This window comes from Wyeomyia smithii, chromosome 3 (assembly GCF_029784165.1).
Source record: "Wyeomyia smithii strain HCP4-BCI-WySm-NY-G18 chromosome 3, ASM2978416v1, whole genome shotgun sequence".
Classification (NCBI taxonomy): domain Eukaryota; kingdom Metazoa; phylum Arthropoda; class Insecta; order Diptera; family Culicidae; genus Wyeomyia; species Wyeomyia smithii.
Window position 1 is genome coordinate 54,157,020 of NC_073696.1, and position 288,358 is coordinate 54,445,377.

At 38.5% G+C, this 288,358-nt stretch overlaps 6 protein-coding genes across 12 annotated transcripts in view; 4 read left to right on the plus strand and 2 right to left on the minus strand.

The window, feature by feature from the left end:
- Positions 1 to 21,312: 21,312 nt before the first annotated feature.
- LOC129726957 (zinc finger protein 236-like) lies at positions 21,313 to 183,201 on the plus strand. 3 transcript variants are annotated; one of them, XM_055684276.1, is made up of 8 exons: positions 21,313 to 21,423; positions 115,569 to 117,590; positions 117,667 to 118,100; positions 126,297 to 126,684; positions 126,872 to 127,246; positions 157,773 to 157,979; positions 182,766 to 182,922; positions 182,992 to 183,201. In XM_055684276.1, exons 2-8 carry the CDS (start codon positions 115,594 to 115,596, stop codon positions 183,190 to 183,192), a joined length of 3,759 nt encoding a protein of 1,252 aa, XP_055540251.1. In that variant the 5' UTR covers positions 21,313 to 21,423; positions 115,569 to 115,593; the 3' UTR covers positions 183,193 to 183,201. The 3 variants fall into 3 exon arrangements, with proteins under 3 accessions (XP_055540251.1, XP_055540252.1, XP_055540253.1); XM_055684277.1 differs by having other exon boundaries at positions 21,313 to 21,419; XM_055684278.1 differs by having other exon boundaries at positions 21,374 to 21,476.
- A 5,625-nt stretch (positions 183,202 to 188,826) lies between these two features.
- On the plus strand, positions 188,827 to 236,320 carry LOC129726958 (protein real-time). Of its 4 annotated transcripts, none has more exons than XM_055684279.1 (9): positions 188,827 to 189,418; positions 215,309 to 215,784; positions 223,522 to 224,002; positions 224,408 to 224,666; positions 224,728 to 224,849; positions 225,049 to 225,123; positions 233,088 to 233,349; positions 233,417 to 233,517; positions 233,580 to 236,320. In XM_055684279.1, the coding sequence occupies exons 1-9, from the start codon at positions 189,356 to 189,358 to the stop codon at positions 233,754 to 233,756; spliced, it is 2,016 nt and encodes a 671-aa protein (XP_055540254.1). In that variant the 5' UTR covers positions 188,827 to 189,355; the 3' UTR covers positions 233,757 to 236,320. The 4 variants fall into 4 exon arrangements, with proteins under 4 accessions (XP_055540254.1, XP_055540255.1, XP_055540256.1 ...); XM_055684280.1 differs by having other exon boundaries at positions 233,088 to 233,346; XM_055684281.1 differs by lacking the exon at positions 225,049 to 225,123 and having other exon boundaries at positions 188,828 to 189,418.
- A 20,446-nt stretch (positions 236,321 to 256,766) lies between these two features.
- LOC129730746 (CCR4-NOT transcription complex subunit 3-like) lies at positions 256,767 to 263,932 on the minus strand. Its single transcript, XM_055690298.1, has 11 exons — positions 263,204 to 263,932; positions 262,058 to 262,155; positions 261,851 to 261,985; positions 261,332 to 261,785; positions 261,060 to 261,259; positions 260,721 to 260,991; positions 260,165 to 260,651; positions 259,434 to 260,109; positions 259,253 to 259,363; positions 258,439 to 258,648; positions 256,767 to 258,376 (listed from the first exon to the last, which is right to left on the minus strand). The coding sequence occupies exons 1-11, from the start codon at positions 263,226 to 263,228 to the stop codon at positions 258,278 to 258,280; spliced, it is 2,766 nt and encodes a 921-aa protein (XP_055546273.1). The 5' UTR covers positions 263,229 to 263,932; the 3' UTR covers positions 256,767 to 258,277.
- An 8,499-nt stretch (positions 263,933 to 272,431) lies between these two features.
- LOC129731879 (60S ribosomal protein L5) lies at positions 272,432 to 274,376 on the minus strand. The gene is made up of 4 exons (XM_055692239.1): positions 274,246 to 274,376; positions 273,636 to 273,899; positions 273,140 to 273,577; positions 272,432 to 272,927 (listed from the first exon to the last, which is right to left on the minus strand). Exons 1-4 carry the CDS (start codon positions 274,246 to 274,248, stop codon positions 272,739 to 272,741), a joined length of 894 nt encoding a protein of 297 aa, XP_055548214.1. The 5' UTR covers positions 274,249 to 274,376; the 3' UTR covers positions 272,432 to 272,738.
- Positions 274,377 to 279,784: 5,408 nt separating this feature from the next.
- On the plus strand, positions 279,785 to 281,050 carry LOC129728927 (proteasome subunit alpha type-5). Of its 2 annotated transcripts, none has more exons than XM_055687404.1 (4): positions 279,785 to 279,926; positions 280,101 to 280,233; positions 280,300 to 280,712; positions 280,777 to 281,050. In XM_055687404.1, the coding sequence occupies exons 2-4, from the start codon at positions 280,101 to 280,103 to the stop codon at positions 280,957 to 280,959; spliced, it is 729 nt and encodes a 242-aa protein (XP_055543379.1). In that variant the 5' UTR covers positions 279,785 to 279,926; the 3' UTR covers positions 280,960 to 281,050. The 2 variants fall into 2 exon arrangements, with proteins under 2 accessions (XP_055543379.1, XP_055543378.1); XM_055687403.1 differs by having other exon boundaries at positions 279,862 to 280,025.
- A 7,082-nt stretch (positions 281,051 to 288,132) lies between these two features.
- Positions 288,133 to 288,358, plus strand: part of LOC129728280 (E3 SUMO-protein ligase ZBED1-like) — a 1,836-nt gene continuing 1,610 nt past the window's right edge. Inside the window, exon 1 of the mRNA XM_055686707.1 lies at positions 288,133 to 288,358. This exon is cut by the window's right edge and continues 296 nt beyond it. Within this exon, the coding sequence (XP_055542682.1) occupies positions 288,175 to 288,358 (184 nt within the window). The 5' untranslated portion in view covers positions 288,133 to 288,174.

Genomic DNA, 288,358 nt, shown 5'->3' on the forward strand with positions numbered 1-288,358 from the left:
TGATTGTTTTTTTTTTTTTTATCGAGTTTTGATTGAGTTTCGGTGGGTTTTACTTACTATTTAAACAAATTTGTTGACGTTTCGGTCTACTTGTCCTTTGTTTCGACCATCTTCAGAAAACAAATTTTCTATTGTGATCCCTCCGGTTTAAATGATTAGAGCGCAGACTACAAGGCTAAAAAGATGTCCACGACGAAGTTAAGAAGGAAGAGATCAGAGAAAAGTTTTGGTACGTAACTTCGAGGCTTCAACACTAACAAAGTGGTCCCGCGAAAAATAGCTAGACGAGTGAAAAAGTAGTATGAGCACGACGAGGAAGGAAAACTGACGGAACTGGCTCTCGAAATGGTGAATGTTATCAGATACTAGTGAAAAGAATTGACTATTTAACCCCAGAGATGTGCATTTTTTTGCTTTTCCCGGATAACTCATTTTCAAGTAAGCAAAAAACTATTATTTTATCAGCTGTTTATTTCTGGTTGGAAGTTATTTTTGAAGGTGATTTAGTTTGTTTGCGTCTATGATTTTTTAATCGAACGTACTTAAGATTGTCAGTTGATATTGGAAATAAGTCTATGAAGTTGGCGTGACTTGAATGCTGTCACTTCTGAAGTAGCACTAGCCAACAAAATCTTCTTCTTTTGGTTTAGTCAGATGATTCCGAATTGGACTCTGAGTCGTCAAAATACGTTTCTAAAGGCTGGAAAAGACAAAAACAGATTTTGATGCTATATTAATCTGGAAATAATTGGAATACGTGTCTATACGTCAGAAAAAAACTGAATATAGAAAATGATCACAAATTGATCTCGGAATTGTTCATACACTCTTAAATAGGCAAAAAACGGCCAACATATACAATGATTTTTTTTTTTTCAACAACTTTTATGCGATTTTACCGAGAATTTGTTCGAATTTTTTAAACGTATAGAGAAAATTACACTGGCAAAAATTCAATTCAAGTATGTACATATTGAAATTTTTCAAGCATTCTGCCAATAAATATATTTATTTTTTATTTTGATTTGTTGATGCAAGCCGTATAATATTACAACAAAACAGTCATATTTTTTTACATCTTTACTGTAGCATATTTGAAACGGGTGAGGGCTCTACATTTTCGAAACAAAACAATGAAACTGATATACTCGCGCTGTCATTTCGATTCGAACAGTTTCATTTTCCCTTGATTCCTCTCGGGTACTATCAACGAATCACTTCTTTCTCTCTGTCCTTCTTTCTTCTTTCGGATCATTTCAAATGAAACTAATGACTATATCAATCGACGGAGAGAGTAACGGAGGGAGAGACTCTTTCCTTTCCTTCAGCGTCTCAATTTAAATAAGCACCGCATCGCGTCGTTTGATGGTAGTTTTTTAATACTGCAGGCCGTAGTTAGAACGGCAATGGCATCCAATAAATACGTTACGCAAGTTCCGATTAATATTTCCTTCCTCTTTCCTATATATACTGTATGTAAGCCTTCTGTCTCCGTCAGCGCTCATTGCCATTTTCAATTGCGATTCGTCATTTGAGAGTGATAGTGATAATCTCCGCTTTCAATTGAAAAGCGTTTGTATCAATTCCAAGCCCTTCAGTTGTCAGAATCACAGCAAGAGCTTTCGACTGTGTGTCATGTGACTCACGAAGTGCTCGAAAATGATACAAAAGCTTTTCAATTGAAAGCGACGGGTCAAAGCGTCACTATAACCTGATAATTGTCAATTGAAAATGACTTTGTCAGGCTCTGATTTGAGTATTATTCTAGTTCTTAGCTAGAGCAGCACTTTGACTATGGAGAAATCATTTTCTGAAAAATCACCAGTTCCAATGCACGATACTGCGAGCATTCATTTTGTTTCTTACAAAGGACTACAGTTTTCGAGTAATCATCCATCTTATTGCGCATTTGCTCCATTTTTTCACTACAACCTACACATGGCGACCATTGCGTCAACAGTCCACTAGTGATGACGAACTCGCGAGCAAACTTTGTGCTGCGGTCGGTCGATATTCGCTACCCAGGCAAGGCCAACAGTCAGCTTGCTAAGGCCACCATGTTGAACGTCTTTCTTCTGGCTTAGGGGAGTGAATATACTCGCAATGATTTCGTAGCAGCAATCAATCATTGTCAACGTTCATTACAAATAGGATTTTGGCATTGTGTTCCCCTCTCACCTTCTCGGTAAATTGCGTCTCGTACTATTTAACTGCATTCTGTTTGTCAGCAGCGTTCGTCGTTGTGTTGTTGTACGCATTCAGAACAACGCACCAGACGACGGGTGGTGGAGGGACACTCTCCTGATTGGATCAGCCAAGAAACCAATCAATTTTTATCTTCCACTTCTCGCGGCTCACATGTGAGTGAGACGAGAACCTGGGACTGGTGGCAGCATAAAATACACGGTACAGGTAGAATGAATAATAATCTGCTCGTTTTTTGTTCCGCCACCTCAATTGTGGTACCTTTCAAACAGGGCTATGAGCTGTTGGCTTATGCGTTTTGATTAATTATCTGTCTGGGACCTCCTGTTTGGTTGGCGTTGGTCGGCTCGTACTGGCCCGAGCAGCCCTTACACATGATTGGCTGTTGCCATTGCAAGGAATTATATTTGGTTACTCTTGGGCTCAACAACCGGGATAAATTAAGAATCCTTTCTGAAGGAAGCAAATAAGAGTTTTGGATCTTCGTTTCGAGATATTAATATTAATCAATGTATCGAAAAACAGCCGGAAATGGTTAAATTAATGAAAAGAGAATCTGTTGGGTGAGATACGTAGAAATAAGAAATTCAAAACTAAAAAAAATTTAACCTCGAAAATTTTTTTTCTAATCATTCAAATTTTGAGTAGTTTCACCTAAAATGTGGCACAAAGCTGTAAAAGCTTATAAGGAAAATGTCTGGTAATTTTTTCGTATGGAAATTGTTTTGTATTATAGGTTATTTTTTGAGATGGTTATAATATGTAGTTCAATTCACAACGTGGAGAAAAAACCTGGATAAAGAACGACATCTGTAGAGCTGCATCTTCAATCCTCAAACTGTAATGCAAAAAAGATTTGTTTGTTTAAAATTTTGCGAAACGTTTCCGTTCAATTCACTCCCACCGAAAAGCCGTTACTCTTCCTACACCGCCGCACCGACAAAGTTTGCAAGCAACGGCATTTGGACCGGCCACGGCCAGCAGACACAGGGAAGTGGAAAACGCTAATAGGCCGATGATATATGAACTGTGACAAGTGCTGACTGGAGTCGAGTAGGGATTGGGACCATACGTTATGTATGCTATGACCGTGAGCGGGTTTTAATGACATTTCGAAGAATTTCGTGCTCGACTGCTTTCTCTTTTCGTATATGTGCATTTTTTTGCCTCCATTTATGCCGCGCGAACGAACGAACGAACGGTACGCCCCCGAGGCAAACGGATACACATTTCTATCAATTGTCGTCCCACGTGTTTTGAAGTTTATTCAATTATTGACATATGTACGTACAAAGTGTCACAATTACATTTGATTATGACAAATTACCTACCGACATTCGATATGCTCGAGGCGAAAACGAAGTTCATTTTTTCAGCCATAATACTTCATGTGACATGAAGAGGTCGTGCAGCGCATATTGATGAGCAAGCAGTTGAAATTGGGTTTGATACATACGTAGTTAAATCGATAAGTCAAAAAAATTCCTTCAGACATGTGATCCTATTTGGAAATAAATCGTCGTCTATTTTATTCTTTATTACCAAAGCACCCCAATTAGATCGTTAAAAACCAATTTTTCAATATTTATTCACCAGAATCAAGTACAAAGATTCTACAATGCGACGCCTGACAGTCATACTGAATATCAGGCGACCCAACTTTTTTAAAATGTATAAATTTCTACCATCATAGTAATTGAACGAGCAATCAAATTAAACTATGAATTATCCAACTGAGTTGAGTAAGTTACAAACAAACAAAAATCACCAATCCATCTGCACAAAAATGAGTCCTCACTGTACAGCCGAAACGCAGCATAAAAATGCATCCCTTCCCTATCCCCTCAACTCATCAGGCAATTTGTACTCCGCTGCTTTGTTGCTTGTTTCCACCAGCACTGATTCATTCGGGCCAGATTCGGTGTGTGTAATCAACATTTTTACGCGAACATTTTTCACGAAGAAAAATAAACGTTTTCACCCCCAGAAACGGTTACATTCCCACCTAGCTACGGTTTACGGCTCCAGTGAGCTCTTCGAAAAATGAACATATCAACATATTCGGCGGTCGGTTGCCTTTTTCGGGGATGGTGAAAATGTGATTTTTTTTCATGCCTTATTTATGCTGAACCGACTCGCGGAACCATGCATAGCCGCCTGGCCGCCTCTAAAGTGTTCGGATAAATACAACGCACCCAAAAGCTGGCGGTGGGGTCGGTCGGTGCAACAAGGCACCTGCCAGCGGATGCTCCAAAAAAGTTCGGCACAAGCAACCAGTTAAAATTTAATTCAATTTCACGCTTCACTAGTTGATTAATGTTATAATTATTGAAATAAACATAATCGGATGAAAAATAGACTGAACCAATTATGATGAACTCTTTGATCATTCTTCGGCGCTATGCGCGCGGGTGGATGTTTTCGGCTTTATGGCGATGATGTGTTTTCCAATTGTATCTGTCTCAGCGAAAATCGATTTCATGTTGTGTGTATGTTTTTTTATGTCAGACTGGAAAAAGCACTGGATACACATTTTGCGCTCATGCTCATATCCATCATTGAGCATCGCGAGTATATCGGATGCAGTTGGCGTTTTTCACCGATCAATTCTGGAAAGCTCTATAGAATACCGGAAACATTCGTATGGTGAAGAATTTTTAGTTTTAGCTCTATCAGCTTTGATTTCAGAAAAAAAACAATTATGTGAAACGGTTTTGACGTTATTAGACCACTAATAGAAAATTATCACAGATGAGAAAATGAAAAAATATAGTTACAATTAAATCTAAATATAGCATTAGCATAGTGTTTTGGAGTACTAAAGGCAAGAAAGAGGTATGATAAAAATTCTACGCTGTTGGCACCAAAAGTTGAATTATTAAACTATAGTTGGGAACTGGTTCAAAATAAAATCTAGCCATCTAAACTATGTTTGGTTGTAATCTGTGTAGTTTCGTGTTATATGGGCAATTTGATATAATTAAGATAAAATGGCAGGAGTATTCAATCGGACCCATGACAATGATAATTAACTGATATGTGTTCGATGGGGTACCCAGAAACCTTTTAAGGTTTTTTAAGACGTAATTTCATAATTTACCTCAATCAACAGTGGTAGAAATCAGTGACATCTCAATCCTGGTTGAAGGGCAATTTTTTATAATGTTTTTTCTATAGTATCAAGAGCGGTCTTGTAACTTTCGCATTTATTATCCGATGTCGATAGTTTTAGCGTTAAAAAATTTAGCAACTTATCCTTTTTGAAATCAGCGATGTTCCAAAAGATTTTTCTCGTTCCCGGAAAACCGGCTTCGAGAGATATGTTATAGAACTGAGTATGTTGCGTGGGACTACGTCTTTGTTTTCTATACTGGGATGCATTCTGTAAAATAGGAAAAGAAACTGGCAAATTTTACGTCAGATTTCAAACGATAATAACAGCATAACCACATGATAGATAACAATAACTAATATATTGATGGATAGATAAAATGTGTAACAATTTTATAATACGCTAGTCATCATTTTTATTTCATTGCTCAACGGTAAAAATTGATAAAAAGTTACAAGAAAATTTACGCGAACAATGAACGCGAGCATTCCTAGCACAGACGATGTGGATGGACACCAACCATACCCTGTGATATTCTCTGTATCAATATCAAAAAATAAAATGGACAGAGTTTCCCCGTCCCAACAAGTCAATTTAAGTTTGCTTCCATGAGCTTAGACTAATTCGATGTCTTGAAGGTGAAGATCTCTCGAAATGTTTTGAAACAAGCCTTTTACTTGAACAATTTCTAAACCTGCTGTCAAAGCATAATAAAAACTGTTGTCTTGAAAGAAAACATGCTGGTAAAAGCAACAATACCGCAAAGTAGGGATGGGCGATACTAGCATCGATACCAACAGTATCGATATTAGAGACCGCGGTATCAAGTATTTTGGCATCGATACTCACCGCGAGAAATGAGTACCGGTATCGATACTTTCTAAATGATAATTTTCGAATAAAAATTGCAGGTCTGATACCGATACTACCAAAGCATCGATAATCGATACTCCTCCAGCCGATACTTCGATACCTGGTATCAGAGCTTATTGAAGTATCGCGATACCAAAGTATCGATACTTTCGTCAGTATCGCCCATCCCTACCGCACAGTATATCATACATATCGTCAGTTGAATTCAATACTGGCACAACTCAAAATTCATTGTTTCGAGAAAAACGCGTTTGAGAATTAGCGTCAAAAATTTCTTTTTTCATTTTCGTGGAAAATTCTAATTTTAAGACTTCCCACTTTTATTGAACTTGTTTGGGTGTATCAGGTGTATGTAATAGGCAGGTTATGAGAATTGTAACCTCACTTTTCTGTCTTTTTAGGGATATTTTATATTCCTGGAATTATTGTGACTTTTGAAACGAGTCTTTTTGAGATGAAACTTTATGGTATTTGGCATCGTTTTCCATCAATAACTCAAAACTGCAAAATTTTGAGTTGTGCCAGTATTGAATTCAACTGACGATATTATGTGGAACAGAGCGCCGCTGGTCTCTCGTCGTCTATCATTGCAGTGGTACACGACTTCTATTTCCGTGGAATCAAGGAAAAACTGCAATGCTGCTGCATTCATAGTGATTAAAAGTTTATCTCATGAATATGGTTACCTTAAAAACACCATAAACTACTCAACAAGAATAGAGCATTTTTGCAACGGTCATAAGATTTTCATTTGCATTTCATCTTCGATATTCACTAATTGATCGTGATTGAAAGAGAAGATTTCTAAAAATACAAATTTATAGAAGCTTACAAGCTAGCGAATGCTTCCGAATATTTTGTCGATTCACTAGGATCTATTCAGAATCTTTTTTCACATTTCAACATTGTTAAATGATATATTTTTATTTTCAATTTAACAAATAATATTCTCACATACTCTAAAGTCGCTTTTTACGCGGGGGATACATGCCGCGTAAAAAAAACCGCGTAAATTCCGGAATCAGCGTGAAAAAAACCGCGTAAATTCCGGAATCCGCGTAAAAAAACCGCGTAAATACCGGAATCCGCGTAGAAAACCGCGTAAATTCTGGAATCCGCGTATCTCGCCTATTTTAGTGTTCAATTTAATAATTTTAAACATTTCAAATTCATTGATTCCTTGCGATTTGTTTATATCATTTGAAATGATTGGTTTTATCGGAACGACAACATCCTCGACTTTTGCTTTTGTACATCACCTCTATTCCGAAATTATATTGAATGCATTTCAGTTACTTTCGCTTTATTTAGGAACTGAAAGTGGTCATCTTCGAATTCAAAATGTTGTCTGAGGTCGATTTGTGGCTTCAGTGCATCATAAAAATCCCGGAAATACCCATATTGGGTGGTATTTGGTCATTTGCCGCTAGTTTTCAGGAACCGTTCCAGAAGAGGGAGGGGTTTCGAACCAATATGGATATATTTGTTACTCGTAAAAACATCCACATACCAAATTTGATTGTATTTGGTTGATTGGTTCTCGAGCTGTGCGAAATTCGTGTTTCATTTGTATGGGACCCCTCCCTTTTTGAAAAGGGAGGGGTATCAAATCATTATCGATATATTTGTTACCCCTAAAAACATCCACCTACCCAATTTGGTTCTATTTACTTGGTTAGTTCTCTAGATATGCAGAAATTTGAGTTTCATTTGTATGGAACCCCTCCCTTCCAGAAGAGGGAGGGGTGTCGAACTAATATGGACATATTTGTCACTCCTAAAAACATCCACCTGCCAAATTTGGTTTTATTTGCTCGGTTAGTTTTTGATATGTGCAGAAATTTGTGTTTCATTTGTATGAGGGCCCTCCCTTCCAGAAGAGGGAGGGGTCTCAAACTATCATGAAACCTTTCTCGGCCCCTAAAACCCCTACATACAAATTTTCACGTCGATCGGTTCAGTAGTTTCCGAGCCTATATGGATCAGACAGACCGACAGACAGACAGACAGACAGACAGACCGGACTGCATTTTTATAGGTATAGATTTAATCTGATCAGAGTTGAATAAGACAAAACCATGTATTATGATAACGTAGGTATTGTTGGATTTGGTTTATGAGGAAATAGAGATAATTCTGATTCAAACGCATTACGAGAAATTCTTGGCGCTTCTTCAATGACAACGACACGCTTGTGCCTTGTTAAATCAATGTTGTTCGCACAAAAAATGCTACACAATATCGTTAAGTGTAATCGAAGTTTTTTCGAGTGTTGTTCTGTATATTTCTAAAAAAAAAATTGGGGAGGCTGCGTATAAAAAAATACTTAAATCACAGCACAAACGAATTGTTGCTGTCTGCAGATTCTGTAACTTTTGTAACTAAAAATTTTTCTAATTACAGTGTTTAGTCCCACGTCACAATTTCATACAACCCTAGGGCTGTATACCTTGTAGTATTTATTATTTGAACAAATTCTTACAATTATTAGTTTAAAGTTCATATGATCATTTCCACTGACCAGTTTTATGGTTTTAGGTGTTTTGGTGATATGTTCCCAAAACGGATTTTCCGGGACAGGTTCCACTGCGTCTAGTGGCCATAGAAACAATTAAATAAAACTTTAGCAATAGATTTCGATCAATGTAGATGTAAATAATGTTCAGTGTCAGCAGTGTTGTTTTTCAAATCAATTCCAAAGTGATTTGCGATTAGGGCTTAACCAGCAGAACGTAAACAATGAGTAATATCACCGTAAAAATATGCGAGTTTTCTATTTAAATCGTATCTCAAATAGAAGTGAATTTCCTGTTGGGTACATTTTCCACTGCGACAAGTTATTTGATCTTTTGTGCCTAAATGAGCCTGTTACTTCTGAACAATAATAAAGCTGAATCTTACATTTTTATTAAGTTTTCAATTTTTGTTTGGATTGAATTCTTTGATAGGAAGAATTCTCACTTCAAATGCTGTCAATCGTTTTAAGGTTAATGGTATAATAAAATGATTTGTTTATATGGTGCTTTCTGCTCCCTAACCGCGAATCACTCCGGATTCGTTTATTTCATTTAACGTTACTCAATTTCAAACGCCCCTCTGCCTCCCACGGAAGCATTTTCAATTAATAATTGTCAAATAATAGTAGCCCTGTTATATCCACAAACAAACAAACGTACCACTTTATAAAAAAGTAGGAGGGTGGTATTCAAGACACGACCGCATGACGTTGACTACCGTATTCTTAAAAAAAAAATATTCCATTGAAGCAAATAGTAGAGGGAATTGCAACGCTTCTTTTACAAAACTTCTGTAACAAAATTTCGAGGCTCCAAAAGGTACCAGTTTCCGATTATTCTCGTCCAGAATTCCAGCCATTTTAGTATTTTGCAGTAGCCATTTATTACTAACAGCCACCAGCATAACGGGTGAAACCGGCACGAGATGACCGGTACTATTTTGTCTTTCCTCCTTTCAGCTGCTAACACCTAGCGCTGTCGTGAAATTAACATCAACATAAACATGCATTTTTGCAAGGTTTTTTCCGCTAGCAACAGCAATTGTAAAACATAAAATTCAACTAACCGCTTCTATTATAAAACTGCGAGGCACCAACAGGTGCCAGTTGCCGATTTCTTGTTGACTGGTTTCCGTCCAGAATTCCAGCCATTTTAGTATTTTGCAGTAGCCACCAGCATCACGGGTCAAACCGGCACGAGATGACCGGTACTATTTTGTTTTTCCTCCTTCTAGCTGCTAACACCGAGCGTCCGTATGTATCCGGTACGGTTTAATAATGAAACTGATGGGGTGAAATGTTCGAACGATACGTTTCATACCAAGGCTTCGTCAGATAATTAGAAAAAGGGAGGGGCTACATAGATGATGGAATGGTAGAGACAAATGTTTCTTGAAAGCTGCGCCGGCCGCTGTCGTAATATTAACACCAACACAAACATGCATTTTTGCAAGGTTTTTTCCGCTAGCAGCAGCATTTGGTAAAACAGAAAATTCAATTAGCCGCTTCTGTACCAAAATTTCGAGGCACCAAGAGGTGCCAGTTGCCGATTACATTGTTGTTTTCTGGTTAATCTACTAAAAGCCACCAGCATAACGGGTGAAACCGGCACGAGATGACCGGTACTATTTTGTCTTTCCTCCTTTCAGCTGCTAACACCTAGCGCTGTCGTGAAATTAACATCAACATAAACATGCATTTTTGCAAGGTTTTTTCCGCTAGCAACAGCAATTGTAAAACATAAAATTCAGCTAACCGCTTCTATTATAAAACTGCTAGGCACCAAAAGGTGCCAGTTGCCGATTTCTTGTTTACTGGTTTTCGTCCAGAATTCCAGCCATTTTAGTATTTTGCAGTAGCCACCAGCATCACGGGTCAAACCGGCACGAGATGACCGGTACTATTTTGTTTTTCCTCCTTTTAGCTGCTAACACCGAGCGTCCGTATGTACCCGGTACGGTTTAATAATGAAACTGATGGGGTGAAATGTTCGAACGATACGTTTTATACCAAGGCTTCGTCAGATAATTAGAAAAAGGGAGGGGCTACATAGATGATGGAATGGTAGAGACAAATGTTTCTTGAAAGCTGCGCCGGCCGCTGTCGTAATATTAACACCAACACAAACATGCATTTTTGCAAGGTTTTTTCCGCTAGCAGCAGCATTTGGTAAAACAGAAAATTCAATTGGCCGCTTCTGTACCAAAATTTCGAGGCACCAAAAGGTGCCAGTTGCCGATTATCGTTTCCTGGTTAGTCCGTCCAGAATTCCAGCCATTTAAGTGTTTTGCAGTAGCCATTTACTACTAAAGCCACCAGCATTACGGGTGAAACCGGCACGAGATGACCGGTACTATTTTGTATTTCCTACTTTCAGCTGCTATCACCTAGCGTCCGCATGTCACTGGTGCGGTTTTGGAATCAGAATGATGGGGCGCCGGCCGCTGTCGTAAAATTAACACCAACAAAAAGATGCATATTTGCAAGGTTTTTTCCGTTAGCAGCAGCATAAACATCGGAAACAGAAAGTGACAACGACAATAACAACAAAGTCAGATCGATTGTATCCGTTAGTGTCGACTGTGCTTGGGAAGAGAGGTAGTGATTGGCTGCGCGGTATGATTTAGACAATCGATATTAATTACCAATTTTTCAATAGTGTATCTCAAACAATAGTTTGTTTTTGTTACATAAATTTAACCGTAAAAGAATTTCTGATCGATTGATGCCAAAACCTCGAAAACCTGATTATTGATGACTGCAAAATAAGCGTTCAAAACCTGACCACTTTTCTCTGGTTTTCCCTGGTTGAATTACTAGATTTTCAAATTCAGGGGCCTAACTTCGATATAGACGATAGTCAACGTCAAAATAAAAGTAAAAGTAGAACGAATTGAGCATGACCGTTTATGGTTAGTTTTCCTCTATAATGAAATTCTAATGACATGTAATTTTGTTTATTGGTGTCTAAAAAACAAGTCTGAAGAGAAGCGAAAGTTTTCTGATTGATAAAAATTGTTCTTTAATTCACAAAACTACGTAAAAATTTAATTTCTATGCTTGACTCGCACTAATTTTTTAAATTTTTCATGCTTGGCTTGCATTAAATAGAAACGTGGGTTTTTCTGCAAGAAATTATTTGCAGATGTTGAAAGAACAACGAACGTTTTATTGAAAGAAAATTACATGTCATCGCTTTGAATTTTGATTTAGAGACAAATTGAGCGTAAAAAGTCATGATTTTGCATGTTTCACGTGGTTGCTTTAATATTCACTCAATTTTAAGTAATTAGGTAGGTACCTATCATTTTACCTCAAACGTCTTTCCTGAACATTAACAAATGTCATCATGTCAAATTTCAAAAACCGTCCACGTACATTTCATGTATTGGCCCAAAATAAATGACCTGTGCAAAATTTTTGCTCAATCGGACATGGTTTAGAGGTACCTCATAGTGCTTAAAGTTGTGATTGTTTACCCTCGTGAATCTACCAAGGGATAGAATATATAAAAAAATCTACCACCCTTGAGAAAACTAATAGGTCTATCTTTGTGGTACATCAAGTGTAACATGTCAAATAGGCAAATGAGTTTGAGCATTTTTTCTACTATACCCCTATAAATATTATTTTAATTGTTTTTGGATCCACCCTAAAAAAAAAAAATGAACCACCCTAACAAAAAACCATGTTTAATATGCCTAGTAGACATAAAAATAATTTACATAAGATTTTGAGATCTTCTATTCCCTCGGTTACCTAGAAAACGGCCAGCCCCAGAGAGCCGATTTTCGGACAAAATTTTTTTTAGAGGTAATCTTTTCCATCTCAGTCGAACCTCAACCAAGTTTGTTCAAACAAATTTCAAAATAACAAAATAAAATACTGAATTTACCTTAAGTAAACTTAATTATGGGTAATATACGTTAAATTTGGAAAAATAAGTAAAGTTTGATAAAAGCTCTGAAAATATAATTTTCAAAAATGATTAATCCATACCCTTAATGTTATAATGATAATTTGGCAGGAAATTTATCATGAATATATCGATAAATAGTAGATTTCCACCCTCCCAGCTGGTCTCGAGGAACGATGTTGGCCTAACAAGCCAGTTGTCGTAGGTTCGAGTCTCGGCTCGGGAGAGACTGTTAGTGTTAGTAGGATCGTAGCGCTGGCCCCGCAATTGTCCTGTACACTTAACAGTTGGCTGCGAAGTCTGTGTATAATAAACAGAAGGTCGAGTTCCGAATCGGAATGTAGCACCAATGCTTTGCTTTGCTTTTTTTTTAGTACATTTCCAATAGAATTTATGAAATTTAGGAGGGATCAATTCCACCCCTTTCCATCTCACAGTACCTTATAGAATTTTTGAATTTATTTTCTAAGCAAACGATAGAAATTTCACCAATAGCCATAGTGATTTCTTTGAGCACATACTAGTACTTGCTTTGAAGAAATACTATTTCGGGAAAAATGTACATGAAGCGAGATAATTGGAAAATATTATTAAAAAGGATAAATTGGGTTGTTTAGCTATATCAGTTTTTATATCATCTGAAAGAGCTGCATTTTCTAAGCAAAACGTGATTTTCAAAAATTTTCTATCGTTGTCCTTTAGTTTTTAAATCACGAATTAAAACTGCACGAAATCGCTACAATGACAATTCGCCCATATACCAATTGTCATTGTAGCGATTCGGAGCATTTTTTATTCTTCATTTAAAAATCGAAGATATATTATTCAAAACTAGCTGACCCGGCAAACTTCGTCCCGCCTATTTTTGTGTTTAATTTCGCCATCCTGGATTTGAAAATGGCATTTGGAGACAATATCTGACCCCTGAGCGTCATTCTGGTTTGAGCAACACCCATAATAGGTGTTATTTGGTCATTTTCGGCTGTTTTCCAGGAACCGGAAGTCACCATCTTAGAATTCAAAATAGTGTCTGTGGTCGATTCTAACTCCTGTGTACCATTCTGGTTGCGAAGAATCTCATATTGGATGGCAATCGGCCATTTTTGGCTGCTTTTTCGAAACCGAAAGCCGCCATCTTGGATTTAAAAATAGTATTTGGAGACCATTTATGGCCTCTGAGCGTCATTCTGGTTAAAGAAACACTCATATTGGGTGGTATTTGGTGTTTTTCGGCTGTTTTCCAGTCACCGGAAGTCGCCATCAATTTAATATGTTGTCTGAGGTCGATTTGTGGCTTCAGTGCGTTAACAATTCCGGAAATACTCATATTGGGTGGTATTTGGTCATTTGCCACTATTTTTCAGAAACCGGAAGTCGCCATATTGGATTTCAAAATGGCATTTGAAACAATTTCTGGCCTCCGAGCGTCATTCTGGTTGAAGAAACACTCATATTGGGTGGTATTTGGTTATTCTCGGCTGTTTTCCAGACACCGAAAGTCACCATCTTACAATTTGAAATATTGTTTGAGCTCGATTTGTAGTTTCAGTGCATCAGCACGATTTCGAAAATGCCCATATTGGCTGGTATTTAGTCATATCCCGCTGTTTGTCAGAAACCGGAAGTCGCCATCTTGGATTTCAAAATGATATTTGGAGTCATTTTCCGGATAGAATCCGTAAGATTCCATCTCAAATTTAACAATGGCGTATGTAGTCGAAAATTCTTTTTGCTCTCAAAAACCTATAAAATTTGGTTCCATTTACTTGATTATTTCCAAAGATGTGTAGATGTGCAAAAATTTGTGTGGAACCGCTCCCTTAAGAAAAAGGAGGGGTGTCGAAAAATTATGGAAATGTTTGTTACCCCTAAAAATGTTTACCTGCCGAATTTGGTTCCATCTATTCGGTTAGTTCTCGAGATGTGCAGAAATTTGTGTTTCATTTGTTCGGAACCCCTCCCTAACATAAGAGGGAAAGGTGTCGAACCATTATGGACATATTTGTTACCTCTAAAAACATTTACATGCCAAATTTGGTTTATTTTGGATGATTGGTTCTCGAGCTGTGCGAAATTTGTGTTTCTTTTGTATGGGACCCCTCCGTTACAGAAGAAAGAGGGGTGTCAAACTATTATGGGTATATTTGTTACCCCTTAAAACATCCACCTGCCAAATTTGGTTCCAATCACTTGGTTAGTTCTTGAGATGTGTAGAAATTTGTGTTTCATTTGTATGGAACCCCTCCCTTCCAGAAAAGGGAAGGGTGTTGAACTAATATGGACATATTAATTACTCCTAAAACATCCACATGCCAAATTTGGTTCCATTTGCTTGGTTAATTTTCGAGATGTGCATGAATTTATGTGTTTCATTTGTATGGGACCCCTCCCTTCCAGAAGAGGGAGGGGTCTTGAACTATTTAAGTCACCTTTCTCGGCCTCTAAAACACCTATATACAAAATTTCACGCCGATCGGTTCAATAGTTTCCAAGCCTATATGGATCAGACAGACAGACAGACAGAGCTGCATTTTTATATGTTTAGATAGATCACGTCACGAATTACGAAAATCACATTTTGCTCAGAAAATCACACTCTTTTAGCTGATATATAAAAATCATAAATCCGTGCTAAATAGCTAAACAACCCGATTCAATGGTACTTCCTCTTTTACATTTTCGAGGGTTAAAACATCACAACTTCGAGCACTTTGAGGCATCCCTAAACCATATCAGATTGAGCTGAAAATTCGCACAGGTCATTTATTTTGGCCCAATAAATAAAATGTACGTATACGTTTATTTGACACGGCACAATATGATGATATTTGTTAATGTTCAGAAAAGACGTTTGAGAAAAAATTATAGGTATCTAATTACTTCGTGACAGGTGTTGGAAAATGGATTCATTACAGCAACATAAAGTAAACATAGTCATAAGGACTGTATATGCGTCGTCGGCTCGGTCGAATATACACGCTACGAAGGTTACGATTGTTATGAGCTGGTAAAACTGAACAAAACCATCACTGAGGAACCGTATCGACTTCAGTTGATGTGATTATGCCGATCACTGTGCGAAAAACGGCCATAATAAGAGCAGATACAGAAAAGTGATTCTACCACAAGACAACGCTCGGCCTCATACTGCCGAAGTCGTATTATTTACGTACAAACACTCAAATCGGAAGTCCTACCCCCCATATTCCTCAGATACTGTGCCTTTCGATTATTACTCAGTTCTACTCATATGAAGACATCGAAAAATGATTTGATTCGTGGATAGCCAATGGGCCAATGTCCAACTGTCTTCCAAACTGAATTCCAAGCAATACTAGAATGTTCTGTTAAATGCAGGAAATACATTCAAACATTTGCATTATGTCCGACAGTCAAGTAGTTTTAAAGGCTTTGAAATCTGCAACATGCACATCAAAACTTGTTTGTGAGTGTGTTTGTGATGTGTGTTCATTTCTATGACTCGCAAAATATTGAAACTTTCAAAAAAAGATATAATTACAAACAAGATATCGACCTCATTTCAATCACGTTTTCCGTTTCAGACCACTAGGTACCATATATTAGTTTTCAAAAAAATTCACAATTTTTGGTGTAAATACTGAAAATTTAAAATATTGAATTTTGGTCTCTAGATTGACCACTTTCATATTCAAACGAGTTACAAATATTTTAAAACGGTTTTCTTCGTTATATTCGCAACTCAAAAAAGTCTTTTTTTACGCGATCCAATACAAATTTGGAACGCCTCCCTCGTGTAAAAAAAGACCTTACTGTATACTGGTTCAATAACAGGGCATTTTCCGAACCGTTTAATTTGAAGGTTATGATAAAATTTCGAGATGATACATCTCGCGTATGTGGCAAAGAAAAAGAAGGCTCGGAACATCTGTGATGCCGATGTCCGGCAATTTTTATCTAAAGATATAAATTCTTCGATAGAGGACTACAAGAACCCTCTTAAAACTGGAGAACAAATCCCAGTACGACTGTGCACTTCCTATCATTATCTTGACTTAGCAAGATCAAAAAAGGGGAAAAACAAAAAACAATGTCGCACGCTAGCCTGTGGGGCTAATAGTGGTCTCGATCAACTAGATAAGTTGAGAGAATTCGTTATCGTAATTGGTTTCGGCACATTTTGCATGTGTATAATAAGTAAAACGATTCACCCTGCCCCGGTGCTGAGCCGAGAAAACTTACAGCTCGAAAAGATCCTCGACCTGATCGGGAATCGAACCCGATATCACAACCGTATGGGAGAGCTTGCCGGTCGATAACGCTAACCACAGAGCCAAGGGGAAATATGGAATAAAAAAGTGGTTGCAGCCGTGATGGTTGGACTCCGCTGATTTTGGTCCCTGGCCGAGGTCTGCTGTAAAAAACATGTAGGTGTGGTAGACCAGAAATGAAATAAAATAATTTAAGTGTTTATAAATTTATCTGTTTATTTCAATGTAGCACTTCAATTACCGGACGCTGTTAAATAAATTAAAGGAAAAACAAGAGTTGATTTTTTTTTATTTTTGTGTTAGCCAAAATATGTACGAAAATTACTTCTGAATCATAAAAATGTTTTACTCGCGGAAACTACCCAGATTCCTAAATCGAATACGTATGTAAAGATTGAGTCAAACCAAAAATTTTCAATCAATCTTTCGAGTATTTTCACATCATTCAGGCTGGAAGCCCTCTATTGTGATCCATCTGTTGACAGTACATTGTTACCAGATTTTTGATTTATTTCTGATGCTGCATAGTTCAAGAGAATCATCAATATAAAGTTTTGAAAATATTGAGCGCGTATTAGAAGATCGAAAGAATGAAAAATATACATTAAATTCTACTATCAACTTCAAAAGTAAATATTGAATTTACTCGCCCGCAGATACGTATTTCGAACTACGGCTTGTAGTCTCCATATTCAATATTTACTTTTGAAGTTGATAGTAGAATATAATGGATTTAATTCGATCATCAATATACATATTTTGTATATTTTTCTTTACACCAACTTAAAAAAATATTAAATAATTAAAATATTTAATCAATAAAACCAGTCGAATGAAATAATCAATCATAACACTCGATAAAGATTTTATTGATCATACTTTTGAAGTAGTTTAGCATGTTGAATTGGTTAAAAATTTCATGAATGGCTTCTCTGAACAAATATCCTTGGATCTCAATAATTCTTTCTAGAAATAATAGTAATTACATATCAGAAGCAGCGTTGGAAACATAATATTCATAGCCACATGCAGTGATCCTAATAAAAAGAGGTCAAAAATCCGTTTCAGAGCGGAAACCTGTTGTCGGCTCAATCCATCATTCAAAAAATCAGGTAACAAATATTTCTCCACATTAAACATGGCACAAAAGTAACTGAGCATTATTGAAACTAAATGGCGGTTCACTACAAAAGCTAGCGAACAATTAACTATGATAAAGGTTAATCAATAAAATTCTGTTCGCTTAGCTCAGATATCACCTTGCAAGGCGTATACAACATATACTTTCAACAGATTACAATTCATATTTCGTACCGGTGAAATGTCAGCACACACGATATAACAACACCTTCGTGCTCAGAAAATTGCCCTCAATTATTTCTCGATTGCTCGCTATTTATTAAGCACACGCAGATTTTACTGTTTTATCTTCAGTTTCCCGCCTGCGTATTTCGCTTCGTACCTGCTCGACTCTCGCCGCGAGCAATTTGCTGGAGCATACCACAAACAAGACTTTTGATATGAACGCCCGAGCCTCGGCTGCTATTTTGAAATACGCCGCACCTTCCGATCCGGTCGCTCATGTTACTAATAAATATGTTTATCCTGTAAACATCTTGATAACATATAAATAAAATCATACACAAATACGAAGGCGATTAATTTTCTAGTTTAAATATTGGCGCCCGTTCAAGTGCCGAGCCTGGTCGCACCGAAGCGCAATGCCACTCTGCTTAGTGCATGTTTTACGTGCAGCGTGAATTAATTAGTTCATAAAATGAAAGCTACACTCAGAGTTAACCATGAGGGTAAAATCGCCGGGTTGACAGACTATGGCGAACGACGTCTGAAACAGAATTCATTCTAGAATGGAAAAGTAGAAGGAAGCAATCTCATAATTTTATCAGAACGAAACCTTTTCCCCAAGACATGTACATTTATATATGTATCCATAAATATCAGTAACACAAATGAGCTCTCATTTGAATCCCGGACAGAAGTAAAGCAATGCGGATTGAGTCTCTGTTCGAAATGAGCCGTTTTTTCTGTGGGTGATCCCCGTTCCATTCGCCGCTCGTACCCACCCTCCACATCACTAACTGACTGTACAGAGATATGATCCTGAAGGATTTTTTGCTCCTTTCCGTTTGAAAAAGTACCCAGTAGAAAGTTTTTGCGCATGCTTGGCGTTATATTTTACGACCTCTGCCAACACCAGCAACATCAGCATCGTCGTCGTCGTCGTCGTTGCCGTCATTGTCAGCATCAACTTCGGCAGCCTGGCCTGCAAGCTATCAAGCTATCATGTTCTTCATTGGTATTGTCGGAATACACCTGTGTACCATATACGAAACCCCTCTGTCTTTCATCTCGCACCTAACTTATACCCCGAGCTACAGCAGCAGCTATTCAAGGATCGCCTTCTGCACCAATAGCTCTTTTGGGGATACCAAGTAGATTCAAACGAAAGCAGCAACAGAATGACGAGCCAACGCTAGCAGAGCCCGGAAAGACAAAACGAAAGTTTTTCTTTTCTTCCTAAAGAGATGGGTAACACTGGCAGGGGATCGATAATTATTGCTTTCTCACCCCACTCGGGACGAGGGCAATCAAGCTCGGAGGGATGGATGTATACAACAGAAGAAGAGACACCTACCTTTTGTTCGGATACCAGACGGTCCTATCTGTTCCTCTAGATTGAAATGCCAGAAATTGTCACTATCATCAATTACTTGGAACTAATGGCGATCAGATCAGATATATATGGAAAATAAAATCGTGTATACAATATTGAGACATTTGCACCACAACGAAAAAAAAAAAAAAAACTACACATGTGTTCGTTAATATTTGCATGCGTGACATCACATATCGATGCGTGATGCAATCGTCGTTTGTAGGTATAACCAACCTTACAGGTGGCTTAACCCAGAGAACCCAGACAAAACTGAACAGTCTTAGCAGGTTTACAAACGGAAAATCTATCGCTTATAGCAACAGCACTCAGGACATGGCACCCGTAAACGTTTTTGGTGCGAAAACCACCACGCACGCGGGTTTGCAATAATTGGCGACCCGACCCGGGTGACTGCAGAACGAATCACTAACTTTATATCGACACACGCCGCTGAAAACGAAACGTAATATCACACTAAACTACTACCATTTCAGCGCGATTTCGCGAAGTCATAGCCTGCTACAACTGCTGCTGCTGCTGCCGTGGTCTCTCTTGGTGCCCGCCTGCCTAAAAGCATAAGCATGTTGTGTCCAACAACAACAAAACGTCGTAAGTGCCAAACCCCACAGCAGTACCAAACGACGGGACACTAGTTGTGATGGGTGCTGCAGGGAAAGGTAAGAAACGGCGCACCGATGCGACCTGGTGCAGTTGCGGAGAACCTCGGAATGCGATCCTCTCCTCGCTGGATGCGAATCCCGAGAGAGTGGTTGTTCTCTCCAAGCGGCGACCTTTTGGATCCGATCGGCGAGGTGGCCAACAGAGGCAAGGTGTATACATAAGAAGCGTGGTCCTGTACATAGAAAGCTACATACATCGATATTCGCGTCATGTTGTGCAAATACCTTCAAACTTGATCACGGTTCGACAAACCCTCATCGCATCCTTTCTCCTGCTGAAAAAATGTCATTGACACCTGGTAGATTGAAAGCATTGGTTTGGAATTAATCTTGAAGTAATTTTAAACGAAAGCAACTTATTAATTATTTAGTGATAAAAATGTAAAACAACAGAATGATACAACCACCAGTGCCGTGGTCACCTTGAACACTTTTCCGAGCCTTGCAGTACATCTTGTCTCTCGGCTGCTTCCACCAGATAAACATTTCCAGTGTCATTTGTATCCACCCGGCACGTCTGTGAATGTCAATTCTGAAAAATAAATACATACAAAAGCGAAGGAAAAATTATACACTTGCTCACGACATCCGGAAGAACAAAAAAACAACGACGATGATGACAACTCCAGATGAAACTACCAGCAGCAGCATACGCTCTCGCGCGTCTCTCAACAACTACGGCTGAGCGCCACCACTTCAAGAGACGCGCATCAAGCGTACGCACCAAGCAGGCAGCAGCATGCTTTGATGGGTAAATACACAGACGACGGACGACGAACGCAACGACGATGGATAAACTGTCACCCGTGTCTGCTGCTCTCGCATGTTTGCCTGCGTGTATGCTTATGCATGTCATCATTGACAGATAGGAGGAGCAATTCAAATGACTACCCATTAATAATCGACTGTACCGTCACATCTACATACATACCAACTCTCAAGAGTTCCACTTTGTCGCTCTCCTATTCCTAAGCAACTCACACCACCAGGTTCTCACGAACATACTACTACGCCAAAAACCGAACTGTCAAAAACTCACGACTGTATGTGTGAGATGATGCAAAAACAGCAGCAGTGTTTTGCGGCGATGTGTTGCACCAAGTGGAAGCATAATTAAATCCTACGGTTTCAAAGTGAAGTGCCAATAGAAACTAGTGATCTATTTCGTATAAGTTCGATTGTAAACAACAAGTAGGTACCTAGCTCATAATACTTAGCGTTGGAGTTACCCTACACATTATATTAGAGGTGATATTTTAATTCGTAAACAAACAACAGATGCCGAAAGGTATTTTCGCGAATTTGGTTGGAAAAGTCGTTGAATGTTACGAAACTCCACTTTTTTCTGTTTCTTTTTATTACTATTTTCGAAACAAAACCATCAAATAAGCGCAGCAAACTATTATTCACACTAAAAGTCGTAAAACTAACAGCAGCCAAACATAACCTCACATTCGCACCATATCGCCTACCGTGTGTGTGTGAGTGGTTGGGTTAGTGTAACATCACCAATCCACTTCATCGATCCTACCTGGCTGCAGTACGGTACAGTAGATTGCAGCACGCGACGGACTGCACAGTCCGCATAGTTTGGTTTGGTGCACTTGCGAAGTTCGCTTCTCTTTTGCCGACGGCTCTCACACAGTTTTGTTGTTATTCTGTTTGGCTTTATTCACGGACTATACACTGCACATTTTAGCGACGGTGTGTTTTTACGTACCGCCCTTTTAAAAGGTGTGGCCTGCTAATAGTTTTGGTCTTGCTGCTGCTGGCGTTGCTGTTGTTGTTGTTATTGGCGGCGCTGATGCTGCTGATGTTGGTCCATCAAGGCTAAGCCTGTCGATATGCGAGAAACGTATAGCGCTTTTGCTCGTTCACTCTCTCTCTCTCTCAGTCCGCTGCGTTTGTTGACGAGCGGTTGAGCCGATGTTATTGCAGCCGTTGCCATTGTCATTTGTAATAGATCAAATAATTGACAGGCAGTCGTGTTATTATTTATGCGGAACGGTTATGGCTGATGGATAAATACGTGCCATGTGTGGGTAGATGGGAGATTACGAATAGGAAGGAATAAAAATGGTTGATGGGAATGTGTTGTTTTTGCGCTCTTGTGTGGCAGTTATGGCACACATAAATTTGATGGTTCTTAGAACGATTTTCTTTATTTTTATGATTAAAGACGTCGAGAAAACCCCGTCCGAATCCACCCAAAAGTGACAGAAAAGTCTGTAAGTAAAAAAAAATGTAGTTTTGTCCCAACAAATATTTTTAGAAGATTAAATTATCAAACAAGTTCATAGGTAATTTTGTATTATTTTTTTCAGTGTTGTTTGTGTTTTTGTACTTGAAACTGAAATATTGAAAGGATAATTTTCAGTACTGGGTTTGTGAGGAATCTTCCAATTTCCAATATTTGCTTTTTTGTCACTGACGCTTCTGTAAACGCACTGTTAAAGCAACTATTTTTTAAATTTTATTTCAGCAAAAATAAAACTTTTTGAGAGCCTTTATATCCAGCATAATCGGAGGAATAGTAAAACAGTACACGGTTGCAGGATTGTTTTATGTTTCTTGATACCGAGACTAAAAATTTCGCGGGAGTTATCACCTAATGTATTATTATTTAATAAAAATTTTCATCACGTTTCGACCGTGTTTTCCAAAAATTTGTCGCGATCGCAAAATTTATCAATATGAAAGCATGTATACAGACTACAGAGTCTGATTGGTTACGTTATTTGTACCCAGTATTAATGAAAAATATTCTAATAGTCACTAGCGAAAGAATGCAAACACCGAGAGAAAAAAATAGGGGTGTAAAAATAGCAGTTTAGAAGCGTTTTGAAGATTTTTCGGTAAAATTTATAAAGTAGTCAGAGTTTCTGTTGCTGCCGTTGATCTGGATATTTGTGACATCACTCCTGCTTTGGTCATTACTGGTGCCATGAAATTGAAAAGCTCCTTTTTTCCTAGTCTCGATAGCGTTCTGAACCTTATTTTCCATCGCTGTGCTACTGTTTTGCCGTGACTCTCAGTCGGATTTTTACCGAATCGCTTGAATAACGGAAATTCCCAGCGCTGAATGATTCCTGTACTTATTCAAAAAGAGAGAAAAATGAGTCGTAAAAAAGTATAATGGAATTACCAGTCATTCTGCTGGATATAAACTCTTCGAAGTTATCATCCGCAGTGTAATTCTGAACAGCACCAGCAATATTATTGCAGTTGATCAGCATAGGTTTATGCCGGGTCGTTCTGTGTCGATTGACTTGATCGAATTCACAAGTACCTGTATATAATATAAAGGCCACTTTTGACACAGAAGATCAAGTAGATCTTGCATATATTCACTATGCTCGGTGTGTCTGAGAAACTGACTCCATGGCTGAGCTCATATTTTTATGGCCGCACATCGCGTGTCAAGCTTGATTTCGCAGTTTCACGTGCATTTAGCAACACTTCTGGAGTCACTCAAGGTAGTAATTTAGGTCCTTTGTTGCTTACCTTTTACTTCAACAACATCGCCAATCTGCTGGATGCCGGGTACACTGTTCGTTCGCTAACTGGGCTGAGTACCTAGCCCAGTTAACGAATGTCGTTCGCTAACTGGGCTGAAATTTCAAATGTCGTCAAATATCGAGGGGGATTTCGATGCAATGGCGCTAGGCAAAACTCTCAGCGAAAATTTGAAAATGTTTTTAACAAATACACTAAGAATCCTGACTGATGAACAGAAAATGAGAATAAATAAATTATTAGCCTTGCGTGTGCTTTATATGCACTTACCGTTGCCTGGAAACATATTCTTTTCATAAAACATTTATTTGACCTGGAAACGAATAGATAAACATCTAGTCGATGACAACCAAAATCCATTGAACTGAAAAAATCAATCTCAATTCACTATTCACTATCTCGTTTTGACAGCAATATGCCAAACGCTGATTTTTGACGTTCATCTGCTTTTTAACTGGGCTATAGCCCAGTTAGCGAACGCCCAGTTTAAAAGCGGCCCAGTTAAACAGCACCCAGTTAGCGAACAGTTACTGTATATGCCCACGATTTGGAGATCTACCTAGTTGTGAAATCTGTTCAGGACTGCCTCCGTTTTCAAGTCTTCTCCCTAGTCGAGACTCGAACCTATGACGACTGGCTTGTTAGGCCAGCATCGCACCGCGGAACCAGCTGGGAGAGATTCAACTTCAACGTAGCAATAATCCCATAATCGATTATTTAAAAAAGGATAAACCTCTATTTTTGCTGGCACAGGTGCGTAGAATGATGTGTATTCTCGGCGTACGCTCTTCAGTTGTCAAAATGGCTCGCGCACCAAGAATTTCCGCTTTTGTCGCATAATCACAATTGTCGCGAAAAAGCTTAATTTGTCTCAAACGACGGTGTCTAAAGTGATTAGAGTGTTTGAGGAGAGGTTGACCACAACTCGGCAGCCTGGAATTGGAGAAAACCGTATCCCGACGATCGAACAGACAACCGAACAGACATACATGGGGAATCCAAACTTATCGATCTGGGATGTGTCAGATAAAGTCGGAGTGTCCCACACCACGGTGCAGGGCCAGCGGTTCATGTGGGTAGTGTGGGTAGTAGTACCCACTCGGGAAATGTCTCTGTGGGTACTTACCCACACGGAATTATCCCCCTCCATTGCTTACTACCCACTCGGGAAAATAATGTGACGCCGGCCCTGCCACGGTGTAACGTGTCAAGAAAAGAGCTGGGCTGTCAACGTATAAAAGTTAAAGATCACAAACCCCGACGAAAAGCAACGAAACGAGGAGACGGATGTTGTACACGACGATTCTGACCAACGATATGAATACCTTCACGGGTGTACTACCAGCTAAACTGCGATGTAAAAACAACGGACGAGAATCATCATTCCCGACCAAGATTACGAAGTACCACGATTCGGCTGAGGAGATGAGGCAGACGTGTCTCCTTGAGAATGTACGTATTATTCCGGTAGTAATCTCTGCTACTGGACTGGTTCCCTGTGCTCATATAAATTCCCTGGAAGAGTTGGAGCTGAGAAATGAACTACTCAGCATACAGAATGCGGTGGTTCTTGGGACCTGCAACACAGTACGAAGGTTCTTGAACCACCACAACACATCTAGCCAGAGCAGACGGTTGTAGGATTAGGATTCAACTTGACAAATCCGCTGAGCCTAACCCTTTTGGCAATAAAAATAGCCTGGAGTAGGTGAAATTTTGCAGCAATATGCTGAGAAGTGCAAAATTCGGATACTAGTAATAATAATAATACGGATTCTGCTTAATTGAATCCTATGCTCAGTCCTTATTTTAGTGTTCTGAAGGATTCCTAAAGGTAGATGCTTTATATCTAATTTCCAGAACATATGTCTCATTAATGTACTATTGCTAAGAACCACTTCGAGTCCAAACCTAACCTAGGCCACTGAAATGTAAGATGCAATCTTAATACTTAAATTTATGCCTAATTAAAATTCAATTATGTTTGTAGTTTTAAAGCAGTCAAATAAAAACTAACTACGGAAATCAGTGCGTTACCTTTGCCCACTCTCGCAATGCTCGGAATCATGTAACATTCATTCCAGTTGCGGTTATTGACACTGCAGATAAATGTTAAAAATAGATGCCAGTGAATATTTTAAAGTCTCATGGCAGTTTTTTAAATATTAATTTAATATAAATTGCAAATTAATGAAACCTTCAAAAATAAAAATATGCACCGTAAAAAAATTTACTGCAAAAAATATGTTGATTATACGTTTCTATGAAGCTATGGTTATTGAAGTAGAGTCAAAAAAAGGCGTATTTTCATAAAAGTTCCTTATTTCCCAACCTTAACTTTTAAATATCTCATTAACGGATGCATTTGAGAAATTAGTCACCATACGCTTCATGATTCGAAATTACTACTAAATGATAATACATCATTGTAATATAATCAATCTATTCAAAATTGAAGCTGAAAAAAATCCTTTAACTTCTAAAATTCTTCTAAGCGAAAATTTTTTATTATTTTTATTATTTTTTATCTTTTATTTTTCCTTCCTGAACTTTTTATTATATGTTTCGGAATATGGTCAAATTCGCAAAAGCAAAGCCTTGGTGCTACATTCCGATTCGGAACTCGACCTTCTGTTTATTATACACAGACTTCGCAGCCAACTGTTAAGTGTACAGGACAATTGCGGGGCCAGCGCTACGATCCTACTAACACTTACAGTCTCTCCCGAGCCGAGACTCGAATCTACGACAACTGGCTTGTTAGGCCAGCATCGTACCTCGAGACCAGCTGGGAGGGCACAAATCAAATTTGCAACTGTTTTCAAATTAAGGTGAAACCTCATTGGATCCACGAATGGCCGATTTCGAGTCACCACTTCGAATCTTCAAAAGCACAAGACTCGGAAATAGTTAATGCGTTCCCAGTGAACATACTATTTTATGTTTGCGCGGTGAAGCAAAGCGTCGAAAATCATTGAAATACGAATATTTTGGAAAATGTAGAAATTATTTTTTTTTAAACTTAAGATTCAACAAAATATTTGTCCTTCATTTCTATGTTCTGGATTTTACCCGAAAGTTCTGATATAACTTTATGTTTGTTTGAAAAAAAAAATCCCCACTGATTTTTTCTAAACTTATGGTTAGTGTTTATTTAGAATTTTTCGAATTCGACAAAAATTTTGCGGTGTTATTTTTTTACAAGGCAGTATCAATTTTCTACAATTCAGTTCACAGTTTTTCTAAACAACTGAAGATTCCTGAGCTTTAGAAAATGCTCTTGAGTTTAAAGACTTTTTCCACCGGGAAAAATGCTCAATATGCTAAGTTAAACACGTGTCCTACAAAAATTCATACAAACAAAAAATAGCCGATATTCGACAGTCGGTCATTTGGCATGATTTTACTCTAATTGCCGTATTCTTTGGGGTCTCCATTTATTTATTAAATCTTCGATTTTAGATATAATACATTGTATTACCTTCCATTTTAAATATTTTCTATGCCTTATTTGTTAAAATTTTTCTAATTTTTAGCTACAAATTATTTGGCAATCGACACCTTCAGAAAATTAAAATTTCCCTTTTTATATTTCATCCAAACAGCTTGAATATTTTTCACTTGGAATGGAGTGAATACAAGTTTTTATTTTAATCAAATACTCCATTTGTAAATATTTTTAGTCGTGGAAATCTATTATTTGCTAGCTGTGTTTCTCTACAAAAATTCTATGATTTGAATTTGGTACAACAAATTAATTGGCTTCATATGAGAGCAAATCGCAAAAATGTATCCTCTCTGGGTCACAAAGAAAATATAAGCTCTAACAAACTAGTTGCTTCTGTTTCCTTTTATCAACTTGGAAAGAAAACTCTCGCTATTCAATCTAACGGCATTTGAAAATGTCGAGAGTAAATGAAATTTTCTTAGGTTATCGGGATATTTTGGCTAAGCGGTCATGCAATTTTGGAAGAAACATTAAATTGAACCCAACGCTTCGACTCCGGTTGGTGCCTAGCTCTGGGAAAAAAAGTTCTAGCTCTATCCTTCAAGAAGACATCAACCGATGTCGAAACTTTGGAAAAAATTTAATAATTTGTCCCAAAATTATAAAACAGCTTGGGCTAACAAAATGATCGGTTCCCATTTCATATTCTTAGGTTAGATAGACAGTAACTTTATTTAGATTACTCAAAAATAGAACCCAAGTTAGTAGATCCGGAATCGCCCATAAAGATAACGAAGGAACGCTTCACAATCATTTCTTTGAAAAATTAAAACCAAATCAAACCGTTTGATTTTCGCTGAGTGACAATATGAGAAAAAACTATTTTTAGTTTGCGATTTATTTACGATGTTGATGATTTGGAGGTCATTCTTTGTTTTGAAATCAACAACAAGACGCAAACACATAAAGCAGTATCATGGATAACAGTGAGAGCAATGTGTAGATTCACATATATTATTCCTAACCCATCTATATTCAAATGCACTGTATAAGTTCTAAACAACAAGCAGTGAAACATACTCACGCAGCTTTCTAACCATCTGCAGTTCTAAACAGGCTGCCCGCAAAAAAAAACCTACACATCAACACCTTGCTTCGAATCCCAATTATCGAAAACGTTTCGATCCAAAAACTCGTCCGTTTGACGAGTTCGAATTGCGATTTCGACTCGCACCGCCCCGTCATCAAACAATACAGCGACCAACTCCATCGAATATGGCACATAAAAGGAGCGATTACTACTTTTTAAATGGTTCCCCGACGCGACAGTGATGTGCGTCGGTTTGTGCACCACGATGCCAGTTTTTCTTCCATCCCACACCGCATCGTCGTCGTCGTCGTCATTATCACGATACTCGTCGTCGTACAATTTTTTTTACTGGAGAAAGGTTAAAAAAAACCAAATTCTAGAACCAATTCCACCGTTCCGTTCCCTGCGCTTGTGTTGGTTTCTTGGTTAGGAGCCCCGATCGATGTTGCACTGCAACATCATGCTCCGTTTCGGCAGTCAGTGGCGGTGTCAATCGATACTTCAAGGCCATCGGAGCATTTTACGACCACGCTCGTACAGGGTTTTCCTTTGCCTAACGAACTTTCTTCAGTTTTGCGGGGTTCTTATTGCTTGCTTGCTTGCTTGCTACACACTCATACAGGAACGAACTGAAACACACTGGCAGAGAAGAGCGAACGGGGCGCAAAGCACGGGCAACAGGCATGCAATTCTGGGAGTGCGTGCCTGCTGAGCCGTGGCAGGACTGTGGAAGGACGGCGAAGGGAACGGAACCAAAACTCCGTAGTAATCGTGTAGTAGTAAAAAAGGCATTAGATTGTTTTATTGCCGTACGCGTTAACCTTGCGTTATGGTTTTCCTCTGGCACATTCAGGGGGCGATTTTATGGCTTTCTTTCACCCACAGATGCAGACGGTGGGAACGGTGGTGGTGGTGCCGTATTGTGCGTTGGGTAATGTTGAGACACTGACGACGTGAATGAGTCTCTATCTTCCCGGCTGCAGAATCTAGTAACGGTACCGCTTTTCGAAAGGGCGATAAAATAATGGGTTCCTGGGAGTGAACTTGAAGCAGCGATGCTGCTGAAAGGTGAAGGACGCACTTGCAGAACGTTTTATGGACATCTTTTTATGGCTTTCAGCAACGAACAGGTACCTTCGCGTTCGGATCTGTATTTCAAAATCGAGGAAAAGTTCTGCAGCAGTTTGTTTACGGTCAGGTCAATAACTTGATTAAACGTACATATGCCAGATGCTGTGCATCCTTTATGGATTAACACTTAGAAACACTTACTGCAAAGTTTGAGATATTTGAGAAGAGGTAAGAGATGTGCTTAAAAGCCTGATTAGGTACATGGTATCAGTAACGAATAATAGAAGTACAAAAAACACATTCTTCTGTAAGGTAACTGATATAAATCTGGTCAATTATCGAGCTAATTCGGTATTTTTTCAAAATGTTATCTAGCATTGATTTTTCCCACTTATTGCGGTAAATTTTGAAGATATCCCATGAACCATGGTTCTGGTCCTATTCATGGTTGCATTGATTCATTTCTCGCAAACAAAACAGCTTTTTCATTTCTTTCAGTACCACCATACCCAGGTACCCAGAATAGGTTCACTATTTCTAGCCGATTGCTGTAACAATTGAATACAATTCTAAATCAATTTTGAAGAACAGGAAACGGATGTCAGCGCCTTTGGAGTGTTGGTCGTTCTCCCGTCAGTTTTAATAGGTTGACCCCGGGACCTGTTACCCCAGCTTCTAACCTATTGTTTAGCCATCCTAATGAGTCTGCTTATATGCTAGGTCCTCCTGATTTCCATTCAGTGCGACTTGACCCAGTTATTTGGAATAATCATTTATTTCTTCCTGAGTTAACAGCGCATTAATTTTTAAGTTACTAATAATACGGAGGTGTCCCTTAAAATCTTTTCAAAAAAAACTTATTTGTGTTTCGTTGCCCTAATGCGTGTCCTCAACTTCCAATTTTACGAAAAATGCAATGAAGTAGGTTTAGCATTGAATGTAATGCTTTTGAAGATGTACTTCGAATCGCTGCCGTGGATTTTTCACAAATCCATGAGGCACTTGTAGGCCTAATTACTGCTTTCTCCATGGGCAAGCTTCAATTTAATTTGCTATCTACCGACCAACCCATGATGTTTTGGCCAGATTTGACGAGCTGTCATTACTGCAAAGTCTTTCAAGAATTATGCAGAGAAAGGGATTCAGTTTGTTCCGGAAGATCTTATTTTTACCCCCAGCACCTTATTGAAAAATACTAGGCAATCATGAAGAGGAGGCTCAAGGCAAAGTAAATAGTTGTCAAAGAAATCAATCAATTGAAGACCTGGTATTATAAGATAGCCAAAACGATTTTTTCTCATTTGTGTAAAAAGAGATCGATAGTAGCAGTTTTCCAGAAACCGTAAGCCGCCATTTTGGCTTTTGACCCTTGAATGCACACAATGTTGAAAAATCATCTCAAAACATAAAATCTTTGTTTACTGATCTAAAACTAATCAATATGCATAAAAAAATGACAGATTCATTTTGTAATGTGCGAATACTACCATGTTGTTCGATAACAACACTTTATCGCAGAATAAAGTCTTGGCCTTTTGTTAGTATAATTTCTGATAATTCAGACTTTTTCATTAACAACAATATCGCACGCTTAGCCTTGGGGCTATTAGCGGTCTCGATCATCTAGATTAGTTGAGAGAATTCGTTATCGATATTGTTTTTGGCACATTTTGCATGGGTAGGATAATTACAACGATACACCGTGCCCCAGTGCTAAGTCGAGAAAATTTCCAGCTCGAAAAGTTCCTCGACTCGATCGGGATTCGAACCCGATATCACAACCATGTGGGAGAGCTAGCCGACCGACATCGCTAACCACAGAGCCACGGGGACCACCATTTTTCACTAACCACTAACCTTATTTTAAAATTTATTTTCAAAGACAGTCAGCACCAGTCGTAAATCTCGCCATGTTTTTTTTCGTTTCCAAGATTTTGAGTACTATCCTGATTCCGGAATTACCAACTTGAGAAGCTATTGAAAATGCTATTTTGCGAAGGTGTTGGAGATCACAAATATTTTTGAGGCCAAACCGGTTTGTTTGATCGGTGTGACGTCTTCGGCAAAGTTGTAGATAACAATTTTGTCTTTCCGAAAATATTTTACACTCTAAAAAAATTATTTTTTTTGTGAAAAAAAGCTAAAATAAGAATTAAAAATTATTTATCAAAAAAAGGTTATTTTTTAAAAATCTTTTTTTTTATAAAAACTACAGAGCAATAAAACCGGTCCGATCATGGAGAAATAAAAAAAAAGTTATGATTTTTTGAAAAAAAAAAATTCATAAAGGTCTGAGCCGCCGTGTTTACGATTGCGGTAAAACTACTAAACCGATTTTCCTTTTTTTTTCTTAAATGTTAGTTTTCAAATTTCCCGGTCGTTGAACTGTCATGTTTTTATATACGAAGTTGAACTTTGCCCAAAAAAAAAGTTTCAGCGCTCAACTCAGCTGCTGGATATTCACTGATTTGGCCTTACCTTTTTATATTTTTCCTTGATATTCAGCTCGATTCGCAGGTGGAAATAACTCCGCTATTGATTCTTTTTCCTAAGCATTTTGCAGAAATTAATGAAAAGTTTTGGCAAATAAAGTGTTTTACGCGGATTTCGGAATTTACGCAGTTTTTGGCGCGGAAATTTTACGCGACACGTATCCCCGCGTTAAAAAAGACTTTAGTGTATTCCACTCATCAAAACTGTACTGGAAGTCCTGTTCTGTGAGCTTTTTCTTTCATAGCTTTAACAGACTGAAATCTTGTTCTTTTCAATACAAATTTGACCTTATGAAACAGATATAAATTACATGGTATCAGGTCATGCAAATAAGGCGGATGGTCTGAATCTAGGATGTTATACTTAACTTAAAAATGTTTTTATTGACAATGCAGTATGAAGCGGAGCGTTGTCTTGATGAAGAACCAATGCACAATGTTCTTCCACAAATCGGGTCATGTTTTCCTCACTTTTTCATAGGGATAGTTTCACCCAGTTCATGTTTTTATATTTTTAACATATTTTCGGCAAAAAAAGAAACACCTTCTACACTTAACGTAGAAGTCAAATTCATTTTTTTATAAACACGTAAAGTGCTGAAGTCATAAGAGAAAGGCTTACGCTACATAGCTGTCGTAGTACTTCTGTAGCATCAGCTCAGTCTCGCTACTTTATATTAAAACTAGCTGAGACCCGGCCCGCGTTGCTGCGCCAATAAGTTTAAGACGACAGCGGTATACCTATCAAATGTACTTTATTTCAAACGAATATTAACGTTACCTTGTTATATGTACATACAGCCTTATGTATTTTGCCCAAAAATCCGTTCAATGAATCTTGTTTCTACAATGTTCCTATTTCTATCAAAACTCTCACAGATACATTCGGGAAAATAGCAATAGGTAAAATTGTTAGAAACTTGACGGAACGTTCTGATAAGTTTTTTATATTAGCTAGGTATAGCGTTATCCTAATCTTCGATCAAGCAACACATGCAAAAAAACCCAGGTGCCAAACATGAACAAATTGAAATCGGTTATTTGGTCATTTCCAGAAACCGGAAGTCGCCATTTTAAATTTGAAAATGACGTCTGTATTTGATTTTCGGTCTCTGGACACAATTTTGGTTCCAGAAATACCCATATTGGATGGTATTCGGCCATTAAGGCTGTTTTTCGTAAACCGGAAGTCACCATCTTGAATTTCAAAATGGCGTTTGAATTTGTTCTCCGGTCTCCGGACATTATCTCGATTCTGAAATCAATATTTTTGGCATTTTCACCGGAATTTGCCACTTCGAAATAAAAAATGGCGGCAGAGTTCGATTTTTGGCCTATGTGCATTTTTGAGATTACGGAGAGATTCATATTAGAAAGAATTTGAGCATTTTAGGCAGTTTATGAAAAGCGGATGTAGACATTGTGAATTACAAAATGGCCTATAAAGTGGATTTCCGAACTTTGTACATAATTCTCGTTCTGAAAATACCCATACTTGATTTGACCATGTTCTGCTATTTACTAAAAACCGGAGGTTGCACATCTTGAATTTCAAAACGGTGTTTGGGGTTGATTTCCGACCTCTAGTCATCACTCCGATTTTGGGAATCATATTATGTCGTATTCGGTTGTTTTCCAGAAACCGGAAGACTCCATTTTGAAATCCGAAATGGCATATCTTTTCGCTTCGAAAAATACCAATGCTGGATCATATATCACGTCATTTTTCCAGTTCTCATTGGTCAAAATCTATGTTTGAAACATGTCTCAACGTTTTTCATCAGTACAATAATTTACCTTATAAAATTATAATTTTGCGGCATTTTGATGGACGTGCAGCTAATTTTCCAAACGATTTTTATAAAAACTAAAGAAATCCGTTGACACAAAGTTAACACTGAGACACAGAAAAATCAGTGTGACAGAAATATACCATGTATACAAAACAATACGGTATCGTGTTTGATTTTGGAGTTTACAAATTACAAATTCGTGATGATGATCGGTTCAGCGGTTTTAAAGTTATAAAAGGGTGACATGGCTCATCTCCCTCCCCATACTTACTACATCAATGAGATGTAGAAAAGTCTCAAATGACACACTAACGTGACAAAAATACGCCTCATACTAAAAATCCTCTGCATTTTAAGTTGCACGGTTATTGTGGAAGAAGTTTTCCAGTTTACAGAGTATAAATTAACCCCTCCTTGCCTACGCTTATGAGATAGAGCAAAGTCAATATTTTAGTGTTACTCCCCGTCCTCGAAAACCTCTATGTACACATTTTCACAGCAATCGGTTTAGTAAGTATTGAGTCTATAAGGAACAGACAGACAGACATTTGCATTTATAGATGAAAAGATGAAATAGTACATCCCTCTCCTCTTACTACGCCACTGGAATACAGAAAAAATAAATGTTATAGAAACTTACCCACCTAACATAATTGACTTGGTGATCAAGAGCCTGAGAATAAACCCATACTTAAAGTCCTTTTTGCGAACGAATGGTTTGGTTCTACTAAGATTCGAACCTATAACCATTCGCTTGTCAAAGCGGACTCTGTAACCTTGCGACTACGAAGCTCGACTTCGTAATGTACTACTTAATTTTTTTTCATAACAATGTTTCATTTTATAACGATAAGTAGTTTTCAAGGCTGTTACTGTCAAAAATCGGTCAACTTCAATTTGCCGTATTATTTTTATCGTGTATCAATAAAAAACTGAACACCCCTCATTGTAATGTTGTGTGTGTATCATGCCTTATGTTTGATTTTAACATTTACCCTTCAGTTGTGAAAATGACGTCGGAGCAAGAGAAGCAACGCATCAAAATTTGGCTCACGCAACGCGAAAATCCGAACTACTCGCACGACAAGTTGACAAAATTGTTGAATGTGAGCAATTCTCGCTGAAACCGTCCCACTAGTAACATGAGGTCTTGCAAAAAGGATATTTTTATATCTAAATGATTAAAAGTAGCGAAAACATGAGAAAACCAATTTGGTTAGTTCATATTGATGGACCCCTCGGGCGAAAATCGGTCAAACGGTTTTTACAAAAATTGATTTTAGAGCAATTCTTGACCTTTTTATTGATTTATTTCTCTTGAATTTGTCATTAAACTCCCTGCAACCAATACATCGTTTTTAAGAGGAATGATAGAGCTTTCATTTGAAGTAGAAGAAAATCGGCCGCAATCATGGATCTCGCCGCCATCTTGGATTTCATCAGAAAAACGTGTTTTTGAGCAATTCGCAACCACCGATTTTGAATTTGAAATCACCATTGGAAAGCTGAGAAAAAATTCTTTAAGATACATCCAAAACATTAGGTGAGCATTGAGTTTACCTTGTCATTCTGGTCACTTTTCAAAATCGACCTTCAAACAGTACAACGCATGACGTGCGGCCAATATCAAATCATGCTGAGCCTGTGGTGTGTGTCTGTGTGTAGTGTAAATTAGGGGCCATCCATGTTCCACGTGGACAAATTTTTAAGGATTTTGTTACCCCCCTCCCCTTCCCCTCCCCCACAACTTCTCATATAAATTCTCAAAATTTTGTATGGACCGTGGACATCACACAGACCCCCCTCTCCAAAGTTGTCCACGTGGAATGTGGATGGCCCAATGCCTGTGTGACTTTGGGTCTGTTCACAAAAAACGTAAAGCGAAAAATCGTATTTTTGATCACTTTTCACTGCATTCACATTGTTTATTTCTTAACTCCCTCGCTCCTCCTTGAGTGTAACGTAATTTGTGATTAAGCTTCTCTACGATTTTTTGCTAGAACAAAGTTTGGTTCCCTGTACGGAGGACAGTTTTCGCGTGTTTAGTAATTAAACAAATTAATGTTAGATGTTGTTTTTGCTACTGTTATATACTGTTGTTTTCATGCATTAAACTACTATTAATAAACTTAGGTATGGTATACCAAGGTATAGTATGAATCAAGTATATCCCGAGTAGTCTGGAGTAGATTTGTGTATGCCAACGTAAATAAAGTAAGAGTAGAATCATCACTTTTTTGATTTTTCTTATCGCAAATTCTTATCGACGAAAAGGGTACGTTTGCTACCTAACAAAACTGGGTGCACTTACTACCTGTGAACTAGGAATACTGACTGTCCACATCATACGCACACCACAGGCTCAGTATATTGCGTTGATTTGATATTGCCGCGAGTTATGTTTGAAGGTCGATTTTGTAAAGTGACCAGAATGACAAGGTAAACTCAATGCTCACCTAATGTTTTGGATGTATCTTAGAGCATTTTTTCTCAGCTTTCCAATGGTGATTTCAAATTCAAAATCGGTGGTTGCGAACTTGCTCAAAAACACGCTTTTCAGATGAAATTCAAGATGGCGGCGAGATCCAAGATGGCGACCAATTTTCTTCTACTTCAAATGAAAGCTCTATCATTCCTCTTGAAATCGATGTGTTGGTTGCAGGGGGTTCAATGACAAATTTAAGAGAAATAAATCAATAAAAAGGTCGAAAATTGCTCAAAAATCAATTTTTGTAAAAACCATTTAACCGATTTGTGCCCGAGGGGTCCATCAATATGAGCTAACCAAAGTGGTTTTCTCATTTTTTCGCTACTTTCAATCATTGAGACATAAAAACATCCTTTTTGAAAGACCTCATGTTACCAGTGGGACGGTTTCAGCGAGAATTGCTCATGTGGCCAAATCAACCGTCACTAACGTAATAAAAGTTTTTGATAAACGTTTGTAGACTGCCAAGAAGACAGTTTCGTGGGAAAATCGAAGTCCAAAGGCTCCAAAAACGAAAAGTGTGGTCAGCAGTTTCGAGCAGAATCTCAACCTTTTCGTTAGAGATGTCACAAGCAAGCTTAGAGAGAGTGTCGTTTACAACTGTGAATCGAGCTAAAAAAACGAGCCGGGTTGTTACCTTCTAAAAAGGTGGTGGCTCTAAATCGTAAAAATAAGCAAAACAAGTCGGCCAGACTACAATCGCTGCACGTGGAGATGCTGCGTGGTACAGGATGATTTAGGGTTCCGTCAATCAAAAAATGTATGTGCAGGAATGGCCAAAAAACGTCTGTTACCTTTTCTCAACTAACGCAGTCCTGATTAGGCATCTTGTCATTACAGAAAAAAAGGTGATAACAAAGGACATGAACCCTGCCAACACACCAGAGCTCCGTCCTATAGAAAAATAGTGGGCTATCGTCAAATGGACCATTGAAGACACGAAAGACAGTTGTCAATGAGATGCAGTGCAAGACTAATTGGCGTTCTGTGGCGAACAAAGTAACTAGGGCCGAGAACATAGTGAGTGTGAATAGCGTTGCACAAAGCCTTGCCATGGTTGAAACAGTTAACCACGGCAAGGCGAAGCACTTCGCGACCCTTCTTGCGCTTACTATCTGTACAAAACTTGATGGAAAGAGTCAAAAGAAAGGTCCGGCAATTTGCATTCGCGAAAAAGAAAGAATTAGCCAATATTTTTCCTTGAATCGGTACGAATTAAACTTGACAAGAAAACAAGATTAGATTTTTGCCTTTCTCCTAGAAAGGTATAGCAATCACTTGCAAAACCGAAAATATAAAATTGCTCCAAAGGGCAGCATGGCATATATCACTCGACTCAGCTCGACGAGCTGAGCATTTTCTGTATGTGTGTGAGTGTGTGTGTATGTGTGTGTGTCTGTATGTGCAGATTTTTATTCTCACTCACTTTTCTCAGAGATGGCTGGACCGATTTTCATGAAATTAATTGCAAATGAAAGGTCTTGTTGTCCTATAAAACCCTATTCAATTTCATTGTAATCGGATTTTTAGTTTCGAGGCTATGTATCAAATAGTAAAAATCATTAGACATCATTATCTCGAAAACTACACAACCGATTTGAACAAAGCTGCTCTCAAAAGAACGGGCTACCTGGAAAACCCTCAAGTTTTGAATTTTATAAAGATTGAACATGTTGTTCAAAAGTTATGAAAAGAAACGTGTTCTGAAGACTGTTTAATCTCACTTATGTTTCTCAGAGATGGCTGAACCGATTTTCATAAAATCAAAGTCAAATGGAAGGTCTAGTTGCTCCATAAGACCCTATTGATTTGTTTTGCAATCGGACTATAACTTTGCCTGTTATGTTTAAAAATGTGAAATCCAGCTATGCAAAGGAACATATTCCGAAGACTACATGGACTCACTCACTTTTCTCAGAGATGGCTAACCCGGTTTCCACTAAATTAGTGTCAAATGAATGGTCTAGCTGCCTCAGAAGGCCCTATTGAATTTTACTGTAATCGAACTGTAACTTCATCTGTAATGTACCGACTTGTGAAAATCACGAAACTTCATTATCTCAGAAACTACACAACCGATTGAATCAATATTGACATCAGATGAGCGGGCTAGTTAAAGGTTAATTGATGAATTATGATTGAACACGTGGTTTAAAAGTTTGGCTGCCCTATACGTTCCCATTTCATTTGATTATAATCGAACTTAAGCAACTGTTATGTGTTAAATTGTTAACAATACAACGAAAGTCTATTATCTCAAAGAGTACATGACTTATTTGAACATTACTAGTGTCATACGAGCGAGTCATCTCTCAAACTCACAAATAACAAACTTCATAACAATTTGATATGTGGCTCAAAAGTAATGGAAAGAAAAGAAATTCAAAGACTATTTAAAACTATACCTGCTTTGATCGATATATGTGGCCTTAACATAATTTAAGTGTGGTATCGTACTATTTGAACGTTTCAAATTCATTGATTCCTTGCGATGTGTTAAAAGTCTGCAAATGCTTAACCAATCGGCCATAGGATATGATCAAAGTCAAATAACAACTCGTTTGAAATGATTGGTTTTAATCGAAATGACAACATCCTCGACTGTTGGCTTGTGTACATCGCTTTAACTCTAAATATATTTATATTGAATGGTATTCGGTCATTTTCAGCAGATTTTCTGTCATCAATCTGACACCGGAAATACCCATATTTACCTCCCAAGTTATTTAGGTTGTTTTCCAAAAACTAAAGTGGTCGTCTTTAAATTCAAAATGGTGTCCAGGGTCAATGTTTGGTTTCTATGCATCATCACGTTTACGGAAATATCCATATTGAGTATTTTTCGGTCATTTCCCACTGTTGCCTAGAAGTTGCCATTTAGCAATTCAAAATGGTGCCTGAGGACAATTGTTAGCTCCTTGCATCATTCTGGTTCTAGAGATACTCATATTGGATAGTATTTTAGGCTGTTTTTCACAAACCGGTAGTCGCCATCTTGTATTTCAAAATGGTATTTAGGATACTGGTTAAAGAAAAACTCATATTGGGTGATATTTGGTCACTTTGGACTGTTTTTCAGATGCCGAAAGTCGTCAGTTTGGACTTTAAAATTGCCTGTGAAATCGATTTTTGTCATCTGGGCGTAATTCTGGTTCCGAAAACATTCATATTGAATCATTTCCGTCATTTGTCATTTCCGGCTGTTTGCCAGAAACCGGAAGTCACCATCTTGAAATTCAAGACTGTGTCTGTGATCAATTTTTAGCTTCTGTGCATCTTTCTGGTTCCAGAAATACTCATATTTAATGGGAATCGTCCATTCCAGGCTGTTTTCCAGAAACCGGAAGTTGCCATCTTACAATTCAAAATGTTGTTTGAAGTCGATTTGTGGCTCCAGTGCATCATTACGGTTCCGGAAATACCCATATTGGGTGATATTTGGTCGTTTGCGCTGTTTTTCCGTCACCGGAAGTCGCCATTTTGGATTTCATAATGGCATTTGGAGACAATTTCTGGATTTTGAACGGCAACTGTTTTCAGAAACCGTAAGTCGCCATCTTAGAATTTAAAATGCTATCTGTGGTCGATTTTAGCTCCTGTGTATTATTCTAGATCCGGATATTATTATATTGGGTGGGAATCGGCCATTTTCGGCTGTTTTCCAGAAACCGGAAGTTGCCATCTTACAATCTAAAATGTTGTCTGAGGTCGATTATGGACATATTAGTTACCCCTTAAAACATCCACATGCCAAATTCGGTTTCATTTGCTTGGTTTGTTCTTGAGTTGTGCAGAAATTTATGTTTCATTTGTATGGGACCCCTCCCTTCCAGAAGAAGGAGGGGTCTCAAACTATCATAGTAACCTTTATCGGCACCAAAAACCCCTACATACAAATTTTCACGTCGATCGGTTCAGTAGTTTTCGAGCCTATATGGATCAGACAGACAGACAGACCGGACTGCATTTTTATATGTATAGATTACAACATCAATATTTTAGAACCTAAAGAGTGAATATACATTTATTGGATTGAAGCGGTCATGTAAATCTGTTTTTACAAATAAAAATTTGAATGAGAAAGGCTGGGTCTGACCGCTAGGTGGATTAATTTAGGTTTTTCAATAAAGCATGACCGATTGACATACATTTTTGTTTGACCTTATTTTGACCGTGTCTCCTGTCGAATACCTCACGCTGTCACGCTGTGCAGCATTTTGGTACGATGTGAAAAAAAGTTTAGTAAGTGCCTCCTTCACTAACGATTGTGTCTGTAAGCTTTGGAAAAGTTTCTCAAAATAGTCTCCGACGAATTTGTATGGATTATATAAATTTTTGGCATATTGTGTATCAACTAGTATTGAGACCGAAAATGGTGATGTGGATATTCACATCTATTATACGTCCAAAACTGACCTACGCTGCGTTAGTGTGGTGGCCAAAAACCAAAGAGTCCACCGCTAGAACAAAGCTAGAAAAAGTTCAACGACTTGCGTGCATTGCTATAACAGGAGCAATGAAAAGCACCCCGTCAAAAGCTCTTGATGCAATTCTTCATCTGCTGCCGTTGTACGAATACGTGCAGCTAGAAGCAGAAAAGAGTGCCTTGAAGCTAAAAAGAACAAAAACTATCTTGTCAGGTGATCTTGTGGGTCACCTGACAATACTGGACTTTTTCAAAAGAGGGCCAGTGATGAGTATGAATGGAGACTGGATGGCACCTCAGGATAACCATGATATTCCCTACAAGGTATGCGAAACGTCGCGTGCAGACTGGGAAGTCGGAGTTCCTGATGTCCGTCCCGGTTCAACGATATTTTTCACAGATGGCTCAAAAATAGGTACCAAAACTGGTGCAGGAATCTTCGGCCCTGGAATTAATATTTCAGTGGCAATGGGACACTGGCCAACAGTGTTTCAAGCAGAGATTTTGGCAATCCTTGAATGTGCGAATGTATTTCTGACTAGGAAATACACACATGCAAATATTTGTATTTTCTCTGACAGTCAAGCAGCACTGAAAGCACTTGATGCTTATAAATGTACATCCAAGATTGTCTGGGAATGTATTCTCAAATTGCGACAGCTATGTCAAACAAACTCAGTAAATTTGTATTGGGTTCCAGGACATTGTGGCATTGGTGGGAATGAAAAGGCAGACGAACTTGCAAAACAAGGATCTAACTCACAGTTTATCGGCCCAGAACCTTTCTGCGGTATATCAAACTGTGCAGTGAAAATGGAGCTTAAACGCTGGGAGGAACAAAAAGTGATAACCAATTGGTTTGATGTCAAAAAGTGTTCCCAATCTAAAAGATTTATCACACCTAACGAGAATCATTCGAAAAAGCTCCTAGAGCTCAACAAAAGAGCTCTTTGTACATACGTCGGCCTAGTAACGGGGCACTGTCCGAGTAGATATCATTTAAAGAACATTGGCCGGGTTCAGGATGATATCTGTCGCTTTTGTAATATGGAAAGCGAGACATCGGAACATCTGCTGTGCAGTTGTGGGGCATTATTTAAACGCAGATCAAGGTTTCTTGGCAGTGGCTGTTTACAGCCCAAAGATATTTGGTCTTTGAATCCTGGGAAGGTGATTGGCTTCATAAACCATATTTCACCTGACTGCGTGTCGGTGCAGGTACCTGATCACTCAACAATAGTGGTCATTGTATTTTGCAAGGGGACACGTATAGCAATTGACTGGGATATATATTACAAAAGTTCACATCAATGGACAACGTAATTCTTATTCCCTAACAAAAAAAAATCAACTAATATCATAAGACTTCCAAGACCTAATGGAATTTTATTATTGTGCGTTGACTCAATCTTACTAATTTTTTGCAGAATAATTCCACTACAAAATTAAACGAAAATAATAACACAAAATATCAATATACCATAACATAATGTGGACATCAAAATAGGAAGATAATAATATTCAGATTAAAACATTGAATCACATTTGGTCTGCTAACTTCAGTACACCCAATCGGTAAGGTGCTTACCTTCTTTCGACACGCGCGTTGTTGACAATCAATACACCTCCCTATTACTCCGGACTCGCAAGCACGCTGCGTCCAACGCAGTTATCGTCATACCCGTGGTACGCGAACAGCGACGACGACTAGTTTTGCAGATCAATTATTTACCGGTCACTAAAAGCCGAGCATTCATTACCGGATTTAATAACAAAATTAAATTAATGTATGTGCTTGTTTATATAGCGAAAGCCACTCTTAAAGCGATATAAACACGTAGCACCCAACGCAACGGTTCACGGTTTCGAAGTTGCACACCGGTAAGGAAGCCTAACGCTTTCGGTCCGAAAGCGTTTCGCTTCCACCTCCCATGTGGCCTCTGCAGAGGCCGTTCGAGCTCTCAGATGTGGAAATCTCTGTCTATTCGTTGTGCCACCACTCTGTTAATATTTGAATAATTTACGTTAAACACTCGCAATTCGAACACTATGGGAACTAGCCGGACAATAACTCCCCCCGAAAGGGTCATAGCTTAGCGAGCTGTCTAGCGATGTTTACTGTGGTGGTTTTTGGGAGGTTGGCCGTGTGCTGCTGCGTTGCAGTGACCTCTAGCTGACGAAATATAGATGCAATTTCCATAATTCCTTCAAATGACTCGAACAGATTTGCTAGTTTCTAATGATTTATGAATTGATTCTCGCGATCGTACCTCAATTAAAATGTATACGACAGATCTAAGCATTAGAAAACCGAAGAAAATACGTGACTGAATGAATCGACTCGAGTTAGTAGGAAAATCTCACGTCAACCTGCACCCCCTCACCCTCGTCAACTACCAATCCAAGGAAAATTTATTTAAATAATTCATCAATTCTGGCGCTCTATCAAGAGGCACCCAGCTCGCCATGTTTGCCCAACGCATCCCGGCCCAGCAGCGATTTTCGTACGCGTGTTCGACCCGCCAGCGAGCGAGCGAAATTGATGTGGCGCCAAATCAGTGCGGGAATCTAATTTCTGGAATCAATTTTCGGTGCCATTCATTCGGAGGCAATACAACCGCTCATCTTATGCGCTCTCGTCGCCGACATCGATGTATGGAAAATAAATTTTCATCTGCGAAATAAATTATTTGGATAATGTGAGTTTGGAAAACAATAAATCCGGGCAGAAGCTGAATGAGTGGTACTTATGCCGCATAGTTGCTTCGCACTAATTCGCCGTCTCTGTGTGTTTGTGGAGCATCCATAACTGTGAATAAATAAAGCAGCGGCTGTTTTCATAAGATTTCAGCCAGAGAGAGATAGAGAGACAGAACTAACCGAAGCAATTTGGTTCGGGTTAATGGATGGATACAATTTGATACGTTTTCGAAATGAAGCAAAGCAATTAAGTCATGTTATTCGGATAATTTATGGGAAGATAGTTTAAGTGAGCAATTGGTACATCGCAACTAAAACAAGATTTATCTGAGCAGTTATAGAGGCTTACTGCCCTTCTGGTTGCGATTTTCATGCTGTAAGGAGCTCATTTCGGTGGATATATTTTCAATTTCCAAGTAGTGAACCGAATAAACCGATTCAAAGAGGACATCCACATGAAATGCAGGGTAGAATTTTCGAGCTGATCCACTCATGATTGCTGGAATTATTCAATCGAAGAAGATTAACAGGAAATCGCCATTAACATAACTCATAATTTTATTGTGGAACAAAACAGAATATAAACTTCGCTAAAAATTGTCTCCCGACCGATTGATGGCAGCAATGCAATCAACGCATTTTTTTGTCCAAAATAAAACTCCACACCCTACCATCGACACCAAAGCGATCAAACATCAACATCAAGTATATAGAAAGAAAATCCAGAACCCATAGCGAATATGATGCGCACAGTAAAAAGGGGACCCCGGAAGCAAGATTCACTCTGTCGCACTATTCGATAGCGGTGATGATGACACTGATGACTGGTACTATGATATACATTAGCAAGCAAGCAAGCGAGCAGTATGTATAGTGGTGGTAGTAAGGCTGCTTATACTCCAAATACGGTGGCTTCATTCGTTCCGAATTCCAGTTCAGCTGGAACGTTACCCTGCTCGCTAGTCTAGCTATTTCACGCGACCGACCGACCGATCGGCTTCTGAGTTGAAAGCCATTCACGCGAACGACCGAGGAAGAGCTGGCGGCTGCTTCTGGCACATCTTCGACTTTTGAAAACTTCAAAACCAGAGCTCAAAATAAAATAATATTAATAACATACAATGAAAGAAAACCCATAAATTATGAAGATTTATACTTTACTCAATCTATTCATTCCATTTCATTTTCTTAATGAATGATTTATATGCAACGAAACAAAGCAGCGCTCTCAGAAAGCGACGAACGGCGGACGACGACAAAACCTCGGGACGGCCGGCCACGCCGCCGGAGCGACAGAGACTCTTCTATGACTTTGAGAGATGTCTTTCCGGGAGGGATCGGGAGAGATATCTGGTGCCGATATGATTGCGTATTATTCGAACGAGAAGATGATGGTTGGTACTATCGTATGAAGGAAGCAGTGGGGTGTGCGTAGTGGTGCGGCAGGGCCCGGACGGACAAAACGACATCATTTGGCACCCGGAGAAGAAGAAATTTGTGCACCTCAACAAATCGTGCTGTCACCGGGTGTGTTGGCAGTGTCACACTAGGCGTGATGAAAAAATTGTAACGTGGAGAATGACAGTGGCAAGACTATTTTGGAACATGACCTTCGAGATTTTTATTTTATTTCATTATAGCAAACGATTCTACTAGAAGGACAACCTTCGTTGTTGTAAATTAATCGTGAAAGGTTACACCTTTTTTATGATACTTTATGCAATCATTTATCATTAAAACAAAAAATATTAATTCACAAATTCAATCTCAACAATTTTAGGATTTGACGCGATATTTTCATATCACATTTTCACCGTTTATAAGAACCATCTTTCTATCTAGTTCACAGAAACATTAATCTATAGTCAATCCGACGTGAATTCATTCAAATTTATCATTTTATCTAATCATAGAATTTGTATCCTGATCGGAATAGGGTGAATCACGATCGGAACAAAATATGTATCATAATTGATATAGCCTTTTTATTACAGATTAATGTGGTAGGTTTAGGTAGACAATTTAATTGTATTTTCGATGTTTTGTGCAACCGAAGAACCGACGTTCACATTACGCGACGCGAGACAAGACAAAACAACACTCATTGTTCTTACAGCATGAAAAACATACTAAAATTTACCTTACGGTCATTTAACTGTAGATTGTCTAAAACTATTCTTATCATTCCAAAATGGGCACCCTCAAGAAAAAAAGTTTTTCTAACAAAAACTTTTTTAGAATTGCAGCTAGATACGTGAAATCCGTCATTATATCAAGCACAAGCAAAGTGAAGCGGCGAAGTCTCAGAAGTAAACTGTTCCGATTGTGATACAAAACAGGCCTTCGCATTTCATCAATGATTTCAACTTCAAAGCAAATATTTTGTACAAAAAAGTTTTCTACATTAAGTTTAAATGTTATAAAAGCAGTTCATGGAAAAATATACTGCAATCGTCGAATATTTTAACCCATTATCAGTGTTTGCAACCAAGGCATGGTAGCAATTGTAAAGGAAAATTGTGTTTGAAAATGGAGCATTTTTTCTAGTTTAGTAATAAAATAGTAATACCCTAACAATCTTGATGAAATTTTCTGAACAGCATCAGAAGAAGTTGTTTGATGCTTTTGCTGAATGTTTGAAATATTTTTTTTAATAAATAATATAGAAATTTCGCATATAAAACCTGTTTCGATAATGGTACATTTTTGGACTTTTTCGATCATGATACATTTCCTTACAACAAGAGTGAAATCAAGTTTGCTATTTTAAGTCCCTAGAATTGAAAACAAAGCGCTTTTTACCCAACTTTTCTAACCTCTGTATGGTTTGCGTCTGATACATAAATGTTTTCCCTGTTTTTTGCTCTAATTTTTGTTTTCCCGTTTTGTTCATTACCAAGTCGAAAAACTAACTATTTCCGGCTTACCTCTGTAGACAATCGCTTTTTTTGTTGTTTTCTCCGATGGACTGTGGACAGTTATATTGTGCCATAAAAAAAAATATGTCATTTTATTTTATGCTTCTTCCAGTTTGGCCGCTGAACATAGTACGTCAATAATAATCTGGGTCACCAATCGAAAACAAGTTCTTAAATTTTTTCTTTTCATTCTACAACCTACATTAAGCTTGAAATTTGCTGCATTATGATTTAGGCGATATGGTTAGGGATTATGTATTTTCAGGTAAAATTTTCTAAGGTTCGAAGATTATAGCATTTTTGGCCATTAAACGTCATGATTCAAAAAACTGGCAATGCATCACATATTCAATTCTTTCCTGCCTATTTAATTCTATGGCATTGAAGTGATCCTGTTAAAAAGCAATGAAGAACTGAAAGTATAGCGCATTTAGATTCTTCCAACAGTTCAAGGAAAATTTTTGAAATCATAGGATTTACAGGATTTGAAAATTTCAAAGTCTATATTAAAAGTTGTAAATTTTGAGATCTTAGATTTCAGAATGACGGAGTAATAAAATTTCCCTTATTCCATGGCCTTAGTTTTATATTCCAGGATAGCAGGAATCTTTTTTGCGTTTCATCATCTTGATTTCAAGATATTAGGATAATAAGATAATAAGTTCTAAGAATTCTAGGCTTTGAAGATTTTTTCATTCAAAAATAATGGAATATAGCTCTTAGATTTCTAGAATTCAGGATTTCGGAAATAAAAGATTTAGGTTTTGGCGTGTTCTACGTTATATGAATTATCTACATTTTCTCTAAATTAGAGCATTTTTGACCAAGATTCATGGATTTTTGTGATACAATGTGTTTTATTTACAGATGTTGAAGCATTATTATTAAACAACTGTAGCATTCTTGGAGGATCGAGACTTCAATATTAACTAGTTTTGGGATATAAGTTTCACAGTCTGAGCATTTCAAAATTTAAGGTTCATATTTAAGAATTTTAAGAAATTCAAAATTTGTAGTCAAGAATATATGATAATTATTATTTCAAAACTGAAGGGTGGAATGACCAGAAAGCGCTTAACTTTAACCAAAAACATCATACCAAGAAAACTGGCATCTCTGGATCGATCCCAAACAAATGACTAGCGTCTAATAGATCATTTTACAAGACGTTTCTGAACTGAATTAATGAATGAAATTTTGACAGAAAGCACGGAACCGCTGACATAACGCACGTAAAAGCATCATCAACATCAGCAGGATCCGTGACACCTGTCAGTTCGTAAAATGGTCTATCAAACAGCGACTTGTGCGTTCGGATTGCATTCGCAACGCCAGTACACTACCAAAACTGTTGCTCGATTTCAGGCAGAGTTCCCAGTCTTCTTGATATGATGTTTTGGCTTTAACGCAGCATTAATCCCATAGTCGATTATTTGAAAAAAAATAGGGGTCTTTATATTTTTGCAGGAACAGGTGTGTAAAACAAGGTTGTTAATTGATAATTTATCGTAAACCCTGATAACGATACCGTCTGTTATCGTTATCGACGATGACGCTTACGTCTTCAGACATTATCGTCATTGTCAATTATCGGTACGGTATCGAATCAATAACGTTTGTTTATTACCATCCACTGCCACGGTGCTCCCACAGACCGTTATTATAAAAAAAATGCACCAAAGAATCTGAGTACACCATTCGATTCGTTATGACGTCCAAAATGTCTGGTCAAAATTTCAAAATCATCGTACGGTACATTTTTGAGTAATGCCCTTTTGAAGGTTGTAAAGTACAAAAAAGTGATATAAAAACTACGAAATACTTATTGTAAAGCACGTTTTACAACCACCATTTCATGAAATAACTTCCAAAATAGTTTCTACACATTCCAAAGGTTATATTCCTGGACAATAACAATTGGTGGAAAGATTTATTTGAAAATCCCACAGTGCACAGTGGTCTAAGCTCGAATAATCGTGATTGTCCTAGATTTGACTGTGAAAAATTGATTTTATGTACTCAATGTCTTAAGCAAAATTGTTTTATAGAACAAGGCCTTACTTTTGGCGTTTTTAGTTTTTCGATCAATCCACCTAACAGTTAGATAGAAAAAATATTTTTTGTAATTTTCAATATACCAGATTGCTTCCTTCGGTAAAGTTGTGGGAAAAAAATCAGTTTTTTGTCTCAGTTTTGGAGGAGTGTTCCACAAAAAACTCTATTTTGTCGTATCCAACGTACAGATAGGACATCGCAGTATTCAGCAATTGTTTTTCTTTTAAAATTTTCCACAACTTTGCCGAAGGAAGCAATCTGGTATATTGAAAATTACAAAAAATATTTTTTCTATCTAACTGTTAGGTGGATTGATCGAAAAACTAAAAACGCCAAAAGTAAGGACTTGTTCTATGAAACAATTTTGCCGAAGACATTGAGTACATAAAACCAAGTTTTCACAGTCAAATCTAGGACGATCACGATTATTCGAGTTTAGACCACTGTGCACTGTGGGATTTTCAATTAAATCATTCCACCAATTGTTAAATGTCTTGAAATATAACTCTTGGAATGTGTAGAAACTATTTTTGGAGTTATTTCATGAAATGGTGGTTGAAAAACGTGCTTTACAATAAGTATTTCGTAGTTTTTATATCACTTTTTTGTACTTTACAACCTTCAAAAGGGCATTACTCAAAAATGTACCGTACGATAATTATGAAATTTTGACCAGACATTCTGGACGTCATAACGAATCGAATGGTGTACTCAGATTCTTTGGTGCATTTTTTTTATAATAACGGTTTGTGGGAGCACCGTACTGCAATACCATCATTTGCCTTATTTAGCTTATTAGATATATCATTTAGCAATGCTACATACCTTACAATTCGAGTTTGTGCTTTAATAAGTGCCTCATAAGCAAAAACAATCAAAACTAAGAAATTCATTTTCCTGATGAGAAGCGAAACATAAACAAATAAGGAAAAATTTCTTCCTGTTGCCTAGTGATGTTTCGTCTCCAATCCTCCGAAGTGAAAAAACGTTTCCTCACCCCGAGCCTGCTTTTTGATCAAGTCGTACACCATTCGCTACCACAGCAGACAAAACTGGCATAAGGCGTTAGTGAGCTGATAACGTCTAGTGACTATCGTCATCGCCGATATCGTTAATGTTTGAAGACGGTATCGTCATCGTCAATAACGATACCATACGTTATCGGTAACGGCGATTATCGACGATAATCTATCGTATTAACAACCTTGGTGTAGAATGATGTGCCTATTTTGTTTTCGGCGCATGCTCTTCAGTTTTCAAAATGGCCTCCACGCAAGAAAAACTGCGCTAAAACACGAGCACCAAGAATTTCGATTTGCCTCGAAAGACGTTGTTTAAAATGATTAGAGTGTGGCAGGCGATATGCTCGTGTGGAGAGAAGAGCAGCATTTTTGTAACAACCAGCACCATCAACCAGGAAGTTTACGTCAACGAGTGCTTCCAAAATCGACTCCTGCCGTTCCTGAAGCAGCAGCACACGGGTTTCGCGCTGTTTTGGCCGGATTAGGTCTCATACCACCACGACAAAAAAGCCTGATTTTGTGAAAAACAATTGTCATTGGCGGGAAATGCTTCTTTTTTCATTTCATTCGAAGAAAACAACTGCTAAAGCGCATCGAGAGTCAAAAAAAAGTTTACAGAAATGCTGCTCTAAGTGAAACCAAGTGCCGTGATTGATTCCGCCGCTCTAGAGACGGACACGTCCACGGACGGTTGACGACTGACCGAGTAAAGAAAGTCCAAAAACTTTCGAAACCGTTGAACTGAAGGAATTGCTCGGTGAGGGTCCATGTGAAACGCAGAAAAAGTTTGCTTTGGTAGGGGAACTGCTCCATTATTCATCGCAGCCCATACATTCATCTCATTAAACATGAAAACACTATTGCAAACAGGAAAAAACGCGTATTTTCTTCTTAAAGCAAACTGCTAATCCATGGAATGGATTCTTCTTAGTTCACTTTAGATTCCTCATAAAGTATAATGCTCAAAAACTCACTTAAAAGCACTAAATTTGATACTATAATCGGGCGCTGCACTCGAAAACTCATTTAATTCAATCACCTACCTCAGAAAACAAAATCCACGCATTGTTCTGTACGGCTAGAACGGTACTTGTTCAGCAGCCAACCAAAGTTTTTTTCATCACTAGTGGACCACTTTTTATTTTAATCACTAAACAAAATCACTCACTACACTAAGAATACTTTAATCTTTTAAATGTTCACCTAAAATTTCCTAAAACAAGCTTGAATTAGCAGAAATATATGAGATGAATTTCTACAATTGCCTAATTTCAACTGTATGTATTTTCATCTGTTTTCACTGCGTTAAAGAAAATCAAAAGTAGCCGAATCAGTTTCTGTTGATACGAAAAAATCATACTGAAAATGTTAAATTCTTCCGACATAATTGACATAAATCGACAGCACTGCAGTGATTACCTAGGTTAACAATTTTGCACGTAAACAACTGTAGCGGATATCTAGTTAATCTACTACGACGGGCTGCGGCTATGTCAATTTATGATAATGTGATTCATTCATGATTACAGTGTGATGAATATGGGGGCGTCGTGAGATGAACAATTGAGCAGTGATTTAAGTTTTGAGATGGATATGGAAGCGTTGTGAAAAATGGTTTATTTTACAAGTTTAGGATGAATCTAGCTAATTTTTTTTAAATATACAATGCTAATGATTCCATAAGAGCACGTAAGCATATTTAGTTTATTTGTTCAATGATTTCGTGAAAATTTGGTGTTTAATCCGTGCGTTCTTCGTTGATATCGGTCTAATGAGATAAATAATTGAGCAGTTCCTCTATTAACCTAAGCCAGCGGTTCTCAACCTTTTTTTGTCCGCGTACCTCTTGCCGATATTTTTCATATCGATTGTGCCCCGTGGCTTGAAATGTTCTCGCAGAATGAGAGAAAATTGTGGTAGATCATGTTGTGGTAGTCTAGTTCAGGTTTCAAATTGAACTAAGGTTTGTTTGATTGCTACAGTCATGTTTTAAGATCATGATTGACCAATGAATGAAGTATTATAAAAAAATTGCTTTGTCCGCCATTACTGACTTTTCTTTCGTTACCTTCAGGGGGCTTTCGAGTAACCCCAGGGGGTACGCGTTCCTCCTGGTTGGGAACCACTGACCTAAGCCATATCCCAGCGATTTCATGCTTCGTTATAAATTGAAGCCAAGAACGTCACTCTTCGCTCCAACAACGAAACAGGAAGGGCTTCCTTCATCGCAATGCCAACGGGTGACGTTTGATGAAAAAGGGATTCATTACAATAACTCAAAGAAAAGAATGGGAACCAGGCGGTCATGCTTCTAAGTCGTCGGCGCGGTATAGTACACTCACTGGGTATTTGGTAGGACCAAGTTGGTGTTTTTCATTACTATCTGAACCGGCAAACTTCGACCCGCCCAACTTTTTTTTTTATTTCTATTCAATTCTTTTATGATTTTATACATTAAAGCTATGGGAATTTTTCATGATTCCGCATCCGAAGATTGATCTTGCGATTTGTTTATAGTCTGCAAATGCATGACGGATCTGATATTGGAAACGTTTAAATTTAACAGACGAATCGTTTAGCATGATGTGTTTTTACGAACTGAGAACATCCTCGGCTTGGATTTTGTTTAAAGCAGTGGTTCCCAACCTGGAGACCACGGCCTGCAAGGGGCCGCGAAGCTCTTGGTAAAAAAGTGATTAAAATTTCTTTCTAGATGTCTCAGTGATTTTAAACTCTTCTGCATATTGGGATCAAGATGTGAAACAAACTAAAATTGCAAGACGATATAAGACTGAAAGACGCAGCATCGTATTGCAAAACTTTTAGGGAACCGCGAAGTTCTCAGTGCTTCGCAAAGGAGGATGCGGAGCTTTTTGTATTAAGCAAATGGGCCGCGGAGACAAAAAGGGAACCACTGGTTCAAAGTATCGTTGCTTATACTACATTGATATTTAGATGCTTCACGTCCAATCTTGTCCCGTTCCATAATTTTGGTTAGTTCAGGTTTCTAAGCATTATCTGCTCGATGGTTGATTACTTCTTCGTGATTATTCTTACAATTGAACCGATCTGATTTAACAGCATACAATATGTTCATATTCTCGGCTTCTGTGCACCATCTCGATCATTTTAAGATGTTTTCCAGACAAATTGGTTGAAATATGGTTTCATATTGGTTTCATATTTCATAGAATTGTTTTCTATTGAATTATCACAGAAACTTTTTTAGATGAAGAAAAAAAAAATCACAGGAGCTTTTTTTTTCACTACAAAATCCTTACATTCCAAATTTGATCCCATTTGCTTGATAAGTCCTAGGCATGAGTAGAAATTCGTTTTTCACATTGTGTGGGAGCTTTCTTTTTCAGAAGAGAGAGAGGAGGTATTGAATTACCATAAAAATTTGTCTAGTGCACTAAAACCTCCTCATTTTAAATTTGGTTCCATTTGCTTGATTAGTCCTCGAATTACATAAAAAAAATTATTTCATTTGTATGGGACCCCTCCCCTTCTAGAGTAGGGGAGGGGTCTCATACTTCTGTAAACCTCTCCATGCCAAATCTATTTCCATTTGTTTCATTAGTCTTCAAATTAAGCAGAAATTTGTGTTTGATTTGTAGAGAATCCTTCTCTATTAGAGAAAAGAGGGATGTCAAACCTCCATAGAAATATATCACGCTTCAAAAATCTGCAGATGCCAAATTTGATACCATTTGCTTTATTAATCCCAGAGTTGTGCAGAAAGAGGTCGCAAACCAGTATAAAAAACTTTCCGGGTCCCAAAAAACGCTAAATACACATTTTCAAGCCGATCCACCAATCCTTTCTTGAGTTGGATCGTGACACACGGACAGCGACATTTCTTATTTTTATAGAAGAAAAAGAAATAGAAGATGGGTTGAAACCGAACGAAACTACCACTGTGAAACGGTATCGGATTGATGCGATTAAGCCGAGCACCACGCGGAAAAATGACCAGAAGAATGAAAAAATTCTTCTGCTGCATGAAAACGCTCGGCCTCATATTGCCAAAGTTTTAGTTTTTTAAATATTTTTAAATAGTTTCTTTGACACGGCACGATACAATTTATGTTTAACTGAGCCAAGTACATTTTTTTTAAATTCTAAATTAGCAGGGAAAAGAGGGAGGCCTTTTCTTTATTCTCGCGGCCGACTACGAGCTAGTGGGGATTTAAGGTGAGAGGAGGGGAGTTACAATTTTGATTTCAACTATATTGAGTTATACGATTTATTTATTTGTACATGGCTAAGCAGTGATGTTCTATTTGAGCAGTTTGGACTGAGGTGTCTGCGTGAACATGAAGATGCCGAGTCTTCGTTTGGGTGTCTCCAGCTTAGTGTATCATCTTCTTTCAGCGTGTAGCGGGAATGGTAATCTAACAAATAGATAGAAGAGTTTCATATTTTAATACCAGCGTGTTTTATGAACACGTATAGCTGTGTCATGTACTGGAGATCACCGCTTCCCAGAATGTCTCTAACGGGTACGTTCGGTTGTTTTCCTCGGGCCCGAAGGGAATCTATAAGCTCAGACCTAACACCACAGTATTCGGTACACGACCAAACAACATGCTCGATGTCATGGTAGCCATCGCCACAAACGCAGTGATTACTGTCTACAAGCCCTATACGAAAGAGATGCGTGTTTAACGTATAGTGATTGGACATAAGTCTGGACATCACGCGAATGAAGTCCCGACCTACATCCAACCCCTCGAACCATGCTTTCGTCGATACCTTAGGAAAAATGGAATGTAGCCACCGTCCCAGTTCATCTGAGTTCCATGATGATTGCCAACTTTTGAGTGTTCTCTGACGCAAAATGCTATAAAATTCATCAAAAGCAATTGGTCTTTCATAAATATCGCCGTCAATAGCACCCACCTTAGCTAAAGAGTCAGCCTTTTCGTTACCCGGAATCGAGCAATGAGAAGGGACCCACGCTAAGGTAACCCGGTAATTTTTATCTGTTAAAGCACTTAAAAACCGCCGTATTTTCCCCAGGAAATACGGGGTGTGCTTCACAGGCTTCATTGATCGCAGAGCCTCAATGGCACTGAGACTATCTGTGAAGATGAAGTAGTGGTCTATGGGTAGGGTTTCGATGATTCCAAGAGAGTACTGAATAGCAGCAAGTTCTGCGACGTACACGGAAGCAGGAGCATCGAGTTTGTAAGAGGCGGTGAAATTTTCGTGGAAAACACCGAAGCCAGTGGACTCATCTAGATTAGATCCGTCAGTGTAAAAGCTTTTATCATAACTAACATGTTTAAACTTATTGGAAAAAATCTTAGGGATCTCTTGGGGTCGCAATTGATCCGGGATACCAGAAATGTCTTGTTTCATGGTGGTGTCGAAGAATATAGCATTATTAGAAGTAGCTAAAAGTGCGACATTGGAGGAATCGTATGAAGAAGGATTAATATCTTGAGCCATATAGTCAAAATATAAAGTCATAAATCTGGATTGAGATTGAAGGTCGACCAACCTCTCGAAATTTTCAATTACTAATGGGTTCATAACTGTGCATCGAATTAGCAACCGGTAAGAGAGATTCCAAAAACGATGTTTCAACGGAAGAATACCCGCTAGCACTTCAAGACTCATCGTATGGGTCGACTGCATGCAACCCAAGGCAATACGCAAACAACGATATTGTATTCTCTCTAATTTTATAATGTGCGTGTTCGCGGCGGAGCGAAAGCAGAAACAGCCGTACTCAAGAACTGACAATATCGTTGTTTGGTATAACCTTAGAAGGTCTCCTGGGTGAGCACCCTACCAAGTTCCGGTAATCGTACGAAGAAAATTAATCCTCTGTTGGCATTTTTGTGTCAGATATCTAATATGACAAGCCCAGGTGCATTTGGAGTCGAACCAGACCCCGAGATATTTAGCGACTAAAACCTGAGAGATCGTTTTACCCGTTAGTAGGAGCTGCAGCTGAGCTGGGTTATGCTTCCTAGAAAAAACGACCAGCTCAGTTTTCTCCGGAGAGAATTCGATACCCAGCTTAAGAGCCCATTCAGACAAATTGTCTAAGGTATCTTGCAATGGTCCTTGCAGGTCGCTAGCCTTGCCACCAGTAATGGATACAACGCTATCGTCTGCAAGTTGCCTTAGCGTGCATGAATTTGCAAGACATTCATCGATGTCATTGACGTAAAAATTATATAAGAGAGGACTTAAACATGAGCCCTGGGGGAGGCCCATGTAACTAATTCGGGAAGTTGTCGAATCGCCATGTGAGAAATACATATGCTTTTCTGACAACAAATTGAGCAAAAAGTTATTCAAATATGGTGAAAGTCCCTGCGAATGAAGTTTCGCGCTTAAAACTTCTACAGAGACAGAGTCAAAAGCCCCCTTAATATCCATGAACGCAGAAGCCATTTGCTCTTTTCGAGCAAAGGCTAGTTGAATTTCAGTAGAAAGCAACGCTAGGCAATCGTTCGTCCCTTTGCCCCGGCGAAAGCCAAATTGAGTATCTGAAAGTAACCCGTTTGTTTCGACCCATTTGTCTAACCGTAAGAGGATCATTTTCTCCATTAATTTCCGGAGGCAAGAGAGCATCGCAATCGGCCTATATGAATTGTGATCAGAGGCAGGTTTCCCGGGTTTCCGAATAGCAATGACTTTTACCTCCCTCCAGTCATGCGGAACAATATTTAGCTCAAGAAACTTGTTGAATAAATTCAACAAGCGTCTTTTTGCAGAGTCGGGTAGGTTCTTCAACAGGTTGAATTTTATTCTATCTAACCCTGGAGCCTTATTGTTGCACGACAGGAGAGCCATTGAAAATTCCAACATCGAAAATGGAGGCTCTTCCGTAGTTACTAATAACGCGTCGCGAAAGGTTTTCTGTTCCGGTACAGAGTCTGGACAGACCTTTTTGGCAAAATCGAGTATCCAGCGATCTGAATACTCCTCGCTTTCATTCGAAACGTCACGGTTCCGCATGCGCCTGGCGGTATCCCAAAGAGTGCTCATCGCTGTTTCCCTGGACAACGCGTTTACGAACCGCCGCCAGTACCCGCGTTTTTTCGCCTTTACTAAGCTCTTCATCTGCCTGCCCAGTGCCTCGTACTTTCGAAGCAGGTTGACAGTGCCGTACTCCCGGTAGTCCTTATACGCCGCGGACCTTCGCGCGTACAGCTCAGAGCACTCTTTGTCCCACCATTTGTTGGGAGGGCGCTGTCTAATCGTTACCCCGGGTATCGGTTTCGTCTGAGCTTGAGTCGCGGCGTCGATTATCAAGCCAGCTAAGAACGCGTATTCTTCCTCCGGAGGAAGTTCCTCGTGAGTCTCGATAGATTGCGCTATAATAGACTCATAACACTTCCAATCAATATTACGTGTAAGGTCGTAGGAAATATTGATTGGGTTCGGGGGAGTTGAACCATTAGCAATTGATATAACGGTTGGAAGATGATCACTACCGTGGGGATCGTTGATTACTTTCCACCGGCAATCTAGCTCTAGTGATGTCGAGCAGAGGGATAGGTCAAGCACGCTTTCACGTGCTGGAGGATTAGGTACACGTGTCGCTTCCCCAGTATTCAAAACTGTCATATTGAAGTCGTCGATCAAGTTACAGATTAAAGAAGATCGGTTGTCGTCGTACAGCGACCCCCATAGCGAACAGTGAGAATTAAAATCTCCCAATATCAAAAAAGGCGCGGGAAGCAACTCTGCTATATCAGTGAGATGCTTCTGTTCAATCCGCGCGGATGGAGGCATATATAACGAAACAAGGCATAGGTCTTTTCCATCCATATTCGTTTGAATGGCAACGACTTCAATATTCGAGATCGAGGGGAGGTCGATTCGGGAGAAGGAATAGCACTTTTTAATCCCTAAAAGTACCCCTCCACCGTGTGAGTCTCGATCTCGACGAATAATGTTAAAATCGTGGAAATTGAGTTGATCGTTTGAATTGAGAAAGGTTTCACAGAGCGCAAATGCGTCACAATTGTATGTATTTATTAAATGAGAAAATAGATCGAATTTGGGGATGATACTTCTGCAATTCCACTGTAATACAGTGATAAAATTCCTAACCTCTTTCGCCGTATTAGTCATCGAAAGATATGATAGCTGAAATGAGGGGCCAAGTTGCTGCTAGTTGCATCAAAAAGGTTTTCACTGTAGGAAGATGGGCAAGAAGAATATTTTGTAGGGGATCTGGTATGTTGAATGTTTTAAATATCCAGTCCACAATATCAGAAAATTTTATGAACCCTGTTTCTATTTTATCTTCTGATCGAGAAATGGGTGCCCGAGGGGTTTTTGGTGCCCCAGGAAGCGGTGGGTACTCCTGGTTTGATTTAAAATTAAAACCGGGAGGTACTTGCTTCGGTTTTTCTTCACCGCTTCCTTTTTGTGTTGGCTTATTGGTCATTCCGCTAGGGGTTATCTTGCGACCTTTGCGAAAAAGATTAGGAGAGTTGATCATTCTCCTCTTCCTAGATCCTTCTGGCATGGCATAAGAACACCCTTCGACGGGATCGTCAGATGTACCCTCATCGGTTGGCAAAAAGGAAAAGATGTTTCCTGTCGAGGGTGGCTCAGCACTCTTCAGCATTTCTGCGAAAGAGCGCTTTGATCGTTCCTTGAGGGAACGCTTTATTTTTTCCTCGCGCTGTTTGTACGCGGGACACGCCGAAAGGTCATGCCGAGTTCCCTCGCAGTAAAGACACTTTTCAGTATCCTCACTGCAAGCGGTCTCAGCATGATTGCCTCCGCACTTGCTGCAGCGTGCCTTGTTGCAGCAGTAGGTGGCTGTATGACCTAACTGCTTGCAGTTTTGGCAATGCATGACCCGCGGTACGAACAGGCGTACAGGCAGACGAACCCTGTCCAAAGAGATGTAGTTCGGCAGTGCGGATCCGGCGAATGTTACACGGAAGGAATCCGAAGGGAAGAATTTCTTCTTCCCTTCTTCGATGGATACTGAATGCAATTGCTTGACATCCAGTATCTTTACATCTTGAATCAGGGGGTTTTTGAAGCAGCCAACCCCGTGACGCAAAATGTCATCGACCGTGAGGCTTCCTTCGGTAACCACACCGTCGATCTCCACGTCCTTGGCAGGGATGTACACGCGGTACTCTCTCGTGAAGAGCTCGTAGCTAGCAATTGCGTTTGCTTGCTTCAAGCTACTCACAACAACTCGCAGTTTGTTCGGTCTAACCTTTGTAATTTCGGTTACGTCCGAAAACTGTTTTGCCAGGTCCTTGCCGATTTGAATTATATTTAGAGGCTTCTTTATGGGCCTGAAGTAAACTACGAACGGACCTTTCGAAGCATCTGGGTAAGCTTTCACCCGTGTTGCCGGTACCCTTGGTACGGGGCTAGGTAGCGGGGAAGGTAGAGGGGAATTGATGGGGGAGATCTCAATCTCTTCCCCAGTTGTTTCCACATCCAGGAATAGTTGCACCTGCATGTCGTCCATTTTGCGGGAGCGTTACGCTCTACCGCACACAAACGATAAATATTCGAATTTGGGGGGGGGGGTCAAATAGTTGCTATTAAATTTTAAAAACAATTTTTCAAACTACAATGGATCAAAATTAAAAAAAAGGCAGTAATACTAATACTAATAACAATAGTAATAATAATAATAATAATAATAATAATAATAATAGTAATAATAATAATAATAATAATAATAGTAATAATAATTATAATAATAACAATAATAATACTATTAATAATAATGATACAAATACTAAAGTGAATACTTCACCGAACGTCTAAGTCACGACCTCACGGCTGATAGTAGGATTAATCGAGCGTCTCCGCAGAACAAACAATGACGATCCAGCTTCGTGTTGTGACACAGTGGCCGTATCCTACACGCGACCTTGTAGATGCCACTTGTAATTGACTTCCACTCGCTCGATCGTATGGTGGTCCGTGCTGCTAGCGGGGTAACAGCGGTGCGGGAGAATTATTCTTGCTGATATATCAGCTGCGTATCGGATCACTGGCGGGGTAGCCTACCCCTACCAGTGTGCAGAAGATGTTTCTGCCGATAAACTACCGGCTATTGTTATCGCGCAGCACAAGAAATAATCGACAAAAAAACACCCGTACGATAACTCGTGTATTGTTATTTTGCAAACTCAAACGGAGATGAACAATTTGCGTCTAATCGAGACGAAAGCAAAACAACGAATGATGATATTGCCAAAGTCATTAAACCTGAAAAAATAATTATATATTGATGTAAAATTGACGCATGACTTTTGAATTATTGAAAATGCAATTTTTTGTTTATAAATTGTTAGCGAATTGTCATTAAGGTGTTGAGGTATCAATTATTAACAAATACACTGCAGTCTTTTTACTCGGTTTTCTGTGCAGATTTCGGAATTTATGCGGATTTCGAAACTTACGCAAATTTTTTACACGGATTTCCTTGAAAAATTGCTTCTTGGGCGTAAGGTTTTTAATGGTGTTTCATTTCCAAATCGTTAATTTAGAGTGTCCGATGAGTTTATTTAATCCCATTACCGGATATTCGCTGATTTAACCTAACCTTTTAACATATTTACTTGATTTTCAGCTCGACTCGCAGGTGGGAATAATTCTGTTATTGATTCTTTTTAGAAAATGTGCAGCAGAAATGATTAAAAACCTTTATTTATTTACGTGTTTTTTACGCTGATTTCGGAATTTACGCAGATTCCGGAATTCACACGGTTCTTACAGACAGGAAAGAATAACACAGAATAGGTAACAGAATTAATTTAAGAAAAAATAACTATAAGGGATTCGAAATAAGAGGGCAATGTTTTAGCGAGGAGTCGGATTGACGAAGACTATTTTTCTAGGGTTAAAACTAACATGGTGACGCTCAAATGGGAAGTCTTACCCTTATACTTAATATTTCATAGTCCTAATTTGGTTTTTAAATGTTTTACTATTTGTTGCTTGGTTTTTACTTATTCCCGGTGGAATAGAGAAAAATAATTCAAAGCTGATTCATAAGCCTGACAAAAAATTCGATTGAAATCGTAAATTTACTGCAACCTCGTAAATTTCGAAGCTCATCGAATAAAATCGTTTGGATTCAATGAATACTGTTCTACAATTAGAAAGTTTGACTACCAAAGCTTGTTAACCATAACGGAACTCTGAATACTGACTCAAGCAAAGTTTTTTATGGACATGACGATTCAAATATTAAATTCAATGCTTAAAAATATGAGTCTTGGTACAGTAATTTCCAATTAGATTACCGATTGCTAGTAAAGAGATTCAATGAAAAAAAACAACAAATCTTGTTCATGTCACGTCAAAACACACCTTGAGGGCCACTGTTTTATTATTAATATTTTAATGATGTATGTGGAACTTCGAAGCTTAATATTCGGGTTGATTTTAACTCAATGTGGATAATTTAGAAAAATCTGTTCACAAGTGATATTTACTAAGTCTATGAAACTCTGCCATCTGCACGTGATATCAGAGTGTTCACAATTTCTTGAGAGATGTGTAGTGCCGAAGCACAAGCTTTGATCTAATTCAAAATCAATTGACGAAATACGATGAAAAAATTAGATTTCTCTGTTTTAAAGCAGGTTCCCACAATAACTAATGCTGTTTACTTCCAGAATCAGATACTTCTAATTTTTTCAACGCTTAAGTATTAGTATTAAGAATGATAGCTAATTTGGTTTTCATCACAAAAGGTGATGAGAAATCAGGAAATGATCTATAACAATAATAAATAATACTTGGATATGATGCTATTGACCCTGGAACAGGATTTTCCAATGCCGAAACATCGCTTTGCTTCACGTAAATCAATGCACATTGATGATATATTTTTTTCCCCTGATGAGCGGAAACGGTAATCAAAAATAAAATCACGACGACAAGAAAAAAAGCCGCAGAATTGATTCCACCGTGGAGATTCGAATCGATAACGGTTATTTCGAGTCATATGGGAAGATATAGATAATTATTTTCCCCCCCTTCTATGTCTTGGTCTCGTTCGGTTCAAACGAACATCAAATGGAAGAATCACAAGGTATTCATTTAAATATTAAACTAGCCGTATATATTATTTATCGCCGCTGCCATCATCCCATTCTCCGAGGGAACGTTGTCACCTGATCGACTGCTGTTTTTTTTTTCGTCTCCTGTTGGCACTAGTTTCTCATGCAAACGACCGACCGGCCGACGAAATCAAGCTCTGGTGATCTGGAAAAAGCATTCATCCTCCCATAAATCCTGCTATCTTATCGAAAATTCTTTCTAAAATGCTTTGGTTCGATCACATTTGTCTGTCAGCGACAGCAGCAGCAGCAGCACACACATATATAAGAGCAAAATTCAATCAACGAATTCAAACGTCACATTCCACAGTATCACAGCCCGCAGACGGTCGACTGAATAAACCGAGAGGAAACTATCAAAACAAGATCCCTAATTTAATAACAGTATAAATCCGAAGCAATATTTCACTGTCATAAATTGTCGATATGAATACAGTTTCATCGACATTATCGAGTGGAAATTAAAAGATCGTTAAACTTTTTACGACGTTTAATTTTCTACATTTATGTTCTTATCGGGCCTGTATCGAGTATGGGAATCGGTTTTGCAAGCGGGGGTGCCTGGCCGAACGGTTCCGTCTTATTATTATAGGCCGAGGTGTGCAACTTCGAAGGTTGCCGGTTGGCGTTGTGCGACTTTTTTTTTGACGTCCATAAACGCAAAGAACTAATAAATTATCCAATTTTACTGCTCTCAACCGTAGACCATCATCATTGGTGTTAAGGTAAACAAACGACTGTCGGATGATGCGGGAAAAATGATTATTTATAACGGCGTATTTCAAAGAGACGCTTGTCAAACGCTTTAAGGTTAGTTTGGAACTAAGAAGATTTGTCTGTGTGTTTCACAGCATTAGTTAGAAACTTACTTTTATACTGTTAATTCATCCGAATTAGAAAAACTAAAATGAATCCAAACAATCATGACTGCAAACGATTGCGCGATCAGAAAAAAAAAACAGTAATTTAGCGGCCCACATAATGGGTCGCTGAAGGACATGCCTGCACTCAAAAACAATAACTTTGAAACGAAAGCAGAAGAAAGAACGAACCCATCACCGTCAGACGTTCGAACGCGAAGCACTAGTTACTGCACCGTTTAGCCAACCGAAAAGTGCCACTTTCAGCAGCAATCCAGAGCAAAAGAACTGCCGCTGCCAGAAGAAGAATTTCCTGACAGATTTATTACATTCGGCCTGTCTCGGAGTTTGAATTATGTCTGAAAATAGACGAACTGGTCTATTTACACCCCTCAAAGTGCTTTCGAGTTTCTTTCTTTTTTTTTTTTTGCTTTGCTCCCTCTTAGGCTACTGACATACTGAGGCGTCAAATTAAGCGAAGCGTTGAGCGTTTGAAAAGCGGAATAAACAGAAGCGTTGAGTGAAGCTTCCTATGACATACTGGAGCGACTGGAGCGAGCGATGCAAATGCGTTGTGTTGTCATATTCCTAGATTCCAGCAGCGGTTTCGTTTAAAGGAAATATGAATTCTTCCATTGAAGATTTGTTTGCTGCTTCAAGCACAGTAAATCACGTTTTTAGTAAACATAGAGATTTTTTTATGAAGTAAAATAATATTTCTGAAGTCAGTTGCGCTACAGACGTAGTAAAAAATATAAGAAATTATTCTAAATTTTAAACCCGCTGACCCCAAGTAACGTTCAACTAGTTTATGATATCTGTTCAGTATGTTAGGCATGCAATATCAATCAAAAATACCAGTGTTATTTTCCTGACGACCTGAAAAATTTTCCCGATATTTTTTATATTTAAGACCAAAATAAAACGAATAAAAAGCACCTGGCGATATCAGGTTTAGTCTGAACATGGTATTACTGCACTAACATTTTTTATACATTTTAACATTTTGTTAACCGAAAATGTATTCTGTTTGCTTTTTTTTCAATTACCAAACCAAAACAAAGCAAATGTAAAGCACCTCGCGATGAAGATTTTGTCTGAACAAGGTATTACCGCGTAAGTATACGCGCGTCAAAACACTACTCGTTCTGTTTCGCCGCCTCTACCGACGCGTCGTGGCCGCTTGAGTATGACCGGTTTGAGCGTTTCATATAGACGTTCGAAGAAGTAGCTCGGACGCTTTTGCGACGCTTCTTGCTTCGCTTCATTTGACGCCTCAGTATGTCAATAGCCTTAGGCTAATGACTTACTGAGGCGTCAAATTAAGCGGAGCCAAAAGCGTCGCAAAAGCGTCTGAGCTACTTCTTCGAACGTCTATATGAAACGCTCAAACCGGTCATACTGAAGCGGCAAAGACGCGTCGGTAGAGGCGGCGAAACAGAACGAGTAGTGTTTTGACGCGCGTATACGTACGTGGTAATACCATATTCAGACTAAATCTTTCATCACCAGGTGCTTTATATTTAAATAATAAGAATAGAAAATACTATCGGGAAAAATTTTTAGGTCGTCGGGAAAATAACACTGGTATTTTGATTGATATTGTTGAGTTTTGATTCGAATGGCCAGGAATCTATGCTGAGCTTCTTTGGTCGCGAAAATGCAAGCCGCTGAGTAACTTGCTGTGCTCACATGGGTTATTCAAATCCTAACAGATATATAATATAAACTAGCTGAACGTTGCTCGTGGTCAACGGGATTAAAATTTGGAATAATTTCTTATATTTTTTACTACGTCTGTAGCGCAACTCACTTCGGAAATATTATTTTATTTCATAAAAAAATCTCTATGTTTACTAAAAACGTAATTTACCGTGCTTGAAGAAGCAAAAAAATCTTCATTGGACGAATTCATATTTTCTTCAAACAAAACCGCTACTGAAATTTAGGAATATGACAACACAACGCATTTGCGATGCTCGCTCCAGTATGTCATAGGAAGCTTCACCCAACGCTTCTGTTTATTCCGCTTCTCATACGCTCAACGCTTCGCTTCATTTTACGCCTCAGTATGTCATTAGCCTTACTGTTTGCTTGGAGATTTCATTTCTTCCATGGTATGCGAAAGCCGCATGGCTTCCGATCTTCCTCTTCCCGTAGAGACACAGTATAGTGGAAAGTGAGCGGCAGCGGCCATTGACTCAAGCATCGACTTGCTGCCCAGGAGGTGCTGGTTGCGGCGGCTGGCTGCGGGGAAATCACTCCAAGTAATGCCGATAGGAAATCCCTTCAACATCATGGAAACCATCAGCAGAATAATCAGCACAGTATCAATCAACTGATGTAGGAGACGGAGTGGAAAGGCAGTTTGTTCGGAAGAAAGGATGCTATGTGGGGGTTGTGAGATGTTGCTAACAAAAAATACTTAATCAATACCAGCTTTCCGGTTCAGCGAATTTTGTTTGATTTATTTTGATGATATGTACCTTCGAATCGGTTCACTGGCGAGAATATGTTACAACCATTGAATGAATGAATGTAGAGTTGATTTAGTAATGATAATTTATGAACCGACTTTGAAATTTGTTTGAATTGTTATGATAAAAAAGACACAGTTTGTTTTTTCAACTATTTCCATTCGCTCATATTATTTGGAAATGTTTGTAACCTATAAACGAATACTTTTACCTCGATATAACGTAACTTTTTAAAATGTAAAGAAATTAGAAATAAATGATACAGCAACTGTTTTTGGGCCATAAATTGCTTCAAAAAATTTTTGTAGTAAGTTTTCAAACCAATGAAACCAATACGAAACTTGTCCACAATGGGCGTAAGGAAGGTTTAAAAATACTAATAGGTGATGGGAAATAGGTTTTCACGCATCCTTCAGTATCAATTCACAGTTTTGCATCAATTAAAAAAAAATTTTTTTTTGCTTGTTGAAAATATTCTCTAAATGGACATAAGAAAGGTTCAAAAATACTGATAGGTGATGAGAAATAGGGTTTCGCGCATCTGTGAGTAACCACCAACAGTCTTGCATCAATTAAAAAAAAAATTCTGCTTGTTGAAAATTGTCCTGAATGGGCATACGAATGGTTTAAAAATACTGATAGGTGATGGGAAATAGGTTTTCACGCATGTTTGAGTGACCTCTTGTATCAATTGAAAAAAATATTTTTTTTGCTTCTGAAAATATTTCTAAATGGACATAAGAAAGGTTTTAAAATACTGATAGGTTATGGAAAATTGGTTTTCGCGCATCTCTGAATAACCATTAACATCCTTGCATAAATTAAAAAAAAATTTTTTTGCTTCGATATAACGTAACGAAAATAAAAATAAAGTTGCCTTATATCGAGGTATTACTGTATTTAATTCAGAAATTAGATTTTGCTCGAAAGAGAAATCTCCTGATGTAAAAGAGTATTTATGTTGAGTGCTCGAAAAATTAGCCGCAATTACTATTCTTGACATGTTAGCAAACTATTTTCGGCAGGTGGAGGAATTTTTCTGACTTAAGAGTAACTTTCTGAAAGGGCGTATGACATTTGGCAAAAATACAACAGACTGATGATTTCTGCGCCAATTTTCCTCACAAAAAATGGAATGTAAAATGATAATTTTTAACTGATGTTATTGATAATATTTCTTTCTGTCTGATGTGTTCAACTGTATGACCAAAAACTCCCCATATGTTCAAAACCGGGATGATGCCCAAAGTTCATACAAATTTATTATTTTTTTTTAATGGACATGTCCCTATTTCAAGAATATTATTTTATTTGTCATTTTTTATTTGGTTGAAACTTTGTACAGATGTGCTTGTCGGTAAAAGCTGAAAGCTGCTATTTTATGATATTGTTTTTTTTTTTTTTTTGAATCACGACTAATTTGTAAAGAGGGTCTATCAAAAGTCTTCAGCAAAGTTATAGATAATAATGTTGTCTTTCCGAAAAAATACGCTCCTCGGAAAAACCTTTTTTTTCGACAAAAAAATAAGCAAAAAATAACAGAAGGGCTGTATGTGAAGCCACAACCGCAAGATTGACGTAGAACTACATAACGTTGTTTATTACAACGAGTAAATAATAAATCTACAATTCACTTGTTTGTTAGTCCTGGAAAGTACAGTTTGTTCAATTTTCAATTCAATTGTTCAACGTTTAATTTAAAATCGGATATGATGCTGATTGAATCTCTGTGCTACCCAGACACCGGTCATTATGGTGAATTTGTGTATGACGAAAGTATCGAAAAATAAAATAAATTCTTTTAAACATTTGATTAACATAATGTTTCCAAATCTTCCAGAGAAAATATACACCATGAGACAAAAAAAATTAGCAAGAAACACAAAAATATAATTATAAATATATAACTAAAAAAACTCACTCGTCATTGATCTGATTTTTTGTTACAAAAACCAGTAAAAGTCAACTGAATTTGAGAATACAAAAAACTAAAATTCGTCAAAAAAATTTTTGTTAAATTTTTCCATTGTGTATATATATATATATATATATATATATATATATATATATATATATATATATATATATATATAGATAGATATATATATATATATATATATATATATATATATATATATATATATATATATATATATATATATATATATATATATATATATATATATATATATATATATATATACTAGTTGAACGTTCCCGGCGATGCTCGGGATCAAAGGTTTTAAATTTAGGAATCATTTTTTATAATTCATTTCTGCTTTAGCACAACTTACTTAAAAAATATTTCACATCTTAGACGTTCTTCATCACTTTAAATACTTCAATATTTTGAGAACAGAACTCACATAAACTGGAAGTCGCCATATCGGATTTCCAAACGACGTATGGAGTTCCACTTTCGGAATTATTGAAATGGTTGGCCAAATACCACTTTAGGTTATTTTTCTGAAGCCGGAAGCCGCCGTTTTGGAAAATTTTGTGTGGAGTCATCCCAGTTTCGAATATACCTATACTGGGTGATATTCGGGCTATTTGACAATCGTTTACAGTAAAACCTCTTTTTAGGAAATTAAAGTAAGCAAGAAGAATTTAGCATGACCATTCATGCTTATTTCTTCTCTATGATGGAATCTAAAGAGATGCTTGTGATTTTTTTCAAAACGAAAATGTTTGTTGGTGTCCAAGGAACACGTCTGAGAAGAAGTGAAGGTTTTCTGATAACTAACAATTGTGCTTTAATCCACAAAACTATGTAGAAAATAAAAAATGACTTTCAATGCTTAAGCCGCCTCTGAATCTATGTTCAAACCAATGAAATAGGACCTTTCCTCCAGCTAAATGTTCCAAGATCTAGTTTGGGTAAAGGTAAAAAAGTAAATCGAATCCCGTAATGTGTTATTATTCACAAATCTACGAATACATCAGAAACTCAAATTTTTTATGCTCGACTCGCACTGATTCAAAACATGGATTTTTCTGCAAAAAACATATTTGGAAATGTTAAAAAAACAACGAACATTTTATTGAAAGAAAAATCACATGTCATAGTTTTGATTTTTGATTTAGATGCGATTTTAGCTTATGCTTGAAAAGTCAAAGTTTTGCATGTATTATATGTTTTTCAAAAAAAAATCAAAGAGAGTATTTTAAGGTGTTTCTTTGTATGCAGAAAATCATCTTCAAAAATGCTTCGAACATACGTAGTTTTTTGAGTAATATGTCAACTTTTAGAAATAAGATACGTGTTATTTTTTCTCAAATGTCTTTCCTGAACATTAACTAACATTTTATTGGAAATCAATCACATATCATAGCTTTGAATTTGGATTTGCAGACAAATTGAGCCTAAATATTCATGATTTTGCACGTTTGGTTTTGTGAATAATATCTACATTTTCAGTAATCAGATACCTAACATTTCTTCTCAAATGTCATTCCTGAACATGAACGAACATTTCATTGAAAAAAATCACATGTCATCGCTTTGAATTATGATTTAGAGACAAATTAAGCCTAAAAATCTAGGTTTTGCATTTTTCACGTAGTTTTATTAAAATTATTTTAATTTCAAATGATCAGGTACTCATTATTTTCCCTTAATTTCATCTTTAAAAAAATCACAGATCATAGATTCGAATTTTGATTTAGAGGCAAATTCAATATGAAAAGTCATGATTTCGCAGGTTTCACGTAGTTTTGTGATTATTATCTCGAGTTTTAGTGATCAAATACCTGTTATTTTTACTCGAATGTCTTTCTTGAACATCAACGAACTTTTTAATAAAAAAAAATTCACATTTCATCTCTTTGAGTTTTGATTTGGAGACGAATTGAGTATAAAAAGTCATAATTTTGCATGTCTTACGTAGTTTTGTGAATTATATTTCAAGTTTTAGTAATAAGCTATTAATTATTTTTCCTCAAATGTCTTTTCTGAACATTTACAAACATTTTAATGGAAAAACTATCCCATGTCATCGCTTTGAATTTTAGTTTAGTGGTAAATTTAGCTCAAAAAGTCACAATTTTGCATGTTTTACGTAGTTTTGTGAATAATATCTCAAGTTTTAGTAATGAGATACTATTTTTTTTCTCGAATGTCTTTCCTTAACATTACAAACATTTTAATGAATAAAGAATCACATGTCATTGCTTTGAATTTTGATTTAGACGCAAATTCAGCTTAAAAAGTCATAATTTTGTTTTTTTTCACGTAGTTTTGTGAATAATATCTCAAATTTTAGTAATCAGCTATTAATTATTCTTCCTTAAATGTCTTTCCTAAATATTAACATACATTTTAATGAAGAAAGAATCACATGTCATCCCTTTGAATTTTGATTTAGAGGCAAATTTAGCTTGAAAAGTCATAATTTTGCATTTTTTTACGTAGTTTTGTGAATAATATCTCAAGTTTTAGTAATCAGATACTAACTATTTTTCCTCAAATGTTTTTCCTGAACATCAAAAAACATTTTAATGAAAAAAGAATCACATGTCATCGCTTTTAATTTTGATTTAGAGGCAAATTCAGCCTGAAAAGTCATAATTTTGCATGTTTTACGTAGTTTTGTGAAAAATACCTCAAGTTTTAGTAATCAGATACTAATTATTTTTCCTCGAATGTCTTTCCTGAATATTTACAAACATTTTAATGAAAAAAGAATCACATGTCATCACTTTGAATTTTGATTTAGAGGCAAATTCAGCTTAAAAAGTCATAATTTTGCATGTTTTACGTAGTTTTGTGAAAAATATCTCAAATTGTAGTAATGAGATACTAATTATTTTTCTCCAAATATCTTTCCTGGACATCAGCGAACATTTTCCAGTTAAAAAACCTTTATGTCACCGCTTGTTTTTCTGATTTAGAACGATTTTTAAGTGATGATGAATACTGTACACCACAGAGACGGAGGGAATAATATCAATAAGATCAAGCGTTACGAAATTCCATTTTTATATAGTAGATAAGACAAAACTATTACCTACTACTTTGTCGAACTAACAGGTAACAAAAAAATGGATAGTACTCAAATCTCATTCAAGTTACTGCTGGTGCCCCCAAGGCTCACAACACAAAAATATAATTATAAATATATAACTAAAAAACTCACTTGTCATTAATCTGATTTTTTGTTACAAAAACCAGTAAAAGTCAACTGAATTTGAGAATACAAAAAACTAAAATTCGTCAAAAAAATTTTTGTTAAATTTTTTCATTGTATATATATATATATATATATATATATATATATATATATATATATATATATATATATATATATATATATATATATATATATATATATATATATATATATATATATATATATATATATATATATAAAGACAAAACTATTACCTACTACTTTGTCGAACTAACAGGTAACAAAAAAATGGATAGTACTCAAATCTTATTCAAGTTACTGCTGGTGCCCCCAAGGCTCACATTCAGGACCACTTCTCTTTATTTTGTACGTAAACGAAATTTCCTTCATATTCAAAAATTCTGAATGTAAGATGTAAAGAAGACTCTAATATAATTCGGAAATCTTCACATTCTACATCTAGTGACTGAAAAGTTTGTTGAAATTGAATGACAAAATACATAATTTGATATCTTTTAACAAAACATTAAAAATTTCCTAATTGCATTATAAAATCAAAATGTAGAAAAATATAAAAATTTTAGAGATTTACGACTAGATTTAGATTCTAAACTAAATTTCATACCACTATAACACTATTATACACAAGGCAAATAGCGTTTTGAGGTTTATTAAACGCTTCTGCCACATTTTTAAGACCCGTACACTATCAAAACGTGATACATGGCCTAGGTGAGGTCGGCACTGAAATATTACAGTATTGTGTGGTTTACTCGTCCAGGCATATATGAAGGAAGCATAGAGTCAGTACAAAAACAATTTCTGTAATATGCTCTTCATAAGCAAGGCTGGGCTACATATCGTCTACCATCTTATGGAGCTCGCTGCATGTTGATCCACATTCAAATATTTAAAAAACGGCAACAGTACGCAATTGCTTCCTTTGTAAACGATTTCGCTTCACAGTGAGTTGCCTAGATGAACAATTCAGAAGTTATGGTTATGTTCACATTCAAGAAGAATAATTTGCATGAGTTGAATAATTCGAAAAACGAAATTGGAATCTAAATTATTCTTCTAATCTTCTTGCTTCTTGTTGGACGATTTGTGGTATATTGACCGTACTTTTAAGTGAATTTCTGTTTGCTGCTAGAGTACCACAAATTACTCATGAGAAAGCGTGTTTTCTTAGAAAACTAAAAATTTCCAAACTTAAGTTCAAAATATCTAAAAAACGGATGCATTTAGAAAGTTTACTACCGAGAGCTTTATAATTCGAAATTACTTACAAAATCATACTAAATCAAATAATGCATTATTAGAACTTGATTTTTTTTCTACACAATTGAAATTTGAAAAATCGTGTAAAATTCAACTTTTAGGTAAAAAATTGTTTTTTATTCCTCCATCCTGGTCCTCTTATCAAAAGTGTTGGGATAATGTCAAATTTCAATAGAAAAAAAATTTGAAGAAAATATTCAACCCTTTTTGGATTTCATGCATAATCAACGATGTACGATGTAAATCATCATGAGCTTTTCGATTAAGAAGATATGTGTTTTAAATCATTTAACATCAATGGAATATTATTATTTTGAAAAATTGCCATATTGATATTTTTTCCTGAAACATAAACGTCAAAAAAATGTTTTTACTGGCTTTTTAACAAAAATTTCGTAAGAGGTTCAGGTATCTTTGAAGAATTTGAAAAAATTAACTCTTTCTTTTGTAAATCAAAATTGATTGTTCATAGAGAATTTTTTGCACTTAATTTGTATTTCCCCATATATACTTTTTTTCTTCAAGGTTATTTATGTTTTTTTACAATTCTCCCTTAGACAGTTTTTCTGCACAATTAAATGTTTTAAAATTACCAACGGTATAAATGCTTTGAAATGTGATGAGTCCACACAGAGGAAAAAAAAATGCTTTGAAATTATAACACTGGTCGACAAAAGCGAAAAAATACTACCCTAAAGCTCAAACAGATGTTTTAGAAAGATTACAGCTTTTCAAGCATTCCTGTAAAATTTGGTGTCTCTAGCCATTGTAGAAATGCGTCAACTTACGTGAAAATGTCGCATAGTAATTTCTTGCTGGGTAAGTCGCTTCAACGTTATGTTTACAAAAAAAAAATTTGGGTCTTTGAAAAAATGATGGTGGCCCCAAGAATGGCTAAAAAGCTACAATCTTTCTTAGGGCCACACCTGTGTTGATCAATGTTATTCAGTCTTTGCTTGTTGCTGGATAGTTGCTCTGAGCTACAATGCTTTAAATAAAGTCGATGACAAAATGCATACGTCATCTTAAAAAAATACTCTTGAGTTTAATTCCTCCACCTATAAAAACACTTAGTTTACTAAACCAAATACGTGTGCAAAGCTTATTTCAAATCGAAAATGCTCTGTTCTCGAGTGAAGCCCGGAAAATTCATCAAAAAAAAATGGCAAAACATGTTAATGTGGTTTCAGCATCAATTCAAAAAACTATAAATTTACCTATAATTTGAAAAAAAAAACAATTTTGTAAATTTGCTATTGTTTCAAATTTCTTCTCTGTGAAAATTTTCATGAGTTCTTTTTCATTTTTTGTAGTGCTTTTCCAAATTGCTTAGAATAATTTCTTGGTAAAGTCATTAAGGGTATTCTATCAGTTGTCGGCAGTCTGAAGTAGTTGTTATGGTTCGAACAGTGCTTTCATATTTATCGCAAAATATGTTTGAGTTTTTCAATTTATTACATCGTATATTTGATTTTACACGTGCTCTTTTTGCGTGAATTGTGAGAATTTTCGCAATTACCATCGAACAATTAACTCGAATGAAGATTAGTTGGTTGAAAAGAAAATTTCCTGTCTGTGATTTCTCATCACCACGATTGATTTTACTGTCGATATTTGTCTGGTTCGAAAAAAAATGAGACTTAGAAGATTCCGTTCCTTTCAGACCACGAAGATGGAAAAAAAATTTTTTCAGCTGTAACAATTTTGAAGTAATTAAAATATTAGAGCAGTTTAAGTTAAGCAAGTTTACAACAAAATATTCACACTCAGCCTCGAGTTTTCAGATCTTTTTTATAGTTAGTATATATCTAGAGTTAAATTTTGGATTGTCAGATACTAGTTTGAGCTTGAAAATACTTGTGGTTCGAGAAAAAATGTTCTTATGATTTAATTAAATAGTTTAAATTAGCTTTATATCATTAATAAAAAGGTTACGTATTCTTGTTATAATACTTACTACTCGATACTGCATTTGAGTTATTCTGAAGAAAAACATTATTTACAGCGTTAAATCATTTTTCTATCATGCATAAATTAAGCATTTTAAAAATGATTTATTTTCCCATCTATCCACTCGCAATTGCTCGAATGAACTCTTACAAGCGGTCCGGCAACTGTTCCATAGCTGTCATTGCTATCGGTCGAACCCTTCCTACGTTTTTCAAACGCTAAACAAGACGATCAATTCGCTGTTCACAATCACACAGAGCGAAGCGTTCCTATTTCTCTGTTCATCTCACTGTCGTGCCAAGCTTCCCCCGGTTCTTCCTCTGTGCTGTGTACGGTAGAAAGCCAGCAGCCACCATCACAATCTCACTTTGCAATGTAGCGCGAAAACACACTCACAGATGGACGCTTATATTTCCCACTGTCAGTCAGCTTACCCTCCAGTCCACGTTTCGTCATTTCATTTCATCATCATCCGCACGGGACGAAGGTTCGTCATGGCATGGCATGGCACGGCACGGAGTGCCTGATGATGTGCACCAGAACCTTGCCGTCAGTCAGTATATATCGCGAACAGCGAATCCCAGAGCTGAAGAAAAACCAAGGAAAAGCACATTGAAAATGGACGGTTCCGATGACGATGACTGTCACCCAGCCCAACCCTCCAGCAGAAGCGCGCTACGCTGACGACGAGTGACGAGCTCGAAATGGCAAGGAGAAAGAGAGACACGACGATGATGAACTGAGCAGCACACGAGAATGCGTCCTCGTCCTCGTCAGCAAGAAGAAGGCATGCGGCCGGATGGCGATAGCTGATGGAAGCCTGGCACAAGCATTTTTCTGCTGCCGGATAGGGGAAGTGCTGCTGCAGCAAGGTGAAAGCGTTTTACAGATATCAACTTTTGCAAAGGGATGGTTTTTCTTCCCTTCCCAGCTGCTGGTGCTCTGTATGGGTGACTCGACACGACCAAAACAGACCGGTGTGAGTGTGATCCTTGTGTGACGAGACGACCTGGTGATTGTCTTCTTTTTTGCCTGATGATTGCTTCAAGCCAAGCAAGAAGGAAAAACATTTGAGCTGGGAATTGGTAACAACTTTGTGATGAATCTGTAACAGAAATATTTTGACATGAAAATTTTTTAACATAATCGATGCAAAAAATCGTAATCTCATACATTTTTGTCAAATATAAAAGTTCATGAATGAAAATTCCCCAATAAATCTTTTTTATACATAAAAGCAAACAATGCATAGCTACTTGGCTCTTCTCAAGTATTAAAGATATATAGTTTTACTTTAAAAAATGTGTATACTGACAAAAAGTATCTCTAAAAATTAAACGCTTTCTCCTAGAAAGCATATCTTGTTTCATTTTTGCAACAATTTATTTTGAGCTCCTAATAATATTCGAAAAGATATTGACGCTAAACTCACAAAATATCACTAAAATCTGAGAGAATGTCACCAACTTCAGAAACGCATTTGCGTGAAATCTCCCTCATACTTAAGGCATGAAAAATTCCGAACAGATGGAACAGAAACATCCGTTAAAATTACATAAATCAACTGTTTTGTATTGAGCTGTCCGGGTCTCCTAACCTCACGGGCCGTCCTGCCAGGATACCACCAGTATCTTGCCTAAAAACTTTCTATTCCCACACGAGGATTTTAAAAAAAAAAAAAGAACCAAAGTGAAAGCCGAAAAAATAACGTTTCCTGCTGAGTTGCGCCTTCTTCGCTGGGACACACCAGCAGCAGGCCAACAGTATGGTGGTGGTGTACAACAAATTTGGACCTACGTTGCGTTGCATATTTGTGCCCTTTCCGTCCGGTGCCTCGGAATTAAAAACAAGCACCCGTGCTTCGGCCGTGTATAATTACCGATATCGTTGTATCGGCGAGTTATCAATTTAATGAATCTGTACTTCCTCTGTCCTCGCACTAAATCATTTAAACATAGTGTACGGTTGGCTTTCCTTTGCGGCTCTTGTCCCCCTGTCCACGGCACAGCCACAGGTTACTGTTTTTGGGATAATCACGAATTGGAATATTTTCGTTGTTACTGAACAAAACTCTATTTTCCTTTGGTCGTCCCGCGCGCGCTTTGTTGTAATCGATAGTATCGCAGATTTTTTGTTCCTTTTCCGGAGCGAACAAGCAGTTCTGCCGGCCTGCCTGCCTGCTTGATTGCTTGCGAATACATCGGAGACCGTTCTTGTTGTGCCGCAAGAGCAGACACGTTCGGCAGCAATACGTGCCACTTTTTCGAATACATACATATATATACGACGAAGCTTGGAACTTGCCAGTCCGCCGCCACTTCACGGCTAGTGGAAGAGCCTCCACAAATGGTCGGTAGAACCAAAACGGGCCCCCAAGTGCACCTTCCTAATTGGATGCAATAAAATGATTTAACACTCAAATGATATCATAATTTTACAATATAAATTGTTAATAAACGTTTTCATAAATACCAACATTATTCCGTATCTTAATTTCGCATCTCGCTGGGCACTTTATGTTAGTTTTATTTTTATGTGCGAGTTAAGCTGTGCAAGCGTGAAGCGTGTATAGGGGGGGGGGGGGGGGGGGGGGGGGCAGTACGAGAGAAACTGATTCCCCTGCCACAGCGCTCGCTCAGCAACGGGTTGGGTATGGCGCGCTGGGTCACGGAGTTCCTCCCTCCCAAACGCTCGTCCGTGGACGACGTGATTCCTAATCTTCCGTGTATAGAATTCTGGTGTACGGTTGACACTACACAAAAGGCAGATAATTAAAAGATCTGTCAGTTTTCGAATTTCGGGTTTTCATCTTTATTATTAAGAATTTCAAGAGTTATTTCATGATTCATTTCTAAATTTTTTTTTCTTTACATATAATTTATTTGACACGGCACAAACTAAAAAATATTTGATGGACGTAATTGGTTGCTACAAATGGGTTCCAATTTATTTTTATCTTTATTAAAAAATTAGTGTTTAATTTGAATTTGTTTTGTTGAAAAACAATAGATTTTTGCAAAGGATTTCGAATTACCTGTAAGCCACCCCTAGATAGTTTTTGTATATATCCAAAAGACCCAGAGCATTGTTATGTTTTAAACAATGTGTGCTAAAATACATAACTATTCTATAAAATCACCCCAACCATATCGCACGCTAGCCTGGGGACTAATGCGGTCTCGATCAACTAGATTAGTAGAGAGAATTCGTTATCGATATTGTTTTCGGCACATTTTGCATGTTGTAGGATAAGTACAACGATACACCGTGCCCCAGTGCTGAGTCGAGAAAATTTCCAGCCCGAAAAGTTCCTCGACCTGATCGGGAATCGAACCCGATATCACAACCGTGTGGGAGAGCTAGCCGACCGACATCGCTAACTACAGAACCACGGGGACCACCCCTGAGTCTTAAAATCCGCAGAAAATATTATGCTAAATTTATTTAAATCAAAAATGGTGTAATTCGAACCAGTTACATAGAAATAATATCCTTATACGTTTAACAAAGCTAACTGCTATTTTTAAAACTGCCCTATAAGCTTTAGCAAAAGTAGGCCACTTGATTTTAAAGTAATTATATACTGCCTGTGATCGCATAACTGTAACATTCGATGTTTTATGAGTTTCGTGTTTTTTTCATGGAGAAATGCTTAAAATAATATGTAGTTTTCTTATCTGCAAAAATATGCTTATGTTTGTCCATTGAAAGACGTAAAAAATACCAAGTTGTTTTGTCACATTGCTAATAACCGCTTAATTGTCACACTATTTTATTTCTTAACATTTATTTTTGTCAAAAAACCTACCATCTTAATCCACATCAGCATCAGCTGGAACTAGGAAACTATTCTGGTCCGTATCCATTTGCAAGATATTTTGGGAGCAAACGCATTGAGGGTTAAAATAGAGAAGTGTCGTTTGTTCGAACAACCAATTTTGCAAATGTTACAAATATGCGATCATAGACAACATAGGGGCTAATAAAAAGTTCTGTTGTTACTCACATTTTTATATTCAGTGTCAGAAATGCAATGTTAGGTCATTAAAACTTGCAATGAGTACAACAACTAATAAACTGTTGTTTGTGAATTCTACGCATGTGCCAATTAAAGTCGATTCTGAAATCCGTAATCGCCCATTATCTAGAAAAAAATTATTCTGTTTTCTAATTTCCGTAAAAAACTGCAAAGAAAAATCAATCTGGTTTTACCAAAATGGAAAGGAGGAAAGACATATGAAGGATTTTTCCAATTTTCACAAACTGCTTTCGAAATGTACTTTGCTTTTGAGCACATAACTTACAATTGTCAGCAATCATGCTAGGACAACATCCATAAATTACGTAACGCTAAAAACCATTTTTTTACCACCACCCCCCTCTCTCTATGTAACAAAACGTAACGGCACCACTTCTTCTACAATTTAATAAAATTCGGATTGCTATGTAACTTATTTTGTTGAAAAGTTATTCATTTCGTCATTTTTATTTTTAATGACAATAATGCAAGTCAAGCTATTTTTATTTCTTATTCAAGCAGAAAATGTGGAGCTGACGATTTAAAAATGTACTAACTGGGGAAGTAGTTTTCGGAAAATATAGTCCAGCAGGTGGGACTCGAACCTACAACTTCTAGAAGTGATGGTGATGGTGTAAACTGTATGGAAAATACCAATTTTCGTACTATTCTTCAACAAATCCTTGATAACTTATATGGTTCGAACTTTTTCTCAATACTTGGAACTTGAACACCGCAAAAGAAAAGTTGAAAAATTCAAATTCAATAAAAAATGTTGCTAAGAACATTTTCTTAAGTCAAATTAAATCGATCTACTGTAAAACCATCGCGATAGATAACTCTCAACAACATGAACATGATCGTGTATTCGAATCTAAGTAGAATACGGCTATTGGAAGGTGGAAGAGGTTATGACTCATTTTAAAGATCCTCCAAAAATTGAATCCTAGGAGAATCAGGCCATTCGAATGTCCAGTGGTTTAAGCATGGATCAACGTGAACTATTCTGTCATTCTGTAGTACATATTGATAAAACCTAAATTATTTTCTTAAAGTTTGAATTATTTGAAACCATCTTCAGAAGATAAACTGTTGATCGCCGTCGATAACATTGTAATTTTGCCTTGGCTGTCGATCATTTTTGTTAAATGGGCATCGAAAAACAGAAATGAAAATTCAACTTGCAAATGTTGTAAAATCCTATTTAATCCTTTCAACAGATCTCTGTTTTCAAATACTAAATTTCTTTTTTTATATGCCAAAATTCAGATTCTAAAAATTCAATCACAAATTGCAAAACGCTAATTAGAAATCCTGCCATGTTTCAATCCTACATGCAATATTGTAAATCCTACCCCCTCAATTCGAGTTATATATCCAATATACTAAATCTCAAATTCCCCATTCCAAATCCAAATATTGAAAATTCTAGGTTCTAATACTTAGGTCTCAAAGCTCGGATCTCAAATCCAAAATCACTAATCCCCAATTTCACATTATGCTTCACATCTCTATTCCGAATATCAAAACCTATTTACTTATTTCAAAGTCACAAATGTTTAAAACTCCCCATCTCACACTCAGAACGCTATTCTTAAAACCAATACTCCATACTTCAAGGTCCAATTTCTGAATAGAACATTTAAAAAAATCACATATACCATATCCGAAACCCTTAATTCAAAGTTTGATCTCGAATCTTTAATTCGAAACACAAAACTGTCATTCAACGCTACAAATTGTAAAAGTCACCAATACTAATCCCCAAATCGCAAACTTCAAGTCTCGATTCCCAGAATCTCAAATTCCAAAATCGAGTTCTAGAATCCATTTTTTAATACTGAATACTTAAATGTTGAATTATTTTCTTGACCCCCAATGCTAAATTTTATATGCATATGCCAAAATTCTCTAACATTAGTCTCAATAAAAAAAATCAAATCTGGAATATCAAATTTCTAAATTTAAATTTCAAACAGAAAACTACTTATTTTGAATCCTCAATTAAAAAAATTCATGTTTCAAAACCAACATCTTGAATCTATAGATCCGACCTCAGATTCCTATTCTTAAAGCTAACCCTACAAATTCTGATCCCGTTATATTTCAAACTTGTATCGCCAATCACAATTTTTTTTAATTTTTTTTCCAACCCCGAAGTTCCTGAATTCCAAATCTCAGAGTCCAAAACTCTAAACTGCGTTTGATTTATAAAAATCTTATATAAAACTTCTCAAATCTCAAATCTCAAATTTCAAATTTGAATTCACAAGACTCATAATTCATAACGCTGAATCTTAAAGCTCACATCTCTAATCATTCAATGCAAAACATCTCCAATTTTTTATTCCATATTGCATACCTTTTAAGCATTAAAGGGTAATATCTACCAAATGCTCGAAAAAACAAGGCTTTTTTCATGATTTTTTTACAGGACATTTGAGATGTTAGGTATATAAATAATATATCATTGGTTTAAGCAACTCTTGGGCAATAGAAAAAAAATTTATTGCTAATTTTTTTAACAAAATGGCGGCTGTGCAGTGATTGCCGTGAACCGCTTTTTTAAAAAGTTCTTCCGCGGCGAGCAGGAACGCCCCCTGTAACCAAAACAATTTTTTTTTTCATATTCTACATTTGTGTCGCTAGTGAAGTACACATGATTATATTTTTAGGATTTTTCTTCGCAAAATGGCAACGGTTTGAAGAAAAAAAAAATTTTTTGACAGAAAAAGTCGACTTCAATTGTTTCTAACTTTTGTTGTTTTTAATCAATCGCCAAAATCGTGTGTACTTCACTAGATAATCTAAGGAAGAAGCTACAGTTTAAATTTCAAGTCAATCGGATGTAAATTTTTTCAGTTCTACAGCTCGCCGATTTTGAAAACATGGTTTAAAGTTTCAAAATGCTTTAAATCTTAAGAATCAAAATAATAAAGCCACTAATAATTTTTTTACCTTAAGTCAGCTATCCCTGCGCCGTAAAGTTGTCCTCCCTGGGCTTTTTTTCCTCTTCTTCCTTTTTGTTATTTGATGTTAGGCTGCGCCTAGTCCCTTTCGCGATATCAGACATGCGATGCTCAGCGACTTTGACGCGGTTGGCGTTGGATCCCACGCAAAACTCAAACTTGTCACTCATATTTGAGTACTTTTAAATATAACTCACAGTTAAAAAGTATAGAAAAACTCAAACAAAGAACTTACACAACGAGAACGGCTGATCGACTAAACAAAGGGAAATTATGAGTAAACACGTGCTGTAGAGACGCTATAACGGTTGAAACTTGATGCAGTGACCTCTATACTTCAAATTTGAAACACGATAACGATCAAAGGTAACTTCTGCTTATTTACAAAGCCTAGAAATAAGACGAAAAACGAGCATCGCCAAAATAAACGAAAAATTATATTTTGGAGCATAAAAGTTGTTCGGTAAAAATTGGTTTTAACGAATTTCGAGCTTGGATCAGTATTTGGGCAATGTAGATTTAGATTCTAGAAAAGTTTTAGCATAATTCAAGCAAATAAAAGAAAATGACAAGAACAGATATTACCCCTTAAACAACTTCAATAAAACTTTCAAGAACTTAACTGCTGGGAAATTCGCGTTTTACAAGTTTTCATGGGAGTTCGGGCGATGGAGATTTCAAAGCCTCGAAGTACGATGCTGGCCTAACAAGCCAGTTTTAGGTTCGAGTTTCGGCTTGGGAGAGACTGTTACTGTTAGTAGGATCGTAGTGTTAGCCCCACAATTGTCCTGTACACTAAAATAGTTGGCTGTGAGTCTGTGTATAATAAACAGAAGGTCGAGTTCAGAATAGGAATGAAGCACCAAGGTTTTGCTTTAGTATATAGCAGACCAAATAAGTTTATTGGGTCTTCGTTGAAATAAATTGCCGAATTTTTTTACAGAGATAAATTAAGTGAGTCTAAGAGGTCAAATCTATTTATTGTTTCATTTGAATCGATATTTAGATACGTTTCAATGGATTCTCAATTCTTCGTGAGGAATAATTTTATATTGATAATTTTTAATTTTTGTTGGATTTCATGTATTTTTACGGCTAATGGATAACTCTGAGAAAAAGTGATAATATCAATTGTTTCTCGATTTTCTTAATCTTTTTAAATTTTACTCATTTTCAAAATCTAGTTAACATTGTCGATTTGAAATGTTTTAATAATTTTTGATTCGTATATAGTCTGTTTAATTATTGCCAAAATATTTTGGTATGAAATTTCTCTATAGGAATATCTATTTCCATCCACTTTCGATTTTTTTATTTTGAAATTTATTAAACAAGAGAATTTTTTTTTGAAATTTATTCAATAAGAGAAGGAAAACTCGTGGGAGTAAAACTATTCAGCCTCTTCTCCCACAGGTACAAAACCTTCTCTTTTTATCGATGAATATTTACAACAACTTGCACTTCCAGTGTGCAGGAAACACTTAGAAGTGAGTGCATAATAGGGTGTCCCAAATAGAATCGGTGTTGAAAAAGTCAAGGTGCTTGGCCCTAAATTGAAAGATAAGGTTATTTATAACATTTTTGTAGCACATTTCGACTTTCTAAAAAATTGTTTTCAGGTTGCCCAAACGTGATTCATGAAAAAATGACTTTTTCAAGCTACAAACTCACTCTTTTGCACTTTTTTCAATTCTTTTTTATTTTAGTGGGGTTGTGTTTGATTATTTTGCATGATTCAGTTCAGCATTGCATTCAGTTTTTTTACTCCCAGAGCCCATTAAACACCACACGAAAATTTACATGAAAAAAGATACTTGATATCTTATCGGGGAACTGAGATATTGGCATTTTTCTATGTGATGGAAAACTATGCATTTCAACAAATATGTTAAATAACTGTTTTATTTTGGGAGATAAGAAATAACAATGTTCAGGAAACAAATGCAATTTTATATGGCTGATAACTTAGTAGAAGGTTTAAAAATCCGGAAAAATCTACGAAAAAAGTTAGGACGAAAATTAGGATTTTTAGTGCCTTCTAATAGAAAACTCATTGTTGCTCGTAATATGTAAGAGATAGAAACATGATGTCTTCGGTAGAGTTTTTTGTTTTGAGATAACCTGAAACTTTGTCGAAGACACCTTGCGTTTATCTTATTCTGATTGAAAAGTAAATTTTTTATCTCACTGATTTGTGGATTGATCACCCATCTTTCAACATTAAAAGATGCATTTTTGGAATATCCTGAAACTTCTCCGAACATACCTCATGGCTATAAACAATATTTGAATCACTATTCAGGAAATTATACGCACGAACGGCAAAAAAAACACTGTGCAATGAAGATATTGAGCGTTAGTGGCATTTTTGAGAAAATGCATAGTTTTCCATCACATGTAAAAACGCCAATATCTCAATATGAGATATCAAGGATCTTTTTTCATGTAAATTTTCGTCTTGAATCCTTTGCAATAAAAGTTTCAGTTCTTGATCAAAAAATTTTTTATATGTGTTTTGAAGGGTTTTATCTGAAAATTTTGAGAAAAATTCACTTTTTTGTGATGTTCAATGGGCTTTGTAAGTCAAATAATTGAATGTGATGCTGAACAAAACCATGCAAAATAATCAAAAACAATCCCACAAAAATAATAAAATTTATGGAAAAACTTAGGAATCGAACAGAATTGAAAAAAGTGCAAAAGAGTGGGTTTGTGTGTGTGTGTGTGTGTGTGTGTGTGTGTGTGTGTGTGTGTGTGTGTGTGTGTGAGTGTGTGTGTGTGTGAGTGTGTGTGTGTGTGTGTGTTGTGTGTGTTTTTACAATTCATCTCCCACTGGCCGGCAGTGCTTTTATGGAAAAAACCTATCTGCATCTATTTCTATTTAAAGCTTAATTATTTTTTTTTATTGATTTTTTAATATATTACATAATGGAGATGAAAGGTGACAGCTCTAGTGTTTATCCAACGACCCATTTCAAGAATGCCTGGTAATACACGTACATTCCGAGATCGTCTTCATAAACACTAAGCCCCGCATGAATTCGTTGTTATATCTATTAGACATAACATTGTATTCACACTTCCAGACTAATTTACAATAGTGGCTCATATTTAATATTACTTGATAATACAGTTACAGTTCAGAACGATCTTACCAACGTCTTCTTGAAGAAATTCTTCGCTATTAGTGTACAGATTCGAGTCTGCTCACGTTTTCCATGGCAGCTAATTAGTTTACCCGCCACCGAACGGTGGTGGCGCTGCGAGCGTATCAAATTTTACTTCTTGGTCGATGAGTTTTGTGGCTGGTTCAAATGTTCCTTAAAAACAAAACACTTCGAAAATATAGTGATACTTATCCTGCCCAGAGCGGTCCGTTGATGCTCATCTTCACTTTTCTAGATATCAGAGGAACCCAAACTTCGCGATTTCACCACTTACTTCATTTTTATTCCGCGGGAAACTGCCTTTATCACTAAAATTTTACGTTGAGGTAGAACGCGCACAACACTCAGTTGGCCTTCAAGTGCAAAAGAGTGGGTTTGTAGCTTGAAAAAGTCATTTTTTCATAAATCACGTTTGGGCAACCTGAAAACGATTTTTTAGAAAGTCGAAATGTTCTACGAAAATGCTATAAATAACATTATCTTTCAATTAAGGGCTGAGCACCTTGACTTTTTCAACATCGATTTTTTTTGGGACAGCCTACTGCATAACTAAAATTAACAAACATACGGTAAACATATAATTCTGAGATAAAAACTAAATAAACCGTTCATAGCTTAACGTTTTCAATGTGCTCCTTTGGCTGGCCGATTGAACATCCAATCCCAAATTAGAAGACAGGATTACCGAGTATCACGCACTGAAAGTACAGGCCGACAGACACCTGGCATGACTCCGATCAGCACCGGGACGACATTGGGGGCAGGGTACATTACAACTATGGTGATTGGTCCTAAGGATCACGACTGGGTTAGAGCCAACATGGGCTCTCATAGTGCCTTGTTACATGCGTCCCGGATGAACTGCGATAACTAATTGATGGTATTGGGGCTAATGGATGCGAGGACGGATTCATCTACACTGTTCTACATACAGGAATATCTGAAAATCTCAGTTTCAGTTTTCTAATTAAAGAGTTGAAACATTTCCTGCTGCAATGTAAAACTGATCTCTTCGTCATTTCTGTATATGCTGACCGCATGGATAAAACTGTAGGGTTCCTTAGTGAATATCTGTGTGTTGGTCGATTCAGGTTTTCTTGTTTTCTTGCTTTCATGTTGTGCAGGTTGTTGTGAAGCTGGAGCTCTCGATGGAGGACTAATATTATGCAACCCCAAAGTTGAGTATACCTCGCCTTCCTAAGGACAGCTTTCAGACAGCAGTTTTAGACGGTTTGCAAGGATTTCAAGCGAAACTTAGTTGCAGCTTCTCAGATAGAGACCTGGTATTGCAGTCTCCTTTGGATAAATGCGTGATACAAAGTAATCAAAGTTCTGGAAGGTAGAAACTTGGAGACCTTCCATAGTATGCCACACTTTGATGTGATGTTCCGCTGCAACGATTCCATATGATCACTCTATTTTAATTTGGAATCCATTACTAAACCGAGATCTTTGAAACGTTCAATTTTATCTATCGCTGTTGATTGTACTACTTAATCAGTTTGTAGTGTCATGATATAACGTGGCGAGTGCTGTAGCATGTATTTTGTCTTGTACAAATTTAGTGATAGCAGGTTTTCGCTAAAGAAAGCCCAAAGCTTAACCAAACCTTTCTTTGACGTGTTATTTTACCAGGATTTGAACTCTAGTTTCTGAGGCAAATCTCATGATCTACAGTGTCGAATGCTTCTTTGAAGTCACGTAGAATACACCCGAGAGTTTCTATTGCTTATTCCTATCAACTACATACTACATACTTCTTGAAGCCATCGAAATCCTACTGCAATTCGTCAGTAATTGGACGAGATCATTGTAGCCACTCGGGCTCTGATTGCTTCGTGCAAATAAATCGGCGCACTCAGTGAACAGAAGAAAGGCTGGTTTTTGGCTTCATGAACGGCGCTCCCGTATCCCGTATCTCCCAGCTGGTCTCGAGGTACGATGCTGGCTTAACAAGCCAGTCGTCGTAGGTTCGAGTCTCGGCTCGGGAGAGACTGTTAGTGTCAGTAGGATCGTAGCACTAGCCCCGCAATCGTCCTGTACACTCAACAGTTGGCTGCAAAGTCTGTGTATAATAACCAGAAGGTCGAGTTCCGATACGGAATGTAGCACCAAGGCTTTGCTTTGCTTTGCTTTGAACGGCGTTCCCGCATAGATTTTTACAGTGAAAGTGTGCTGGTTGCATTGAAAAGTGGACACACTCAATAGTTCTGACTGGATTCATTTCCGGATTTAAGCAAACATAGCAAAAATGTTGGCATATTCTTCTGACATATTGGGAATTAAAAAAGTTTGTATGCGACTGTTGAACAATTACCTACTGCTTTATCTGTAAAAAACCGATAGCACCAGCTATCGTCGCAATGACAATGTATACGATACGAAATACACGAGAATTCAATATTTTCGCCGCAAATTCCAACAATAGCCTCACTCATTGGAGTTTACCAGAAAGTATCAGCGCTTATTTTTAGGCCAAATAGGTTGGTGTTTTACCTCGTACTGTAAATGGTACTGAAAGTAACATTGAATTTGAAAAGTTAAACTTTCGAAGCAAGCCACATTCCGAAAGGTAATTTTTACAGTTATCGGGTCTCGTTCCACTAGTTGAATGTTTTCCATTTAAAATAAAGATGTACAAATCAGTCACAAAGCTCGAATCGATATTGAAATTCTCATTCTGTAAGACTCTGGCATATATTACAAACTTTTTATTAATCTCTTCATTTTCATTGGATTTTTGAATGACATGTAAGTATGAGAAAACTATTTGAATGCGCCCAAAAATGCATTTAATTCAACAACTACTCGAGAACTCAAAAAACTAATAGTTTTCTAGTTAATTCAGTCAATAAATCAAAATCCCAACGCCTTCCTCCCCCTTGTGCTCCAATAAAGAGGACGACTATTTTAAACCCGCCATAAAAATGTTAAACTACCGACTAGCGCTACAATTAGTAACAATCTAAATCACATGAAACTTTAACGGCATTTCGGCAGCCCGAACAGTCAGCAGAGTCCCGTCCATACCGGATACCGCCACACGTTTTCCTCGTGGGTTAAATAGATTATTTTATGACATTCTTCACTGCCCGCCAGCCAGCCGTTCGTTCGTTCTGCATCCATATGCATACGTGTCCAGCTCTCAAGCCCTGCGCGGGTACATGTTCCAAAGGAGAACCTCCTTCGGCGGTCATCAGCTCGGGGATTGCGGTGCCCCGTAGGAAAAAAAAGTGTTGAAATATCGTCATCAAATTCTAATCGTTTTACGAGTTTTTGTTATTCGCTCTGCTTTTCGGCCCGGAACCACCGCCCGTCTTGGCTTTCGGGCCTGTGTGGCTCCGAAGTGACAAACGCGCGCGCTTCTCCCGATGGCGGAGATTCCTCAACTTGTGATTTGCTTGTTTATTTATACTGCAACCATAAAAAGAAGTTAACCGTCGTATAAATTTTTTATTCGATATGAATTTTTTTACGACCCCGGCGTCGCTCAACTGGAAAGAAGTAGTTGGATTTATACGAACTGGTTTGCGTCATGTTCACGGTATAATCAAATGAAAGCGCCCCAACAAAAGGTGTGGAATACCCGTCCGCCGGAGAACATTCGAGTGCGTATACAATCGTTGATAAAGAATGAAATACAGCTGGTAGAAAGGTGCCACAATGTCACTCCGGACTTTTATAGCATGACGTTCGTTTATGATGTGGTTTTCTGTTGATTTAAATGAGTACGATTGCCTCAATGGAGTTAACTTTATTACTGTAGAAACTGTTGATGTAGATGAATGAAATATTTATTTTCCTGCAAGTGAACTTAAAATGATACTCACAATTAGGGCAACAAAACTCAATTATTTAGTTTATCTTTAACAACCAATAACATTTTTGGCGATCTGTCTACATCTGGTTTTCAGCCTCAATTCCTCCGACGCTTGGTGGGTGGCTTGGTGGATTTCAGCCATGAAAAATTTCGTGGTCTACATTAATGCAATATTTCTCTCGCTTGCCACCAACATGCCACTGTTTACTGATCTGTCTTTATGTAAAGATGATATTGTATCAACAGAAAAAAAAACCTTCGATTCATCCCCCTCCTACTTCCAGATCCTCCACCGCAATGCGCCCCCGTTTTCCGCCGACCGTGACGAGTTATGTCTAATCGATGCTGTCGGTCTGCGCTGTCTGGCATGATGACTGGAATGCTATTACGCACCTTAACGGATCAGCATCGTAGTGTCTGTGCACGCGGTTATCCTAGCCTGGTGCTGCTGGTGTTCGTTTTTTCTTCCATTCGAGTTTTTTTTCGCTTTCAACTCTATGGCAAATTCAGGGATGTGTATAAGAATGAAGTTCCTTTCAACTTTCCGGATGAAACTCCGCAGACACTTTTGATGTATCGTTGGTTGGTAAATTCTTTAACCAAACCAAGTCTTTCTTAAAAAATTTCTACACTATAAAGTTTGATAAAATTTACGAAAACTATTCTTTTTTGGAAGTTAATTACAGTTTGGTCGACAGAAGCGGAAAAATGCTGTCCTGAAGCTCAAAAGAGTTTCCCTAGAAAAATTGTAGCTGTTTAACCATTCCTGTGAAATTCGGTGCCTCTAGCCATTGCACTTGGGTTAGGAGCGAGTGTAGCAGAACGAAATTATTAGCACTCTCAGTGTTTAACCAATCGGTCTCCGATCTTCTACGAAGTTTGTTGGTAAGGTTGGGGCTTCAATTTGAATGTTTGAATTAGTTCGAAATTTAACCGCGAAGATGGCTTTGCGATGCCAACTTTTTTCTCTCCAAGCTGGAGCTCTGCGGTTTTTGACAAAGTTGTTGATCTTTAAATTCCATGAAACTTTACAGAATTCAAGAAAATTCTAACTTTTCAAGTTTTAGATATCTAGATACGAGGTTTTATGAAATTTGTCTTTACAAGCTTTACGTTTCCTAGTGATAATTTTATGAGTTCACTCAAAATAATTCCTAACAAACATTTTCTCGATAGAAATTGATTGGTTACGTCATTTTTTCCGAGTGCGGAAGTTTTTTGAGTACTTAAGTGAAAATATGATACAAAATTTGGAAAATGAACAGTTTTGTAATTTAGTGATCTCATAAGTATTAGCTAACAATAATCGTTTTTAAAAATTGTCCATTAACAAAAAAAAGTTTTTCAGTTTGCTCATTATTCAGTTCTGTGATTTTGTAAGCTTCTAACTTGTTTTTACCTCTTAAATTTTTCAACTTCTGAAATGTTTCGATTTTGTTACCCTTGTAACTTCTCGGCTTTATTATTATTATATTTTTGTATTTTCAATATTTCGTACAAAGTCAAGGTTTTTAGTTTTTAATCCAACTGACTTAATACTTTTCATTACGTTTTGACTTGTCGGCTTTCTGCCCTCTAAACTTCCTAATTCATCAGTTTTTGATCCATTAAGACTGACTGTTTGTATTTTTGTTTTTCTAACATTGAACTATTCCATTTATGGATTTTAATTTACTTCTTTACCTCTTGGATTTATCGACTTTTTGTTTTATTTTTTGTACGTTATATCTTTTTAATCTTTTAAGCTTTCAACCCTTAGATTTTTTTAACTTTGCGACATCTGATAGATAGAATTGTTGACTTTTTATCTTTTTGGCTTTTACTCTTCCATTTATAACATTTTTAACCATTTATATATAGGCTCAATATTCGAATGATTGACTTTTTGAGTTTCGACTTTATCCCTTTCAACTTTTTAGGTTTTTGTCTTTCAGAGTCTAACTTATTGACTTTCATCGTTTAATTTTGACTTTTTGATTTTCTGAACATTTCTATTTTTACTATCTGCACATGGTATTTTTTTGACTTTCAGACTTTTTTTTGTTGATTTTTTGAAATGATGATTTTTTGACTGTTCAGCCCCTTGACTTCTTGAATCTTTTACATTGACTTTAAAAGTAAAAGTGGAGTTTTGATGTTTTGTCATATTGGTTTTTTGACATTTTAATTTTTTAACTGTTTGACTTTTAATTTTAGAGAACTTTCTAGATTTGAACTATTTCGGTTTTCTAACTTTTTAATTTTCGGATTTTATTTTTGACTTTTTGGTTATTGACTCATTGATTTTTCAACCTCTCAGCTGTTTGAGTTTAGCCTTTGTAAGTATTAAATATTTAAAATATTTGCTCACTTAAATTTTCAAATGTTTGTCTTTAATTTTTGACTCATTAAATTTTTTTCTCTTGGTTTTTTTGACTTTATGGTTTTCTGACGGTTTGACATTTTCACTTTTTGACTTTGACCTACTTTATTTTTGGACCTTCCGTCTTTTAAGTGTCTTATCTATTTTGTCTCATTTTTAATTGTTTTTTTTTTTTTGGTTTATAGACATTTAAGCATTTTGACTTTCTTTTTTAGTTTTTTATATGTAGAATTCTCTCTTCTTGATTTTCAGATTTTATTTTTTTTGTGATTTTTTGACCTCTCAGTTTTTCTGAGTGTTTGTCTTTATGGCTTTTTAACTGTTGCCTTTTTCTTTCTAAAAGTTTTATATTAATTTCCGACAATTTAATTTTTTTAGTTCTCTGGTTTTTTGAACATACGATTTTCTGGCGGTTTTACTGTTTAATTTTTTGATTTTTTAAGTTTTCGATCTGTTTGATTTTTTTAACTGTTTGCAATTTGACAGATTGACTTTTTCATTTTTTGATTTTTTTATAATTTTAAATTTCAACTTTTTGATTTTTTTACATTCAGGTTCTAGATTTCATGACTCTATGACTTTAAGCAGTTGATTTTTCTAGGAGAATTTTTACTCTTTCACCTCTCGAGCTTTTGATTTTCTCTACCATTTCTGCATTTTTACTTTTGTGGATTCTGTTCTGAGGAGGACTGGCAACATGGCCAATAAAACAAACGTACATTGAATCGGTCCGTAAATTTCTAATAAAATTCACGTGTATTTTCGCACTAGAGGTCATGAAAGGTTGTAAATTTTCAAGTATATCGGGTGTCGCATGTGTAAGATACAAATTAGTTAGAGTGGAGTGAAAATTAGAAGATCAAAAATGGAAGTGATTATGCAGTGTAAATTGGCACAGAAGATATAGTTCGCCATTCGTGTACGTTTTGATTTTTACCAAGTGAACGGTAGTGTTAGTGAAAAGAGAGTGAAAACCGTAAAGAAGGAATGAGGTTCAACACGTCCTCTCCACTGACATCGATTGGGTTTGTGTGTTTTTTTTATCTTCCGCTGAGCTTTGCGCGCAGCGAAGTGCAAAGCTTTCTTGCATTTGTGGTTCCTGCTGCTGGCTCGCAAAATGCAACTGGAGAGACAGGAAACAGAAGCTAAGTATTGGTTTTGGTGATATTTCACGTCGTGTTTGAAACGGGATCAGAGTGAAATTGTGACTACCTATGTTAACGCACACAGCTTTTCTTCCATTCGATTTGAACGGCATGTAAGCGAGAGAGAATTTGTTTTTTTTTCTGCCTTTTGTGCTGCTTACGACCGCAGATACACCTTCGAAGATGCCGATTTTCTGATTCTTTGGCTATTGACATACTGAGGCGTCAAATGAAGCGAAGCAAGAAGCGTCGCAAAAGCGTCCGAGCTACTTCTTCGAACGTCTATATGAAACGCTCAAACCGGTCATACTCAAGCGGCCACGACGCGTCGGTAGAGGCGGCGAAACAGAACGAGTAGTGTTTTGACGCGCGTATACTTACGCGGTAATACCTTGTTCAGACAAAATCTTCATCGCGAGGTGCTTTACATTTGCTTTGTTTTGGTTTGGTAATTGAAAAAAAAGCAAACAGAATACCTAGAAAATCTATAACTGCGGACTGAATTTCAATATTTATTTCCAAAAAATTTAGTAGAGTATAACGGAAACCGATAACTATTTCTTTGATTGATATCAAACAGAATACATTTTCGGTTAACAAAATGTTAAAATGTATAAAAAATGTTAGTGCAGTAATACCATGTTCAGACTAAACCTGATATCGCCAGGTGCTTTTTATTCGTTTTATTTTGGTCTTAAATATAGAAAATATCGGGAAAATTTTTCAGGTCGTCAGGAAAATAACACTGGTATTTTTGATGGATATTGCATGCCTAACATACTGAACAGATATCATAAACTAGTTGAACGTTACTTGGGGTCAGCGGGTTTAAAATTTAGAATAATTTCTTATATTTTTTACTACGTCTGTAGCGCAACTGACTTCAGAAATATTATTTTACTTCATAAAAAAATCTCTATGTTTACTAAAAACGTGATTTACTGTGCTTGAAGCAGCAAACAAATCTTCAATGGAAGAATTCATATTTCCTTTAAACGAAACCGCTGCTGGAATCTAGGAATATGACAACACAACGCATTTGCATCGCTCGCTCCAGTCGCTCCAGTATGTCATAGGAAGCTTCACTCAACGCTTCTGTTTATTCCGCTTTTCAAACGCTCAACGCTTCGCTTAATTTGACGCCTCAGTATGTCAGTAGCCTTTCTCTCTCGATCACTTGCTGTGTGTGTTGGGTAGCGCGTTCATGTGTTCATGATTTTTTTTACGTTGCATCAACTTGCAAGTTGCAGTAGGCTGACATGAGAATGTGTGTTCAGCAAATAGACCATCGCACGGTGACGTCGCGCACTTGCGTTTGACAGCTATTGGTGGCTTTGTTTGCCTTCGGGCGATGCAGTTTGGTTCTAAATTATAGCAGATCATTTCAGTTGTGACCAGTGATGCCACATATATAGATTTGTCTGCTTTTATACAGATTTCTTGCGTATTTTTCATACAGATATCTGCATGCAGATTGCAGATTTTCTGGAAATAATACAGATTTTTTTGGTTTTCATGGGGTAGTAAATTGAACTTCTTGATGTGGTTGAAAAGCGGAGATTGGCTCGGATGCGGTTCAGCGTGTCGTAGGTTTTACTATATTCATATGCTACTATAAATCTTTGAACACGCTAACTTTCACAAGATCGAATTGATAGTTTTACAATAGAGTTTGATCATCTATCATTCACACGCGACAAATATCTAAGTGCTTCGTCTGTCATGAAGAGTTCTGATCGGTTACAGTCATTTAACCATATTTAACCCTATTATTTTTATGATTTTCCTAGCTTTTGGGCAAATGTTGATACACTTGAATTTTTTTTTATTCAATAATGTTTAAATCCTGTTGGATGCAATTTTTTGTTTTTGAATTTTAAGGGCTTTGGGTGCAAGAAAATTTGCCAGTTTTTGAATTCATTAGGATACTTAGCTCATTCCAAATTATATTACAAGAGAAAAACGCGTTGTAGATCTTATATCCTCTAAAATTGCGGTCGGCTTACAGTTTCCGAATAAAGTTTAACGTCTTACGAAATAAAGCTACTCATTGATTCGTGAATGGGTAAATGAAGGTGTTAATGAGCAGAAACGCGTAGAGTCGTACGATACGTAAGGTAATCGAAATTACTTAACCTTCACGATTCGCTTGTATCCCGTCATTGCAAATATGATGAGGTTTCAAACATGTTGGCACCTGGCGCGTTTTCGTGAGTTCTTATATCGAAGATCGCACCACTAACCTCGGGAAAGTGCGTGCACGTCGGGTTCAAAATTGGAAGGGTCGGTCAGTTCCTCTATTAGTACAAAGCTCGTTATTCCCGTCGTACTCCTAAAATCAATGAAACAAAACGTCTAAGATACATAGAAGATAGGTTCGCGAAAAATATCTTAGTGGACGAGGGCCCATAAATACCGCCAAGAGTTTTATCGTATGTAGAGAAGAAACGCGACAAACAACTAACACAAAATTCCTATACCCGTGGTGCTTGTGGAGTGTGCAGGAGTATATCCGGCCTCTAGTAACAACAAGTATCGAACTAACACCCCTTTCCTTCCTTCCTTTGATCTACGTTCTGGACCGGCAGGCGTCGGTACTGATCAGCATGCAGGGGTTATTGGAGATGCACATCGAAAAGCTAAATCCCAAGCAGGAATCACTAAATTCGATTTACAACTCCAATCGATCCTGATCAGTAACGAAGTGGCAACCGGTGGTGATCAATCAAGCTCAAGCTGAAGCTCATTTCTGCATTTTTACTTTTGTGCTTTTGAATTCGTGATTTCTTGACACAAAATTTTTGACTCCAAATAACTTAACTTTTTGACCTTTTCTAATATACATTTTTTTTGATTTTTCAACTTTTTGATTCAACAATATTTGACTTGTTACCTTTTATTACTTTAGCATCCCTAAATTTGTAACTCTCTAACGTTTTTTATTTTTTGGTTGACTTTTAACCTTTTAGCTCTTTAGCTTGTCGATTTTTCAAAACTTTCAAAAGATCTGTCGACTTTTTGACTTTATACTTTACGTTTTTTTTTTTTATTTCAGGTACTTTTTCGATTCTAAATAATTACAAATTTTGACTTTTCGTTTATTTTTGACTATTCAACTTTTTATCGTTTTGTTTTTTGACTTATTACCTCTTTGATTGCATGACTATTTGGCCTCTTAACATTTTGGTTTCTCAATTTTTTTTTATTGTTTACAATTTTCTTTTTTAGCTTTCAACGCAAATCGATGATGACTTTCTGATTTTTCAACTTTTTTGAATTGTTGACTTTTTGCATTTCCTGATTTTGTGGTTTTTTGACTTTGTAACTTTTTACCTTTAAAGTTTTAGACCTTCTAGCCAAATGGTTTCGGCCGTTGAGCGAATAAAATTTCAATATTTTTGTCTTTTTTTAATGTTATTTGTGAACTATCTGACCTTTTGATTTGATAACTTTTTTGACATTTTTGACTTTTTACTCTAAAACATATCTTGGAGTCTTTAGATCTTTTAGCTTCTGAATATTTGGTCCTGTTCACCTTAAAAGTTATGATTTTTTAAAACGTTGAAACAACTGATATCTAGTTCCAAATTTGTGTCATATTTGTAATTGTATAAAACAACACATATTTCTCTCACCTCACTGACAAATATGGGCAAGATAAGAGCTTAATTCGACAAAATTTCTTGTTTAATTATCATTTCAATTTATGAAGACTGCATTGAATGTAATTTAAAAGGAAATCAGTTTCGTGTTCATTCCTTCCACTCAACCTCAACAGAATAGCACTTCTGAATGGAACACAGCAAAGCTTATACGAAAATTAATTTGATTTTTCAACAAATTTGCGCAAATCGATGTTAAGTTTCTGTGTACTCATACTCCTTCCGTATTAATTTTTTTTTTCTCTTCATGTGAAAGTCGGCACGGAGCGTGTTTGGTTTTGTTTTAACCAACCTAAACTATTTTTCTGTTACCAGCGCAATGCCAGGAAAATATTCACAGCTCAAAACAAACAACACCCTGTGCGATCTCATCTCATCAAAACATCACACCGCATAATGGCCTCTCCGCCAGCACCGGCAAAGTATAATTTGCCTCCGTTTTCTCCATTTTGGCTTATTTTTCGCGCTTTGTATGTACATTTCTGGATTTTATAATTTTTCCACCATTCGCTTCATTCTCTCTGTAGCAGCTCTGTTGGTGTTTGCATGGGGGAGCTTTCATCAGCTTGCGTCGCAAGTCGTTTGTGCTTCAACGGAGGAAATGTGGGGTGGTGACGAAAGGATTTTTTTTTTGTAACACACGGGCCCAGCAAGAAGCTTCTGTTAATCCTTGTGTGGATCAGGTGAAGCAATGTGCTTTAGAGCGGTTCAAATAGAATAACAGCATCGTTATTCATAACAGAGCACACAACTTTTACCATCCGAAAATATGAAGCACACTATAATTATTAAAAACATCGGTCGTGGGGTGAAAAAGAGGAAATCAGTCCAGATTCAAACTACTGGTAGAAGCTGCTGTATGGGTACCATAATCAAGCATCACAGGAAGCAGAAAGAAAATGATTCCCCATTTCCAAGTTTGCTTTACACAGCAAAAGATAAATTTTGTTAATTTTAAACCTCGAAAGGAAAGCCACAAGGCTTTATCGGCTACGGTTTTCTGTGCCAGCAGAAACATGGATTGGCGGAGGGTAGTAGGGTCAGGGTGAGATTGGTATGAAAGTCAGGAAGGGATATTCCGACAGCTTGTCTGACTTTTTGATGGGATCGTGTTTGTTTGCTGATGCTTTGATGGTTTCTTCCCAGTTGGACTGCTCAACATCGAACGCTATCATGCTGGAGTTTTGTTTGTTGATTTCTATACTCCACTACAAAAAATGCATCCAAACAAAGTTCTAATTTTCAAAGTTTTTTTTTCTCCACAAATTGTACTCCAAGCACCAATCTGAGGTTCGTAAAATGCGCGCACAATGTCGCGTTTTAAGCCCTGTCATGCGAAAGCAAATTCCATCCAATCAAACGGAGCAAACTCGTTATCGTAGATAACGGAGTCGTAACATAAATACATCCCCGAGTGCCGACGCCGGAGGATGGCGGAAAATCGTTCGCTAGTAGCAGCATTTTTCCTTTGCATCACCGCGTCGCCTGGCTGCCATCGCCATAAGTCTCGGTCTCAGTTTCTTGCCGAGATCGTCGTCGTTGCCGTTGTCATTGTCGTCGTCGTCGTCGTCGTCTATTACGCCACACACCCAGATGCTGTTTCGTTTCGCAAAACAGTTTTGTTTTCCCAAAGCTCCCCATATATGTATGCGATATCGTCAGAGCACGCAATAACACGTACAAGACTTATGAGGGTTATCCTAAGTTATTGTTTATATTTAGTGCGGCAGTAGACGACGAGCCCGCTTTTCCTCCATCGCATCGCAATAAGAAGCAATGTTCCCGAGGCCAGATATTGCGCTGCTGCAAATGGCACTGCTTCTGCCCGTCCGCAGCATTATCGAAAGACGTGTCTCGTATATGTATTATATGTATTGAATCTATCAACGTGAAATAGAGCCCGCAGAAGCCTTGGCCAAGAATCCAATCAAACCCAATCGAGTGGCGTTTCCCGGGGGTGGAGGGGCGCTGAAACGCAAGGAGGAATCAAAAACATATCACATCTACACGAAATATGATTACGGTTATGGAAATGGATGGAACGAAGATTGACACCGTGGATCTTTTGGGTCGGATGTTTTCCCTTCGTTGCTTTGTTCCATTTGTCGGAAAACAAGGTTTGTTGTTTCAGACCCCAACAGGTGAAGCTTTGGTGCAGTGTTGGTCCTATCAATATAGTTGAGTTTGTTCAACAGATTCAGAAAAACTGGCAACCTCTGCGAGTCACTAAAAGAATGCTGCCGTTTGATGGACAGCAGTACAATCATCTTCTAGAATAAATTCACTTCTTTATTTTCGCCATTTTATCTACTAATGTTATTATAGCTGCCAGCAGCGTTTTGGTCATTGCAATCATTATGAATAACGTCAGCCTCATGGGCTTGCATGAGCTGACAGTGACAGACCATACTTATCATACAAAGACAAGCGGCATTGTGAGTCGGGCTCTAAGCCTTCGTTCTGATTTGGATGGCCTCATAGGGAAATAGGTTTTACCCGGCTGGCCCATTTATCCATCGAAGCATGTAGTCATCATCTTTCTTGCCATCTCGTATTCGGTCACAAGGAAAATATGCTCTTTCGCTCGGCTCTCGGGTTGTTTCTTTTTTTGATGCGACTTGACGATACCGCAGCTCTATCCATCCAATCAAAGCAAAAACGCTACATTCCTCTCGAGTGCCCTACTATAGGGTGCATTGGGGTCAAATAACTTGTTCAATATGGAATGCATAGACTCCCGAACGTAAGCGTACAGTTTCCATCACGCAAAGTATGTGCATCACGATGACAAAAGTTTTTGGGACATGTTTTGATTGCTAATCGCTTCGTTACCCGTTTTTCATGACTCCCTCATGTGTTATTTTTTTATACAACAAAGATTTTGCATGCTTGTATTCAATCAAGCCCCATCCTTGTCATTCATAATTTATTCATAGATTCAATCGGATAAATTCCGTTGCTGCGCCTCATTCTTCGTTAGAGCAGTCTATTTTCGAGCTGTTCTGTTGCATATTTTATAGTATCAAAGTTCGAATTGATACTGGATGTGATTTTGTGTACATGGATCTTGAACCACAATAAACCATTTTGTTCGGAAACGATTATTACATTGTCATAAAAAAACACGCCACTCTATTCTTGATTGCACTATTTTACTCTACTCTTCTCGGTTCGTCTTTTCAGAAGCAGTATTCTAATGACAAAATAAAAAAAGTTTGAAAAACATTTCAGTCTAAATTTTGTTTAAAAATTGTAGCTCAAAATCCATCATTTGTGATGTATAACTGTATTGTACTATCCCCAAAACAAAACATAGTAAATGGTTTAACCAGAAGTCAAAACTAAGGCAAAAGTACCAAAACTGGTGTGAATGGGTTAACCGGGACAAAAAAATAGTTTAAATTTTCCAAATCTAATGCCTCGATTGAAAACCGAAAAATACAAAGCAAGGTGCCAAAAGGATGCTAAATAGTTTAGTTGTTAAATAAAAATAAGGAATGAAGGGTCAAAACCGAAGTAAACGGTCTAATTGGAGGTCAAAATGTGAACGTGTTAAAACTATGGCAGTTATGACCAAAAAAATGGGCAAAATGGGAAAATTTGTATTTTTCAAATACGACAAAAATAGAGTACTGGCTTAAAAATGGGGTAAAATTACCAAACCAGGGTAAATGGCTCCGTTGTGGCAAAAGTAATACAGAAGTGTCAAATGTAGGGTAAATGTCTTAAAATTAACTAAGTTTGTCGTAGCTAGGATAAAAAGCTCAATTGAAGACCGAAATTGGATGAATGTGACTACAGTATATGGCTTTCAGTGCCAAAAATAAAATGTAATTTTTCCAAAGTTTTCGATTTAAAAAACTAGACCTAAACTAAGACGAATTGCTTAATTTTGAAGGAATGAATATGCCAAAAATATGGTGAATGGCTCAGAGGGATGTTAACAATAGAATAAATGTGACGAAACTCGCGTTAGTTGCCTAATTGGGAACCGAAAAAAGAGTCAATGTGTCAAAATCAAAATAATTGGTTTACTTGAGGGTCCAAACTAGCGTAAATAGTTCAACCGGTGGCCAAAAATGTGGTCTCCGTGGCTCTGTGGTTAGCGTTGTCGGTCGGCTAGCTCCCCCACACGGGTGTGATATCGAGTTCGATTCCCGATCGAATCAAGGAACTTTTCGAACTGGAAATTTTCTCGACTCAGCACTAAGGCACGGTGTATCGTTGTACTTATCCTACACAAGCAAAATGTGCCAAAAACAATATCGATAACGAATTCTCTCAACTATAATCTAGTTGATCGAGACCGCTATTAGCCCCAAGGTTGAGCGTGCGATATTGTTTTGTTTCGGTGACCAATAATTAGATATCTATGCCTAAACCACGATAAAAGGCACAATTAGTAGTTAAGACTATCAGATTATATGTTTCAAAACTGATTAAATAAGTTGACTTATTGAGGAGCTTCATATATGATAAATATGGCAAATATAGGACCAATGACTTGACTGAAGGCCAAAAATACGAAAAGGTTGCCAAAAGGACGGTAAATAGTTTTATAAAGGATTGTAAATTTGAAAAAACATGTCGAAACCAGGGTAAGTGATTTAATTTGAGGTAAAAAGTAATGTGAATGCCAAATTGTGACTGAAATTAGGAAAAATGGCTAAATTGGTGAACCAATATTAGGGTAAATGTGCCAAAATGACTTTATAAACTTAGTAAATGGCTTAAAAAGGGGTCAAAAATAATGTGTGATAATGAGTGTGCCAAAACTCGACTTAAAGGCTTGATTTGGAATCAAACATGAGATAAATGTTTTTTGGCAGAACAGGTTCAATTATGGCCTAAAAATAAACTTAGGCTTTTAAACAGTCCAAAATAGGGTAAACGAGCCAGAATTATAACATATTGTTTTTTTTTTTAACTTATTTATTTGACACGGCACAATACCACTAGGTTTACGGTGCCAAATACAAAATAATAATCTACTACTTTATTGATCATTATTCGGAACGTTTCTTTTTCCTGTTGTGGGAGCATTTTGGCTGGCGTTTGGCGTTGTGATCTTTTTCCGGGGAAGGGAACAAACACACTTTCCGGCCGCCGGATCATGCCCAATAGTGTCGTTTTCGCTGGCTGAGATCTCGCTGTCGCTTCCAATCGAGGCATTGTTCTTTCGGAATCTTCGTTTTTCCTGTTATTGTTTGAATGGGGGCAAAATATAGAACGAGTGAGGCAAAGCTTGGGCTTTGTTCTGTGTGTTTGTGTGTATGTGTATGTAAGAGTATGAATGTGTGTGTGAGTAAGTGTGTGTGCGTCGGTATGTATGCGTGTACCTATTTTTAGATCCCGTGAATAACTAAATGAATCAGTCTTTGATGTGCAACACTAAGAAAATTAAAGAATTGAAATTTATTAAAAAGTTAAAACCAAAAGAAAAAAAACGGTATTTTGTGCCCAGTTTAACATTAAGGAAAAATAGAATTCATTTCCAGCTCTGTTTGTCTACTCAACAATGCATACAAGCTTTCACGCAAGCCTCTACAGGAATCTCGTTTCATTTATTTGTTCCTTCGGATGAATGAAGTGAACTTATCTTCAGCAGCAGCGGTTCAATATTCACTTCCACTATCACACGTCATCCTGTAGTCCTCGATATATTTACGAGCCGAACATTCTATGCCAAAATACCCGTTACAGTTTTCGCCAAACCTAGAATAAACTGCTCAATTAGATTACAAAAACAGAGTTAATGAGCTAAGTTTAAGGTTATTGGCTTGATTGGCTGCTAAAAATATGGAGCGGGTACCAAATCTATGGCAAATGGCTTAATTAGGGGCCACAAACAGGGAAAATGACTTCAACAGAGACCAAAACGAAATTAAATGTGTGAATACTGTTGTAAAAGGATTGATTGGGAAATAAAAACTAGAGTAAAAGTGCCAAAAATCGTTAACCTATAGTGGACCTTCTTATTTGTAGTTAACCTCCCGCCAGACTAACTCACTTATGCGAAAACATGAGGGATTTTCAAACATCTATAAAATCCAATTTATGTTACGAGAAACTGAGTTAATTTAATGAGTGATCCACTATAGAAAAGCGGTCCACTATAGATTAATTTGACCTAAATTGCTTAGTTGCAGACTGCAAATAGAATAAATGCGACAAAAGTTGAGTAAATGGCCTGATTGGGAACCAAAAAAAAAGTATATGTGCCAAAACCTGGGTAATTGTTTCAATCGGGGACTATTAATAGCGTAAATGTGCCATAACTAGGGCGAATGGTTTGACTGGGGACCGAATATAGGGAAACTATGTCGAAAAATGCGTCGAATGTGCAAAAATAGGGTAATGGCTTAATTAGAGCTACCAATGGGATAAATTCGCCAAAACTAGAGTGTATGGCTAAATGAACGAAAGGTTAAGTGAACAGCTTCCTTGTGGCAAAAATGACGGACTGTGTTCAATCTAAGGTAAATGGCTAAATTGAGTTCAAAAATAGTGTGATTATAACATTACTCGAATAAATTACGAAAATAAAATAAATGTGCCACAACAAGGGTAACGGGCATAAATGCTGGCCAAAAATAAACTAACCAAAATTGGGGTAAATGGCTCATTACGAAGAAATAGAACGACTGTACCAATACTAGAGGGAATGACTCAATTGGGAGCCAAAAACAACATGAGTGCACCAAAAGTTGCGCTTAGTTTGATGCATTGCATGTGAATGAAGTGATTTAATACTAAAACTCGTGTAAGGTTAATGGCTCACTTTCAGGGCCAAAAACTACGTGGAAATTCCAAAGCTAGAATAACTAGCTTAATTGAAGTCCAAAATGAAGTAAAAAAAGCAATTTTAAAGGACAAAAATAGGGCAAATGGCTTAAATAAAGGCCACAAATGCGGTAAATAGGCCAAGGCAACATCCTTAAATTACGTAACGTGGACCTTCCACTCCAACATGTAACATGTAACGAAACACCACGTTCACCTCCTCTCCTCCTCTCCTCCTCTATGTAACAAATTGCTACGCTCAAGGATATCACCCCTCCCATAGCTATGGTAAAATGTTTATTTAAGGGGCACGAATAGGATAAATATAAAGATTGTAAAGATTGTAAGGAGGGAGGTATCACAGTCGTCGTTGTCGGAGACCGCCCTTACTAACACGCAGAGAATCCTGAGTAAGAATCCCCAGGATACTTTTAACTCGGTGACGGAATCGTGAAAGGAATCGTAAACACGATCCGGAGGATTCCCACTCAGGATTCTTATTCAAGAACCCTACAGCCATATACAGGGCATTCCTGAGGATTCTTTTTTCAGAAATCCTTTTCAAGGACGCTCACGAATCCAATGTGAGAAATCCTAGAGAATCTATGCGAATCGTATGTGTTCGTCCGGGCGAGTTTACCTCTGCATCTTCACGACTGCGACGGAAAGGTAGGGTTTGGTCACCGTGGTAAGTGACGAATCGAACATCATTGTGCGCAAAGTTAACAGATCATAAAGGTAAAGGAAGGAATATATTGCGTACACGTTACATGTGGACCATGGTATTATTGTGAGCAGCGTCGCACGGGCAAAAATAGGAACAGCCAATGCAAAAAAGGCTTTCTGTTGCGCACAAAGTTCAGAAAAAGGAAAAAAACACAAGCTCAATTGATGTCATCGTAATAAAACCATTCCTTCTCATCGTAACAGCTTCCATCTTCATTTCACTAACACTACAGTTCACTGGGTAAAAAATGAGAGCGTCTATGCTTGGCGAGCGATCCAAATCTTCTTTGTCAATTTACACTACATAAAGTGGCCGTTACAAATTTAGTTTCATGCGTAATGAACATAGTCGCCAATAGTTACCCTGGCATGATCCATTAAGACTACCAAGCTACGAAAACCGATGTCAACTCATCCGTCTTGGCCCTCTACATGCTCGAAGAATACAACTCGGGCTTTAGTGGTATCCGATCTCTTGACAGGACGTTGTGATGCTCCATCACTACTCGCGCGCATCAACATCCAAGTAAAGCTGCGTAATTTAAGAGGCAGTTCATTTCTCTGATTAACCCACAGCAGAACGAACGTTGCCACCAACGCTGCCATAACAGGGCTTCAAAGACTGTTTACTCGTGTGTCGCATATTTTCGACTTAAATGTTCTAAGGATTAGAATGAGACAGCTATTTTTAGATTATATTAAAAATGTTTAGTGTTTGAATTCTTGCTTAACTTTAAATTTTATTATTTGAGGTCTGCCGATCAATATGGAAATAAATAAGAATAAATTATTATAAACGTTTGTCTAAACTACATGCAATACATAAATGTACAATTACAGCTAGATTAAAAATATAAAGTAGGTCAGGTTAACTGTGAGCAACAATCCGGTGAGAACCCCGAAAGTGTGAGTAGAGGTAAAATACATCTAATGTAACAAAATTAATTATTACATTTGCAGTTTACAGCTGCGCTGAACCGTAATTTGGTTGTTTGTGCTGCTAAGAACCCGGTGTTCGATATTCTTTCCCGCGCTAACACGTATCTTCGTCAAAAACTCAGAAATGTAGGAGCTTTGGTTGTGCTTGTGTAATGTGTTACACGAAACTGACGATATTCTCAATTGACTTTAAGGACGTAGGTGTAGTTGCACGCAAAAGTTGGATGGTGCGAAACCAGTACAAAATTGTGCGTTTTTAGCGCAATTGTTGATGTAATTTGGAACCAGTACAATGATTGCGTGTTGGGCATAACGCAATTAATGCTCTAGCGTTTCTCAAATGTATTTGGCAGCTCCAAACTACAACACCTAAACAGTTTCAACTGGTATCAAGCAGCATTGCAAAGCGAGCGAGAAGCAAAACCATTCTCCTCCTTTCTGCTTGAGGACGAGACATATGCTACGCTTTTCAAGTCTTTTGCACACACGCTTTCGAGATACTTTTTTTTCTTCATGCATTTCTCTGAATAGCAGCAAGCACGCACCGACAGTATAAGTGAGACTAACAACACTGGTATCAAGTATGTTCAGCACGGGTGTCTCGCTCATTTCGTGAAGCAAATAATAATCCATGAGTAGCAGTCACTAATACACTCGACGCGAGAAATAAAGTGTCGGTATATGATACATATTCTGATTTCATTCCATGTCAATGTATTCGCAGTACAGCCGTTGCGTTATGCGTTTCACACATTTATTGTGCGATTTCTGTGCAACATTTGTGCGAATCGGGAAGACACAACGATTGTACAAGACTTCAACTTTTGCGTGTGGTTTATAAAAAATTGGGTCATTTAATGATGCACGGTGAGAAGGAATGTTGACTCATAGTCGTTCTTTCATTTGGTTCATGATGCATTTTTAGTGGCTCGGGCCCATCACGGAGTAGCAACCATCAATTTGTACAGTCCTAACTAAGTTAAGCTCATTCAAGCAAAACTCAAAATTGAAATACACAAAACAAGATTCTTATTTGAGCGCATTGTAAAAGCTGTAAAATGATTACCTGCTGTTAGTTTCGATGTTTACTTTTCTCTGCTCTCAGGAACTTTTTTTGTATTCGGGCGTTTAACCCAATTATTTTGCTACGGGCTTATACTTCGCCAGCGCTATATCGATAAAAGTTGACTTCAGGATTCTTTCATCTGTTTCTAGTTTTGAAGTTTTTGAAATTTGAACTGTTAGCACCTTGATAGTCAATTTCCAGTGTTGACGCCGGGTTGCCCAAGCTAATATCACGTTTATTTCTAGAATGAATTATTTTGTACGTTCATATTATTCTCAATTTTTTTAAGACTTTTATAATAACTTGTCTTAACTGAAAGCAATCATTCCGCTCGTAAAAAATCTATGTTTATCAAATCGTAAATGTGTGCAAAACGTCATCCTGATTGAAGATGGTTGAGCATAATCGATTGATCATTCATTTCATTTTGAAATGATCAAAAATAAATAAGATAGAAGTTATCAAATTTTCAAAAGAAACATTGGCATTGACTCGTAACAAACTATTGACACTTTCAAATAGTATTCATTACACCGTTCAGCTCACAGATCTTCAAAATATTCTTCTTCGACAGCGATCTGTTCGATACTGAAAACAATAAAATTTTCCCTAAGGCCCATTAAATCTCCTCACGCATGCCGTACCACATTTCGGCCACAAAACGGCACCACCGAACACGGTCTCGGTTGGGTGGTAAAGGCTGCAGCGTTATCCTTTTTCCCGATTTTCACTGCCAGAACCACCAGAAAACAACCGCATCGACACGCCGAAGGGACAAGACGCTCCACTAACGGTGTCCCGTTTTCTATCGGGCGAAAACCATTCGATCCCTGCCGATGCAAAAGATGCTGATGAGATTTCCTGCCATGCCGCGGGGATTTCGCAGCCGAACATTTACCGCTGCCGTATGGATGCAACTATCGTTTCCTATCCTACTTTAGCTACTTGCACTCAGAACAATCGATGCATAGTTTTTGTGCGAGTCGACAAGATTTAGATGCTCCGCGCCGGGTTGTTGTTAACGATTTTCGAACCTGCTATGCGTGTCCGTTCCGTATATACAACATGCAGCTGCTTGCGGTCAATAGTTTGCTGACCGGCTGAACCATAGTTCTAGTTTTCTCAGAGCCCATTAGTGACCGATCTCACGTCGTCGTCCTTTCAGTCTGTATACAACACAGAAGCCGTCATGGGCTTGTTTCAAAAACGCCTGAAGCACCTCGGCAGCATCATTCCAGCTGCGCCTTTTGCTCATGAGTAGCAAGCAACAACAACGCGAGCGTACAAGAGTTCCCCAAGTGCCGGACTAGTTGTGTTGTTTCACGTAATAAATATATGATATAACAATTGCTTTTTAAACTACTCTAATAACTTGCACTGATTTAATGTTTCGCGCTTCAAATTCCTGCGGTTATTAGCCGCAATGCCACAAACGACACCGTGCGAAAGTTGAGCACGAACGACGACGCGGCACGTACCTACATTTCCTGCAACAGCGACGACGACGACAACGACAACGGTGACGATGTTATGCTTTCGAGAAGAAAGCGGACGTTGATGGCTAACGGTGTGAGCATATTAGACCGAGCGTTGATATCCGGGAGCCACTCTAACAGCATGTTACACCGTATGCGCGCATGAAGATACTGCTTTACGCTGATGTTCGTGGATTTTAAGGTTAAGAAAATTGCATCACCTCAATTAGTGCAGAATCAATCACAGCAAATGTGATTTTTTCGTTGTATGTTGCAAATTTCTATTTTTTTGAGCACGTGAATATTCGAAATCTACTTTGATCTTGTTAGGAAATTTCCCCAACCTAACCTACGAATGCTGATCACTTTATATTGAGGGATTTCACATAAGTTTGTGTTTAGATACTTCCCAGAAAAGTCCCAATATTTCAATTCATCTATAGGATAGATAAAGTGTAGTACAACTTTGAGAAATGTTAAATATAATTATTAAAAGTATCCAAATCAATGAAAAGATTCAAGTTCGTATTTGAGCACGCCTGTGACATCCTCTTTTACTTACACTTACCCTATTTTTGGCCTCCAATCAGGCCAATTGTCCTGATTTCGGGTCAGTTACTCTATTCATCTCTAAAATCATGAGTCAATAATTGATCATATATCTAGACTTAATAAGACATACCAGATTTTCTAGTACAAATGTATTACGGTCTTTGAGGTTAGATTTTTCCTTTCAGTGTTATTTTTATTTGAATTTTTTTTTTTTGATCAACATATTTTGCATAAAAAAGGTAAAAGATAAAGGTGGTTATTTTCAAAAAGACGTCAGTCAAAAAAAATGCCTAATTACCGATGTCACCAAACTCACACGATTTCAGTAAAATTTGAGCAGTTGTTGCCAACTCGACGGCTGACTTCACGTGAAATCCCTCCTCTATATTACCGGTGCGTGTGAGAGCACTTCAGCAAGGCTGGAAAACTGTTCGAAACCATTTTCCTTCCGCCCGCTGCTGCCGGCTCGCATCCGTAGAGAATATTCCCATATTACTGCGTTCCGTTTCACGTGTGTTCAGCCTGAAGATAAATGGTGTTCCCCCCACCGAATCCAGCGGGTACAATTCGGCTCGAGCTGAGCCGCACAGTTTCAAGCTAGCAAGTCGTCGTCGTCCGTGAAGTCAGGAAAGGCACAGCAACGATGTGAAACCGCAAGAAGAGATTACGTTGCGTGAATGGCGACAACGATGATACCGAGGCAAAGGCACCCAACAACTCTCTTGTTGTAGGCCGTTGTTTATGTTTGTATACACGCTTTTCCGCATCTCGTACCGGCGAACGGCGGCGCGGTGGTTCCTGGTGAACGCAAATTCGATATCACACAACACTCGGCAGAAGTATGAAGTTTGTCCTACGGGCACTACAAACAGAAGTGCTGCTCAACGCTCAACATGCAGTGGCTTATGTTTAGAACGCTTGTGGGGCAGGAGGACAGGGAAAATTGTAGCGAATATACTTACATCAGGAGATTGTTAGCAATTTTCGCTATTTCACAGTAGATTTAAGTTAACACACCGGAGAATGCCTATTTCCTCACAGCAATCATCATCATAACTTCACCATCAGCGCTGTGATGCTGCTCTGAGACTTGAGTAGAATAGACGAAAGCCGTTTTGTTGGTTGTCTCACTGCAGCAGAGTGGTAGATTTGCTTGCGTTTGTCTATAGAACATGCAGGATAACATACCCAGTGCGTGTGCACGTTTTTCGTACGGATGCTTGGGGAAGTTCAGGAATCAGGATCCTCTGGAATTGGCTAGATGGAATCGTTTGCTGCACCTTTCGGTGCCCGTATGTTTTACAACATAGAAAGGAAAATACTTTATTCGCTACCAGGATGTTTGCACCGGAAAGCAGACGTAGCAACAGCAGCAGCACAGTAGCAAAAGCATTGTTAGCACCGTCACGCAAGACAAGGTGATGACAAATTGACGATAGCACATTTCGAAATAATGAATAATTTTCGCTCCCGCGAGATTCATCACTCTTCACCGCCTATTCTGGGCCTAGTCTGCTGCTGCTGCTGCCGTAGGATACTGAGGGAGAATACTTTCGTAAGCTTGGAGAAGAAGTTAGGCTCGTGTACACACGACGATGAATGGTCCTAATGTGTACACATGGAAAAGTAACAAACTCGAGCAGAGCAATGATGCAAGCAATTAGCACAATCTCGGAAGGCTCAAGTATGAACGATGGGCATTTTGGATTCATTAGGGATTATAATGAGTAAGATAAACGACCCGCTGTGCGACAAAATGGAACCGGGAGGCTCTTCGATCGGTGTGCTCCCTCCTCAAGGTTGTCTCATGAATGTCAAATTCTTCACTGGGTTGATTCATTGGTTTCGTTGCATTGATTATGCTTATTTTGAGTAAATATTCAGACTGAAATTGCGAACACAAATGTGTTTTGTGTTAGTATAAATAATAATAAAACCATCACTATTCATTTCGTTTCCCTACTCCAACTGAGATTAAAGCGTCGTTATGCTGACATGATTGGGCCTTCTGTTATTATTCAAAATAACAAAAATCAGTATCCTCTAATCTGTACTTATCAACAAGGTCTGTATTAATTGTAACACCTTCTGTGTGCAATATTCAATCGTTCACCATTGTCATATTCACTGACCAAACATACATATTTTATGCCTCAGGGCTATTGTTGTTTCGAGCTCAGCAATGTTTCAAAACAGTGAAGTTGTTGGCAGATACTCAGAAGGAGGCTGCGATTATTGACCAACAGATCTAAGATTTGGCAGGATAAATTTATAGTAAAAAAATCTATTTTCGTTTGTCTATACATTTTGCTACCATTTTGAATTAATTTTCCAATACCTTGTGTTCTGCTTCAGGTACGAATCTCATCTGATAGTTCTACGTTTACTGTAGGAAAAACCTTCACAGTAAATTTGTAGACCTTTGTCATACAGGTCAAGCCACTAACAACGTGTGGAGGGGAAACACTAGAATAAACTAAAATTGAAGGTCTAAAGAAAATTTGTTTTTCGAATGAATGGACGTTGTTAAGCTCATTTATCTCTGTGTTTTGAAACTGGGGAAAACAATACACCGTTAACTGGAGAAACCGGAAAAAGTCATGAATTTTAAATTAAAAATATGCTGACTTCCTTGGAATTATCAGTTTGAACGAGCAATTAAAACAAAGACGAAAAAATTACCAAAATACTCCACTTCTATGTTTTTTCGGTTGCACTCATACGAACCATCACCATGGAAACTAGAGAAAAGACAAGAAAACAGTTCGGTAAACCGGGTAAACCGAGAAAAAACAATATGTTTTCATCAAATTTTTACTGGAAAACTAGTTTAGTTTGCAAGAACTTTACTCACGCTCGGGACATGCGCCAGATAAGCCCACATAGCTTTATCGCACTCATTTTACTCATGAAAAAATCGCGAGCTGGCATCGATTGGAAAGTCCCCAGAAACTTGGAAAATCATGAAATTATTTTTAATACATAAATGTTAAAAACATTTTATTACATGAAATATTAAAAAATTCGCATTGCATGAGACACAATGTCTAACCAGTCATTTCTGATTCGCGTGGCACACTGACATGCAGATATGCTATGACACCAGTTTAAGCTGAACTTTCCAGGTTTTTTTTTCAAGTTATCTAGTCAAACTAGAGTGGTTTATCGGTAAAACAGAAACCGGTAAAACCGGTAAAACCGATATTTTTTTCAGTACCGAAATTCCGGTATTGGAAAGGCGAAAAACCGGTATTTTTCTTCAAATTGAAAAAAAAAACTTGTCACAATATTCATAAATCATTGTTAGGCTAATGACTGCTACTCAAATTTCAAATAATTATTTCTATTTCAGTTACAAACTTGTTTATTTTTCCATCAGGAGCTAAAGTTAATTAATCTGCAAGTTTTTTGTTATTAGGTACATGAGTTTTGAAATTATGCAACCCGAGACGTAAGCAAAAAATAAATTTAAAATCCCAAATTATGTAGGTAACGTCTTCGGCAGTGGCTTACTTCGGCAGGTTTTTGCATAAGACTGCGGCAGAAAACCGGCCGAAGAAAACCACTACCGGAGACGTTCGACACGCTCAACTATTTTTCAGTTTTATTTTTAAATAGTACAGAGAGAGTGACTTGCGTTTTTTTTTTTCACGGACAATCATCATTACTTCCCCAAACTATGACTTTAAGAATTTTGTAGTTGAAAAAGTAGGTTTCAAGACCACGAGTCACCCCTGGTTTTTACCGGTATTACCGGTTTTTATTTTTATGAATACCGAAATACCGGTTTTTCAAAAAGTCGGTTATACCGACCACAGTCAAACAGTTTTATTGTGAGTTTGTTACTTTTATCCAGATGTCTCATCAGTTAAAGGTTTCCAGTTGAGTAGAGAAATATTCCTGCACAACAACATTTGTTTAAAAGCTGGAAAAATTATAAAATACAAGCCACTTGCTCCGAAATATCGTCATTTAGAGTAAATTAACCTATAGTGGACCCCTTTGATCTATTACCCTATAGTGGACAACCCGTCAGATTAACTCCATTTCTCTTGACATAAATCGGTATTTATAAATGTTTGTGATGCAGATTTGCTGGATAAGATTTTTACCAATGGATGTTTTCTGGAAATCCCTCGAGTTCTCGCATAAATTCAGATAATCTGGCGGATAGGGAAGGATTTCTCTATAGATGAATTTACCCTATTTATTGCCCTGCCTTTTACAGTGTGAAGTAACAGCACAAAAACTCATGACTCTTTCGCCAAGTCTAGAATTCACTACTTAATTGGCCGATTGCTGTTCTTATTATCATCACATTCATCGCACAATGAACCTGTGGAAGAGATTCAACACTGCACCTTTACTGTGCTTGAGCCACTATTTTCTCCTATTTCCATGTTTATTCATGGAATTATTCAACAATACCTTGCTATAAGCACAGCACTCAACAGCAATACAATTCAAAGCTTTTGTTTATTTTGGGGCACTGTGACCACTTTAAAAATTGCATTTTGAAATTCAGATGAGAAATAAGCTTATTATTTAGACGCGTAACCATTCTGGCAGCAAGGCCTAGGTGCTACATTCCGACTCGGAACTTGATCTTCTGTTAATTCTACAAAGACCTCGCAATCAACTGCTTAAGTGTACAGAATAATTGAGTGGCTAGCGCTAAGATCCTACTGACACTAAACAGTTTCTCCCGAACCGAGACTCAAACCTATGACGACTGGTTTGTTGGACCAGTAACGTACCTCGAGACCAGCTAAGAAGAAGACTTAAAAACGTAAAACTTACAAAAATGTCAAAACTGCTAGATAAAATGAATAGGAAAAATAGGGAAACTGCTCCATTATTCATCTAATTAAGCCGATAATCACGAAGAATGCACGGACTAAACACCAAATCATTGAACAAATAAACAAATGAATTTCGTAAAACAAACCATTTTTCACAACGCTTCCATATTCATCTCAAAACTTGAATCATTGCTCAATTATTCATCTCACGACGCCTCCATATTCATCACGTTGTTAATCATGAATGAATCACATTATCATGAATGAACGTAGCCGCAGGCCGTCGCACAGTGCTACGTTCCATAGACAAAAATCAAAAAAGTTGATTCCTTTTTGACCCGATTCTATATGCTGATATGTTTTATACATGTTTGAGACGTAGTGTAATGATATCATTAACCTCGTAAGTTCATCCATACGGTTATGAAACGCATCTACTGTGAAGTGGTTTCAACTATTCAAAAGATACGTTATATTTGAAAAATTCTCATAGTTTTCAAATTAATTTTTTAATATACTCTATATCTTTTCAAGTTAAAACCAATATGCCAACGGTAGAGGCATGTAACTACTACATTATACATGTTACTACCTTCACCTTTTCCCCTTATTTGGGATATCCTTCAAACTTTGGAAGTGATTCCCATTACTCAAGTTTGCTCTTTAAACCGGAATTCGCGTTTTCGAATGATACCTCTGGAGCCAAGAGTGAGCATACTTTACGAACTAATTTCATTTTTGTCATATGACTTACATTTTAAGTTTTAGTAGAGTGGGCAATGTATGCAGTTTGCGAGGATGCGAAAATGAACGGGAATATAAGGTGTGACTTTTAGGCTTAGAAAAAATTTTCCCTCGTCCAGACGGGACACGAACCCGCAATCTTCGTTGTCTCCGGCAAGGTGTTTTGGCCAATTAAACTACTGGGAAAGGTATAAATAGTTCGAAACCAAAGTCGAATCACCCTCTACTATTGTGTTCCCGTATCTCAGCACGCCAACGATGAACTGCACACACTGCCCGGTGGGAGTCTAATTTTTATTACTGAGAGAGTGATCTCTTCACGCACACAGTGTATAATGACTAATTATATCTACAGCGGCGCAAGCGATGAGACACCTCAGTCGGTGGCTAGACTCCGAACGCGTATCACGGAAGAGCTCCGTTGGCTAGATTTACTTTACGAACTAATTTAATTTTTGTCATATGACTTACATTTTAAGTTTTAGTCCCGTCTGGACGAGGGAAAAATTTTTCTACGCCTAAAAGTCACACCTTCTATTCCCGTTCATATTCGCATCCTCGCAAACTGCATACATTGCCCGCTTTACTAAAACTCAAGAGTGAGCAGTTTATCGTACATATGTCCCTTAGTTTTATGTTTAAAACGTAATTTATGTGTAAAACACATAAAAGATTCCTGGCTTAATGATGTCTAAATGTTTTGCAACAGTAAACCGTATATAAACATAATCAAAAGGGTTTTAAATAAAAATAATAATAAAAACTAATTGAGATGGCGTTTAGGTCACTTTTTCATCGCCTTTTAATTATTTGAATATGCTTTTCAAGCCTTTACCTCGTAATGGATAATATTCTTGAAAAAATATCATTTTATGCCTATTTACAAAAATGAGACATTTTTGCGATTACGTATTTGATTTTTTATTCGCCAATTATGCAAATAGTAGCTTCATCAGTACTAAACATTTTTCGTGTCACACCAATTGAAAAAAAAAACTAGAATAGCTGTTTTGATTTTTGTCCCGCGTTCCCATACATTCAACGCACTGTGCGTCGTAGTAGGTTACCTAGATGTCCGCTGCAGTTGTTTACGTGCAAAATTGGTAACCCAGGTAACCACAACAGTGCTGTAGATTTATGTCAATTATGTCGGGTTAATTCAACATTTTCAGTATGATTTTTTCGTATTAACAGAAACTGATTTGACAACTTTTGATTTTCTTCAACGCAGTGAAAACAGATGAAAATACATACAGTTGAAATTCAGGAATTGTAGAAATTCATCTCATATATTTCTGCTAATTCAAGCTTGTTTTAGGAAATTCGAGGTGAACATTTCAAAGACTAAAGTATTCTTAGTGTAGTAAGTGATTTTGTTTAGTGATTAAAATAAAAAGTGGTCTGCTAGTGATGAAAAAAACTTTGGTTGGCTGCTGAACGAGTCCCGTTGTAGCCGTATGAACCAATATGCGGGTGTAGTTTTCTGAGGTAGGTGATTGAATTAAATAAGTTTTCGAGTGCAGATGCTCGACTATAATATCAAATTTAGTGCTTTGAAGTGAGTTTTTGAGGATAATACTTTATGAGGAATCTAAAGTGAACTAAGAATAATCCATTCCATGGATTAGCAGATTGGTTTAGTTAGAAAATGTGTGTTTTCTCCTGTTTCCAATTGTGTTTTCATTATGTATGAGATGAATAATGGAGCAGTTCTCCTACTTATCTTTAGTAGCAGCGTTTTAGTATTGACTTTCACAATCCCACGTGATTCCGCAATCCTAATTATACCACTAAAATTAGTTGCATTTACAAGCCGATAGTGGATTGGTTGTGCACTTAGAAAAGCAGTGATGTCGAACTTTAGAATATTCCTAATTTTCATATCCTGATGTCATCAAGGTAACTTGATTTGACAAAAATTAATTTTTTATACTATGTTCTTGCCATTGCACAGTGGTCCAATGAGGCAGAAAGTGGAACTTAATTTCACAGCGCCTTTCACATTCATCCTAGCTTAATAGTGTCTTCCGATCAATTGTTTGTTTAAATGACCCACATAATCGCAAATTGTAAAACATTATGAAAAGTTTACCATACTTAAAATAAAAAAAAAAACTAACTTTCTTGTGTTAAAAGATAGAGTTATGGTTTATTCAGGAAAGTTATATAAGATACAAAAATATGAAAATTTGTTTAACAAATGAAAATCCTATTTTCATTAGGTACAAAGAAATAAAGTATATTATTTGGAACTTTCTAAAAATTTAGTATTTTGTACTTAACTTTTGTAAGTTGCAATTTACACGAAAGTATTGTTCAGAAAAATTGTTAGGGCACACAAAACAAACATTTTTGCTAAAGAACATACATCTCCAGGACTTTTCCTTACAAAATTATATCATATTTTAGCTCTTTTTTTCGATAACATCAAGAACGTATATAGTTGAAAAAGAGCAAGTGGAATCATGAAGTCAATACTTTTCCTTGAATTTAAGTTTAACTAATAAACACTTGTAGGTTCCATTTGTACCAATCTACCCATATTAGAGTACGGCGAGCATTTGTTACAGTAGATTTTCATATAAGAAAAATACTAACTTTTTTGTGTTAAGAGATAGAGGCATGATTTATTTGGCAAAGTTTTAGAACTTGCAAAAATATGAAACTTTGCTGAGCAAACAAAATTTCTATCTTCATTCTGTTTTATGTAACTGTTACTTAAAATTTAGTTTTTTGTACCTAACTTTTGTTAGTTACATTTTACAAGAAAACGTTGCTTTAAAGAAGCATTTGGGCATACAAAACGCACGTTATATAGAGCATTAATGGATCCGCTTATATCTAAATGTGAGGGGCAATCTATGTGTTATATCAAGAAAAAGACAATTTTTTTGGGAGGGGGGGCGTCAATCGTCTATGAACCGTAAACATTTTTCTACTCTCCTTTAAACTGGCCACGGAGGCCCTTAACATACTATGTGCAGTCATTGTGACATTAATCTTGTTTATCTTAATTACCAACTATAGTTTCATTTTTTCCAGTGTAAGCTTTGGGGCAAAATTTATTTTGCTTATGTCGACCAGTGTTATTGAAGTTCAAAAATAGAATCTGTAACATAACACTTTTTTATGGTGAAATCTGTTCAGAAAATAAATGACCAACTCTCCGGTCAATCAAACGTTTATTTAACTTATGCACGAAACAAAGGGGAAAGAGAAGGTAATTGCGCAAATATATTTAAATCAAATGTGTGCATCACCGTACACTGAATACAGGTATCCACTTTGCACGGAAAAGCATTATCCTTCCAGCTATCGAGAGTCCATCCGTACAATCGTCGGAAGGTTATGTCATTCGGTTGTGAGAGATGGTCCCCCTTCTTTGACCGTAAGAGAGTGCAAAACTTCCGGTGGCAGTGAAAATTAGACCGTACATAGTTCGGAAGTAAAGAGAAAGAGAAAGACCCAGCAGCAGCTAGCCGGGTGGATGTTTTCGTTTTCCGATGCCCACCTATATGTAGATACTTGTGTACATAAATTTGTGTAATAACCATGTGATATATCAAATAGAATTTATTCCAACAATTAGACAACAACTTTGGCCATTCATCAAAATAAGGATTTCAGTTTTATGACCGTAACAAGCTCTAGATGGCAGTATAATCATCCTCCTAAGGGATCATATATATTCAAAAAGCTCGGCACCAGTCTAATATGCTGTACGGTTGCTTCTACTGTGCATAGTCCAGTTGGTACTGCTTCTTGCGTAGTCGTTGAAGCATTTTCTGGCACTGCAAACATTCGCATTCGGACAACGACGACGTTGTTGTACAAGTCACTGGCAGCAGTGTGGCTTTCCCCAGATGCTTCCTATGCGCCAGTTTTGCTGGAGTGATTCCGCCTAAATAGATTCATTTTCGAAAGTGTATCCAGAACTCATGTCTCTTGCTGGTCCATCTCTAATAAACAAACAGACTTTCTCTATCTCTCCTAAGCTGGCTGGGCCAGTTCATCCCGACTCGATAAAGAGTATACGAACATCATCATCGTCATGTTTTCCTCCTGGAACTAATATTTTATCATTTCGGTTCTGACTGCATACAGTACTCTTCCATCCGGAGCAAGGCTGTGCGAAGTATGGCAATAAATGTTTTTACATGATATATTTTTCAGATAGTTCTTTATCACCTTGAAAACTACTGCACTTTTCATTCTTGCCAACCATAATTGCCGAACCAAAGAGTAACTGAAACAAAGTGAACGACGAGCAAGCAAACCTAAAGTTTGATTTACTTCTTTCAGCCCTCGAGTGACAAGTCCGTACGCTATGCTTCATGAGGAGTCCGAACTGGACGACACCCATCTCTGTAACAAATGTGGCCGCACTGTAGTTGGATTGGAAAATTACATCAAACACAGGAAGGTGAGCTGTGTTCAACCGAAACCGGCCACCAGTGGGGCAGCTTCTCGAATCGGCACAGAACCCGGCTTTACACCTTTTGATTTCGGTGAGGGAATCAAGGATCCAGAGCACCACAAAAAGCTTCCGAACTACAGCTTCAACTACGAATTGGAAACGCATCATAATGATCCTGTACAGAGACCTGATAGCAAAACAGATTACAAGAATGAAGTGAACTATGACTATGAATTAGGTGCTGATTTATTTTTTTCGTCTCTCGAGCTACAAAGTAGCTCAAAAAAGGGAGCCACCGTTTCGACTGCTGCTAAGCCAAATATCCCTGCTAGGACGAAAGCTCGCAAACCGACCACTTCACTATCAAACACTGATCCCGACCATGAGCAGGACCACGAAGATGACTGGATTGCGCCCCACCATGACTCGGAGAAACTTATGAAAGCTGTTAGCGATATCAGCGGCAATAAGAAAATGGATTCTTTGTTTACCTTTTTCCCTCACGAATCACCGGAACCATCGGAAGATGAGAGTGACGAGGAGGAAGATTTCGACGCTCCACCAAGAACCCACACCGGAGGCAAATGGAAACCGGAAAATCGTCCCTCCTCCTCCCAATGGCGTCATTGGCCCGATCAGGAGGGTCAACTGGACAAATCAATAGAACCGGAGGAAGATGAAGAATACAAGAGTTTTTCCCCTCCACCTGGGCATACCAAAGGGAAATGGGTGCCTGGGTCGAAAATCACTCGTTTGGAGTATAAAACACCTTCACTTCCGAGCAAAGCTTATGATGATAATTACTGGTGCAGCATTTGTAATCGCAAGCTGGCGTCGCGATTTGTTTACGAACGGCATCTAAAGTCAAATCTTCATCAAAAGCGAGCGCAAGAGGAATCGGAACTGGAAAGGGCTGTCAAACCATCGCTTTACCCGAACGAGCTATCGAAACGAATAACAAAACCTCCGGTTTATCTTGGTGATGATTTCTTTACCAGCAATCTAAGTCCTGAGAAAACTTCCACCCCTACATCTTTTACGGCTCCTGATGTGCTGAAAATCTCTCCACCAAAGGTGAAGAGAAAGCGCAAAAGTTACTACATGAAGTGTGAAATTTGTAAAACTCGACTTCCGACGAACCTTCTAGGGAAACATTTGATCTCCCGTTATCATTACCGTCGAATGCTGAATCATCCAGATCAATGCTTCGATATTATACTGAAAAATATACATCGCATTGTGCTACAATCACCTTTCCAATGTCATCCATGTAAATTTTACGCCAACACCGAACAGCAGTTTATGTCCCATTGGAACTCTCTAGAACACGAACAGCGCGTTCAAGGAGGCGGAAAGTTCTGGTGCAGTTTTTGCAAATACGAATGTAACGAAAACTTTCATATGACAAACCACTTGATCGGATCTGACCATCGAGAGGTAATATCCGTTATCAATCGATCGGTTCCCATCATCATCCGAAAGATAACTCCGATTGTGTGCGAATTTTGTGGCGACGAATTTCGTTACAACGCCGAGCTCAAGAGACACCACGAAGCTTGCAACGAGGGAAACCCGGAGGACACCAACCGGGTGAAGCGAACTTTTCAAAACACCTTCTCCTGTGACATCTGCAAAACAACATTCCAAAATCAAATGCTGCTTCTGCAACACGGCCAAAAGCTGCACCGATTGGCTCATTACTACTGTTCGATATGCGAGGTATCCTTCCAAACGCCAAAAGAGTCCCTCCAGCATCGCCGAACGACCTCGCATAAGGTGATGTCAGCAAGGAAACGTCACAAAGCCGGTCTTCCCCCGAAAAAGTGCCACGTCTGCCAGCGACAACTAGCCGATATTTTGGAGCTCAAGAATCACATTAGAGTTGACCATCCCGAAATCAAGTATAGGTGAGTGGTACCAGGAAAAAGTTTCCCGTCCCAGCAATTGAATAAACTCATGTTCATGTTTTTTTTCCTTTACCAGCTGCCCACAGTGCGGAGAAAATTTTGTGCTAGCCCAGGAACTTGGCAGACACGTACGTGACAAAAATTGTACATTTTTCAATTCCGTCGCATCGTCATCATCGTCGTCGCCGTCGACGGCGGCACCGGCAGCGGCAACGGACGGAAGAGTGCTGCTTGCGGTGGCAGCACTAGTGCCAGCCGGTTCCACTGCTAAACTGGAAAGTCTCCCATCAACATCCCGTGCGCATCTTCCGGGCGAAAATTCAATTATCCTAAATGATTCAATTAAAGTAAATATGAATGATCATAAAGTACGAAAGGAGTCACATCTGTATTCTTCAACTTCGTCGCCGGCAGGCGCAATGAGTCGAAACGAAGCTGCCGGATTTCTGGATGAAACAATCCCGAGGGCAGCAACGCATTCGGTGCCAACCGCCACTGATGAGCCGAGAGGTAGGTAAACAGTTGTAGGAATATTTTTCACTGACTTTTTACGCCCTGCATTGGGTAGCAGATGCAGGAGTAACCACCCACGTGTGATATATGGGGAGAAAAGTTTACGGAATTCGTGAACTTTTACGCAATTTTTTCTGGTTAACACTAACGTGATCCGGTCTAGTCACGTGTACTGTTTTTAATTACCTAACACCTGAGTTAACAAAATCAAGTTCATGCTTTAAAAACTAATATGAGACAAAACCGAAATCACATGATTTGAAACCAACTCAAAACAATCATAGTAAAACTGTATGGAGTCCTAAAATGAGACAAAACTATGGGAAACTAATTCAAGAGGGAACTTTATTCCCATTTGGTTTTTTGTAACTTGCTTCATATTTTATGGCTTTGACGGACTTTCGTTAATATTTTGCTTCTCAACACTAGTTTTTCTGGATCTTTTCACACATTTCATGTTATATTCAGGTCACTTTTGAAATACTCAACCTTTAGCGATATTTGTGAATCATCTTTGACTTTATTCTTGATTTTCTTTTTTAACTCATGGTACTTTTTTTACTTTTTTGGCATTCTTTCTTTCCATTTTTTTGGTTTCAACATTTCATAATATTTTTTACAATTATGACATTTTCACTTCATTTGCTTTTTTCATCTTTTTTTGTCATTTTTAACAATATTGATATTTTACTACCTACTACGTTTGTGGCCTAAAAAAATAAATTTGCAAAGTTTTTGTAATATTTTTGACGTTTCATTGGATTTTTAGTTATATATCATTTGGTTTGATGGTTTTAACCTTTTTTGCAACCTGATTTATTCAATATTAGCTGACCCGCCAAACTTCGTCCCGCCCATTTTTGTGTTCAATTAAATAGGTTTAAACATTCCAAATTGTTTGATTACTTGCGATTCGTTTATCATCTACAAATGCACGACAAATCAGCCATAGGATATGATCAAAGTCAAAAGACAAATCGTTTGAAATGATTGGTTTTATCGGAATGACAACATCCTCGCCTTTTGGCTTCTGTACATCACCTCTATTTTTGAGATACCCATATTGGGTGGTATTCGGTAATTTTCAGCTATTTTTCTTACATCAATCTGATTCCGAAAATGTCCATACAGGGTGGTAATCAGTTATTTTGGCTGTTTCCCAGAAACTGAAAGTGGTCATCTTTGAATTCAATGCTTGGCTTCTACGCATCATCTCGATTATGGAAATATTTACATTGAGTAGTATTCGGTCGTTTTCGGCTGTTTCCCAGAAGTTACTCCAGAAGTAGCTCCTTGCATCATTCTGGTTCCGGAGATACTAATATTGGGTAGTATTTGGTCACTTGCCGTTGTTTTTCAGAAACCTGAAAGATGGCGACATCTTGGATTTAAAAATAGCGTTCGAAGACAATTCCTTGTCTCAGGGCATCATTCAGGTTCCGAAAGCATTTATATCGAATGGTATTTAGGGGTCATCCACATACCACGTGGACAGATTTTCAACTGGTGGTTCACTTAAGGAAGTGGTCCATCCAAGGTAATTCTATCCTACTCATATTGGGTGGTATTTGATCACTTTCCACTTTTTTTCAGACACCTGAGGTCGCCATCTTGGATTTCAAAATGACGTTTAGAGACATTTCTGGCCTCTGAGCGTCATTCTGGTTCCGGAAAACTGGTTGAAATATTTGTTTAATTTGTATAAAAGCCCTCCCATCCAGAAGTGTCGAAACATCATAAAAATATTTTTTGCTCCTAACAACTTCTTGAGTTGTGAAGAAATTTGAGTTTCATTCGTATGAGTGCCCTCTATTCCAGAATAGGGAGGAGTGTCGAGCCACCATGAAAATTTCTTTTGCTCCTAAAAACCTTAACATAGCAAATTTGATTCCATTTAATTGATTATTTCGTGAGATGTGCAGGAATTCGTGTTTTATTTGTACGGAACCCCTCCTTCCAGTAGAGAGAGTTCTCGATATGTGCAGAGATGTGTTTCATTCATATGGAATCTTACAGGAGAGGAAGGGGTGTCAAAGCATCATGGATATGTTTTGTATCCCTAAAAACATCCACATGCCAAATTTGGTTCTATTTACTTGGTTAGTTTTCGAGATGTGGAGAAATTTGTGTTTCCTTTGTATGGGACCCCTTTTTCCAGAAGAGGGAGGAGTTTCGAACTGTCTTAGTCACCTTTCTCGGCCATTGAAACCTCTACATAGTAAATTTCACGCCGATTGGTTCAGTAGTTCCCAAGCCTATATGGATCAGGCAGACAGCCAGAGATGCATTTTTATATGTTTAGATTCTTTACTTTGATTTTTAGACGATTTTAATATATGTCATATACAGAATGTCTAGAAAATCTTTCACTTTGTGCTTATATTTTCACTTTTTGGACATTTTTTCATTAGGACCTTTCATCTATTGACTTTTGATTTTGACTTTTTCTTAATTTTGATTTATTGGCTTGACTGATTTATCTGAATCTTCTCTATGAACTTTTTTAAACCTCCTTGATCGTTTTTATAAACTGGTTTTTGATATTATCAACCCTCTTTTGATCAGTTAAACTTCTCTTATTTTGGCCTTTTGGGACATTATGAGACAACACTATTTGACTTTTAAGCAATCTGGGAGCTCATAGCCTCAAGGTCATAAAGTCTACTGTGACAAGTGAATGGTCATGAGTTCTTATCTTAGTAAAATCAGGCTTTTCAGAACGGCTTTCACTCATAAGTTTATTATTAGGCTCAAGAACCAGTAAAAATATTAAAAAATGTCAGAAACATTTAAATTGCCAATACTTGACGGTAAATAACGAGGCTCCGTAATGAAGATCAGTAAAGTCATATGAGAGTCAGGAAAAGGGTAAAAGTATAAAAAAAATCCACCGCTTACCACGGTGACAAAGAAGTTTCTTTCCTTTCCGTAACAGTCGTTAGAGATGCAGAGGTAAAACTTCATCCTTCCTTCCCTAACCCAACCGTAGGAACGTAACCGGCGCTCACTGTTTCCAAAGCTGCAAAAACGAAAATGCTCAAAATATCAGAACACCAGAATTATAAAAAATTGTCAAACATGTCTAAAATTTTACGATACCAAAAATATCCAAAATATTATTGAGCTCTACAATTTTGAAACTATGAAAAATGTCAACAATAGCTACTACATCGAAAATGAAAAGGATACCAAAAATGCCAAAAATTCTCAAAAATGTCAACAACAAAATTCTCGAAAAATGTCAAATAGGGTATCAAACGTCTTCGTCAGTGGTTTTCTTCGGCCCCCTTTTGCATAAGATTGCTGCAGAAAAACTGCCGAATAAAACCACTGACGAAGACGTTCGATACCCTATAACTGAAATTGCTAAATGCCAAAAATGTCAAGATAATACTCTTAACATTTATTTTAATTTTTCTTTACATTTTCAACATTATTGACATTTTTTAATATATTCACCTATTTGGCATTTGGACTCCAATCGACATTTTTTACCTTTTTTGAAATTTTTTACACCAACATTTTTTGTCATATGTGAAATTTTTACAATTTTTGACATTTGAAAAAAAATTACTTGGTTTTTCTTTTCTATCTTTTATCCAATTTTATTATTTTTACTTTTTTCACATCCTGACATCTTTAAACTTCTTATTTCTATTTTTCTCAATAATACTGAAACTTTATAATAAACCTTTTTGATTTTTAATTATTTTAATCAAATTGGATAGTCTCATTTTTTTTCAATCAGATATTTTGAATATAGTTTGCTTTTTGATATATCCTTCCTCTTACGATATTACTTACATTTACATGCCTTCAAATTTTTTTTCAATTTGCTTTTCATCTTTTTTTCACATTTTGATCTTTCCATTTTTTTTTTTTTGTTCACACAACATTTATTTGACACGGAACAATAAACCTTCCATTCTTTTTTGTTTTTAAAAATTTTAACTTTTTCCGGCATATTTGGCCTTCGCGAACTTTATCAAACATTTTTGATCATGATCATTTTGATTTTTTTATCAAATTTAGTAAGTTTGTTTTTACGTTTTTGTCATTACTAATGTTGAATTCGTTTTCGCGGTGTAGCTACGCTTGGACTACACTTTTATCCCCGTAAATGTTTTTTTTTCACTTTCCGGACTACACTTTTTCTGTCCCGGACTACACCCGAAAATAGCGGAGTGTATGTAAAATGTTTTTTAAGCTGCAAAGTGTAGTCCGGAACGGTGTAGCAACACCACAAAAACGAATTCGACATAACATCCGAGTAATTCCATTTGGTACCTCACTCTTACGAAGTTGTTGAGAAGGCTCAAGTTATTTTTGTTTAAAGGCTCATGTTGATTAAGTAAAAAAATGCATTTGGTTAATCTAATTGATAAACCACTCGTTCACTGCACTTTAAGGGGGGGCCCTACTCTGGAAGGTCGAAAAATAATATGTTTTCGTGATTTTTTTTTTTAATTTTTGTTTACTAAAATGGCCGCTATTTTGGCAGTTTATGGAAGTTTCTAAAACGGCTATGTAACAAGTTAGATCATCTATTTTTACACGCTTAAAGAAATTTCAGCCAAATCTGCTCAGTAGATGCTGAGAAAAAAGTACCACCATTTAAAATATATGGTTTCGAGAAAACGCTGTCAACAGCGTAATAATCACCATATTTGTATACAAGAGATGCAAAATACATCTCCAAATATACCTTATTCACTTCAAACTTGTTTCGTGCTACCGTAAGAGCTTAATATGATATGGGGGAAGAGTTTATCTTTTTGTGATGCAACTTCGAAGTCACTCATGAAAAGCTCAGCTAGCAACGGGGACAATTTGCTGCTCATACTAAGTCCGAAGACTTGTTTGTAAAACTTTCCCCGGAATTGTAACACATTTTGTTTCATACAAACTTCTGCCACCGGAAGGTAAGCTTCTATTTGATTTATTGGAACACGCTGACGTAGGTCGCCACATTCCTCTCCAGACACTTGGTTAGCCGTAAGAAAAAAAAAAGTAATCAGTTGGACATCGGGCCCCGTCCTGAATGATGAGCAGAATTTTGCTCGAAACCGGTCGTCGGTACAGGTAAATTTTTAATTTGTTTACTTGTTGGATTTAGTAAGAGTAATAAGAGTTGGTGTCTGGTCCTTGATATCGTTCGTCATACCTTATTCAATAGCCAAAGCCTCCCAGATGGTCACGCGGTACGATGCTGGCTTATCAAGCCAGTTGCGTAGGTTCGAGTCACGGTTCGGGAGTGACTGTTAGTGTCAGTAGGATCGTAGCGCTAGCCCCGCAATTGTCCTGTACGCTACAGGTCAAGTTCTGAATCGGGATGTAGCACCAAGGCTTTGCTTCAATAGCCAAAACACCCCAAACCCACATCACTATACTTTAAACATCTGATAAAAAAATTATGAAAATTTATTATTTTTCCACTTTCCAGAGTACGTTCCCGCCTTAACAATGTTTTTGGACTCTTCGTTTTTCGTCAAAACTTGCTTCATCATAACTGCTCCAACTCTTGAATTGCTGATTCTCTTGTCCAGTTTATACCAGGTGAGCCTTCTAATATTTTGTCAAGAGGAAAGAATCTTATCAAAACCTCGTTCCTCCAGCCAATATTGCCCCATAATTACATTTTCCTGAGAATAACCATCATCATCGTAGTAGACCTTGCTGCTACGGAGCTCCCAAATTCGCCACTTATCATGGTGACAAAGTTGTGTTCTTCCTTTCCGTGACATTCGTTAGGGATGCAGAGTTGTTGTACATTGAAGAAGATAAATAATCCGAAATTGGCCATCTTACGGTATTTCTCTATTTAACTTCACTAACTAAATTTGCTCAAGGGGGAGCAACAACGATCGGTCTGTACCTTGAATGTCTTCATCAAATTGCTTGAACCAACATATCATAAGAACTTTCTTTTGCAACTTTCTTTTTTTTTTTGTATCTTGAATGTCTTCATTAAATTGCTTCAACCAACATCATAAGAACTTTCTTTTGCAAACATCAAAGTAGACGGTTGCCATATTGAATTTTGCCACTATATTGTTTTTTTTTTACCGAAACATCGATTTTAAACAAGTACCCGAAAGGAAAAATATTTGAACTAACTGCTTCAATCCATCAAAATCTTCTGTAGGCCTCTTTCGAAGATTTAAAACATATCTAAAGTTTAAACCAGGTATTACACGAAGCAAATATTTGCTATTTTTGGTACGGATTTTATTTTATGCAAATAAAAATCGTACCAAAAATAGCAAATATTCGCTTCGTCTAATACCTGCTTAAGAAACAACGCTCCCTTAGTAGAGGAAGAGGAGCCGCCTGTGTATTCAGACAAAATACTAGAAATTTGTAAGTGAAATACAAATATAAGTATATAAATTTGTTTACCAACTGTTTCTCTGTCAGCACATGTTTCCAGATTCTAAAACCGATTAAGCAAACTTTAGCAATAATCAACTATTTTGAGCAGTTTACATCTGTTTTGCAGGAAATTTTCCTAAGCGCCCAAATAGTTAGCTACAATTTTGGTTCATTTCTTTTCGTTTGATGTTTATACAAAGATGTATATGTGTTGCGTTAGTTCTTTCCGTATGTGTCTCAGACATTCACACGTATTTTTCATCATACAGAGAGCAGTTTTGTGCATTGTCACATCGCTATTCCGTTCAATCGAATTTACCATTTACTTTGTCCGGTCGTAGCAAAGGAGGCAAAGTCGTACTAGACTTTGATTTGCGGTTGGTGAAATTCAACGTATTTTGTGTAGTAAAAATTATGCGCGTTGGTGCTGTAGTACCTGTCGATCAGGTGGCCGCAAGACAGAATTTTGTTGTAGAGGTGTTGGAATTAGCGGGGATCTGTAATTGGCAATCCGCAATGACGAGGAATTGAACAAGTTTTTATTCGGCGACACTGTTGCCTAGGAAGGTGTTTTGCGAGCATCCAAGCTGTTCTGCTCCCAAATAAAACGGCAAAGAGAGCATATTCCGATTATTTCGCAGCTTTGTAGAAACTAAATCCAGCCGTCCTTCTAAGAACAACCACAGCTTTTCAATTGAAGCCGCCTGTCTATTCAGAGTAATAACCATGAGTTACTTAAATTACTTACTTCTTAAATAACTCATACTCAATAAAGTCAATTTGAAACAACGTAAAAATCCATGGGGGCACAATTATAAATATATGTACCGTAAACTGGGGTGACTTTGATCACTTTTTTGATTGTATCTCAAATATTTTCAGAATATACTGAAAACAATATTATTCGATATTTTTAAAATAAGTAATGGCATGCATTGAAAAAGATTCAGTCACTACTTCAAAAGTTTAGCAACAATTTTGCGGTTTTTAAATATGCTCTAAAAATTTTACACCAATCATCATTCCGGGGTGATTTTGATCACTTTATTGTTTTGATGAATTTGGTGTAACACTTTTCTACTTTCACAAAATTGAACTGCCTTAAACGACTTAAACGAGTTTATGAATATGGGAAGCAATTTGGGGGCCGTTCACATTCCACGTGAACAGTTTAAAATGGCGAATGTACAAGATTCATACAATATTTTTAGAATATATATATATGAATGATTATCCACTGAGAGAGAAGGTGGTCTAAAATCATCAAAAACTAGTCCACGGGGAATATGACTTATGAAATTGGCCAAATTTGCATGTTACTTCACGTCTTGGGTTTTTGTTAAGAAAAAATAAGTAATACGCTGTGGAGAATATTGGGACTCAACATTGCCTTTGAGGAAAAACTTGCAAAAATAACAATAAAATGTATTGTTATAATATTTGTTCATCTTAAGAACTAATCTGGGAACAAAATAAAAAAACTTTACGTATATCAACTTGTTGTTTTGAATCTGCTTGAACCGATTGTTTGTATGCAACAAAATCGCCAAAAATACTCTTTATTTTCAATTAATATTTTCGCATGAAAAACACTCTCCAAATAGCAGGAAATGCATGAATAGTAGCAATGCGAACATATATCCACGCAATCAGTGAAGATTACGACAAGTCCCAAGCACTACGAGCGCTTTTTTACCACATTTTCAAAAAAGAGGTACAGTGATCAAAGTCACCCCGGTGATCAAAGTCACCCCAGTTTACGGTACTGCCTACAATATGCACATCACTAATGTTACGCAATCACAATATTCGCTTTCACAGCTTTAAGGTCATTGCAAGCAGTGACGATGATCGAACATTACTCTAACCTTCCACCATCATCGGCATCGAGATCGACAACTGAGACCCAGCGCGTCGCTCCTACCACTTATCATCATCCAGGGCCAGCGTCCCTCTCGCAGTCCGATCCATTATCCGAAGCAATGGCGACAACAGCATCGGCCCCGACGGCCACCCAGTCGACCACGACGACATCAAATTTCGCCTGCGATGATAACATTGTCGCCAGTTCATCCGCGTCAGCAGAAATCTTTTTCGCCATGGCCAATAATGCGTCCGAAAATAATACTGTTTACGTTGATGAAATCGTTGGCACCATCACCGAGGACAGTACGCTCGTGTCCTGGCAGTGTAAAATATGCTTATTCAGGTATTTGCCGCCTCCTTAATCTAGCATTTATTTTTCTGTCCTTTGTTTGTTATCTCTATTCGATGCCCTACTTACGCTGACCTTGCTAATTTGCTGGAAAATTTCCATTTTGCACCCCCTGAAATGTTATTTTTTCGTTTTTCTTCATTAATTTTTTTGTTGCTCTCAATGTTTTCAATCTGAACAGAACCACCTCACAAGCGTCCTTCCTGTATCACGAAATTCTACACTCTTCAAACGCCGCCAACGAGCCAGCATCGGGCAAATCGACAAAAATCACCTGCCCGCTGTGCAAGAAGCAATTTTCTAAAGCTTCCCTTCGGTGCCACCTGCGTCAGCACACGGACGAACGAATTTTCCCCTGCGAGCTGTGCCCGATGAGTTTCACCCGAAAAGCGAATCTTAAAAATCACGTGGCATATGTTCATGGGGAAAAGAAGCGTGTAGTAGTGAAATCGAATGTCAAGAGGAATCCTAGCGGAGAAAAAGCCTCGGTTGATGAGCCACCCTCGAAACGGGGATCGGAAATTTGTTCAACTTGCGGAAAAACATTCGCAAGCAGGTGAGTACGCAACATTTTAAATTGTTAAACTATTTTTAATAAATATAATTTAACCTGCCACGTATTTCAATGTCTCTCGGCTGAAAATTTCACATAAAAAGTAGTAGAAAACTGAAATAATGGAACGGGTCACTACAATTTTTCGACCCAAACTAACATGATAAAATCACATCGGCATCAAGCCACTCGGATCCACACATCCTCATATTCATACATCACCAGGGCAAAACCCCAATTATGTAGAAGAAGAATAGAACTACAATCAAACTAAAATTGACAACTTTATGACGCAATCGATTCCCACCAACCACAACAACGTCCATAGTCTAACGACCCAGCCGGCAGCTGGTTCCCTCTTTCTCGGCGACATCCAATCCTGCAACGGAAAGCTGCTGTGTCCGGGCCGAGCTGGGCGCACAGGTCGATGTAAATAATTAAATATTTTTATATCCTTACACCATACTTTACGGCTGTTTAGATAAGCCCCCATTCCGACTCAGCAATGTGTGTAGCTCCGGCGGTCGGTCGTCTGCCGCACTGCCTTTGAGGGCACTGCCGGGGTTGCGATGGATGAGAGTCGGACGTAGACAGAAATTGTCAATACGACAAGACTGATCCCCAAAAACCACGCAACCATCCACGCCTGCTGCAGCGGCGGTAGCCATGCTTCGCCAGCAAACGGAGATCCTGGTCCTGGATAAACATAATACAGGCAAATTACTATCGCCGTTGCTGTAAAGCAAACAAAAACCTCAAATTCCCTGTCCAAACATCGTTGATCCAGCTCGAATCTATGTATTATGCAAGCTCACCTCCTGATTGGACCGGAATGTAGACAATTGTGCTACAACCGACAGCAAAATGCCATTCCGCCGCAGGATACTTGTCTTGACTTTCGTTTTTTTCTTTTTGGAGAACACAAAATGTCACTACCATCATTATTACCATTGGTGTCGTTCCACTAATACATGCCTTGGCAGCAAACCTGACCCACGTGTCTTCCGTTCTGTCGGTGAAAAGAAGACTGCAGACCATGTGAGTCCTGATTTCTGACGTCGTAGGTGCTGTGCCGCATGAAAGACTCATTTGACCGTGTGTGGATTTCAATAAATTTATCGGCAGAGAAAGATTCATTGTAAGTGGTTTCAGCTCTCTCACTCTTCCACTGTTTTTCCCTCGCCTTCTAGAAGCGCTGGTCACTCTCTAATCTCCAATGAACCTCCGGCATTAGCAGACCTTCCATATCGCCATCGCTCGGGACCGCTCCTGGGCAGGTGCTCAGCGCCATGGTCCAAGAAGCAATAAGCATCGGACAGGGTAGCATAACACACAACGAACCAATAAAATGCAAAGTTAATTACAGAAAATCTAACGTAATTTGTGAAAATAGCTACTTGACTTGATAGATTTACACAAAAGTGATACCTCTTGCTGCAGCTTATCGGCTGTTGCTTCGTTCGAACAGAAAGAGTGGCAGCAAGGTAGTTTTTTCCGCACCCCCAACAAACCGGGTGGCAGGACAATTTATACTTATGAATTCGAGCCGAGCGCTGTGCGGCTTAGGGAACTTATTGAGCCAATAATCGAGGTGAATAATGACGCTAATCGAATTGTTCTCAATTTCTAATGAAATTTGCTCGACATTCGTCAAGCGTTGGGTAAATTAACAACTCATTGTTAATAATCCTACCAGAAGTTTGATGCGAATTTTCTATTATTTCTATTGTAACGATTACCACCGATTGCAAATTTATTCAATTAAATCCATTCCTATCCGGTGGAAAAACCTTTTTTTGCCTAAAAAATAATATTGAATCTTGCGTGTTACTTTACTTAGATTTGAAATTGAATTAAGACTTGGATTTGAAGTTGAACTTGGACTTGGAACTGGACTAGGACTTGGACTTGGACTTGGACTTGGACTTGGACTTGGACTTGGACTTGGACTTGGACTTGGACTTGGACTTGGACTTGGACTTGGACTTGGACTTGGACTTGGACTTGGACTTGGACTTGGACTTGGACTTGGACTTGGACTTGGACTTGGACTTGGACTTGGACTTGGACTTGGACTTGGACTTGGACTTGGACTTGGACTTGGACTTGGACTTGGACTTGGACTTGGACTTGGACTTGGACTTGGACTTGGACTTGGACTTGGACTTGGACTTGGACTTGGACTTGGACTTGGACTTGGACTTGGACTTGGACTTGGACTTGGACTTGGACTTGGACTTGGACTTGGACATGGACTTTAAGTTGGACTTAGACTTTAAATTGAACTTGGGCTTTGAGTTGAACTTGGACTTGGACTTGGACTTGGACTTGGACTTGGACTTGGACTTGGACTTGGACTTGGACTTGGACTTGGACTTGGACTTGGACTTGGACTTGGACTTGGACTTGGACTTGGACTTGGACTTGGACTTGGACTTGGACTTGGACTTGGACTTGGACTTGGACTTGGACTTGGACTTGGACTTGGACTTGGACTTGGACTTGGACTTGGACTTGGACTTGGACTTGGACTTGGACTTGGACTTGGACTTGGACTTGGACTTGGACTTGGACTTGGACTTGGACTTGGACTTGGACTTGGACTTGGACTTGGACTTGGACTTGGACTTGGACTTGGACTTGGACTTGGACTTGGACTTGGACTTGGACTTGGACATGGACTTTAAGTTGGACTTAGACTTTAAATTGAACTTGGGCTTTGAGTTGAACTTGGACTTGGACTTGGACTTGGACTTGGACTTGGACTTGGACTTGGACTTGGACTTGGACTTGGACTTGGACTTGGACTTGGACTTGGACTTGGACTTGGACTTGGACTTGGACTTGGACTTGGACTTGGACTTGGACTTGGACTTGGACTTGGACTTGGACTTGGACTTGGACTTGGACTTGGACTTGGACTTGGACTTGGACTTGGACTTGGACTTGGACTTGGACTTGGACTTGGACTTGGACTTGGACTTGGACTTGGACTTGGACTTGGACTTGGACTTGGACTTGGACTTGGACTTGGACTTGGACTTGGACTTGGACTTGGACTTGGACTTGGACTTGGACTTGGACTTGGACTTGGACTTGGACTTGGACTTGGACTTGGACATGGACTTTAAGTTGGACTTAGACTTTAAATTGAACTTGGGCTTTGAGTTGAACTTGGACTTTGAGTTGGACTTGGACTTCGAGTTAGACTTGTACTTTGACTTGAACTTGGACTTGGACTTGGACTTAGACATGGACTTTGAGTTGGACTTAGACTTTGAGTTGGACTTGGACTTTGAGGTGGACTTAGACTTAAAATTGGAATTGAACTTTGAGTTGAACTTGGACTTTGGATTGGACTTGGACTTCGAGTTAGACTTGGACTTTGACTTGAACTTGGACTTGGACTTAGACATGGACTTTGAGTTTGACTTAGACTTTCAGTTAGGCTTCGACTCTGGACTTGGACTATGAGTTAGACTTGGACTTTGAGTTAGACTTGGACTTTGAGTTGGACTTAGACTTTAAATTGAACTTGGACTTTGAGTTGAGCTTGGACTTTGAGTTGGACTTGGACTTCAAGTTGGACTTGGACTTCGAGTTGGACTTGGACACTCCCTGTCTCTTTCGCTCCCTGTCTCTAAAATAGATTTTAAATGTCAAAAAAGAGAATAGATAGTTACAAGTTATTACCAGCTTATATATTTAGAAACAGTACTTTGTGGGAAATTCAACATATCAAACTTGTTGTACCTAATAACAATTCGTTTTGTTATTGTAATTACATTTATCCTTCAGTAATATTTTACGACAAAAAACATATCACGCGCATAATAAAATGGCGGAAAGAAACAAGTTTATGACATTCAACCAATACGGAATCTAGTTTAATCACTTCTAATCAAACATTAAAAAATAGTATCAGACATCCGTTGGCACAGAAATGCCATCGACGTTGCGAAAATTTCACCAAGGCCATCGTTTTCTTTCTCAGCAACTTATCGCCATAGAAACTTTTCAGCTTCATCCTGCTCCTGATAGAAGATAGTTATAAATTTATCTCCCGTACGTGTATGTGTATTTAAGTTCTCGCTACAGATTTCAGCACCAGCCCTAATACCGCCGTGTCTGCCTGCACCAGAAAAGGAAACACTGCAATTATCATATATATCTTCCTCCGTGTGACAGTCCCGTTTCATGCAAATGTCATTTCTGAATATTTCTCAAATGAATGTGGTGATAAATTTTTATGTTTATTATTATAATCAAGTATAGTTTTTCCTTGCTCATCGTAATTTCTTGTACGTGCACTTTCGGTCTGGGCTTTGGAGAGTTTCGCCACTTCCTAGATGGCGCTTTTCGGAAGCATCTAAAGTTTTTTTCTCAGCACCAGGCAGGCTCCATAAACGATTGCTGGGCGTTTTTTTTTTGTTGGAAAGTCGTTTCTTTTCATCGACGTTCGAGGTAGACGCCGTCAATCGAACGACTCGAGCTGAATGACTAGTAGCCACAAAGTGCATCTCTTTTTTTGCCTCGAAAGGAGAAATGAGAAATGCAGACGTATCAGGTTGAAGATACGAACATTATCGGAAAATAAAATTGAATGGCTTGTCCTAACGATGATGAGTTTTGTTTCAAATGTCTGTACAAAATTCGGGTTATTAGAAATAGTTGATTGATTTGAAGCACTGAATATAACAAGCATCATTATACAGAATTAGCATAGGATGAGAAATCATATTCATCCCTCAGTACTTTCTTCAAATCTGGCCTGTATCATCACCATCTTAACTGCATCATTTCACTAAATTACAGTATGAATATGTAATTACTTCCAACTGGCTTCCATCGAACCCTTGGCCTTGCAGTGACTAGGAAGGGACGACACTACTGCATATGCTGCCAAAATTTACTCGATAAATTTTCGAAGCATCAGTGAATGAATGTGTACACACATATATGTAAGTGGGAGGTGGGAGGGGTTGAAACATGTACATGTGTATCGCTGAATGTCCTTCCAGTTGATGTGAGCAGCGGTTCCACTGACGCTTCACTCGCAGGCAGCCTGCAACCGACTGTAATTGAGTGGCGGACGGTGGCGGCGGCGTTGGTGGTGCCATACTAAATCTTAAAACCCACATCCTTCCCATCCCCTTGCGGAAAAAAGTTTTCGCTGCTGAGGGAGCTTGTAATATATAGCTTCTCCTGTGTATATCACCCGATGTGTCATATTAATATCATATATTTTGAAAGGGTTTCACAACGGAAAACTTGTCTGCGAAGCTGACATAGTGTGGCAGGGCAGCGTTTTTGGTGAATCCTCGCTCGGAGGATGCGGTGGTGGGTGGGTAGCAGTGTATGTGTGTACGGCTGCTACAAGCACACCAATTAAGAGAAGAATGAACTGAAACACAGCAACTTGAAATTATCCCTCTCGGAAGCGCCGACTTCTTCCAGCTCAGTAGTGTGGCGCCATTTTCCAACCCTCGAGCTTGTGAGCCATTGTTTGCCGCTGCTGTGAAGCTAATTCTAATTTATCTTGCTGAAATTTCAACCAAGTTATAGCATACTGTTTTGTTCTTATGATGACATGTTTTAATAAGGGTTTATATGATGTGCATGTACGAGGTAGCTTTGGTTTTGAATAGAGCAGATCTTAACTTTTTGGTGGTCAATTGTCACGACCGTAACAATTGCTATCGCAGTGCCAAACTTAATTGCTGTCAATTTGAACTGTATTCAATTGGCTCCGTAAAACATTAATTTGTATTGTGCCGTGTCAAATAAATGTTGTGTGAACAAAAAAAAATTGAACTGTAACTTAATTTTTCATTACAATTTTGAAATTCTTTTTAGAATTATCTTTGAAGTCCTCAATAATGATCTGAGAAACAAATGCAAACACCAAAAAAATTATCAAATAGGCTAGATAAGTACATAAGTGAATATAAATAAGTAAAAAAAATTTCGCAGTGATATCCATTTTTTGATGCCTCTAGTGTAATGAAACTAGGGTTATCTGAGTTGAACAACTGTATATTTTAACACTCAGTATAAAATACCTGAAATTCATTTTTAGCTAAAAAATCCGAACGGTTGTGACCCAACCGCAAAGCATAACAGAACAGAATATCTATGTGAAGTAGGGAAAAACCGGCTTGAGTAGAACCAGCATATCGTTTACTTCTCCTCAAACGGGCATAAGAACCCTCTCAACTTTTTATAGTTAACTATTACATACAAAATATAGCTTAAGTAAAAACACCGGGAAAAGTGACTGATTCTCACCCACCTTCTTTTCACATAACTTTTGCCGATTTCTCGAAAGCCGACTATGTGTCAGTGTGTTAGTGTCAATCAACCAGGTGTTGGTCAGGTAATTGTTACCTGATTTTCACGTACATTTTTACGTGATATTTAGGTTAAACCAAAAAATAAACGCATAAACCTCCCATGATTTTCACGTATTTTTTACGTGTTATTCAGATGGAATTCACGTGATCTTTAAGTAAATAGGATACATGGCGCATATGACAAATAAAAATTATTCTCAGTTATCAACAAATAATTACATGCTCCGAATCGACATTTCCGACAGAAGAGAAACAGGATTGGCCGGAACGATTGTCAACCGTTCATCCGCAGCTGGTGCCAGAGTTGTTCTCCTCGAAACTACCTGTTGATGATTCCAATCGTTCCGGAAAGAATTCACCAACTGAAAATTCAAAAGATTTATATGTTTCTTTTGTTAATATGAATATTATTCGGGCTACTTACATTGCGTGTTTTCCAATATTGAATTAGCTGGAGCAGCTCAGGAGTCCTTTGTCCGCCATATTGACTTTTTTGCATACTAAAAATTCACGTAAACATCGTTGCCGGAAACGTCAAACCACAGCCGCACTAACACTAAGAAAGTTAAAAAAACACAAATACCAACGCGCTGAAACCATATACTGATTGTACGTGAATTGACAGTGAATCGTACGTGAAGTTTAGGTTAAAGTTACTAACGTCACGTGAAATGTCAGATTTCCTTAAGGTCAGTCACTTACGTGATTTTTCAGGTGGATTTTACGTGCGTATTTTTCAGAGTGTAGGTTTGGTGGTTCATGTCTCTCTGAAAGGAGTGGTTATTCATGTCTCTCTAAAAGGAATAATGAAAATAAAAACAGAATTAGTGTCATCTTTTTGAGGATGGTTGGGTTGGGTGTACCGAGAAAATCAAATTTCATATTTATTATCTATTAAAAAAAACTTTAATATAACATTATAAGCGCGATATTTCAGCTAGCAAGCACATCCCGTACCTGCATTATAGATGTTTGTCTCCAAAGAATTTATGAGCTTAGTCCTGACTTTGTGATGTTTAGGGCATACGAAAACTATGTGTTTAATATCCTCGCCAATTCGCTTCTATAGCTGGGACGGTATGGTATAGTGTACAATCGTACGTGCAAAACGATACATGGGTTTTGCATGCTGGAATTATTACTTTATACTTTCACTGAACAGATCTTGAACACAAATGTCTTAATCACTAGATGAAGTTTTCCTCAAACTTTTGGTATAATAATTAGAGTATCTTTTCAATTGAAAACCAGTAGATAATGAACTGAAAATCAATTACAAAAAAAGCAAAGACAAGCTTGCTTTCTGTTCGAGATGTTTATTATAGTTTCATGTTGCAAGTGGCTCGGGAAGAAGATAATCAAATTTTTCTCGTATTAGAAGGAAGCACATAGCAAAAGGTGCTGCATTCTCAACTAATCAACAGTTTGCCACAGTATTACGTGTTGCATGTTGCAGCTGTGCGGCTGGATAACAACAAATTTTTTATTCATGCTAACGTTGACTGGTGATCAACGTTAAATTCGGTATGTAGAATCCATAATAGCTGATGTATTTCAACGACTTTGAATTTTATATACTCTATTGGCTTGGCAAGGGGGGAGGAGGTAAATTTTGGTATTCGTAAACTCTTGACCACATAACTTGCTCATCGTGCCAATTTCCATAGGTGAATATGTTTCTATAATGATTTTTCTGTATCCCAGTAGCGTAGTTAAGAGAAAGGGGAGAGGTAGATGAATGTATTCAACCTTTATCAATTTTTATACCACTTAACCGATTATTGTTTAGTAGCATATATGTTACAAAAACTTGAAGTTATGTCTATCTCATGCAGGAAGGAAAAAAGCGGCCAACTCCGAAATAGGGTGACAATTAAAAACGGCTTTATTCAATGTATTTTAGGCAGATACAAATTTTATTTTCATTTTATGTTATTTAACCCGTAAAGACCCGGGACGAAACTTGTTTTTTGAAAATGCTCGTGCTCAGCACTGGAACGGCCGATTTGGGAAAACTTGGAATTTTATTCAAGGGGAATAGTTAGTTTTGGTAATGATGCCACCCCTCTGGAGCCCTCCCCGTTTTCGCGAGACGCAAATATGTCTGTGTTTTTTTTTTTTTTCAAATTTTCCAAACAGATTCAGCAAACACTGGGAATTTTCATACGTATCAATTGCTCCATGTATCAAATCATGTCAGGTGGATGAAATATGTTATGTAAGAGTGAATTTTGGAGTTTCCAAATTATTTCACAGCAAATGATAATGCTGATAAGAGGTGTCTTCGAGAATAGCTTCATCAAACACAAGAAAGCCTAAGAGGATTGAAATTGAAGTGTATTAAATCATGCGAAAAACCATTTGCTCGAGTAACTAAGTGTTTAAAAAGCTACTGTTTAGCACATTTTATTACACATTTCATTATTATAAACAACAAATTAGTTACACACAATAACTCGTAACGTTTATTTGATCAGAAAACACTGTTTTTCCGTTTTTCCTCGCTGATCGCCTCAGCAAAAATTGTTACATCACTCGAATGTCTTCGAGTACAAACATCTAGACGTTGTACAAAATCTTTCGACAGCGACCAGCTGCATATCTGTAGCCTTCGTCACAATACTCTTTTAAACTATGATCTCCGAGAATTTGGTACGCATGTTCCAACTTAGTTGTGGTTGTATAGCTTTGCTCCAAAGCTATGATTCTGTTGATTTCTTTTTCCATATATTCTTCCAGTGAGATGCATGTTGTTACCACTATCATTAAGAATAGAATAAACATCTTTTCCACCTTCTGCAAATCAATTTGGTCACCGAAACGTACTGCTAATAGCAAACGATAGTAGCAAACTGAAGCGTACTGCACTAAAGTCTGGCTAATCTGGTGTTATACACTGGGGAAAAATTTATAATGCCACCATCATTTTTGGTGTTTGTTTTCTACTCAGTGCAATTGCCAATTTCAATGGTTTATTATCTTACTGACACTAGTATACCAAGCCTAATGATGGAAACATTTTAGCTATTACTATGTTTGTGAGCATGGAATACTTGTTTTGTGTATTAAGAGTTGGAAATGATTATAACGCCAGCATGTTTGTCTCTTGGTTCAGTTCGCTAGCATGTGTCTGACTTCAACATTATTCAAAATACTTGTTAGCCAGGTTAACTAAAGACTGAAGGTTGCAAGATGTTGCTTAAGGCATACGTACTTTGAAATAATGCAATTTTCCAGATTTATTAAGACCATGCTACAGGGAACGGTTTTAGCTGATCCATAGGGACAGTGGTAAATCGCGATTTCGCGGAAGCCGCGAATTCCACGAAATTCGGCATTAGCCGCGAAATTTGCAAAACCCCGCGAAATGCCGCGAAAGTAATGAAAAATAGCAACATTCTATGTCATTCATGAAACATTTCGATTTCAAACTTGCGGAATTCATCAAAACTAGCAACATGGACAAAGCAAAAGATTACTTGGCACCTCGATGGCAACGTGACGTCTTTTCCTCGCAGTACTATTGCTCTCTTGCAACCCAATTTTGTCAGCCTGGGTTGAATTATCTTCGGAAGGTTCGGTTACTAGATACTCTTCGAGCAGAGACTTTGGCGATTGGTGACTTGCAAAATTCCAAAGTGTGCAGTCATGAAATCGAACTTGCAAGATGAACTAAGTACATGCAGCCATATGCAAGGGGAACTAAGTACAGCAGATTGGTACTATAATTTTGGCAGTTATTCGAATCGCAGACATTTTCTTGAAATTTTACAGTTGGCAAATAAATATTCAGCGATTCCCGGTAACTTGGTAGATACGGAACGCAGCGTGAGCCAGTATAACTTGAATAATACGAGCCTATCGACACCAAAATTTGGCTGATTCGACACAAAGAAATCATGAATCGTTAGGTTAAATATATAATAAAATAAACCGGTTGATTAAATATAATAATTAAATAAACCAGTTGTTTCTTGTTTTCTGAAGAAGAAGGTTGCCGCGAAATTACCGCGAATTTTGAATACTTTTTATTTTGCCACCCGCGAATTTCCAATTTTTTTGCCGCGAATTACCACTGTCTCTACTGATCCAGAATGCATAATTTGAAAAATATTGATTGCAAATGTTACCAGCATTCCACAAGTATGATACACTACCGTATCCGTACCTCAACGTCACTTCTATACAAAATGGCGTTAACGTCACTTCTTATATTTAATATTTGCCAGTTATTTATCAACAATTTTGAAAACCGCATGAAGCATCTTCAATACTATAGTAATACGTAAAAAAAGGAATTTGAAAATTTGGCGCTTATGTTAAAAACGCAGCATAACATCAAATTGAACAAATGTAATCCAAATAAATATTGTCTAGACTCTGAGACTGCTTAACAAACGAGTTTCATTATCATTATTAATCAAAGACTTTTATTTGAAATTCGGTTTTGCTGGAGAAGAGTTTATTTTTTGACGTAGAATTACGTCTTACGGCAACATATACAGGAGACCAATTTCATTACAGGGATCCAATTTCAAAAACCAAAAACATCGAGAGCGTCACAAAAATTGTCCATTTTCAACCGTTTTAAGCTCAGTCAGTTTCCAACCGATTTTCGTTATTTTTGCAGTAATCGATTGGAAAATCAACCAAGCACCCGTCCAAATGCAGAAAGTTGTAATCTGATTGTTCGAGCGATTGTACTATTGAAAATTGTCAAGCCTTGTCGAAACGCAAATGTCGACCTCTGATTGGTCGCACAATGCTTCTTTCCCTAACAAGGTCGACAGGGGGCCTAGTGTGGTTGGTAACGTCTCCGCCAACCACGCTCGACGCCTGGGTTCGAATCCCACCGCCGACATAGGTGTCGATGGTTGTGAGGTGACGTGATCCACTCACAACCAACCCAACTGGTTTAGATTCAATCCTAGCCGACACCGGGAGATTTTCTGAGGCGAAAAATCTCTGGGATCACGCCTTAGAAACCGGGAAATCTAGAATCATCGGCGAATGGTTATCCGGAATGATGATAACTGAACAAACTTGCCGGTGTCACTGTTGTGAAATATAATAGCACCTTTTGGTGCTCTTCAACTATGTGATTGAAGTAGTTAAAATTTTTCATCGTGTGTAACAGACGGAAAACCGCGAATTTCACCATTTGCAAGCGAGGAAAAATTCAACATTGCCTCAAGAACGTGTTGGTGGCCCTGAGAAGGACCGGTTATAAGTTATATTTGTTCTCGTGCTGGATAGCAGCAGATAACAGAAATGCAGCACTTACGCTCTTGCGTCTTAAATTGAAACGGTTATATTTTGATACCTCAGCAGAATTTTGACCTTCATACTCATGTCTACCATCGGCAATGTCAAACACGCAATAATCTGCTTTCATACGACACGGGGACGGGAACATTTTCTTCAACCAAGCTGCGCAACACGACACAAAACATGTTATTTTGTTGCTTCAATGAGAGTGCTATCGGTCCGGCTCGACAAAATGTCCACAAGAAATCATTTTTGTACAAACGTGCTACGAAACTGAGGAAAAACTTTAGAAACTGGAAAAAGAGGTGGAGCTTATCAAATGATCGCTCTGAGCCAGAATGAAGAGATGTATTTTTTTTTTCGAACGTTGTAGTATGGTATAACTGGAAATGATTAAGTCACACATATTATTCAAGCTATATCATTGCACAACATTCGAAACAATTATTATGTCAGAGCGGATATTGCACGCTATCTGACTATGAAGCATTCATGCAATAATTGAATGAAAATTGCAATTGCAGCAATCGGCTTTTTTCAAAGCTACTAAATGTATCGAAGAGCATATTGAATGGTTATCAATAAACTGCAACTGAGGTTTAATGCTGCTGCAAATGTACAGCAGTCAGCACGTTCTGCTTACGATGCTGAGTCTATTTTAGAAAATTAACAACTCTTCATTAACAAGAGTGTAACGTCTTGTAGAAGACGGTTGAAGTTTAACATCACAGCAGCTCATGTCCACCATCGGCAATATCAAACACGTAATAATCTGCTTCCATGCGACACGGGAATGGGAACATTTTCTTCAATCAAGCTATTTTGTTGCTCCAATGAGAGTGCTATCGGTCCGGCTCGACAGAATGTCCACAAGAAATCATTTTTGTACATCCGTGCTACGAAACTGAGGAAAAACTTTAGAAACTGAAAAAAGTGGTGGAGCTTATCAAATGATCGCTCTGAGCCAGAATGAAGTCACACATATTTTTCAAGTTATATCATTCCACCACGTACGAAGAATAATTCATTCCTATTTTCATCCCTATATAAGAGCCTGTTTTGCAGCATGAAGTGAATACATCAGCCAGCAACTTTCTCTAAGGCCTCAGCCATAAAAAGCAAAGCAAAGCCTTAGTGCTACATTCCGATTCGGAACTTGACCTTCTGTTTTTTTTATTATACACAGACTTCGCAGCCGACTGTTTGGTGTACAGGACAATTGCGGGGCTAGCGCTACGACCCTACTGACACTAACAGTCTCTCCCAAGCCGAGACTCGAACCTACGACGACTGGCTTGTTAGGCCAGCATCGTACCTCGAGACCATCTGGGTCTCTGCCATAGTAGACGCGAAAAGCGGCGCGAAACGATTCGCTCGGCCGTAGGTTAATGTACAGCTCTACTGATGGCTGTACATTAACCTACAGCCGAGCGAATCGGTTCGCGTCGCTTTTCGCGTCTATTATGGCAGAGGCCTAATGGGAAAGTAGTATCATTTTGTTCAGAAGAATGTTATTGTCGGTAATATTACAGAGATGCGATTGCGTAAATCCGATTTTGAATTGAACAATTGTTCTTTGGAGAACAAATAAAACACTTATTTGAAGAGTTAATAGCTTTTGGTACCAATAGCAGTATAGTGACAGCCTCAGCGGTAAATGCAGATGCAGCCGGTACTCCCCTGAGGCCGATGTGGAAGTAAATGGGAGCAGCACGGCAAACAGTTCGGGTTATGCTTAGAAGCGCGTCATTTTTCGTTGTTGATATTCCTCACATGAAACGACGCGCTTTCGTACGATAGCGGTGGTATTAGCGGTAGATGCATTTGCCAACACTTCCTCCAGTAAAGCCGTGTCTAGTTTTCAATGTGAAAACACCTTTCTTATTGTGTTGACCGTGCGCCTTAGTCCTCACTTTCAAGGTAACACAGAGATGTAAGATAAACACTACATCCTATGATATATTGAACAATTGTCCTTATAAGGACAACAAATGAATTAATGAAGATTTAATTTTGAAGTAGGTTACTTCTCTCAGGAAGTTCGATTATTATATCGATATTAAATTGAACAACTAAAATTTGAAGAAGACAAATGAATATTTGAAGAGTTAATATTTTCTCGTTTTGCGCTATAATCCAAAGTTAATTATCTTCATCTACATGCATACTCTGACTATTATTACGTGTTTGCGTCGCTTAGTGTTTGGCTACGGTCATGCAGAATGCAAATAACGGCGCGATGCGATTCGGCAAGACGAAATCTGTTGAAATGTATAGCTCTACTTCGCCTTAAAAAGAGTTGTACATTTCACCACGGCAAGGCGAATCGCATCGCGCCGGCATTCGATTCGCGTTCTGCATAACCGTAGCCTTTGTTCCGTTCCCGTTTAATGATGTCGTATTAATTGTGCATATTACAATTCGGCAGCACTTCAACTTCTCATTTGCACAAAATTTCAAAATATTCAATGAACTTCATTCAAAATATCAAACAAAAAGAAATTACAATACTGCCAATGAACGGTCAACGTTTATTTACTAGAAAAAATGACTGACACGCAAGCAGCCGGGTTATCTTTCTTGTAAAAGTATTCTACTTCAACCTTGCGGTCGCGGCACCTTCTTGTGGTTTTTTTTTTTTTTTGAATGTTGTAGAATGGTATAACCTTGGAATAATTTTTCCAGTTATCCCATTCCACAACGCACTGTGGGGCAGAACCCAGAAAAGTCGCGACAAAACTAAAAAAAAATGAAATTCAGCTTTCATGCCTCATTTTATTTTCTACTTGCAGTAGACATGTTATCGACTGGAAATCATGATAATTCACTTTGAAAAATAATTTAGAAAATGTGCTATAATATTGTGAAAGTGGGGATTTACATGTCTTGTAAAATGGAAAAAAAAATTTTCACGGATATTTACCAGTAGGGCATGCAAATACTTAAAAAATTAATAAGCTAACTCATATGATTCTCATAAAACAGAGTATAAACTAATAGGTAATGTGATTTTAAGACAGTTTTGTTGAAAACAGGTTCGTAGGAGGCATAGTGTGTAAAACCAGTTTTTTTGTAATTTTTCCTCATTTTCGGCAATATGCAAAACATAAAGTTCTACGTTGTTCTGCTGTGACACTATTATTGTACTAAAATACAAGGTATTGACTAGTACTAAACCAAAAATCAGCTGCTACTAGTTGCGACTTACTGAGTAATTCGAGTTTTCGCAACGATTGTTTTCATGTCATTTCATGTTAAAAATCGTCAATCAGCAGTGTCCGTATCGATGTTTTTCTTACAATAGGCTTTGCTGAATGCCGGTGTATGCAACACGACCATGATTGTGTTCGGGGGTCTTTTGAAACTGACGTCCAGTAGTATTGGGACCCCCCGGAAATAATTATAAGTACTAGAAAACAGTTTGTTATTGGGTGAACAGTGTTTTAAACAAAAGAAAGCGTTTAATATTCATGTTAAATGGTATAAAATTGAACAAGAGGAGCTCTTAGAAAGGGAACATGACCAACCAAACTTTAATTGAACAATGTTCCTATTTGAAACATTTTATCACAAACAATAACATTAAAACTTCATTTTATATTCTTTCTCAAATATGATGACACATCATAGGATGACAAAAAACTATACAAAGGCAACTACAAACCTTCAATAATTCATTTCATGATGACTCGAAAGTTTGAATATATCTGAAATTAAAACATATGTACTTAATTCCCAGTTATAATTCGTTACTGAAATTTTGGGTTAATGAATAATGAAAATAACTTTATCTCGTTAACGGTCAGTCCTACATTTGTAATATGTTCGACAACTTTATGTCAATTGATGATATAAACAACTTTTCCGAAGTAACAAAATGGCTAGCACCATCTATTCAGAAGACATGTAGAAAAAAAATTTAGCTGCCTGAATACATTTCTCAAGAAGATGTTTTTATGGTCAACAACATTGCCGAAGACATGAACACTGTGAAAACAACTGTTAAGGAGTTATGAGGTTTTGTCGCGCCAACGGACCAATTTGCCCCACTGTGCAACGTGGGAGAAATCTATGTCAGAGCGGATATCGCGTGCTTTCTGGACCATGAATCATTTATGTGGTAATTGAATGAAATTTGCAACTGCAGCAACCAGCCTTTTTCAAGGCTACTAAATGTATTTGGAAGAGCATAATGAATGGTTAGTACTAAACTGCAACTTTGATTGCAGTTTGATGCTGCTGCAATTGCGCAGAAGTGTGATGTATATTACGATTCATTGATACTGTGCATCACAAGCGGTATATGCGAAACAAACCCGATTTCTAACAGAAAAGTTCAGCAAGTTCTGCTCACGGTGATGAGTCCGTTTTAGAAAATTCATAACACTTCATTAACATGGATGTAACGTCTTGAAGAAGACAGTTATTGCTCGACATCACAGCAGAATTTCCACCTTCATACTAATGTCTACCGTCGGCAGTATCAAACACGCAATAATCTGCTTCCATGCGACACGGGGAAGGAAACATTTTTTCCTTCCAAGCCGCGCAACACGACACAATACATGTTATTTTGTTGCCTTCATGAGAGTGCTATCGGTCCGGCTCGACAGAATGTCCACAAGAAATCATTTTTGTACATCCGTCAACTGAGGAAAAACTTGAAAACTAAAAATAAAGGTGGAGCTTATCGAATGATCGCTCTGAGCCAGGATGAATGAGATGTATTTTTTTTCGAACGTTGTAAATTGGTATAACTGGTAATAATTCAGTCACACCTATTTTTCCAGTTATTCCATTCCATTCCATTAAAGCAAAATTAATATACGAAACATATACGGAAAAATATATCGCTTCACACCATCAAAATGATTAACCCTAATCGAGTGTATTTCCAAAGCTATTACAAAAAATTATTCACATAAGACAGGCTGTCGTAATTCTACGTTAACCTTGCGGTCGTTTCTTATAAACAACCTCTTCCACTTTTTCTGATTTGTGGGGCCGACGACGTAAAAGCATAGCCGGGTGGTCCCCATGTCTTTTTTTTTTCTTTGGGTTACTGTTATCTATTTTTCACAACCCGTCACGATGCGATGAATAATACCCTTCCTTTTTTACCGCTAGGACAGTAGTTTACAGGCGAAAAAAAACGTTACCTTGATTTCAAATTATGAGGAACCTAAGTTTCCCTTTTTTGATTCGTTCTCAAAACATGCAATCACTTGAAAACGGATTGGTGGGTAGTTCCTAATACCGAAGCAAGCTGTTCCTGAACCAATCACGGCACGTTGTTTCACTTACAGCAGCGTTCCCGTAAACTTTAAACTCTCGATGCGCTTTAGCCGCCGTTTTGTTCGCATGAAATGCGAAGGGTAACCAATTTTTATGTTTTGTTTCAGTCGTCATTTTTTATATGACTGGAACTTTGCACAAATGTGCTTTTGAGCTAAAGATGTCATTTTGTATATTTTTTTTAATTATGACTCATTTTTGAGAAAGGCTTATGTAAAATAAGCATTGATAATCGAAATTATTTTTAGAGATAGAACGGTCTTTTTTATCGGTGTGACGCCTTCGGCAATGTTGTAGATAATAATTTCATCTTTCAAAAAAAAATTACACTGAAAAATGGAATTCTAACAAAAAAACACACAGAGAAAAAAGCCTTACAGAGGCTGGCTGTGCAGAGACATGAGAATCATTCCTCATTTTATACAATGAAAAGTAACTTACATAATATTGTGGAAGCTGAGAGTACACTAAGGTCGCTTTTTACGCGGCTTTTTTACACGGATTCCGGAATTTACGCGTTTTTTTACGCGGATTCCGGGATTTACGCGGTTCTTACGCGGATTCCGGAATTTACGCGGTTTTTTTACGCGGATTCCGGAATTTACGCGATTCCGGAGTTTACGCGGTTTTTTTACGCGGATTCCGGAATTTACGTGGTGTTTTTACGCGGATTCCGGAATTTACGCGGTTTTTATACGCGGCACGTATCCCCCGCGCAAAAAGCGACTTTAGTGTATATCAACCAGAACGAACAAAATGGTTTGTATTCAAGAGTTGGATTATGATCACAACATATAGGTAGAATGTCAATCTGTAATTTTTCACGCTCTTACTGCGCTGCTTTCGAACGTGTGGCTAATTTAAGCTCATGGGCTTAATATTCACTGTTTAGCACAGATCTGAACGTGTTATATAATGATAATAAGTGAAATCTTCCAAAATATATCGAGAAAAAGCCTACCCCCACCCGCGCCTAGGCAAACCAGACGTGCTTTCCAAATTAATGTTATCTCGACAAAACACGGGAGAATCATTCTAAGAAAAATATTATCTCCGCATAAATATGCAAATACAAAACACAGCTATTCTGTAACATACATTATGCCTTACGTCAAAAGCATCCCCAAGCTCTGCCAGTATCTCTCACCCAGTCAGCCAGGAGTTACGGAAAAATATTTTCCAGATAGGTGTCTGTTTTCTTCCATCAGCTCAAAAGCAACTAAGCCTCAACCAAAATGGAACACTGAGGAAGAAGAAGTAGGTGATGCAATCTCTGTGTGCGAACGGAGCCGTTTGAGTTACATATAGCGTCAAGATTTTCATTTTCCTGGGAGGAGTATTTACCAGCCTCAGCCCACGTCAGTCAGTCGCTGCACGTTAACGCTGACTACCCGCTCGGATACGGAGTGAAAAATCTCGAACTTTATATTTGCACAAATACAACAACCAGAGGCACAACCAGAGCGAACGGAAAACTTATCTGCAGGAGACGTCAGGAGTATATCAGCCCAGAGTGACTGTTTTTCCCCCAGGATAGAGCACTCTGACTGGCTGAGGGCTGCCGGATGGATCGTAACCCCGCACTCCTCCTATAGCTGCGATGAATGAAACCGAAGCAGAACGAAACGCGCACGGTCTGAAAAGAATGATTGACATTTCGATAAAATCGCTCTCGCCCTTTTGCGCAGTGCAATCCAAGGGTTAGATGCTTTTGCTGCCAGAGTGTGTCGAGAATGGGTTTAGCAGATGGATACTCTGTCAGTTACCACCAATCGCAACCGGGAGCATGAAGTTTCACAGTGTCCTGGTGGTATTGGAAGCGGAATGCGGTAAGGAGACGTACGCCGCGCTCTCATGATGAAGTCCAGAAAAACGAAACGATTGACAGATGGGGTTGGTTTAGGAGCTGCTCATGGAATAGCAGAACAGTATTTTCGCTTTCCTTTTAACATTATCAATCCTTGGCTTGACGGATAGAATTCAACTCGTTTTCAATTGCAGAAATTTTCTTCTAAAAACACCCTGTCTATCTTTCCTACAGTTTCTGCACAAATACATCACTTACCACGTAAGAATAAACGCTGAGCTCCAGACGAGAGAAAAAAAAACCGAACCGCAGTCAACCTCAAAACGTAAAGATAAGAATGATTTGTTTCGGCGATTTACGGCTGCGGCTGTCACGGCTAGGAGCTATGGCCGTAATGATGTCGGCCATCAAAACGTTATCCAATGGATAAAGCAAACCATTTCACGCTCTTTTGAAAAACTCTTCCACGCCCGGTCAGTCGTCTATAGCGATCCATTTCCGCCAAATCTCATCCACGTCGTCGTAACCGGTGTCCTTCGAGGCGGTCCAGCAACGCGGTATGCGATGACAAGTGCTTGGTCACTCGGCTCGGGTGGATGATATGGTACCGATTCCGTCGTACCACACCGGCATCATCGTGACACAAGAGATTTATAAGGTTTCAGAAGCGCACCCTCTAGATGTGCACCGGCCGCAGCAACCCCACCATCGTCGTCACCGGAAAGGAAAGTTATTGCGAAGGCTCGCTTATATCGTCACATCTCGAAACCGGTGGAAACCCAATGATGGCACAGGACGGCCGTCATTATTATTGACTGGACTACATTAATAATGCGTTTCGATAAAAGTACAGCCAAACAATCGCTTCTGCCATCCCACCGAGGGATGTTTATAGGCTGGATATTGTTGTATCGCTGGACGGTTGAACATCCCGCATCGACCGTTCCGGTGTCGAAAGTGATGATATTTTTCAATTGTCGTATCCACCACATTCCTGTGGAATGCAGATATATCGTCATGAGCAGAAGATTTTGGAAAAGTTTTTTACTTTCTCTGCCCACCGCCGCAACGATTTTCGCTTTTCCTACAGCACAACTTCGCGTTCCTGGGCATCCTACACCGGACTGGACACTTGCTGTGCGGCCATCGGCACACTAAATCATGTTCGTTGTATACGAGAGATAAAAGTATTCAATCGAACAGTGGTAGAAATGCTCGGTAAAATATATCCTTTTTCTGATGGCAGTTTCCTTTCCAGTGTCGGAAAGCTGCCGACACCAGTCCCTACACGGCCCCGACTGGTGTGTGGTGGCAAGTCCGCCATACAGGAAAATCTATTATTATTACCTATAGATATTGCTGCGCCCGTGTCGAAAACTTACCATTTGTGGGATTCCTGCAGTATTTATAGACCGTTTTGTTATGGTCAACTAAAATAAGAATATTTTTTCACCTATCAAAGTAAATACCTTCCGGTGGCACGGAATACGGCCTCGAAGCCAACCGCAGATGCAGTTTCGCAGACCATCTTCCCCACAAAGAGTTCATGCCAGGTTCCGGTCCAGTGAAATACGCTTTAAATCTGCAGCAGAAATCTATCCTGGATGTCCTCTCTGTTTGTGCCATAAAACATTCCCGCACAGTTGCACCGACACAAACACACAAACTTGTTCACGCCAGCACGTATGTTTGGGTAAGACTGTAACCGGATCTAAAACTATAGAAAGGAGCAGGGAAAAAAACGGACATAATGGTCTCTTAAGTTGAACACGCCGTTTACCGATGGTTTGCGGAAGGTTCTCTCTCCCCGGCGTGGATGGCAATTTACGTTACACGTGTAGATATAAAGCTTACGGCTATTATCATCATTTTTATAGCATTCAATGTCGTCGGAGGTCCCGAAAGCAAGAAAGCAACAAGATGACGAAAAAGGATTATACTTTGCACGGAGGCAGCTTTGCATTATGATGTAGAGATGGCAAATCAGATGACAATAATTTTGATCAGTTGAGTAACAGAACTACGATTCTTATCCATCAGCACGTGTGTCTGAGGAGAGGATTTAGCAAGAAAAGATTTAAGCCTCAAACTTTCAACTATCTAAGAAAGCTTTGCATAGGGTTTCGGCTCGGGGAGAGAATCAGTCAAATTGAAATGTTTGAACGAATAAAGACTAATGATTTTTCTCATACGAATTCCTCATTTTTAGCAGAATCCGCATATCTTGATTGAAATTGAATTAAAGTTTCGTATATTCCGTCGGTTTTATGCACTGTACTGTCTTTTGATGAACATAACACTATTTCGCAAATAGTGCAAAGCAAACAAATCCTAACAATTAAAATCACAAATTTTTAACAGTGTTGAGAAGTCACCATTTGTGATTGGACACACATACTCATTACTTACTAATATTTATCATAAATACTTAAGCTACTAACAAATCCCCCCCTTAAAAAAAAAGTGACGAATGGTATACCTTTGTTAAAGTCGCTATAACACAGCACAGCAATTTTTTTCTTTGGCTTCTTTGTACGAAATACAAAAAAGCCAAAGAAAAAACATGGTTGTGCTATTATTTTGCTATTATTAACCGATAAATGAAATTTCAAATATATCAACTATATCGAAGACGCGATGATTCTGTTTCATAGCTGGAGCGAGATTTTTATGTTCTGACTGATCCTGGCCAAGCATGCGACCCCATCTCCGGGAAAAGGGGGAGGATTATGTGAATTAAAAAAAAAAATTTGAATCAAAATCATTTACTAGCATCTTCTGAATTTATGTAAATAACCTTGAAATAGGCCAATAAATAATATCATCATTCGTTCTTATAATCGGATGAATGACCGCATATGGCATACGCACTAAAATAATAATTACCTGCTCCAATATATATGTTGTAAATAGCCCCGCCTTTTTTCAAATTTCATCATTCTCTTCGTTTCGCGGTGCAATGTAATGATAACGTCGAACTCATTTTTGCGCTATGGCTGTACACTATCTATACCCAAAAATAGCCTGCTCTAGTAATGAAAACCAACACATCTACAGGTGCTATCCAATATCATGAAAAAGAACAAATACTCACACTCATGTCGCAATAATTTTTTTCTTTCGAAGCACGTCGCGATTAGTTCTGGTATAGCACTGCCGCAAAAACGAGAATTCACGAAAAATGATTTTTCGAAGAATTTCATATTGGTCACTAGCAGTGTTGCACGCTCAACTGCGCAACAAAACTCAACCCTGCGTTCGTACATATAGGTAATAATCCTTTATTTTATCTTTTTTCTGCAGGCCTCCAATGTAGTTTAAAAATTCACGTATTACGCTAAAGTCGCTTTTTACATAGGGGGTACGTGCCGCGTAAAAAAACGCGTAAAAATCGCGTTAATTCCGGAATCCGCGTAAAAAACCGCGTAAATTCCGGGATCCGCGTAAAAAACCGCGTGAATTCTATATCGATTATATACAGTCATACCTCGATATACAGGGTGACAAAAAAGTCCGATCACACAGGAAAATCTCAATATTTCAAAGAATAAGAAGAAAATCTGAATCTGGCTTTCATAGCTTTATTCAGTAACTCACCAAGGTACTTCACAGACGATATCTCGAAATTACACCACCTTTCTCTGATCGAATCAACTTCAGACGTCTCGGAAAGTCGTCGCAAGCGGCGCGCACGTGCTCCATCGGCATCTCCATCTTCAGCTTCGACATCATGTACACCCACACGAAATAATCCAGTGGATTCAGATCCGGAGACGACGGAGGCCATTCGTTCTTCGAAATGAAATCGGTCAAGTTTTCCTCACACCACGCCTGAACAACCTTTGCGGTGTGGGATGGGGCGCCATCTTGGAAGCAGTAGTAATCGTCTTCAGACAATAGTTCAGCTTGAGGCAGAACATTTTTATTCAAAACCGTGTCCAGGTAGTACGCTGCGTTGATTTTGACCCCTTTATCGATAAAAATAAGAGGCAGTTTACCTCTCTTGCAACTGGCTCCCCAAACCATCACTGACGTCTCATTTTGGAATCGGGAAAGGCTCACACTCCAAACTCGATCATTTTGGCGATTGACTGTTTGCTCCAAATCGAACAGCTTCTCGTCCGAAAAAATAATCTCGTCATCTGCGCGCCAACCGAGCAATACCCGCGACCGTTGGTACCTCTTGTCCTTCGTAGCTTTGGTAACCCCATGAATCACTTGTTTTTTGTACGGTGTAAGTTTTTAATCCTTGCGCAGAAGCAGGCGGATTGATTCTCGGTTCATTTTAAGGTTCCTGGCCAGCTTCCGTGCAGATTGGGCGGGATTCCGGCGAATCCGGTCTCGTATAATCTTTTTCAGCCTTGGAGTTCTCACAGACCTTGGTCGTCCAGATCGTGCCTTGTCCTCGGTGCCTCCGGTCTCTAGGTACCGATTTATGGTCCGGTACACGAATTTCCGGTTGATTCCGAGTGGTTTTAGGTGTTTGAATATGTGTCCGGGTTTGTACCCTTTCACATATTCAGCGATAACAGCTGCTCTCAACTGTGCCATGGCTCACAACTCAATGTAAACAAACTGCACAGAAACGAAACTCTGCCACTTTGGGCAGTAAAGTTAACCCTTTCATTTGACATATAGATGGCACCAGAGAGATGCAACGTGTAGGCTACAGGCGACCCCAAAAAAGTGTGACCGGACTTTTTTGTCACCGTGTAAGGCAACCTCGATATAAGGCAACCTCGATATAAGGCATCCTCGATATAAGGCAACCTCGATATAAGGCATCCTCGATATAAGGCAACCTCGATATAACGTAACTCGATATAACGTAACTTTTACCTCGATATAACGTAACTTTGAAAATGTATTGAAATTGAAAATAAATGATACAGCAACTGTTTTCGGGGTATAAATTGCTTCAAAAAAGTGTTTGTAGTAAGTTTTAAAACTAATGAAACTAATGCGAAAATTGTCCTAAATGGGCATGAAAATGGTTTAAAAATACTAATAGGTGATGGAAAATAGGTTTTCACGCATCCTTCAGTAACAATTCACAGTCTTGCATCAATTAGAAAAAAATTTTTTTTTGCTTGTTGAAATTTTCTTTAAATGGGCATAAGATAGGTTAAGAAATACTGATAGGTGATGGGAAATAGGCTTACGCGCATCTTTGAGTAACCGTCAACAGTCTTGCATCAATTAAAAAAAATTTTTTTTTGCTTGTTGAAAATTATCCTAAATGGGCATAAGAATGGTTTAAAATTACTGATAGGTGATGGGAAATAGGTTTTCACGCATATTTGAGTAACCTGTGTATCAATTGAAAAAAAAGTTTTTTTTGCTTTTGAAAATATTTCTAAATGGGCATAAGAAAGGTTTAAAAATACTGATAGGTGATGGAAAATGGGTTTTCGCTCATATTCGAGCAACCATTAACATTCTTGCATAAATGAAAAAAAATTTTTTTTTGCTTCGATATAACGTAACGACAATAAAAATAAAGTTGCCTTTATATCGAAGTATGACTGTATTTTACCTTGTGGATGCTTTTCTTGAAACTTAGTAAAAAAGTCAAGAAAAACTTTGGTCCTTTTTAGTCAGTTTCCAAATGATGCATCTGGATTTTATATCAAATAAAAGCTCTCTAGTTGATTTATAAAATGCTAACTTCGGGTTCTGGACCTTTTTCTGTAGAAAAATAGCACCCCCAAAGTCGCCAAGTATTTTCCAAGAAAAATATATTTTGTTCGTCGTGTAAATCTATTTGTCACTTTTGTCATCTTGCCCTTAAGTAAGTACACTAAAGTCGCTTTTTACGCGAGAGATACGTGCCGCGTTAAAACAACTGCGTAAATTCCTGAATCCGCGCAAAAAATACCGCGTAAAGTCCGGAATCCGCGTAAAAAGCGACCTTAGTGTATTCAATTAGAGTGATAATCTAAATTTTCAGTAAATCTATCAAGTCTAACTCGTGTTTTGCAGTTTTGGTAATTTTGACGGCATTTTTCGAAAAAAAAATCTTCAAAGAACGTTCGACCCCACATGGCTTATCTTCTGGTGAAGTAGGTAGTTCTGATAAGGTGGAGTGATTATCCAAACTTTCAGCAAAATCTATTAAGTCTAGCAGGAAATATAGTAATTTCAGTGATTTTGACGGTTTTTTGAAAATAGAAACGTTCTAGGGCCGTTTTACCCCATTTGGCACATTTGGCTTATACATGGCAATAAAGCTCTTAAGTTGCTCTACAAAACAATCTATTCAGATATTTATTCTTGCGATGATGAGAAGAGTAGGATGACCCTGAAAATTGACAATTTTTAAAAGAAAAATGCATTATTTTTTTGGTTATGTTACCTCTTCACCATATATTGGTACCATGCGTTCGAAAGTACTCTTAGTGTAGAATAATACCACAAATTTTGGGAAAAATCCATCAGTTCTAGCAGGAGTTAGTGGACTTTTTATTATTTGGACGTTTTTGGACATTTCATTTTCAAGGGCCGTTTTACCCCACTTAACTTCAGTGAAAAAAATAAAAATTTTGCAAAACTTCCTACCTTGAATAGACAAACAAACGCTGAAAATTTCAGCCCAATCGGAGAATATCTAAACAACATGCGGTTGCGCCTCTCGCGAACTGGTTCTTAAGCTTTCAATGTAAATTCTAATGACTCTGGCAGCATGTGGCCGAGCGTTGTCATGCGTTTGAATCAAATTCTTTCAGAAAAGAATCAATAGCAGTGTTATTTCCACATGCGAATCGAGCTGAAAACCAAGTAAAAATATAAAAAGGTTACGCCATATCAGTGAATATTCAATAATTCGATTGAGTAAACTCATCTGACACTCTAAATGAACGATTTGATAATGAAAAACCAATAAAAATATGCCGCGTAAAAACGACTTCTCTGGGATATTCGCGTAAAAAATCGTGTAAATTCCGAAATTCGCATAAAAAACACGTAAATCCGAAATCCGAAGTGTTTTTCTATGGATCATTGCACGATGACGTCACAAAAAGAGGAAAAGGCACAAAAAGAGGAAAAGGCGAGGGTTGTTTTTATGCGTTTTTTAAACGGGATATTTTAACAATAACGCGGATTATTTTCACTCGATTCGGAAGATTATCTGTAGGTACGCGGTAACAAATAAGTTTAGTATAAGTATATCCAATCTAATCTTTTAAATGCGGTACAACCAACTACGTAAAAAGCGACCCCAGTGTATATGGTTTTTCATTTTGGTAATGGTTGTTTCCGCTCCCAACGGCACATACTTACTGGTTGATGAATTGGGAAGATTTCCAACACCTTGTAATCAAAACTTCCTGAACTGTCAAGGAGGATAAGGTTGTTTTTTGTATGCAATGATCTATTGATCTTCATCATTTCTTTATGTGTTTGTTCATAGAAAAAAGTGACATTTCCCAGACATACACTGGCAAACGTGTGAAGCCTTTCAGTACTTTTTCTGTTTCCCTCAACCTGTGAATCGTCGCATCTCATTTTAACAATTTTTGCCATGTTTCGCCGATAACGTTTGTGATTGCCAAGCTTTGGTGGGAACGATTTGATTATCTGTTTGGATGACCTTATGCGGTGAATGGTTGTTGAAGGGAGCGACACGTATGAGCAAGCGCTGTAATGTTGCAGATAATAACTTATTTCAATTCATGTTTTCAACCGCAGAAAGCAGCACAACAACCACTACCAACATACTTGTGAATAGATGTTATATAAATTCATCTAGTTTATTTCAACACAACATAACGGACAATTTACGTTGCTTTTCGAATCTCTTTTTATTATTTTTTTTGTTAGTTCTACGTTAAAAAATTCAGCTCTGACAGGTCAAAAACCTAACTCACTTACAAAAACTTCCAATCGTAGTCTTTGTGAGGATGCGGAGGTATACTCGGTCTCTAACGAAGCTAAGACCTCATTCTAACATTCCTTTCAGCTTGTAGGTTGCGTACGGCACTGGCACAACACGATATTCATAGTTTAGAGAGTAACGGGTAGGAACATTAGCGTTAAAAAGTACATTTTCACTTCCACGACAACTTTAAATTTATTGAATTCCCATTTTCATGCAACCTATCTGAGGCTTCTATGTACATACTATGAGTAAGATGTATAAGTTCAAACCTCTTTTCTACCATCTTCTGGATTTCAATTCCAAAAAAACCTTAAATAATAACTTATAACTTATAACTTTGGATTATTTGTGAATTTCAAAACGAGTCTTTGTGAGATAAAACTCAACCGTATTTGGCATCGTTCGACATCAAATTTAAAAATGAAAAACTGTTGCCGTCGTTGTATCAAACCGACGATATCCGCATCTGATTGTAAGGACGTTGACGGCGCCGTTATTGGTCTATAAAAAATCGGGTCATTGAATGATGCACAGTGAGGAGGAATGACCACTCCCAGTCGTTCTTCCAGTTGATTCATTGTGCATCTTGAGTGACTCGGACCCATCACGGTGTAGCAACCATGATGTATAGTCAGAACTAAGCTCAATTGAGGGTGATACCATTGCCTAATGGTGGTTTCGTTCGGTTTTAAGAGTTTATAATTAACACAAAGCAAGCTGTTCCTGCGTTTGGCACAGATTCTCAACGAGCTCTTCCATAGAAGCGATTTCATAGACTGCGAGACTTCTTCGAGCATTATGAGCCTTACAACCGATGATTCAGAGGTGAATGTTTGGCACCCGCTAGGTGTGTACAATAGGAAGGAATGGCTAAAACTTAATTTGCTGCTAAAGTGGTCGGTTAACCCATGTACTTTCTTTTTAGTAATATGGAATCTATTTTATTTTGTCCCATTTGTATTAAAATCTTTGGCATTGTGTGAATAAACTTCAAACTTTATTTTAACTCACAAATGTATATTGCATGTTTCTAGGCTTGGAATTTTTTTTGCCGGTTTTTATACATAATAAGGTTATTCATGATATCAGCGGGCTTGTTCTGTAGCGTCCTAGTCTTACTGATTTCACGCGCCATTATCATTAAGCCAAGTACGACTATTTGAAAACAAATGTTACACGATCTTAAAATTAAATGATCCAATGTGTCTCATGATGACCTTGTGTTCAGATATTTCGTCAGCATTATTTTTACACTTCACCAATTTTTTGTTGTTGTATTACAAGGAAAGCAATGCATTATAATTTCTGTTTTCAGTACAATCCAATCAAAATGCTAAGTTGCTTCACGATTAGCTTCGGGAACCTTATCTCATCATCGAATTCCATTAGGTTTGTAGGATATCATACACAATCGGAACCGCAGAATTTTCGCTTTCGAAATGGTTCACGGTGAACGGTTTTGCCGAGATTTTTGTGTTATTCAGCTAGAACTGTACAATGCGCTTAAGCAATGTATCTTACTTCAACTCCATTTTGAACAGAAGATAGCACTCTCACTTCCCTCTGAGCGTGTTTGTTGTGGAGTAAGAGAATCTCTGAAAAAAAAAATTAAAACTCCATTTGTCACTCGTTAAATAAGTCAAGCAAAATTTTATTATCGTTCGTTTTAATGTAATGAATCAATATTTGTTTCATAACAATTTGAAAAAAGAGTAATTTTATTCTTTCGGAGTACGAATTCTAAAACTTCATCTTTTTATGTAAAAAAATCTTTTTGATTTATAAAACTTTCACTGTCAGTCGATGTAGGTTTTATCGAGTTCAAATTATTCAGCATTTTTTAAAGATTTTGCGTTAGTTGACCATTAAATATTAAATCTTTATTCAGACTTCTGATGATTTTTTTTTAAGAATAGCTACCAAAAAAACTTGGAAAATATTTGTTATGCAATGAAATTGCCAAAAATTTCCCGAATCAATTTAAACCAGTTGCTCGAAGCACTTTTCCATTCGGGAGCGTCGACCAGCCACCAGAGCAGATCGAGAATCTTCAAATTTTACTTCGCCTCTGCCACAAACCGTTCCCACCTGCCACTACTTGGCGCGAAGATAAATGGTCGATGAAAAGTTCCGAAGGAGACCAGAAACGACGGTTCCCCTTCGCAACAGCTCAGCCACCAAATCCTCCTAGTCTCTAGACGCTTTGGTACATCGTTCGCACGTGAAGGTAACTGCGGTCTTCTACAGTGTCCATTGGCTTTTAATCTATTAGAATTTGGTCGACCCCTCTCAAAGCATACACACTTTACCACAGCAGTAGTAGCGGGCAGCAAAAAAAAATCTCTACCGATGTGAAGAAATGCTTGCAGCGCTTTTCACTGTACGGCGGTAACGGACCCAAAAACCTCCGCACAGATAGATGCCGCCGAAACAGAACGGCCAGAAACGAACCAAACCATATCCGTCGCCCTAATGCAACTGCAAATATTCGACTGGTGAATCTCGAAGTCCGAAAAAAAAAATAAAATAAAATAAAACAAAGTACCTCGTTTGCCATTAAAAGTGAACCAAAGGATCGACCAGGATCATACACATGTGGAACGGTTTTGCTATAAACAGAATAAAAACGAAAAACAGTAGCACTCTGCTCTTATTTTCGTACATGTAAAGGAGTAAAGTGTTTTATTTTCCGCATAGCTGAAGAAAAACCGGGAAAGTCCTAGCCCGAAGCTGAATGCCTACAACTTGTTTATTACTGCCAAATGTAATTATATATAAAAGAATTTAAAAACCATGGAAAACATATATTTCTTGCAGTTGACTTTGCTGTTTATTTCTGCTGGTCGTGGTGCACAACAGCCATTTCTCTTTGTTTGGGGATGCTTTGTCGCCTATTATATGTTGAGCTCTGATATCCCCGGAAAGAGTTACCGTGACTCCACCCGGGGTTTGGCTCCCACACTGTTCAGAAAATAATATACCTACCGCGTCCGCAGGTTCAACCAGGACATCCTACACCGAAGGACACTTTCTGCGAAAGGGCCACACTGTCCGCAACACTAGCTTCTAGGAGTTACCATTTTCAGAGCAAATAAAATGAAAATCTTCATAATTTATTTGCTATTTAGATTTATATTTATGCTTAATGGGGTATTGCAGCTGGGCTGAGAGACTCTAGCCACCTCGCACCGGTGGGCGGGAGAGGAACACCGCTGGTAGCGGCTTGTGAGACTCGTTAGTCTACGGTCGAAAAGGTATGGACTCTGGCCGACAGCACATGAGCACACCCGAAACACCATCCGAGTTACTGCTCTCTAACCACTCTCCCGACCCTGTACAGCAACGTGGCATATGATTCCTTTTCAATTCCGCCAGGGCACTCGGGCAGACTGGGAAACTAATTCTGTTGCTGGTCCATTCCTGGAGGTGATCCTGCTACAAGTAACACCGAACCTGGTTGTCTGGACGAAACAATAGCTCCTACGGTGTTGCTTTATTTCGTGTATTTATTCTAAAATGGAAAAACGCACGCACCCAGGTTGCCATTAATCAGACGGAAAATATCTGTAACAAAGATTAATGGAAAAGTTTCCGGGCACGCTCCACGCGTCATAATCGAAATTGAGACGATGAATTAATAACAATGATAATTATTAATTGAAATTGTAACAAACAGTTATTTTGATTTGACCTGATCTCCTAATTTTTTCCTATTTTTCATTTTGTTTCGCGGAAATAAATAATACTGCTGTTGATTATTTTTCGAAAGTGTTCAGTAATAAAAGATTTAAAACTTGTAACATGGGTTCTTTTAGGTCCAGTGCTACCAATTACTGGTCACCAAGCTTTGCTAAAAATATAATAAAACCAAACCGCAATCAGCAATCGTTAATTAATTTCTTTCCCATTACTCATCATCATTTTCAGCAAAATCCTTGCCCAACATGCCACGGTTCACCTGGAGCAAAAATCGATCAAAGAATTTGCCTGTCAACACGAGCGCTGCTTCTACATCGGCCGAAGTGCGGCGGACGTTCGGGCCCATCTGCTCAGCCGCCACTCGGACGAACGGAATTTCGTTTGCAGCGAGCCCGGTTGCGACTATCGGGGCAAGACGATCACTCAACTGCGAAGGTATGTACTATGTATGCAACCGGTGATGCCCTAATTGGGGTCAGCTATGCGAATACTAATGGACAAAATCCAATTGGGTGTGATTAGGCTGCCAGCATTGCGTACAGTATAAAGCATTCCGGGCGGTGTCTCGGGGTGACAGTAATTGAATGATGATAAAAGTCCTGCGCCACATATTCAACATTTGTACGCTTGTTCATTAACTAGATTTCAGCAATTTTCTTTTTATAAAGCCACAATGTCGGTTCAAACAATTTTGGGTGTGAATCGATTTCACAGAGGTTTTTTTTCTGACATGAAAAAATATATTAAACGAAAATGTTTTCACCAAACCGCAAACGGAACGCATCCTCCCCTTATGTCAATACGCGTGCAGTGAAGCTCGTATAATTGGCAAGCACCAGGCCCAACCAAATTACCATTCAATGGCCGATTGAGTATGCGACTTCGGTAGAATTGCGCGTTCTGTGGTATCCTATAAAAGGACAATCACGCCATGGTGAAAATATAACAATCGGCCACAACGCGATTCCTCCCAGCTGACCATAAAGTCGACATAAAATGGAAAATATTTCCAACTGCACTCTTGAATCCAAACGCGCTTCTCGCGAGAAAAGCAGTGCAGATAATTAATCATTCGACTTCTCTCGGTTGTGCCCTTCGGTAGCAGAACCCAGAGCGTATTGGTTCATCCGTCCAAATCTACGGACGCTAAGCTAAGGAGAATAATTAAATTAAATTAATGCTGGATTCCGTTGGTATCAAACTATTTTTTATTGTTTTTAATTTTCCATCTCACACACTACCGGTTGTCCGCACGAAACGGGAGCTTCCCCCCCGTTTTTGCGTCTCGCCAATGACAGCAGCCGCTTTCGAGCAAGAACTTTAAGAAGGGCTAGCAAACGTTGCGATGGCGTACAACAAGCGTACGCGGAGCAAACAAAAAGGTGGAAAGTGAGCGCAATAATCTCAACATAAATTCAATTCCGCGCCAATCGCAAACTAATCGCGGAACGTTTCACGAGTAGAACGCAGAATCTGTTCGTACATAAAATCGGTAACAGCCACCAGCTCGTTTGTATAGGTTGTGTAGGGGAAGATGGGGTGCACGATTTGCCTCGCAGGTACTACGGAAAGTTACTTATAAATCACACTATGCAGTGTGGAAATTCGGATCTCTGGAATACTAGAAATACAACGATAAACCGTCTGATTAATTCAATAATAATTATCATTTAAACTATCATTTTTTATTTGCCTGAAATTTTTCACAGATTTTCCTGTGAGCTAAGAATGTTATTTTGAGCTAGAAGTTTTCTTTTTGATCAAGACTAATTTTTGAAAAGGGTTCTTGTGAAAATGATATTGGTAATTACTAGTGGCATAAGCAAGGGTTAGGGTTACGAAATTTCGGCTCAATCGAAATTCGGGATGTTGAGCCTCGATAATTTTTTTTTACAAAATAAAAACAAACTTTCGCTAATGGGAGACTCTAGGGACTTGTAATACATTGGTTCCCGAAACCGCGGAAAAAATACAACATTCTGATCGCAGGTACCATTGCAAAAAAAAAAACTCTTTAGACAACCTTAGACCGATTAGTAAGGTGTCCCAAAAAAAATTGATGTTGAAAAAGTCAAGGTGCTCAACCCTAAATTGAAAGATAATGTTATTTATAGCATTTTTGTAGAACATTTCGACTTTCTAAAAAATTGTTTTCAGGTTGCCCAAACGTGACTTATGAAAAAATGACCTTTTGAGCTACAAACCCACTCTTTTGCACTTTTTTCAATTCTGTTCGATTCCTAAATTTTTCCATATATTTTTTCATTTTTGTGGGGTTGTTTTTGAATATTTTGCTTGGTTTAGTTCAGCATTGCATTCAATTATTTAACTCGCAGAGCCCATTAAACATCACGGGAAAAATAATTTTTCCCATAATTGTTAGATAAAACTCTTCAAAACACAAAAAAAAATGTTTGATCAACAACTGAAATTTTTATTGCAAAGTGGGATTTATGACAAAAATTTACATGAACATAGATCCTTGATATCTTTTTGGGGGGCTGGGGTATTGCCATTTTTATATGTCATGAACAACTATGCATTTCAACAAATATGTTGAATAACTGTTTTATTTTAGGAGATAAAAAATAACTAACAGAAAACTTAATGTTACTCGTAATATGTTAGAGATAGAAACATGATATCTTTAGTAAAGTTTCTTGTTTTAAGCTAACCTTAAACTTTGTCAAAGACGCCTAGCGTCTATCTTAATCTGATAAAAAAGTAATTTTTTTATCTCACCCATCTTTCTACATTTAAAGATGCATTTTTGAATACCCTGAAACTCCTCCGAACATACCATATGGCTATAATCAACATTTGAATCACTATTCAATTAATCGCACGAAAACGGCAGAATAAAACACTGTGCAATAGAGATATTGAGCTTTAGTGGCATTTTTGTGAAAATGCATAGTTTTCCATCACATGTAAAAATGCCCATATCTCAGCCCCCCGATAAGATATCAAGAATCTTTTTTCATTTAAATTTTTTTCTTGAAACCCGCTTTGCAGTGAATATTTCAGTTCTTGATAAAAAAAATTATATGTGTTTTGAAGGCTTTTATCTAAACATTATGAGAAAAATTTACTTTTTTGTGATGTTCAATGGTTCTGTGAGTCAAATATTTGAATGAGATGCTGAACTAAACCATGCAAAATATTCAAAAACAATCAAACAAAAATACAAAAATATATGGAGAAATGTAGGAATCGAACAGATTTATAAAAAGTGCGAAAAAGAGGTTTTGTAACTTGGGTTCGCCACAGAAGGCAGAATCACGAAAGGCAGAAGCACGAAAGGCAGAATCGTGAAAGGCAGAACTCTTTGACCGTACACACAAGGCAGAATATTTCAGAAGGCAGAATTTCAAAGGGCACGAAAGGCAGAATCACTGGTAGCAGAACCTGACTTACGATAGCCTAGTGCGTGATGGTAAATTGGTGCGAATGCTGGTCACGGTATCAAAGCTGCTACTCTACATTTATTATTTAATATTATTTGGTAACCAGACATAATAACTGGTCACACAGCGATGACCAGTTTTTATGAGAGGTGCAGATAAAGCCTAATTATTAGATCCGAGACGCGCAAACTGGTTTGGCTCAGATCCTGAAGAGTCTCAACGGCATCGCGGGGAGTAATTTTTCGATGGTAGGTATAACTTACACTAGTCTCAACGGCTTGTTGATTATAATTAACATAAAACAATTCATGCGGCGAAGACGCATCATCGAGGGCAAGGAACCGAGGCGGCACAAAGCCAAAAAAATAGACCAAATTTTGATTCTGCCATTCGTGCTCTTTGTGATTCTGCCATTCGTTATTTTGCCTTATGAAATATTCTGCCTTTCGTAATTCTGCTTTTCGTGATTCTGCCTTTCGTGATTCTGCCTTTCGATTTTCTGCCTTTCGTAGGAGACCCTGTAGCTTGAAAAAGTAATTTTTCATAAATCACGTTTGGGCAACATGAAAACAATTATTTCGAAAGTCGAAATGTTCTACAAAAATGCTATAAATAGCATTATCTTACAATTTAGGGCTGAGCGCCTTGGCCTTTTCAACATCGATTTTTTTTGGGACAGCCTAATGGTGATATATTGACGTTCGTTCCTCTCAAGTATTGGTTTCTCAGAGAAGAAAAAAGAAATTCCTTTAACAAAAAATTGTGAGCAAGTTACGACGTTTGTGACTTGCATCAATGATAAAAAATAACACATAATTATTATTGTTATTGTTTTTTTTTCCAGTGTGGGCTCATCACTGCGATCAGAGATTAGATCTATTATGATATTGCCTAGGTGTTTTCTGTACTCAGCACTTCACATTATTGGCAGTAGCACTATTGAAGTAAGTGATACGCTTATCATTCATATCCGTGCTTGTGTGTAAGTTTTACCTTTCCATTTCAAGCTTACCACTCTACTATACCGAGCCTCTGTCCCTCCTAACAATATCGCCTAATTACAATTCCCTGGAGAGAACTTTCATACGTTACTCACACCAGTTTTATTATAACAGGGACTTATTTTTGTTAGAAGGAGAGTCAACAGAGGTACTGTAGAATTCAAAATGAAGGAAAGGTATTTGGTGGGAAGCCTGAGAATAAACCCATGCTAAAGTCCTTTGGCAACCACCAAATGGCCTGGTTCTACTAAGATTCGAAATCCACGACCATCCGCTTACCAAGGCGGACGCAAGGTTGGCTACGGAGCTCCCTATCATTATTTATGGTTTAGATTGACTTTTTACTACACTTGTTTATTGCTGAATTAAGCATATCGGGTAGTCAATGAAACGTAGGTCTACGGTTCAAAAAACCGTTCTGACTCTGAAAATATTTGCAACCTACATAGGCTTTTCTCAAAAAACGAATCGTGATTAAAAAAAATTGATACAAAATGATATCTTTAGCCCATGGGAATATGTGTGCAAAAGCTTCAGCCAGATCAAATATGGTCTAAGACTCTAAACCGATCATACAAATAGTTACATACAGACATTCTAAAAGTACGGCCTTTTTTTAGTGTCATCTCAGAAAACTATTTCTGTTGCTATGTGTTTGTGATAGCTACCCGCGCTAGCAGCCGAGCAATCACTTAAGGAATGTATTGGTACATAGCATCACAAGATAAAACGAAAATGTACTTCGGGTGTCGTTTTGGCACTACAGTAAGGTCTTTTTTACCCGGGTTGCTTTTCTCCATTGTTAATTACATTACATTACATTACTATTACATTTTGATCTCCAGATTGACTCTAAAAAAAATCACAATTTTTCAAACATTTTAGGCCGGTTTTCTTCGTTATATTTTCAACTCAAAAAAGTATTTTTTCAATATCTCAGCGTATTTGGAGGTATCTGAACTACACAAACTGTGCGTTTCGGTAACAACCCAAATCCTTAGAGACAAGCAAACTCGGCAATAGAGCGGCTGTGTACTGAAAGATGTTGTATACTTTCTAATTTAAAATTTAGCAATGATTTCAAATAAAACAATTAAAATAATAAATTGGAATGTTCGCTCATTAAAGGCCAATGAGAATGAGCTTTTTAATTTTTTAACAGTAAATAATGTGCATATTGCAATTATTACTGAAACATTTTTGAAACCTAACATAAAATTAAAATATGATCCCAATTACGTGGTTCATAGATATGATAGGTTTCAGGGCTCCGGCGGTGGAGTTGCAATTGTTATTCATCGCCGAATCAAACATCGTGCTCTTCCCCATCTTGAGACGAAAGTTATTGAAACTTTGGGAATTGAAGTTCAAACTGAACTTGGGATTTTATTTATTGCCGCAGCATATTTACCATTTCAATGCACACGCGAGCACAAAAATTTTTTTGAAGGTTATTTACAAAAACTCACCAGCAAACGTTCGAAATTTATTATAATCGGCAATTATAACGCTAAACATCGTTCATGGAATAATTCTCAAAGTGATTCCAATGGCAAAATTTTATTCAATGATTGTTCTTCAGGATACTGTTCTATTTTGTCTCCGAATAATCCTACATGCTTTTCTTCTGTAAGAAACCCTTCAACATTTGGTGCTAACAGATCAAAGTCATGTATGTAGTGATTTGATCACACATGCTGACTTTGATTCTGACCATCTTCCAATAACTTTTTCTTTATCACATGAATCAGTTTTAAACCCTATGAGCTCTGTTTTTAATTATAACAAGGCTAATTGGGAAATATACAAAACTCATATTGAGAGAAATTTCAATAATGAGCTTGATTTGCAAAACGAAGTGAATATTGATTCCGCTTTGGAAGCATTAAAATGTGCAATTGTTGATGCCAGGAATTATTCTGTTCCAAAGGCTCAAGTGAAATTTGATTCTCCAATAATTGACGAGAATCTTCAACTTCTAATTCGTTTGAAAAATGTCCGCAGACGTCAATATCAACGTTCTCGTGACCCTGGTTTTAAAGCTATCTATAAAGATTTACAGAAAGATATTAAACATAGATTTACTCTTCTGAGAAATCAAAATTTTGAGACCAAAGTTGAAAAATTTAAACCATATTCAAAAGTTTTTTGGAAGCTGTCGAAGATTCTTAAGAAACCTACAAAGCGTATTCCAGTTTTAAAAAATGGTGAACGTTTTCTTGTATCCAATGAACAAAAGGCTCAAAGACTTGCGCAGCAGTTTGAGAGTGTTCATAACTCAAATTTGAATTTTGTGAGTCCAATTGAAAATGAAGTCACACGTCAATTTGATTTAATTTCTTCCCAGAATTTTTTACCTGCAGAAATAATTGAAACTAACATGAATGAGATTAAATCTATTATTTAAAATTTCAAAAATATGAAAGCACCTGGTGACGATGGAATCTTTAATATACTAATCAAACATCTCCCTGAGAGCACAATGGAATTTTTAGTGAAAATTTTCAATTGCTGCTTCAAAATTGCATATTTTCCCAAATTATGGAAAAATGCAAAAATTACTCCAATTTTAAAGCCGGATAAGAATTCAGATGAAATATCAAGTTACCGACCAATCAGTTTGCTTTCTTCAATAAGTAAACTGTTTGAGAGAATTATTCTTAATCGAATGATGTCACACATCAATGAAAATTCAATTTTTGCAAATGAACAGTTTGGATTTCGCCATGGGCATTCCACAACTCATCAATTGCTCAGAGTTACTAATATGATACGAGCTAACAAACCTGAAGGTTATTCCACTGGAGCTGCTCTTTTAGACATAGAGAAAGCATTCGACAGTGTTTGGCATAAAGGTTTGATTGCGAAATTGCAAACTTTTAATTTTCCAATTTTCCTAATCAAAATTTTGAATAATTATCTTACTGATCGAACTCTGCAGGTTGTCTATCAGAATTCAAAATCTGATAGATTTCCTGTCAGAGCAGGTGTACCTCAAGGTTCAGTCTTGGGTCCAGTCCTGTACAACATATTTACTTCAGACCTTCCTGATTTGCTTCCAGGATGCACAAAATCATTGTTCTGCGATGACACAAGCATTTCCGCAAAAGGAAAAAGTCTTCGTGTCATATGCAGTCGATTGCAGAAAAGTTTAGATATTTTTTCTTCCTACTTGCAAAAGTGGAAAATCTCTCCCAATGCTTCTAAAACTCAAATGATAATTTTTCTGCATAAGCCTAGGGCTTCTTTCCTCAAGCCAATCAATAATCACGTTGTCAAGATGAATGGGGTTATTTTAAGTTGGTCTGACAAGGTTAAGTACTTGGACTAATTTATGATAAAAAACTTATTTTCAAAGAGCACATTGAGAATATACAAGCCAAGTGCATCAAATATACGAGATGTTTATATCCTCTCATTAACAGGAATTCTAAACTTTGTTTAAAGAACAAACTTCTGATTTACAAACAAATTTTTAGACCAGCAATGCTTTATGCTGTACCGATCTGGTCAAGTTGCTGTTCAACAAGGAAGAAAACGCTCCAAAGGATTCAGAATAAAATTCTGAAAATGATTTTGAAGCGTCCTCCTTGGTTTGGTACACTCGAATTACATAGTCTCTCTGGTGTTGAACCATTAGAAGCTATGTCAAATAAAATTATTAACAATTTTCGACAAAAATCGTTGCAATTCTCAATTGCTACGATAAGCTCTCTTTATAGCCAATAAGTTAGCAATTAAGTTAGTTATACGTTTACTTCCCCTATTCTGACAAGTAGGTTTAAATCCCTACGAATGATAAGTCCTAATTGCGAAACCAAACAAATCCTAACAATTAAAATTACAAATTTCTAACAGTGTTGAGAAGTCACCATTTGTGATTGGACACACATACTCATTATTTACTTATATTTATCATAAATACTTAAGCTACTAACAAATCCCCCCCTTTAAAAAAAAAAAAAGATGTTGTATACAACCATACATGCCATCGTTGACATGGGAATAAGGTAAACGCCAAAAAAATCATTCGTATATGGGGAACTAGACGGCAAGTTTATAGATATGTGTTTACAGTTATTTTTTCTATCGACTGCCTTTTTTTGCCAATGCCACTACTGTTGTAGAGAAACGCTCTGGAATGTCATCAGCAAAATTGAAATCGCTTGGTACATTTTTGTCTAGCCTTTCTGGTTTTAAAACTCTTTTCCAATTTTTTTGGAAAATTAAACTTGACTAGATAACCAGGTTTAGCTAACTTTTCGTAGTTTTCATAAAAAAAGATTTTCAAAACTAAGCTCTTATTATATTATTATTTTCAATTTTTCTATATTTTCTATATTTAAACTTTTTGCCTAAGTATTTGCACATATCAATGGTTGCAGCTCCGTAATTAATCCGAATCAGTGCTGATAAAAGTCATTTTCCCCAGCAAAATTCTTCGAAAATTACAGCCAATCATTTTCAATTTTCACTTCCAATGATCGCAGCACTCTTTCAGATACCTTAGATTTTCGTCCTAGTAGGGTAAACAGGTATAATACGCCGCCAGCCACCCCCCCTCCCCCCCCCCCTAAGGAACATAGTCAATACTGTAGCTATGGTTATCACAAACAACAAATCTTTCATGTAGTTAGATACCTTATTTAGTCAGTAATTCACTGCTATTGTTTTGTTTTGTAATTACTGTTACACAAAAACGCCATAATTTTATTAAAAAATATGATTAAATCGAAAGCTTTCTAATCTACCGGGGCAAAACGCCCCAGATGCAGTTTTATATGCCCCATGCAGTGGCTTATGCTGGCTTATGTCAGCACAACATGCGAAGTGAAACAGCGCTTGAAGTCTCAGAAGCAAACGCTAAAGCATTGAACATAGGTAACGTGCTGTTATACTCAGATGAAATAGATCGCGCGCATCGTTCACGGTTACGGAATAAAATTTGACGACAAATCCAACCAAATGATCTTCACTTCAAAGCGAAAAAGAAAAACAAACAGTCCACTCAACCAAACTGAACCTCACCGAAACACTTTTTCACTGACACTGACCGATGCCTTGACAATCTTCGTTATCTGATAAACTGATTTTGTTGTCTTGCTTCCATCGCATGAAATATAATGAGGTGTTTTGACAAACACGCGGGAAGGGAGAACTCTGAAAGGATTGTAAAAAAATAACGTTTATGGATGCTTTTTTCACTTTCACTCAAGAGTGTAAACAAATATCAACCCTGATTATCATTGTACAAGTTTCACTGATTAAATTCTTGAAGGAACAATAAAGAGCGTCCTTGCAGTCAGGTAGGAAGAGTGAAGGGATATTAGTATGACCTTCGCTGTTTGTAGACCATGTTGATCTCTGCATCTCCACAAAGGTCACAGGAAAAACATTTTTGTTAGTTGGGAAAGGTACGCTGGAAAAGGGTAAACTTTGATAAGTGATGCGATTATACTTATGACCCGTCTGCATTTAGCTATTCTATGTTCAGCCGGCTGACTAAAGCAGCACAATTAGCGTATATACATTTGGTACCGACTCAGACCGAGACACAGTAAGAATGCTGTCGGGGCCACGCACAGGAGTGTGTGGTATATCTTAGTGGGATTCAAAATGTTATACTACCCGGTGTGGATCCGATTGAATCGAAACAGACCTTAGGTAAGGCCCAGCAGCGGAACATATTCAATATGCTGCTTACCTATGGCGATGGAAAACCATCAAACAACAAATCAGTGCTTTTAATGCAAAACATTCTAGCTTTAAGTTAGATTTAGTTTCAGCTCGTAGTCGGCAGCGAGGATAAAAAGTTTGCTTTTAGTTATTAAGATACTTTAGAAAGTAAGCTACCAGATATAATTGGCGCCGTTAAACATTAAATTGTATTTGTGCTGTGTCAAATAAATTATAGATGAAGACCTTAGGAAAGTTCTTAGGACCACGCACAAATGTGTGTGGTTTACTTAAAGGAAGTACAAAGTTTATTATTTGCATTTTGTGGAACTGAGTTAAACCAACATGTAATAAAAATGTTACTGAGGCCACGCACATATTTCCGAGGAGGAGGAAAGCATTACCGAGAAAAAATCATAACTCAAATACAGGTCATAATTATTTGAAAACGTCAATGCATGCATGATGCTAGAAAAATCGAAAAATAAAAGCAACGATGCATCGCGTACCGACTTATTTGGAACGGAATCACGAAACGCTCTGTATAAATGCGCGACGAACGATAAGATACCGAGAAGCACCATTTTTTTATCGAGATTTCACATTGGCGTCACTTTAACCGGTAGCATGTAACCGCCAATTTTGGTGACTTTAAATTCTTCAAGTTCTTCAAAACGATTTAATTCTTCAAATTCTTTAAATTCTTCATACTTTTATTTTATTTTATTCTTTAATTCTTTAAATTCTTTAAATTTTTTAAATTCTTTAAATTCTTTAAATTCTTTTAATTCTTTAAATTCTTTAAATTCTTTAAATTCTTTAAATTCTTTAAATTCTTTAAATTCTTTAAATTCTTTAAATTCTTTAAATTCTTTAAATTCTTTAAATTCTTTAAATTCTTTAAATTCTTTAAATTCTTTCAATTCTTTAAATTCTTTAAATTCTTTAAATTCTTTAAATTCTTTAAATTCTTTAAATTCTTTAAATTCTTTAAATTCTTTAAATTCTTTAAATTCTTTAAATTCTTTAAATTCTTTAAATTCTTAAAGTTCACCAAATTTCAAGAATTGTTCATATGACTTGAGACTTGAGATTCTTCAATTTCTTTGAATTCCTTTATTTTATTTTTTTTTTTTGAGTGCACTAAATTCTTTTTTTACGCGATTGATGCGTCCGCGCAAAAAAAAAGATTCGCGTAATTTTGAACAAGAACAAATTGTCATTCCAAATAAGAACGTTCGTTCTGGCTCTAAAAAATATTTGTTTTCATCAATACCATTTAGAAAATTAGTCGTAAATAGAAACTAATTCAAACTAGTTGATAACTAGTTAAAACTACCCAAAGTAAGGAACTATTGGAGTGATCCATACGTAAACACTCAATCAATGCACCCCAAATTGTGCTATTAAAATTGTGCGACAAGTTTCATTGCTTATTTTCCCTCGCTCCCTGCGCGCAAGATGAAAACAAATACTAAGCGCTCCGATAGTGAGTGTAAAGCAAAAATGTGATACCATATCATACCCCAAAAAAGGAAATCAACCAGCCCATAATGCATATTGTGGTGCCCACTTCGAATGTGTACTCGCACCGGTGGTGCATTCAACCATCAGTCTGACCTGAAGCCCCGGTTTCCCCTCCTTCTCTGTTTGGTGGTTACTGACGGTGATGCGGTGAATAATGCACAATAATTCAACTTCTGCTCGGTTTTCTTCACGATTGGCAGGGTCTGCTCGAAGGAATGTTCAAGGTGCAAGTATCGATGATGATAATAAGACGGGCTCCTTTCTTCTGCCGCGAAGAAAACAAAGCCAGGACAAGCGAAAGATCAGAACATGAATGCAAAAATTTGAAACCCCAATGTACTCTCGCATGACTCGGGTCTGTGCCGTGCGACACAGCATCCTTACCGAACTGGCGACTGGTACTGGGTGCTGCCCCCAAAAAAAATAAATTTAAGCAGCATCTACCAGTCGCTACAATATTGTCAAAATCTAGATCAAATAAGATATTTTTGTTTTTACTTCGTGTTGTTCTGCTCCCCAACCATCGCTGATCCCGTGGTACCATAATTCCAGGTATTGGACGGTACACCGAACCCCTCTCGTTCATGCACTTTCATCACGTTCACTTTGTAAAAGGGGATCCCAGACTGGTGCATCGTTTTAAAATGCACACCAATCTTCAGCAGTGATTGGTAGAAATATTCGTGCACAATGGTGATCCACCACAATATAGTGCCAACCAGCTGCAGTAGCCTTTCTTCCTGGATGTTATAAAACGAGGGTAGCCTCCGGGTGGGGTAAGATCGATTTGCGATCGCCTTACCGATGAAGTATATTCACCGTCAAGCAGAGCGATACGAGTATCTTATCATTTTTAGTGGTCTCACTCTGTAGAATCACATTCTTACACCAACCTACGGTTAGCAGGTTACTCTCGCATCCCAACAGTAGTTGGCATTAAAAACAAAAACCTTGCAAAATATTGCAGCCAAACTTAACCAGATCAATATCCATCGATGAATTCTTGCGCTTCCTTCCGCCCAAAAATTCCCCCTACGAACAGAACAGCTCGCACAGTATCGCAACTGAAGGCTGCGAAATATATGCCTCCAAAGAAGCGATTCAAAACAGCGAAAGACACTGCGCAGAGCGGGTTGACTAAGCGGAATGCACAATATGCACCCTGGAAGAAACAAAAAATGCATATAATGACAGCTTCGGTTCTGTCCTATCCTAACCGTTCGGAACACAATGACGGTCGCTTTTCGGCTTCCACCGCATCTCTGGGGGACTCGTGCTTGATTTTCCGAAGGGCGAAAAAGAACAAGGACCTGCCTCCGTCTGATGCACTGAATTCAACACGATGACGCCGAAGTGTACAATGCACCCGTTTTGATGGTCACGAATTTATCAATTGTTTCAGATTTCCCCTTGCCCTTTGTTTAAGCCTTTTTTTTCCCGCAGCCGGTGCGGGGACCGGTGCCACACCGGTTCGGTATCAGAATCAACTTTTATTATTATTTTTATTATAAGTAATGTACCATTATCGTCTAACTATGGAAGCAGTGGTACAACTTTTACACGGGGCGTGTTTTCCCTCGAAGCATCATCCCAAAGACACCCAGAACCGAAAGCTTCGGCTGCCCACTGCGCGCCATCGCCTTTCACCGATCAGCAAGTTGAGTTGAAGAGCAGCATAGAGAATTTTTATGTTATTATTATTTTATTTTATTATCATTAGCATTATTATGCATTCCTTCGGAAGCGCGAAGATATGGGAAGAGAAAATGTTTTCTTTTTTTTTGTTCATTTAGCCCATTGGGTTATGCAGTTGCACTTTTGCGCATACACATCCGAATGGTTGTCATCATCAATAAATTCATATCTCGCTGAAAGTTTACTTCTTTCCCGGCGGGTTGTTTTGCTTAATTTGCGTTATGAAGCTGTGCAAGGCTGTGTGGCGTCTGCGAGAAATATCACGACCGGCACATTATTCCTGTTTTGCGTACAATGCAACCGTATTGAGATGAACCAAACAATAGGAATAGTCCATTTAGATGGCGGTTTTCACGCGTTAAGCTTTACCATATTCAGCTGTATTCTTGGTTATAGTTGCTTCGGGAATATCAACCGGCCTCGGTGAGGATATGTAAACTAGGGTTATTCTGTGGTACCCAATGCCCACCAATTTATGACTAGCTAGTTCAAGTAACTTTATTGGCTTTTATTTATATTTTATTTGATGCCGAAAGCGATCAAATACTTTCTAAACGATGATGTGCAGTTGGTTTCAAGTATTTAGAACGTGTTTTCAAATATTACACCAGCGGGCTTCCATTCCCGTTTTCATGAAAAAAAAATCATGGAATCATGAAGCTTTAGGTAGAATCAAGATCTCAACTCATGTTATCATGATAGAAATAACAAAAACCATGGACTCAAAAAAAAACTACTTAACTTAAAAAATACTGCCAAAGTCACATACACCTGACAGGTCGCGCACGAGCAAATGTATTTTGTTTGCAACCAAAGGAAGGTATAAGAACGAAAAACTATCCATCTAGAAATTAGACAAAAGTCTACATACTTCTCAAAGACTGAAAATACTGCAAATCAGATAAAATGCTTTGTTGACAGTATTACTTGATGATCACAGATTTAGTTTCCACTGAGGATTAATAGATATTCCTTGTATTGTTTATTACAATTGGATCATATTAGAGCCTAAACTCAATATTAACTATGGCGCGATAACGGCAGGAGGAACGAGGTTTCGATAAGACTCCCTTCTCTTGACAAAATCAGTCCTTCTTATAATGAAACTGGCTAAAAAAGAGGCTAGATATGGTAGGGACACACACAGGCACGAAAATAATAGGCATGGCACTGCCAATAATATGTACTAAACCTTAATCAGTTGCTGTACAACCAAATTGTTTGTTGGGATCACAAAAGATCTAAAGTTTCTTGTCGCAGAAATAAGTCCATGAAGAAAAAAATACATAAATATATTTTTTAAAATTTACCAGAAATTTTAAAAAGAGGTGTCTTGAATCTTGTAGCCTTATCTCCAGAACGTTTTAAAAAACTTTAGGAAAACATTAGTGTGACCTCTAACCGTATTATTGAACTAAAACTGGATCACTACAAATTTTACAACATCAACAAAAAACCTAAATTAATCCACCTAGCGGTCAGACCCAGCCTTTCTCAGATTCACATGAACGCTTCAATCCAATAAATGTATATTCACTCTTTAGGTTTTAAAATATTGATGTTGTAATCTATACATATAAAAATGCAATCCGGTCTGTCTGTCTGTTTGATCCATATAGGCTCGAAAACTACCGAACCGATCGACGTGAAAATTTGTATGTAGGGGTTTTTGGTCCCGATAAAGGTTCCTATGATAGTTTGAAACCCCTCCCTCTTCTGGAAAGTATGGACCTCTCCTTTACAAATGAAACATACATTTCTGCACAACTCAAGAACAAACCAAGCAAATGAAACCGAATTTGGCATGTGGATGTTTTAAAGGGTAATAAATATGTCCATAATAGTTCGAAGCCCCTCCCTCTTATGGAAGCACATGTTTCTGCACAAATTTCTGCACATCTCGCGAACTAATCAACTAAATGGAACCATATCTGGCAGGTAAATGTTTTTAGTGGTAACAAATATGTTCCATAATCGACCTCAGGCAACATTTTGGATTGTAAGATAGCAACTTCCGGTTTCTGGAAAACAGCCAAAAATGGACGATTTCCACCCAATATAATAATATCCGGATAGATAAAGATACACAGGAGCTAAATTCGACCACAGATACCATTTTGAATTCTAAGATGGCGACTTCCGGTTTCGGAAAAACAGCGGCAAACGACCAAATACCACCCGATATGGGTATTTTCGGAATCGACTTCAGACACCATTATGAATTGTAGGATGGCAACTTGTGGTTTCTGGAAAACAGCCAGAAATGGCCGATTTCCGTCTAACGTGAGTATCTCCGAATCTAGAATGATACACAGCAGCTGAAATCGACCAGACCCCATTTTGGATTCTAGGTTGGCGACTTCCGGTTTCTGGGAAACAGCGGAAAATGATCAAAACCAACCAGAATGACGCTCAGAGGCCAGAAATTATCTTGAATACTATTTTGAAATCCAAGATGGTGACTTCCGGTTTGTGAAAAATAGCCCAAAATAACTAAATACCTTCCAATATGAGTATCTCTGGAACCAGAATGATGCAATGAGCTAACAATTGACCTCAGGCACCATTTTGAATCGCTAAATGGCAACTTATAGGAAACAGTCGAAAATGACCAAATAATACTCAACATGGATATTTCCGTAATCGAGATGATGCATAGAAACCAAATATTGACCCTTGACACCATTTTGAATTTAAAGACGACCACTTTTAGTTTGTGGAAAACAACCAAAATAACTAAATACCTCCCAATATGAGTATTTCCGGTGTCAGATTGATGGGAGAAAATTTGCTGAAAATGACCGGATACCACCCAGTATGAATATATTCAGAATTAAGGCGATGTACAGAAGCCAAATGTCGAGGATGTTGTCATTTCGATAAAACCAATCATTTCAAACAATTTGTCTTTTGACTTTGATCATATCCTATGGCCGATTCGTTGTGCATTTGCAGACTTTAAACACATCGCAACGAATCAATGAATTTGGAATGTTCAAATAGTACAAAACCACATTTAAATTATGTGTAGACCACATATATCAATCAAAGCAGGTATAGTTTTAAATAGCCTTTGAATTTCTTCTCTTTACATAACTTTTGAGTCACATATCAAATTGTTATGAAGTTTGTTATTTGTAAGTTTGAGAGATGACTCATTCGTATGACACTAGTTATGTTCAAATAAGTCATGTAATCTTTGAAATAATAGGCTTTCGTTGTTTTATTAACAATTTAATACATAACGGTGCCTTAAGTTGAATAATAATCAAATGAAATGGGAACGTATAGGGCAGCGAAACATTGAAACCACGTGTTCAATCAAAATTCATCAGTTAACCCTTAACTAGCCCGCTCATCTGATAATGATATTCGTCAAATCGGTTGTGTACTTTCTGAGATAATGAAGTTTCGTGATTTTCATATTTCGGTACATTACAGACGAAATTACTGTCCGATTACAGTAAAATTCAAAAGGGTGTTATGAGACAGCTAGACTCTTTGTTTGACACTAATTTTGTGGAAATCGGGTCAGCCATCACTAAGAAATGTGAGTGAGTTCAAGTAGTCTTCGGAATATGTTCCTTTTCATAGCTGGATTTCACATTTTTGAACATAACAGGCAAAGTAATAGTCCGATTGCAAAACAAATCAATAGGGTTTTATGGGGCAACTAGACCTTCCATTTGACACTGATTTTATGAAAAATCGGTCCAGCCATCTCTGAGAAACATGAGTGAGATTAAGTGGTCTTCAAAACACGTTTCTTTGCATAACTTTTGAACCACATGTCCAATCTTTATAAAATTCAAAAGTTAGAAGTATTTTAAGTAGCCCGTTCATTTGAAATCAATTTTGTTCAAATCGGTTGTGTAGTTTTCGAGAAAATGATGTTTCATGATTTTTAAATTTTGATACATAACCTCTAAACTAAAAATTCGATTAGAATGAAGATTAATAGGGTCTTATGGGAAAATGAGACCTTTTATTTGCAATTAATTTCATGAAATCGGTCCAGCCATCTCTGAGAAAAGTGAGTGAGAATAAAAATCTGCACATACACACACACACATACACACACACACATATACAGAAAATGCTCAGCTCGTAGAGCTGAGTCGAGTGATATATGCCATTCGGGCCTTTGGCGCACTTTTATACTTTCGGTTTGGCAAGTGATTGCTATACCTTTCTAGGAGAAAGGCAAAACTATCTTCACACAATTTTGAAGGACTGCTGCTTATTTTTTGTATGAAGTATGCATTCTACGATGCATTCTAGATGTGGTCCCTGTGGCTCTGTGGTTAGCGATGTCGGTCGGCTAGCTCTCCCACATGGTTGTGATGTCGGGTTCGATTCCCGATCAGGCCGAGGAATTTTTTTCGACTCAGCACTGGAGCACGGTGTATCGTTGTACTTATACTACAACATGCAAAATGTGCCAAAAACAATATCGATAAGAGGCCATTTACATTCCACGTGGATAGCTTTGGGGGGGGGGTTCTGTGTAATGTCCACGGTCCATACACAATTTTTCGAATTTATATGAATGTGGTGACCCCTAACGAATTCTCTTAACTAATCTAGTTGATCGAGACCGCTATTAGCCTTCCTGGCTAGCGTGCGATATATGCATTCTACGCAGTAGAAAAATAAAACGTTTTGGCAATACCTATAACGTTCGCATGTAAACAGCGCTGCCATTCAAAAAAAAATGTCATTTAATGAAAATCTTATTACCATGTACTACTGGATAATGAAACAACTAAAAATATGAATCTCTTCTATTAAGCTAGGTGAGACAATAACTCTCAGGCCGTGAATTTTTAAATTCAGTGAAGTTTACAATAATTTTGCCATTCATCGTTTATTTTCAAAATAAAAGGACTGACTTCAGAAGAAAAGCACCGTAACGCCGAAAAAATATTTTGCTTAAATGGCGTATTGTACGAGAACCATTTCTGAGAAAATTGTCAATAATTTGTCAACTTTTTTTATTCTCACTTATTTTCCGTCGGTATAGTTCCGCCACTGTTGTTTGTGCCAATCACCGACGCCCGGGAAGGCGGCTCCACCCAGGACCCTAACTTACGAACCGTTGATTAACGGACCGGCCCCAACGGCTTTACTTCCTCATGCGATGGAAGGCGTGATCCCAGAGATTTTTCGCCCCAGAAAATCTCCCGGTGTCAGCTAGGATTAAATCTAGACCAATTGGGTTGGTTGTGAGTGAATCACGCCACCCCACAACCATCGACACCTATGTCGGCGTTGGGATTCGAACCCTGGCTTTGAGCGTGGTTAGCGGAGACGTTACCAACCACGCTAGGCCCTCGCCTTAATTTGTCAAATTATAAGCTTCAAATCAGTTCGTATTGCAATCTGTAAGTCTGGGGAAGGGAACTCTCTGAAATTGATCACGTTAAAATTCATGATAAAAATTACTGATGAAAAAATATTGAACTTACAACACTGGATAATGTTAACGTGTCCTCAAACCTGCCGAAGTTAACCCTTGAGTGTCCAGGGCAGTCAGATATATTTTCGTCGTTTCGAACTCCGTCAAAACTCAATAAAAATTAATCGAACAAATTTCAAAATGCCGAAAACCTCATCTGAGTACGTTACGTGATTAATGAATGATCTCTTATATTCGTTGGAAGGTTTGAAGCTGCCATTCAGTGATTATACCATAAATCGTACTTCATTGCAGCAAATGCGTGAAGTGAACCGTCACAATCGGATTGGTGAAGCAAATTCCGACTACATTGGCAATGTAGTATTTGTGAAATTATTATTTGGAACTTTTCGTATAAATTTAATTTTAGTTCTAGTCCCGTCGGGATGCGGTAAATTTTTCCAAATCTGTATCACATTTCCAGTTCGTTTATTTTTCGCTCTCTTTACTTCACATACTGTCTGCTTAATGAACCCTTAGTTTTAGTATTATTATTATTTAGGACGGTTCATTAGAACGGTTCATTTCAACAAATATAGTCGATAGACCCTTATGTTGATCGAATTGCAATTCTCGGGGGTTACGATGAAACAGCAGAATTCTTGGGCGCGCCTAAAATTGATTCAAGCTCCGGCAAAAATATCTCCAGAGAAGTTCATCATACGCTAGTGGATCTGAATATTTTGGACATCATTGTGTTGCTGTTTTCTTTTAAGTGAAAACCAACCAATTTTACTTGTCCTCCTCATATCTGTGAACTTTTTTTTGCATAAATTTAATATATGGCAAAAGCAGCAAAAAGCTCTTGAACACTTGTCTTCAACCGTTTTACAAAAGCAACAAACGAAACAATTCATTCATAGCCAATCAATGATCCAATAGTTCGCTCAAACCGGCTCAAACGCAATCAAGTTCACGGCGATAATAAAGAGCTCTTTGTTCGGGTATGGACCCCCTCACTGCGACCAGAATAGTTAACAGTTGCGTACCCGACCCCTCCGGAGCCGAAAAAATGAAAATTCTTTTACATGCCATTCCGCAAGATCTGAACCGATTTTGATTGAACCTTTTTCAAAAGATCACAAATTTATCATTGTTTTTGGGATAGTAGAGGACATTTCGGAATTTTCCGTTGTTCCGGATTTATCGAGGGGAACCGTGGGGTAAGTACCTATCCAGAGACACAGGCTAGATTAAAAACGGTAGCGGAACCTTGCTTGCGACATATCAAACATTAAGCTTTTGCATAATTCATCACAAAACAACTCCCTAATAAAAAAAGTAAGGAATAGTAAACTTCTGCCAAAAATTATTCGATGTAAACGGCGCCACAGAGCGTAGTGTTATATTTATGAAAAATTATAACCGCGTTTTAAAACATAATGGAGACGAACTTCTGTTTATATTGCATGTTGTTGAATCATATCGAAAAAATATTCATCTCATTCAAAAGTCGCACTTAACAAACACCAAAAGTTATAGATCATTTTCAACTTAAATAAGAATAATATCATTTAAATGTGTATGTATGTACCGCACTCCCAATCTCACTCGATTTTCTCAAAAATGGCTGGACCGATTTCCATGGAATTAATTGCAAATGAAAGGTCTAGTTGTCCCATAAGACCCTATTGAATTCTATTGTTATTGAATTCTTAGTTTCGAGGTTATGTATCAAAATGTGAAAATCACAAAACTTCATTATCTCAGAAACTACACAACCGATTTAAACAAAACTCGTATCAAAATTACGGGCTTGTTTTTTGAACCATTTGTGAAATAATTTTATATTGATTGGACATGTAGTTCAAAAGTTATGCAAAGAAACGTGTTTCAAAGACTGTTTAAACTTACTCACTTTTCTCAGATGGCTGGACCGATTTTCACAAAATTAGTGTCATATGGAAGGTCTTGTTGCCCCATAAGACCCTATTGAATTTGATTGTTATTGTACTTTAACTTTGTCCGTTATGTATAATAATGGGAAATCAGGCTATGACAAGAAACATGTATCTAAGACTGCTTGAGCTCACCCACTTTTCTCAGAGATGGTTGGACCGATTTTCACAAAATAAGTTGCAATAAAAAGGTCTAGTTGCCTGATAAGACCCTATTGAATTTTATTATAATCGGACTGTAAAATTGTCTGTTATGTATAAAAATGTAAAAGTTATGAAACTCCATTATCTCAGAAACTACACAACCGATTTGAACAAAACAGGTATCAAATGAACGGACTGTCTTCGAAACCACCAATTAACGAATTTTATGATGGTTTAACGTGAAGTCAAAAGGTTATGAAAAGAAACGTGTTCAGAAAACTTTTTAAATTCACTCGTTTTGCCAAAGATGGCTGGACTGATTTCAACAATCTTAGTTCCAAATTAAAGGTTTAGTTGCTTTATTAATACCCATTTCATTTGATTATAACACTGGTTGACAAAGTCGAATAAAATTCTGCTTGGGGGCTCACAATAGTTGCCCTAAAAAAATTCACTGGAATGGTTAAAAAGCTATAATTTTTCATTTTTTCTCAATTTGACCTTCAAGGCCACACTTGACCAGTGTAATCGGACTTTTATTTTAACCGTTATGTGTTAAATTGTCAAAATATTGAAAGTCTATTCTCTCGAAGATTACACGACTTATTCAAAGGAAACTAGTGTCAAACGAACAGGTTGTTTCTCAAACTTACAAAGAAACAAAACCCAAAGGCTGTTTAAAACTAGCTGCTTTGATCAAAGTTCGAAATCAAGAGTCATTATGATAGAAAGACTATTCATTTAGTACAAATATTAAGTCAAATTTCAAATATTATGCTCCCAATATTCCTTCAAGTACAACATCAATAATCTAAAATCCAAAGAGTTGATATATCTTTATTGGATTATATTTGACAATTGAAGGATGTTTTCCAGAAATCGGATCTCAAAATGAAGTTTGGAGTTGATTCCTGGCCTCTGAGCATCTTCCCGGGTACTGAAAAACTCACATTAGGTAATGTTTGTTCTTTTTTGACTGGTTTCAACCGGAAGCAACTATCTAGAAATTTAGAATGGCATTTGAAGATGATTTCTGGCCTCCGGGTATCATACCGCTTCCCCAAATCGTATTGGATGATATTTGTCACTTCAGCCTGTTGATCGGAAACTGTCGCCATCTTCGCCATCGAAATACCCAGATTAGGCAGTTCGGCAATTTTATGATGAGTTTTATGATTATCAGGCAGCCAGACTGGTCATCTGGATTCAAAATGGGGTTTGAGGTCGGATTCTGGCCACCGGATATAATCCAGGCTTCAAGAACCCATTCTCACCACTCACCACTAGACGGATTAATTTGGGTTTTTTTTTTGCTTTTTCTCACATAGAGTTCGTTTAGACAACTACAACTGAAGTTATAGTTTTATCAATAACCCAAAAAAAGGGGTTGGAAAAAATTATTAACCTTTATAAAATAGACAAGACAATAATCTATTTTTTTTTCATAAATAATAGTTCAATCACAGACTAACAGACGTAACACTGGAACCTAGCTCCATCGCCACAAAAAACGATCATTCCAAATTTTCAATCGAATAACAATCATCACGCGATAACGCCGTCTGGGGCGCTGTCATGCAGTCTCATACATATTTTGTGGTTCCCCATTTGACACATGCAGTAACGCTGGCGCTGATGTCGAAATACATGACGCAGCGCGAACATGACAGCAGATGGTGCTAGTGTTACTAACGTAAAGTACTGGAATCATCCGAACGATGAATTTATTGAAAATTTGTTCGAAGTGTTATGTCTGTTAGTCTGTGGTTCAATACTAGTATAACCAAAATTGGTACTTCTACCCTAGCTGTATTCAAAACCAATGATGTTGATATCCGTAACAAACCGCTAACAGCTAAATTTCGCTCTGATTCTTGCTCTTCTGAATACACTGATGTTGCCTATACGAAGACTCCCGAAATTACGGGTTCTTTAAGAAAAAACAGGAACTTAGGCAGTTTTTTACGTGAATTGGAAAAGGCGGAGTATTTTAGGAGTGTCGGTTAAATTTACTGAACCCGATCCACGAATGTTTACTGATTTTAACTTTTCCCAACTAACTCTAAGATTCGCCGGATTTCAACTTTCTCTTAACTCTAGAAATCCGGAAAAATCTGCATAAAATCTGAAATCGTGTAGACAAAAGTTTGCAATAATCTGCACACATTTTGAGAAAGTCTGCGCAAATATGAGGAGATTCTGACAAAACACTACAGAAAGTGAATCAATAAAGATCTGCACAAGGACTCTAAAACTCTGCGTTTTACAGGCAAATTTGCACATCTATGTCCCTAGTAAAAACGACTCTACTGTACTAATTTTCTCAAGTATACTTAGCCGGTTGACGTGACGCAAAGTATCGACAAACTGGAAACAATAACAGGTTGACTAATACGCGGCACTGCTGTCGAGTGACAGACATAACACTGCACAAAATTATGGTAGTACTAAGAATACTGAACTATCACAGAAATTGATAAAACTGCATAAAAATAACGATTTCTTCATTATCATCATGAAGCAGATTGGAAAATCTATGTCATAATTTTCAAAAAGATTTACCTTGATAACCACAACATACCTTCGTTCCAAATCAAGAATGATTTCAGTAAATAAATCAGCAGTCACAACCGCAAGGTAAACCCATATTTAGTGCAGAAAATTGTAAGAGCATCTAGCCTGGTTACTCACGAGCACCCTCGTCAGTGGTCAACAAGAGAAAAAAATTCACCTCTCGTGACAGGCCGAACAGCTGTAACGAAAGAGGTGAAAAAAAAATTCCATTCCATTGCGGATAGGAAAATAACACCGACAGCGACATCGCATTTACGCAAATCGCAAAACCTTCTGTCTGCGGTACCCAATCTCAACACCGCCGCCGCGGCCGGTCCTTTTCGGTACACTACTGTACTGGCCGCCGACCGGGGCCCGAAAGGCACGTATGGGAAGACGCAAAAGCGGCGACTTATGGCCTGAAAGCGGAGAAATCAGAACAAGAACAAGTGACTGCGCAACATAAAGGGGCAACGACGAGGGCCTCAAATTCCTTGTACTGTCGCATGTGGAGTATATGCTGCCTTTATTGGATGCATAGTGATCACTATTTCGGAGCGATCGCCCCGTTGCATAAAAAAGGTACAGATCCTGCGGAACGGCGGCAAAGCGAGCATCTGCAACGGCAACGAGTACGAATGTCTACCGGTGTTCGATCAAGATGCGTTTGGCAGCAGGACACGATCACATTCCTCCGGACGAAACCCAAGCATGCACTGTGTACCAGGGCCCAAGTACAAGCAGCAATGAGCGAGAAACGCGAACCTGCCAAACAAAGCTGCGAAAACAGAACCGAGAGGAAAAAAGCCATGCTCCAGAAGCCCGGTACTCACTTTATGCAGAAACACGATTCGCGAAAACGTAAACTTTGAAACGTAGCCATTCGGTTCACGTCGTGCCCCTCCCCGGTCCCGTTCCACACTCAATCATTATGGCTGCCAAGGACGATAAGTGATAAGTGATCCAAAAATGTGTTAAATCGCTTTTTATTGTAAATTAATACAGGAAAAAAGGCAACATTTTGAAGAGCGCTTACTGTTTCTCTGGAACGCGTTCGTTCGGTCGTCGGATTCGACAACAGCATCGATTGCAGGAAGCTGCCGCATTGGTTGGGTTGCTAAGTGCATCCAGGCCAGGCAACGCAGGGGAGACAAGCGAAATTCTCTTCGCTGCACATTGTTATCAATTTCAGATATCATCAAACGTATAATTTATACGATCGTGGGGCGAATGTTCTCCATCGGCTTAGAATAGTTGGCCAGTGGATCGGTTAAATTGGTAAAAACTGTCCACAAAATGAACATTTTTGAGCCAACAACTAAATTTTAATTTCGAATGAAATCACTACTAATTAGTTGGTGATCGAGAATTGATTGTTTTGACCTCGTGCGCAGCACGTTGTCCTGCTGCTCCCTTTCTGGATGGCAACCAGTCAACCTGATGCATAACCATAAACTGCCAGATTTGCAAGCGCTCGGCTCCGCCCGAGAACAAAGAGAAACGCTACCGAGATGCAGCCGCGATCCATCCGCATGCAATGAAGACCAACGCTACCCAGTTATGGTAGCACAGAAATTAGAGACGAAATGAGCCCCTTTCGGTCAGTAAATAAGTCACGATTTCTTTATTTTCCCCCACCCGATTTCAATCGATTGCCGGCTGGGTTTGCTTTGAAAACATTCGACCATTTTCGTTTCATTCATTTCGAGCATAATTAGGCTCGCTTTTCAGCGTAAATCTGTCCGTTACAATAATGATCAGTTGAGCGATTACCGGGGTGATTTGCAATCCCACTCGACTGAATAACGTTTCCAGCAATTATTTTCAATTTTAAATAATCAACTCTCACTTATCACTTGCAGACATTACCAACGGCATGAGGAAACGGTGAAGAAATATAAATGCGATCAGTGCGAGTTTGCTTCGCGAATCCCTGGCCACCTGAAGCGGCACCTTCTGGTGCATAGTGGCGGAAAACCTTTCACCTGCCCACACTGCGATTACAGTTGCAACAACATTGTAAGTATTCTTTTGTTCTTTTGCTCTAGTGGCTTTGATATAGAATATGAGCGAGATGATTTTGTTTAGGAAAACCTTCGCAAGCACGTGATATCAACTGCCAAACACAAAGGCAAGTATCTGTACGAGTGTAAGTACTGTTCGATGGATGGTCCAGAAGCGGTGGTATTCAAAACGAATTTTCACAAAGAATACAAAGATCATCTTCAAGGATCGCATAGTCTTTCAGCAGAGGAAGCAAGTCAAGTTGCTCGTATTGTGCCTGGTTAAAAAATTGAAATACAGATAGTTTTGTAAAAAACAACAGTTTCGTGTTTTACTTCGTTATTTTTATTCATTCGGAAGGCCGATTTTTTTTCCATTAAAAAAATGGTTTAGCTGATTTCCCCACTTTTTTTTATCAGATCAATTTTAGTATTTTTTCACTCTAGCTTATTTTGAATAATATAGAAACGTTCATCATGTACTGCTATTTTCAATAGGCCGTCCCTAAACTACTTAGTCACTACAGCTATTTTTAAGGTACAAATAAAGCGAAACGTGATAATATTGATTTTTGAAAACTGTAATAATGTGCTTGTTTTTATTTCACTACTCACACAACTTTTAATCCCTAGTCGCTACTGTAACCTGCTTCTAAGTTATAAGAAACATTTGCAAATGTTTCCAGTTCAACGTTTTTGAACAAAATACTACTTTTGACTCGATTACAAATTGAAAAGAATGTGAAAAAATAAATAACTTGCATCCGGTCAAAATTTAACGTTTGCATTACAAAAGTGTGAGACAGACAAATTTGTGGGTAATAGACTTTTTTTAAAAACAAGATTAACATAAAAAAAAATAATCTTGATTCTTCAATTAATGAATTGTTAAAATTTGGATTGCAAATTTACTCTAACATTTTCTTCTTTGCCTTTCAATTTTCTTTTTATTTTTTTAAAGAAATCCATTAAATAAGTCATAAGGATGAGCGAATGTGTGTCATTTATCAGTGAACAGAACTATTCTGAGAAACGAGATCAATTGGTTTAAAAAAACGAAAGAATGATTTTGAAAATGTTTGTCAACCATAGGAAAAAATACAAACTATTCGTTGATTTGACGAGCATACCACATTCTATACTTACAAAATACTTAGCTCACAGACTAACAGACATAACACGCCGAACAAGTTGTCAATAAAATTATCGTTTGGGTGATTCCAGTACTTTACATTAGTAACACTAGCACATCTGCTGTCGTGTTTGCGCTACGTCATGTATTTTGACATCAGCGCCAGCGTTACTGCATGTGTCAAATGGGAAACTAAGAAATATGTATGAGATTGCATGACAGCGCCCCAGACGACGTTTTCGCGCGATGACTGTTATTCGATTGAAAATTTGAAATGAACGTTTTTTGTGGCGATGGAGCTAGGTTCCAGTGTTACGTCTGTTAGTCTTTGCTTAGCTTATGATAAAACTTTTTGAAGTAAAGTGTGATTTTTGGAAAATAAAAGTCGTGAATTTCGTTACGATTGGTGTTGTTTCGTTTCGCTCACGCACTGTTGAAAGTTTGCCAGTCAACAATGTAGATGTGTCAATTGACAGTTAGTCAGAAGCCGGACATTTATAATGGTCGAAAAAACGGTACTGTCCCGTTCAAAGCTAACTATGATGAAACAATGTGTTTAATTAATCAGAAAACACCAAGCAAGAATTTGACCCTAAATTTGGGTTTGAGCGAAAAAACGTGTCCAATGTTAAAAAAAGGCCTCAAACTATGCTCAAAATAATAAGGAAATGCTTCTAGAGACTTAAAAGATAACGAAAAACAATATGATCGGAATTGAAGTCAGATTAGCACACAAATCAGTTCTAAATGTTGGTGGAAAACCATAAACTATTATTACGCAATAAAACTCAGAATAGCGCAAAAACGCTGCCAAATGCTAAAAAAGGCAAAAAAGTAAGTCGAACAAGAACTCAGATTCGCCAAAAGAGCCAAAAAAAGATCAAGAAAGAAAATGAACCGAAGTTTAGTTCTGAATAATATAGACACAAAAAAATGAAATAATCCCATATTGACCAGAATATAACGGAAAAGTGCTTCTATAAACTTAATGCTGAAAGAAAAGAACCCAAATTGAATTTACAATAGCGAAAACTTACTTTTAAAAGGAAAAAACAAAACATTATCCAGGATTGAGCTCAGAATATCGATGATTCAGCTTCAAAAGCCAGAACAAGTTGAAAAGTATAAGAGGACAATCAAATATTCGCGAGTTGTACTCAGGACGAAGAAAATGTTGAAAACAACCTGAATCTAACAGTCAGAGTATTGGAACAATTTTAGTCAATTTATGACAATTATGTTTTTTTTTACTTCTACAACACGAACACTGTAAAATAAGAAAGACAAGGTATGGTGCGCTACTAAGTTCTCGCAATTTGTCAACAGATTACGCCAACAGTATGTGCTGATCGATTTTGACATAGGGACGATCCATTAATGAGTTCACGCAAAATTTGGACAAAAATTATCTCCCCCCCTGCCCCTTGTCACAAGCTGTCGCAATTTCCTTAACCCCCCCCCCCCTTTGTTACGTCACGTTTTTATACCCCTTCTTCCTTTTCTTTGGTAATAATTGATTGAAAATCAAGAAATTTGTTAGGAATGCATTTTTTTCTTAGTAAAAACTATTTACTGAAAGAAAAACTGAAACTAAAAGGAAAAAAAATATATAGAAGATAACTAGAAAAGACGTTCAGTTCTTAGTCCAGGGATGTTGTTGATGGAGTCGCATATCGACGACATAGAAAGCCGAGACAGTAACTGCAGCATTATTGCTGATTTTTGAAAGACCATCAATATTTAGTTCCTCTTCTTCAATCAATTCGCAATTCAAATACAATACAATAGCCAAGCATTCTTATTTACATTTTGTCACAACTTTTGTATTGATTGGATTGAGAGACACTAAAAATTAATGAAATTGCGCTGTCATTCATAAACGAACATGCTCGGTGAAACAGAATTAACAAACATTATGCTGTGGTTAGGTATGTGACTTTTTTATTTATTTTTTTTTTTTTGAGTTGAAATGTGATGTCACACTCAAGCTAAACCCCCTCCCTTCTGTGTCACAAAAAGTCACAATAATCGAAACTCCCTTCCCCTCCCCCCCCCCCCTAAACGCGTGACATCATTAATGGATGATCCCATATCTAAAACATGATAAAACCAAACTGAGCAATGTGGTAAACAATTCGCTTTGACACGTTAGTGATTTCAGCTGTGTGAAAATGTCTGATTTTGTGCCAAATAATAATATACAATCTTGCTCCAAAGCTCAAAATAGTTGCTCTAGAACAGCGGTTCGCGTACCCAGGAGTACGCAAAAGTCTTCAGGGGGTACGCGAAAGAAAAATCAGTAATGGCGGATAAAGCAATTTTTTTACTAAACTTCATTTGTTGTTCAAACTTTCTTTTAAAACATGACTGTAGCAATTAAACAAAGCACAGTTTGATTTGAAACCTAAACTAAACTACCAAAACATGATCTACCACTACTCCTTCCCATTCTGCGAGAACATTCCAAGCCAGGGGGTACAATTGATTTGGAAAATATCGCCAAGGGGTACGCGGACGAAAAAGGTTGAGAATCGCTGCCCTAGAAAGATATCATCTTTTTACCATTCCTGTGAAATTTGCTGCTTCTAGCTAGTGTAGAAATGCGTCAACTTACATCAAAGTGTCGCATAGTAGTTGCTCGGCGATTCCTTCGCTTGCTTTCGAGAAACTCAGTCAAGTCTCTGAAAAAATTATGGCGGCTAGGGGCACCAAAATCCATGGTTGAAAAGCTATAATCAAAGACAAACAGACGTGCCTCTTCGAAGAAAAATCCTCAAAAAACTTCGTCTTTATTCGATACGTTACACTCATGCGCCACCATGTGAGCTTATTGCCTACTAACGTATATTCGTAAAACGGTTTTTGTCTTTGCTAATGGGTGTGCGCGATTACTTAAATCAACACCAGCGACATCACTGACGATTTTTGTCTTTGATAAAGAATGTGCACGCACGACACAAGCGGCATTACTGCCCACTAAACAAAATTTCAAAATAATCGTTATTTTCCTTGTCGATGAAATCGTCATCGAGTGGCACGTCTGTTTGTCTGTGCAATAATCTTTCTTTTTTCCAGTTTGAGCTCCAAGTCCACACCTGTGTTGACCAGTGTAATCGTTATCCGCGGGAAGAATTACTTTTCTCAACGGTGGCTGAAACGCAACGAGAGTTAAAATAGGTTTACGGAAACACTACTGTGTTGAAAACCCCCCAAAAACCATTAAAGATGCTGTAATGGGTGACAACTAAAAATTTGAAATTTTTTTAGGCTCCACAAATAACACGCTCGGCTGCAAAAGGGGGAATCATGTAAAGGTAAACTGTTATTGTATCTTTGAGTATCGCGTACACGCTTGTTATTATTGTTGTCCAAATAAGTTAATCTAACGTCGAGATTACCCTATTTTAGTATTGTAAGGGAATTGGGGCAAAATTGACATGTTGACTAATCTTACAACACTAGGCATTGTTTACGTGTCCTAAAATGCAACTTTTGAAAGATTCACAAACCTGTCAAAGTTAACTCTTGCATGCCCGGTGCAATTTAACATATTTTCGAAAAATTCTTCTAACTCAGTCAAAATTCAATCAAATTGGATCAAAAAAGTTTCTGAATAACAAAAAAAAAGTATTGAATTTACTTTAAGTTATCTTAATAAGGGGTTATTTACGTTAAATTTGGAAAAGTGAGTAAAGCTTGATAAAAGCTCAAAAATTATAATTTTCAACAATGATTATTCCATACCATCAAAGTAATACTGATGAATTCACAGGAAACCTCAAAGAATTTCATTTCAGAGCTAGTTTTTAAGCTTTTGCAACAAACCGAATTGAAATCGATCTAACAACGATCAAATGAGAGCAAATTTAGCTAACTGCAGCTCGTGAACCAAAATGAATAAATTAAAACCTGAAATATCGTTATTTTCGTTTCCAAACTAGCTGTGATGAATATTTTTTTGTCCAGAAATCATCATTTATCATGAACATATCTAAAAAAGGACATTTCCAATAGAATGTATGGATTTCAAGGGTGATCAATTTCACCCAGATTTAACTCATAGTACCTTATAGAGTTCTCGAGTTTATTTCATGAAGTAGACGATAGAAATTTCACCAATACCTATAGAGGTTTTCTAGAGCATATACCAGTACTTGTTTTAAATATACACTATTGAGGGAAAAATGTACATGAGTACATGAGTTAGTTGGAAAATATTATAAAAATGAATCAATATTACCCCGTTCCACGGTAATGTTAATCAAACATTGGAGTCATTTGTTTGATATCTTGTAAAACTTTGTGCATAAATATAAAAATCATTCAGGTAATGCAGAAAAAAAACTTCCGCTTACTATATGGAATATGAGCTGCAGACGCACATCGAAGGCTCTGAGATGCAGTTTATGAGGAATTCACGCACTGCTACGTGAATTATACTTAACATAAAAATTTTAACCTAATCGACTCCTGTCGGTCGTATCCGCAACTAAATTCATCAAATTCATTTTCACACTAGCACCAAAAGCTCACCTAGCGGCCGGCAGACTAACTCACAGCGTTCACCACTTTTATCCTGATATTCCACGATTTACTGGCATCTACGTGCAATCCTCAACAGTTGACTTAGCTACCTTAGCTCAGCGACACCTAGTCGCTTCAATTTGACTAACCAGCCAACTTTTTTGTTTCGTGGATTTTGACACACGTGTGCATTGTCGATGTCTGACAGTTCGCAAGCTGTCAACCTTGCCACCGAGGCCGCGCTGATCCCAGCTGCACCATATTCATTCATAAAACATCAGTCAAACATCAACCTTCCACTCAGAGTGTGGTAGGTTTTCCTTACGGAAGCGTCGTCGCGCATTCCATTCAACTCTGTGCTCTTGTGCGTCCTGTGCGTTTTCCAAGGCTTTCCGGAGTGCGTTCGGAAAATGAAAGTTTAATTCCGCGAGTGATAATGCCCTCCAGACGACTGCAAACGACACGGGAATCACGGTGGGTTTAATGTATTACGCGAAGCTGCTGTTGCTGATTGCTGAATCATCGACAAAGGGCTGCAATTTTCTAGTGGCTTTTCATCCCCAGCAAAGAAAATAAAGTGCATTTGTTTACCCACTATGGAGAAAAAAGTTTGTGTAGTGTAAGCTGAAGTGTGGAGAAAAAAATCGAAATCATTCAATGTGAATGTTAGAAGGTCACGATTAAGCATTGTTCGAAAAGTTCAAGATAGTGTTACCCTACATACCAGAAAAGTGCCCCACTGAGACGAATCGTAGCAGAACCTTCAATTAGCGGACAGCAAAAGGAATAAAAGATGGTGCAACAATACGAATCTCCTGTTAGGATATATAAATATCCTTTCGAGCTGGTTATGGCCGTAAGTGACCGTTTTTATATATGTACTATTTTTTCGTTGAAAGCACTTTCGTAAACATGTTTAGCTAATAAATTCAACCCGACATAAAGCGAGAGGAAATGTCGCAAGATACTCGCGAGCACCTTCTACTATATCGGCTGCAAATTGCAGCTAGTCGCTATCTAATATATTAGACTCGCCTCATTTCCTATTAGCTGCCAGGAATGAATACAGAAATAGCAGAACAGACTCAACAGAGAGTAAAAAATCTATACAGAATGGCTTGTTCGAAATGATTATTATGATGTAAACTGTTTGCAGGTACGCCGTCTTGCTTTCGCTTGCTCTCGCAGCAGATTCGCTGCGTAAGAAAAAAAAAGTGGAACCCAATCACACCAGCCGCAGCACCATGTTCACATAACGATTTCTTGTTCAATCGTGATCTGCATTCTCCCTCCACATCACCGTACTTCCGCAAAGTTGGTGTTCAATGCTGCCGGCCTTATTCAGTGCGATGTAGCGAGTTGTAAATGCTTTGCTCAAAAGCCTTCTGCCTTAACTATCAGTTGTATTCTTTAACGAAGCTAAGTTAAGTTCTACTTTTCGGCACGTTGTGCCACCAAATTTTAAAATATCAATTTTAGTACTAAAACGGAATGCTGACTTTATTTTGTACCTCAGTTTATTACCCTAAATGAGATCAAAATACAAATGGAATTTTTGAACCAGAAATATATCAAAGCATTCTACTGCTTGCAAAATTCTCCTCTTACTTTAACTGCACTAACATTGAACGTGTTTTTTTTTTTCTGGCACATTCTACTTCTTGTAAATAGCTACAATAGTACTGCAGGGATAAATAGCAGCACCAGCAAGTACTCGACACACAGATTGCACGTTGACACGGTGGGATGTTTAGACGAGAGATAACAGAAGATTTTTCTGCGCCAAGTGCAGCCCTCGTGCGATAAGTGAGCCTGCTTCCGGTAGCGAAGGTTTGCTTGCGCACCACGGCACGTGTTAGTGTGTTATGTTCGTGCGAATGAGTTGTACTAACAAAACAAGAGTATTTGCTCTTTCAACTACAAACGATGGTGTTACCCCAGCTGTAATTCAAGGGTTAATCAGCATCGGAAAATCAAACTTCGATATATTTCTGAATCCTACATGACAAAAGTAGTCAAATAGTGCTTCATGTGGAATGACACCAAATTTTTGTGCTTTATTCCAATTTGTGGGACTTCTCCTACATTTGACTCAAGAATCATCAACTAAGGGGCTTGAAAGCACTAGTCTAAGGAAATGAAAAACAATTTTTGGTTTAGAATGTAGTAAAACCTGTTCTTGATTCGTATCGAGTGAGCGAATCGAATTTATAAATGATAAATATTTGTACAACACCAAGCACCATCTTTGTCCCGTTTTCTATAACAAAACCAGATTCAATTTACATTGCGATAGAACGTACCTTAGTTACATCATCGTATCAGTACAGTTTTCAGTTATTGCTAATAAATCATGCGCTGTTTTGTTCTGGGCGCTTGGCGCACCGTGGATCCGGGAATCCCGGGAAAAGGTAATTCCCGGGATTGCAAACCCTAGTTTTGAGTTTAATGAGAGTGTTGGAATGTGTACTCCAAAAATATAGGCATCCGCGTTCACTTGTTTAGTGTTGATGAAAATGTGATGATTTAAAATCTCCCAGATGGTCTCGAGGTACGATGCTGGCCTAACAAGCCAGTCGTCGTAGGTTCGAGTCTCGTCTCGGGAGAGACTGTTAGTGTCAGTAGGATCGTAGCGCTAGCCCCGCAATTGTCCTGTACACTAAATAGTCGGCTGCGAAGTCTGTGTATAAATAAACAGAAGGCCAAGTTCCGAATCGGAATGTAGCATAAGGTATGTAAGGTTATATTTATCTGAATGATCGTTCTGAAATTAACGGTTAGGTTTTATTTGTTCGAAATATTCTAAAATACAATATCTCCTTTCGTTTTGATAGCCATCACCCGCTAAATCGCAGCAAAGCGCCCATCATTACGAGCACTCTGCTCTGACCGTCAGCACCTCTCAACGGCCAAATGATATTGCACCAATAACCAATAAATTGATGTGCTGTGTTACTGAAAACACTGCGTCTGCTCCTCACGACTGCCAACACAATTTTTCGCTAGTCAATTGTAGGAAATTTGTCGGATGACAACCGATCAATGCTGTATGCCAAAATGAAAGCAAAAGCATTGGTGCTTCATTCCGATTCCGTCCTTCTGTTTTTTATACACAGACTTTATAGCCAATTATTTAGCATCGTATCTCGAAACCAGCTGAGGAGAGTAATCCTAGATAATATGAAAATGAAATTTTCATTATTCTACTTCAAGTCTTAACCAACCTAACGTGTTTTCGATTCCACTGCGCGACTGTGCTTATACCTAATAGGTTATAGACCCAGTTCGTTAAGTTTTTATTTCAAGATCGCCGAAGATTTGAAAAATGCCTGGAAAGAAGCTCTGGCTGTTCGACGGTAGAAAATTCAGTAATTGCAAGTACCGGGTTGAAGTTCTAATAGCAGACCGGAACCTGCTTGAGTGTTTGACGAAGACAATCGACGAGAAAAAATATGCGAAGGAACTGTGACTTATACCGAGGTAATCATCGCCCGGAAGAAGCAACTCGAACAACGATTGGTCTTGGATGGAAAATGCAAGAACTTCCTGATACACCGGATTTCTGAGAACCAGATGAAGTATGCAAAAGTTAAAAAGACGCTTCAAAATGTCTGGGACGCTCTGAGAAATGCTCTCTAACGCTTTGAAATTGCAGGCAAGCGATGCGGAATGTTCCGGAGAATCGGTGTTTGTTGGTAAGAAAATCGGAATTCAATGCTACGACTGCAAAAAGATTGGACATAAACGAGCCGAGTGTCCGGAAAATCGTCCTACTGAAGAATTCTGAACGACTCGAAACCCGAATGGCAAAGGAAAATTTCCTGGGCCGAACGTAGCCGAGGAAATGACGCTCGTTTCGTATGTCGGTGGCCAAATCTGGTGAAGCACTGGTAAATAGTATGTAGAAACTGTGAGGGTGAATATGCTAATCGGGTAAACCATGGTCCCGGCAGTCACGAAGAATTTCCTGTGCGTACCTCAACTGGATTACAACCTCTTCTCGTTTCGACGTATTGAAGAAAACAGAATGGTGGTGAAGTTCGCCAACGGCAAGGCGACGATTATGAAGAACGATTGTGTCGTTGCAACTGGCCGACGAGCCGATCAACTGTGCAGGTTTGACATCGAGCTGCGTGATGTATCTGACTCAGTCGCTGGCAGTTCATATGAAGCAACTGCGATGGCTTCGCACACCTGGCGAAAGTCAATAGGTTGCGGTGGGCCGGTCACGTCGTAAGAATGCTGGACGACAATCCTGTGAAATCACTTCGCAGCGTGTACAATGGCTCGGCCAGATCGAAGACCTCGATCAACTAGATTGGTTAGAGAATTCGTTCTCGATATTGTTTTTGGCACATTTTGCATGTTGTAGGATAAGTACAACGATACACCGTGCCCCAGTGCTAAGAAAAATTACCAGCTCGAAAGGATCCTCGACTTGATCGGGAATCGAACCCGAAACGATCGGATCGCCAACGGGTATCGTCAACTCCATCTCCTTCAAAGATCATTTCGAGTAATGGGCCGACGTCATATCCGGCCAAACACCGCGTCTTCAGCCTAATGATATTTCTTGATGAACGTCGCAACTTCCAGCAGGCACTTCGTACTATAATTTTCCCCGTTCACGGCTAGTCCAAAGCATAAGAAGAGCGGTTTTGACATCCCCTTCTCGCTGATTGCCACAGAAGTACCTTCTTGGGGAACTTATGTGCGAAATGAACTTTACTTCGATGCTCACTTCCCTCGTCGGGGAAGTAAAATACGAAGCGCCCTGCCAGTCGTCGGTCTTCCTCTTCAGTATCTTTTGGCGCTTTTCGTCGCTCAGGGTCGTCGGCCGTCCGGAACCGATGCTTCGATGCTTTGAATGTTGTCCAATAGTGCCAAGATATTGTAGATGCCGGAACGGGTGTATCCGGTGTCCACAAACTGCCGCACGATGTCCGTTTTCGACGCGACGGGGTACCGTTCTGTTTTCGCCATTACGATTAGAGTTCGACTGATAGAGCTGTCAATTTTTTTCTGCTGGTTTATGGGCTACTATAATTGATGTTGCGTGGGTAGTTTTGTCAGTGCGTGAGAAGGTAAACCCATGAAAAATCGCCAATTTTTGTTCTTTTTTCTTACCACAAACGTTTTTTTTTACTGTTGGGTACATTTTCCACTGCGACCAGAGATTTGATCTTCTGTGACGGGCCCCGATTTAATGTAAGCCTCATCAGAGTGTCGTACCATCACTAGGATAATGGTTTCCACTTGCTGCATATAGGTATCATCCCAATAAGGTATTACTGAACGAATAAAGCTCACTGCTCACTGGAGAAGTCATTCAAATATCTAATGGTTGTATGAAGTATTTATCAAAGAATTGCTTCCTCTTTTGAAAGAGTGCTTCACAGTGACATAGTAAATACTTCGGGGTTTCTCTATCTAGGTTACAAGAGCGACAGACATCACCTTGTAGTTTACCTATCTGTTTAAAGTAATGTTCACTTGGGCGGTCGCTAAAGGTACATAAGACTATTTTTGAGATACTGAGCAATAGCTGGGTTACTGTATTTTGGGTACTACAAATCTTTTCAACCACGCTCGATCCTAACCGCAATCCTAGCCGACACCGAGAATTTTACTGAAACCTAAGAGGCCATCCACATACCACGTGGACAGATTTTAAACGATTTTCATCCCTTCCCCCTCCCCTCCCCATAGACAAATTTTGTATGGATCGTGGGCCTTCATTTTTTTATCCCAGCCTGCGTATGTTACCCCTAATGCTATAAGTAGTCAGCCTATACACCAGAGAGACGCCGAGACACTCACCGTTAAGGCAACTGTCAACATCAAAACGGATAACGGCAATGCAAAATTATACAGTTCGCCCGTTTTGATGTTGACAGTTGCCTTAACGGTGAGTGTCTTGTCATTTCTCTAATGTATAGGTTCGCTACTGGTGTATAGGCTGACTAGTTATAAGCAATCCTACGTCAACAAAATTAAAATAACTTGAATGGTCATTATTAATAATAATTAATCTCCATTATGCATTTTGATAGTGATAGCTCGAGAGAACGAAGCTATACTGTGTTTTGCTCCAAATTTGAATAATTGGCCAACCTAACACATTAAAATGCCTAGCGAAAAGAAGAGTTCAAAGCGCTGCAAACTGTAAATAATTTCTGAAAACCCTCAGCACCAACGAATCCCTCTTAATTACGTGATAACATCCTTCGTGTTTCTCATATAATGTCTCAAGTTTCCACTCAAACAATTAATTAACTTAAAGGTCAACCAGGACGGAGCAACCTAATACGCTCGTGCTGATATATTAATTACGAAAATGCATAATGGAAATTAATAACGAACATTTCAAATGTACCTACTACACTAGCTTGAAAAACTTGCTCTCTTTCAGGCGCCGCCGCGGCTTGCCCTATTGCCAAACATTTTGTCTCAAAATAGCTTTGTTGTCACGCTACCGATCGGCCCAGCGGCAAACGTGTATGTTTACCGAAAAGTCGTTCCCTCTCCCGGCTATTTGCACCGTTTTGCACGCTCGTGTAGATAGTGCATCAAGTACCGGACCGGTTCGTTCGGTTGCCATATTTATATCTGTATTTACACTAGTAAAATAGCAATTATTTGGTAACTTTGTAAGCGAAACGGCCCGCCGATTATCACCCAGTTGCTTACACTGGAACACGAAAGAATGTTTACGTGGTGCGACAACGAAACTGTCTGCTCGTCTCGTTAGCCAATGCTTCGATTTCGATTTCGATGGCCGGCTTGTCGTCGAAGTGGCAAAAAATAACTTCAAGTGTGTCGTCGTCGAGGCAGATTCGAACGATTTTCCACTGATGCGAGGAACGGAGAAAAAATTTCGGTCGTAAATATTTACCACGGGTGTTGTATCTCATGTAACCTTGAGAAGCTTCCCAATATCCGGAGGTTTGCTTTTTTTTTGTTTTATATAGTGGTTGCACCAAAATACAACGTTAGTTGGACAATAGCAGGTATTTATATGATTGGTAATTGAAAGCGAAACTGCAAAATATACGTTCATACATTAGACAAACATTACGTTACAGTTACGTAAGTTCGTTGGATTAATGATTTATGGCATTGACTTTTTGCTTAGATTAATTCGAAACAGGTGTTAAAAAGGCTCGTTTATGAAAATATATGAAGACAACTCATTACACAGCTAGTTGAACTAGTTCTATTTATACTATTATTTATTGCTCCAACTATTCACTATCACAGATTAACGTTTAAACGTTAATGTAATAAATTTCAATGCTGATCAAACCATTCAGCGTTAGAACTTAAATTACTTAATCGTGCCATGCTTCTAGTCAATCACATTTTTTTTGCGGAGAGTGTTATTTTATTATTTCCACGTGGAAAATAGTTGATATTAAAGGTAAACATGCTTTTTCTGAACGAACGTGCAGAAAGTAATTTTAGCGATTTAAACTTGGAACGTCTTTTGACTTGGAAGATTGAAGTCCTTTTGGACAGCTCCAAAAATTCGAAGATGAAGAATCGCAGACATTGTTCGATGAAGATCCGTACCAAACAATTTCAGAGCTGTCCAAATTATTTGAATAATCGACCGCTAGAAAATGTTGAGGCATTTAATCGGAATGGTACAAGAGCAAGATAGTTGAAGTCGTATACGGCAACCCTCAGCACAGAAAATCGTGGGATTTGCCTGGTTATGCAATGACGGGTTCAGCCAGACATTTTTTTTGTTAGGGAATTAGAATTACGTTGTCCATTGATGTGAACATTTGTAATATATCCCAGTCAATTGCTATACGTGTCCCCTTGCAAAACACAATGACCACTATTGTTGAGTGATCAGGTACCTACACCAAGTCGTGAAAACTTGCTTAGCGGAATGTCCGATTTTTGTTACGTGCTTGAGGTTTTGTCATTAAAGTGTTTTAGGAATAGAAAAAATGCCATTCCAGATCGATCTGGCATAATAACCTTCAGCGAAATAGTAGGAACAGGTGTTCGTGGTAGCATCAGAGCCCCACGTTTGGTAGTATTCCAAGATCGGAGTCGAGTTGCTTTAAAACTAAAGCCGTTCCCGAAAAAGTGACAGTGACAACAGTGAAAAATTTTGAAATCAAAAAGGTTGATCCCCATCATTTCGTCGCTGTCGCTGCGGGCGTTCAAGGTCAAAGCATTTTTTGTTTCGATTTCAGTGGCAGTTGCGGTCTGTCAAGGACGAACATCGACAAGAACGGAATGCTGGATGGTGAGTTCGTTCCATGCGATCGTTCACAAGCGAAGGGAGCCATAAATTTTGCTTAAGAAACAGAGGATATACACACACTCTTAGCATATATTGAACTTAAATTTTTTTCTTATGAATATTTCTTTTAGAGAGCGAGTAATGGCGCTATAACCATAAGCTAAAAATGCTAGGACTAGAGTTAATACTCAAGTTCAAACCGTAACGGTTGAAGCGAGTAAAGGCGCTATATCCTTGGTTTCTAAACCCGAACATAAGGAGGGAACACCTATGTTCCATCCCAGGAGATTGGTCAACAAAGGAGTATACACTCACGGAAACGCGACGAGAGACAGGACACAACACTTATTGTTCTTACAAAACATAAAAAAGGAATTTGATTTACCTTTTTAGTCGACCGGTTTCGGACAGCGATCTTGTCCATCAGCTGGACGATGTCCGACTAGTTGCGCATAGTAGTTGTTGTTTTCTATATATCACAATTTCACCACTGTTACAGCTTCGTCAGGTGGAAGAGCGGAAGAGTATTGGGGGATCATCCTCATTCATTAATGGATTGTCGGCGGTGGTGATGTACATTGATTCCCATGCGTTTAGGTTCGATGTTTTTCGTACATTTTTTAATAATTTTGCATTTTCCCAGTCGATGGCATGGTTTTGGGATATGGTGTGTGCTGCCACGCTCGATTCATTAGCCCGATCGTTGTCATCTGCATTCTTATGCTCTCGCAGTCGCACTTTTAATTTCCGTCGTGTTTGGCCAATGTAAACCGCGGAGCAGTTTTTGCAGGGGATTTGGTAGACACCTGATTTTTCATCCGGGGGTACTTTGTCTTTTGAATTGCACAACAGATCTTTCAAGGTGTTTTCACTTTTGTAAACAGCATAGGAATCATGTTTCTGTAGTACGGATTGGACGGGATTGGTTATTTTTGGGTAAAATGGAAGACTGATTCTATGCTGTTCTTCTTTATCAGCTTCTACTTTCTTTAACGGGCTGTATGCCTTCAATCAGTTTGTTCCGAAGAAGCTTACACAAGAGCAACGTCATTCCGCATGGACCCCTTCTTATCTTGAACGTTTTAAAAAACAAAAGACAGGCATTGAAAAAAATCAGTAAAACTTAAACTGCGACGTCAAGAGCCCGCTATCTTATAGCTTATATTCAATACAAAAGTGTCAATAAGCAGTTGTTCCATGCACACCTTAATCGCTTCCAATTTAAAACAGAAGCCGAAAAGATTCTGTCGCTATGTTAGTTATTAGAGAAAAGAAACTGCATGTATGTGTAATGGCAATCGCGAGGCTTCTATCATGGATGAAATAGCCTCCCTTTTTCTCGAACAATTCAGCAGCGACTTCTGGAATATACCGGCTAGCTCACAAACTATCATCAGCGCTACTACAAATGTACCTGTTTTACCAGATATTGGTCCTCACCACTCGATAACTAGGGATGTTATTATTTTAGCAGTCAAGAAAACAGTTTGAAAAACTCTCAGTATTGGCCCAGATGGTGTTCCAGCCGTTGTCCTCAAAACTACATTTATGCTCTAGCATCCCCATTATCAGTGATTTTCAACTCCTCGCTTACTCATGGTGTTTTCCCAAGCTGTTGAAAAAACTCTTCTTTCTTCTCTATTCACAGAAAAGGATGCAAGCGTACCGTCTCAAACTGTCGAGGAATTGCGCCTTCTGTGCTCCGTCAAAGGTTTTCGAACTGATTGTTCTGAGCTTTTTGACACAGAAATGCTCGCAGTTAAGGTTTGCAATCCCGGGAACGTTTTCCCGTGAAATAGCTTTTCCCGGGAACAGAAATATTGATTCCCGGGATTCCCGAGTTCCGCGAAAAATTTTGTATGATTCATAATAGTTTCTTATGCAATATTGCAATAAAATTAAATACGTCCAACGGGTGCGACCTGAAATAAATCATTTAATAAAACTCAAAGTCAGTATAGTATTTCAACGTAAAAATCATCTTTGCATATTCATTAGTAAGCCTTCAAATGCTCTAAGACTGACTTATTTTGAGTCGTATTGAACTGATTATTTAATATTCTATCGTTTCCTTCCGGTTTGTCTCGGTCACAGAAAACCACCGAACGGTGAAATAACGAAATAACGTAGTTAATTAACGGAATATCTTCCTTGGAATCTTACGTTCTAATCAATAATATAAACTCCAAAAGGGTTTAAAATGTTGTTCTGTCAATGAAAACTAGATTTGAGACGCAGTTTATTTAAAATAAATCACAATGGCATAGCAAATATATCTGAATGAAAAAAAAGCGAATAGAATTTGCTACCGCTCAAGTAAACAGTCAATATTTACTGTAGTGTAAAAAACATTTTGCCCAAAAAGTCCGTACCGAATATAGCAAATATTTTCCGCGTCCAATGCCTGCCTAAAGGCCCGAACGCAATGGATACGTTTGCGTTGCGTTGACATTAATTTGACAGAAAATGTATGGGCTAACTGTCAAATTGCCGCAAACGCAGCCGCAACGTATCCATTGTGTTTAGGCCTTAACACTCAGTTTTCTCTTCAACAAACTGAAAAAATTGGACACCAGTTTTCAATTATGTGTAGCAAAAGCTGTAATCGGTGATTTGAAAGTATCCTAGAATTCAAACATTAGCAGTGATTCAGCAGACTTGAGCAAAGTTTCACAGTAGGAAATAAAATTTTTGAGCTTAACGGAAAATTGTCAGCGGATCTGAAGCGATTGTTTGACGACATGAATATCCTTAATTCTCCTCTTCTGCAAATATATATGCTACAAAAATCGATCACGAACTTTTTTTTTGTTAACTTGAAAATGTTTTTTATTTCATTTGTTTTTTTTTTTTTGTTTTTCATGCGGATTGAAAATGAAATTTTAAACAACTTTTTGTTACCTTTTACAGGTGAACTTCATTAAAATATCATTTTGCTAAAGAATTTGTCAGTTCCCGGTTCCCTGGAATTTCCGGGAAATGCGATTTTTTATTCCCGTTTCCCGGGAAATCGATTCCTGGGAATATTGCAAACCCTACTCGCAGTATATTGCGTCCGATAGTTATGGCTTCGCTCAGATACGATCCACTACCACTAACCTTGTATCTGTCACCTCTTTTATCGTACGGCATATGGAAGGCTCGCAGGTGGATGCGATTTATACAGATTTTTTGCTGCATTTGACAAAATGGATACCGAAATAGCTTTGACTAAATTTGAGAGATTAAACAATGGCGGTAGTCTTCGATCTTGGTTGCGCTCGTACCTCACTAACACGAAAACTTCCGTTAAAATAGGTGTTCATGTTTCGTTCCCGGTCCAAGTGAAATCCGGCGCTCCACAAAGTAGTCATCTTGGATCATTTCTGTTTCTGTTGAACATATACTATGTAAACCACGTCCTGAAATGCAAGTAGAAATCGTACGCTAACCAAGTGATGCCCTCTTTCTCCAAAATGAACTGGACATCTTTGCAGCGTGGTGCAAGACAAATGGAATGGTTTTAAATACTTCCAAGCGCTCTGTGATGTCCTTCGGGTGTGAAGGATAGCTAGCCTTCAATGACTACGTCTTGAGCGGCACTGTTATGAAACGTTCAAAACTTACGTTCAAAATCAAGTGTCATACGTGGTTTCAAAAGCATCTTCTCAGTTGGGATTCATCTTCCGATTGGGCAAATATTGTACTCCAAGGATGCGTACTGCTTGTAGGTTCTCTACGCTGTCAACGCTCGAATACTCAGCCGTTATATGGGCGCCGTATTACCAAAACGGATTCAACTGTATCGAAACGGTTCAACAAAAGTTCGTACGTTATACCCTGCGTCATTTGCCGTGGCGTGACTGGAATAATACATCTAGACGCCGTCAGAAAAGATGTCGCTAAAACTTGACTGAGGAGCTCGGAGCAATCTATATTGGATATTAGTAAGTCACTGATACTAACATCCAATATAGATTGCTCCGAGCTCCTCAGGCATGTGGACGTGAACACACGCAGACATACTCTTCGGTCCCAAACGTTTCTCAGCATAGGTAGATCCAGGACGAACTACGGAATGCACGAACCGGTAAAATGTAGCTATGTGTAGTAGAATTAACACCAGATCTCGACGTTTCATGCATTTCTAAGACATATAAAATCTAAAATAAATCGATTACGGCATTTTCGTGTATCGCTACCTGTGCTTTTTTTGATCGATATTTTTCGTGGAACTTTGACCGCTTTAAGGCACTTGTTCTTGATGTCCGATTGAGCCGAAATTTTGCATGGGGACTTTTTTTGAGAAGACGAAAATGTGTAGTGTATTCGAGTGTAATTAAAAATAACTTCTTATGAGTGTCGTCTGTTTAATTTAGTCCTTACTCGTGATTCTTGGTTTTAGTTCTAGTCATTGTAATTGTGTTTATTTGTTGACTGTACATATAAATAAATCAATAAAATAATAAATTACGATTCCGTAAAACCGTATTGAGTGGTTTTTGGACACTCTCGGCTGTTTGTTAGAAACCGGATCCCGGTTGAAATATCTGTTTCATCCGCATGCAAGCTTAACCCCTCTCCCCTTCCAGGCTATGGAGGTGTGTCGAATCATCATAAAACGTTTCTTGCTTACGAAAACCTTCACATGCCAAATTTTGTTCCATTTGCTTGATTATTATTTGCTTGATCCTGCCTTGAGTTGTTCAGAAACTTGTGTTTTATTTGTATGAGAGCCCTCCTTTCCAGACGAGGGACGGGTGTCAAGCCTCCATGAAAATATTTTTGTACCTGAAAATCTCTGCATGCCAAATTTGGTTCCTTTTGCTTTATTAGTTCTCGAGCTGTGTAGAAATTTTTAGTTTTATTTGTATGGGACCCCTTCCTTCCAGATTAGAAATGGATGTCGAACTATCATGTAAAAATGTATTACATTTAAAAAATGCACATGCCAACTTTCGAGCTATTTGCTTCATTAGTTCTCGGGTTATGCAGGAATTTGTTTTCTATTTGCCCTTCCTTCCAGAAGAGGTAGGAATGTCAAACAGAACACATAGAATATTTCTTGCTCCTTAAAACCTCCACATGCCAAATTTGGTTCCATTTGCTTGATTTGTTCTTGATTCATGCATAAAGTGTTTCCTTTCTAAGAGAAGAAGAGGTCTCAAATCAACATAAGAACCTTTCCTGGTTTCAAAAACCCTTGCATACAAGTTTGCACGTCGATCGGTTCCGTAGTTTGTAAGTCTAATGAATCAGACAGACAGACAGAAAGGACTGCATTTTTATGTTTAGATGATTGAAAACGTTCGCGTTTAAAATATTTCAGACCACTCGGATATTTCAGCTATCTTTCCTAAGATGCTGCGCTGTAATTTTCTCACTTTGGTTAAAAATGAAAGTAATAAGCGTTTTACCCTATTCAACGTTTCACCCTCGACGACGACTTTTGGTTCAATTTAATGTTGAAAATAAATATATTTTACGGTAGTTCTGGAGGTCAAAAATTTGTAATCGAAGGTTATCTATTCTCATTTTTCTTTTTTCATGTTATTCATTTTTATTTATTTATTTGTTTATATAATAGTAAAATCGATAGTAGAAAGGAACTTAGTCTAACAATTTTCTGTTTAAAAATATGTGTGGATTCACCAAAGTTAAAGAGATGTTCAACATTTGTGAAAATTCAAACCATGTATGCTGCAGGCTCGTAGTAACCGTAGTTCGTGCGGTGGAGCATATTTAGTAGCATCGTTGAAGATCTCAGCATGCGATGTGAAGCGCGAAAATTTATCGTAGATGGCAATTTCAGTGAGTCTATTTCGCCATTTAAAATCTTAGCAACGAATAATGTCTTTCGGTGACGTTCTAGCGTATCAAGTCCTAACAAACGACAGCAATCTGGATACGGTGGAAGATTAACTAGATCACACCAGGGTAAATCTCTAAAAGCCAATCGGATAAATCTTCTCTGCACACGTTCTAATCTGAAATTCCAAGACAGCTGATGCGGGGTCCAAACCACGCTTGCATTTTCCAGTATGGGACGCACTAAAGAGCAATACAACGCTTTAAAGCAATGAGGATCTTCGAAATCACGTCCAATTTTTGGCGATGAAACCAAGTTGTCTAATGGCTTTTTTTTTTTTTTTTTTTTAAGGGGGGATTTGTTAGTAGCTTAAGTATTTATGATAAATATTAGTAAATAATGAGTATGTGTGTCCAATCACAAATGGTGACTTCTCAACACTTATAGAAATTTGTAATTTTAATTGTTAGGATTTGTTTGCTTTCGCAATTAGGACTTATAATTCGTAGGGATTTAAACCTACTTGTCAGGAAAGGGGAAGTAAACTTACAACTGACTTAATTGCTAACTTATTGGCTATAAAGAGAGCTTATCGTAGCAATTGAGGATTGCAACGATTTTTGTCGAAAATTGTTAATAATTTTATTTGACATAGCTTCTAATGGTTCAACACCAGTAAGTCTATGTAATTCGAGTGAACCAAACCAAGGAGGACGCTTCAAAATCATTTTCAGAATTTTATTCTGAATCCTTTGGAGCGTTTTCTTCCTTGTTGAACAGCAACTTGACCAGATCGGTACAGCATAAAGCATTGCTGGTCTAAAAATTTGTTTGTAAATCAAAAGTTTGTTCTTTAAACAAAGTTTAGAATTCCTGTTAATGAGAGGATATAAACATCTCGTATATTTGATGCACTTGGCTTGTATACTCTCAATGTGCTCTTTGAAAATAAGTTTTTTTATCATAAATTAGTCCCAAGTACTTAACCTTGTCGGACCAACTTAAAATAACCCCATTCATCTTGACAACGTGATTATTGTTTGGCTTGAGGAAAGAAGCCCTAGGCTTATGCGGAAAAATTATCATTTGAGTTTTAGAAGCATTGGGAGAGATTTTCCACTTTTGCAAGTAGGAAGAAAAAATATCTAAACTTTTCTGCAATCGACTGCATATGACACGAAGACTTTTTCCTTTTACGGAAATGCTTGTGTCATCGCAGAACAATGACTTTGTGCATCCTGGAGGCAAATCAGGAAGATCTGAAGTGAATATGTTGTACAGGACTGGACCCAAGACTGAACCTTGAGGTACACCTGCTCTGACAGAAAATCTATCAGATTTTGAATTCTGATAGACAACCTGCAGAGTTCGATCAGTAAGATAATTTTTTAAAATTTTGATTAGGAAAATTGGAAAATTAAAAGTTTGCAATTTCGCAATCAAACCTTTATGCCAAACACTGTCGAATGCTTTTTCTATGTCTAAAAGAGCAGCTCCAGTGGAATAACCTTCAGATTTGTTAGTTCGTATCATATTAGTAACTCTGAGCAATTGATGAGTTGTGGAATGCCCATGGCGAAATCCAAACTGTTCATCTGCAAAAATTGAATTTTCGTTGATGTGTGACATCATTCTGTTAAGAATAATTCTCTCAAACAGTTTACTTATTGAAGAAAGCAAACTGATTGGTCGATAACTTGAAACTTCAGCTGGGTTCTTATCCGGTTTTAAAATGGGAGTAATTTTTGCATTTTTCCATAATTTGGGAAAATATGCAATTTTGAAGCAGCAATTGAAAATTTTCACTAAAAATTCCATTGTGCTCTCAGGGAGATGTTTGATTAGTATATTAAAGATTCCATCGTCACCAGGTGCTTTCATATTTTTGAAATTTTAAATAATAGATTTAATCTCATTCAAGTTAGTTTCAATTATTTCTGCAGGTAAAAAATTCTGGGAAGAAATTAAATCAAACTGACGTGTGACTTCATTTTCAATTGGACTCACAAAATTCAAATTTGAGTTATGAACACTCTCAAACTGCTGAGCAAGTCTTTGAGCCTTTTGTTCATTGGATACAAGAAAACGTTCACCATCTTTTAAAACTGGAATAGGCTTTGAAGGTTTCTTAAGAATCTTCGACAGCTTCCAAAATGGTTTTGAATATGGTTTCAATTTTTCAACTTTAGTCTCAAAATTTTGATTTCTCAGAAGAGTAAATCTATGCTTAATCTCTTTCTGTAAATCTTTATAAATAGTTTTAAAAACAGGGTCACGAGAACGTTGATATTGACGTCTGCGGACATTTTTCAAACGAATTAGAAGTTGAAGATTTTCGTCAATTATTGATGAATCAAATTTCACTTGAACCTTTGGAACAGAATAATTCCTGGCATCAACAATTGCACATTTTAATGCTTCCAAAGCGGAATCAATATTCACTTCGTTTTGCAAATCCAGCTCATTATTGAAATTCCTCTCAATATGAGTTTTGTATCTTTCCCAATTAGCCTTGTTATAATTAAAAACAGAGCTCATAGGGTTTAAAACTGATTCATGTGATAAAGAAAAAGTTATTGGAAGATGGTCAGAATCAAAGTCAGCATGTGTGATCAAATCACTACATACATGACTTTGATCTGTTAGCACCAAATCAATTGTTGAAGGGTTTCTTACAGAAGAAAAGCATGTAGGACTATTCGGAGACAAAATAGAATAGTATCCTGAAGAACAATCATTGAATAAAATTTTGCCATTGGAATTACTTTGAGAATTATTCCATGAACGATGTTTAGCGTTAAAATCGCCGATTATGAAAAATTTCGAACGATTTCTGGTGAGTTTTTGTAAATCACCTTTAAAATAATTTTTGTGCTCGCGTGTGCATTGAAATGGTAAATATGCTGCGGCAATAAATAAAATCCCAAGTTCAGTTTGAACTTCAATTCCCAAAGTTTCAATAACTTTCGTCTCAAGATGGGGAAGAGCACGATGTTTGATTCGGCGATGAATAACAATTGCAACTCCACCGCCGGAACCCTGAATCCTATCATATCTATGAACCACGTAATTGGGATCATATTTTAATTTTATGTTAGGTTTCAAAAATGTTTCAGTAATAATTGCAATATGCACATTATTTACTGTTAAAAAATTAAAAAGCTCATTCTCATTGGCCTTCAATGAGCGAGCATTCCAATTTAATATTTTAATTGTTTTATTTAAAATCATTGCTAAATTTTAAATTAGAAACAATTTTAATAGTAAAATTTGTGCCTATTTGAATGGCTTCAAACATTGATTTTGCCTGCAACATGGCGTTCATAAGATCGAACATTGCCTGTTGCAAAAAAGAAAGTTTACCTGCCGTAATAGGCCCCAGGCAGTTGACATTAGAAAAAATATTTTCGGCAGCAATATTAGCTGGAGTAACAGGTGTACAATTATTTTCTAGCGTGTTTTGCTTACCCATATTACCGGTCATTTTCGAACTACCAACACTAGGCGGTATAATGTTCGAACTACCTGTAACCTGTGCATAAGTTAAACGGGTATGCAAAGGAGTAGGTAAACTATGCGTCACTGGTACGCTTGGAGAATTTTGTTTTGAAGTTGGTTTTAATTGAGAAATTGAATTTTGTTTACCTTGCCTTGCCTTAACAATTGCTAAACGGACTGGGCATTGATAAAAATTTGACATATGGTTGCCGTTACAATTCGCACAGCGAAAATTTTTACTCTCTTTCACAGGACATGTGTACTTTTTGTGAGAAGAGTCTCCACAATTAAGACATTTTTGGTCCATGTTACAGAATTTGGAACCATGGCCATAACGTTGGCAAGTACGGCATTGGGTGATATGCTTTTCACCTCCGCCATACTTCCTATAAATTTCCCACTTTACACGCACATTATACAAAGCATGTGCTTTTTCAAAAAACTTTAAGTTGTTAACCTCATTGCGGTTAAAATGAATTAAATAATTAACAAGGGAAATTCCAGTTCTCTGACTGTTTTCGCCTCGTGATTTTTGTTTCATTAGAATTACTTGGGTAGGGGCTATGCCAAGTAATTCTGTTAAAGTAAGTTTGATCTCATCAACGGTTTGATCGTTGGTGAGACCTTTCAAGACAACCTTGAACGGCTTGGCGTTCTTGGTGTCATATGTAAAAAATTTGTACATCTTGTCAGTTAAATACTGAACAAGACGATCACGACCCTTTACTGAGTCGGCTAATAAGCGGCATTCACCTCTACGGCCAATTTGATAGGTAACTTTAACGTCAGAAACAAACGTTGAAAGTTCCTTTTTGAATATATTAAATTCAGAAGAAATAGTTACCACAATAGGTGGAACTTTCTCCTTTTTTAAAGATTTTATATTTTGTATAGTTTCATTATTAATAACTTCCATTTCACCAGCTTCTTGCTCAGGCAAAATATCAAAAGGATTGTCACTACAGACACTCGATGTGTCAGAAAGAGATGCCTCTCTTTTCCTCCCCGCAGCGATGCGAGGTTTCTTTTTCCGTCCAGCCATTTCAGGTGATACGAAAAAAGTTAAAACAAATGTTAAATTCAAAAGTAGGTAGTCTTGAGAAAGACTGATGTGAAATAACTTCCAGGTAATCTTTAAAAGACACACTGACAAAACACAAACTTTGAAGCTATAGGCAGTCAAAGACCAGTCCACAAGCAACCGAAAAAACGTCTGATCTGTAGGACAGTTCAAGACGCACTGAGTCTAATGGCTTTAGAAACGATCGTTGTGCGGTGTCTTTCAAAAGTCAACCTTTGGTCCATGATAACGCCAAGATCGTTTACCTGATCGACTCTGTTTAGCACCATTCCGTCAATTGCGTTCGTCAAAATTATCGGTGATTGAATCCGGTGAAATGTAATCATTTCAAATTTTGCCGTGCTCAGTGTCAAGGCATTTAATTTACACCACGCCACGAAGCAGTCCAGTAGGGACTGTAAACGGTAACAATCTTCAATATAACGAATCGTCAAATAAATTTTCAAATCATCGGCGCAAACAAGTCTGCAACCAATTCCTAGAGCGCTAGCCGCGTCGTTGAAAAAGATGATGAAAAGAAGTGGTTCAAGATTACTACCTTGCGGTACACCAGATTTGTTCGTGAAGGAAGTAGAGACAGTAGCGCCGAGCTTAACCTGCAACATTCTATCACACAGAAATGATTCCAACCACTTGACGAAACGAGACGATGCTCGCGATATTCTTTCCAGCAGTATACAATGGTCGATGCGATCGAAAGCTGCTTTTAGGTCGGTGTAAATTACATCGACTTGCGCTTTGCGCTCAATTTCAGCGATACAGTTTGATGTGAAGTCCATGAGTTGCTACGGAACAGCCAGGTATAAATCCATGCTGATCGGAGGAAATCTAGTTTTTCGTGCAGTTCAGGATAACAGTGCTCACAACAATTTCGAACAACTTAGATGCCGCACACAGATTAGTAATTCCACGATAGTTTGAAGACTGGAAACATATAAGAGTGCTTCCAAACCTCGAGAAATTTTCCTTGCACCAACGATTGATTAAATATGCAGCAAAGTGGTGTAGCCAGAGTCTCTGCACAACGGCATAAAAGTACAGCTTTCATCGGGACCAGCGGAGGAGGAAGTTTTCAGTTTTCTTGCAGCGATAAAAAGCATTTGAGGCGTTATTTCAAACATGTCAAGGTCAATAAGGTCAGCTGGAACATTGGCAGCGGCGCGACTTGCGTTGTCGTTAGATACACAATCAGAAGCAAACACCGAAGAGAAAAATTTTCCGAATAGCACACATGAATCAGAAACCGAGTTAGATTCGACATCATCAAGGTGGGTTTTCGTAGGGATTGTGGTTCCCTTTCGTTTTGAATTTATAAAATGCCAAAACTTTTTTGGATTTCTTCGCAAGTCAGTTTGAACATTCAAGACATATAATTTGTACAGGCGTGAGATCAACTTTCGATATTTGTCACTTGCACGCTTGAAGTTTTGTATCGAATCAGTTGACCGCCGGCGACGCAGTTTACGTAGGTCTTTCGGCCAACAAAAACTTTCGGTCATCTGATCAACATCATCAGTTTCCAAAAGAGTTAGCCAATCAATACTCAAGACATAAGTTGAGAATGTTGCGAAATCAATTTTGCGGTAATGTAATTCGCGCCTGCCAATCATATTATATTATATTAGCTTATTCGCAAATTTAGTCTACTCTTCTCAATACCGAATTATCTTTACTTAAAGGGACTTTAAACTCAAAATCATGTCTAATACACCCCCAAATGTCCGAACACCAGACCCCCAAAATCTGAATATTTACAACACCAGATTCATTCGTTCCGTAACATTCTCTTGAAAATAATATGTCGTTGAGTGTTTAGAGATCTTGAAACAAACCTCATCTACCTTTCTTAACGAAAAACAAAAATTATTTTCCGTAGCCTAAAGTAAAGAGTTTTATATATTCTATCGAAATTGTGGAAAAATTATCTTTTTACATGGCATCCAACCGGTTTCGGTTTAAAATCGAACAAGTTTTGCCTTTCTCTTAGAAAGGTATAGCAATCACTGGAAAAACCAAAGGTATAAAAGTGCTCAAAGGGTCGAATCTCGTATATCAATCAACTTAGTTTGACGAGCTGAGCATTTTCTGTATGTGTGTGTGTGTGTGTGCGTATGTGTGTGTGTGTGTATGTGTGTGTGTGTGTGTGTAACGCTCTCCCAATCTCACTAGATTTTCTCAGAGATGGCTGGACCGATTTTCATGAAATTAATTGCAAATGAGAGGTCTAGTTGCCCCATATAACCCTATTGAATTTCATTGCAATCGGATTTTTAGTTTAGAGGTTATGTTTAAAAATGTGAAAATTACGAAACATCATTATCTCAGAAACTACTCAACCGATTTTAACAAAATTGGTTTTAAATGAACGAGCTACTTAAAAAATCCTTAACTTTTGAGTTTCATGAAGATTGAACGTGTGGTTCAGAAGTTATTTGAAGAAACGTGTTCTGGAGACTATTTAATCTCACTCATGTTTCTCAGAGATGGCTGAACCGATTTCCACAAAATCGGTGTCATTTGGAAGGTCTAATTACCCCATAAGACCCTATTGATTTTTTTTGCAATCGGACTATTACTTTGCCTGTTATGTTCAAAAATGTGAAAGCCAGCTTTGAAAAAAAACATATTCCGAAGACTACTCAAACTCACTCACTTTTCTCAGAGATGGTTGAACCGATTTCCACGAAATTAGTGTCAAATGAAAGGTCTAGCTGCCTCATAACACCCTATTTAATTTCAATGTAATCGGTCTGTTACTTTGTCTGTAATGTATCAAAATATGAAGATCACTAAACTTCATTATCTCAGATAGTACACAACCGATTTGAACAATATTGGTATCAAATGAATGGGCTATTTAAGGGTTAATTGATGAATTTTATAGTGATTAAACACGTGGTTCAAAAATTGTGAAAAGAAACGTGTTCCGGTGACTTTCAAAATTCACTCGTTTTCCCAAAAATGGCTGGACTAAATTCAGCAATCTTAGTGTCAAATGAAAAGTTTGGCTTTCCTATAGGTTCCCATTCTATTTGACTATAGTCGTATTTTTATTCCAACCGTTATGCATTAAATTATAAAAACAACGAAAGTCTATTATCTCAAAGCTCACACGACTTATTTGAACATATCTAGTGTCATTTGAACGGGTTGTCTCTCAAACTCACAAGTAAGAAATTTCATAGCAATTTGGTATGTTTCGGTTCAAAAGTTATGAAAAAAACGAAATTCAAAGACTATTTAAAACTGTAACTGCTCTGATCAAAACATATGGCCTCAACAAAATTTAAATTTGGTATTGTGCTATTCGTACGTTCCCGGTATTGCTCGTGATTGAAGTGTACGAAATTCAAAGTCATTTCTTTTATTTCTCTATTTCTTCAATACGAATATTTTACTCTTAATTAATAATTTTTTTAACTTTTTGCCTTTCTCCTAGAAAAGTACAGCAATCACTTGCAAAACCGAAGATATGAAAGTGCTCCAAAGGGCCGAATGGCATATATCACTCGACTCAGTTCGACGAGCTAAGCATTTTCTGTATGTATGCATGTGTGTGTGTGTGTGTGTGTATGTGTGTGTGTATGTGCAGATTTTTATTTTCACTCACTTTTCTCCGAGATGGCTGGACCGATTTCAATTAAAATTATATGCAAATGAAAGTTCTAGTTGCTTCATAAGACCCTATTAAATTTCATTGTAATTGGATTTTTATTTTAGAGGTTATGTTTGAAAATGTAAAAATCACGAAACATCAATATCTCAGAAACCACACAACCGATTTCAATAAAATTGGTATCAAATGAACGGGCTATCTTAAAAATCCTCAACTTTTGAATTTCATATAGATTGAACATGTGATTCAATAGTTATGAAAAGAAACGTCTTCTGAAGACTGTTTGATTTCACACACTTTTCTCAGAGATGGCTGAACCGATTTCCACGAAATTAGTGTCAAATGAAAGGTCTAGCTGACTCATAACACCCTATTGAATTTTACTGTAATCAAACTGTAACTTCGTCTGTAATGTACTTCATTATCTCTCATTATCAACTTCATTATCTCAGATAGTACACAACTGATTTGATCAATAGTATTATCAGATGAACGGGCTAGTTAAGGGTTAACTGATGAATTATGATTTAACACGTGATTTCAAAGTTTGGCTGCCCTATACGTTCCCATTTCATTTGATTATAATCGAACTTAAGCAACCGTTATATATTAAATTGTTAATAAAACAACGAAAGTCTATTATCTCAAAGATTACACGACTTATTTGAACATATCTAGTGTCATACGAACGAGTCATCTCTCAAACTTGCAAATAACAAACTTCATAACAATTTGATATGTGATAAGAAATTCGAAGCCTATTTAAAACTATACCTGCTTTGATCAATATATGTCGCCTCAATATAATTTAAATGTGGTATCGTACCATTTGAATGTTCCCGGTATCGCTCGTGATTGAATTGTTCGAAATTAAGAGTCATTTCTTTTATTTCGCTATTTCTTGAGCATATACATTACGTCAAATTTCATATTTTATGTTTCAATTACAACATCATTATTTTAGAACCCAAAAAGTGAATACACATTAATTGGAAGGAAGCGTTCATGTAAATCTATTTTTACAAATAATAAGTTAGAATGAGAAAGGCTGGGTCTGACCGCTAGGTGGAATAATTTAGGTTTTTTGTTTGCAAATGAAAATGCAATGTACCAAACACCGATTGACTGCTAGAAGCTATAGGGTTGAAATTAGATCCTTGGCTTCTTTATAGTAGGTAAATTTAATTCAATAACTTTAGAATGCTAATATCTTCATTCAAAACCGGCTAAAGAGTTTTCATTTGGATTCTTAGAATTTTCTAATGAAGCCAAGCATCAGGCAATCATGCTGCCAATCTATTTTCGGCGATTGCATTAAAAAGTCTTCGTGTTTCGAGCCATTTTTTTCCTAAAATGGAGGGTCTTTCAAAAGTACACAAGTCCAGTAATGAAATGAGAGATATTGCTTTTGTAGCTGGGGGGGGGGGGGGGGGCTGGCTTGATTAGTAGAAATGTTTGGTAATGGAATTCAAATCGATTCCAAAAAAATCTAATCGATACATGCACAGGAGATTTTGATGTGAAGGTTTAAACCTTCGGAGAGAGCATCAATACTGGCGAAGTTTCAGCGCTGTTCCCTAGTGTTCCGATGGAGGAAACCACAAACCTGTGGGAAGGTCACCATTTCAGATTTAAACCTGCAGTAATTGAATATCTGTATGTTAAATGAAAGGATTTGTCTCAAAAGTATAATAACGGGTGACAACTAAAAATTTGAATTTTTTTCCTACAGCTGTCGAAAAAAGGTGGACGAGCTTAAAAAAACTGATTCATTCGTCATGAAGATACGTTCATTGTGAACTAACAAAAAATATTGAACATTTGAGAAAGGTCTGTTACCGGCCTCCCGACGAAGTTTTCTTACGATGCCGAAACAAGAGCGTTGTACGGCCTCCAAGTCCGCTTTTCGAATGCATCTTTTGATTCTACCGATCAACTGTTCGCAATCCGTTGATCTCCAGGTGTTTTTGCACAGAAGGAACTTAAAATCCCAAAGAAATCTTCGATTGGGCGACACTGAGGTGGATTCGTTGGGTTGCGTATTTGGGGTACAAATGGAGTCAAGTGGCTGTTCAGAAAAGTTTGTGTTTTTTTTGACGTGCTGAGATTTTTTTCTGACCAAAACACATACTTTTCATCTGAATGGTGTTGGAATCATAGTATTGTTCAAACATTCGTTCTGTTATATATTTTGATTGATAGCCAAACAACTAGGAATGAACCATGATTTGACAAGAAGTTCTTTTCTGTCTATACTCTGGCCGGTCTTCCACTACCTTCCTGGCGGATTATAGTTGAGGTTCACAGGAAGCCATACATAATAGAAACCGGAATATTTTCGCTTTCAAAATGGTTAACCAAGAATTTTTTTTGTCAAAATTGTAGTGCAGTTCATAGCGAACTGTACAATGCACTTGCGGAGTGCTCGTTGTTTGGACGCCATTTTAAACCGAATTGAGCATACGTAAACAAAACAAAAAATACTGGTATTAAGAGAAAGATAGATCTTTCATATACATACTATCATTCCTCTCTGAGCGTGTTTGTGATGGAGTAAAAAAGCCTCGAAAAATTCCAGATTTTTAGTTGTCATCCGTTATTGGAATTAGAATGTTAAGTACTCAAAACAGCAATGAGGTGTATTGATGTCCTTTTCGAAACTAACGACGCGACTTTTAAACCTGACGACGTACCAGGATATGGAATAGAAAATACTGGAAAAAGCGTTCAATTAAGTTATGGGCAGTTTAAGTCCCTATCTAGTGCCTATACGATAACCAAGTGATATTTATTTCTACTAAACCGTAGCAATACATGTCAAAGCCCCTGTGTGAACGACAACATTGGTCGTTTTTTGTGTAATGCAAATCGTTTCCAGTCAAAAACGTCGATGAGGCAAAAAATCTACCAAATTACAGCTTGGTGTAATTATTTTAAATACTGACTGTGTGGCACCGTCTGCGAAGTCGATTTGTTGATATTTACATGTCATGCTCTCGAGTATACGCTCGAGTTCCAGTTATTCTCACAAAGCGGTGGTAGAGAAATCCCCGTAAAAGATGGTCGTTGATGACGTTACCACTTCGGCAGAAGTGGAACCCACAGGCACATGTTTTATTTTTCGCTTATTTCAATTCCGCTGTTTCACTGGTACCAATGAAAGTGCTTTTGCTTATTCAGAATGAGCCTCGTATTATGATTTTCATATGATTCGCAAAACAACACCAAAACTATTACCTCTTCTATAGTTTCTAGCACATTCCTCGATCGAAAATAGACTTCTTCTATCACTACATATTTTATTTAAAAACACCTGTTTGATTTCTCACTTAGTACAGATTGACCGGTGTGAACTGTTGGTGCTGGTTTATTTGCTTGCTACGGTAAAAATAATGTTAACACCCAGCAGAAACCCACGGGTTTGTCTATATTGCGGTCTATATCGATAGTACCTGTACAGTGAAAATAGGAGTTCAATAATGTTTTAATATTTGATGACATTTTTCACACGCAGCAGCATCGCGTGCAATGCTTCCCTCAATTAAGAGATTACACTATCAATCGAACTGGATTTCCAATATTTTTTTCTACGTTGTAGTGTTGTACTCTACTCTTTAGTGTTGTAGTTCACGGACTGTTAAAACAAATCGGAATTGAAGACATTTCGTTAGTTTTTAGGATAAATATTTTTAACCTTTCAAAAAATATTATCTAAAGCTCTTACTGAGTTATGCATTAGAAATTTGGAATTCTTGAGCAACCTGAAGACGTAGGCTCTTGTGGTATCATTCTGTCCCCTTCACCACGAAGCACAAATTCGGAATGCTTTTAATAACACTCGAACGTTGCTACCCTACCAATTTTCCACTGCACCGTCCTTGCAGTTGGTGGATGTCACATTTTCTCAAAAAGGTTAACTTTTATTTATAAAACACACCACAACCGTTTTCCATAACAACTAGACCACAGCCTAAAACCCGTCCTACGCTCGTTCGTATCACATCTCTATCACTGCCCACGCCGTCATATATGAGCATTATTCAAATGCCCGCCGATTGCGGGTGAAACAATGTTGGAATGGCAACCGCTGGTAACTACATAAGACACCACGCCCCCGTTCCCATGTGTAGCAAGTACCTAACAGAAGAAGCATGCAGCTATATCGCATCAGTGTCAAGGCCCTCGCCATGCCATGCTCCATATTTCATGGGGAGCGGAAGCAGGATAAAGTGTCTGTTGGTGCCGGGAAATGTCCCCATCATCACCTTCCAGTAATAAACCAATAAATTAACTGTCGTTTGGCTTTGATCCTGCTGCACTGCTGTTGACCAACAGTCTGTGTTCACATAAATTATTCATTGATGTGCTTTCTCGTACTGTACACGGCTTACAATTCATTACTAATCAGCATCAATTACTTCGAACGAATTGACCATTCTCATAATTGGTATATAGCGAGAACTATTTTCGGTGATTCACATATATTTTTAACATTTCCAGGCCTACGAAAGGCGGTTTCCCACTTGCCCGCAGATGCCCATAGTGCTGGATTGTGAAATAGTCGAGGACGCGATTTCCAACAACGGAGCTAAGCGGGAAACGACCCGTCGCTGCAAGCTGGCCGTCGAGGCTCCGTATCTGTTCAAGAAGATTATCGGCGTCGATGTGGTATTCTTCATTCAGAAAAACTTTTTGGATCTCAAAGCCCGTACACTAAACATCGAAGCCACCAACGAAACCTTCAGCTCACGTATCGAAATCTTCGAGAAATGCCGCTACTTTGCTCATCCGGAGAATCCGGACTGGACCTGCTTCGATCAGACGGCCACGCTAGATATTAAGAACTTTTTCGGTTTTGAACACTCGATGGAGAAGATGGGCATGAAGCAGTACTCGCAAACCACGCAGAAGGGTAAAGAGATTATTGAGTGTTTCATCAATGAGCTGAAAAAGGAAGGCGTCACCCACGTGGACAGGTAAGCGCCAATAATCCGATTTGGATTTTGTTATGCTACTGGCGGGATTAGCCTATTTCACTTGCAACTATGTCAGTGGAGGCCGAATATTAATAGAAATCGTCAACAGTTGTTTACTGTTCCGATTTCCCTAAATTTAACGCAAAAAGCTAAACGCGTAACCGTGCGTACGGGAGGATAAAAAGGTTCGGGCCCATTCCACAACACCCCTCCACCAGAACCGATATAAAAATAGGACTACCTTTAATTCCTCGAAAATCTGAGAATATGTCAGAGAAAAATACTTAGAAAATGTTAAAACGATATTGAGCTGACATTTAGAATTTAGAGCTGACAACAAAACCAGAGCGCAGGAAAAATCTTCTAACAATCATTTAGCAAAAGTTTTACGTTTGTAAAAGCATACTCATAAAAAATGTCCCAATTTTAACATATTTTTTCAATTGTCATTTTTTATTCGACTGAAACTGTGCACAGATGTTTGTATGCATTGGTAATTATTTTTAAATCACGACTAATTTGTGAAAAGGGTTTATGCAAAAAGGGTATAAGGCAATCCACGAGACAGTTGTGATCAGTTGATTTCAGTTTGTTTTTAAATTTTGACAGCATCAGATATGTTCGAACGGTCGCAACTCGGATGCAACCCGGATCGAAAAACTTGCGTTGTTCGATCGGTTGCTCTAGTATTGCGAGTGGCAATCTTCTACACAACAATAAAATATCATTTTAGATTTTTTTTTCCGACATTAAAAGATTTCGTGTTCGGTTGTGTTTTGGTTTCGCAACTTGAAAAACATATTCAGATTCAGAAAAAGTGAGTTTTTTATTATTTGGTTCATAATTATATATTTGTGTTTTTATCTAAAAAAATGTTTTTGTCTCATGGTGTATATTTTCTCTGGAAGGACAACATTACTGCCTACAACTTCATTCTAATCAAATAAACCATTCCGGCTTTGATTTTTTTCTTGTTTTCTGAATGTTTTTGGCCTTTTTTTACATTTCTGCATAATTAGATAACCACCAAATTCAAACTGCTTTTTTGTAGTTTTAATAAAAACGAATATAGTTTTTTGGGATATATTTTTTTATTGAAAAAAATGTTTTATTCCACACAATATACTCTTTTTCGGAAAGACGAAATTATTATTTACAACTTTGCCGAAGACGTCACAACGATCAAACGAATCGTTCTGACTCTAAAAATATTTGTAATCATCAATACCCTTTTTTCACAAACCCTTCTCACAAATTAGCTGTGATTGAAAAATAATAATACCAGTAGCACAAAATGACTTCTTTAGCTTATAGGAACATCTGTGCAAAGTTTCTGTCAGATCAAAAATGGTAAACGCTTGACCGTTTTTTTGGGGAATTGCACAGTAATGAAAAATCCTCTGTTTTGTAACAAATTTGTTGATTAAAACGTAATAAAATTCATACCTAGCCAATTAACAGCATCAGGTAAATTTTTTCATCACTCTTGAGTGAAAGTGAAAAAAAGCATCCATAAACGCAGGGGCGACTCGTCCATAGGTGCAACCTGTGCATTGCACATGGGGGCGTCAGGCAAAAATTGTATAAAATATTGTTCAAACTAATTGAAAGTTGGATGTTTCATCTTTTATTTTACAATAGCAACAAAGAGAATGAATTGCGTTTTCTGGCAGACATCATTGTCATTGCTTCCTCGAAAAGTGATTTTCTGAGTTTGAAATTGAACAGGTAGGTTTCAAAGCCACGAGTCGCCCCTGCATAAACGTTATTTTTTTACAATCCTTTCAAAGTTCTCCTTTCCCGCTTTTTGCATGGAAGTGAACTGTCAAAACACCTCATTATATTTTATGCGATGGAAGCAAGACAACAAAATCAGTTTATCAGTTAACGAAGATTGTCAAGGCATCGGTCAGTGTCAGTGAAAAAGTGTTTCGGTGAGGTTTATTTTGGTTGAGTGGACTGTTTGTTTTTCTTTTTCGCTTTGAAGTGAAGATCATTTGGTTGGACTTGTCGTCAAATTTTATTCCGTAACCGTGAACGATGCGTGCGATCTATTTCATCTGAGTATAACAGCACGTTACAAGGACGAAAATCTAGTGTATCTGAAGGAGTGCTGCGATCATTGGAAGTAAAAATTGAAGATGATTGGCTGTAATTTTCGAAGAATTTTGCTGGGGAAAATGACTTTCATCAGCACTGCGTAGCTGTTATTTATTCTATATCTTTTAGTTTGTTGCTTTCAAAATGTAATAGGAAGTTTCACTAAAGCCACAACCTTCTTCATTTGTGTTGGGTGTAATTTTCGAAAGGATGAAATTTTTAAGCGCTTCTAAACGGTCATCATGAGGATCGCCAAACAATTGTAAAAAAGAAAGGTATGGTAGAATGTAACGTTTGCGGCAAAAAAATGAACTTTTTTCGGATGGGGATGGAAAAACTAAGACAGATGAGTGAGTTTGATATATTTCCCATAAAAAGTAATTATATTAGCTTACTTGCAAAAAAAACCTGCGCCCTTGCGAGCGGTTTCCGGCAGTTAACCGGCACATTTGCCATGGCGGATGGAAAAATGCGTGTAGGCATGTTTTTAAGCTCTTTCTTCCTCAGTTTTCGTGACGAAATTGTTGGAGTAAATCTTACGGTACAGGTTTGTCCAGAAATTTTCGATAGGACGAAGCTGGGGGACGTTGAGTGGGTTCGCCGACTTGGGTACCTCATTGATATTCAGCCGCTTCATCTTCTCCCACGATCGCTTCGAGTAGTGGGCCGACTCCAGATCTGGCTAAAACACCGCATCTTCACCTTCACGGTATTGATGAACGACGCAAATTCTGGCAGGCATCTCGTACTATAAATTTCCTCGTTCACGGCAAGGCTGGTCCGAAAGAAGAGCGGCTTTGACATCCCCTTCTCGCTGGTTGTCAGGCACAGAAGCACTTAATGGGGAACTTGATGTGTGAAATAAATTTCACCTCGTTGCTCACTTCCTTCGTGGAAGTAACATACGAAGCGCCCTACCAGTCGTTGCCATGCAGGGTGAGATAGGTCTCGTCGTCCATCACCACCGCCACGTCGCAATTCGCCGGGAAAATCGACATGAGAGCAAAATCATTTCAAATCGCCTGGAAATACGCGAAAATTTAATCGACCATTTTTGATTTGAATGAAACTTTGCACACGTATTTGGCTTAGCAAACTGAGCATTTTTCACAGATGGAGAGATGAGTTACATTCTAAAAAGACGTATGCCTTTTGGGCATAGGTTTTATTCGAAGCATTGTAGTCCAGAAACCGTTGGTTGTATAGAAAACTGTCTGAGAATGAGTTGTAGCGAATCAAAAATGCATCATAAAAAAAATATCCACTGTACAAAAAAAAATTTTTTTGACCAAAAAAAAATTTAAAATAAACACTAAATTTCAATTAAAAAAAAGAGTTGAATTTTTTTTTATTTTTTTTTTAAAGAAACTTGACGTTAATACGCAACTTAAAAAAAAAGTCCAGGATGGAGAAATCAAAAATAATTTTTTTATGGTAGATTAATTTTTTTTATGGAAATTCTAATTCAAATATTTTTCAAAATATTTGTATTCTGATGATTTTAAAAGATGCAGTGAGTTATTTTGGATCAAAAAGCTCTAGGTAGTAAACATTCTAAAGGCATTGGTTTTTGAGTTATTTCTAGTTTAAGCTCGAAAAATTATAATTATTTCGGAAAATACACGTTTTTCTTAATTTGTCCTTGGTTCTCCAGCGAAAACCATACGTTCATTGGAATGCTTGATCAAAAATATACAATTTATTCTTTGACAACAAAACGATTGGGCGAACGGTTCTCAAGAAAAGAGTTAAAGAGTTATTTTCTGAAATCGGAACAAAAGAGTAATACTTTTGTGTGGCAGCTATTATTATAGATTTTTTGAAAATGTTGCTCCATTCTGTTACTCCTTGTTCATATTCTTCATATGATACCAAACTAGCTGACATTTTTGATAAATTTTTATTACTTTTCTGATTATACCAATCATACAATTCTTTTGCGCTTGTAATGGGATGTTCATGTTCTTTAGCTAAACTTGCGTTTCCTGCCATTCGTTTGAATATGCCACCAATTGCATCGCATGGGCCTTTACCATGAGAAGTCGCAAAATATGCCACTCTGCATCGACGTTATATTTTGTTTTGAACTTGCAAAGACTTGCAAAGTTTTTTCTATTTTTATATTGTGAGGCAGCTCCATCAGACATTAATATCGCTTTTTTCAACTCTATTGTTGTTTTCAAAAAACTCATTAGTTTGGCAATGAACACCTGAACCGCAACAGTATCATGATGGAGTACTTCCGATATTATGATGAAGCTGATATTCTTAAGTGTTCCAGATTCTGAATAGTAAACAACGAAGGGATGAATGGTGGCTTGACTATCATTCCAATAGCTACACGAATCACAAATTGATAAAGACGTATTAAAATGAGCTTGACTGTTCAATATTTTTAATTTTGCAATAACGTTTTCGTTTAATTTGCGTAAGCTTGATGAGCACCAGGAAAGGGTTTACAGCATTTGGGCTTGGTGTAGTTTATTTCACTTCATTCATCTTCACAAAATGCAAACTGTTACTAACACATCTGGAGTAGTGCAATCGTATTTATATACGAAAACAGATATTATAGGCAGTGCCTTAGAATATCAATGTTTATTCATGAGAAGATGAATTGAATTAATCTCAGTGTCAGCACATTTATTCTCTGATGCAACTCTGTAACCTATGTTCATTGCGACGATGCATGAATATCGTTTCTCATATTCAATGACAGAACAGTGAAATGAATATCAAAGGCCTCGTAATGATATTCAAAGAAGCTTCGGTGATTATCAATCCAAGTAGCGCAAATCTGCTCAGACGCTGTACACTGCCCAGTACAATATAAATGGTCGAATAAGGTTAATTTTGATTTTCACTATTTTAATATGATTTTCATATTTGACGATCAAAATATCAACACGAATGTTAAAGTTTATCTTGTCGGTGTTATCGGTTGATTGGTATCATGAATATCAACGGTCGCATGGGTAGTATGATTATCAATATAAAGACGGCTGAAAATCGCTGCTTTCGAATATCATGACAGTGAATATTCTCAGCACTGATTATAGGTAACCCAGTAGTTATTGGTTGCGTACTTTACAAACAGTTATTATTAGTAAACAAGTAGGTAATGTTGCACGACAAACATATTTTTTATAAATCATTCGGCAAGGGGGAACGTGTAGGTAGGCTAAGGTTCAGCGCTTGAGTTATTTATCCAATCGTTTTGTTGTCAAAGAATGAATTGTATATTTTTGTTCAAGCATTCCAATGAACGTATGGTTTTTGCTGGAACACCATGGACAAATTAAGAAAAACGTGTATTTTCCGAAATATTAATAATTTTTCGAGCTTAAATTTAAAATAACTCGAAAACCGATGCCTTTAGAATGTTTACTACCAAGAACTTTTTGATTCAAAATGACTCTGCATATTTTAAAATCTTCAGAATAAAAATATTTCGAAAAATGTTTGAATTAGAATTTTTATGAAAAAATTATTTTTCATTTCTCCATCCTGGACTTTTTTCAAAAAGTTGCGTATTAACGTCAAGTTTCTTTAAAAAAAAATAAAAAAAAATTCAACTTTTTTTTAAATTGAAATTTAGTGTTTATTTTTAATTTTTTTGGTCAAAAAAATTTTTTTTTCGTACAGTGGATATTTTTTCCATGATGCATCTTTGATTCGCTATAACTCATTCTCAGACAGTTTTTCTATACAACCAACGGTTTCTGGGCTACAATGCTTCGAATAAAACCTATGCCAAAAGGCATACGCCCTTTTAGAATGTAACTCATGGGTGTAAAAAATCTCTCCATCTGTGAAAAATGGTCAGTTTGCTAAGCCAAATACGTGTGCAAAGTTTCATTCAAATCAAAAATGGTCGATATTCGACCATAGGTCATTTGGCGCGATCTTGCTCAAGACCATCTTATTCAGCCGCTGCGTCATTGCCTGCATCTCCGAGACCAGTGGACGAGACTGCCGCTTCCTGACATGTATGTTTATATTCGCCAGATACTTTTTCACTGTTTTGCCGCATGCACCAACCTCATGGCTAAGTGCACGCAGCGATGTAGCAACTTTTTTCACGGTCTTTCTCTTCAGCACCCTTTGGAGCTTCTTGTCGCTCAGGGTCATTGGTCGTCCAGAACCGGGCTTTCTTTCGATGATCTGATTGTTGTCCAATAGTGCCAAAATGTTGTAGATTCCGGAACAGGCATTTTCGGCATCCACAAGTGCCACACGATGTCCGTTTTTGACGCGGCGGGGTACAGTTCTTTGAACGCACATATTTCTGAATGGAGTACTTTTGTCACCATCACAGTTGAAGTTCGACTGATAGAGCTGTCAAATTTTTTCTGCTAACTCATGGGTTACTATAATTGATGCTGCATGGGTAGTTTCGTCATGATCTAGCAAGTGCGGGTCAAACCCCAGGTTTTCATGACAAACAAGGCTGTAGATTGGAAAATGTACAAACAAAAGTACCTCAAAATGCAAATTTGGCATGCATCCACTACAGTGGAGAAGTACTTAAGTACACCGAATCAACAGGGTTGATTTATTCGAATAGGACATCAATTCACCCAACTGCCCTCAATTTTGCCCAATTAAAAAATATTAAGTAGGGTATCGAACGTCTTCGTCAGTGGTTTTCTTCGGCCCCCTTTTGCATAAGATTACTGCAGAAAAACTGCCAAAAAAAACAACGACGAAGACGTTCGATGCCCTAATTGTCAGATCCAAATCCAAATCCAAATCCAAGATCCAAAAGTTGATGAAATTCGAAAAAAAGTTCAAGATAGGTACTGTATTTGTGCGTTGAAAAAATTGCTTAGAATTAGAACTTGTTTACAAAAAGCGGGAAATTCATCGGTGGGGGTAACAAGAACAGCAGGACGAGGAGACTCGTAAATTAAAACATATATGTAAACAGCCAGTGGTCCCCGTGGTTCTGTGGTTAGCGATGTCGGTCGACTAGCTCTCCCACATGGTTGTGATGTCGGGCTCGATTCCCGGTCAGGTCAAGGATCTTTTCGAGCTGGAACTTTTCTCGACTTAGCACTGGAGCATGGTGTATCTTTGTACTTATCCTACAACATGCAAAATGTGCCAAAAAAATATCGATAACGAATTCTCTCAACTAATCTAGTTGATCGAGACCGCATTAGCCTCCCAGGCTAGCGTGCGATATTGTTGTATTGTTGTAAACAGCCAAAATAAAAAAAAAAACAGGCTCAAAACATGTAAAAATTTTCGATTGAAATTGAAATAAAATTTTATCAAAGTTCTAATAGATACGTTTTTCGAAGTCATATTAGAGTACTGATTGGATACCAATCTCATAGTGGAATGGGTTTAAAATATGACACTTGCGTCAGCGAAAATTTGAATATTCATAACACAACATCAGATACTACAAGGTACAGTTAGCGCGCTATAAATGATAGCTAATTAATAATATAATGCGCCAAATTTCATCACAATTGCATTTTATTCATATCAAAATATTTTATACCTTCATATGATCAAAATATTTTATAACTGAAGCTGAGACAATAGTAACAGTTATAATTTCGTAAAATCTAATAATAAACAAAGCAACCCTTGAACGGCCATGGCTAATCATTACCTTTTTTCTAGATGGAAAGAGGACGGATCGGCAGAGCCAGCCACAACGGCAACGACGACGGTTTCGTGTACCAATGAAAAACCGCCCCTTTCCCGTGATAACAGTATTCTCGATGCCGACTACATTGCAAAACATCTGGGCCAACTATCTCCACTACAGGAATCCAAGTTGGTGCAATTCCGCAAGCGTATCGAGGAATCCGGCGAACATGGCGTGCCGGACTTCCCGACGTTGCTGCGATTCCTGCGGGCTCGAGATTTCAGCTTCGACAAGGCAGCCACCACGCTGCAGGAATCTATGCAGTGGCGTGCCGAGCATCGAATCGATGACATTCTCGGCGAGTACAAGATGCCGACTGTGGTGGAGAAATACTTCCCCGGTGGTTGGCATCACCACGACAAGGACGGCCGACCGCTTTACATCCTACGGCTGGGCACTATGGATGTGAAAGGTTTGCTCAAATCGGTCGGAGAAGATGAACTGCTGAAATTGGTGAGTTGCATTTTCAGCAAAGTGGTCGCATCGCAATGATAAAATAAAAAAAGCAATAACTCTTTGAGAATACATCGAGCAAAAATCAATTCAAACCCCTGATTCGCGCGTCATTGTTATCACTATCATACAGCATTGTTTACAGCCGACAATTAACGGGTCAATCACTTTTTCTTTATAAACTGTAACGCGCTTCAAAAGCGTGCTTACAACGCTATGATTAACATGAAACGGACACGGCTATTGCCGTGCTTCAGCCCCCTACCCCGCTTGTTTTTCACCCCTTTACCGACCAATGCGACGAAAAATTGCTCATGTAAATAAAACGTTGAACCATTGAACCATGATAATCGCAGAAAATTGTCTACCTTTTGTACATTTATTCGCATATTACTTCCTGCACAGACACTGCACGTTTGCGAAGAGGGCCTGAAGTTGATGAAAGAAGCGACGACACTTTTCGAGAAACCAGTTTGGAACTGGTGTCTGCTGGTGGATTTGGACGGCCTGTCGATGCGCCACTTGTGGCGTCCCGGCGTTAAAGCCTTGCTGCGGATAATCGAGACCGTAGAGAAAAACTATCCGGAAACGATGGGTCGGGTGCTAATCGTGAGGGCCCCGCGTGTTTTTCCGGTGCTGTGGACTATCGTTAGCGCATTTATTGGTACGATGTTTGCTTGTGTTAATATATATCGATTTTTATGTATTTTTATTGATACTTTTAGATGAAAATACTTGCTCTAAGTTCTTATTTTTCGGTGGACCCGATTGCTTACACACAGAAGACGGCTTAGAGCAATATATAGCAGCGGAAAACATACCCAGCTTTCTGGGAGGATCGTGTAACGTAAGTAAGAGCACGTGCTTCACACTACTAAAAAGCGAAAACAGTCTACTTTCTTGATACTGTCTAGTAACTAAACTCACCTATTGATAACTACAACACTTTCGGCTCTGGATACTAACTTATTTTGCATTCTCTATGCGTTTGCGCGACGCCACTATCGTTGCGTGTTCGATACGGGAATCGGTGTATTCTCATGCAGCCGAGCATTCCCACGGTGGCGGAACCGGTACCATCGAAACTGTTCACACGCTGCTTTCTCAGCGCGTGTCCCTGTGTAAGATTGCTAATATTTAGTCATCCCATGTTTTTTTCTTCTCGTGTTTGTTTTGCAAGCCACATCCAAACTGTCACAGTAGACTTCATCGCGCTCGTAAGAAGATGTAGATAAAGATGGGTGATCAAGTTGGTGTGCAGTAGAAACTTACTATTGACCTTCCAAATATTGTCCGTACCCCCGTTTGATCTAGCCAATCACGAAGCCTACAATTACTCAGTAATTAAAAGAATCATTTCGACCTCTGATACTTTATTCACCCATGTCGGTTAAATAGTTCAACGACCGTATAGCAAGTTAAGACGATCTGCCAACAACCTGCAAGTCGTATCTGTAAAACTGTAAAAAAAAACTCCGCTGAATTTCTCAGCTAATAACTTCTCAGCAATTAGGTTCAAGTATGCATGATTACGCTCCACGTTCATAACTCACTGGTGTAATCATGCTGTGAAGTATGTTTATTTTTTATGATTGTTTTGAATATAAAAATTATTTAAATGTGTGTTTTCGTCGAGAGCTTTTTTTCGAGAAGAATAATATTTCCTTCGCAACCTAATACAATGTACCTAATAGCGAATTTCTTTATTCCACGGTGTGCGGGCAAAACTGCCGAGCAATAATAAAACGTCACCGCCATTTAAGACGCAAGTAAGAAAGAGATGCCAGATAATTGTTTACGAACTTAGCACGTGCGGTGGTGGGTTGACAAATTTTACAGTGCGCTTCGGGCAGCACGGCAGGTCAAAACTGGGTCAAAATCGAGCGAATAAAGAAGGGTTTTGACAGCAGTTAGTGCGCTTCCAGGTCAAAACGAGGTGAGCTGGTGGAATAAAGAAATTCGATATAATTCTCAGAAACACGATTCGATTTCCCAATCACGTGCACAAGTGCATTCATGTGCTGTGACAAAAAAAATTCATCATATTTATATGAATTCCAATGCGTTTGCATTCGGAAGTTTTGAATATCTACAGCAAAGTTAGTTTTCATTATCGACACGTTTTGTTTTCGTAAATTATTCCTTCAACACGTAGTAGAGGTTTTTCATTAAGTTTAAATTGCCACTTTTTGTTGTTTGACGAAAACATGTATCAAATTTTAATGGTAATAGCACTCCCAGAATGTACATTTTGAAACAAACCGCGAATGTTCAAGAATGCTGAATGCTGAATATTTTTCTACCAAAATGTGAATGTTGAATGAGTTTTTCTGACCAAAAATTATATATGCAGCATAAAAATCGTGTATCTTGTCATGTAAGATTAAATTAATGAAGTACAATTTACCGTCACTTTCAAAACTATACAAAGGAAATATCTGCCGAAGGAAAGTTACCACTGCACTGAGACATGAAGGGTAACAAGCATTACTACTTATTACTCGTCATCAAAGGTCTATCCTTTGACAACTTGTTGCTAAAGAATTATTCAGAGACGAAAAATTCTGCTGTCAACAAGATTCAGGGCCGGTTCATAAGGCACCGTGTTAATGAATTTTCGTGATTTTTTTCGGATGTTTAGATAAAGGTTTAGTTCGGGTTGGGCTTTGCTTCGATCTAGTCGAATACATTTGTTATTAAAGGTGTGAGCTTGTACTGTCTGAGGTTACTAAGGTGACCCGTTAGGTCACCTTCGAATATCGTTATATTTCGGCGCAGCCTTAGTGCACCATGCTCTGTCTTCTTCTTCACAAGGAGATGTAGAGACAGCAAACAGAGCATGGCTTCAATGGCTGTGGAAGACGCAACTGAAAGACAGACCAGACGGTAAACTTTGTTATGATTTACCTAAGCTTTCGGTTCATATACGGGCATTCGCCTGCATACGGATATACGCACTTGAGTTTTGTGACGTAGAGATACGTTGTTAGATAAGGTTCTAAGGGGTTGCAAAATGGAAAGCTGAAATCGGAACATGTTATACAGGTTGACAACATAGAAGTGGTATACGTATTCGAGTGCCCCTCGTTGTATTTTTTATCACGGAATGACAAACATTTGAGCATGTTTTGAAAGAGTGACGTATTTACTGTATATTGGAATAAATACAGTCAGTTTACAGTTCTGCTCTCAAGAAAATTGCAATGGATTTAAATAAAGAACAAATAAGGGTCTCGCACCTGCAATGATTGATTAACATCGAGATCAGGAGGGAGCTATCACATCTGAATTTAAGCAGATTATCCGTCTACAGGACCATCAAGCGTTTTAAGGATACAGGCATGATTGTTCCCAAAAAGAAACCTGATAAAAAACGGAGTGTTCGGACTCCAGCGGTCATCAAAGCTGTGAAGAAACGTTTCCGGCAAAATCCAGCCCATTCGACAAAAAAAGGGCGTGTGAAATGAACATAAGCCAAACTTCTATGTAAAATGTTATCAAAAAGGACTTTGGATATTCAGTTTGAGAAAGCAGAAAACTCACGGATTAGCTCGTAAAAATATTGCCGACAGGTTGCTGCTGAAGACGCATGCAGGTCACAGCATAATTTTTTCGGACGAACAGTTGTTTACTCTGGAGGCAACTTTGAACAAGAAAAATGACCGATGGAGCATGTCTTCGTGATATACCAGCCGATGAAAGAGCAGTCGGGCAATATCAAAATGCGTCAGCTGTGAAGGTTTAGGGAGGTATATCGACCAAAGGGAAATTACCATTGCTATTCATTCAGGGGCGTGAAAATAAACAAGGAGTACTACTTGCAATGCAAAACGTTATCAAAAGCCATTCGCGCTAAAATGCTATTTGGGAAAGACAGTTTTATTTTCAACAGAATTCAGCACCAGCGCATAAGGCATTTATCGTTCAGAAATAGTGTAAGTTTCATCAGTTCATCTGAATGGCCTGCATCGTCACCGGATTTGAACCCGCTAGACTTCAATATCTGGGAATACATACTAGGAAAGTTGGGCGTCGTTAGGCGTTTGAGTTTGGACATATTTAAAAAACCTTTGCTGAAGATTTAAGACGAAATGTCGAACGAAGTTGTGCGTGCGGTTTGCAATGACTTAGAAAATCGTCTAGTTATCAAACACAAAGGTGAGAGATTTGAACTCAACTAAGTACATTGTAATTTTACTACTCATAGATGTTATTGAAATCGATTCCGAAAAAAAATGGTTTGAGTTTAATGAATAAAGTGTATCACTTTCACGTTGCCACCCTGTAACAGTTGTTCAATATCAAATGCGTTTATTTCGATTAGTTATCAGCGGATTTTCTTCGTCCTTGTGGCGATCGGTTGGAAAAACAGCTACGTGTCCACAAAAAAGCGGAAAACTGGAATTTTATGATGCTAACTATGGCCTTGTTCGAGCCTTATTTTGAACGCAGATTTCGACCAATTAGAACTGAAAACAAAGCCAAATATTATCCAATATAAGTATTTTTGGAATCGGGACAATATTCAGAGACCGGAACATCCTAATAAGGCCAGCTAACACCAAAAATAGGTAATTTTTTTATCGAGATGATGCTCAATTGTCACATACCAACTAATATAGACGTTTTTGGAACCAGAATGAAGCCCAGAGGCCGGAAATCGACTCCATACGCCGTCTCTGTGGTTCCCGTGGTTCTGTGGTTAGCGATGTCGGTCGGCTGGCTTTCCCACACACGGTTGTGATGTCGGGTTCGATTCCCGATCAGGTCGAGGATCTTTTCGAGCTGGAAATTTTCTCGACTCAGCACTGGGGCACAGTGTATCGTTGTACTTATCCTACAACATGCAAAATGTGCCAAAACCAATATCGATAACGAATTCTCGCAACTAATCTAGTTGATGGAGACCGCTCTTAGCCCTCCAGGCTAGCGTGCGATAATGTTTTTTACGCCATCTCGGAATTCAATGGTGAAATACTAGCCAATATGTGTATATGACTTCTGGTTCCAGGGAAACGTCCTAGAATGACCAAATATTGGGTATTTCCGTGATCAGGATGATGCACGGAGGCCAAATTTGGCACCATTCAATATGAGTATTTCCAGATTCGGAGTGATGCCCAGAGACTGGGAAACAACTCAGACGCCATTTTGAATTTCAACGTGGTGACTTCTGGTTTCTAAAAAACAGCCCGAAACGGTCAAGTGCCACCCAATATGGGAATTTCCGGAATCGAGATGATACCTAAACGTAAATAACCTAAAACCATCCAAGACTAAGACAAGTTTATATACAAGACAAGACAATATACAAGATTCTTCCTGAGCCAATTTTTATTAAGGCAATGTTTATTGTGAACCTTTACGACATATTAGCTGAGACACTTCCCCTTCGTACTGTATGACGAGCTAGAGACGTTTTCTAAAAGAATCGTACACTGTACGCTTCTGGTCTATTGGCATCTCGTCTCAAAACTTGGAAGTGAGCTGTTTAAATTGATCCATAGTATTTATATTCGCTCTACTTTGCCAGCATGTACAACCATACATTAAATTTCAGGGGATTGAGGTCCGGGGAACTGAGGAGTCACAAAGTCTTATCGAGAAAATCAATCAAATTCTCACGACACCAAACTTGGACGATCTTCGCCGTGTGGGCTGGTTCGCCGTCCTGTTAAAAGACGTCATGATTCTTTCCGTACAGATCCCAAAGTGCCGGAGTAACAACCTTTTCCAGAACGTCGGTCTTATAGTACGCGGCGCTGATTATCACATTTCTCTCGATAAACACCAATGGGAGCTTCCCAGGCCTGGTGCTCTGGAATCGCAGAATGTCTTTGTGGCACTCCTTCATCGTGCGCGGTGAACAGGCAACAAATGATAGCAAGTCGACACCGTGCGCGTCGGTTAGCCTAAATATGAGACTGAAGCTGGCACCAATATCAATACACGGAATGGACATGGTGCGTACCTACGCAGCGTTGAAAAGTTGTATTCGAACTTATTGAACACCCTGTAGATCCAACATTATTATTTTCAGAGGCGAAGAATTGCCAAGACGCCACGTTGAAATCCAAGATAGACTCATGAGCCAAAATGATTTCAAATTTTTAAGCCTTTTATCCTAAACAACGTGAGCAAAGTTTCGCTCAACTAGCAATCCTACAAATCTTAGTAATCAAGTAAAATTCGGACTACTAACTACGTGCGTTGAATATCTCTTATAAATTATAACAACGACATCTGAATAGTACTCCAAACTAAAAGTAAATTATAATTATTCATTTCTCGCTTGATTTAAAATCGTTTATATTCAGATAAGATGTCATATGAACTAGACCTAAAAGTTCTTCTGAAAATGAGAAAATTTAAAGCTTATTGGCGATTTAATGCAAAACTAATGAGGATCAGGTAATTCCTCTTTTTGAACTTTCGAACTAGGAAAATGATTATAGATTCTATTTTTAAACAAGGCTGATACACACAAGAGACTATTTCTCTTGTGATATTCACGTTAAATGGATGTTCCCGACGTCAATAACAATGAACCGGTAAAAAGAAAAATCTACTGTTGAAAAATTGTCTTTTAAGCGAGTGCGCGGAAAATGTGTTGCGACCCGCAGTCACGGTATCTTGAAATTTTGTTCGCGAAGCTATAATTGTCGCTTCACGTGTTTGAGACCACAGGTCATACACAATTACTTTTTGTAAATATTTTATGATAAAATTAGGAAAATTTCAACCAATTTCTGAGTGCAGATTGCTTAGTCAACCCAGCCTATTACCATTTTTCAATACTATGCCGCAAAGTTACTCTATCAGATGTCGAAAAACGGGAACTAGTTTTTTTGCGCAAAACTTCATTGTGGGAATTTTTTTTTAAATTTTTAGAAAGAAATCCGCTCGTTTGATAATGTTCATTAGGGTGCCAATGGAATGTATAGACAAAGTTCGACCTTGGAATTCCAAAAAAATTCGTCTTCTCGAAAAAAGTTCCCATGCAAAATCTTAGCTCAATCGTACTTTGAAAAGTGGTGCTTCGATGCGTTTAAAGTTTAACATTTTTAGTCGATGAAAAAATGCTCAGGTAGCGTCAAGTTCTAGCGTAATATAGAAAAATAAAGTAGCAAAATATGCGAGCAGAGTGTTTTCCAGCTCAAAAAATTATTGATTGATTTTTTCCGATTTTTTTGCATTTTTTTTTACTTTTTTTCATTTCACAGTACAGTCAAACCTGTTTTTGTGCGACTTTTTTGTGCGAAATTCATTTTGTGCGACTTTTTTTATGCGATTATTTTTTTGCGACTGTTTTTGTGCGAATTTTTTTAGTGCGGTATATGAAAAAGGACCACTTCCGACAACGTTTTCAGCCATTTATTTTTTTCGGTTCTTGGAATGAATTCCAACGCATTACATAAGTGTTGCGTCAAAAAATTACTATTTGAGTCAGTTTTACGTAGAAAAAGCCTACGACGGAAAGCGGTTGAAAGGATTTGTGTGTTTAAAAAAGTTACGTTTATCAATCCGATGTTTTAAAATTGTTCTTATAGGTATTTTAAATCAGAATCAACAACTTTCGAGATATTTTTAACTGAGATTTTTTTTATGCCGTTTCCATCCACCACATATTTTTTTTTTTTTCAATAATGTTGTGGAAATATTGTTTTGTAACTGCACGTGAAGTTTCAAATAATTTTTTTTATGCGCTTTACTTTGTGCGGTGTCCCTCGCACAAAAACAGTTTGACTGTAATTTTTTAATTTCTGTATAAATATGATTTGTAAATATTGGCAGAAATATGAATCTAATGTTTGGAAAACCAACTGTGTGTTACTTTTTAATCCTCAGTTTTCTTAATCGAAAGAAACATTAAATTAAGTATAGAAACGACTATCAATATTTGTAAAATTTTACAAAAAAAAAGCTTATTTTGCATTGTTCTGATATAGTAAAACACTTTCCACCATGCATAAAAGACTCTATGATTGTTTCTTTCACTAAAATAACGATCCCAAGAAAACTGGCAACTTTTGTTCTCAGTCTCCGGACCGCAACCGGAACGGAGCCAATCGGACAGGACCGAAATCGGACCAGAACGAGCTCGTTCCAATTTTCGACCGTACCAAACCGGAACCGGGACCTAACTTTTCATTCCGATGTCGAAAACTAGGTATGATCGTTTAGCCGGAGATTGCTCATCCGTTGTTTTTACATAGGCGTGTTCAAATCGGCTTTGTTCGGTCGATAAATATCGTGATTAATCTAACGCAATATATGTATCCGTTTGATTCGTCACTTACCACGGTGTCAAACCCTACCTTTCCGTCGCAGTCGTGGAGATGCAGAGGCAAACTCGGTCCCCGGCAACAAAGACTGTTACATGTCCTTCCTTACAACATCCTTCCTTACCCTAACGATCGTAAGGACGCGGCCGGCGCCGTTATCGATCTATACAAAGTGGTAGCTACCGAATTGTTGTGCACTGAAGATGACAAACTAATCCCAAGTAGCCACATACGTGGTTCCTTGTGCAACTTAACCAGCTCAGATCGATCACAGAAGAGCAACGACGAAATGTGCGGTTGTCAAGCTCAAGTTCAAAACTAAATTGTGAGCTTTTCCTTTCGTCGACTGTAAAGCATGGAATTGATCGCCCTTCTTTATCTCTGTCGGCTCGCAGCAAAGACAAACAATCTGTCTACCCATCATTTCGTTAGTTACAAATTTTAGGCTAGTTAAAGTTTGCATTTAAAATTCACCGGAAAGCAAACCGATTCAAAGCTTCCTCATTCATTCCAATAATGCTAGGACTCTGCAACCGCATACAACTGCACCCGCCAACATCACTCTACACTGAAGAGTTGTTCTGAATATGCTCCAAAAACTCACGAAAAACTTGCCATCAAACATTGTTTATTGCCCAACTAAAATTAGCAATTTCCTCACTAAAAATTGCAGTTCACGCTAACGCTAGGACGGTTTATTACGACACTGTTTTCAATCACTTTGAAAATAGTAGATGCTCATTCTATGCGCAACTTTTAATCCTATTTTTACTCTACTATATTCCTCGCCCTTTTTGCAGACGCTCATCCACGAGGGAGGCCTGATACCAAAACACCTGTACAAGTCGGACTCGGTGGAGGAAAACAACGGGGCCCACCCTGCCCATGATCACCACGGACTGTACAAATCGATAGACCTCAAGCCGGGACAGATGTTCGAACTGATCATCCGAAACACGGACCCAAAATCGGTGCTCACGTGGGATTTCGACGTGCTCAAGAATGATTTACTGTTTGCGCTGTACCGCACCGACACCGCAATCGAGCAGAGCTTCAATGGTGGTTTGGAATTATATCCAGCAAGTGGTAGATCAATCTATACTAATAGACAACCCTTTTTTCGTTCCAGATGCATTTTCCTCTGTGTTCGACGGCGCTGATTTTAAGGAAGGCGTCAACTATACTAAGCTAGAAGACAAAGTAAAATGTAGACCAAAAGAAGGCGTGCAAGTAAGCCATATTAACGTAATGAATTTTAAAGCAACCTCTAAATAATTATTTTTCTCAAAAAGGGATCTCATGAAATGGCGACAGCGGGTACCTACGTACTGCAGTGGATGTGTCCACCCTCGTGCGATGGACCTGCTCAGCTGATGTATTTCCATGAAATCCTTAGCTCAGCCAACTATAAAGGCTCAATGACCAGCCTACAATCAGGGTTCTCTTCGAACAGTTTGCAATCCCGATGAGAGATGTAATCGACGAGACTGAAAAAGCCCGAAGAAGCCATTGGTGTTGAAGTACTACAGCAACAAAAAAACACCATTCTCCAAAATTGATGAATCTCTAGTAACGGTGATGAGAAAAATATGTGTCCTGAACGACGGAAACGAAAGCTAGAAAAATAATTATAACAAAGAGAAACAAACATTGAAGGTTGTACATTCGTAACAATAAGGAAGCAATCGAATTGAAAAATCTGCAGGTTAAAACGGATAAAAATTAGGTTGACTATGATCAATGGTGGGGTAAAAAACATTAAATCAATTATTGTAAAGTAGAACTCTATATAAAAGGGCTAAAAGTGATTAGTAAAATTATATGCCCATGCGACTTAGACATTGTAAGACAATATCAGAAACTAAGTGTAGCAACGCGTTAACTCTACTTGGACAGCATATATAAATCTTTACAAGCAAATCAAGGCCGTGTAGCTTATCACTGACACTAGAATCGCTCGCGAATTATTTTTATACGACATGACGCACTTGGCGCAACTTTGCCGCTCTATAGGATGTTGGAGCGGAGAGGATTGATTTACATTACAAATTTTCTGATAGAAGGCTAGAATCTATTGCTAACAAGAGTAACGCTTACTAATAGACAAACCCAATATACCTGGATGTAAAACCATATTTTATACACGATTGTTTTCGGATCAGCAGCTGGAAATCAAGAGTACACACGAATAAATGTACGAAACTTTAAATACGTATATATCATGAGCTGATGATGAGTAAATTCTATACCTCACATATAAACTACACCGCCAAGTAGCACCCCTTGAAGCTAGCCGTTCGTTTCCCATGTCTCTTACCCAAAAAAAACTGTACGTACTAATGTTTGCTTAACATTTCCGAATCTCTGTTATGGTTAACGATTGTTCACCAGTGGATATCTCTAAACGTCACTATTACATGATAGGGTAAACGCAGGCGAAGTTCTATTTTTATTAGCGCGGGTAGGAGATGATTACATAGTAATGTTCAAGAGTAAGTACTGCCCATAATTCAAAAATTGGCTAATATGCCATTTTTACCAAAATCGAGAAAACAGTTTCTCGTGATGGTACACACCCTAAACAAGGTCCCTACGGAAGCCGATTGTCAAAAAATGCATTTGGGAAGGCAGCAAACGTGAAACAATTTTGGCTAATATCCAGAATAATTGAGAATTTGGCTAATATCCAATATCCAATTTGAACCTGTGGCATGTTCACGAACCAGTGTATTATTACTGAACTGTGTTTCTTCTAACTTTCGAAAGTGTGTTGTAGCTTGGTGGTTACTGGCGACAGGTGAGCGATCGTAAGGCCATTGCATCAAATTTGACTTTTTCACGAAGAATATTTGATGCTACAAGAATTTATTTTTTGTACTGCGAAACTCAATGATCAAAACGTGTGACTGTTTCCTTCTGTCATAAACCTTTACATTTAAAAAAATGATATTTAGCTCTTTGATTAGGAGTATTATTAATAAAGATAAGATTCAGATTTCATTTTGGATTTGATGAGAAAAAATAGGAAAGTGGATTGTGAGATTACCATGAATAATAATATTTTCGTTATATTATTATATTGCCGCACGTAACAATTGTTTCGTCGTCCTTTTCATCCTCACTTGTGATTCCGTGTTGTTTTATTGAATTTAAAACCATTTGCATCACCAACGAGTACGATATAATTCACATCGTATGGATATTAGACAAATTGCACACCGTTTTGTCAACTGACCTTTCGTTTATTGTTGAAAAAACGGCTACTGTGTTAAAAATACGTGGCGGATGGAATTTTTCTACAGATTTCTCTGTTTCAACTCAACGGCAAGGGTCCAGCATATATGAAGGGTGACATACTCAATAAAAAAGTTGTCATGAGCAGTCAAAATATGTTGTACCGATAAAAAACTTTCAAAGGCGTTTTTCTCGATTTGATGCCTACGGCATATTAGCCAATTTTTGAATTATGGGCAGAGTAATTTTCTGTGATAAACGTAATTATTTTTGTTCAAACACAGAATTGAAATATGTCGACAACAAAATGCAAAACATCAGAATCAGTATACGGAGCTACCACTATTTTTTCGTCACTACTCTACTTTAGTTTTTTATAAGGAAAATATTCTTCCGTTGTGTTCTTTGAAAACATAATTAAAAGTTGCGAGTATATGAACAAAATTAAAAGTACTAACTTAAAACAGCTCCTACAACAATTAAATGAATTTGCTGCTGAATCAATTCGCGGAAAACCAGAGTCGTCACCCACAAGTTATTTGACACCAGCAGCAAAACGCAATCGCGGTAGTTTGAGCAAAATAAAATGCTTTTGAATAAATTAAAAACTATTCATACGGTAACGGTACAGTAACTTTTCGTACAGTAATCGATACAAATGTATTGTATCATACCGGCAACTGCGGCAGTATATTTTTAAAACAATGGATGATAATTTATCGACACAATTTTGTACACATTATGGGTAGAGGTCTAGTAGAAAATGAGATTGAATAAAGTAAATTAATTCTACTGTAAATGTTTGTTTTTAATATGTTTTAGTACCTCAGAAACTTATTAAACAGAGAACTTTGTAACTCAGACTGTTCGATGTCCAGTGACTGTGTTTAAAATCCACCGATAATCACAGAATCAAAAACGGTGTGATCTTACGTTGCTTCGATCAAGTCAAATATCTGGACTAATTTATTATGTAAATCTAACTTTCAAAGGGGCAAATGGAGAGTAAAAAAAACAAAGTGTAATAAGTTGTAAAATAGTCGTTCCATCTTGCAAGCAGAAACTTCTCGATTGATGATTATAAAATGATGATTATAAAAAAAAAAAATATTCACCGTGAGACAAAAAAAAACATCAAAACTTTTTTTTCTAAGAAAAATACACAATGCATTTTGAACATTGATAGTTGTTTCAACTTGGAGTAATCAAAATTCAAAAAGGAAAAGTTTTCAGAGGATTTTTTTTTTTTTTCATTTTTAACAATGTATTATTTTTTTCGAAACACAGAAGTTGCAAATCACAACTTTTTCAAAGACACTATACCGATCAAATAAACGGTTTTGGCTCTGAATTCGTGTTTATCATTATTAGGCACTCGACTCAGGAAATACTTTCAAACTTACAGGGTGTCATTGTAAAAATGATACACTTTATTTATTTATGCCATTAAATTGCTACAGCTGAAGATTTCTTCTCTGGTTCTTTTTTATTATCATGGCAGAGTAGTAAAGTTATAGTTAAATCAGTTTAACTCAACTTTTTTACTAAACGCCTTTACTTTGGATTACGGCCTGCAAACGGTTCTCAAAATTATCCCAAGCCGCACGTACGACTTCGACCGGCATTCCATCCCAGATTTCCACCAAACGGTTCTTACAAGTGTTCAAAGTCATTTGTTTTACTTCACTCAGTTTTCGTAGCATGTACCCCCAAATGCCGCATCCTCTCACGATTCAAATCGGGTGAGAAGGGGACCATTCAGAGGTGCTGACAAAACACGGTAAATTATCGTTGCAATACTTCTGCACAACCAAAAAATGTGTTATAAGCTAAGGGGAGACAACTGGGTATAGATTTGCATCCACTTGGGGAACCACTCGCTGATTGGTTGAAATTGAAAACTCCGAGTGCGTTAAAACTTATCATCAGGCTTGCTGGCAGTGTTACTGAACAACATGCTTCGTTGTTTTGATTCATGTTTTTTATGATGTCACATGTTATAATCTAAAATATTTTCAAATGAACATTCAAAATAAAGTACAAAGCATACAAATGTGGGTGTAGTGAGAGATCCGACTTGGATCATCACTTATATCGATTACCAAAAGATCTAGAAGTGCCCTAGGAGATAATACGGTTTTGCGTGAAGCATAAGAACAGCATACCGCTGCTCAATGTCGGAAGTAAAAAGTGTAGTGTCAGTTTGTTTCTACTTTCGAATCCGTTCTGGATTAGGTTTGGAACATACCTGTTGAGGCATATTGCTTGTGCGGAGAGTAGGCAACACCGAGTCAGATAGCTTCGTTAACCTGTCGGGTGTCCCTCAAGGAAGCAACCTTGGACCATTGCTTTTCAATCTTTTTTTCAATGATGTTTGTTACGTCATTCCACTTGGCTGTAAATTAATTTATGCTGATGATCTTGAACTGTTTCGCATCATTCGATCTATAGCTGACTGCAAAGAATTGCAAAAATATCTTGATGCATTCTTTGATTGGTGTAACCGGAATTTTCTGACAATCAGTGTTTCTAAATGCTCCGTAATATCTTTTACACGAAAAATTAAGCCGCTACCTTGGAACTAGAGTATATGTGGAGAAACCCTCGAGAGAGTATCGGTAATAAAAGATTTAGGTGTACTGCTCGACTCGCAGCTGTCCTTCAAGCATCACTATTCTCATATCATTGCCCAAGCAAACAGAAACCTCGGCTTCATGATGAGAATCGCCAAAGAGTTTACTGATCCGTTTTGTCTGCTATCGCTATACGTCTCACTAGTTCGCTTTGTTTTGGAAACATCTGCCATTATATGGAGCCCTTACACTGAAATCTGGGCCAACCGGATTGAATCAGTACAGGTCAGGTTTCTGCGTTACGCTCTAAGATTTCTTCCATGGCGTGATCCTGCCCAATTACCACCTTATGCTAACCGATGCCATCTACCCAACAAACATTTGGGCTGAATAAAACAGCTAATAATTTTAAAATAGCTGAATAAAGTCTGCATACAGGTGAAACGGATTGCCACAACGCTCAGGTTGATTCACCAACTGAACAAGCAATAAATTGGGTTAAAAAAAACCTGTGAAATACTCCACGCCATTATTTAGTTGTTGGCTGGTTAAGCGCTATTTCGATTTAAGAAAAAGCTATTAGACAACATTAATCAAACACTAAACGAACTGGTTGAATAAACGCTTCTTGATACTTCCCAAGAAATATTTTTTGGCTGAATAAGCTCTATAAGCTTATAACTAATCTGACGGCTGAACATAGGTCGAATAATGTATTTCTAAGTGCTTAATCAGCTTTTAATCAGTCGGTTCTGGAGAACTAAATCAGCTACCTGTTACATTCGGCTTCCTAAATAGCCGACCACGGGCCTAATAAGAAATAACTCAGCCATTTGAACAACTTTCATACATGCTGATTGGTTCTGTAGAAGCGATTATTCATTCTTTGTACAGCTTGTAGAAAAACTCTTTTACAGCCAACAGCAGCTGGCTTATAGTATAAATAAGCGTCTATAGGACAATTCCATGGCTAAAATTGTACATTCTGTTTTTCTGAGAAAGTGCTTTTTCAGCTTTATTACAGCTACGACCAATATAATTTAAAATATATATTCGTCTAAATTAGACAATTTTTTTATTGTATAGGCGATTCGAACACATCTAAATATTTCGATTTTTTTGCACTTCTGCGTGTATTTTCCATCGCTTATTTTCTATTATTGTTAGTGAAAATTACCTTTTTAGTATCCAGTTCTCCAATTCAAAAAAAAAAAAAATATTCGAATCTCGAACTCATGCTCATGAGGTTCCTGGTAGAACACGTTGCCGATTCGTCTATCTTGACATACATGCATAGGTATCGATTTAACCCGTACATATATTTCCAGTTTGTTTCATAAACAGTTCTACATTGGCTATATATATACTGAATTGTAGCTGAACAAGCGCTTTAGCATTTGTATCCCTAATTGTAGAAATTGTAGAAATCATTGCTAGTTTATCCACTTCGTAAATAGAAACAAACAGTGCAAACGAAAAATAATGATAGTTTTTGCAGCACGGCTAGCCGTACCCACTAATATTAAAATTCTACAGTGCCTTGTATTAAATCGACCAATTATAGAGGGCCGTCACTTTGACAAAACGTGTTCTATCGTGTTCAAGGGTTATGATACAAATGCTGAAGCGCTTGTTCAGCTACGATTCAGTATATTTACAGCCAATGGAAAATTGTTTATGAAAGAAACTAGAAATATATATACGGGTTAAATCGATACGTATGCATGTATGTCAAGATAGACGAATCGGTACCGCGTTCTACCAGGAACCTCATGAGCATGAGTTCGAGATTTGAGACTGGCAGTAAATTAATTGGATACTAAAAAAGTAATTTTCACTAACAATAATATAAAAATAAACGATGAAAAACACACACAAAAATGCAAAACATCGAAAGATTTAGATGTGTTCGAATCGCCTAAGCAAAAAAAATTGTCTAATCAAGACTATTATATATTTTGTATTATAGCTGTAATAAAGCTGAAAAAGCACTTATATAGACTATAAGCCAGCTACTGTTGGCTGTGAAGGAATTTTTCTACAAGCTTTACGAAGAATGAATAATCGCTTCTACAGAATCAGCATGTATAAAAGTCGTTTAAATGGCTGAGTTATTTTTTACTAAGCCCGTGTTCGGCTATTTAGGAAGCCGAATGTAACAGATAGCTGATTTAGTTCTCCAAAACCGACTGATTAGAAGCTGATTAAACACTTATAAATACATTATTCGACCTATGTTCAGCCGTCAGCTGAATAAGATTAGTTATAAAAGCGCTTATTTAACCAAAAAATGTTTCTTGGGTACTTGGCATTGACACACTAGCGAAATGAAGAGACGTGTCCAAGGCTGTATTCGTGGGCAAACTGCTAAGTGGCGAAATTGACGCTCCAAACATTTTGGCTCAAATCAATGTGAATGTTCCCTATCGAAACCTAAGATTGCGAAACTTTCTGCGTCTCCCATTTCATCGTACAGAATATGGCCAAAGCGAACCCATCAGGGCGATATGTGACGTCTTCAACAATGTATTTCACCTATTTGACTTCAACGTATCTAGTGTTACTTTTAAAAATAGACTTAAGCGTATGTTGTAATTTGTTAGCCTTAGGGTAAAATTGTGTCTTAGCCAGTTAAGTGATTTCATGTGTCATATTTACATTAGTATATTGATTTGTTGTTAGACTTAGTTTTAGAAATGTTAATGTTTAATCAAAAGATGGTGGGGTTTTTACGCGCATTTGAGCATTTCGTAAGGAATTTCTCGAATGGGCTTTTCCCCACCCAACCTACTTCATTAAGACCAAATAGGTCAGATGATATAATTAAATAAATACAAATACAAATACAAATCCAATTCAGATGGGTCAATGAATGAATCATAATCATAGATGGATGACACGTTAGATTTTAGGTATATTAAAGATGCAGATTCTCCGGTAACCCTCAGGAGGAATGGTACATAATGCTGATAAAAGCATTAAAAACATTCAAGTATTTTCCGAGTGAATGGCATCACTACGGAAAATACAACAGGGATCATCGAGGTGAGTGAGTAAGAAGAGTAAGAAGCCAGATGTCTCCCCTTAGATTATAAGCAGCGTGCGTCTTAAGAAGCAATCGAGATCTGGCAACTCTGTCGATGATATTTCTGCGAGCTAATCCTTGAATCTCTTGTTAAATGAAAGTTCCGTCAAGGGTTTTTTTTTTATTATTTTATGCATATTGTTATGGTCATATTCATTTCACGAGCCTCTTTTTGCCGGCCGGGCTGGATTTCACCGGACACGTTCTTTAACCGCTTTGATCCCTGTTGCAGTCCGCACATTTTTTACTATCCGGTTTCTGCTTGTCGCAGTCAAACACAGCTGACGCAAACAGCCTCTCGATGCGAATAGAGATACTCGAATATGTTTATCACTACCACGGTGACTGTAGGTTTCCCGTTAGCACGAAGAACTTTATACTAAGCTTCAATGATACTTACTCTCCTGGTGAAACATCCCTCAGGATTTCACGTGCGTCACAATGTTACACCAACGCACTCGGACCATGGCAGCTTGTCTCCAGTTTCTTGAGCGTCCCACATTTCGGAGATCTTGCTCCACTTGGTCCAACCAGCTTGTTTGTTGCGCGCCTCTACTTCTTGTACCGGCCGGATTCGAGACGAATGCCATTTTTGCGGGATTGTTGTCCGGCATTCATACAACATGTCCCGTCCATAGTATCCTTCCAGCTCTAATGAGCGTCTTGTACATGGTGCACTTGGTACGAGGGCGAGATTTTCCAGACCTCAACATCTTGTAGAGTCCGTGGTGTGCACAACTTTCACTCACAATACGTCTACGAATTTCTCTGCTGCAGTTGTTGTTCGACGTTTTACCAATGATCTGAGGTACACAAATCCGTCAACCACCACGAGCTTACCTCTGTCGATCACTACTCTACTGCCTATGCGAGCCTTATCACGCTCGGTTCTCCCTGCTAGCAGATACTTGGTCTTCGATGTATTCACCTTCAATCCAACCTTTTCTGCTTCATGTTTCTGCTTGGTATACTGTTCAGCAACCGCCCGGAATGTTTTTCCGACAAGATCCACGTCGTCAGCGAAACAGATGAACTAGGATTTAATGAAGATCGTACCCCGCACGTTAAAGACCGCACGTTTCATAACACCTTCAAGCGCAATGTTGAATAGGAAGCAGGAAAGACAGTCGCCTTGTAGAAGTTCCTTGCGTGCTTCAAACGGGCTTGATACCGCACCGCACCATACCGCGAAACCCATCTATCGTAGCCTGAATCAGTCTTGTTAGTTTCGCAAGGAAGCCTTTTTTGTCCATAACTCTCCAGACCTTTACACGGTCAATAGTATCGTAACCGCCCTTAAATCGATGGTGGTGCGTGGGGACTTATAGATTCGCGACACTTCTGGAGGATCTGCCGCAGCGTAAAGATTTGGTCCATTGTCGATCGTCCATCCACAAAACCGGCTTGATAACTTCCCACAAATCTTCGTGTTGGCGGCGAGAGATGGCGAGAAATTGTCTGGAAAAGAACTTTGTAGGCTGCGTTGAGAATCTGGGTGGTCCCTCGGTAGTTCTCACATTACAACTTTTTGCCCTTTCTGTATATTTGGCATATTAGTCTCCTTCCACTTCTCCGGTAGCTGTTCTGAATCACAGATCCTGACTATCAGCTGATGTAAACAGGAAGTCAACCTTTCCGGGCCCAGCTTGATAAGCTCCGCCACGATGCCATATTTGCTAGCTGATTTGTTATTCTTGAGCTGCTTGATAGAATCTTCAACTTCACTTAGGGACCATTCATTAATGATGTCACGCATTTAGGGGGGGGGGGGGGGGGGTTCAATTATTGTGACATTTTGTGACATATGGGGGAGGGGGGGTTAGCTTGAGTGTGACATCACATTTCAATTAAAAAAATAAATAAAAAAGTCACATACCTAACCACAGAGATCAACTCAGAACTATTTATAATATTTGCATCATTCATTTATAGTTCTACGATCCCTTTTTTTGCTTAAGATTTGCTTTAGATAAAATAAATGGCACTTTTTTTCTCGCTAAAAAAGCATAATTTTCTATAATTCTGTTTTACCGTGCATGTTCATTTATGAATGACAGCGCATTTTCATTAATTTTTAGTGTCTCTCAATCCAACCAATACAAATATTGTGACAAAACGTAAATAAAAATGCTTGTTTATTGTAACATGTGGAGAAGATTTGGATTGTGAATTGATTGAAGAAGAGGAACTAAATATTGATGGTTTTTCAATATCAGCATTGATGCTGCAGTTAATGTCTCGGCCTTCTATGTCGTCGATATGCGACTCCATCAGCAACATCCTTGGACTAAGAACTAAACGCCTTTTCTAGTTATCTTCTTTAATCTTCTTTTCCTTTTAGTTTCAGTTTTTCTTTCAGTAAAATCGTTCTTATTAAGAAAAAATACATTCCTCAGAAAGTTCTCGATTTTCAATCAATTATCACCAAAGAAGGGGGAGGGGGATATGAAAACGTGACGTAATTTAGGGGGGGGGGGGGGTCAAGGAAGTTGTGACAACTTGTGACAAGGGAGAGGGGGGAGTAAATTTTTTTCCAAATTTTGCGTGACATCATTAATGGATCGTCCCTTATCATGGGGGGCAAAGTCTCTCCCTCAACCGCTGTGCTGATGAAGTCGTTACCGTGTTGGCCCTCTGCCTCTGTGCCATTCAGGTGTTCATTGTACTGCTGCTTTCATCTGTCGATCACCTCACGTTCATTTATCAAGATTCCTCTATCTTTATTCCGACAGATTTCAGCTCGCGGCACAAAGCCTGCGCGAGACACGTTGTTTCTTGTAGAATCTACGTGTTTCTTGAGAAAGATACGGCTTCAGTAAGCTCCCTCTCATCCGAACCGACAACGCTGCCTCAAAGCTACTCAATTCGGGGAGTTTAGGTCGCTCCAGATCATACCGTGGCGGGTGAGGATGGCGGTAGCCGATGTTGTTGACAGCCGAAAGTCTTTGACGCATATGGCCAACAGTAGATAGTGGTCAGAATCGACGTTTGCACCACGATGGGTTCGGACGTCGATAATATTCGAGAAGTGCCTTCCGTCAATCAGAACGTGATGGATTTGTGTTTCAGTCTGTTGTGTACCGATATGGAAGGCTTCACCGAAAGTAGGTTTCTACCTATGGCCATGTTCTCAGAGGCGGCGAAGGCCTCAATGATAAAAATGTTTTTAAAGCCAAAACGGTTTGTTTCCCTAGTAACAATATTGGTTTTATCAAAGCTTTGTAGCGCCTATACTACTTTTATAAAACCAGTTTCGTTACTTGGGTTTGTCTTCAGCAAAGGTGTAGATAACATTTTTGTCCTTCAGAAAATTACATAGAGGACTTTTTCTGGAAAATTTGAACTTTTTTATTTTTTTGCCTTCAAATTCGAGCAAATATCAATTTCAATATTGTGAATTTTTCGTAGAAGAAAAATCAGATTTTTTAAGCGGGTTGCTCGTGATGTTTAATTTATAATATTTTTTTCTAGAGTTATTGTTTTTTACGGCGTTTATTTTTTCTAAAAAACAACAAAACTACTGTCTATATTTTGCTGAAGACATCATGTCGATCAAAAATCCATTCAGGTTTTTTTTTGTAGAAAATTTTGACTTATCCTTTTTCATTTCTGTTTGATGAGACAACCATCAAAGTTGAGCTAACATTTTGTAGTTTCCATATAAAAAAGATTTAAAATGAACTTTGAGAAATAATTAAATTTTGATTTCTTTTAATACCTACATTTCCTAAAACAACTTTGCCGAGACATCACACAGTGCGTTGAATGTATGGGAACGCGGGACAAAAATCAAAACAGCAATTCTAGTTTATTTTTCAATTGGTGTGACACGAAAAATGTTTAGTACCGATGAGAGCTACTATTTGCACAATTGACGCATGTCAAATTCGTCATCGCAAAAATGTCTCAAACGCCATTTTTTTGTACAGAAGCATAGAATGATGATTTGCCAAGAATATTATCCATTTCGAGATAAAAGGCTTGAAAAGCATATTAAAATAATTTCTAGGCGATGAAAAAGTGACCTAAACGCCATCACATTCAGTTTTTATGATTATTTCTATTTAATTCTCTTTTAATTGTGTTTATTTACGGTTTACTGTTGCAAAACATCTAGACATTGTAAGAATTAGAATTAGAAAATCACTTGAATATTTGAAACCACTTCGCTGTAGATGCGTATCATAATCGTTTGAGTGAACTTGGGAGATTAATAATATCATTACAGTATGTCTCAAACACGTATAAAACATACCAGCATATAGAATTGGTTCAATAAGAAATCCACTTTTTTGATTTTTGTCTATGGAACGTTGCACTGTGCATCACACCGATCGAAAAGAAAAGATCCAAAACATTTGTACCTAATTGGTGCTTATTACGGGAGTCACTTCACGGTGAAATATATTTCACTCTCACGCTCACTTCACTTTTTCAGACCTATTCCCGATTCCACCTCAAGTGAGGTGACAAAAATCACCTCCGTGGAGTGAGATTGACAGTGAAGTGAAATTGAGAATAGGACAAGTGAAATGAGATTGTTTCCCTGCTCAAAAATGTCTAAGTCCCAGAAAGTCGTTTTTCCCGTTTTTTTAGATAACACCAGATCTTGACATGTTCTGCATTCCTAAGACATTCGGCATCAAAAAAATGTTTTTTTCGGTATCGAAAATTTCCTGAACTAGTTTGCATTTTTTTCATCGGGCAAAAAATGAAAAATTGACCGCTTTAAGGCACGGATCAAAATCTGATTCGCTTCGTTACTGAAGAATAAATCCAATATTTACCATTAGATCACAAATCAATCAACTTTAAGACTTATGGCAGCTTCGTGGAATCATTTCACCTTTCAAAATGGTCGTGAAATAATTCCACGCGAAACGTCGCTTTTTCTGTTCTCACTTCACTGAATCGACACTCATAATAACCCAGATTCCACGGCATGCCACCATGGCAGAGCTGTATGCCACCACGGGTCGACGTGTGGCGATCGTCGAGGGCGCACAATACAGGTGTGACCACTGCCGAACAGTCCCGGACTAGTGATGGGAAATATCGCCCAAAACAAACATCGATAACAATCGATAATTTCGGGGCTTTTATTTATAAATATCGATAATTTGACAGTTAACGTTTGCGGTAAAAAAAAAATTTCAGATGGTGATGAAAAAAACTATTTCAGATGGTGATGAAAAAAAAACAAGTACAGATAATTGAGTTGGATAAATTTCCCATGAAAGGTTCCTCCTCCGTTTTCGCGACAAAATTGTTGGAATAGACCTTGCGCTTCAAGTTTGCCCAAAAATTCTCGATGGGAAGCAGGTGGGGGACATTGGGCGGATTCGCCGACTTCGGCACCACATCGATATTCAGCCGCTCCATCTCCTCCGTGCGTCATTGCCTGCAGCTCTGAGACCAGTGGATGGGACTGCCGCTTCCTGCATGTATGTCCATGTTCTCCAGATACTTTTTCACTGTTTTAGAGCATGCACCAACCTCTCGGCCAAGTGCACGCAGCGATTTAGCCACTTTTCCCTCGGTATTCCTCTTCAGCATCCTTCGAAGCTTCTTGTCGCTCAGGGTCGTTGGCCGTCCGAAATCGGGCTTTCTTTCGATGCTCTGATCGTTGTCCAATAGTGTCAAAATGTTGTAGATGCCAGAACCGGCATACCCGATGTCCACAAAGTGCCGCACGATGTTCGTTTTTGACGCGGCGGGGTACCGTTCTTTGAACGCGCACACTTCTGACAGAGTAGCTTAACTTTTTTCACCATCACAGTTAGAGTTTGACTGATAAAGCTGTCAAATTTTTTTTGCTAACTCATGGGTTACTATGATTGATGATGCATGAGTAGTTTCGTCAGTGCGATTAAAGGTAAACCCATGAAAAATCGGCAATTTTTGTCCATTGTTTTTACCGCAAACGTTATTCGACAAATGCAATTTTGCTATATAAATTTGTTAAAAACAGAGACAGTGATGGCCCAAACAGAATGGATACGTTTGCGTTGCGTTGACGTCAATTTGACAGTAAATGTATGGGCTAACTGTCAAATTGCCGCAAACGCAGCCAATTTAAGGCCTTGAATGACGAATCTTACGATACTGCGAATGAAAATTCAAACAACCGGACGAGTTAAACAGTTTGTTTTGGAAAGTCTTCGGGTTTTACGAGGAGTGCTTTCTACGGAGTAGTTTCAAGCCGAAGTTCATTCTGAAGGTTGTATAATAAGGGAAATAATTGAAGCAGGCAAAATTCTGTAAATTTTTAAATGGCCAAAACTTCACGAAAAATGAATCAATTCTGACAAAACAGGTTTCATTTTACTGGAAAACTGTCCTAGTTTCCTAGTTTTACTTGAGAACTGGACGTGACCAAGGGTCACTGGAAATGTTTCGGATTTCCGGAGTGTGTGCCAAAGTTTACATTTTTGTAACGCGTAGAACTTCTTCTGACATTCTGTTTCACTTGGGTTTATATGTTGTCAATAAATCAGAATTTATTTCGGGTTTATTGGTAGCCAAAGATTGAAAATTCGCCAAGGAATCATGAGGTATGAATTTATTAAGTATGGGTGTTGATTTTGGCGGTTTTTTCCTGTTGCATACTAATTTTCATTGAGCTTGCAGCACTCTAGCAGAATTCAATCGAACATTGTGGGTGTGTAGGTCTTATTAAACCAAGCAACTTTGCAAACTTGCGTTTGAAAATTTATCTGGATTAACATTTAAAAAGATCAGATTATTTTCACGCGGATTTTCTCTAAAAGGTTATTTATGCAGATTTTCAAATTATCGTGGTTTTTTACGCGAATTTTTGAATTAAAGCGGTTTATCAAGCGGATTTCTGAATTAATATGGTTTTTGCACGAGGCATGTACCCCCGCGTAAGAAAATCTAACTGTATTTGAACCTTTTTCTTATGAATCAATATATCTTAGTAAAAATTATCTGAACTTTCCTTCAAAAATATAAAAAAATGAGTTTAAGATCCTACTCCGACAAAAATATAATTTTAAAAACAAAAAATGTTTTTAGAAAATATCGGTGATCTCAGATATTTTTAAATGAAGTATTTTAGATAGACAATTTAGTTGCCTAAAACGTTCTATGCGTTGCAAAAATGTACACTTTGACACACTCTTGAAATCCGAAACATTTTCGGTGTAGGTTGGTCACACCAAGTTCCCAAGTAATACTAGTATAATACTGTTATCCAGTGAAATGAATCCGGTTATCAAAATTGATTCATTTTTCGTAAAGTTCTGGCCATTTAAAATTCGAGAGAATTTTTTCATCTCAATTATTTTGTCTACCCCTGTATAAATCAGGATATTTTTTTTGGCGCAACAATTTCGTTGATTTGGATTTTTAGTGGAACTAAAAATTGTTTGTTGGGTGACAGATACTTCGAACTTAAACGATTCCAAGTTAAACTAAACAATTACCAGAGAAATACCAATAGACTGCCGCTATGCATGTCCATCATATTATAAAAGTTAGCAAGCCAAAGAAAATAAATTTTATTACAATTTCGTATCATTGCTTTTTATGCGATGGTGCAAAAGGTTGGATATTTTTTTAAACTTCTCCAGCACTAAGTTGTCGAATTCATCTGTTCTCAGGAAGCTAAAAACTATAAATACCTTTTAAGTACCATTATTTCTCAGAAACTCAGTGACACCCGGGGCGAACCTTTACACCACCCCCAACAATGCTAAATCTTGTCGAATAGCAGCACCCAACAAATATTACCTAGCGACAAAAGCAACTCCTGGGGAAGGGTAGATGAGGTCTCCTTCTTTTGGGTCTCCTCCAGTAACCAGCCGCACTGACTTGTGCTCACCCTTATAATATCGATAATTATCGTTAACGTCAAAAAATTAACGATAATATCGATGCCCTGCATTTTTCGATATTATCGATAAGTATCGATAAGTTTCCCATCACTATCCCGGACCAGCAGCGGGAGGTCGCCTAGGGGTGGTGAGCGTCGGACCAGGGACCGTCGACTCCTCGCAAAAGCCACAATCACCCGGAAGCACCTCTGACGGAGCGAATAGAGCCGCTCCCAACACCCAAAAGCACTTACCCGCCCATCGGGACTGATGCCAGTAAGGACCCGATTATGGCAACTGGCAGCGTAGTGAACGGATATGAGCTGGATTTCGGAATGGTACCGCATCCTCGGGCTGGCACCCGCATCGAGCTCCCTTAGTAAAGTCGTGTGACACAGCTTGAAATGGCGAGGTGGTACCCGGTGCAGGGGTCTCCGTCCTATAAAACCTGGCAGGCCTTCCAGTACGTTCCGAGTCTATTGCCTGGTGGGAATCAGGCAGGAGTAGGATCAGATGGTTGTTCCTGACTTGCGCCGGTCGGTGGAGTCATAGTTGCCCATAAGGCGCTATGCCTGCTTACCCTAGCCATGACCTCACTGCTTCGGCATAGACCACCATGGGACCACATAGGCGACTACTCCACCATGGACAAGGATAGCGGCTGAAAGGGGGACCCATTTAACATCAAGGTGAACACATTCAAAACGAAAGAGACGAGTGCGGAGGGATTACAAAATCCCTTCGCAAGAGGTAGCATCCAGCGGTCTCCGCAGAAGAAGGCGGAGACGGATGCGGCGAAGTCTGGAGGTGGAAAAACGGCGAATCCGTCGGTGTCCACACCAGACATCTCGGTAGACGGTCCCTTGCTAGTCAAGGCCGTCGAAAGGTGTATGGACACGCGGCCAAGAGTGGCGGCGCTGTCTGAACAACTCGATGCCATAATCGAGTTCTTGGCGAACAGGCGAAACATCGCTGGCGACCTGAAGCAGAGCCTCCTCCTGCTTCGGAGCACCATTGATGAAGCCAGAAAGGAGCACGAAGAACTCGTAGCTCGGGTGAAGGCGGCCGAGAAAGCGGCCAGGACCGGGAGGGCGACTGCATCTAAAGAGGTGCAGACAGACGCCCCCTCGTTCGCGTCGGTCTGCTCCACGGGGCAGGTCGCTAAGCGAACGAGGCAGTCCCCGGGGGAAACGGCCCCCGGGAACACCAAGAAACGATTGGTCGTGCTACTCCCACGGGAACACACGCCAACCGGTTCAAGGTCCACCGCGGAAAAGGCACAGGTGGAGGCTACGGGCAACCCTTGGACTACCGTAGAGGGTAGGAAGCGTCGGGAAGGTGCGACGCGACATGATGGCGGAGCGGCCAGAGGACCAAAAAAGGTCAAAAAGGCGCGGAGTAGGGGTGATGCCCTCATACTCAAGACGGATGGGTCGAAGTACTCAGAAGTCTTGAAGAAGATGAGGGGGGAAACCCAGCTCAAGGATCTGGGGGCGGATGTGCGGAGTATCCGCCGATCTCGCACTGGCGAGATGATACTTGAGCTCCGGAAGGACGCCAAGAACAAGGGGGCTAACAAAACGGTAGCTGAAAAGGTCCTAGGGAAGGAGGTGCAAGTGCGGGCACTCACCTCAGAAGTGACTCTCCAGCTTAAAAACCTGGACGAAATCACTGAGGGGCGCGACATTGCACAAGCCCTAAAAGCGAAGTGCGGGGTGGAGGTGGCTAAGGAGTCAATCCGCCTCCGCAAAGGTCCGGCAGGGACCCAGATAGCTACCTTCCGACTACCGTCGGCGGACGCTAACCTGGCCCTGAAAGAGGGCAAGTTGAAGGTCGGCTGGTCTGTATGTCCTCTGGGCATACTACAGCAACCAGACATTTGCTTCCGGTGCTTCGAGGGCGGACATAAGTCCTGGACCTGCAAGGGGCCCGATAGGAGCCAGCTGTGCAGGCGATGTGGAGGTGCAGGCCATAAAGCAAAGGACTGTGGGGAGTCTCCCAAGTGCATGGTATGTTCCGGGAAACGGGACGCCAAACACTTTATGGGAGGCCCCAGGTGCCCAGCCGGTAAGCCGGCTGCGAAACCACGGGCGTAAGGGTGACGCAACTGAACCTGAACCATTGCTTCGCGGCTCAGCAGCTGCTACACCAAGCAGCCACTGAGTCGTTGTCGGACATCGCCGTCATATCGGATCCCTACCGCATCCCTCCCGGAAACGGTAACTGGGTTGCGGATAAGTCCAGTTTGGCGGCCATATGTACGACGAGCAAGTTCCCGGTTCAGGAGGTTGTCTCAACCTCAGAAGAAGGGTACGTAGTTGCTAAGGTGAACGGAGTGTTCTACTGCAGTTGCTATGCTCCGCCACGTTGGTCTACCGAAAGGTTCACCCAAATGGTCGACCTCCTATCCATGGAGCTAACGGGCCTAACGCCGTTGGTGGTGGCGGGTGACTTCAACGCTTGGGCTGTTGAGTGGGGAAGTCGCTTCACGAACCAGAGGGGCCAGATCCTGTTGGGGGCTTTTGCAAAGCTCAACCTAGATCTGGCCAACGTTGGGAACAAAAGTACATTTAGCAGAAATGGTGCGGAGTCGATCATCGACGTGACGTTCTCCAGCCCAGGACTGATCAAGAACTGGAGGGTAGACGATGGCAACACTAATAGCGACCACCAGGCGGTCTTTTATAGTGTAGACAACAACGAGAGGCGGCAAGCGACGGGTAGAGCCAACACTCCGACCGTTCGCGAGTGGAAGACATCGCACTTTGATGCCGAGGTATTCGAAGAGGCAATGAGAAGGGAGCGCGAGGGGGGCAGTTGGCTCCGCCCGACTGCTGATTAACTAGTTGCTATGCTATCGCGGGCGTGCGACGCCACCATGCCTAGGACTCGCCAACCTAGGAATGGAAAGCCACCGGTTTACTGGTGGACGGACGCGATAGCCGACCTTCGCAGTGCGTGCCTCCGTGCAAGACGGAGGATGCAGCGTGCGCGAAACGAAGAAGAGGGGACAGAGCGCCGCGCAGCATTCAGTTCGGCAAGATCGATGCTAAAGAGTGCGATAAAGGCCAGCAAGAGGGCCTGCTTCGATAGGCTATGTGCGAGTGCCAATACAAATCCGTGGGGTGACGCCTACAGGATCGTAATGGCCAAGACTAAAAGCGCGCTGGCGCCTGCAGAGCGATCACCAGCGATGCTGGAGCGTATCATCGAGGGACTCCGGCGGTCGAGTCTCACGTCCGACGTTCCAGTATCTCAGACATAGACCAGAGATGGTCGGCCAACCTGCCGAGCATCCAATCCGTGAGCGACGACAGCCGTGTCGAGGCAGGGGAGGAGGCAAGGGTTACGAATGAGGAACTCATCGTGATCGCCAAATCCCTAAAGGTGAGCAAGGCACCGGGACCGGATGGTATCCCTAACCTGGCGATCAGGCTGGCGATAAAAACGGCCCCCGGGCTGTTCAGGGCAGTCATGCAGAGGTGCCTGGATGACTGTCTCTTTCCGGACAGGTGGAGGCGGCAGAGACTGGTCTTATTGCCGAAGGCTGGGAAACCGCCAGGGGACCCATCGGCATATAGGCCTATCTGCCTGCTGGACACCGCGGGCAAGGTGCTTGAGAGGATCATCCTCAACAGACTGGTGAGGTACACGGAGGGTGTACACGGTCTGGCAAGTAACCAGTTCGGCTTCCGGAAGGGCAGGTCCACGCTGGACGCAATCTCTTCCGTCATCAAGACGGCGGAGGTAGCAATCCAGCGCAAGAGAAGGGGAATACGCTACTGCGCAATCGTCACGCTCGACGTGAAGAATGCGTTCAATAGTGCCAGTTGGGACTCCATAGCGCTCGCGCTCAGGAGCATCCATGTACCGGTGTCGCTGTACAAGATTCTGGAAAATTATTTCCAGAATCGAGTACTTGTTTACGACACGGAGGAGGGTCAGAAGTGCGTCCCAATTACCGCAGGAGTTCCGCAAGGTTCTATCCTGGGCCCGGTGTTGTGGAATGTCATGTATGACGGAGTGTTGAAACTCAAGTTCCCTGTAGGGGTTGTGATCGTCGGCTTTGCAGACGACATAACGCTGGAGGTTTATGGCGAGTCTATCGAGGAGGTCGAGTTGACGGCCGCGCACTGTATACGCAAGGTCGAGGACTGGATGCGCTCCAGGAAACTGGAGCTCGCGCATCATAAGACGGAGGTCACGGTTGTGAACAACCGTAAATCGGAGCAACAGGCGGTGGTCAGAGTCGGAGACTGCACCATCACCTCGAAGCGATCCCTGAAGCTCTTGGGGGTTATGGTGGACGACAAGCTCACGTTCGGGAGTCACGTCGACTATGCCTGTAAGAGGGCCTCATCGGCTATTGCAGCACTATCTCGTATGATGTCCAATAGCTCAGCGGTTTATGGCAGCAAGCGAAGACTTCTTGCCAGCGTGGTTTCGTCCATACTTAGGTATGGTGGGCCAGTGTGGTCCAGAGCGCTAGGTACTAACAGTTACCGTGGTAAACTGGAAAGTACCTACAGGCTCATGTGCCTGAGAGTTGCGAGTGCGTATCGTACGGTGTCATACGATGCAATCTGTGTCTTGACCGGCATGATGCCTATCAGCATCGCCATCAAGGAGGACAGAGAGTGTTTCGACAAACGTGACACAAGGGGCATACGAGGTACCAGAAGGTCATTCTCGATGCTCCGCTGGCAGCGGGAATGGTCCAACTCCACAAAGGGCAGATGGACGCACCGACTCATACCGGAGATATCCGGCTGGGTCGGGAGACGACATGGTGAAGTGAACTTCCACCTGACACAAATCCTGTCAGGCCATGGTTGTTTCAGGCAATATCTGCACAGGTTCGGACACGCGGTGTCCCCCATGTGTCCCGAGTGCGTGGAGGAGGAGGAGACTGCTGAGCATGTCTTCTTCGTATGCCCCCGTTTCGTAAGAGCGAGGAGCAACATGATGGCTGTGAGCGGGCCTGGCACTACTCCGGACAATCTAGTCCGGAGGATGTGCGACGACCCCGACATCTAGAACGCGGTCTGTGCGGCCGCCTCTCAGATTGTTCTGGAGCTGCAACGTGTGTGGCGGGTCAACCACCAACACGCCAGTGGTAGCTAATTACCAGTCTCCAGGTAGTTAGCTAGGAGGTTATAAGAGTAAAGAGGGTGCATCACGCACAAAAGCCACTCCCCGACGTAATACTTAACTGTCGTTCCGGGAAGACCAGGGCTGGAGACTGGAGGGGTTTTAGTGGGTCGGGACAGGGATCAGTAGGTGCCTGGGCGAGTGTAACTACCCCAGCATCTCTCCCCTAGTCTCATCCCCACACCCTGAGTTCTCTTCTCAGGTGTCTGTTTGCAGATTTCCCCGCCACCTTTAAAAAAAAAAACAAAAAAAAGATTCCACGGCAGATGTCACTTCGCGTCAATCTCCTGATTTGGCCCTAGCAAACGCTTTCTGTTCCCACGTCTCAAAAAGAATGCTAGACATATCTTACTACCAAAATGGTATAGCAAAGTTGGAAGGTTGAAATTAAAGAATAAATTATTATTTACATCGTTGGCCCTTAGAGTGACAATTTCTGTCGTAGGGTTCCCAAAAAAATCAACTCTTTTCGAAATTACGATTAACGTAATTACGATTAAATTACAGATTGAAGGTAATTAATGAGCATTTCAAGGAAAAACATCACACTGTACTTTGAATAACAATAACTATGCAAAAAATATTACACAACCGGTTTAAAAGTTTCGGAGCACACTTAAAATTTCTTGACAGGTTTCGGTAATTTTTGCCGAGAACGGCACCGAGTGCTCGGTTAGAAAAATAATGACAGCTGTCACATTTTTTCGTGAAACTCTGTTCACCCAACTGAAATTCCGGTTCAAAATATCCTTAATCTCGTTAGTGATAGCTCGGTAATATTTCATGCCGAAATTTCAGTTAGGTTGAACAGAGATGTACGAAACAATGTGACAGCTGTCATCATTTTTCAACTCGAGCACTCAGTGGTGCCGTTCTCGGCCAGAATTACCGAGGCACTGCAAAAAATTTCAAGTATGAGGGTTTAAAACCCACGTTTGATGTTTTTTTTGGATCCTCAGAAAATTTTACATAAAAATATCAAATTTTTACGAAGTTATATTTTTTGGAGACAGATTTTTTTTCAATCTTCAATGTCTCTCATCAACATGCGTCTCCATTGGAAAAATCTACTGCAATGCAATGTCATGATACAAATCGTATTTTGCCGTTTTGGAAAGTTCAAGACCAAAAAGATCCTGTTGCAATTATTTTTTCATTTCAATTTCAATAGCTTTTTTCCGATGGTGACGCATGGTCATCCTGTAAAATCCAGAAATATCAGGGAACGTATTTTTCGATTAATGAGATCATGGAACATCAGAAAAACTGAAAAAATTGGGGCAAACTTTAAACCAAGAAGCGATTCTATTTCAAGGGGCTCGGAAGCTAATACAGGGCATTGCTTGAATATTTCCTCTTGAATACTTTCTTTACTAAAATTTCAGAGTTACGTTAATCTATGTTGGTTTTTAATGCTGCTAAAAATATCAGGGAAATTTATGTTGGATTTATAATATCAGAAAAATGAATACATTTATTTTGAAAACTTTTCCACTTTGTTAAAGATTTAAAATTATTCTATCTCCGAAATAACAAAATATTGCTTCGTGAAATTTGTTGATTCGCGTAAAATTTCCTGAGGAATCCAAAAAACAGTTCAAACGATAGGATCTCCTGAGACTCAAAAGATAAAAAACGGTGTGTATCATTTTTTTTTAATGAACGTTATTTAAAGTACAGTTTTATAGTTTTCATTGAAAAACCCACTGATCACTTTCGATTTAAAGACAAAAAAGTTAAAATCGGTAAAACGTTCAAAGATTACAAATTTTTGATAATTTTAAATTTGGAAAGAAATCGTCAGAAACTGTCACCTTAAAGGCCAAACAAAAAAATATGGATCTAAAAATGTTCGATAAAGACCAACTACATATAGCGGTTGTGAGAATTATCGAAACAAAAAAAGTGTTCGGATAGGTCTTTTTTGCATGGAATTGTTGTATATGATTATTGGATATACGCAAGGCTGGTTAACAATAAAAAAAACTTACCGATGAACACCATTGTATTCAACCGCCTATTCCCATTTCAACTCTGAAACTGTCCTGGTCACCGCAACATTCCCTTATAACACATGAAGAAAGCCGGAACTGGTAAATAACAAAGCTTTTGCTTTCTCCGTTCGTTCCTTAAATCACCATTTGAAACGTTTGAAACAGATCATAACTCACATTTCACGACTACCGACTATGGCTTGCTTTGATCCGCGTTTTCATATACGTAAATACCTGAGCGTAAATACTATCAGAGTTAATTGATATAAGTCGATGAAATAATAATTTTAATTGCCTGCAATTTGTTATAGAAAACTTTAGAAGAGTTTCATTAGAATATATGACATGCATGATTTAGCAAAATAAATCGAGTACAAATCATACTTTCTCGTTGTCTGATTAACTCAATACTACATATTTTATAACAACTTAATTAAAAATAGCCTTCTTTGTAGTAATGATTCGTTTTTATTAAAATTCATCTTACTCGTTACTAGAAGTCAGTTTTTACCTTCTCATTACTGCCTACAAGTTTGTGGATTCCACTGCTTTTTTCTTTAAATTACGCTTTTTAAGTTACGTTCACGAAAATATTAACAAATAATTGTTGTTGTTTTTCAATATATATAAGTGTATTTTGTTTTTATTTTATCTATATTTATAAATCACATTTCAATGCAGTTTCATTTTTCTCATTTCTTGTTTCACGTTTTTGTTCTTCTGGTTTGGTTGGTATATTTTCTTGTTTACTCATAGCATTTGAACAACATATTTTAACCACTTTCATTTTTACTTTCGTAGATGTTTATGACTTTGAATGTGTGTGTGTATTGTTACTTTTGCTTTTGCTCAACGTGTGTCACTCTAATCTTGGGTGTCTGTTGCCGGCTAAATCGGAAGTAGCAATTTCTTTCCAATAGTAATAAAAAAGAACAGCGCTATATTGTTCAAAACTTGTTCTAGTTATTTCGATAGATTCGTTTACTCTTGTGTTTTTATTTCTGCCATTGCGTTTGAATGGTGTACGTGCTCTAATAAAATGAATTCTCATACACTCATTTACTCTCTACTTGCATTTAACTCACATGATGATGACTCTGTTGTAGACTGGCGAATGAAAAAACAGTTTACTTTTTTTCTTTTTTCCTGCTTTTTAGCTTGTCACAATGTCGGTTACTCTAAGCGAAACTAGATGCCACACATTACATGCTAAAATGACAGCTGATTTACAAATGTGAAAGGAAATGGTTATTGTAACTTTAATTCTGCAATTTCTGATTTACTCTAATTGTATGATTTCTCCGCTCAGCGAGTAAAATACTTTACGTAACTCCAAGTCTTCCACGAATTACTTAAAAGCCCGATTTGTTTTAATGATACATTCAACAATAACTAGGGTCAGGTTTTTCCCGTTTAAACAGATCTCCCGTTCACTTTGCGTAACAACAAATCCTCAATGAAACCACAAAGCGGCACTCTAGAAACAACAAATTGATGAAACAAAAAATAACGAAACTTACATCGATCTTATGGATGGCAGTATACAAGATGCGATAAAAATTAAATTAGCTTGAGTTTACCATAGCCAGACGAAACAAAAACGCGTTTTTTACATGCAGCTCAATTCACAATCACGATGCAAGTGGATTTGTGTGTGATTTTCCGAATGGTAAGATTTCGATTTGGGCGATGATCTGAGCAAATTTGTTTTCTAATTAACAGTTGAAAGTGGTTAATGTTCCTCTCGATTCTCTCTTCCGGTTCATTTTTTTTTTGTTTCAACATACATGGGACCCTTTGTCACTTCAATCAATTCTGAAAGCAACTCGCTGACTTCTCACTCACAAGGATTCTCTGATACAGAAAACGCAACGTTGCTGTATTTTGTATTTGCTCCTGAAGCTCGAGAAGCACACACACGCAACCACTATGTTTTTAGGATGTTGATAAACGGCGTTCTGGATGTTGGAACACTGTAGTACGTTTTCGACTTGCAAAACAGTTCTGCTGCTTTTGTTTCAGTATGCTTTCAGTATATTTTGCGATTTTTATTGATCGGTTTTCCATTTTTTTATTTCATTTTTTTAAAAAAAGGAGTTCCATAATCATTGTAGATCAATTCAGGTCCCTGTCTTCTAAGTACTTGTATTCAAAAGTGAATCCTTCCTTTTTACGCTGGCCCCACTTTTCATAGTCAAAGTAGATGTAGGTTCCCTGTGTGAGGAAATGACAGTTGAGCGAACTCAAGTAAACCGAGTGAGCTACAGTGAACGTACCTGCTCGAATTCTTCGTTGATGATTTTTGGCTCTTCATGGCGCTGAAACCACATCATATACTTGGTATGAAATCGCCAGCTTTGCTTTTTGAGAGCCTTCGCAGCCAAGTATTGCGCTTTGGTGCCCTCCATGTAGTAAAACACAAAGAACAGCGTTTCCGGCGAGAGGCGTTGGAAAAACTCTACCGTGTCAGAATGTGGAAGTTGTTGCTGGAACGATACCAAGATTGAACGGTGACGTTAGAATCGATTTTTGTTTTTCAACTTTAAAATTTATTTCACCATTCTAAACATTGCTAGTTTTTGGATTCTAAGCAGAGAAAAATATTTTAAACCTCGAAATAGTTAATTTGATTATTTGGATAATTCGAAAATAGTGTCCGCGAGATCCCAATAAAATATTTGTCAATAATGAATAAGCGGAATCTGGAGCTGTTGGCAATTGTGATGAGCTCGACGCTCCTCACTTTACACAGGGTGACGAAGCCTTCGAGCATGACACGTAAGTGTTGTTAGCCAAAAGAAAGCCAAGTCTGAAATTGCTGGCCACTTTGGAACAGAATATCGATGCCTTTGAGCATCATAGGAATAAGCGAATGTACAGTAGAGAGCGAACTGCATTTGTTCTGAAATCGCAGTATTGAACAAACATACATTACGATACCTTTAACGCTTATATTGGCATCATGTGAAAGATTTGTACCGATACCAACGCTGCTTAGGCGAATGAATGATGCGAAAAATATCATGATCCAGCTGCTCATAAAACTGAACTAAGAAATCCATTTTTTGGAAAATTAGTCGCGAAACTTACCTGTGGATAGTGCTGTGGCGTTTGCACGGGCTGCCGCTGCAAATAGGTTCTTAGCCTTTCCGAGTCACTTGGCGTTGGCAAGTGGTAATAGGCGGCTTCCATCATTTGGAACTAAAAAGAACAAAAAAAACGGCGCTAAGTATATTTCGCGCCACCAGTAAACCCGTTTGTTTTCCCATACTTGTATCTGATGTTCTTTCTGCAGTGGCGAGGGACCTAGTGGGGCTACACCCAGCAGCGGGGGTATGTGCGCTTCGTTCGTTCCGCTTGCTTTCATACCGCCGACGCTGGTGACACTAGGATTGGCGGAATTCGTCACGATGTTAGAGCTCGTGTTGATAATCGCATTCGGCCCGTTGCTGATGGCAGTAGATGACGACGTAGGTATCAGAGAGTTTGCACTGTTTGTTGGATCCACCAGGGAGAAAGGCGGCTGCTGCTGTTGCTGTTGTTGTTGTTGCTGCTGTGGTGGTTGTGGTTGTTGTGGCTGTGATTGCTGCTGGTTTCCAGGTTGCTGTTGACCGGGTTGAACAGGCGGACCGCCACTGGGTTGTCTCGTATCGGGCTGCGGTGGAGGCTGTTGCTGTACCGCAGGAGGTTGATGCTGGCCACCTACTTGCGATGGCTGCTGCTGTTGTTGTTGTTGCTGAACCAAAGCACCACCAGTGACAGGTGATTGACCAGCTTCCAAACTGCCGCTGGTCCGGTTTATCACTTCCTGGGCTATGGTTTTCAATGTAGACATCGGATGAGTGCTTGCAATATTCATGGGTACGGCAGGGTAGTCATTCTTACCGAGACTTGTAGGACCGTTCAACAATGGCTGCTGCGGTGGTGACATTAAACTCGGAGACGCTCTGCAGAAACATTCCATGCGTAATTGACAAACGGTAAAAATGGCACATTACATACCTGCTGCTGACTGCTGAATTACTAGGAGATACACAATTGTTGATGATATTCGCTCCACTGCTGCTGATAGTTGACGCAGATGACGTCGTCATCACATGATTGTTTTCGATACCCGAGGATGCGGACGTAAGTGCGCCACCATGTGGAAGTGGTATGGAATTTTGACCTGGGACCTGCGGTGCCTGTTGTTGTTGGGGTTGTTGTTGAGATTGCGACTGGACATTGCTACCGCTAGCACCTCCGGCTGCTACAACCGCCGCTGCATTCGTGAGTAGACCTGACGCTAGGGAGGCCTGCTGCTGCTGTTGTTGCACCTGTTGCTGCAGCTGTTGACTAATCGTAGTTTGATTTGCATTCACAATCTGAGTGAGGTTACTAACGGCTGCCCCCGAGGCATTGGGTACCACTGTCGTGGGTGCAGGAGCGCTTGACACGGATGACACCGTCGACGAAGAGGTGACGCTGGACTGATGTAAAGGACCATTTTCTAGAATAGAAGTAATCAATGAGTGTCCGAATCGGGTTGACAACAGCTCAGATTGCGAAAATTCCTTACTAGGATGCTGCTTCGCGACAGCTGCAAATGCCGGACCAATAATTGGTTGGACTAAGCCACCAGCCGGCGCCTGGGGAGGCACAATACCGCTGCTATTCGGTACCAGGCCCCCCGCCACCACTGCGGCAGCATTCGGCAGGTTTTTACTCGGCGTTGAGCTGATCAATGCCGATTTGGACGTATTGATGCTGGTGTTATTACTGACAACTGCAGACACAGGTGCATTGAGGTCCAACTTGACACTCGCCCTGATTGCCGTTGGTTTAACCGGCTGTAAGAACAGTGTTAGTAATACCCACACATTTTGCTACGATCTGATCGAAAAGATAAACACTTTACCGTAATCTTGACATCCTTCGGCCGCTTATCGATATTACTGTCCACTGCACCAGGCATCTCGCCACTGTGGTTATGCATCGTTGATGCACTGCAGTTCATCACCGGAGACTGCGACGGACTATTTCCTGACATTAAACTGCTTGGAGATCCTGCCGTTTCGTTACTATTATTGCTTTCCGTACCAGCTGATGTTCCAATACCTGTGGAAAAAAAAACATAACAATGAGTTCCCAATTTGAGAGCCTGCAAGTTTGAAAAAGTCGAAAATTTACCCGAAATCTCAACCTCATCGAGACCGATGATATCATCGTAGATATATTCGTTCTCCTCAAAATCGGGCTCCTGGGATGAATCGATGTAGTATTCAACATCCTCTTTGATTTTCTTAATCTGCTCTACTTCCACCCCGTCGTTGTCCAGCATTCGGAGCAGCGTTTCCAGTTTAGTCACGTGGAATTTGTGCCTCTCCAGCTTGCCCTTCAGCTCATCCATTTTCTCCTGTTTGTCCTTATCCAGTTTCTTCTTCTTCCCGGCTATTAGCGATTCTACCTCGCACTCGAACTGATCGATTTGGATCTGCAGTGAACTGATCGAGTTCGTCAGCCAGCTGCTGATTTCTTCCTTTTCGCGCTGCGCTGGATCCATCTTTTGTGCAGCACCTAGACCTTCCTTCGAGTATGCTTTCGTTTTGGTCTCTCGCTCTACCACCTTGAAACGCTCCATTTGCTGAAACACGGTTTGTAGAACAAATGTTATTTGACAAGTTTGAACATAGATGCGAGATAGCTTACCGTCTCTATGAGCCGTCGATTCTCCAACAAGGCACTTTTGTCCTTGATTTCGCCGGATGCGATCCATGATTTGATCTGATCTCGTAGCCTCTGCAGCTTCTTGATTTCCTTCTTGAGATCAGCTTCATACTTTTCCTACAAGTGCAGTACACAGTGGCAATTAATATGCATTATGGGCATTCGGTTATCTCTAAATTTCAAACATACTTTCTGATTACTGTTAGTGGCATTGTGAACTTTCTGCCAAATATCTTCAAAGGTTTCGACTCCTTCAGTGACTTTCTTTAAGCACCGGTCGATCTCACCTGTAATGGAGTGATTAAAGTCAACAATAAATGAAACACTTGCAACATTTTTTTAAGATGAATAAAGAATTAAGCCTAAATTCATGGCAATTGTCTAACTTGAAGAAACTAGACAAATATTATTGAAATACACTTCATCCGAACTGAAACTCAAAACTCCAAAGAATCTTTGGAGATTTTTTAAATATTATGACATGGATAAACCATAAACTTTCATTACCTCTCCGAGAAAATTTTGAAATTACTATTATATTCTTACAATCTGATTGTTTTTCTAACAACATACTTTTTAGCTGGAATATATCAAAAGACCGCAAAAACAATGCATTGTTTTTTTCAAGTGTGATATTGAACTTTTTCCTTATTTCAATCTAAAAAGGCTAAGTAAAATATATCGAAGAAATTTTGAAAATGTTTAGCTCGGAAGAAGTCCGAATTTATACTATCAATCGATCGGAGTTATTCATGCCTGTTTTTACCAAGAATTATAATGTACTGTTTGACATTCCTGGCAATTTGCAAAACAATGAAGTTCTAGATTATATCATTACATATTGAAAGCAAAGCTTTTATTATACCAAATAGAAGAATCCGACATACAAAATTAACTTCAGAGGCAGTGACAATTACGCTGTTCTTACTAAGTTCGTAGAGCTCGAAACCAGAAATAAAATATTATCAGGTAGAAACTGGATTCCAATCATGCGTTATCACAAGCCAAATATTTATGGCTTTGAAAAGGAAAAAAATAACAATAAAGTGTTGAAATTACAGTGATCGATCCGATCTTAACGCTTACTTAAACAATTTCAGTTTGTTTACATATTCAATCATTCTAATAGTCATTGCGAATTAACAACTAATACATAATACTGCTAATCGTTCGACATCATCTACACACAGCTTTCAACACATCCTAACCCTAACATCCAACTATCTATCCTAAACTAATGACCTCAAAAAAATCCATTTTTGAATTTTCATTTTACATTCACGATAGAAACATTCAACCTTTCCCGGAGCCATCGCTTTTCGACCGATTTCTCACCTTGCAACTTTCGCGTCGCAGCCATGGCTATGTATACATCTGGTCGCAGATATTAGGCATAATCTAGACATACAAAGCAAGAATGTTTGCTCCTTTCCCGACCACCGTTGCCACCGCGAAGCCCAGCAGGTCGTTCCGGGTTCTGACCGGGAGCACAAAAACCTTTTCCCGCAATGTAAAATTGGGGTCACTCGAAGAGGAAAATTTCTCCTGCGCTTTTTGTTGTTCGATTCGTGCGCCGCAAAGACTGTGACCAAACGGCGTTCTGCTGTGGGCACGCCGGGAACTACCGTACGTCTACCGTTGATACTTTCGGCAGTTTTCTCTCCGCCGCAGGCAAATGCGACTATGGCCTGGCAAGTTTTTGTTATGGAACAACGATGTGAAACGACGACGACGAGGGGATCGACTTTCAAGATGGCCGTGTGTGATGTTCGTGAAGCAATTTTTCGGATTGCGTTCTTTTTCGCTACGCCGAATCGCGCGAGGATTACACTACCGATTTAAGGGGGACTAGAACGCGAGCTGTTTGCGGATTCGAATACATTCGATTATAACGGAAACGGAACGAGTTAAAATGCTCCGCACGGAACCCCGCGATAACACTTTTCGGGTCGCTTTTTGATGGGGAACACAGTGCGAAAATGCTATGCTGTGTCGATGAAGCAAGAGTTGATTGGACTTTTGCTGCTGTGTGGAGTGCGGATTTCTTTCTTTCCCTTTTTTTGTTCGCTGTGGTGCTGCGCGACATCTGACGTGTTGTCAGATCAATGGCTGCGTCCTCAGTTGACATGCTGTCAAATTACGCAATTGTCAGAAAATTGCTGCGCTGAATATCTTGATCAAGATTGTGCCATAAACATAAATGCCATACATTTTTTAAACTGTGCACCAAGGGGCTGTTGAACAGCCTCGGATTGTTAATAATTTTCGCGTTCACCGTGAAATCGCTCATATCATGGAACTGAATATCCACACTTAGTCTTTATTGCCGAGAACTGAACAGCTGATAAATTTAGTAAAATGTTGAACAAGTTTTCGGCAGAATTTCGAAGAACTTCGGCAAACAAAATGTCAATACTTGCTGATTTACGATGAATCGATATATTTGGTGAATGTCCGTTGAAATATACTGCTGACATTTGTTAAAATACCTCGCTGACCTCGATCAGCTGTTGAGAAGTTTGCCGAGATAAATTAAGTTTGTAACAATTCATCTACAGGGGGTAGGACAAAATGATTGAATGAACGAGATTTTGTCAATTTTTAAATAGTCAGAACTTAACGAAAAATGAATCAACATTGATAAAACCGATTTCATTTTACCAAAAAGCTACTCTAGTTTCCAAAAATTACATGGGAATTTGACGGGACCAACGGACACCGGAAATGTTCTAGATTTTAGGCGTGTGTGTCAAAATGTGCATTCTTACAACGCGTAGAACTTTTTCTGATATCTTGTATCTTTTCGTTTTATATGTTTCCAATAAACTATAATTCATTCCGAGTTAATTGGTGACCAAAGGTTGAAAATTCGTATCCAGCTTTTTACGCACCATAATGGCGGTCGCTATAATGCGTGTTCGTAATATGTGAACCTCTCTGCTTACGTCATATTTGCGATTTCTGAAAAATTGGCAACACAAATGTTGCCAGAAATAGTTTTCTTTTGATAAATTGTATGAAGACTTCAAACTGACGTAAGCAGAGTTGTCAGAAGGGTGGGTAATTTATTACGAACTTTGCATTATAGCGTCCGCCATTACGGCGCGTAAAAAGCTAGATAGAGGAACCATTGAGATATGAATCAATTAAGTATGTTTTTTTTGCTAAACTAAACTTATACTTTGCGCGGTGGGGTAATCTGCCCATAAACGCATAAGAGTTACACTGCCAAAAACGTACAACCACAGATAACAGACATCCAAGCTAATTTTGCTTCATGTGTAAAAAGACCCAACTGTTTTTTAGCATGTCGCAATACGCAGTATGGTGGCGCTTAGAACACTTAGTGGTCAATGATTCGATAAAAAAATCAAAATATGACCACGTGGTTTAGGAACGGCCCCTAACAGTGAATGACAATGAAGACAATGAACTCATGTCAGGGGGGATTTACTACTGTCAAAATTCGTATATGTGTGCATTATCGCAGATCAACTCTGGTCCATGAAGTTTGTTGGCCCATGACGTTTGATGGCGATGAAACTTAATCACTTTTAGCCAAACACAAGTTGCTGCCACAAAATTTCACTACGCAACGCATTATTAATGGAAGTTTTCCGCGATTTCTCGAGTTTTGTTAAAAAAGTAGGAGGTTGTATCCAAGACACGACCGCATAACTGACGTAGAACTACGCACACTATTAACAAATGCATTGTTGTAGGTGTTTGATTAATGAGTCAAAGTCTACTAATGCTTGCTTTTTGCTGCCTCAACAGTGGGGTAATAAAGACACTGAAAACACGAGCTGTAAAAGCTGTTTCACATTCTGTAAATTAGACGGCTGCTACAGAGTTAAATTGCTACTATCCAGCACAGATTGCTCGGTTGAGTTGTCAAAAAATAATTAACCTTCAAATATTTGTTTATTTGCCTTGAGAAAAGCATTTTGCTGCTCAAAATTGGATTTACTGATGGCAACCTTTATGCTGCCTCAGTAGTGGGGCAATAACGGCAGTCTGACGACACACGCTAAGAAGCGAGCAGAACCGCGCTGCTGACCTGAGATATGATGACCAACCACAGGGCAATTGCTTAATATGAAGGCAGCCACAGGCGCGACCCGCTGCTATGGTCTGTTAGTGCAACTGCTGAGTGCCGATATCTGCTGCTACTGCTGTCAACGTTGTGGACGGTCCATTCAGTTCACCTTCCGACTAATGAATGTAACTAGTTTTCCCAGAAACACTCTTTTATAGCCGAAGGGTGCTACGTAATAGGCCACACCTTTCAGTTGAGTTGTCACATTCTCTAATGTTCTTTAGACGAATTATTCCACAATTCGCGTTTGATTTTTGTATCCAGCTAGTAAACACCGATGGTGCTCTCACACACGCAACGATATTACCCCTATCGTATTACGGCTTGTAATATCAAGCAAGCGATTTCGTTCGTCGCTGTCGCGTGTTGCATCATGTTGCAACTGAGCAGTTGAGAGACGACGCAATTCTGTTCATGCTGATTGATAGAATCGACTTTATATCAGTTCGAATTACCTGCCTTTGTGAATGCGTTCTAACAGGGCAGTATGTTATTCAAAATCGGTTATGTTGATCGCAGCCTTTGTGCTGTTCCAACAGTGGGGGTAAACTAAAACTAAATAAACTACAACAGAATTTGATTACTAGGATCCCGCGAAGAATGTTTGCTTGTGTTGATGCTAGGAAATTTTCACCCTTCAATTACTTGTTTGTTTGCCTTGAAAAAAGGCATTTTGCTGTTCAAAATCGGTTGCTGATCGCAACCTTTGTGCTGCCCCAACAGTGGGGGAGTTAAGATACACGGACAACATGCACTGTGGAAGCTATTTCACCTTCTGTAAATTAGACGGCCGCGACAGATGTAACTACTAGAATCCGCACAGAATGCTTACGTTGTCAAAAATTATTAACTTTCAATGACTTGTTTATTTGCCTTGAAAAAAGGCATTTTGCTGTTCAAAATTGGATTTGGTGATGACGATCTTTATGCTGCCCCAACAGTGGGGTAATAATGGCAGTTTGGCGAGGCACGCTGAGAAGAACCGCGCTGCTCCTGAGACATGGTGACCAACCACAGCGCAAGTGATTTATTTGTTTGAAGGCAGCCACAGGCGCAACCCGCTGTTACTTCTGAGTGCTGTATCTGCTTCTACTGCTGTCAACTTTGTGGACGGTCCATCCAGTTCACCTTCTGACTAATGAATGTAGCTAGTTTTCCCAGAAACACTCTTTTATAGCCGAAGGGTGCTACGTAATAGGCCACGCCCTTCTTTTCAGTTGTTTAATTCTCTAATATTCTTGAGACGAATTATTCCACAATTCGCATTCGATATTTGTTTCCAGCGAATAAACACCGATTGCGTATCTTATTGCGGTTTGTAACATCAAGCGATTTCGATCTTTTCGCTGCCCCAGCAGTGGGGGAATGATGGCAGTCTGGCGAGGCATGCTGAGAAGAACCGCGCTGCTGACCTGAGACATGGTGACCAACCACAGCGCAAGTGGTTTATTTATTTTGAAGGCAGCCACAGGCGCAACCCGCTGTTACTTCTGAGTGCTGTATCTGCTTCTACTGCTGTCAACGTTGTGGACGGTCCGGTCCATCCAGCTCACCTTCCGACTAATGAATGTAGCTAGTTTTCCCAGAAACACTCTTTTATAGCCGAAGGGTGCTACGAATAGGCCACGCCCTTCTTTTCAGTTGTTTAATTCTCTAATATTCTTTAGACGAATTATTCCACAATTCGCATTCGATATTTGTTTCCAGCGAATAAACACCGATGGTGCTCTCACACACGCAACGATTTTAACCCGTATTTTATTGCGGTTTGTAACATCAAGCGATTTCGTTTGCTCGTTGTTGCGTGTGGCATCATGTTGCAACTTGGCAGCTGGGAGACGACGAAATTCTGTTAATGCTGATTGATAGAATCGACTTTATATCAGTACTGCATATTCGAATTAACTGCCTTTGTGAATGCGTTCTAACAGGGCAGTTTGTTATTCAAAATCGGTTATGTTGATCGCAGCCTTTGTGTTGTTCCAACAGTGGGGGTAAACTAAAACTAAATAAACTACAACAGAATTTGATTGCTAGGATCCCACGAAGAATGTTTGCTTGTGTTGATGCTAGGAAATTTTCACCCTTCAATTACTTGTTTATTTGCCTTAAAAAAAGGCATTTTGCTGTTCAAAATCGGTTGCGGATCGCAACCTTTGTGCCCCAACAGTGGGGGAGTTAAGATACACGGACAACATGCACTGTCGAAGCTATTTCACCTTCTGTAAATAAGACGGCCGCGACAGATGTAACTGCTGGAATCCGCACAGAATGCTTGCTTACGTTGTCAGAAATTATTAACTTTCAATGACTTGTTTATTTGCCTTGAAAAAAGGCATTTTGCTGTTCAAAATTGGATTTGGTGATGACGATCTTTATGCTGCCCCAACAGTGGGGGAATGATGGCAGTTTGGCGAGGCACGCTGAGAAGAACCGCGCTGCTACAGAGACATCGTGACCAACCACAGCGCAAGTGATTTATTTATTTGAAGGCAGCCACAGGCGCAACCCGCTGTTATTTCTGAGTGCTGTATCTGCTTCTACTGCTGTCAACGTTGTGGACGGTCCATCCAGTTCACCTTCTGACTAATGAATGTAGCTAGTTTTTCCAGAAACACTCTTTTATAGCCGAAGGGTGCTACGTAATAGGCCACGCCCTTCTTTTCAGTTGTTCAATTCTTTAATATTCTTTAGACGAATTATTCCACAATTTGCATTCGATATTTGTTTCCAGCGAATAAACACCGATGGTGCCCTCACACACGCAACGATTTTAACCCGTATCTTATTGCGGTTTGTAACATCAAGCGATTTCGTTTGCTCGTTGTTGCGTGTTGCATCATGTTGCAACTTGGCAGCTGGGAGACGACGAAATTCTGTTAATGCTGATTGATTGGATCGATTTCATATTACCTCTGCATATTCGAATTAACTGCCTTTGTGAATGCGTTCTAACAGGGCAGTTTGTTATTCAAAATCGGTTATGTTGATCGCAGCCTTTGTGCTGTCCCAACAGTGGGGGTAAACTAAAACTAAATAAACTACAACAGAATTTAATTGCTAGGATCCCGCGAAGAATGTTTGCTTGTGTTGATGCTAGGAAATTTTCACCCTTCAATTACTTGTTTATTTGCTTTGAAAAAAGGCCTTTTGCTATTTAAAATCGGTTGCTGATCGCAACCTTTGTGCTGCCCCAACAGTGGGGGAGTTAAGATACACGGACAACATGCACTGTCGAAGCTATTTCACCTTCTGTTAATTAGACGGCCGCGACAGATGTAACTGCTGGAATCCGCACAGAATACTTGCTTACGTTGTCAAAAATTATTAACTTTCAATGACTTGTTTATTTGCCTTGAAAAAAGGCATTTTGTTGTTCAAAGTTGGATTTGGTGATGACGAACTTTATGCTGCCCCAACAGTGGGGGAATGATGGCAGTCACAACCACAGCGCAAGTGGTTTATTTAATTTGAAGGCAGCCACAGGCGCAACCCGCTGTTACTTCTAAGTGTTGTATCTGCTTCTACTGCTGTCAACGTTGTGGACGGTCCGGTCTAGCCAGCTCACCTTCTGACTAATGAATGTAGCTAGTTTTCCCAGAAACACTCTTTTATAGCCGAAGGGTGCTACGTAATAGACCACGCCATTCTTTTCAGTTGTTTAATTCTCTAATATTCTTTATACGAATTATTCCACAATTCACATTCGATATTTGTTTCCAGCGAATAAACACCGATGGTGCTCTCACACACGCAACGATTTTAACCCGTATCTTATTGCGGTTTGTAACATCAAGCGATTTCGTTTGCTCGTTGTTGCGTGTTGCATCATGTTGCAACTTGGCAGCTGGGAGACGACGAAATTCTGTTAATGCTGATTGATAGAATCGACTTTATATCAGTACTGCATATTCGAATTAACTGCCTTTGTGAATGCGTTCTAACAGGGCAGTTTGTTATTCAAAATCGGTTATGTTGATCGCAGCCTTTGTGTTGTTCCAACAGTGGGGGTAAACTAAAACTAAATAAACTACAACAGAATTTGATTGCTAGGATCCCGCGAAGAATGTTTGCTTGTGTTGATGCTAGGAAATTTTCACCCTCCAATTACTTGTTTATTTGCCTTGAAAAAAGGCATTTTGCTGTTCAAAATCGGTTGCTGATCGCAACCTTTGTGCCCCAACAGTGGGGGAGTCAAGATACACGGACAACATGCACTATCGAAGCTATTTCACCTTCTGTAAATTAGACGGCCGCGACAGATGTACCTGCTGGAATCCGCACAGAATGCTTGCTTACGTTGCCAAAAATTATTAACTTTCAACGATTTGTTTATTTGCCTTGAAAAAAGGCATTTTGCTGTTCAAAATTGGATTTGGCGATGACGATCTTCATGCTGCCCCAACACGGGGGAATAATGGCAGTCTGGCGACACACGCTGAGAAGAACCGCGCTGCTCCTGAGACGTGGTGACCAACCACAGGGCTAGTGCTGCTGCTAAGGAAGGACGACTGCTATTGACACCTTGTCGCTGTCCAGAACTATTATGAGCGGCTTCGGCTGAAACAGGCTCTTATATAGGCTAAACAGCATGTTTTCAATTGCAAGGTATATGATTCTGTCGACCGTGCTTGGGAAGCAATCATATAACGACCAATCAGAGGACGTAATTTTCGTTTAAACAAGGCTTGACAATTATCAATAGTACAATAGTTTGCATAATCAATCAACAATTTTCTACATTTGGGTGGATGCGTGTATAATTTTCCAAACAATTGCTGCAAAAATGAAGGAAATCGGTTGAAAACAAACCGATTTATAAGCATTTAAAAAGGGACATATTTCGCCCCCTTTTCGGTAATAGTTTTCCTATTTGCATCCCTACGTGGTAGGCCAAAGAAAAACGTAGTTCAACGTCAAAAAAAGTTTCTAATTCTACTAAATTCAACTTCGATCAAAACGACAAAAACCAAAACAATCGGACGCCTTGTTGCCAAATATGTTGGTCACGGTTACACGATATTTGACAGATAGATTCCCCCTGACTCATGTCCCGGGCTCAAATTAATTTGTGCCCGCTGTCAGCAGTAAGATAAAGATGTATGAAAAGAAGCGGTGATATGCTATCTCGTTTACGCATATGTTGAGATGTTAGCAGCCCTTGAAACATGGCGTGATGCCAAAGGGGTGTCGAAATCGCTTCAATCACAGTTCGCCCATGTACCTACTGTCATTCAAGCGATTCAGAGTAATTTTTATTCCTCATTTAAAAACCACAGACAAACAGACATGCCTCATCGAAGAAAAATCTTCAAAACATTCGTCCTTGTTTGAATCGTTACACTTATGCGCCACTATGTAAGCTTACTGGATACTAACTAATTTTCGGAAAAACGGGTTTTGTCCGGAGACGAGGTTTTTGTACAGGAGACGAGGCGAGCGGTGAGTTACTCGACTGATCAATTTTGGTATTGTAGATGGCGAGTCAGCTGGACTTCGGACGAGTAGCTCGTCTGTCACCAGCCAAGTTTCACTTGCGTTCCCCATTACAACATATGACTCAATGAGGTATACAAAGGTGAGGAAGAAGAAGACATTTGTCTGTATCAGTAACGAAAAAGAGGTAAACAGAAGCACGTGTTGGGGTTGTGACGTAGATCTCCAAAAACAAGAAAATGCCATTTGGAATTGTGTTCCGCATTGTTTAACGACGCAGGTAGGCATTTTCAGCCGTAAACTGTCATAACTTGTGAAAACTTCTTGAAAAAAATGTACCGAACATTGATTTTTGGGCATTGTTTTTTGACTTCTACGTCATCACTGTTAACAAAAAAGAAGCCCTTTAAACCCGAGACTCAAACCATCTCCGTACCTTTCTATATTCCATTGCATATGACTCGCCTCGTCAATGACTGCGCGCGAGGCGAGTTACTCGCATCGTTTTCTGTAATAGAGGCGGTAAGATCGATTCGAAAATGTTATCCCTGATTTCGGTTGAGCTTACAAAGAAATGTTTAGATTGATTCGAACATAGACGAGAATACGAGTCTGCGATGAATACTTCGGTACGAATTTAATTTGAATGAAAACAAGAACAAGGAAAATTATGGACCGTATTACAAAATCTTCGACAAATAACTTAATTCATTTGAAAAACATGGACGAGTCAACTCTAATCGTTTTCTGTAATTGGACCATATTATCCAAACACATATTACCCATTAGCGCATATACGATACGCTGTGATGTTCGCAAGCTACCCCGTCATTTGCTGAGGCGGCTTCTTGCATTGCAAACGTACAATTCATTTACAGATCTTCTAGATCTAGATGCACTTCCCGCATTATCATTGAAGTCTAAGAGAAAACATTAATATCGCAGCGTTAGCATGATTTGGCAAAGTCTTCATAGAATGCAACAACGATGAAATGAAGTATTCAAATTTTTGCTGAACAAATCACCTATTTAAATTGAAGAAATTGCATTATATTTTCGCTTATTTTAAGTTGTTTAACATAGTAACCTTAACGATTAAATCGAATATTAGTAAAAAACCAACGCGTATTTTCTGACGTTCCAGCTGAATAAAAAACATTACATTTATTCAAAAATTGAACTGCTTAGTTCCTAAACAATTTTCAAATTCTGAGCAAACCTAAGTATCTAGTAGGAAGCAGATGCAGTAAATAAGCGAGCAAACGCAATGCTCTGAGACCCAGCTGAGTAACCGTAAATGAAAGGAACGGATGGCCGTATCCAAACTGTGTCGGTTTAGGCTTCCACATCTGCCTGTATCTTGGCAAGGAAGTCGGCCTTGTGCTTGGCGATTTTCGCCTTGCGAGCCTCCAGTGTAAGCTTGGCCAGGTTGTGACGTTTCTTGGTGACCTTCTTTTCTGGCTTCTTGGTGAAGGAAGGATCTTTGCGGATGGCAGCATGGGCGTTCTTGTAGATGTTCTCGATCTGAATGGAAAAAAAAAATAATATGTTAGCTCCGAATAGTTGACAAGGGAAAGGTTGTATGACAAAAATTAGGAAGTTTTTCAGACTGATTGCCAAAACACTCCGAACTGATTGTCGAAATTTTTGTGGTCCACTTTCGGAATCGACCGTGACTTGATGGAACGCAGCCGAAATTTGAGTGGACGTGCCTTTATAAATAACAAAATACTTACATCGTCAGCCTTTATTCCAAGGTTGATGTATTTGCTGAACTGACGCTTGTAGGCATCCTCGTCTTCCTCCTCCAAGGTACGCATATAATCGGCGACGTGCTGTCCAAAGATGTGAGCACGGTGAACCTCAGCATTGAAGGATTTGTTTTCGGCACTGTACCCAGGGAAACGCTTGATCGAATGCGGAATGTTTAGTCCACCATCGACGGCACCCTTCATAGCGCCGAAAACGCGAGCACCAGTGGTTGTACGAGCCAGACCAACGTCCAAATAACAACGGAAGGCACCTGGTCCTTCATCGACTGGATCAACGAGATACTCTTCACCAGTAACATCTGTACAACCAGTGTACAATGTATCCAGTCGTAGTTTCTGTAGAATACGACGAGCGGCCAACAGTCCGGTGCAGTATGCAGCTGCATAATTGGTTAAACCAACCTGAAAAAATGTACATTTTTAGGCCTCCGCAGGAAAACTGGATAACAGTTATACTCACTTTAACGCCATAACGAGGAAGTTCGTGGGAGTAAGCAGCACAAACTATGCGATCGCCCTCGATGCGCGCGTAAGCAATCTGACAAGTGATGTCGCGGTTGCTCAGACGGACTATCAGCCGGTACTTCGGGGTATTGTATTTGTTCTTATCCTGGAAGATAAGACGCTTACGGGCATAGTAATCAGTTTTACCCTCACGACGCCTGCGGAACCTGACCTGGTAACGCTTGAAGTACTGCTTGTTCTTCACTACCTTTACGAAACCCTGTTGGAGCAGAAATTAACCAATACAATCAATGAACATTTGAAGGTTAGAATCGTCAGGATTCATTCCACATGTAGCGCGATCGAATATTTGAAATTTATTTTAATAAGTGCCAATAGTTTAGGATTGTATACATCATTTAAGCTGACTTTCACTTGGAATTACTTTATCACAAAAGTATTAAGTTTCTAAAAATAGTTTAGCAATACAAAATGGAGCTGTACAACCTTCCGTATTTAATTCAAGAAATAAACATTATCGTTACAGCTTTTCATGAACTATCACTTAAAGGGAAATCCTTTCAAATTGGACGGTTATTTCACGTAAATAGAAGCATTTTACTTACCATTTTGCTTAGAAATTGGGAAAATAGACACTAGCCTACGCACAACACGTTTTCTACACGTCGGTGTCTACGAAAAAAAGAAAATTTGAAGATGGCGTACCGACAATCGCAACTTGACGACAAGCAAGACGTCAGATTAGTGTAGGGCTGCCAGATGCAAAACAGAGCTGCCAGATTTCATTTTGAAAAATCTATATGCACCCGTAAAAAAATCTGTATTTTTCTGTATTTTGTTGGTGTGCCTACAGGTGCTTGGATTTGGGGTAACTGGGTTTGCAATCCGACCTTAAGGCTCGCCTGAAACCGTAAAAAGGTTGGGTAAAATTCTTGAAAGAAAACTCAGGTCTATAACCGTGTTTTTCCTTATGAAAGCAATCGAATCAGGTATTTTCGTTTCAAAGTTTTCCCGCTTGGCCAAATGTTGGATGTCCAGAAGAAATAAAAAAGGCAATATAAATACAATCAGCTGCAAATATTCCACGTTGGGCGAAGAAATAGATTTTAAAGCCTAATCGCAATTATTCCCATTTCTAACTATCAGACTGCTAGTGAAAAATGAGAAAACAAAGCGAAAATATTGCTCTCTTTTTCTCTCACATAAACAATCCACGAGACAGTTGCGATCTGTTGATTTCAGTTTATTTTTAACTTTTGACAGCCTCAGGTATGATCGAGAGATCGGAACTTGGATGCAATCCGGATCGAGAAGCATTAAAAACAAACGTTGTTTGATCAGATGCTCTAGTATTGCAGTGGCAATCCTTTAAACAACAATAAAATTTTACCTCAGATTTTTTTTACCGGCATTAAAAGACTCCGTGTTCGGTCGGTGGGGTTTTGCAAATTGGGCCCTAAAGTTTCAAACGGTTTTCTGATTTTTATATATCAGCTGATAGAGTGTAATTTTCTGGGCAAAACGTGATTTTTAAAAAAATGTTTATCGTTTTCCTTCGATTTTTAAATTAAGAATAAAGAACTGCTCGAAATGCCTTAAATGACAGTTCTCTCATATACCGTACATGAGCGAAACGTCAACTAAGACCTTTCGAGCAGTTTTTTTTACTCTTCATTTAAAAATCGAAGGAAAACGATAAACATTTTTTGAAAATCACGATTTGCTCAGAAAACGAATGATATTATCGCATGATATATAAAAACTGGTATAGCTTTAGGACCCAATTGAAAAACAACAACAAAAACAAACGTTCAAGCAGTGAAACGCCACCATTGGATTGCCTTATGCGAATCGGCCAGTTTGGCTATTTGGGAAATGCATTCGAACAACTGAAAACTGATGATCGGATCTGTTCGGATGAAATGTTTGTGAGGCCGACTTACCAGTTCATTAGTTCGAACACTTTGAAATTCTGTATGAATCTGTATTGAAAATCAAAATTCTGTCTGAATTCTGTATTTTGTATCGTTTCTGTATTATACAGAAAAATCTGTATTATACAGAAAAATCTGTATTATACAGAAAAATCTGTATTATACAGAAAAATCTGTATTATACAGTAAAATCTGTATACTTGGCAGCCCTGATGCATAGGCAAGTGTCGATATGCAGGGTTGAAACTATATTACCAGATTTGTTGAAAGTTATTTTGTTTCAAAATTTTCTTATATTAATGGATAATGAGTTTTGTTATGTTTTTAGGTTTGGGAGCACTGGAATAGTATTTGTTAGATCTGAGTTCTACTGTTCTCAGAAGAAAAAAAATCTAATTTCTGTAAGTAGAAATATTCTGCAACTTATGAATGTCATTTTGTTGTTAAAAATTTTACAAAGAGAAGGAGCGAATTTGAAAAACTGTGAGTAATCTTGATCTACACGGAGATAGCATCATGATATAACCTCTGTGATCAAACTTGTTTTGTATATTGTAGTGATGACGCTCGTTCCAGAAGAACCGGCTTCATTGAAAGAAAAAAGAATAACAGAGGTTTTATGATTTATCAAAAGTAGGAGGGTGGTATTCAAGACACGACCGCATGACGTTGGACTACGGTATTTTTATATTCCATTAAAACAAATAATAGAGGGAATCGCAACTCTAGTATTTGCTGCAATTTTATCTTACAGTGCATTTCTGGATGCTGAGACGTTAAAATGTTATAAATAATAATATATACTAAAAGAATGGATATCTTTTATTTAATCGCTGTCATTTCATACATATTCGAATCAACCCTTTGCTTGCTGCACTACCAAGACAATCATTTAATTGAGCGAATTGGTAAAATTTTCCTATCTAAGCAAAAAGCAAACTTTACGAAACTATCTGAAATTGGAGCCCAGAACGATTCAACCGAAAATTTTAAATTTGAAAATTGTTTGACATTTAATCGATAAAACTCATGCTAGGTTAGTTCCAGCCCAGCATAAAACTTCATGTATTTGAAAAAAAAAAAAAAAACGTTTGGTTCAATAACTCAATATAGCAAGAGCTCAATCACACGTTTTTCGGTAGTTGTTATCAAGGTTTGGGCGAGTGACAGGAAAATATCTTAACTTCTTCAGTTGTGATTTAGAGCATTTCTAATTGTTTTGTTATTTTTCACGATAGCGACAAGTTTGTTTCTTTCTCTGTGTGCGAGAAACAAAATCAAAACCGCGCACCGAGAAACAAAAACGAAAATTTAATGAATGCTCATTGAGGAAACTTGCAACTCTTTTTACCAATAACTTATGATACTCAAAAGAACCCGTTTTGATCTAAATCAAATTTCTAGTAAATAAGTGTTGATCATTCATAGGTAGTAATTTTTCCTCGATGAATAAAGACTGGCTGAAGAAGTTAAAATCGCTGCTGTAAAATCAAATTCACAACTGTGTTCGTTAAGACGTTTTAATATTTTCAATGACAATAATAATCTTCGATAAACACCCGCTATAGTTATTCACACACATGCTATAACTATCTAAACACGCGTTAAAACTATTCATACACACGCTGTAGCTATAGCTATCCATACACACGCTATTCCTTTCCATACATCCGATACAACTATCTATACACACGCATAAGCTATCCAACCATGTGCTAGTACTATCCATACATACGCTATAACTAATCATTACACACACAGCAGCTATCCACACACAAGCTATAACTATCCGTACACTCGCTGAAGATATACACGCAATAGCCATAATATGCTACACATGCTAGTGTCTTACACACGCTATAGCTAGCCATACACACGCAACAGCGCCATCCCTATCATCGCAAATGTCATAGCAATACAGATGCACATAAGCTATATGTGCACACTGCACACACACCCAACGTTTTCACCCAACGATATCTGAATTGGATTACCGCTGGTGGGGTCCAACTCAGATCGAAGGAGCACCGAACTGAATGAAGAAATGCAGCTTCCCACTACCTCCGCCGCTGCTGCCTGATACCACCGCTCTGGTTCTGCTGCAGCTCAGTTTGGCCGCTGGAATCAGCCACCGCTGCTGATTATACAAGACCAGCCTGGTGGCCTTTCACTTGTTAACTGATATAGCAGTCACGACACAGGCTATTATATAGCCCAAAGCAAAAATCCATCCGCGAGCAAACAAGAAGCGAGCTTGTGATTGGTTGAATGTGCACGACTTTTAACACAACTTTTAACTAGTTTAGTATCGAAAACATATTTAAATTATTATATGACAATCTTGCGCAATATTTCCCCTATCAATCAAGCCATTGGTGTTTAGAATCTGTTCAGTGGTAATGATAAAAGAAGCATTTTAAAACGGTGTTGAAACACCTGTTGCAGCTACCGAAAGCGAGCTCGTTATTGGTTGAAAGCTGTGAGACTGTTTACAAAGTCAGATCGGTTGTATCCGTTAGTGTCGACTGTGCTTGTGAAGAGAGGTGGTGATTGGTTGCTCGGTATGATTTAGACAATCGATGTGATTTATCAATTTTTCAATAGTGTATCTCGAACAATAGGTTATTTTTGTTACATAAATTCAACCGTAAAAGAATTTCTGATCGGTTGATGCCAAAACCTCGAAATTCTGAAAAGAAATGACTGATATATAAGCGCTCAAAACCTGACCACTTTTCCCTGGTTTTCCCCGGTTGAATTACTAGATTTTCAAATTCAGGTGCCTAACTTCGATATAGACGTTAGTCCAACGTCAAAAACTTACTACTAATATGTAATTGAAGAATGATATTTATGTCTCCATTTGACAGGATTCACTATACTCCTTACACCCAAAATAATAATCAATATGTAAATATATCCGGACTACTTCGTGATTAGGGCGAATCTTACAATGACTACAAAATTCAAAAAAGACAAAGTTTTTAATCGAAAATTCAAATCCTGAATAACGGTAGAACAATATATTTGTCATCCAAATACTCTAATGAGAGCAAAATTGTTCTAGCTTTGTACATGGTAAACCTAAAACTTGAATTTCAGTCGCTTTACATTGTATATTCGAAAGTTTATAGTTTCGCCCTTTACTATGCAACCTTTTCGATCTGCTCGAAAGTATCGCCCTTTACTTTGCGCCTTATTTAGATCTACTCGAAAGTATCGCCCTTTACTATACGCCTTATTTTCATTCGCTCGACAGTATCGCCCTTTATTATTCGTAGTGGTTACGTTATTGTATTGGAATACGCCCTTTGCTTTTAATGTTTATTTTGTTGACAACTTTGATTTCACCCATTCATCAAGACGCAGTCAAGTTTCGCCTTTTACTAACGTAAACAACAAAAAGGGCGTATTCCTCATTCTATTTCGTTTTGATTCAAAGAAGATTTCGCCCTTAACAAACATAGTACCACAGACTATCAGACGTAACACTGGAACCTAGCTCCATCGCCACAAAAAACGTTCATTTTAAATTTTCAATCGAATAACAGTCGTCGCGCGAAAACGTCGTCTGGGGCGCTGTCATGCAATCTCATACATATTTTGTAGTTACCCATTTGACACATGCAGTAACGCTGGCGCTGATGTCGAAATACATGAGGCAGCGCGAACACGACAGCAGATGGTGCTAGTGTTACTAACGTAAAGTACCGAAATCATCCAAACGATGATTTTATTGAAAATTTGTTGACGTGTTATGTCTGTTAGTCTGTGATAGTACTTTTTAATAGTTAGAAAAGAGATACATTATTTTCTCGAAGTTTGAAGGTAGATAGTAGCTCACTTCATTCGTTTTCGGTAAAATCTCTATTTGTTTACAGTTTGTTAGATTCGCCCTTATCACGAAGAACTCCGGATATAAATATAAAACACTTTATCCAGCTTTTTACTTGCCACAACGGTGGAAAAAATCGTTTAAAAACATTGCTCACATTAGTTCTGTTTCGTGATGTATCATCATTTTTTGTATTGATTTATGCCCTCAATCATGTACGAAAACCAACGAAAATCAAAACTGAACATAATCTCAACTCAAGTGAAGCAAGAAATATGCTACCTAAATGCAATAAAATAATAAACTCAACGATAATTTTATCCACACCTTGCTTTTATAGCACCTGCTGCTTAACGAAAAATACAAGCCAAAACAACGAAAACAACAGTGACCAGCAGTTTGACAGTTCTTTGACGGTCCCGGCTTCGCCTGCCAGTTTATAAAATTGTTTGTCATTTTGCTAAAGAATCTTGTTAATTTGTATAAAACCTGTTTATTTGATAATAATCAGCTAAAAGTAACTATTAATTTTGTTCTTATCAGCCTATATTCGTGTTAGAAAAAAATTGAAAGAACCAGCTGTGAAATAGTGTCATTAACGGTTGATGCTAGTGCAGTTGAGTTTGTTTCGAACTGCTTTGTCACTTGTAACATAACCTTGTGAATGAATCAATAATTTTGTTCCCTCTAGATGTTCCTGACCAGATCCGAATATGACCGTGGTGTCAACACTTTTTCTCCCGAGGGACGGCTGTTTCAGGTAGAATACGCAATTGAGGCAATCAAGCTTGGCTCTACGGCTATCGGTATCTGCACGCAGGAAGGTAAGTTTTGCGGATTCAATTACTTGGGAATGTGAATTTGAATTATGTGATTTGCAATTTCCCCAGGTGTTGTCATGGCTGTGGAAAAACGTATTACTTCTCCCCTAATGGAACCAACTAAGGTCGAGAAGATCGTCGAGGTCGATCGGCATATCGGTTGCGCTACGTCTGGTTTGATGGCTGATTCCAGAACCTTGCTGGATCGAGCACGAGTCGAATGTCAGAACCATTGGTTTGTTTATAACGAACGAATGTCGGTTGAATCCTGTGCTCAGGCGGTATCCAGTTTAGCTATTCAATTTGGAGACAGTGACGATACGGGATCAGCCATGAGTCGTCCCTTTGGGGTGGCGATTCTATTCGCTGGCATTGAAACCGGCGAACCACAGCTTTGGCATATGGATCCGTCTGGTACTTACATCCGCTATGATGCTAAAGCTATCGGATCCGGCAGTGAAGGTGCCCAGCAAAATTTGCAGGTAGAAGACTACCGGTATGAAAAGGAATTCTAGTACTAAAATTGTAAAATTCCGTTTATTTTAGGAATACTACCTCCCAACGATGACCATTAAAGAGGCGATTAATTTGGCTCTCAGTACTTTGAAGCAGGTCATGGAGGAGAAACTGAATTCCACTAACGTAGAAGTAATGACTATGACTGCCGGGGAGCTGTTTCGAATGTTCACGAAGGAGGAAGTCGAGGAATACATCAACAATATGAGTTAAGTTTATTCTACCCAGCTTATATCATTACTGATCGTTTTGAACAACGTTAACGTAAGGGATGGCAAAATATTAAATCGCGATTTTCATTCTACCTGTTGTTTTTTATCGGCTAAAAATGTCCTTGTTTATTACATAACAGGAGAAGACAATAAAACATCTTTATCGTGTTCACACGTTTTGAACTGGTAGAAATTACAGAAAAAACGGTCAAAACGAATACGTCGTCTTCCATCTGATCGTTCCACCTTGTCCGCTGTGCGTTTTTTCGACTTGTCCCTGACGGCTGGTTTCAGGTGTCAATTTTAGCGGTGTGAACGATAGATAGCTCCCCAAGCAGCTCCTGCAGTTCGTGGTTCACTTTCTCTGCGCTTGTTCTCCATCTGCATTCCATCTCAACACCTTTCGCTTGAAGTCCGCAAGGGCGCGTTGATCCTCCACAAGCATAGTCCATGTCTCATGGCCGTAGAGGACTACCGGTGTGACCAATATCCTGTAGATGGTTAACTTGGTGCAGCAGCGAATTCTACTCGATCAGAGCATCCTCCGGAGACCAAAGTATGCGCGTTTTTCTGTCATAATGCGCCTATGAGTTTCTCACAACGATACCGGTTGACAGGTACCAGTGAGGACAAGAACTTGTCGACCACCTTTATTTCATCACCTTCCATCCACTCCTTCTGTACTCGTTCTTCTTCTCAAATCTTGGCAATAACCCAGTGTAGGACTCTAATCAGTGTTTCTCCACCGTCTATCAACAGCTCTCTGGGAAGCTGGGCCACTCCAGCGGCTCATTGTTTTTCAGCCCGCCAATCTTCTGCGCCACCTCTAGGAGATCAAGACCTGGAATCCTGTTATCTTCCGCTTGTGCACCGAGATTAATTGCTATACCAATTCAGATGTTTATCGAAGTACTGCTTCCACCTTTCGATTACCTCACTGTCGTCCGTAGGTTGCCGTCCAAGTTCCTGTACTAATCGACTTGCGGCACGTAACTTTCGCGGGAGCTGTTCAGCTTATCGTAGAACTTCCGAGTGTCGTTAGTTTGGAGAATGGAGTTTTGAATGTTCCGTGCCCACCGCTATTGTTCCACGTTCCAGCATTCTTGCCCCTGCTATCCTCGACTCGACTAAAGCCTGTAGTACACTCTTTGACCGAGCGTCAAATATTTGTCACTTTTTGACAGATAAAAATTTGGTCAAAGATAATCATTTGTCACTCTCCGATTTTAACATGGGGCAAACACGGGCAAACAACAACCATGATGTCAAAAAAAATTGACCATTATGTCAGAAGGTCAAATATTCGACCATTAGACAAAGAGTGTACTACAGGCTTAACTGTTCGCATTTGCCGTCAGACCAGTCGTTTCTATGATCTAGACCCCTTGTGCCTAGCAGCGTCACAGCAGGCGAATCAGTTGCATCTCCAGCCATCTTCAAGAGCAGCTACTCCAAGAAAGTTTCGTGGGAAGCCCTGTCTCTAGCTACTGTCCGTATCCATATACAATCCCGGCGTCCCGTAGTTGCTCAACATTTGTTCGCGGGGACTTCTTTGGTTAGGTACATAGAATCTGGGTTACTTGGGAATACTCTCTTTTACCTCAATATCATATAGCTCGCAAAAGTTTAAGGATTCCTGGATTATGAACTGCGGTCCGTTATCAGTCTTCAGAGTTTTAGGCATACCAAACCGACAGAAGGTTTCGTGAAAAGCTCTTACGCACTGTAATCTGTTTCATGACAATTACTTCAACGAACCGGCTAAAATATACCACGATTACCAGCAAATTATGTCCGGAAGGCAAAGGTCCAATGAAATCTGCTGCTAAGTCTACCCAAATTTTCTCGTTGTCGATCTGATTGGTTCTGGAGGCTTCAGAGTTGACACTATTGTACATGATTTGCAGAGTTTTATCGTCCTGTCAGCCTGTCGATTCTTGGCCATCAGGAAAACGGCCTGTTTGATTGAAATGGTGTCTTGAGCAAAGTTGTGGGTGATAAATTTGCGGTTCTAGAAAAAAATGTACATTGTAAAAATATTTTTTTCTGTGCCAAACTTTCCGAATTGTTACCAAATATTGAATATCTCAAAAAGTAACTTTTTTTTAAAATGTAATTTTTTCACACATTGATGATGACCATATGTATTACTTCAACGGCATTCAAAGGAGGACGTTTGTTAATTCAACGGCATTCGAAGGAGGACGGAATTGTTGAATCCAGGGGGGATTTACCGCTGTCAAATTTCATATATGTGTGCGTTATCGTAGATCAACTCTGGTCCATGAAGTTTGTTGGTCCATGACGTTTGATAAATTACCAATGTGACGATAAAACATCATCAATTTTCGTCAAAAACTTGTTGCTGTCCCAAAATTTCACTACGGAACGCCTTAATAATAAAAGTTTTCCGCGATTTCTCGAGTTTTGTTAAAAGAGAACGTTCCATTTTACTTCGATCAAAACGACAAAAACCTTAACATACAGACGCCTTGTTGCCAAATGTGTTGGTCACGGTTTCACGATATTTGACAAATAGATTCCCCCTGGTTGAATCGCCTGGATTCTATTCCCAACAAATAATTGGGCTGAATAAAACACCTAATAATTTTAAAATAGCTGAATGAAGTCTGCAGACAGGTGAAACGGATTGCCACAACGCTCATGTTGATTTATCAGCTGAACAAGCAAGAAGTCAGTATGTTATTTTAATTTAATTACTGTTCATTAAGTTAAGTACGATGAACTATTTTAAAATGGTTTTAATGATTTCAATGGAGCCGATGGGTATTATTTCTGATAGCAGAGCAAATTGGAAGTTGTAGCTGAACGAGTACATTTGTTTCATATTGTGAAAACAGCCACCCGTTGTTTTACCAAAACCAGGATCGGAGTTGTCAAGGATATCTTATAGATAACAACCGGGCTGGCGGCTTCTACTGTAGTACATAAGCGTCGTTACTTTGGTAACATATTAACATCCTGGAAGGGTATAAAAACTGAAATTTTCACCCAGGACTAGTTAGTTCATTTTCAACCGCTCCAAGATACAGATTAAATAAATCTGTCATTTACAAACCGGTCTTTTCTTTCTGTTCGAGTATTACCAACAAGAGGTTATGGGCACCCCGAAAGAAGCTGCGCACGGAATTCCCCAATATTCCGGTGGACCTGGATTTGAGAATTGGAGTTTTCGCGTCAAAATGTACCTGAATGCGGCGGCCGTACTGCAGGTGCTGACGGAAGACGTTCCAGCGGCGAAAGCGGAGAGAAAGATTTTTCTGGAAGTGGACCGCAAGGCAAAGAGCTTGATCCTCGGGTTCCTGGCTGATAAAGTTCTGGAGGTTGTCCGGGACAAGACTACCGCCAAGGAAATGTGGACAAGCCTCAACGAAGTTTTCGCCAAGAAGTCGGTGGCCAGCCAAACTCTACTGAGAAAACAGCTCGGACGTTTGCGAATGACGGAAGGAACATCGATGCGATCCCACCTCCTAGCGTTCGATGATTTGGTCCGGCAATTTGGCATTCCTGTACCCCCCGGTTGTGATTAACGTGGCGAAGGATGGCCAAAATCTGGTGGCAAGGCAAGAAGGCGAGATTAATGGATACAGCAACCAGGGCGTGCTTCTTCACGTACGAAGAGTGCTGTTTGTACCAGATCTTCGTGACAACCTGCTATCGGTGAAGAAATTGGCGGCTGGTGGTGTGGAGGTGCTGTTCTTGCAGAACAAGGCGGTTCTGAAGAAAAACGGCGTTGTCATAGCAACGGCGCCGATGAAAGGTAACCTCTACGAGCTTGACATCAAGGTGATTGGATCCACTGCAAATGTTTGCCAAATAGACCAAAACGAACTGTGGCATCGTCGCCTGGGACATCTCGGTCAAGGTGGAATGGCCAAGCTCGTGCTGAATGAAATGGTAACCGGTGTGAATTTCAAGCCGGGACTGGATCGATTCTGCGACGCCTGCGCCCAGGGCAACCAATGTCGGGACACTTTCGATGGAACAAGGAAAAGAGCAAAGCGACCCCTCGAGCGGATTCATTCCGATGTTTGCGGTTCAATCGATCCTCCAGCCTGTAATGGTTCCAAGTATTTCGTGTCATTCATCGATGACAAGACACATTTCGCCATGATTTACCTTCTGAAGAGGAAGTCGGAGGTCTTCGAGAAGTTTCTGGAGTACGAAGCGCTGGTGACTGCGCAATTCGATTTGCAAATCTCAAAGTTGACGGTAGACCAAGGGCGAGAATACTGTTCGACAGCGCAGTAGAAGTGTTACAAGGCAAAGGGTATCCAGGTTGAAGCTACCGTCGCATACACGTCTCAACAAAATGGCGTTGCTGAGCGATTCAACAGGACGCTTGTGGAAAAAGTAGGAACCATGCTAATTGATTCGTCAATGCCAAAGCAAATGTGGAGTGAAGCAGCTCTAGCAGCAGTTTATTTGATCAACCGTAGCCCGACAGCAGCAGTAATGGAAGGTACTACGCCGGCCGAGTGTTGGACGGGATCCAAGCCGGATCTATCAAAGCTTCGGATTTTCGGATGCAAGGGATATGCATGGGTCCCCGAGCAACTCCGGAAGAAATTAGACGCCAAAAGCCAAGAAGCAATCATGATTGGATATGCTCCAAATGGTTACCGCCTTTGGAATCGTCAAAGTAGAAAGATAATTATTGCTCGTGACGTTCGTTTCGACGAAAAATGTTTTCCGTATGCCTCTGAGCCTAGAAAAGAGGAGAAACCGTTACTGGTGTTGCCGTCGTACGAGCAAGAGGGGGATGTTGAATCAGAAATTCCTGAAACCGAACAATCAGAAAACGAAGATGATGGCTCAGGTGAAGAATCGGCCGAGGATCCTGAAGAGAACGAACCAGCCAAACAGCAAACTGGACAGCCTGACGCGCTCCCTTCACCATTAGAAAGACACAATGCTAATGGCGAGTTGTCGAGGCGCAGTGAACGGGAGCGCAGGTTTCGGGCAAGTTGCTAGATTATATCACTGGTTTCCGAGCAACCTCTGCCTCATTGTCTTCCCCCCTAGACGTTCCTCAAACCTTCCAAGATGTGCTTACCTGTGAGGATCGCGACGAGTGGCTGAAAGCCATTCAGGATGAGCTGGACGCAATGGTACGCAACCAAGTGTGGAAGCTGGTATCATGCCCCTCAAATGCCAAACCGTTGCAGACCAAGTGGGTTTTCCGAGTGAAGGAGGACGAGCAAGGACGGGCAGTGCGCTACAAGGCCCGACTCGTTGCGAAAGGTTTTCTTCAGAAACCAGGACTGGACTACGATGAAACGTACGCTCCGGTGGCAAAGCTCGCGACAATCAGAATCATTCTCGCAATAGGCGTACACGAAGGCTTCTTCTTCCACCAGATGGATGTGAAGACAGCTTTCCTTCATGGCGAGCTGAAGGAGAAAATCTACATCTGTGTTCCAGACGGAGTGAAATCTGCATTGGGAATGGCGTGACTACTGCAAAAGTCGCTTTACGGACTGAAGCAATCACCGCGATGCTGGAATCAGAAGTTCACCGCTGAAATTGAAAAGATGGGATTTGTCCGGTCGAAGCGAGACTATTGCTTGTATGTCAGATACCGTGACAAGGACGAGCTGTTTATTATCCTGTACGTTGATGATCTTCTGATTGCGGGACGAAAATTGGCTTCCATCATCCAACTGAAAAAGAAGCTGTCATCCGTTTTTGCCATGACGGATTGTGGCGAACTGCGGCATTTTCTTGGAATGCGCATCGACTACAACCCTACTAAGGGGTATTTGAAACTGTCGCAAGCAGCCAGCATCATGAAGGTTCTTGATAGTCTTGGCATGACTGAATGCAATCCGACTAGAACTCCGATGGAAAAAGGTATTCAACTGCCAACTGGAGGACCTAATGCTGGTGAACCGTTCCGAGAGCTACTGGGCAGCCTGATGTATATCATGCTCTGTGTCAGGCCGGATATCTGTTACCCTGTGGGGTATCTTAGTCGATTCCAGCAGCAGCCTTCAACCGTACACTGGAATGCGTTGAAGCGAGTGGTACGATACCTGTACGGGACCAAATTCTTAAGTCTCGTTTATCGAAAGAACAGCGAAGCAAAAGCCCTCGTCGGTTATGCTGATGCCGATTGGGCGACCGACATTCAGGACCGAAAGTCGGTGAGCGGCTTTATCTTTACGGTGTATGGATGCACCGTATCCTGGAGTAGCAAAAAGCAGTCCACCGTGTCACTCTCGTCGAGCGAAGCCGAATACGTCGCTCTCAGCGCTGCAGCAACCGAGGCTGTGTGGATCAGCGGGGTCCTGGAAGATCTTCATATGACTGCAAAACCTGTGACAATATATGAGGACAATCATGGATGCGTTTGCATGGCCAAGAACCTGGAGAGTAAGAGGACGAAGCACATCGACGTGAAACATCACTTCATCCGGGATCTAGTGGCAAGTGTAACCCTGCATATCGAGCCAATCGGAACCCATGACCAACTTAGGATTGTTCGATCTTGGATCGATCTTCAAAAAATCGATCTTTTACACCTCGATTTTCGATTTTTTGGATCGATTTTTTAGCTTTGAAAAGATCGAAAAGATCGTTATTTTTTCGATCCGAACTTGTCGATCTCTTGAAAATTTTTTTTAGCGTGCAGCAGTTTTTCGGATGAAAATGCCTTCATGACCCATTGAAAAATGGGAACTACCATTTCTAAAGGCATTCGCTCATTGACAGAGATGTACGTTAAAACCCAAAAGTACGTGTGTTTTGCTGGTACTAACACAGACAAAAGCCTCTTTCTTTCCCACCTGTATAAGTCTTATTGACCTTGTGTAACATTCCACGAACGATAAACAAAATTGTGACGTTTTGCGCTTCTCATCTACGGGATTGTTTGTTGTAATTTCATTTCATTTTCTGAAGCTCTGTTGTGGTATTGCTGTGAAAGTTGTTTTTATTGAAACTATGGCTCCGCGAAGCGACGTTTGGACATATTTCGTCAAGAAATCTAAATCAGGTGTGTGCAAAACATGTCGCTTGGAAGTTATGACGAGTGGAAACACTAGAAACCTCTGGAATCACCTCAACAGACATCATCCTCAGCTGAGCACAGGAAAAATCAGGAAAAAGCAGAATCGAGCTCGATGGTTCCGATGAAAAATGTTGTTTCAAAACCTAAGCCTGCTACTGGTGCTAGCCATGAAAATAGACTTGGATGTCAAACCATCCAAGATTCGTTCTCACGAGTGATGAAATACAAAGGTTAGTCATATATTATACAATTTATTATCTGTTTCTTTTAAAACAAAACGCGCCGAATTCGTCGTCGTGTTGTTTTAATTTTTTGCAGGTATCCGTTATAGTTACGGATGGGGGAGCCAACATCGTGTCTGCTGCAA

Excerpts from the sequence above, each read along its gene's own strand:
- LOC129730746 (XM_055690298.1), bottom strand. The coding sequence starts at position 263,228 with ATGGCTGCGACGCGAAAGTTGCAAG. Across the intron at positions 261,986-262,057 it reads CCACTAACAGTAATCAGAAA|GAAAAGTATGAAGCTGATCT; the intron begins GTATGTTTGAAA and ends CTGCACTTGTAG. Across the intron at positions 259,364-259,433 it reads AGAAAGAACATCAGATACAA|TTCCAAATGATGGAAGCCGC; the intron begins GTATGGGAAAAC and ends TGTTCTTTTTAG.
- LOC129728927 (XM_055687404.1), top strand. The coding sequence starts at position 280,101 with ATGTTCCTGACCAGATCCGAATATGACCGTGGTGTCAACACTTTTTCT. Across the intron at positions 280,234-280,299 it reads CGGTATCTGCACGCAGGAAG|GTGTTGTCATGGCTGTGGAA; the intron begins GTAAGTTTTGCG and ends CAATTTCCCCAG. Across the intron at positions 280,713-280,776 it reads GTGCCCAGCAAAATTTGCAG|GAATACTACCTCCCAACGAT; the intron begins GTAGAAGACTAC and ends CGTTTATTTTAG.
- LOC129726957 (XM_055684276.1), top strand. The coding sequence starts at position 115,594 with ATGCTTCATGAGGAGTCCGAACTGGACGACACCCATCTCTGTAACAAA. Across the intron at positions 117,591-117,666 it reads CATCCCGAAATCAAGTATAG|CTGCCCACAGTGCGGAGAAA; the intron begins GTGAGTGGTACC and ends TTCCTTTACCAG. Across the intron at positions 182,923-182,991 it reads ATTACAGTTGCAACAACATT|GAAAACCTTCGCAAGCACGT; the intron begins GTAAGTATTCTT and ends GATTTTGTTTAG.
- LOC129731879 (XM_055692239.1), bottom strand. Across the intron at positions 273,578-273,635 it reads TTCCTCGTTATGGCGTTAAA|GTTGGTTTAACCAATTATGC; the intron begins GTGAGTATAACT and ends ACATTTTTTCAG. Across the intron at positions 272,928-273,139 it reads TTGGAATAAAGGCTGACGAT|ATCGAGAACATCTACAAGAA; the intron begins GTAAGTATTTTG and ends TTTTCCATTCAG.
- LOC129726958 (XM_055684279.1), top strand. The coding sequence starts at position 189,356 with ATGGTGCAACAATACGAATCTCCTGTTAGGATATATAAATATCCTTTC. Across the intron at positions 215,785-223,521 it reads GGCGTCACCCACGTGGACAG|ATGGAAAGAGGACGGATCGG; the intron begins GTAAGCGCCAAT and ends CCTTTTTTCTAG. Across the intron at positions 233,350-233,416 it reads CGAGCAGAGCTTCAATGGTG|ATGCATTTTCCTCTGTGTTC; the intron begins GTTTGGAATTAT and ends TTTTCGTTCCAG.